We start from the raw sequence: 277,373 nt of genomic DNA, 5'->3' as shown, positions 1-277,373 counted from the left end.
ACCCATCACTGACCCTGTTTTGCAACCACATTGAGTGTTCCTGTATGACTGGAATGTGCCTTTGAACTCTGGTCACACTGGGTGGAGGATAGAGAGGGATGTGTGAGTGTGTGCCTTTTAGAAACTAGGATACCTTACACAGGTGTCAGGCTTCAGGGAATTGGCTCCACACCCACCCACAGGGGCAGTAGTTAAGCAGAACAAAGGAAAAAAGAGTCTTCTTACCAGTTAGAAACTTTAATAATCACAATGAGAGAACGAAGAACCTATCTCCTAGAATGGCAGTGCTCCCAATTAAGAATTCTACCCCCTTATGTCCCTATTTTGACCACACTGCAGGAGGCAGTGGAAGACAGAAGTGCCTGGCGTGTTCTGGTCCATGGGGTCACGAAGAGTCGGACACGACTAAACAACTAAACAACAACAACATGTCCCTATTAATCCACTTCACTTCTGTGTCTTGTAATCTGAGCTTGGAGCCTCTGTGTTTTCTGTTCTGCCACTTTCTGAGCTCTTCCTGACCTTGGGGAGAGCAGGGGAATACTTTCCAGAGACAGTGAATCTCTCTCTCCAAAGTGTTTCTTCTCCTAGCTCTTCCCCATCCAGTATTTCCCAGCTTCTGCCTTCTGAACTGTGTCCCTCTGCAAACCACTGTTCCAAATCTATACTGTCTGCCTGCTCCTCAGAAGATTCAGGATCTGGAGCAGGAGGAGGGGAAGAGGGAAGGCTCCCATTCCACCTCAGTGCTGCCCTCTTCAGCACAGTTCCTGACAACAGGTGAAATTTAAATATTCAGAGTGGTTTAACAATCAGTCCCTCTTCCCAGGGAACTCTAGGAATTGTAGTTCTCTGAGGAAGAATGTGGGGGGGGGGACTACTAACAACTCTCAGCAACCTTACCAAACTATAGCTCTCAGTATTCTTTGGGGGAAGCCATGACTGATTAAAGTGGTATCTTAGGCTTTAAATGTATGTGGGTGAATGGGTCCAAACATTCTTAAAAGACTGCACTACATTGGCTTTCATAACAGCATAGCCACATATGCAAAAAAGCTACCCTGCATTTAGATCAGGGGTTGGCAGCCTAAGGCCCATAGGACACAAGCAGCCCATCGGGGTCATTTAACTGGCCCATGGACACCCGCCGCTCACTCGGTCGCGAAGCAGAGTGGGGACCGCCTTCCGCGATGCTGGCTGGCTTCCCATTGGCTGCAGGAAGCTCCTGCAGCCAATGGGAAGCTGTGCACGCCTCCTCCGTGCCAGAAGGAGTGTCGGAAATAGTGTTTGTGCATGCACACATACACTCCAGCCCACCGCAGCGTCTGCGGGACTATGAACTGACCCAAGCCACAAAAACTTTGCCGACCCCTGATTTAGATGGATGGGATCTGCAATGAAAAGTTGCAGCTGAGAGTGCTTTGGTTCAAAACGCCAATCAGACATGCCTTTTCCAATGCTACTCAGTTCTATGCTCCTTTTCCTTCCCCTGCCACCTCAACAGTCAGCCAATATCTCACACTGAATTAGCATGCTCAGTCTTCACAAGGCTATTCCTTGTTTCTTTGCTCCCTTTCAAGTTCCACCCTATTTATTTATTTATTTTTGTGCTCCTGTAAACTTTGGGACCCCTCCCCATAAAACTGTCTAATCTCTCCCTCTGGTCACTTGAAGGTGGCAGTCACATTGGTTCCATAAAGATCCATGCTCAGAGGATGAGTTTACTATTAGTGTACTTTCCTTTTTACTTAAAGGTACACTGTAGTTTGCATGGCCAATAAGGGGGGGGGGGGTCATATCAATTGCAGTAGAAGGATTGGAAAACAGTTCCAGGTGAGCTCTTTAACAGAGTGGAGGGGGTGCTGTGAAAGGCCTATCCCCTCCACTAAATGAAATCTGTTGGAAAATATTTAATATTAGAGACACACACAAACACACACACACACAGAGAGAGAGAGAGAGAGAGAGAGAGCGAGCACCACTCCACTAAGTGCACCACCCCTCCTTTAGGCTTGGGGAGAGAGGGAAGGAGTAGCTTGGGGTGAGCTGCATGAGGAACGGCTTGTGGTGAATTGTGGACAAATAGGTGAGCGGGCAGCAAGGTGTAAAGGAAGAGAGGCTTGGTCAGGTGTGAGAGAAGAGCAAGTAAGAGGTGACAGAAGTTTATCTGAAAATACAGATGATGTACATATTTTTGTGGGACGCAGGTGGCGCTGTGGTCCAAACCACTGAGCCTAAGGCTTGCCGATCAGGTCGGCGGTTCGAATCCCACCAACTTAGCAGTTGAAAAGCACATCAAAGTGCAAATAGATAAATAGGTACCACTCCAGCGGGAAGGTAAATAGCATTTGGTTTAGTCATGCTGGCCACATGACCCATAAAAACTGTTTGCAGACAAACGCCAGCTCCCTCAGCTTGTAAAGTAAGATGAGCATCACAACCCCAGAATTGTTTGCAACTGGACTGAACTGTTTGGGGCCCTTTACCTTTACTATATACTTTTGTAACCCAAGAAAATCATACACACAAACACAGTGTTGTTGTTGTTGATGATGATATATTTATACCCCGCCCATCTGGGTGGGTTTCCCCAGCCACTCTAGGCGGCTCCCAACAGAATATTAAAAATGCAATAAAACATCAAACACTTAAAATTTCCCAAAACAGGTCTGCCTTCAGATGTCTTCTAAAAGTTAGACAGTTTCCTTGACATCTGATGGGAGGGCGTTCCACAGGGCTGCCGCCACTGCCGAGAAGGCCCTCTGCCTGGTTCCCTGTAAACTCACTTCTCACAGTTAGGCAACTGCCAGAAGGCCCTTGGCACTGGACCTCAGTGTCTGGGCTGAACGATGGGGATGGAGACACTCCTTCAGGTATATGGGGCCAAGGCCATTTAGGGCTTTAAAGGTCAGCACCAACACTTTGTGTGTGTGTGTGTGTGTGTGTTTGTGTTTTTAAATAATAAATTTCATTATTACTTTGAATTGTGCTCGGAAACGTACTGGGAGCCAATGAGCCAATGTAGGTCTTTCGGGACTGGTGTTATATGGTGTTGATGGCCACTCCCAGTCACCAGTCTAGCTGCTGCATTCTGGATTAGTTGTAGTTTCCAGGTCACCTTCAAAGGTAGCCCCATGTAGAGCACATTGCAGTAGTCCAACTGGGAGATAACTAGAGCATGCACCACTCTGGCGAAACAGTGGATAGGGTCTTGACAAAGTGGACAGAGACAAGTTTTTCCTCCTACTCTCAGAACACTAGAAGTCATGGGCATCCATTGAAACTGAATGTTGGGAGATTCAGGACAGATAAAAGGAAGTTACTTATTCACACAGGGCATAGTTAAACTATGGAACTCTGTCCCACAGTGGACCATGTTGGCCACCACCTTGACTGACTGTAAAAGAAGTTTAGATGAATTCATGGAGGAGAAGGCTGTTAAGGGCTACTAGCAATGTTGGCTATGCTCTGTTGCCATGGTTGGAGGTCGTAATACTTCAGAATACAGTGGTACCTCGGGTTACAGATGCTTCAGGTTACATACGCTTTAGGTTACAGACTCCGCTAACCCAGAAATAGTACCTCGGGTTAAGAACTTTGCTTCAGGATGAGAACAGAAATCGTGCTCCGGTGGCACGACGGCAGCAGGAGGCCCCATTAGATAAAGTGGTGCTTCAGCTTAAGAACCGTTTCAGGTTAAGAACGAATAAAGTACTTAACCCGAGGTACTTAACCACTGGAAGCTGCAGGAGGTGAGAGTGGCTCTTGTGCTTGACTGCTGCTTGCAAAGCTACCCTGTGGGGCATCTCCTTGGCCACTGTGAGAACAGGATTCTCATCTAGAAGGGCCATTGGCCTGATCCCAGAGGTCATATTCTAAAGGGCAAAGAGTTAGCAAATGGGACAAGTGGAAGAAGCAGCAGGAGGAGTCCTTAACAGTAGTGTGTGTGTGTGTGTGTGTGTGTGTGTGTGTGTGAGAGAGAGAGAGAGAGAGAGAGAGAGAGAGAGAGAGTGTGTTTGGGAATTTTCATGAATTTTGGGGAGAGAGAAAGCACACAGATTGAAGCAGAAATGAAGGAGGAAATTATTCCCCCACCGCCGTTTCTTTCTCCCCTTGCAAATAAGAAGGCCACCTTGCATATTTTTCTATGAATTTTCCCCACCACTTTCCTTGGGTGGTGGCTACCAGAACTTCCTCCTCCTCTCCTCCTATTTCCAGGGAATTGTGAAGAATGCAAAATGGTAGCCAGTCTGATAACACAGTTTCCCCCCACCCCCTGTATTTTTGTTGGAAGCTGCCTAGATAAATAGATAATAATAGAGGGGTATAATAAATACATCATCATCACCACCACCACCACCACCACCGCATTGCCAGAGATAATGATGAGAACCACCCTCAACAAAGTGTTGGAGAATTTCTCCTTACTCCAGAGAAAATTCTCTCCCCACAAATAAGGTGGTTAATTTTGAAAGGACATTTGTGCACAGCTCAGATAAATATGTGTGCAGAACATTGGTCTAAGAAGCCCAATATCCTAGACCAGATATGGGATGGTGGGAATTGTAATCCCAAAACAGATTGAGGGCAAAGTTGGCCATCAATAGGTTAAGTCCATAGAGTAAGCTGTCCTGCCAACCTTAGCTAGGTCTCATCTCTTCACCTTGGAAGGGTTATCAAACTCCTTGTTCTGTCTTCCACCATGTGAACACTAGCTGGAAGGGGGATCCATGTTTGGACTGTGTAGCTTAAGCAAGCCGTCTTTATGTTTGTATACAAATAATTTAGAAACATTGGCCACTTTTAGAACCTAAATTAAACTGTCCATCTTTACCTGCTGCTGCATGGAAAAGCACATGAATTAGATATTTGAAGAGTTTGTAAGTAAACCATTTTAAACTTACAAAGCATATGGTCTCTTTCTACGGTAAGGAAAGTGGGGACATTTGGAAGTAACCTAGAATGGGGTCAATTAAAGTTATAACAGTCTATATTTCCACACTTTCCTCATATTCACTTTACCCAAGAATGGGCACAGATTCGTTCTCCTCCATGCCTCATCAAGAAAGAAACCAAGTGATAAATGAATGAGAGGACAAAATAGCCATGATGCATTGAAGTTTTTAATGACAAAAGATAGAAAATGGATGCAATTGGAGAGTGAAAAAGAATGGTTACAGAGTTTTAAAAAGCTAACATTGTTCATGTTTCAGTACAATCAATCACCTTCTGAGTGGAAGGGGGAAGGCACTTACAATGACAATATATGAGTAAACAGTAGCAAAAAGTAACTATAAACAGTAAACAATAGAAAAAAGGAAAAGTATGAGGTAACTATTGTGATGAGGAGGAAACTGAGAGAGTCATATCCAGGGAAGGTAGACCCAGAGGTCGAGGACCCAACAATCCCACCAAGATGGCAAGAGTGGAAGGTGCTCAACCCTCTGAGAAGACAATCCTATTTTGGCCAGTAACATTGCATGGTCTCCGTAATGACTTAACATGGACCACATTCACAGCATGAAGTGTTGACATTACCACAGTGGGCAGTGCTGCACATGAATGCTCCTGGCATGATCACATCATAGCCTGGGTAGCACATATCGACTCTCATGCCTGGGCCATAGCCTCCATGACCCCCATGTCCACCCCCATAAGACCCAGAGCCACAGCAGGAGGGTGGGCAGCATTCGGAAGCGCACACACAGTGGCAGGACACTCTGGGGTTGCAGTGACAGATGAGACGGGGTCCTGGAACTGTCAGGGAGCAACCGCCGGGTTGAACGGTCACGATTGCGGTGTCACCAGTGTCAACCAAGACTCCGCCACTGCCGGCACCAGCTCCGCCCCCACCATATCCGCCGTGTCCGCTACCATATCCGCCGCCATATCCACCACAACACGATGTTCCACAGCAGGCCATCTTGAGTGAGAGAGAGGGTTCTGAAACACACAAGAGACGGACAGTGAACAAACAGGAGAGCATTGGATGGATGGGCCTCAGACATACTTTCAGGCAATCCATGATGAGAACCTTGATTGGAATTCCAAAGGCAGATGTTTTCTCTTCTGTGTGGATTCATCAATTTTGGCTACACATGGACCCAGACTCGAAGAGCAAGTTCATTGACAGTATGTAGTAGGGATAGAGTTCCTGTGGAGTTCTCCCAGGTCCTGAAGTGTCTCTGCTCTGGCCCTGTTCCCTGGAGCAGGTATAGGGAACCTGTGGCCCTACAGATGCTGCTGGAATCCAACTCCCATCACCCCCAGCCAGCATGGCTATTGTTCAGGGATGATGGGAGTTGCCATCCAGTAATAATCTGAAAGACCATAGAGTTCCCCATTCTTGGAATGTATGAATACATGAAGATGGTTTGTGCAATATCTCCCCTTTAGTCTCTATCCCTACTTGGAGACACCAGGGATTGAACCTGGCACCTTCTATAGGGACCACTGAGCTATGGTCCAACCCCCATTCTATCTGCTTGCATATAGAACAAATCAATGTCTTCCAGGCCTTTTTTACATGCAAAGAAACACAATCTCTCAGGGCAAAAGTATTATAGAGATTATCCCTTCCCTCAATAAGAACCAAATTACTGTCAAGTTGGATGGATGAAGGTCTGCCTATTCATTGTCCCATTTCCAATAAAGGAAACATGAAAACAGCAGCTAGCCCTTGTTTTTCTCTCTCCACTACATGCCCATTGAAGGTATAGCATCCAAGTTACACCTGGCCAATAAAGCTACACCTTTGCCAAATAGACAAAATGCAACACGTTACCTGGTTTGCTGAAGGTAAGTCTTGAGTGTGAAATCAACTGAAGCTGATGAAAAGGCTCCTGAGCTCTCGGTGCTTTTATACAGACCTGGCCAGCTTTGAAAAGCTGTGACCTTTTTACATCAGTTGCTAATTATTGACACCATGACACACGGCTATGTATGTCAATTCTCCAAACAGATTCCTTATTCACTGCCTGTGGTCTCGTGTCAGATCCATATAATAAAGCATCTCTATTCCAATCCATGGATTCCTTTCTTTTTATAATTTTAATGGGGAATGGGCAGCCAGGTGATGAGGAAATTAACCTGGCTTCATTTCTTCTGTGAATCACCTCAGTAACAACACATTCGACACACAACTCCTCACATAAACTCAGCTTGACTCAAGATATTCCAAAACAATTCTGATGTTTTTATGGTTAACCATGAGAGGGGACTTGTGCATTCATGACCTACCTGTTGGCTTTCTGGAGCAATTTGATTTGCCATTGCGAGAATAGGATTCTGGACTAAATGGGTCATTTGTCTGACCCAGCAGTCTTTATGTCACATTTTTAGGAAGTTCAATGCTTAAGACACTTGTCAGTCAATGTAGACATTGGGAGGTTTCGAAGATGGCCACCATGTAAGGTTCCTCCTTCTCGTTCTCTCCAACCTCTTCTCCTGATTTGGATTTTACAACCGTTGGAGTAAGTTATTTACTTTAGTTTTGCATTTTGCTAGACAAGTAATTGCTGGACTCTCTACTGGTGTGATGCCAGATTTTAACTAAGTTTGACAAAGGAGGATTGCTTTGGATTGATCTGGGCATCTGACCTTGTCTTGATGGCTAAGAAAAAAAAGCTGCAGTGGCAGCAAGAGCCCTCCGAGTCAAGCCACTTAACCAGATCAAAAAGAAAATCTAAACAATTAAGCTTGACAGACTACTCGGACTGGGCAATTGCTGAAATTGCACAAGATGTACCTGATTGGCTAGAAACAAGGAGGGGGGAGCATATGGAGGAGGGGGGCAACGGGCACGATGCCAACCCACAGTCTCCTCACAGTTCTAAACAGCAGTTAACCAGCTGTTTTGAAGACACCCCCCCCCACACAAGCAGCCAAAAGGCCCAAGGTCAAAAGGCTCAAAGAAAAACGGGACCACAGGAAAGGCTACGGAGATTAAAGCAACCCAATTAACCCATGCCGCTGCCCAAGCAACACCTCAAAAGCTATTTTCACCGTATGGAGCTAATGAGGAGATTTTAGCTGGAAAATTGTTAAGTTTGTTAGGAGAACAAAGCTTACTTACTGGAAGGTCATTGGTACTGATTCTTTGAAAGTTGGAGAGCATCGAGAACTTTGTGGTTGGTGGTCAGGGGGCAGAGAGCCTGGTGCGGTCCACCGAGTCCCGGGGAAATAATGCTGAGTGGGTACCATCGGGCAGGCTGGAGCCCCCTAATAATTCCAGGGAGAGCCCCCAAGCTGCACAGCCCATATATAATCTCTGGAAGGAGCCCAAAGGGGGGGGGGCATACCAGCAGGTGTTTGCAGCTGGATCAGATAGTTCTGATTATCCAAAATAACTGGGAGAACAAAGGGCATTGGATCTTCAGACTCAGAGTCTGCCTCTCCTTATCTGAACTTTTGAGATTAACCCCCATCGTTCTGCCTGGACGCTGAGGTCCAGCGCCAAGGGCCTTCTGGTGGTTCCCTCATTGCGAGAAGCAAAGCTACTGGAAACCAGGCAGAGGGCCTTCTCGGTAGTGGCACCTGCCCTGTAGAATGCCCTCCCATCTGATGTCAAAGAGATAAACAACTACCTGACATTCAAAAGACCTCTTAAGGCAGCCCTGTTCAGGGAAGTTTTTAATGTGTGACATTTTAGTGTATTTTTGGTCTTTGTGGAAGCCGCCCAGAATGGCTGGGGAAACCCAGCCAGATGGGCGGGGTACAAATAAATTATTATTATTATTATTATTATTATTATTATTATTATTATTATTAAGGCTCTCTGGACTTAAAGACACTGGAAAAACTGCAGAGCCATCCAAGAGTAACAAAGCTACTTCTCGATTTTCAAAGTCATGCCATCCTCCTGCTTCTCCCTAAAATGTGTGGCTTCTTGAGTCATTTCCACATTACAGTTAAAAGCGTGTTTGCAGACTTTGATGCTGTGCCTCTACTCCCAGCTATACAGAGGCCGGCAAGTTGGTTATTCCCTGAGCAACCCCCGACCCTAGCTTCGCACCACCTTCAAGGTTAAGCCAACGTGGAAATCTTCCACTTCCTCTGACTGATACTAACACAGCTGCAGCTAATATAAAAAGGTAAAGGTAAAGGTACCCCTGCCCGTACGGGCCAGTCTGGCCAGACTCTAGGGTTGTGCACTCATCTCACTCTATAGGCCGGGAGCCAGCGCTGTCTGCAGACACTTCCGGGTCACGTGGCCAGCATGACGAAGCTGCTCTGGCAAGCCAGAGCTGCACACAGAAACGCCGTTTACCTTCCCGCTAGTAAGTGGTCCCTATTTATCTACTTGCACCCGGGGGTGCTTTCGAACTGCTAGGTTGACAGGCGCTGGGACCGAGCGACGGGAGCGCACCCCGCCACGGGGATTCGAACCGCTGACCTTTCGATCAGCAAGTCCTAGGCGCTGAGGCTTTTACCCACAGCGCCACCCGCGTCCCTATAGCAGCTAATATAGAAGGCCTCAAAGAGTGACTCTAAAGAAATCTTGGCTCCTTAGGAATGTTGAGGAAAGAGCAATGATAAACATAACCCCAATTAACTCCATGCTAGAGAAATTGAAGAAATAACAAATAGTATTCAAATTTTGATGCGTGACCTCACCAAGCCTAGGCCAAACCCCAATAAACCTGCTAATGTGGGCAGCAGGAATACGAATAATGATAGGTCTGGAAAAGAGGAGATACTGGCCTTTCTACGGGAGGAATCCCCAGTAAGGGACTCACCCAACCAAGAAAGGCATTTGCAGACCAAGGGACTGGATCCAACTGTATGCTGAGTTAGCATCTATGACACTATAGAAGTTGGTCACCCTGAGTGCTGAGCTGCAATTGCCCCCAGCTGAGGACCACCCAGAAACTTTCCTGATAGGTAACATAATGCCTAACCTGCCGAATGCATCACAAACTACCAATCAACCTATTCTCCCACCTGTGTTCCAGGACTGCCTCAAAGCCCATCTTCAAGAAGTTAATATCTTAGTACATCAACCTTCATCTTGCCTCACAAATGCTGACTTGGTTATGTTGGCACTAGAGGACACCTCAACAGAAGAAGAAACCCCGGAAACAATTTATGGAATGCAAATCCCCATCGATGCTCTCAGTCCTAGCAATCTCACCCGCAAACTGGCTACTCGATTTTGAACAGGGACTGACAGCAGATAGTTCAAGAAGCGTCGACAACAGGGACCATGGTCTAACAACTGGCTCCCCTGAGGCACTAGAGGAGATGCTACAGGATCCGCCCGGAGCCCCTAGTCATAGCTAGTCTAATGACACCTACTTAGATTGACTTTGCGCCAAGGCGGGGAAACCAGTGCAACACTCTTCCCTGAAGTTGCTATCATGGAACGTGACAGGATGGTCCTCAAAGTTGTGCTACCCTGACTTTGTTAAGCTAATAAGAGAGCATGATATAGTTTGTTTACAAGAAACTTGGTCGACATGGCACATTGACTTTGCCGGCTATGATGCCTATGCACTTCTGGCAGTCAAACTCCACAAGAAAGGCAGGTCCTCAGGTGGCTTGCTAACCCTGGTAATTGCTCATATAAAATGCAAACACATTCTCCCCATATAAAATGCAAACACATTCTCTCGGCTAATGCAAATTGCAAACTTTTAGCAACAAAGATAGAGCTGGAGAGCCAGGACATGTTACTGGTTAATGTGTATATTCCTCCCACCTCTACTGTCGTAGCCAAGAACCATCAATGGGATCTTCTTGCACACATGCTCGAGAATCTGGACACTATTTGCCCCGATATACCCATTGTCTTGACAGGGGAGTTTAATGCCCACCTAGGCCAAGGATGGGAGGTATATACAAAAGCTTGGGAGATCTTGGACTCTACTGCCCTCCCTGACTTCTGCTTAAGGGAAAGAGAATCACGGGACTTAGAAATCAACCTGGCGGGCTTACGGCTCACCAAGCCGACTACCAATCAGGGCTTTGGTGTGGCTTAATGGGAAGGCTCTGGGAACTTTACCTTCCTCTCCCCACAAGGAAATAGTGTGGTAGACTATATTCTGGTCCCCACTAAACTGCTGCCACACGTGGTTGAGTTCCACATAGGTGATCCTATGGTTAGTGACCATCTCCCTTTTCAATGTAAATTTGTCTTTCCATAGAGAATGCCAGAATATATAATCAATCCACACCCCGAGGTACTGCATCCTCAGTACACAAGGATTCGAATTAACAAGCATACGCTATTGTATTTCCGAACCTTGGTGTATTCTGATTGTGTGAGTCACTTGATCTCGGTAGGGAGTGGTGAACTTTCCCCAGTACCTAGAGTCACTTGGTTTGAGGAGCTTATGGACATTCTAATAACCGAACTGCCCCATTCACACTTGCACAGGCCACCTAAGAAACCGGGGTTTGGTGAGTGGCATGATAACAAAATCAAAGGCATTAAAGTCGAGGTTAGGAGAATCTACAGAGAGTCTAGAGAGGCAGGCAGCTCCCGATTGCCTGATACATAGTTCTTTAGGACCAGGCAATTTACGGAGTCTATCCAGCTTAGCCAGATAAGATACAACCAGGCTTGCTGGGATTCACTGCTTTCAGCCATCCTTACCAATGATCATAATAAATTTTGGAAGGTTATTGCAGACCCCCCCCCCACAGACTCAAGATTATCGGCTGACATTGATTCCATCTATGCTATGGGTAGAGCATTTTAAGGTGATCTTCTACGACAATTGTATTCCATCAGACAGCCAAGATCTTGCCCCTTCTTCGACCCTGGTTGAGTGACCCCCTGTCTCCATTACTGAAGTCGCAAACTTAATTTCTCAGATGAAACTAGGCAAAGCTGCAGGCCCTGATGCCGTCCCGTCTGAACCACCGTCCCAGACTGGTGGGCTCCGATTCTAGTGGAACTATTCACTGTGGTGGATAGAACTGGAATTATGCCTAATTCATGGCAGAAATCCATAATTATCCCAATCTTTAAAAGGGGGGACAAAAAGTTACCGTCCAACTATCAACCAGTAAGTCCATTGTCAAATATTGGGAAATTGTATGCAAAACATCTATTATCCAAAACAAAACAAATTCCTTCCAGTAGCACCTTAAAGACCAACTAAGTCAGTTCTTGGTATGAGCTTTCGTGTGCATGCACACGAAAGCTCATACCAAGAACTGACTTAGTTGGTCTTTAAGGTGCTACTGGAAGGAATTTGTTTTGTTTTGACTTTGGCAGACCAACACGGCTACCTATCTGTAACTGGATCTATTATCCAAATTAACCATGTGGCTTGATGTGAACAACATCATAGGCCCAGAGCAGGCAGGATTTAGGCCAGGGAAATCCACTTTACGTAACTGTATAGTGTTATCCCATTTAGCCATCAAGTACACGCGGCACCATAAAGAAGGCCTATATGTGGCCTTTTTAGATCTTAAGGCTGCTTTTGATTCAGATGATAGGGGGCTGTTATGGTTGAAACTGGAGTCACTGGGCCTAGATCCTAGGTTACTTTACCTGATTGAAAAGCTTTACTCAAATAAAACCTGTTGGATAAAAATAACCCCAGGGGATGAGGTGTCAGACCCTGTTGTTATAAATTGAGGGGTGAAACAGGGCTGTCTTCTTGCTCCCTCTCTTTTTAATCTCTTCTTAAATGACCTTGCCGCATTATTAAAACTGGTGGATGCTCACAGCCCAAAACTCAATTCATCAAAAATTCCCATTCTCCTATATGCAGATGATATGAATCCGCTCTCAAGGACAAGAATTGCCTTAAAGCATTTGTTAAATGCCTGTATTGACTATCTGTCTAGAATGAAAATGAGCATGAACTTCAATAAAAGCAAAATAATGGTTTTCAGGAATTCTCGTAAGAGCTATAGTCGGGGTTTTGGTGGGAAACACATCCAGCAAGGTATCTGAATTCAACTATTTGGAGATCACTTTCCATTAAAGGCTCCGGTGGTCTTCACACTGCGCAGTGACGGTAAACGCCAGCAAGCTGTTTATGCAGGCCATGATGTGCTACTTTGCAACAAGAGGTAACCAACACATCCCTTCTGCCCTTAAGGGTTTTAATGCCAAAGTTAGAGCTCAGCTGCTCTATGGAATTCCAATCTGGATGTCAGGGTTTACCCAGTCAGTGGAACGAGTGAAGGCAGCCTTTCTATTTAAGATTTTCGCTGTCCCACGCTGTGTACCCTACGCAGCCCTGTGTCTAGAGCAGCATTTCTCAACCTGTGGGTCCCCAGATGTGGTTGAACTACAACTCCCATCACCCCTAGCTAGTAAGGTCAAAGCTCAGGAATGATGGGAGTTGTAGTCCAACAACATCTGGGGACCCACAGGTTGAGAACCGCTGGTCTAGAGGTGGACCAACATAAGCTAGAGACAGTTGCCTGGACAACTTTTATTTTATGCTGGCTAAACATTTGTTTTTCAGCAGACCAAGATACTTTACTTAGTGAAGTTCTGTCACACTCCTTCCCATCCCCAGGGCTACAGCTGTTTTGCACAAAGATATGGCAACTTGGGCTTTCATAGGATTTCCTGGGTGCTGTGGCTTTTCCAGTCACCAAGGCCATGTTAAAAACTAGGCTGTGGGACATAGATTGCCAGGAACAAAATTCACCTGCGGAAAAAACATGTTCCCCTCTCTATTTTTAACTCTCTTGGGCACAGGAATTTAACCTCAATTATCTACAATGTTTGTTTAACCTGCAAGAAGGGCTTTTTCGCTGGCTAGGTTCAATTCTAATCCTTCTAACCTCCTTTGTGGTAGGTTTGCAGGAATGGCAGAAGGATTTGCCCATGTGATGCTGACCTGGTGAAAACACTAGCTCACATGGTCCTTAAAGATAAAATGTATGATGATCTCCATCAATAATTCTTAGACCAACTATGTATCCCAATATGGAAACCAGAGACAGAGGTCATATGCTTATTATTACAGGGGAGAGACCAGGAGCTCACCAAGACAGTAGCTAAGTTCCACTATTTGATTTTTTGCCGCCAAAGTACGCTACCTCTCTCCCCTAATAATGAAGTTTATTTGTCTTATCATTTGGATACCCTTAAAATTTGCTGCTTTTTTAGCCTAATGGGACTGAACAGAAGAAGAGCCCTGCTGGATCAGGCCAAAGATAAATCAGCTTCATACAGTCAATGTGTTTAACTCTAATTAATGCATGAAGGGGTTAAGTCAGTGATGGCCAAACTTGGCCCTCCAGTTGCTTTTGGACAACAACTCCCACCATCCCTGGCTAACAGGACAGGTGGTCAGGCATGGTGGGGATTGTAGTCCCAAAACAGCTGGAGAGCCAAGTTGGCCATCACTAGGTTAAGTCCATAGAGTAAGCTGTCTTGCCAAGCTTAGCTAGGTCTCCTCTCTTCACCTTGGAAGGGTTATCAAACTCCTTGTTCTGTCTGTCTTCCACCATGTGGACACTACCTGGAAGGGGGATCCATGTTTGGACTGTGTAGCTTAAGCAAGCCGTCTTTATATTTGTATACAAATAATTTAGAAACATTTGCCACTTTTGGAACGTAAATTAAACTGTCCATTTTAACCTGCTGCTGCATGTAAAAGCACATGAATCTGACGTTTGAAGAGTTTGTAAGGAAACCATTTTAAACTTGCCGAACATACGGTCTCTTTCTATGCTAAGGAAAGTGGGGACATTTGGAAGCAACCTAGAAGGAGATCTTTTAAAGCTCTAACAGCTTATATTTCCACACTTTACTTTGTTGTGTGATTTGTGATTGGAAATCTCTGCTGGCACTCTCACAGCAAAGATTAGTAGCCCCAAACTTGGATTTAAGAATCTAGGGAATCACTCTTTTAATGGGACTAAAATATTTATTCATTTAACCAAATACGAAACAAAAACCATCAAAAGACCCAACTTTTCCAGCATCTTGTTCTCAAAGTGGCCAACCAGATACCTCTTCTGGAATCCTGCAAGCAGGAACTGAGTATAGCAGCAACTTTCCCTGCAGGTGATTCTCAGAAACCAGATATTCAGAGGCAAGAACATAACTAGAGTGTCTAGAAGCCAATGATAGGCTTATCCTCTATGAATTCAATCTATATTTTCCCTGATATTCACTTTACCCAAGAATGGACACAGATTCATTCTTCTCCATGCCTCATCAAGAAAGAAAGCATAGAAAAGCACATGAATCTGATGTTTGAAGAGTTTGTAAGTAAACCATTTTAAACTTACAAAGCATATGGTCCCTTTCTATGCTAAAGAAAGTGGGGAGATTTGGAAGTAATTTAAGGTCTAACAGCCTATATTTCCACACTTCACTCATATTCACTTTACCCAAGAATAGAAACAGATTCATTCTTCTCCATGCCTCATCAAGAAGGAAAACCAACTGATAAATGAAAGAGAGGACAAAATATCCATGATGCATTGAAGTTTTTAATGACAAAAGATAGAAAATGAATACAATTGGAGAGTGAAAAAGAATGGTTACAGAGTTTTAAAAAGCTAACATTGTTCATGTTTCAGTACAATCAATCACCTTCTGAGTGGAAGGGGGTAGGCACTTACAATGACAATATATGAGTAAACAGTAGCAAAAAGTAACTATAAACAGTAAACAATAGAAAAAAGGAAAAGTATGAGGTAACTATTGTGATGAGGAGGAAACTGAGAGAGTCATATCCAGGGAAGGTAGACCCAGAGGTCGAGGACCCAACAATCCCACCAAGATGGCAAGAGTGAAAGGTGCTCAACCCTCTGAAAAGACAATCCTATTTTGGCTGGTAACATTGCATGGTCTCCGTAATGACTTAACATGGACCACATTCACAGCATGAAGTGTTGACATTACCACAGTGGGCAGTGCTGCACATGAATGCTCCTGGCATGATCACATCATAGCCTGGGTAGCACATATCGACTCTCATGCCTGGGCCATAGCCTCCATGACCCCCATGTCCACCCCCATAAGACCCAGAGCCACAGCAGGAGGGTGGGCAGCATTCGGAAGCGCACACACAGTGGCAGGACACTCTGGGGTTGCAGTGACAGATGAGACGGGGTCCTGGAACTGTCAGGGAGCAACCGCCGGGTTGGACGTTCACGATTGCGGTGTCACCAGTGTCAACCAAGACTCCGCCACTGCCGGCACCAGCTCCGCCCCCACCATATCCGCCGTGTCCGCTACCATATCCGCCGCCATATCCGCCACAACACGATGTTCCACAGGAGGCCATCTTGAGTGAGAGAGAGAGTTCTGAAACACACAACAGATGGACAGTGAACAAACAGGAGAGGATCGGACGGCTGGGCCTCAGACATACTCCCTGGCAAGCCATGATGAGAAGCTTAGATTTGGTGTTAGATGTGGTCTAATCCAGCTCTATCAGTGTCTCTAGGAGCCCTTCCTAAGAAAGTGTCTTTATTTCGGCCCCATAAAAATGCATTGTTCATGTGCTCCAGGATTCCTTATCCCATTTGCATCATGTTGTGAGGAGGGGAAGGACTGGTGTTCAGACTGGTAGCAAGATAGTCATGTTTGTGTGCATGAAGATATTGTGAATATTCAGATAAAGAAGCTTCTGGGTTTTGTGTGGCTGGAATGGAGCTTGTAGTACAGATGTGGGAACCTTTGGCTCTCCAGATGCTGCTGAACTGCAACTCCCATCTTCCTTTGCCATAGGCCATGTTTACTGGAGCTGGTGGGAGTTTTAGTTCAGGAATATCTGGAGGTCCAGTGGTTGCTTTGTATTACAAAGAGATTAATCAATCCAATGTTTAATCAGTTGGGGGTGGGGTAGGTTTTCCACAACACATTTCACAATCCCTGTTATCTTGGAAATACCCCTCCTCTCATGCACAAATAATAGGTGGATGGGTGGGTCTGCAAATCAAAACTGGAAAATAAAAATACTATAAATTGTTCCATTCAATTTCCAATTTAGAGCACGGTACACCATGTTCAGTTCTGGGGAACCTGAAACCCTCCAGCTCCCATCATCCCTAAGCATTGGCTGTGCTGGCTGGGGCTGATGCGATTTGGAGTCCACCAACTTCTCAGGGAGGGCAGAAATTCCCCATCCTTGATTTTAGATCTGTTGGGCTTTTGACATGTTAAGCTGCATGACAGAGTTCAGACATGGACAGGCAATGGATAATCTACTACAGGGATAAATAATAGAGGACATATTACAACGAGCTCCCTGTGTTGCTGGCCCCAGGTGGTGGACAACCAGAACTACAGGCTGGAGAGCTCCTTAGCAATACAGGAGGACTACAAAGTCATCTAGATATGACTGGAACTGTGCCCGGAAAGCTATACCCACTGGATCTCACACCTAGTTGAAAGCTCTCGCTCAGTAGCTGCCTAGGTCGCTGTTCTGACCCATGACTTCCTTGAGACACTATATCATAATATGGAAACGTGTGGTCTTCCACATATTGCTATAGTATAACTCCCATCATGCTTCACTCTTGGCCATGCTGGGTGCTGGAGCTGCTAAGAGTTGGGATGCTGTTGGACTCCCATCACCCCCATCCAGCTTGGTCATTGCTCAGGGATGATGGGAGTTGCCATCCAGCAATAATCTGGAGGACCATAGAGTTCCCCATTCTTGGAATGCATGAATACATGAAGATGGTTTGTGCAATATCTCCCCTATAGTCTCTATCCCTGCTTGGAGACACCAGGGATTGAACCTGGGAGTTTCTCCATGGACCACTGAGCTGTGGTCCAACCCCCATTCTATCTGCTTGCATATAGAATAAATCAATGTCTTCCAGGCCTTTTAACATGCAAAGAAACACGATCACTCAGTGCAGAAGTATTATAGAGATTATCCCTTCCCTCAATAAAAACCAAATAACTGTCAATTCGGATGGATGAAGGTCTGCCTATTCATTATTGCATTTCCAATAATGGAATCATGAAAACAGCAGCTAGCCCTTGTTTTTCTCTCTAACACCTGGCCATTGAAAGTATAGCATCCATGTTACACCTGGCCAATAAAGCTACACCTTTGCCAAATAGACAAAATGCAACACTTACCTGGTTTGCTGAAGGTAAGTCTTGAGTGTGAGGTCAACTGAAGCTGATGAAAAGGCTCCTGAGCTCTCGGTGCTTTTATATACACCTGGTCAGCTTTGAAAAGCTGTGACCTTTTTACATCAGTTGCTAATTATTGACACCATGACACACTGCTATTTATGTCAATTCTTCAAACAGATTCCTTATTCACAGCCTGTGGTCTCGTGTCTGATCCATATAATAAAGCATCTCTATTCCAATCCACAGATTCCTTTCTTTTTATAATTTTAATGGGGAATGGGCAGCCAGGTGATGAGGAAATTAACCTGGCTTCATTTCTTCTGTGAATCACCTCAGCAACAACACGTTCGACATACAACTCCTCACATAAACTCAGCTTGACTCAAGAAATTCCAAAACAATGTTTTTATGGTTAACCGTGAGAGGGGGCTTGTGAGTTCATGCCCTACCTGCTGGCTTTCTGGAGCAATTTGATTGGCCATTGAGAGAATAGGATGCTGGACTAAATGGGTTTTTTTGTCTAACCCAGCAGTGTTTCTGTCACATGCTTTTGAAGTTGAATGCTTAAGACACTTGTCAGTCAAAGTAGACATTACAAAGTCTGGCAGATTGTGCAGGTTACATCCAGTGTTAGTCCTACTCAGGGTAGACCCATTAAAATGAATAGGCATGCTCAGTTTAGAACTATTAATTTCAATATTTCAATGAGTCTACTCTGAAGATGAATTAATTGTATACAACCCTGTGTGTTTATTTCCCCTTTTAAAAAATCCCACCTTTTCTCCATCATGGAAGCCAAGTTCTTATGTGGTTCCCAGGAGGTCTACCATCCAGCCCCTGACCAAACCTAGATCTGATTAGGTCCAGCAAGACAGTCAACTTGTATGCCTTTAGACCAGGATCTGTGTACCTTCAGACAGAGATTCAGTGTTTTGCACTTCTATTTGTAGTTTGGGGACAGAATCAATGGAAGTACATGTACTCTTGCAGTACACTTGCAAAAGAGCACAGGTATTTGTGGGATGTGAAACACAAGAGCAGCTAAGTACAACATCCCTAGAGTGGACATAAAAGGGGATGTCTGGACCAGCCAGTCAGGACTCCTGTTTCTCCTAGGCTGGGACAGAATTCCTCTGCATCTGACTAGAGGTGGGCGTGACCTCACCTGCCCAGGTAACAAAAGAACAGGACTGGTCAGCCATCTCTCTCTCTGACCACATTCGTTGAAGAAGCAACTTCTGCCTAGCCTAAGATACTCTCTTGGCTTCCAGCCAAGAGAGGACAAAGGGACTGTCTCATTTTGGGATAGTTTCCAGGTATATTACTTTTCTAACTTAAGTCTGCCTTCTGGGATCCATTTGTGAACAGAATGTGAGTGAGTAAACACTTTTTATACTTTTATGGAAGACTGTGTCATGTCTATCTTTTTATGGGGGACTAAATGGGGAATTACTAAAGAAACGTATTTTAGAGGCTTTAGCAAGCCTGAGCAAACGCATCTGCTGTTCAAGTTTAAAAAGGTGAATGTTACTCTGCTAAATTGTAGAACTTGTTAACACAAGTTGGAAATGATATAATCAAGGAATATATCCTCTCCTGCATCCCTGAACATTCCCACATTATTGTCACCAGCATCTCCTGTTCTCAGATGCCATGCGAAAAGAACATGCTCCTTTACCTGATATATTGGATGCATGTTGCTAGTCAGAATAGAGAATATTGGTGAAGTGGAGCATGCACCATGATATTTAGAGGAACATTCTCCAGGTGTCAACATCAGGGAAAGTCAACCATGTGGTACTACAAGAGAGAGTTTTCAGTACAGTGCACTATTCATGGAATTCTCAGAACTGGGATTCTAGATGACCTCAACAGATTGGAGAACTGGGCTGAAACTAACAAAATGATTTTCAGGAGAGAGAAATGTCAGGTTCTGCACTTAGACAGGAAGAAGCAGCTACACAAATACCGGCTTGCCAGTAGTACATGTGAAAAGAATCTAGGGTGCTTAGTAGACACCATGCTTAACACAAATCCACAGTGTGATGCAGCAACAATAGAAGCTAATGCTATTCTAGGCTGCATCAACAGAAGTAGAATAATAGACACTGGCTTGCCATGGAGGAGGCTGGAATTGCATCGCAGCCGTTCACATGGCTATTTAGAGGCTGAGATGGGGGTAAGCAGCCCCCCAACTCCCCCAGGGTTGGGGGTGGCAGTCACATCTGCAGTTCACCCAACACCTACCACCAAATCTGGAAGGAATGAGGGGGCAGGGGGCGCTGGATGGAAAGCACCGTGCATTTCTTGGCAACTCTCCAAAGTCGCCTCCATGAGCAACAAACTTCCATTTCTTAAGATAAAAATTTGGATTTAAGTAATGGACATGCTCTGAACGAGGGGGGAGAAATGACTCTGCTAATCAATTCAGCCACTGAGGTGCTAAAGGATTTGAGTGGAAGAAGGATTATCATCTGTGTGGAGATTGTCTATCTGAACGGAAGGGGGGGGTGAGCCTTTTCTGTTTCACTCTGATATTGAGTTTTGCTATGTTACTTGGCAAAATCTCCTCTGGTAGGATGGGCTACCAGATTATTTATGAAGCAAGTGAGATTGGAGAGTATTGCATTTACTGATATAATATGGTTCTAACAATCAATAAAAATAATAATTAATAATCCACACAGAAACATATTGTTTTGATTTAACTCGCTTGCTGGACGAACTCAGAGGCTGTTAACAATGAAGGATTAACATCAGAATGACTTATGGGAATTATGTGAAATGACTATGAAAAGTAGCATAAATATAAGATGATTAGAACCCCCCAACCTCGGAAGATGGGAAGTCCTCCAAAAAGTTATAATCTGGTACAATATTTGGGCTGTTTGATTATTGGATAATTTGTATAATTTGGAATGTTTATATTGGATTGTTAAAATGGAAAACTTAATAAAATTTCATTTTTTAAAAAGAAGAAGTAGAATAATAGAATCATGGAATTATAGAGTTGGAAGGAACCCTGAGGATCATCTAGTCCAACCCCCTGCAATGCAGGAATATGTAATTGCTCCATATAGGAATTGAACCTGCAATCTAGCTGTTATTAGCCTCATGCTCTAACCACTTCTGCCCACGTTGTTATTACTTTGGTGCCAGATTAAGACACCCTTGTTTACTATGGCATTTTAAGGATTTTAAAACAGCAAATGATACAGCCCTCCCTGTTGCGGTGGTATAGTTTGCTTGTTTTTAGCTCCCTTTATTTGTTCTCTTGGAATGGCACCGGAGAACCTTCTAATGACAACCTGGAGATGCTGGTGAGAATACCTGTGCTCTTCTGCAAGTGTACTGCCAGTGTACATGTGCTTCCATTGATTCTGTGCCTAAACTACCAATAGAAGATCAAAACACTGAGTTGTACTTAGCTGTTGTACTTAGCTGTTGTACTTAGCTGCTCTTGTGTTTCACATCCCACAAATACCTGTGCTCTTTTGCAAGTGTACTGCAAGAGTACATGTACTTCCATTGATTCTGTCCCCAAACTACAAATAGAAGTGCAAAACACTGAATCTCTGTCTGAAGGTACACAGATCCTGGTCTAAAGGCATACAAGGTGACTGCCTAGCTGGACCTGAGCAGATCTAGCTCTGGTCAAGACCTGGATGGTAAATCTCCTAGGAACCACATAAGAACTAGGCTTCCATGTTGGAGAAAAGGTGGGGTTTTTTTAAAAAAAAATGGGGAAAATAAACACACAGGGTTGTGTACAATCAATTCATCTTCAGAGTAGGCTCATTGAAATTAATAGATCTAAGTTGGTCATGCCTATTCATTTCAATGGGTCTACCCTGAGTAGGGCTAACACTGGATGTAACCCGGAGATTCTGCCAGGCTTTGTAATGTCTACATTGACAGACAAGTGTCTTAAGCACTGAACATCCTAAAAATGTGACAGAAACACTGCTGGATCAGACAAAAGACCCATTTAGTCCAGAATCCTATACTCACAATGGCCAATCAAATTGCTCCAGAAAGCCAACAGGTAGGTCATGAACGCACAAGCCCTCTCTCACTGTAAATCATAAAAACATCAGAATTGCTAATATGATATTAGCAGGAAAGGAAACGATAGCTTTAGGTTGGAAAGATAGAGAAAAATGGAAGGTAGAGACATGGAAGGGGCGGAGGAGGAGAAGGAAAAATTGTATGGGAAACTTAAAAATTGGAAGGAGATGATATAATGTATGTAAAAATCCCAAAATAAAAATTTTTTTAAAGAAAAGAAAAAAGAGGAGCTCATCATGACCCATTTAGTCCAGCATCCTATTCTCGCAATGGCCAATCAAATTGCTCCAGAAAGCCAACAGGTAGGTCATGAACGCACAAGCCCCCTCTCACGGTTAACCATAAATACATCAGAATTGTTTTGGAATATCTTGAGTCAAGCTGAGTTTATGTGAGGAGTTGTGTGTCGAACGTGTTGTTGCTGAGGTGATTCACAGAAGAAATGAAGCCAGGTTAATTTCCTCATCACCTGGCTGCCCATTCCCCATTAAAATTATAAAAAGAAAGGAATCTGTGGATTGTTATAGAGATGCTTTATTATATGGATCTGACACGAGACCACAGGCAGCGAATAAGGAATCTGTTTGGGAAATTGACATACATAGCGGTGTGTCATGGTGTCAATAATTAGCAACTGATGTAAAAAGGTCACAGCTTTTCAAAGCTGACCAGGTCTGTATAAAAGCAGTGAGCTCAGGAGCCTTTTCATCAGCTTCAGTTGATTTCACACTCAAGACTTACCTTCAGCAAACCAGGTAACATGTTGCATTTTGTCTGTTTGGCAAAGGTGTAGCTTTATTGGCCAGGTGTAACTTTGATGCTATACCTTCAATGGCCAGGGAGTGGAGACAGAAAAACAAGGGCTAGCTGCTGTTTTCAGGCTTCCATTATTGGAAATGGGACAATGAATAGGCAGACCTTCATCCATCTGACTTGACAGTAATTTGGTTCTTATTGAGGGAAGGGATAATCTCCTTAATACTTTTGCACTGAGAGATTGTGTTTCTTTGCATGTTAAAAGGCCTGAAAGACATTGATTTGTTCTATATTCAAACAGATAGAATGGGGGTTGGACCATAGCTCAGTGGTCCCTATAGAAGGTGCCAGGTGCAATCCCTGGTGTCTCCGAGTAGGGATAGTGACTACAGGGGAGATATTGCACAAACCATCTTCATGTATTCATACAGTCCAAGAATGGGGAACTCTATGGTCTTTCAGATTATTGCTGGATGGCAACTCCCATCATCCCTGAGCAATAGCCATACTGGCTGGGGTGATGGAGTACAACAGCATCTGTAGGGCTACAGGTTCCCTATATTTGCTCCAGGGAACAGGGTCAGATCAGAGACACTTCAGGACATGGGAGAAGAAGAAGAAGAGGAGTTTGGATTTGATATCCCGCTTTATCACTACCCAAAGGAGTCTCAAAACGGTTAACATTCTCCTTTTCCTTCCTCCCCCACAATAAATCTCTGTGAGGTGAGCGGGGCTGAGAGACTTCAGAGAAGTGTGACTAGCCCAAGGTCACTCAGCAGCTGCATGTGGACGAGCGGAGACGCGAACCCAGTTCCCCATTTTAGGAGTCCACTGCTCTTAACCACTACACCATACTGGCTCCACAGGAACACCACCCCTACTTCATACTGTCAGTGAACTTGCTCTTCGAGTCTGGGTCCATATGTAGCCAAAATTAATGAATCCACACAGAAGAGAAAGCATCTGCCTTACTTGGAACACCAAGCTTTGTTTTGTTTTTTAAACCAAACATATTGCAGGGGAAATAAAAACAGTCAATGAAAATAAAGGGTGCCCAGTGGGCATGCAAAGCCCACTGACTGTTGGGGAGAAGAATGGAATAGGGTGGTAGGGGAGTGGAATTTCAGTGGAGTATCATTGAAAAGAGCATGGATGACTGGGAGCTTGAAAAGATCACTCCACACTACAAAAATTTGTATTAGGTCCCATGACTTATGTTTCTAAAGCCGAATGTTCGTGCCATACAGGGATTACTAATTCTAAGATGTATACTAATAATTACAAAACTACTTGACTTATATAGTGGGTGGGTGGGTCTTCAAATTCACCCACTAAGGGAGTGATGCATGCAGATGTTGCTGGAGTCCAAATCCTAGCAGCTCCAGCAGCCAGCATGGCCAAGAGTGAAGCATGATGGGAGTTATACTATAGCAATATGTGGAAGACCACACATTCCCCTCTTATGATATAGTGTCTCAAGGAGGTCATGGGTCAGAACAGCGACCTAGGCAGTTACTGAGTGAGAGCTTTCAACTAGGAGTGAGATCCAGTGGGTATATCTGTCCAGGCACAGTTCCAGTCAGATCTAAATGACTTTGTAGTCCTCCTGTATTGCTAAAAAGCTCTCAAGCCTGTAGTTCTGGTTGTTCACCGCATGTGGCCAGCAACACAGGGAGCTCGTGGTAATATGTCCTCTATTATTTATCCCTGCAGTGGATTATCCATTGACTGTCCATGTCTGAACTCTGTCATGCAGCTTAACATGTCAAAAGCCCAAGAGATCTAAAATCAAGGATGGGGAATTTCTGCCCTCCCTGAGAAGTTGGTGGACTCCAACTCCCATCAGCCCCAGCCAGCACAGCCAATGCTGAGGGATGATGGGAGCTGGAGGGTTTCAGGTTCCCCAGAATTGAAGCATGGTGTACTGTGCTCTAAACTGGACATTGAATGGAACAATTTATAGTATTTTTATTTTCTAGTTTTGATTTGCAGACTCCATCTACTATTTGTGCATGAGAGGAGGGGTATTTCCAAGATAACAGGGATTGTGAAATGCATTGTGGATAACCTACCCCACCCACAACTGTTTAAAATTTGGATTGATTAATCTCTTTGTAGTACAAAGCAACCACTGGACCTCCAGATATTCCTGAACTAAAACTCCCACCAGCTCCAGCAAGCATGGCCTATGTTCCAGGCATGAGAGTCAATATGTGCTACCCAGGCTATGATGTGATCATACCAGCAGGATTCCTGTTCAGCACTGCCCACTGTGGTAATGTCAACACTTCATGCTGTGAATCATGCTATGGTCCAAGTTAATTCACTCCGGAGACCATGCAACGTTACTGGACAAAATAGGATTGTCTTCTCAGAGTGTTGAGCACCTTCCACTCCTGCCATCTTTGTGAGATTGTTGGGTCTTTGACCTCTGTGTCTACCTTCCCTGGATATGACTCTCACAGTTTTCCCCTCATTACAATAATTACTCATCCTTTTCCTTTTTGCTACTCTTTACTGTTTACTCTTTACTGTTCATCCTTTTTGCTACTGTTTACTAATATATTGTCTTTTTAAGTGCCTACCCCCTTCCACTCAGAAGGTGATTGATTGTACTGAAACTTGAACAATGTTAGGCTTTTAAAACTCTGTAACCATTCTTTTTCACTCTCCAAGTGTATCCATTTTCCATCTTTTGTCATTAAAAACTTCAATGTATCATGGATATTTTGTCCTCTCATTCATTTATCAGTTGGTTTCTTAAAAAAAAAAAAAAAATATTTATTAAGTTTTCCAGAATAAAAAGGAAAGATAGAAAGAAAAGAAAAATATAGTTTACACTTAGTTTCAGTAACATCTTTCCCGGACTTCCCCCCCTCCCCCTCTTGTATTCCATTTCCCTTAAGTTGATTCCACAAATTCTTACCCCGAATTTTAAAGCCTTATTATAATTTTAAATAACCCATTTATTCCAAATTAATTTATCTTATTTATCTTATTTAACCATTTCTCCTTATATTTTATATACTTCCCTAAGGTCGACCCCATTTCCCTTCCATGAATTCCCCTGTTTTCAAACAACAGACAAGAAAAAAAAAAGAAAAGAAAGAAAAAATATGTAATTTTACAGCCTTTGGGTTCCAAATCCCCCCCCCCCATTCCCCGGTTCCGATCCCCAAAGTTCATCTGTTGTCTACTGCCAGCCTGGTGAATCCACGTCCATATCTCAGTTCCACTTTGCCGTCTTTTGATAGCTTTTAATTTCAGAAAGTCCAATCTCGGAGAAACTCTCAGAAAAGATCATTCTTCTTCCATCCAGACCTCTATGTTTAAGAGTATAACTCAAATTCTGTTTCTTGATCCTTTTAAAGTCTGGATGTCCCAAATGCTCCAACTTCAAGTTTAGTCCAGCTCTTATTCCACAGGTTGCTTTTTCCTGTTCTGCTGCAAAAACCTTCTAATTCAGAAACTTCTTGTTCTCCACAGAGGCTTTTGTTATTCAGGAACATAAACTTACGTCAAGTCCCTTCCTTTCTTCAATAGATAAATCCATTGTCTCCTTTAGTATAGAGACCTCTGTAGACAAAATAATGCTTCGTTTTTGCAGCTTTCCCAAGAGATAACGAATCCTGCTCAAATTCATAGTATTTTTCCACTTGCTGCTACTGTTGCAATGTCCCGGCCTCCCTCTAGAGGGAATATGGTAACTTAATTTCTTTCCAGATCAGACCCAAAAGTCAAATAACTTGTTGCCTTTATTTCCAGTAATTTATGTCCAAATTGTAACAAATCTAACCAGCAAAGCCATCGTAACAAAGTTCTCTTTTATTTTCCTGCTTTGACAGCTACTTTGACAGCTGTCAAAGTTTCTGTGTCTCTTCGCCAGTCTCTCATAGTGGATCGTTCCCGGTTCCCGGGGGGTTGCACTTTAGTTCCCACAAACCAATCTTCTCCTCCAGCACAATTATTGTAATTTCCCTTTGTGAAGTTAATTTTTTTCCCCAATAAGCAAGTTCATCTCTCGATCTTAGTTGTCAAATCCTTGCGTTAAGCCATCTACAACGGGGGGGGGGGGGAGCAGACTTCCTTTTTGCACCTCCCCCGCTCGCTCCAAATTCGTAGATCAAATTTTCCTTTTAAGTCCAATAAATTTACTCACGGGTTGTTCTTTTTAATCCAAATATGGACCTGTTCCATAAGGGAATTGATCCTGCAATCTTGCTGTTATCGGCCTCATGTTATAACCACTTGTGCCCACCTTGTTATCACTTTGGTGCCAGGATAAGATGCCCTTGTTTACTATGGCATTTTAAGGATTTTAAAACAGCAAATGATACAGCCCACTCTGTTGCAGTGGTATAGTTTTGTTTTGTTTTTTAACTCCCTTTACTTATTTTAGGTGTTTCGCTGTTTTATAAATGATTAAGTTTTTTGATGAAGGTTTGGGTTATATATATATATCTAGCAGAATGTGCACAAAATCCATCCACAAAAAGGGCATTTCACACCTTTCCCGGTCCATATGCATTGTGGAAAAGGTGCATAGGTTGACTGAATTTTGGAAATCTCTGGCCATTATGCATAATTTCCATCAAGCCTTGGGAACATGCTTGGCAATATTTTGTAGGTCCTTCATCCAATATGCACAACCCCCAACTGGCTTGATGAATGTGGTTGTTCGTTATGTACGTTAACCACTTTCACTCTGTCTACTAATCTACCTCACTAATGATGAGGGAGCAACATTGAAGCTGGAAAGTATTCACAAAGACTGCCACCCTTAGGGAAATTACAGGGAAATATTTACAGCAGCAAGTTCCTTCACAAGCATCAGAAGAAAAAGAAACAAGGACATCCTATTTCTGTTATAATTAGGTCAAGAGGTCCTCATAAACTTATAAAAAGAAAGGTATAATATTCAAACCTAATTATTTGGGGAGAAGAATATTTCACAAGGAATGTGCACAGCAATTAAGTCTGAGAGAGAGAGAGAGAGAGATTGTTTGGGAATTTTCATGAATTTTGGGGAGAGAGAACGCACACAGATTGAAGCAGAAATGAAGGAGGAAATAATTCCCCCCCCCCACCGTTTCTTTCTCCCCTTGCAAAAAAGGCTACCTTGCATATTTTTCTATGAATTTTCCCCACCACTTTCCTTGGGTGGTGGCTACCAGAACTTCCTCCTCCTCTCCTCCTATTTCCAGGGAATTGTGAAGAATGCAAAATGGTAGCCAGTCTGATAACACAGTTTCCCCCCACCCCCTGTATTTTTGTTGGAAGCTGCTAGATAAATAGATAATAATAGAGGGGTATAATAAATACATCATCATCACCACCACCACCACCATCACCGCATTGCCAGAGATAATGATGAGAACCACCCTCAACAAAGTGTTGGAGAATTTCTCCTTACACCAGAGAAATTTCTCTCCCCACAAATAAGGTGGTTAATTTTGAAAGGACATTTGTGCAAAGCTCAGATAAATATGTGTGCAGAACATTGGTCTAACAAGCCCAATCTCCTAGACCAGATGTGTGCATCACCTCTCTACCCTAATAATGATGTTTCTTTGTCTTATCATTTGGATACCCTTAAAATTTGCTGCTTTTTTAGCCTAAGGAGGAGTGCTAATGGGAATGAACATAAGAACCCTGCTGGATCAGGCCAAAGATAAATCAGCCTCATAAAGCCAATGTGTTTAAATCTAATTAATGCATGAAGAGGAAAGGAGGGATGTCGCAAGCTCGGCAGAGTTAAAAGTACATATGTGATTTAATGTATTGTACTGTAAAAGAATGTAAAAGGAAAATAATAAAAAATTATGGTTAATTAATGCATGAAGGGGTTAAGTCAGTGATGGCCAAACTTGGCCCTCCAGCTCTTTTTGGACTACAACTCCCATTATCCCTAGCTAACAGGACCAGTGGTCAGGGATGGTAGGAATTATACTCCCAAAACAGCTCGAGAGCCAAGTTGGCCATCACTGGGTTAAGTCCATAGAGTAAGTTGTCCTGCCAAGCTTAGCTAGGTCTCATCTCTGCACTTTCAAAATCTTTGTTCAATCTATCTTCCACCATGTGAATACTATCAGGAAGGGGGATCCAGGTTTGGACTGTGTAGCTTAAGCAAGCCATCTTTATGTTTGTATACAAATAATTTAGACACATTGTCCACTTTTAGAACCTAAATTAAACTGTCCATCTTTACCTGCTGCTGCATAGAAAAGCACATGAATCTGATGTTTGAAGAGTTTGTAAGTAAACCATTTTAAACTTACAAAGCATATGGTCCCTTTCTATGCTAAAGAAAGTGGGGAGATTTGGAAGTAATTTAAGGTCTAACAGCCTATATTTCCACACTTCACTCATATTCACTTTACCCAAGAATAGAAACAGATTCATTCTTCTCCATGCCTCATCAAGAAGGAAAACCAACTGATAAATGAAAGAGAGGACAAACTATCCATGATGCATTGAAGTTTTTAATGACAAAAGATAGAAAATGAATACAATTGGAGAGTGAAAAAGAATGGTTACAGAGTTTTAAAAAGCTAACATTGTTCATGTTTCAGTACAATCAATCACCTTCTGAGTGGAAGGGGGTAGGCACTTACAATGACAATATATGAGTAAACAGTAGCAAAAAGTAACTATAAACAGTAAACAATAGAAAAAAGGAAAAGTATGAGGTAACTATTGTGATGAGGAGGAAACTGAGAGAGTCATATCCAGGGAAGGTAGACCCAGAGGTCGAGGACCCAACAATCCCACCAAGATGGCAAGAGTGAAAGGTGCTCAACCCTCTGAGAAGACAATCCTATTTTGGCCGGTAACATTGCATGGTCTCCGTAGTGACTTAACATGGACCACATTCACAGCATGAAGTGTTGACATTACCACAGTGGGCAGTGCTGCACATGAATGCTCCTGGCATGATCACATCATAGCCTGGGTAGCACATATCGACTCTCATGCCTGGGCCATAGCCTCCATGACCCCCATAAGACCCAGAGCCACAGCAGGAGGGTGGGCAGCATTCGGAAGCGCACACACAGTGGCAGGACACTCTGGGGTTGCAGTGACAGATGAGACGGGGTCCTGGAACTGTCAGGGAGCAACCGCCGGGTTGGACGTTCACGATTGCGGTGTCACCAGTGTCAACCAAGACTCCGCCACTGCCGGCACCAGCTCCGCCCCCACCATATCCTCCGTGTCCGCCACCATATCCGCCGCCACAACACGATGTTCCACAGGAGGCCATCTTGAGTGAGAGAGAGGGATCTGAAACACACAAGAGACGGACAGTGAACAAACCAGAGAGGATTTGACGGATGGGCCTTGGACAATCCATGATGAGAAGCTTAGATGTGGTGTTAGGTGTAGTCTAATCCAGCTCTGTCAGTGTCACTAGGAGCACTTTCTCAGGGAGTGTCAGTACTTCAACCCAATAAATATGCATTGTTCATGTGCTCCAGGATTCCTGATCCCACCAACGTCTCAGTGAGAAATTCCCCATCCTTGATTTTAGATCTGTTGGGCTTTTGATATGTTAAGCTGCATGACAGAGTTCAGACATGGACAGTCAATGGATAATCTACTACAGGGATAAATAATAGAGCACTTGTTACCAGGAGCTGCCTAACTAAAACCAGGAACTCCAGTATCTCTTGTTGCTGGCCCCATGTGGTGAACAACCAAAAATACAGGCTGGAGAGCTCCTTAGCAATACAGAGTTCTGCACAATCATTGGCTTCTTCTGACCTGGAAGGAACACAAAGTCATCTAGATCTGACTGGAACTGTGCCTGGACAGATATACCCACTGGATCTCACTGCTAGTTGAAAGCTCTCACTCAGTAGCTGCCTAGGTATCTGTTCTGATCCATGACCTCCTTGAGACACTATATCATAAGAAGGGAACCTGTGGTCTTCCACATATTGCTATACTATAACTCCCATCATGCTTCGCTCCTGGCCATGCTGGCTGCTGGAGCTGCTAGAAGTTAGAATCCAGCAACATCTGCATGCATCACTCCCTTAGTGGGTGAATTTGAAGTCCCACCCACCCACACATATAAGTCAAGTAGTATTGTAATTATTATTATACATCTTAGCATTAGTGATCCCTGTACGGCAGGAAGATTCAGCTTTAGAAAAATAAGACATAGGACTTGATACAAATTTTTGTAGTGTGGAGTGATCTTCTCAAGCTCCCAGTCACCCATGGTCTTTTCAATGATACTCCACTGAAATTCCACTCCCCTACCACCCTATTCCATTCTTCTCCCCAAAAGTCAGTGGGCTTTGCATGCCCACTGAGCACGCTTGATTTTCATTGGACTGTTTTTATTTCTCCTGCAATATGTTTGGTTTAAAAAAACAAAACAAAACTTGGAGTTCCAAGTAAGGCAGATGTTTTCTCTGCTGTCTGGATCCGTCAATTTTGGCTACATATGGACCCAGACTCGAAGAGCAAGTTCACTGACAGTATGTAGTAGGGGTGGGCTTCCTGTGGAGCCAGTGTGGTCCTGAAGCACCTCTGCTCTGGGCCTGGGCCTGTTCCCTGGAGCAAATATTGGGAACCTGTAGCCCTACAGATGCTGTAGGACTCCAACTCCCATCACCCCCAGTGAGTATGTGTACTGCTCAGCGATGATGGGAGTTGCCATCCAGCAATAATTTGGAGGACCATGGAGTTTCCCATTCTTGCAATGTATGAATACATGAAGATGGTTTGTGCAATATCTCCCCTATAGTCTCTATCCCTACTTGGAGACACTAGGGATTGAACCTGAGACCTTCTATAGGGACCACTGAGCTATGGTCCAACCCCCATTCTATATGCTTGCATATAGAACAAATCAATGTCTTCCAGGCCTTTTTACATGCAAAGAAACACAATCTCTCAGTGCAAAAGTATTATAGAGATTATCAATTCGGATGGATGAAGGTCTGTCTATTCATTGTCCCATTTCCAATAATGGAAGCATGAAAACAGCAGCTAGCCCTTGTTTTTCTCTCTAACACCTGGCCATTGAAGGTATAGCATCCAAGTTACACCTGGCCAATAAAGCTACACCTTTGCCAAACAGACAAAATGCAACACGTTACCTGGTTTGCTGAAGGTAAGTCTTGAGTGTGAAATCAACTGAAGCTGATGAAAAGGCTCCTGAGCTCTCGGTGCTTTTATACAGACCTGGTCAGCTTTGAAAAGCTGTGACCTTTTTACATCAGTTGCTAATTATTGACACCATGACACACGGCTATGTATGTCAGTTCTCCAAACAGATTCCTTATTCACTGCCTGTGGTCTCGTGTCAGATCCATATAATAAAGCATCTCTATTACAATCCACAGATTCCTTTCTTTTTATAATTTTAATGGGGAATGGGCAGCCAGGTGATGAGGAAATTAACCTGGCTTCATTTCTTCTGTGAATCACTTCAGCAACAACACGTTTGACACACAACTCCTCACATAAACTCAGCTTGACTCAAGATATTCCAAAACAATTCTGATGTATTTATGGTTAACCATGAGAGGGGGCTTGTGCGTTCATGACCTACCTGTTGGCTTTCTGGAGCAATTTGATTGGCCATTGCGAGAATAGGATGCTGGACTAAATGGGTCTTTTGTCTGACCCAGCAGTCTTTCTGTCACATTTTTAGGAAGTTCAATGCTTAAGACACTTGTCAGTCAAAGTAGACATTACAAAGCCTGGCAGAATCTCCGGGTTACATCCAGTGTTAGCCCTACTCAGGGTAGACCCATTGAAATGAATAGGCATGACCAACTTCAATCTATTAATTTCAATGAGCCTACTCTGAAGGAGAATTGATTGTATACAACCCTGTGTGTTTATTTCCCCCTTTAAAAAATCCCACCTTTTCTCCATCATGGAACCCAAGTTCTTATGTGGTTCCCAGGATGTCTACCATCCAGTCCCTGACCAAACCTAGATCTGCTTAGGTCCAGCAAGGCAGTCACCTTGTGTGCCTTTAGATAGATAGATAGATAGATAGATAGATAGATAGATAGATAGATAGATTCTTTATTGTCATTACACAAGTGCAACATTGCACAAGTGCAACGAAATTGGATGCCATCCCTTAAAAACAACAAAAGCAAAACAACAACAACAACCAAACAAACCACATTCCAGCCACACCCACACCCACACCCATCAAACTCCCAGGTCACACTATCGAGTTACTGCATTTAAGAAGGCCACAGCTCTTGGATAGAAACTATTTTTCAGTCTATTTGTCCTTGACTTGATGTTTCTGTATCTCCTGCCAGAAGGCAGTAGTACAAACAGACTGTGTCCCGGGTGAGATGCATCCTGCAGGATATTGTTTGCTTTCCTAAGACAACGGGAACCGTGATTAGTCCATGATCTGTGTGCCTTCAGACAGAGACTCACTGTTTTGAACCTTTATTTGTAGTTCGGATCATCTAGTCCAGCCTTCTGCAATGCAGGGATATGCAGCAGAGCCATATGTAAATTGAACCTGCAATCTTGCTGTTATCAACCTCATGCTCACCTCTGCCCACCTTGCTATCACTTTGGTGCCAGAATAAGACACCGTCGTTTACTAAGGCATTTTTAAGGTTTTTAAAGCAGGAAATGATAAAGCCCACTTTGTTGCAGTGATATAGTTTATTTTTTAGCTGCTTTTATTTGTTTTAAGTGTTTCATTGTTTTATAAATGATTAGGTTTGTTGATGAAGGGTTGAGTTATGTATATATCTTGGAGAATGTGCACAAAATCCATCCACAAAAAGGGCATTTCACACATTTCCTGGTCCATATGCATTGTGGGAAAGGTGCATAGATTGACTGAATTTTGGACAATCTCTGGTCATTATGCATAATTTCCATCAAGCCTTGGGAACATGCATGCCAATATTTTGTAGATTCTTCAGCCAGTATGCATAATCTTCTACAGGTTTGATGAATGTGGTTGTTCGTGATGTACGTTGGCCACTTTCCCTCTGTCTACTGATCTACCTAGCTAATGATGAGAGAGCAACATTGAAGCTGGAACGTATTCACAAAAACTGCCACCCTTAGGGAAATTACAGGGGAATATTTACAGCAGCAAGTTCCTTCACAAGCATCAGAAGAAGAAGAAACAAGGACATTCCTATTCTAATTAGGCCATCTGAAGTCAAGAGGTCCTCATAAACTTATAAAAAGAAAGGTATACTGTTCAAACCTAATTATTTGGGGACAGGAATATTTCACAAGGAACGTGTACAGCAATTAAGTCTAGGGAGAATATGCACATAACCCATGACCTATCATGATGGATCAATTGATTTAGGAGGTCATGAATCAATGGTGGATCACTCCTTCTCAGCTAGTGAACTTGAATAACCCAAACTCAAGGCTCTCTCAAACACTAATTTGTGGGATGTGGAGGGCACGCTGTTATTCTGAAGTCTGCTCCAGAGAAATTGAGGGAGGAAAAGAGATATAGATATAAATATAGATATAGATTTGGCCACATCTCATATTCTGAAATGCAGATTTAGTGTCAGGATTCACAATCTCCTTCTTACACCAAGAGACGGCAGGCTGACGGTTTTATGGTTTTTCAGATTTATTGGTATTTACACAGAAGCTTGGTCAAAGCACACAATTCAGTCATCATCACTCGATAGCCCAGTTGAGCCCACTGAAGGGTGTCCTCTTCGCAAACAGGAATTACGCCATTGGCTCATCCGCTTCTTGTGGGCTTGACGCTAAGCCCGCAGTCTGCCCCATCTCCGAGAGCGAGGGGATTCCAGCACAGACTGTCTAGCTTGCCCCTCCTCCCCCGAGAGTGTGTCTGAAAATTGTGTCTGCTCTTTCTGCCTTACATCTCCCTGGGAATTAACAACTTGGATTCCAGGGGAGGAGGGGCTCTTTTCCCCCTCTGCCTGTGAAAAAAGCAAACCTCCATCTCTTTCTGCCTCCCCTTCTCCTGGATCCTATTTTAACAGCACTAAGGAAAGAGACACAGCAATCGACCGTGATCTACAAGAACCTCCTGGGAATCTACCAGTAGATTGCGATTGACCTGTTGGACATCCCTGTTATATGCATATGTATGAAACATTTATTTACTGAATGTTTGAGGTTATATATGTGTGTTTGTCTCTCCTATGAAAGGTATGGGGAACCTTTGGCCTTCCAGATGTTGTTGGATTCCTCCCATCAACTCCTGCCAACAACGCTGATGGATATCACCATCTGAAAAGTCCCAGGGTCCCCCACCTTATCCTATGACATTGATTATTATACAATTCAGTATTTGTTAAAATACAACATTTGATTTTTTTTTAAAAAAAAAAATTAAGACTGCAGTTCTGTACTTACTTTCCTGGGAGTAAGTTTCACTGAACCTAATAGGAGCAAAGCTACATAAGTTTTCACTGTAAGTATCTGATGGTGTCCAGGTCTGGAGGTCACTCATCTGCCATCCCATTTGGGAGAAGTCACCAATTTGCCAGAGTCCATGGAAATGTTAGTTTGCCAGTTGACTTAAACCACAAATACCAATTGAAGATGGAATTGGCAAATGTATGTAGTCCAGTCTACGGAGATGGATGTTACATCTAGTTGTTCCACCTATCTTTCAACTTCTCTGAAGGCTTTGTGAGTCTTCAAAACCAGTAATGCGAGTAAAATCTCAAGGATGGAAGATGGGGTAGGGGTCAAGTGAGAGACAGCTTAGACAAGGGAATGAAAGTTCTCTACTATCTGAAAATAATTCACAGAGGGTATTTAATTCCGAGTACGCTTGCTAAGATGTATAAGACTGAATCAGATAAGTGCTGGAGAGGCAAGGAGGTGGAGGGAACATTCTTTCAAGTGTGGTGGACATAGAATCATAGAATCATAGAATCATAGAATCATAGAATCATAGAGTTGGAAGAGACCACAAGGGCCATCGAGTCCAACCCCCTGCCAAGCAGGAAACACCATCAGAGCACTCCTGACATATGGTTGTCATGTGAAAGGGTAAAAGGGTATTGGTAAATGAATTGGAAAAAAAATGTTTTAAAATACTCCCCCCCCCCCAAAGAAAACCTCAGATTCCCTCTGTTGGGGATAATTCAGACTGAAATTCTCAGGTGTCAAAAAAGGTTATTTATGTATGCTGCTACTACTGCCTGTGTTTTGTTAGCCCAAAAATGGAAATCAAGTGAGGTCCCAACCAAAGAAGAATGGCAACTTTAGTTGACAGAATATTCACAAGCTGCAGACTTAACATATAGAATAAGAGAAGAAGAAGAACATACGTTTAAAGAAGATTGGAAAACATTTATTGAATATATGGAAAATAATTGTGTACATTTGAAAATGTGGGCATCATTAAGATGAATTCAACAGTGTAAATAAGTTTTGATGGATGCAATCATGGAATACTGAATGGTATAGTTTTTGTAAAATATGCAGGGATTTATAGTATGTACAATGAACCATGGAAAGAGAAGAAGGGAAGTCCTGGCTATCTTAAGGATGTAAAATGAGTATTTTAAACTGTAAAACAGAAAATGTAATAAAAATTATACACACACACACACACACACACACACACATTTCATACTGTGAGTTGCTGGAAACAGCGTGAGGTGAGAATGCTTTTGAGCTTGGGTTCTGCTTCTGGGCTTCCCGTTAAGGCATCTGGTTGGCAGAACTGGTGCATCCATGAGACAATGTGAGGCGACCACCACAGGGGTAGCAGATCTGGCCTCCAAGGACTGAATCACCTGCAGTTGCCACTGTAGTGGCAGTGACAGCTGTGGCAAGGCATGTTCCTTGGAGACTGGATCGGCCATCTTTTTGGCAGACATCCCACCATGCTGCCTCTACAGCAGCCTGTTGGTGAGTAGGAGGCACTGCTAGTCTCCTCCCAGCCTTGTTCCTAATGTAGATCTTCACTCACCCTTCCTTCCCTAGTGGGGAGGCGGCCATATGGCAGTCTGCCTTAGGTGCCAAAATGTCTTAGGCCAACCCTGTGTTGGAGATTCATTCCCTGTGTCTGAAGTCATGGGATTGTTGTCTATCACATGACGGTGTATGTTTTCATTCCACAGAGTGGGAAGTAACGGAGACAGGATGTTTGTTTACTGTGTTCTGTTCCGTGAAATGGGATTATTGTCCTTTGTTCTTTCTCTTAGCTGTCTGAGAAAAGGGAAGGAGTTAAGTCAGAATGCTCCGAGTGTTTTATATGTAAATAAAGTAGATTAGCCAAAATGCTGAGTTGTTGAGGTCTGATAAGTGAACTGCAAATATTCTGCGGATCCCTGAGTGTGCTGATGTCTGTTGGCATCAGTCGCTGTGATGTTCGGGCAGAAGAAAGCTTTTGAAGCTCCTGAACGATCGACCAGGAGGGAGAGAACATGCCAGTCAGGCATGTGTCTCTGCCAGGGTCCTACATGAGAGTAGGACGATCCTAACCCCCTGCTGGCTGGCCACTGTGAAAACATGATGCTAGACTTGATGGGTCATTGGCCTGATCCAGCAGGTCTCTTCTTATCTTTTTTTTTGGAAATTTTACATCAAAGTTACATTATTCCCCCTTGTACTTTTGATACATTTACTTTCACTGTTCTGTTTTCTCTGTCTCTCCAGATACCCTTCTCCCTCCCAGAATATGGCCTGCTGCCCACCATCATTTAATTGCATCAGCCTGGCAACAATTCAAGACATATCTACCCAGTTGTGGTCATATTGGCTGATCTGTCCGGTGATATCTCAATGTATCCCTATAGAGCACCTGCTTTGCATGCAGAAGGTCCTAAATTCAATCTCTATCTAGTACCTCAAGGTAGGTCTGCAAGGACGCCAAGTTGGCTACCCCTATCTCAGACCATTGGATATCTTATCCACTTTATACTTGACTGTGACATGTATAAAGATATTTGTCTTCAATCCATCTTTCCATTACAAGCTTCTAAAATGGGGATTATCTTCCAGAAGACTATACTGCGTTGTTATTTTTTGCTAATAAAAAGCTAGTTGCATTCCATGCCTCCTATGTATGTATCTTCCCTGTGGTTGACCTGACATGCTCGACAGCTCCTTGAAAACATCTGACTCTGGGAATGTTGGACTGTAGCCTACTGTACATAGATGAGTCCTCCATTGCTCTGCCCACATCTGCATCAGGACCAGCCATTTGTCAGTGGGGAGCTGTGACTTTTGGTCTCAATTCAACCCCCTGTATTGCAGTGCTGTTTGAGTAATGAGGACCATGCATTTTCTTCCACTTTTCCACTGCAAAGGTCATGTCTGTGTTAGTTAAACACTCTGCCAGTGTAGTTATGTGTCTCTGAGTCTAAAAACATTTGCACAAGTAATCAACTTTACAGGGCACCACAGGTACAGTGGTACCTCGGGTTAAGTACTTAATTCGTTCCAGAGGTCTGTTCTTAACCTGAAACTGTTCTTAACCTGAAGCACCACTTTAGCTAATGGGGCCTCCTGCTGCCGCCACGCTACCGGAGCACAATTTCTGTTCTCATCCTGAAGCAAAGTTCTTAACCCAAGGTACTATTTCTGGGTTAGCGGAGTCTGTAACCTGAAGCATATGTAACCTGAAGCATATGTAACCCAAGGTACCACTGTATATGTTTCTTGGGTTCGCTTATCCCTCTAGTTCCTCTTCTTCACGCTGCACCTGAAATTCTCTTCCACAAGAAGTAGCAATGGCCACTATCTTGGATGGCTTTAAAAGAGGATTATCTAATTCAATTCATGGAGTAGAAGACTATCAATGGCTATAATCCACAATAACTATGTTCTCAGAAGTGTTGCATCCTTTGTTGGTGCCCGGGGTGTGCGCCCACACATGCCCCTACACCAGGCAAGATCAGGGGATGGGTGTGGAGGGGGGAATGAAACCCACCGTGCCAGCCCAAACCTTGCCACCGCTGCCAGGTAGACATGGGGCATGGATGCAATGTGTCCTTGAACCCTGATAATGCTTCTTGCTTGCCTGAATGGAGGATAGAGAAGGGTGCGACAGTATGTGTAGAAAGTAGTCTGCTGCAGAAAGGTAAAATTCACATTACTCAGGGCTCCTTTCATCAGCTTTGCTAGAGGCCCAGCTCCACTGGGTATCTTCTGCCCTTTAATTGTGTCAGCTGGTCAATATGGGAATAACTGTTTAGAAATCAAAACTGTTTTGGCTTTGATATTTCTATTTGCTCCTTGTCCCTTGTGTGTCATTGGTTTTTATTTTAGATTGTAAGCCTGCAGGTAGAGACTCTCTTGTTTTGATGGTGTGTAAGCCACTCTGGGAGCCTTTTTGGCTGAAGAGTGAGATACAAATGCTCCGAATGAATGAATTGAATTGAATGACTGAATGAATGAATGAACCAGAAATAGTTGCTCACAAGGCAATGTGGCCCACATGTAGGAACAGTTCCCCCATTCTTGGGATAAATGATGCTCCGAGACTGAAGTTTTGATGCTGTGTGAAAGTTTAATACACAAAAGAAACTAAGAGAGCAATTACAAATTTCAGAATAGAATAAGCAATGCATCCATGTAATAAGCAAGTAAGCATTGTGAGTGTCTCCCCTGACAGTGGCTCCATCATCGCATGGAGATGCCTTTTGGAGTAGCCCACAGAACAGTCTCTGACTGACACATCCTTCTCCCCAACTCTTTGAATATCATTTAGCTGCTTTCAAAACCAGGACAAACCTTTAAACCCTTTATCAAATTCTTTTGCTTTCTATTAGAATCCCCTAGCAACCGTGTCCCTGGAGACAAAAGAACAAGCAACGTCAAATCTAGCATGTTGAATGGACAGAGTATGGTAGAACATCTGCTTTGCATGCACAAGAACCCAAGGTCATTCCTCAGCGTCCCCAGGTAGGAGGTGGGAAGGAACCCTTCCTGAAACCCTACAAGTTATGCAGTAAATAGAAGTGCAGCTTAAATGGTTTCTATGACACAATTAAAGAAAGCTATTGCAATGAGTGTGTGCATGTGTGTTTAAAAGGACACATCAATAAAAAAGAAACTGGAGCAGATATGTGGATCAGAAGGTTAAGCAGAGAGGAAAGAAAGGATGATGTCCAATGTATGGTAAGATATTCTGAAAGGAGAAAGAAATCCAGAAATGTTCATTGCACTCTGTACCTACTGGTTTCAATAGGATCCGTATGCAATCATCCCCTCTGGAGGTTGTGCCTATGATCATTGTCGTGTGTCCATGCCTTGCATTTCACATCCCGGTTGCTCCATGATTCCATGCTGAGGTTTAGCATGGCCCACAGCATGGTTCACAGCATGAAGTGTTGATATTACCACAGTGGGCAGTGCTGACCAGGAATCCTGCTGGCATGATCACATCATAGCCTGGGTAGCACATGTCGACTCTCATGCCTGGGCCAGAGCCCCCATGTCCACCCCCAAAAGACCCAGAGCCACAGCAGGAGGGTGGGCAGCATTCAGAAGCACACACACAGCGGCAAGACACTCAGGGGTCGCAGTGGTAGACGAGACGGGGTCCTGGAACCGTCAGGGAGCAACCGCCGGGTTGGACGTGCACCATTGAGGTGTTGCCAGTGTCAACCAACACTCCGCCACTGCCGGCTCCAGCTCCGCCCCCACCGTATCTGCCAGATCCGCCGCCATATCCGCTACCACACCCGCCACCACACGAAGTTCCACAACAGGCCATCTTGAGTGAGTGAGAGGGATCTGAAACACACATGAAGGTTAACAGTCAAAGTACTTCAGAGGAGATGATTGGATACATGGACCTTGGACACACTCGCAAGCCATCCATGAACAAATCTGTTCAATGCATTGATGTGCGTCTCCCTGAAATAATCCTAACATGCTTGTCTCACCCTTAACTTGTGCATTCACTGCAGGGGTAGGAAATCAGAGCACCCCCACGAAGCAAGGAGGCTTGCCTGCCAACCTTTGCTATTCCTGACCATTAATCTTCTGTCAATTGAACCATCTTACAAGATGCACAAATCCAACAGCTACAGCTTTCTTACACAATACAAGTTCCACGATGGAAAGCTTTGGCTGTTGGATGCATGTCTGTCATTCCATTTTTTTGAATGTGTTGAAGTCTAGGTAAGGCATACAGGGAAATATTACCAAAGCAGAAGACCTAGCCATGCCTTACCACTTCACAGAAGAGAACTGGATGAATTGACCTGGGGCACAATCCCAAGCGATCCATGAACAAAGTATCTCACAGGAGAAGGTTGGATGAGTAGACTTTAAGTCCAGCATCCTGCCTCCCCCAATCGAGTGTCTCCAAGATGCTCACAAATTAGAGAATGGAGGAAACAGCTCTCTCCTACTGCTGTTGTCCAGCTATTAAACACTGGAGGCATAATTCCCCTGAGTTTGGAGGTTGCATGTAGCTTAGAAGCAAAAAGGAAATGTATTCCACAAAACTCACCTGGTTCCACAAGAAGCACAAATTCAGAGGAGTGAGTGGAAGAGGATGTGATCTGTTGGGAGAGTTCTGAGTTTTGAGCGTTTATATATACTTTTAGGGTGTCACATAGAATAAATGCCTGCCTCCTCTGGTTCTCATAAACCATAACCTACAAACCACATATCTCTCTCCCTTTCTCTTTCTCACCCTCTCAGTATTATTACTAGCAATGGTAGTTTTTCTGGAAAACTCCTCTGTTTTATTGGCTACTCATGGTCTATTCTCAGCCCCATATAATAAGGTGTAGATATTGCATACTCTGAAGAGTCCTTTCTTTTAATACTTTTATGGGATCTAGTCATTCCAAGGAGCGAAAGGGAAAACAATTGTGCGCTCAGGTGCAGTGAAACCACACGCACCCCCCCAACCTGCTGCCTCCCACCATGCACAAAGATACACAGGGCTATATTATTGGATCAAAGAAAGGCCACAACTTTACTGATTACAGGTGTAAATGATTTGGCTCAGGCACTGGGTAATTTTTCCATTCAGTCCACCTGCTTGCTGACTTCTTCCTAGGGGGTCAGTTCTGGGAAAGGATTGCCCTATGACTTACATCAAATAGCTACAGCCCATCAGAACAGCCTTGGGGAGTGTTATGGCCCTCAACCCAGATCCCCTAGGATCCTTGTAACAGGATATCCCAATTCCTGGGATGGGAATGGAAAGCCATACACCCACCCTTCCAATTAATCACTATTAATCCCACCCAATGCCCTAACTGCCAAAGTTGTGACGATTGCTAAGAAGGAGGCAAAAATCTTGAGGCAAACCACTCTGTCTGGAGATAAAATTCCTTCCTGGCCCCAAAATACAGCAACCGAAAAATTTCATAGCAAGGTCATTAACAAAACACTAAACTGCAAAAACAAATAAAGCACAGAAATGAGGGTGGGAGGGCAGGTGGCCCAAAAGCCAAGTACAGTGCCAGGTTAGGAGGCAAGGCCCTTTTTATCCTGAAGGAGCAGACCCAAGTGGAAAGTGGCACAGACTTTCCACCTGGCTCTGCCTTGTTAGGATTCTTTTCCCGTGCTGCAGTCATGGGATTGTTTTTATCACACGACAGTGTATGCTTTCATTCCACATTGTGGGAAGTCACAGACAGGTTGTTTGTATTACTGTGTTTCCGTGATTCAGGACATTTGTCCTTTGTTCTTTCTCTCTGTTGTCTGATGCTGAAGAGGAAGGAGCTGAGTTACGATACTCCAAGTATGTATGTGTACATAAACGTAGTTTAGCCAAATGCTGTGCTACTGAGTCTGTACGCTGACTGCCTATACTGTGCTGATCCTGAAGTGTGCTGATGTCTCTAAGGTATCAGCCGCTGTGATGTTTGGGCTGGAGAAAGTTTTTGATTGTCCTGAATGAATGACCAGGAGGGAGAGAACATGCCAGTCAGGCATGTGTCTCTGCTAGACTCCTACTCGTGTGTAGGACCACCTGACAATGGTTATGGGCTCATGAATTGTGGCCACAGAGGACAGCAGGCTCAGTGCCAGCAGGGAGGACCGGGAGCCATTTTTGTCCCTGTTGAAGCCTCCGGTAACCACTGATGCCTCCTAAACCCCACCCATGATTGACCATGTTGGAATACGCCGGGGAGTCCACGCAGTGCCCAAGATGAGACAAACTTGTCTGGGCGTGTTCCTGAAGTTGCACAGCTCTGGGATGTCCATAAATCATCAGTCCTGGCACGCTCCAGTGACACATAGCAGATGCCTACGTGCACACACACTCAGCAGAGTTTAGCAGAAACAAAGTGGAGATCGGTGTGCTCATTCTAAGCTTTTATTAAGCAGTATATACAGGACAAGTGATCATGGTGTCTCTCACTTCAGCTCCGAGAGACAACAGAAAGTAAAAAGTACAAAAACACAACAGAGTGGAAGAAATAAGGCTAGCTTCCGTTCTCAGGCTTTCCAAGCCTAGAAAGTAAACACAGACATGTGATGTAACAATCACACATCCAGCAACAGAGGAGTGAAATGCTAACAGACCAGTCATCAGAAGTGGGTAAATTTGAATTTCCCCACAGAGAAAGGGAGAGGAGAACATCTCCTGTTGGCCATTGGGAGGGTCAGAAATGGCCCGGCACCAGCAGCGAGCTGTGTGGCACCACAACTTTCACCCACCAACAAGGTGAGGGGAATTTGCATAACTATGATGTTCTCTTGAAACGACTTAATCATGGAAAGGTTCAAGTCATCAGATCCATTCATGGCTCCTGATGTCATTCTTCTCCCCAAATGGCCATGCTGTTGGACTCCGACTCCCACCAGAACTAATTAACAGTCGGTGATCATAATGTCCAACCATATATGGAGGAAATTACATGGCTACCCCTGCAGGATAAGTTCCCAGTTTGAGTGAGCCTTGGGTAAAATCCTCTCCATGCTTACTGAGGCAGATGGGAGTTGAAGTCCAGCAACATCCAAAGCGTCCCCCACCCCTGGAGTAGAGATACCTCTGGGTGTGATTACCGTGGATAGATCAGGGTCTCAATTCTGATTTAGCATAATGCAACTCATTATGTCAGGGGTGGAAAACCAGCGACCCTCCAGATGTTGTGTTATTCCAACTCCCATCAACTCCAACCAACATGGTCAAGGGAGGTGGAGTCCAGCCACACCTGAAGGTCCACAGCATCCTCCATCCCTGACCTACATAGACCTTAGGAGTTCTATTTTGGTCCTCCAGGACCTACTTATATGTATGAATGACTGGCCATGATAGAAATAGTTTATTGCATTCTGCACCATTTGGCTAGCTTGCTGGAAGCTAATCGTTTTTATTGTGGCTTGGTTTCAGAGCGTTGCTAATAACTGTAGCACAGTCTCCACTTGTAAAGAAGTGACTGAGTTAGCAATGCTACAAATGCCCAGCCTACCATTCCTGGACATCTGATGGATCTACATTAACAGACTCAAGTGGTATAGATTTAGTGTTAGTTGTGCAATTCAGGTTAGGTGCCCTGTGAGCCACCATGCTCTACTATATTTGACTGTGAATATAGGCCACATTTTCACAAGGACTGAATCACCCTCCTTTCCAGTAATGGATGCATAGAAAGCCTGGAAACCAATTCCATTGCTTAGTTTCAAAGGATAGTTCCAAGACCTATAATTAAAACTCCACATGAAAAGTCCTGTATAAAAGTACCCGGAACCCAGGAGATTGTTCAGTGCCTCTAATAACGTCTGTCCACAGCTACAGTTGAGAGCACCAGGTAAGTTTTATTTTGCTCATTCTCTTCTCAAAGCTCTTATTGGGAGTTGACAAAAAAGCTTGCTCCATCACAGGGGTCGGGAAATTTGAGGGCCACATTCATTCCTGGATAGTATTCTGAGGGCCACATGCCAGTGGTTAGTAGAACCACAGGCAAAATTTGTTGAAGCAACAAATGCAAACCTTACCTTCTGCGCAGTAGGCTAGTTTCTACACAGTCTCATAACCCCATCTCTGTTCTCCATCCAGGCTAACAAGGGCTCAAAGACTGTGTCTTAGCCAGGAAGAAATGCTCAAGGAGGGTGTGATGCAAAGCTGGTTATGGATCATGGAGGAGTAGTCCATAATGTTCTTGGATTGCCATCAACCCCAGTCAATGTGGCCTGTGGTCAGTGATGATGGGAGTTGTAGTTTCATAATGTCATTGGATTCCATCACCCAACAGCTTCAGCCAGCATAGCTAGTGTTCAGGGATGATGGGACCTGTAGTCCAACAACATCTGGAGGGCCACAGATGTCCCTCGTCCTTGTTTTGCAACATGGGTTCTGTGAATCTCTACTTTCATTCCCCCTCCCCGAGAGTTTCCAAAAGTAGACAATACGGCTTTGATTATTTCATTTCATCCCTCCCTCCCTCTCTCCTTCCCTCTTGTGTTCAGTAGGATCCTGAAAGTCCCACAAGATGACATGCTGCATTTCTCCAGGAGTTTCCAGAGATGGTGGATTTTATGGGAGCAACAGTGAAGTGCTTGTTGACATTGCTCCTGAGAGCAGAGTGCGGGTCCAACCGGGACACTGTGCCCTCACACTCCCTCCAGCCCAAGTCAGAACCACCAATGAACCCTTCAGAATATCTTGCCACTATGTAAGTTATACCAAAAAGGCAGAGATGAAGTGTGTGTGTGTGTGAAAGCAGACAGAGCAACTGAGCAACTGCAACTTGATTGACCCCCATCTACAATGTCCATCATTTGTGGCTACTGTGGCCTAGTGTCAGGGCTGGAATCAGACACAGGTCAGCCCTAAAGGAAGCAGGTCTCCTTGTCAGTGAAGTTAACGCTTTAATCGAGGAAACAAACATGCAACTCAGCCTAGTGGTCTCAGCAACACTTCCCAGTAGGTCTTGCCCCTATGGAGCAGTTGCCAGGACTGAAGGTCCCTGCCTTACATACTTCTCTAAGGCGCCTCCACTCCCAAATGTTTCCCAAGCAGTCTTAAACTGCACTTGCACACCTCTGACCTCTGTTCTGCTCTTCTCATTACCCTGTGAATTCTTGAAGACCAGTAGGCGGCGGGGGGGGGGGGGAGCTTGTTGCAGCAGGAGAGGGAGACTTCCAGGATTTTTCAGCAGTCCTTAGACCTCCTCCTTTGCTTCAGTCTTGGAGTATGAACTGCTCCCTGTTACAAACTCTTTCTGCTCACTAAACCCTGTTGCCCCTTCGGCATCCAACACCTCCTCCCAATCTTCTCCCTCTGACCTCTCCTTGTTCTCCCACCACCAATTCCTTGGCTCTGAGCCTTCTTCATCCTCTTCATCCAGCCAGTCCATGCCGTCTAGTTCTAACAGAGGTGGCAAACATGTGTCTTAAATAAATACCAGCCAGTCAGGGAACCACATCACCACCATGGTGGTGTTAAAAATGTCCAGTTAGTAGACAGAAGAACCTGCTAAAGTTCTAAGAAGAGCCTGCTGGATCAGGCTAGTGACCCATTTATTCCAGCATCCCGCTCTCACAGTGGCTGCCCAGATGCCCCAATGGGAAACCCAGAAGCAAGATCAAGCACAAGAGTCCTCTCCATTCCTGTGCTTTCCGGGAACTGGCCTTCTGAGGCATGACTGCCTCCAACAGTGGAGACAGGGCATAGCCATCACGACCAGCTTAGACTGCAAATCGGCTCATTCCTGAGATCATCCCAGGCTATTTACTCCCCACCCCAAGTCAATAACAAACAGGTGATCAGGAAATACTGTCAACAGTTAATTGCACAGCTCTGCACTGTACAGCTCCAGAGTGCCTTGTGGATACTTTCAGACATGCCTGAGTTCTGTTGTGGGGAAGGCACTTGTGGAAGTGCACCTTGCATTCCTGAAGGTGGCTCACGGTGAGCTAGACAGCTGATAGCTCAGCGCTAGAGGTCAAACTTCAACAACATCTCCAGGTAGGGCTGTGAATGTCCCTTACCTGAAACCCTGTACAGTCATACCTCATGTTATGTTTGCTTCAGGTTGCGTGTTTTCAGGTTGCGTCCTACGGCGACCCGGAAGTAACAGAATGGGTTACTTCTGGGTTTTGCTGCTCGTGCATGCGCAGACGCGCAAAATGACGTCATGCGCAGAAATGGCAAATTGCGACCCACGCATGTGCAGATGCACAGACACAGGTTGCATTCTGTTCAGGTTGCGAATGGGCCTCCGGAACGGATCACGTTCGCAACCAGAGGTACCACTGTAGTCTAAACTGATAGTGCAGAGCTAAATGGACCAATGATATAACTCAGCATAACGCACTTTCCTAAGCTTCTGTTTAGGCATGAATATTCCAACTCTACAGTTCTATGATTTTATGTGTGGTACTTTTTATTTATTTATTTAAATGAACCTGGATGCAAAGTAACTCCTGCACAAGGTTAATGGCAAATAATCCAGAATCCAACCAGAATTCTGACTGATGTGGTGAGTTGAGAGACTGACTTGCCCTGCACTTCCCTTGTTATAGAAGGAAGCCAGCTGCAACATGCTTCCCGCTACGAAGTCTTGCTGCTCCCCAAACAATTGGACGTGTCCCTCTCGTACTGGATCCTGCAGAGGATGGACTGGGTCATCAAGTCTTGGGACGCGAGTAGGAATACAGCCACAAAGCTGTGAAGTGGTTTTCCCAGGGGGATATCTGTGTAGCAATGTTCATAATGGAAAAGTCTCCTGCAGCCAGGCCTGCAAACCATGTTAGTCCCCAATGCAGTCTACGAAACACATAATAAATGGGACATGTAAAATGCTCGTCTGTAAAGGCTCTGCTCTTATAAAGTGCATGTCATGTAAATTTTATTTTATTTTATTTTTAGTTGAATTTTCCTTAAGCCAGTTATGGGGAACTTTGTGACTCTCAAGATGCTGTTAAATGTCACTCCCGTCATTCCTGGTGGGATACTGATGTGAAGTGAATGTCAACAACATCTGCCAGGAGCAGGTTATCTTATTTTTGCCTTAAACTCCAAACCCTATTTCTTTGCACCTGCTTCAATGCCATTTCCTCTCTTGGGGAATTGGTGCTACTTCTTTCTGGGAGGGGATTCCAACCAATAAGGGATCATGCCATCAGTCCCAACCACTCAGGGATCACAGTATGGTGATGTCACAATGACAAGCCAATTCAGATTTGAACAAGTGGTGATATAGTGTAGGCACTTGTGTTGTATAGCATCTTACTAAACATGGGATGAACTGGATTACCCAGTGTGATATCCCAAGTACCATGACTTTTTTTTAAAAAAGGACCCTCCCAGGCAAATCCATCATTGCAGAGATATACCTCACTGTAAAAATATGTAACTTTCTAATGCAAAGATTCCCTGTCTCTCTTACTTGGGGGTATGTATACAACTGAGTGCTTCAGTAAAATCCTTGTACTTTTTAATTGCTTTTGCATGTCTAATTCATTCCATGGCTCCTATTCCCTTTCCATTGTGAACCAAATTAATGAAAATATCAGGTATCTGAACATCAATTCCTCACCTTCAGAGCTACTGGTATTTAAATCTACAGTGTGGTCAGGACTGGGATTGGGTTGGTGGGCTGTGATGCAAGAGGAGGGGGAGAAAGAAACAAGGGCGGGGGCTGACTGCTGATAATCTTAGTTGGAGGAGAAGACAATGCCCTTTTGAACCACTTTGAGACTCTTTAGGTAAAGGTAAGGGGGCCCCTGACCATTAGGTCCAATCGTGACCAACTCTGGGGTTGCGGCGCTCATCTCGCTTTATTGGCCAAGGGAGCCAGTGTACAGCTTCCGGGTCATGTGGTTAGCATGACTAAACTGCTTCTGGCGAACCAGAGCAGCGCACGGAAACATCATTTACCTTCCTGACGGAGAGGTACCTATTTATCTACCTGTACTTTGACGTGCTTTCGAACTGCTAGGTTGGCAGGAGCTGGGACAGAACAACGGGAGCTCACCCTGTCGTGGGGATTCGAACCGCCGACCTTCTGAGCAGCAAGTGCTAGGCTCTGTGGTTTAACCCACAGCGCCACCCGCGTCCCCTTGAGACTCCTTAGGGTAGTGATAAAATGGGATATCAAATCCAAACTCTTTCTCCTCCTCCTCCTCTTCTTCTTCTTTTCCTGATTTCAATTGCTTGGAAAGAGGGAGCAGGGATGCCAACCCTTCCCTCCCCGACTCCTGTTGCCCCCAGAAAGGAGAACCTCAGTGGAGGCTCAGGAGAGCTTGGAGCAACTGGGAGGGGGCACTGGCTGAATAGAAGCCTGAACAGGAGGGTTCAGTCTTGTCACCTAGAACCAGGCATCACCTGGGCAGAGAGGAGCAAACCCATCCAGCCCAAAAGAGTGCGCATATGCGGTCCCAACATTCTCAGAGAGGGCAATCAACTTTTGTGCATGTCAGCACCATGCCTGATTTAAAAAAAAAAAAAATCTTTACAGGTGGAGCATGGAAACTTGAGGTATTAGGAGATGTGGTATGGAAGGGACAGGGTGGAAATCCCCCCCCCCCCGGGTAAATAAGCAATTTGTCAGGATCTCAGGCATACACAAGAAAGCTCTGACAAGAATTAAGGAGCCTCTGGCAGATTTATGGTATGTTTATTTACAACAGGGGTCAGCAAACTTTTTCAGCAGCGGGCCGGTCCACTGTCCCTCAGACCTTGTGGGGGGCTGGACTACATTTTGAAGAAAAAAATAATGAACCAATTCCTATGCCCCACAAAGAACCCAGAGATGCATTTTAAATAAAAGCACACATTGTACTCATGTAAAAACATGTTGATTCCCGGACCGTCCGCGGGCCAGATTTAGAAGGCGATTGGGATGGATCTGGCCCCCGGGCCTTAGTTTGCCTTCCCATGATTTACAATTAACACAGAGAGAGTGGCACTGAGCCATACGTCCTTGGTCATGAATTGCTCACTCTGAACCTCTGCCCCTTCCACAGCATGGAGTGCAACTCGCCAATGTCCCTTCCTTCCTCCCTTGTACTTCCATTGCATTTTAACCCTTTCAGCTCTCCTGGAGCAGGGGAGGGTGGATGGACTTCTTTTCCACTATCAAACGAAGAGGCCTCCCTTCTGGTTGCATAGCAACCCCCTCAGGGCTGCCTGTTTCCTCCCCCAGCCCACTGAAAGCCTTCTGAGTCTGCTTCTCCATCTGTGGCTGGAAACTCTGGAGGACGTGGGGACAAACAAATCCATTCTTGCTCTGACTATGACTGCAATCCCTCATCTCCAGAGTCTGACTCTTCCCAGGGGTCTGACTCAGCCGTGACTCTGACACCCATTCATGTTTTAAGGCTAGCTATTAGAAAGAATGAAAGCCATGAAGTGTAGGAAAAGCCATAGATTAGTTCTTCCAACTTATCATGTTTGATGCCAGCCTCAATAGGTTCCAGATTGTAGGGCTAGGTGGAGAACCCTTTTTAAGTTGCAGGGCTACATTGGTTAATTCAATATTGGATTAATGCAGAGGTGTTCAACCTTTGAGAGTCCATGGCTCCCTTGACTGACATTCTTTCTGCAGCACCTGAACGATGGGGGTGGAGACGCTACTTCAGGTATACTGGGCTGAGGCCGTTGAGGACTTTAAAGGTCAGCACCAATACTTTGAATTGTGCTTGGAAACATACTGGGAGCCAGTGTAGGTCTTTCAAGACCAGTGTTATATGGTCCCGATGGCCACTCCCAGTCCCCAGTCTAGCTGCTGCATTCTGGATTAGTTAAAACATAATAAAACCCTACAGCACCCAGTATTCCCAGGAGGTCTCCCATCCAAGTACTAACCAGGCCTGACCCTGCTTAGCTTCCGAAATCAGATGAGATTGGGTGCAAGGTAGCATGGGCATAGTATAGTACTGGCGCTGTTACCAGTGTCACACAATACCTATTCTGTATCTGCAATAAATCAATATTTTTGTGTGGTAGCACCAACACTTTGGAACTTCCTATTGGTATCAGGCAGGCACCTTCACTGTACTATTTTTTGGCACCTGATAAAAACATTTGTGTTTAGATAAGCATATCTACATGCAAAATGGTGGGGTTTTTTGGCTAGGTTGTTTTTTGTTTAGAAAAAATGGATCATTTTAATTGTTTTTAGTAATAATTTTATTCTTTTATTCTTTTTAAAAACTGCTTTGAGGGTTTCCTTGTTTTTTTACAATCTAGTGGTGTATGAATTTTATAATATTAAATAAATAAATGCCCTTGTGGCAACTTTCCAGTGGAAAGAGAGGTAAAAGTGGACAGAAATGAATGCCAATTTTTCCTTTTGCACGAACACTCTGACACCTGGATCTCTACCCTCCCTCCAGGCAAGCAAGCGGCTCTGTCGGAGTTTAAAGAGATATTCAGGCAAAAACACTTTGGGTGTGTGTGAAGGAGAGCTAGTAAGGGGTGTTAGGAGAATTATAAGGTCTAAGATATAAAATAAATGTTCATAAATGTACCAGGCAAACATGTACATAAGCATATAAACCACATGTCTGAAACAGTACAGGAAAAAAGTCCTGAAACCATTTTGTCTCTCCCAAATTGACTTCAAATGTTTCTCTGCAAGGACAAAGGAAATGAGAAAACCTCTCCATTTCATAGCTGTCAAACGGCCCTTATTTGGCAGGAAACTCCCTTATCCCAGTGCCGTGTCCCCCTGCTGTCCCTTATTGATGATGTCCCTTAAATTTCCCAGGTTTCAAAGGAAGCAGCTCCTCTTCCTCCCTCCCTGCCGGCCAGGGAGGAGGGAGGCTCCAACTGTGTTGCTTGGCTGCATTGCTCACCCAATAAGGACTCTAAGAACGACTGAGGGGGGTAGTGCTTGCATGCCTTGTGCCAATCAAATCAGCCGCATTGTCTGGAGATTCGCCCTTGCTCAGCACTTCCCAGCGGAGAGGTGACGGTGGTTTTCCTTGCTGCATCCTCTTTGCCGGGTTTTTGCGCTGTGGGAACCACCGCTTGAGGCTTCATTTGGCTGCTGGCTGGGCTTTCTGCCTTTGGCTTGGAGGGGCTCAGAAGTTGAACATACGTGTGCCCAGAAAATCCCTTATTTTGGCTGCTGGTCCCTTATTTTCGAGGCTGCTGGTCCTTTATTTTCAAATCTGTAAGTTGATAGCAATGCCCCATTGTCTCTGTCCCACGAATCCTTTCTTAAGAGGTATCAGTGCATGAATAGGGTGAGCCTGTGACCTGGATTCAGGAACTGAGTATTTACCATCACAAAAGAATCGCCAGACTGCCCAAGTAATGCAATCAATGATCATTCTTAGGTAACCTGGTAGACAAGTTTTCTGCTGTAGTCTGCCTCTTCTGTGATGTATGTATGATGTATTGTGGGGGGGAGGGTCTTGGTCTGCAGGGTGGACCAACATCAGCTGATGACATGACTCCCCAAATCAACACAGTCTGTGGAAACTTCACACTGGACTTCAGGCATCTGGCATTGTGTGCCTCCCCATTCTTCCTCCAGATTCTGGGTCCTTGGTTTCCAATAATAATAATAATAATAATAATAATAATAATAATAATAATAATTTATTATTTGTACCCCACCCATCTGGCTGGGTTTCCCCAGCCACTCTGGGCGGCTTCCACAGAAACCAAAAATACAAAATGACTCCCAGGCTGCGCACCTGGTCCTTCAGGGGCACAGTTACCCCATTCAGGACCAGGGAGTCCTCCACACCAGCCCACCCCCTGTCCCCTAGAAACGGTACTTCTGTCTTGTCAGGATTCAACCTCAATCCATTAGCCGCCATCCATCCTCCAACTGCCTCCAGGCACTCACACAGGACCTTCACCACCTTCACTGGTTCTGATTTGAAAGAGAGGTAGAGCTGGGTATCATCTACATATTGATGGACACCCAGCCCAAACCCTCTGATGATCTCTCCCAGAGGCTTCATATAGATGTTGAAAAGCATGGGGGAGAGGACGGAACCCTGAGGCACCCCACAAGTGAGAGCCCAGGGGTCTGAACACTCATCCCCCCCCCCACTTTCTGAACACGACCCAGGAGGAAGGAGTGGAACAACTGTATAACAGTGCCCCCAGCTCCCAGCCCCTCTAGACGGTCCAGAAGGATGTTATGGTCGATTGTATCAAAGGCTGCTGAGAGATCCAGCAGAACTAGGAAACAGCTCTCACCTTTGTCCCTAACTCGCCGGAGATCATCAACCAGCGCGACCAAGGCAGTTTCAGTCCCATGATGAGGCCTGAATCCCGATTGGAAGGGATCGAAATGGTCCGCATCCTCCAGGCGTGCCTGGAGTTGTTCAGCAACCACGCGCTCAATCACCTTGCCCAAGAATGGAAGATTTGAGACTGGGCGATAGTTGGCCATACTGGCCGGGTCTAAAGATGGTTTTTTAAGAAGAAGTTTAATGACCGCCTCTTTCAGCGGATCTGGGCGTGTTCCCTCACAGAGGAAAGCATTCACCACCTCGCAGAGCCCATCGCCCAGCCCTTCCTGGCTTGCTTTTATTAGCCAGGATGGGCAAGGATCAAGGAGACAGGTGGTTGGTTTCATGCGTCCAAGCAGCCTGTCCATATCCTCGGAGGTAACGGATTGAAATTGATTCCATGCAACTTGACCAGACAGGGCTCTAGCACTCTCCCACCCCAGCCCTGCTCCCACGGTGGTGTCTAGCTCCTTCCGAATATGAGTGATTTTATCTGCAAAAAACATTGCAAAATTGTTGCAGGAGATCTTGGGGTCTTTACAAGGCCCGGGTGGTAAAGGTGGTTCCGTTAAATTGCGGACCACCTGAAAGAGTCTCCTGCTACTATTTTCTGCAGATGCAATAGAGGCGGTAAAGAAAGTCTTCTTCGCCGTCGCTATCGCCACTTGGTAGGCTCGACGTTGAGCTCTAACCTGTGTCCGGTCAGATTCGGAATGAGTTTTCTGCCACCGACGCTCTAGCTGTCTCAGCAATTGTTTCATCGCCCTCAGCTCCGAAGAAAACCATGGGGCTGTCCGGGCTCCATGCAATCGGAGAGGGCACTTCGGAGCCAGACAGTCGATAGCCCTGGTCAACTCTGCATTCCAGCGGGCCACCAGGGAATCAGCTGAAAGGCCATCAACATGGGATAAAGCATCCCCTACCACTCTCAGGAAACCATTTGGATCCATTAAGTGGCGGGGGCGGACCATCCAAATTGGTCCCACCTCCCTGCAGAGGGGAAGGGTCACGGAGAAGTCCAGTTGCACCAGGAAGTGATCTGACCATGGCACTTCTTTTGTTTCACTTTTACTTAGTGTCAGATCACTCACATCACTAGAGGTGAACACCAGGTCTAAGGCATGTCCATGACTATGAGTTGGGCCAAACTTATTCAGGGACAGCCCCATGGAGGCCATGCTTTCCACGAAGTCCCGAGCGGCACCTTGTAAGGTCGTGTTGGCATGGATGTTAAAATCCCCTAGGACAACCAAACTAGGTGTCTCCAGGAGAACATCCGCCACGACCTGAAGCAGCTCGGACAGGGAATCCTTGCTGCAGCGGGGAGGTCGGTACACCAGTAGGAATCCTGTACTGCCCCTATTGCCCAACTTCCAGAACATGCACTCAGAAAACTGGCTCCTTCCAATAGGACACCTGCTGCAAGCTAATGACTTCCTAAAAATCACTGCAACCCTCCCTCCCCACCCACATGACCTGGGTTTCTGTGCGTAAGAGAAACCTGGTGGGCAAGCAGCGGCAAGGACAGGCCCATCTGCTTCTTCCAACCAGGTCTCTGTCACACATGTCAGGTCAGATCCTCCATCCACAATCAGGTCGTAGATGGCAGTGGTTTTATTCATCATTGACCTGGCATTACACAGCAACACCTTCAGGTCATGTGGGTTTCCCCTGTTGATTCCAGTATCCATCCGGTCAAGGCCAGACCCGGAGGCAGGGATAGTCTTCAAACAACGACTAAACCTGCCTCCTCGGTAATGACATGGTCTGGTCTTAGCGTAACTCCACCTCCTGCCCATGATCACCGAGATCGGATGTCCCAGTGCTCCCCCCCCCCGTGGAACTTGTCCCAGCCATCGTGTTGGCTGGGGCCCCACTCCCAGGCAGCCCTGATCCCGCCCCTTAAAAACAAAACACAATCTATACAGCAGTGTTTCCCAACCGGTGTTCCGCGGCACACTAGTGTGCCACGAGACGTTGCCTGGTGTGCCGTGGGAGGGAGGCGGGCGAGACGGGCGGCGAGAGGCGGGGCGGCGGCGGCGGCGAGCACACGCGGGGCGGGGAGCGAGCTCCCTCCCACATCCCATCGCCCCGTGCTCCGCGCTGTTGTAGGCCAGCCCTGCGCACCCGGGGGACCTCCCCCCGAGAGCGCAAGGCTTGCGGGCGTCAGCTGGCAGCGCGGAGCACGGGGCGCCCTTCGGAGGACGCCCCGTGCTCCACGCAGGTGTCCGCAAGCCTTGCGCACCCGGGGGATCTCCCCCCGGGAGCGCAAGGCTTGCGGGCATCAGCTGGCAGCGCGGAGCACGGGGCGCCCTTCGGAGGACGCCCCGTGCTCCGCGCTGGTGTCGGCCAGCCTTGCGCACCCGGGGGATCTCCCCCCGGGAGCGCAAGGCTTGCGGGCAGCAGCCTGCAGCGCGGAGCACGGGGCGCCCTCCAGAGGACGCCCCGTGCTCCACGCAGGTGTCCGCAAGCCTTGCGCACCCGGGGGATCTCCCCCCGGGAGCGCAAGGCTTGCGGGCGTCAGCTGGCAGCGCGGAGCACGGGGCGCCCTTCGGAGGACGCCCCGTGCTCCGCGCTGGTGTCCGCAATCCTTGCGCACCCGGGGGATCTCCCCCCAGGAGCGCAAGGCTTGCAGGCAGCAGCCTGCAGCGCGGAGCACGGGGCACCCTTCGGAGGCCACCCCGTGCTCCGCGCTGGTGTTGGCAAGTCTTGCGCACCGGGGGATCTCCCCCCGGGAGCGCAAGGCTTGCGGGCAGCAGCCTGCAGCGCGGAGCACGGGGCACCCTTCGGAGGACGCCCCGTGCTCCGCGCTGGTGTTGGCCAGCCTTGCGCACCCGGGGGATCTCCCCCCAGGAGCGCAAGGCTTGCGGGCGGCAGCTGGCAGCGCGGAGCACGGGGCGTCCTCCGAAGGGCGCCCCGTGCTCCGCGCTCGTGTTGGCAAGCCTTGCGCACCCGGGGGGCGCATGGGGCGCCCTGAAACAGAGGGTTCCCCATGCTGCGGACTGTAGCCTGCCGCCGGACGCGCGGGGCGCCCTGAAGCAGAGCGCGCCTCGCGCCAGGCAGACATGGGCCAGCCCCACAAGCTCGGGGGACAGCGGGGAGGCGCAGCACCGCCATCCCACTGTTCCCCGACCTGGTTTTTTGGGGGGGAAATAAAGGAAATATTTTTTTCCTTTATTTCCCCCCTCAAAAAAGTAGGTGCGTCCTATGGGACGGAGCGTCCTATGGGACGAAAAATACGGTACTTACTATTTCATAATAAAGTAATTATAAAATACTTTCTTTGTGTTTATTTGATTCCTATTAAAGAGAGTTACTTTATATATAGTCAATATAGGCACAGAGTTAATTTTTTAAACATTTTCTAATGGTGGTGTGCCTCGAGATTTTTTTCATGAAACAAGTGTGCCTTTGCCCAAAAAAGGTTGGGAAACACTGCTATACAGAACCAATAAAACAAAAAACAAAACTAAAACAGAACAATTATACTAAAATTAATCCCCAACCAAATATCTATTCCACCCACCCACCCCCAACAAAGGAAAAAAGGAAAAAAAGAAATAAAAATTCAAAATGCCACTGGCTGCTTGAGGACATTTTAAACACATTAACCACTTGGAACTGGGAAGCAAAGGCAGAACAACTTCCCACACTTCCCCAAAAGTTTGTTCCAAGTAAGGGCCTGGGACACACCCCCTGGGCCAGTTGGAAAAGGCCCTGGAAGGGAGCAGGCCCTGCAGTCCTCACCCAGCCGATGGTCCGAGGCCTCACCAGGAGTCCCTTTATAGCTAGGAGAGAGGGCCTGATGAAAAGCTGCTTTCATCAGAAAAGAGATTTGGGGAGCCATGTCATCAGCTGGTGTTGGTCCACTGTGCTTCATTAAGTCCAGAGTCAACACAGCCATCTACCAGGAGATTTTGGAGCACTTCATGCCTCCTTCTGCAGACGAGCTTTATGGGGGTGCTGACTTTGTTTTCCAGCAGGACTTTGGCACCTGCCCACACTGCCAAAAGTACCAAAACCTGGTTCAATGCCCATGGGATTTCTGTGCTTGATTGGCCAGCAAACTCGCCTGACCTGAACCCCATTGAGAATCTATGGGGCATTGCCAAGAGACAGATGAGAGACATGAGACCGAGCAATGCAGAAGAGCTGAAGGATGCTATTGAAGCTTCCTGGTCTTCCATAACACCTCAGCAGTGCCACAGGCTGATAGCATCCATGCCATGTGGCATTGAGGCAGTAATTGATGCAAAAGGGGCCCAAACCAAGTACTGAGTACATACGCATGCTTCTACTTCTCAGAGGTCCAATATTGGTCTATTTGCAATCCTTGTTTTGCTGATTTCATTTAATATTCTAATTTTCTGATATTGTTAATTTGGGGTTTTCATCAGCTGTATGCCATGATCATCACAATTATAACAAATAAAGGCTTGACATATCTTGCTTTGCACGTCATGAGTCTATCTCATATATTAGTTTCAGCTTTTAAGTTGAATTACTGAAATAAATGAACTTTTCCACAATATTCTAATTTTCTGAGTTTCACCTGTATGTGTTTGCCTTGTACATTTATGTACATTTATTTTATAAGACCTTAGAATTCCTACAACACCTCTGAATCTCATTTTAAAAGAACCGCCATGTATTTGGCAAGACACCAGGGACAGCATGAAAAGCAAATGCCCAGCTACTGCGAAGGCCAGCCAGAGACATTTTGCTGCCTGAGGGGAATGGGAAAATGGTATCTCCTCACCTTGCAACCTCTTGCCCATCGTCCACCCCCAGTTGCATGTGTGGTGTTGGAGCATGCTACCCCCTCCTTGTTCTCTCCAGCACACTACACATCTATCTGAAGGAGAGCCAGAGAGTCTACCTGCCTGACCCCTCAGTGGGCAGGGAGGAAGCCTGGCTGGGGCTAGCTTGACCCAGTATGAGCCAGAGCCAGGGTTTTTCAGCAGCCTCCTTCTTACTTTGGACTAATAGGCTGGTGTATTGTTAAAAGGATGCGGGTGGCACTGTAGGTTAAACCACAGAGCCCAGGACTTGCCGATCAGAAGGCCGGCAGTTTGAATCCCTGTTATGGGGTGAGCTCCCATTGCTTGGTCCCTGCTCCTGCCAACCTAGCAGTTCGAAAGCACGTCAAAGTGCAAGTAGATAAATAGGTACTGCTCCGGCGGGAAGGTAAACAGCGTTTCCGTGCTCTGCTCTGGTTCGCCAAAAGCGACTTAATCATGCTGGCCACATGAGCTGGAAGCTGTATGCTGGCTCCCTTGGCCAATAAAGCGAGATGAACGCCACAACCCCAGAGTTGGTCATGACTGGACCTAATGGTCAGGGGTCCCTTTACTTTTTTATTGTTAAAAAAAAGAGCTATTGGCAACCCCGAGGAGAGAAAGGCTGGTTCTGCCAAATATCTCCCAATGATTAATGTTCTCTCCATTGCTCCATTGCCTAATCCCTGAAGACAAATTATCCATGCGGCCCGCACTTTGCAGGAAAAAAAGGAGTCTTGGAATCTTGTGTTTCACTGCCTCCTCCCTGAAGCTCCCGCAAAGCCCCCCCCCTCCCCATAGTAGCTGCCTATTCCCAAGGAACCTCATACTGGGTGCTTGTGCCCCCAACACCATTGCTTATTCTCCCCAGAGTACTCAGAGTGCAGGTGCTAGGCTTGGTAACCTGTTGGTGGTTCCCCATGTCCCCTGTTGTGGGAAGGGGTGCTTCGCTGGCCAGGGTCATGTGAGCCAGACACTACAGGGACAAAAGACAAATTAGCCACCCCTCTCCCAGCTTCCTCACAGTGCTACTTATAGCAACTGCCTCAGCAAGCCTCAAGAGCATACCGGAGGTGATTATTGTCCTACAGCCCTTCATAAACCATTGTGATTTCCATAATGATGGACTACATCTGGATCTGATTTCAACACTCCTCTGAGAATTTTGCAGGGAAAGCCCCACACAAATCTGGCCTGGAATACATTCTCCAGGCTTTCTAATAAATGAACCACAGGGGAGGAAATCATTTGCTTTGCTGAAGATTTTAATGACAGAAAAGAAGAGATGAGTACAATCTATTGAGATGTTTGTAGGAAGCAACCATCCCCTTCCACAGTGGAGAGGGTTATGGCTCTACAGTGAAGATATTTGAAAGTAAAAGGTGAATGATAAGAGCAGGAAAAGATACAAGGAAAGTTTTGGAATAGAGGCAGAGAAAGACATTGCCAGGCAAAGTAGACACAGAGGCTAAGGACCCAGCAATCCCACCGAGATGGCAAGAGTGGAAGGTGCTCAACCCTCTGAGAAGACAACCCTATTTTGCCCAGTAATGTTCCATGGTCTTCTTGCACATTCGGTGATCCAGAGATGACTCTCCATAATGGCTTAACATGGACCACTGCATGAATCAGAGCATGAGCTGGAGACCCTACCACAGTGGGCAGTGCTGCACATGAATGCTCCTGGCATGATCACATCATAGCCTGGGTAGCTCATGTCGACTCTCATGCCTGGACCAGAGCCCCCATGTCCACCCCCAGAAGATCCACAGCTGGAGGGTGGGCAGCATTCGGAAGCGCACACACAGCGGCAAGACACTTGGGAGCTGCCGTGGGAGACAAGACGGGGTCCTGGAACCGTCAGGGAGCAACCGCCAGGTTGGACACTCACAACTGAGGTGTTGCCAGTGTCAACCAACACTCCACCACTGCCGGCACCAGATCCGCCACCACATCCAGAACCGCACGAAGTTCCACAACAGGCCATCTTGAGTGAGAGAGAGGGATCTGAAACACACAACAGAATAACACTTAACATACAGGAGAGGATTGGATGGATGGACCTCAGGCATACTCCCAGGCAATCCATGAGTACATATACACAGTGTATGGTTGTGCATCACCCTCCCCTCCCCTATAGTCCTGCCATACTTGTCTGATCCTTAAGAAATTAACCAATGGAGCTGAGAAATCAATGTATACCATTGAAGAAAGAGGGATTGCCTGCCAACCTTGCTACTCCTGGGAGATCTTTAAGCTTCTGGAAGTCGAACCTTCATAGAAGAGGCACAAATGCAACAAGTACAGCTCCCCTCCACAATGTGGGAAGATCAAAGAAACAGAACACCTAGCTATGCCTAACCATATAGCATATGAAAGCTGAACAGATTGTATTCAGTCGTACTCACTTGAGTTCAGGAGTTGTAGAGATGCTGTTGGAAGTCAGCAAATGTTGATGGTGGCACTTCAGACTGCAGGCCTTTATATACGGTTCTAACTGGTCACATGGCTTTGTTATTGGGGCATGACAAAGGTCTTCAACTAGTTGCCTGCAGACATTTGCTGTAAGCCTTGCACCTAAAATACATCTAATAGCTTTACTCACTACTTATGAACTAGTCTCAGCTAAATTTAGTATGTTGGCTATATTATATCACGTAGATTTTCTTTTTATAGATTGGTGGAGCACACTTCTTCTAGGTGTAACCAGATCAAGCTTTCTTTCTAAAGTGAAAATGAGGACAACAAGGGCAGGTTCAAGAATGTCGATACTTGTAGACAGATAGACATTGAATTTGGGTTGTCCACAGCATGTGTTGGTAATTTTTTTTGCAGCTGAATTTTGGGCGAGCAAAAGCAGGAACTAGCTATACCACCCATTCCCTCTTTGTGGCCCTCCAATAAGCATCTGAATGACCATGGTGGGCAGATAATTCTGGATTAAATGGGCCATTGGCCTGATCCAGCAATGTTCGCCTTAGTGCTGAATACAGATAAATGGACCGTGGCTACATTTCTCCATCTGTCTCAAAAACATGGAGAAACTTCCTTTGTTTAAACATATCTTCTCTGGTTGCAGGTTTCTTTTTTTAACCTGGTTATGTTATTTATTGTATCCTACCTCAAACTTCCACATATTAACATATAATAGTTTATTTAGAAGTGTTATAGATTTTCTGACATTAATAGATTCGCCATACGTCTTCAATATCCCAGACTTCAATGAGATTAGGCCGTTGGAAACAGTGTGCAGGCGGAAATCACTGAAATGTCTGGGAAAATCCAGATGTATGGCATTTTGGCTTATTTCCTTTAAAATAGCTTGACAACTTTGCCCCCCGCCCCCAAGAAAAACCCTTCAAAAACATTTGTGTCTGGATTTTCACTTTTTGAAATATGACAACTCTATATTATATAATGATCAAGGGTCTCCAAATCAGGCCTCATGAGGAACGTTTGAGAGAATTGTGTATATTTACCCTGGAAAAGAGGAGACTGAGATGTGATAGGATAGTAATCTGCAAATATCTAAAGGTCTATCACATGGAAGATGGAGCAAGCTTGTTTCCTGCTACTCCAGGGAGTAGGACTCAAGAATGTCAAATTACAGGAAAAGGGATTCCAATTAAACATTAACAAAAACTGTCCGGTGGTAAGAGCTCTTTAACAGTGGAATGGACTCCCTCCGAAAGGTTGTGGACTCTCGTTCCTTGGAGGTTTTTGAGCAGAGGTTGGATGGCCATCCGCCTGGGATTCTGCAGTTGCAATTCCCTCATTGCAGTGGGGTTGGAAAAGTTCACCTTAGGAATCTCTTCCAACTCTACACTTCTCTGATTGTAACCCATCTTAGGGGACATGGGTGGCTCTGTGGTATAAACCACTGAGCCTCTTGGGCTTGCTGATCAGAAGGTTGGCGGTTCGAATCCCCACAACGGGGTGAGCTCCTGTTGCTCAGTCCCTGCTCCTGCCAACCTAGCAGTTCGAAAGCACGAAGTACAAGTAGATAAATAGGTACCACTCCGGCGGGAAGGTAAACGGCGTTTACGTGTGCTGCTCTGGTTGCGCCAGAAGTGGCTTAGTCATGCTGGCCACGTGACCCAGAAAAACTGTCTGTGGACAAACGCTTGCTCCCTCAGCCTGTAAAGCAAGATGAGCACCGCAACCCCAGAGTTTGGGTCTCTGGCCACATAATCAAAAGCATGGTTGGGAAAGATGAAATTCTGTGCTAATACACCTTTGAACAGCAAGTGAAAGAGATACATGGGACAGATGAGAGTTGGAGCCCAGCAACATCTGGAAGACCCAGATGTTAGATCCTCCTTTATGTAAGCCAATGCAATAGCCTAGGTCAGGCTTCTTCAAACTCGGCCCTCAAGATGTTTTGAAACTACAATTCCCATCATCCCTGACCAGTGGTCCTGCTAGCTAGGGATCATGGGAGCTGTAGGCCAAAAACATCTGGGGGGCCAAGTTGGAGGTCTTGACCATGTAACTGCTTTGCAGATGTGTGACCTCCACATTTAGAATCAACAGCAATCAGGCAATAGCTACGTTTCTAAAGACAAAAGAAGGATTGCATGTGATATAAATAGTTGATTATACTCAGTGCTAACTAGCACATGGAATCAAATTAGCTTTTATTAGAACAGCACACGTTTCAAAGGGATTGCTTGGCTACACTGAGATAGAACGTGGCACTTTATGAACTGGAAGCACAGGAGAGATTGCATACTGAATTCAGGTCTTGGGTTGGGGTTTCCAGCAACAATGTAAGGAGAGTCAGGAACCAAGTGTAAGGAATTGTGTCAGGGAGACAGCCAAGAACCGGAGCAGAAGAAAACCCATCAAAAGACATGAGAGCTGACTTCCGGTTCAGCGCGACTCCAACTCAGGCGGGGATTTCTTCCCTGCGGAGAATCCCGAGCTTTTCGGAGGAAAATAGGGGTTCTACAGGGCGCCGTGGTCCCCTGAAAAGTATCTGGAGGGTGTGCAGATACACTGGTTCCCGCGGAGCCGAATCGCGGACCTCTCGGCCGTCAGGTAACTCCGTTTCGGAGCGAAGAGTACGGCGGGGGGAGAAGCGGGCTGAGGGAAGCCATAGCTGTCTCCGGAAAAGCGAAGCCTCGAGCCTAAAGGAGAAGCGCTGGATTCTCAAAAAAAGTAAATTCGAGCTCAAATAAGGAGGGATTAATGCGGATTTTATCTAAGGAAAATTCGAACAAAAAAGGAAGTCAAAGAGAGCTCAATTTTCATCTGAAATCATTGCAGATGCAGAGACCTAAACAAAGCGGCGAAAAACGTGAGTGACGCTAGCGGACAAATTTCTCTCTCCCTGTCAGCTTTCCTGACTATTTGAAACAAAGTAATTGGCAGAAGAGGAAAGTAGAGGGGAGCAAAAGGATACTATTTTGCTATTTTTTTCTGATTTCTTCAGTCCCCATTGTGACGGGGGAAAAGAAGGGACTCTAGTTTCACTTTTGAAAGTTCTGCGCAACGGAAGACTCCAGTGTGTCAGAGACTCCATTGTTCTTTGCTTTGGTGTGCCTGGAAGAAGAAGGAGGAGGAAGAGGCTGTTTGTTTTGTACGGTATTTTTATTCTAAATAACTTTAAATAATTTTGAACAACTATAAATAACTTTGCTACCAGTATTTTTGGGAAACTAAATTTAAAGTTGGGCACGTTTTTCTTTTTGATACTCTCTCCTTTCTTTCTTTCTTTTTTTTCTTTTTCTTTTTGCCGGACGGTGGTCTCCTGGTGGATGGGGGAGAAATTACAAGTTGTTTTTCTGGTTTTGGCTGGACTCTTTGGGCTGTTCTGTCGTGATTGAAGTGGGATCTCTGGTTGCTGGGAAGGAACTTTAATTTGCCTGCGTGCCATTTTTGGAATACCCCTCTAGTCTGAGCTTTTATGGGAATTAGCCCAATTGAGGGCAAGAAGATTAAGAGTGGCTTAATGTAAGCAATCCGGTAAGGAATAGCCTAAATGGTGGCAGGAAGATTTAATACCTAGGATTTGATTTATACATCTGACTTTAATTCAAATTATTTCATTTGGTGGATTAGCCTAATTGGTGGCAAGAAGAAGAGAAGACATTGGACATTGGACATTTATGCAAAAAGGTTTATTATAATTATATCAGGACTAAAAATATATTGAATTTCAATGGACTTTTTTGGAATTTAATGATTGAATTTTGATTTGAATTTCTGGAAAACTAATTTATATTTTCCCTGCCTTTTAGGGATAAGTAATCTGAATAGTGAAATCAGGCCTTATATTTAATTGGTGTGTTATTAACACAATTGTGTAAAATGTCGCATACACAGAACAAAAGTGGGGATGGGGGGACTCCAGCAGAAAGAAAGGGGTCTAAGCAAGAATCAGATTTTAGATCTGAAATATTAAAAATGTTTGCAGAGATCAGACAGAGTGAGAAGAATTTAGAAACAAAAATTGAACAGGTGGACTCAAAGATTGGGAAAATGGATAAGAAAATAGATGAAACAGTAAATGAACTGAAAGGTCAAATTAAAGAAGTATCTAAAAGAACTCATGTGTTAGAAGAAGGAATGAAAAAGACAAAATTGGAAATGAAGGAACTGAAACGTGAAGAGGACAAAATCAGGGTCGGTCTTCTGGAAACCAATAAATCGCAAGAAGAAATGTGGGATGCGATCTCTATGAATGAACTTCGACAACGGGAGGTTAATTTAAGGCTGAGAGGGATACCAGAAACTCAAGGTGAGAATATCAGACAAAAACTAGTAACAGAATTGGCACAATGGCTGGAGCTTCAAGAAGAGGAGGTGGCAAATACAGTACAGAATGTTTTTAGGATGAAAGTGAGAACGACCAAAGCAAGGAAATTTCCAGGAGACTGCCTGATAACTTTTAAAGATAGAGATATGAGAAATTTGGTCCGTCAAAAAAATAGAGAAAAAAGACTGTCTATTGATGGCTGTTATATAATCATTTTTAAAGACATCCCAATCAGGCTGTTGAAGCGGAGAGACCCCTACAAATCACAGGTGCAAATTCTTAAAAAGAATAACATAGAATTCAAGTGGGAATTCCCGGAAGGGATCTCCTTTACTTATAAAAACAAGAGACATAGACTGACTATCCCGGAGGAGATAGGCAAATTCCAGAGGAAATATAAAGAACTGACAGCAGAGGAGGAAGAAGAAGTTAAAGGAGCAACAGGAGGAGTGGATGTAAAGAAGAAAAATGGAGGACAGCTTGATGAAGAGGAGGAGGAAGAAGGAGAAGGAGAAGAGGAAGAAGAAGAAAGATTATAATAAATTAGAGGAAATTTTTATTTTTATTAATTGGAAACAACATGGCACTAAAGTTATGGAATTGGAATATCAATGGACTGAATGAAAAAAAAAACGGAATAAGGTGGAACAATTTTTAAAGAAAAAGAATTTAGATATAATTTGTCTGCAGGAGACACGTGGCAAAAAGACACAGGAAAATTTTGATTAACAAAAGACTTGGAAATGAATTTATATCTTCAGATAAGGAAAAGAAAAGAGGAGTGATTTTGTATGTAAGGAGTAAAATTGAAGCCCAGCCAATTTTTAAGGATGATGAAGGAAGAATTATTGCTGTTCAAATTAACTGGCAAGGCGAAAAAATAATGATTGTCGGGATCTACGCACCCAATGGAAATAAAACTGATTTTTACAAAAATTTGGAAGAAAAATTGTTGGAATATGTGGACCAAAAGATAATTGTGATGGGAGATATGAATGGGGTAGTTCCTTAGAAATGGATAGACTAAGAAATAATGGATCGAAAGAAGGTAAACTACCCAAAACATTCTTTGAAATGGTTAAAAATTGTAATCTAATAGACATTTGGAGATTAAGATACCCATTGGAAAAACAATTTACATTTTACTCAGAACCAAATCAGTCAATGTCCAGAATCGACCAAATTTGGATTTCAAATGAATTAACCCCAAGAATTCTTCAAGTGGAAATTCAACCGAGAGTTATCTCAGACCACAGCCCCATCAAGTTAGAACTTAAAGGTTTTGAAGAAAGAACATTTAGATGGAGAATGAATGATTATTTATTGGATGACCAAAAAGTTGTGCATGAGGCACAGAAGAAATTGAAAGAATATTTTGAGGATAATTGCAACAAAGGAACGAAGATGAGTATAGTGTGGGATGCAAGCAAGGCGGTGATGAGAGGGTTTTGTATACATCAAAATTCGACCAAAAAGAAGAACAGAGAGAAAGAAAAGAAAGAGATTTTAAAACAAATTATGGAAAACGAACAAAAACTAATTAAGAAACCAAACAACGTAAGAATTAAACAAAGTATCAAGGTTTTACAAACCCAATTCGCAATGATAATAAATAAAGAAGTGGAATGGAACATCAAAAAATTAAGAAAAAAGAACTTTGAATTTGCAAACAAATCAGGAAAGTGGCTTGCTTGGCAGATTAAGAAAAGAAAGGAGCAAAGTACAATAAATAAAATCAAAGTGGAAGGAGAAGAGATAACCAACCCTAAAGATATCAGAAAAGGATTTTTGGATTTTTATAGACAACTGTACAGATGCAAAGAAAAGAACAATATGAGGAAAATAGAAAGATACTTAAAAGAGAAAGAGGTGCAAAAGATCCCGACAGAAGCAATAGAAAGGCTGAATACCCCAATTGATATAGAGGAGATGAAGGAGGTGATAACAAAACTGAAAAATGGGAAAGCCCCAGGACCAGATGGCTTTACAGCAAGGTATTATAAAGAGTTGGGAATAATCCTAATGTTACCACTAAGAGAAGTAATGAATAATATTTTAAAGGAGAGAGAGATCCCAGAGACCTGGAAATATGCATTTATAACCTTTATTCCAAAAGAGGATGCGGATTTAACACAAGTAAAGAATTATAGACCAATCTCTTTATTAAATACGGACTACAAAATTTTTGCAGGAATAATGGCAGAGAGATTAAAAAAGGTTTTACAAGAAATCATTCATGAAGACCAAGCGGGTTTCCTTCCTGGCAGACAGATGAGAGATAATGTGAGGAATATCATAAATATTTTGGAATACCTGACAGCCAGGAATGAGAAACAAGCAATGTTAATGTTCGTGGACGCCGAAAAGGCATTTGATAATGTATCATGGGACTTTATGTTGAAAAACATAGAACAGAGGGGAATGGGGAATGATTTCTTTAATGGAATAAAGGCAATATATATGGAACAAAGGGCGAAATTGATAGTAAATAATGTGATAACAGAAGAAATCAAAATATCAAAAGGTACCAGACAGGGTTGCCCACTCTCACCACTATTATTTATAATGGTCCTCAAGGTCTTTCTGGACTCAATTAGGAAAAACGAAAGCATAAAGGGGGTGACAGAAGGCCAAAATCAATATAAAGTTAAAGCCTTTGCCGACGACTTGGTTTTAACGGTGGAAGAACCGATGGAGAATGCAGCTGAGATATTGGAGGAAATTGAAAAATTTGGAGAGTTGGCAGGTTTCATAATAAACAGGAAGAAAACTAAAATTATAGTTAAAAATATGGAAAAAACAATGATGGAAGCATTGCAACAACAAACGGGTATTGAAATTGCTAAAAAAAGGTTAAATATTTGGGAATATGGTTAACTCCAAAAAACACTGACTTGTTCCAAAACAACTACGTTCCGGTGTGGAATGGAATTAAGAAGGACCTGGAGGTATGGGGAAGGCTAAAACTATCCCTTTGGGGTAGAATTTCAATGATCAAGATGTCGGTGCTACCAAAGATGTTATTTTTATTTCAGATGATTCCAATACTAAAAGGAGTGGCGATTTTTAAAGAATGGCAAAGAATGATTTCAAGATATATCTGGCAGGGCAAAAAGCCGAGAATTAAATATAAATTACTAACAGATGCAAAAGAAAGAGGAGGCTTCGCCCTGCCAGATCTGAAGTTATATTACGAGGCATCATGTCTTTGCTGGTTAAAAGAATGGATAAAACTTAAAAACACAAAGCTCCTGGATTTGGAAGGATTTGATAACAGATTTGGGTGGCATGCGCATCTTTGGAAAGATAAGAAAAAGGGTTATAAATCGTTTGAAAACCATATCTTCCGGAGATCGTTAATCGAAATTTGGGACAGATACAAAAATATAATAGAAACGGGGGTCCCACATTGGTTATCCCCATTAGAGGTTATAGGTGTCAAAAAAACTAATATGAGAAGTGAATGGATTACTTATGGAGATTTGGTGGTGAAAGAAGGAGGGAAATGGAGATTGAAACCATATGAACAAGTAAAAGAACACGTGTATGATTGGTTGCACTACTATCAGATAAGTGAAATGTTTAAAAAGGATGTGAAAGAAAAAGGGTATAAAGAAAAAGATTCAAAATTTCAAACAGAAATTGTTAATAATGATTATAAGACAATTTCAAAAATGTACAAAATCTTATTGGAATGGCATACAATGGATGAGGAAGTAAAAGCGGTAACGATTCAATGGGCCAGAGATTTAGGATATAACATAGATATGGATGATTGGCAAAAAATATGGAACAAAAATTTGAAGTTTACAGCATGTATCACACTAAAAGAAAATGGTATGAAAATGGTATATAGGTGGTATATGACACCAGTAAAATTAGCAAAAATGTACAAAACTTGTAATAAATGTTGGAAATGTAAGGAGAAAGAAGGTACATTTATGCATATGTGGTGGGATTGTAAGAAAGTAAAGGGGTTCTGGGAGATGATATATAATGAACTAAAGAAAATGCTGAAATATAGCTTTGTTAAGAAACCAGAAACCTTTCGGCTGGGAATAACAAGAATGGATATAAATAGGGGGGACTGTAAACTTTTTCAGTATGCAATAACAGCAGCAAGAATATTGATGGCTCAAAAATGGAAACAAGAAGATGTACCGACCTTGGAAGAATGGAGAACAAAATTAACAAATTATGCAGAACTGGACAAACTAACAGGGAAAATTAGATTTCAAAAGGACCATAAGTTTCTTGCGGACTGGGGAAAATTTACAGACTATTTGAAAACTGTTTGTGAGGAATATACAACGCTAGTGTGTTTTAAAGAAGCTTTGTGAAAATATAAGGAATATTGTAAGAAAGTAAATGAGGATAGAAATATGGTATTTAAAGGCAATACTAAAATTAAGGAATGTGAAGATAGGAATTCAATTACGAATGATTGTCAGAGAAGTTGAGGGAGGTCCAATAAGCTAAAATATGTGATGTGGAAATTTGTATGATTAGAGTTTCTATGGAAAAATTTAATAATTAAAAAAAAAAAAAAAGACATGAGAGCTAGTTCATGAGAGGTAATAAAAGGCAAATAAATACGTGTGCCCCCAAATCTTCTCTCATCGTCAATGTAAACCAATAAATGTACCTAAAGAGAACCTACTCAACTGAAACTGACATTAAACCCTACCTATGTACCAAGTTGACACAACAAGGTAGTGTATAAGAATAAATTCCCACCCTCTACCCTCTTCCCCTACCTTTGGATATTATATTGTTTTACATTTTACATTGAACGTAACTGTCAGGGGTTCAGGGAGAGAGGCGCAGATGAGGGAGGAGACAGAGAGCGAGGGGGAAGGATTCCAGGGTGACGAGGAAGAGGACGACAATGACCCAAGATTGTCCATGAGTCCGTCCAGTGAATCGGAGGACTCCCAAAAGGGAGCCCCTCTGGTCAAGCCAAGGGGAGCTAGAGGGGGAAGCAGTCAGGAGCAGGGAAACGAAGGGGGAACCCCCAGTGGGAGTTGGAGATCGGGACCGGCTGCTCCGCCGGAACGGAGTGAAGGGGGTGGAGTGGCCAGTGTGTCAGAAGGAGCAGAACAGGAAGCAGAGAGGGGAAGGAGATCAGGGCAAGACGTCCTGCCGGAAGGGGAGGAAAGTAGTATCGAGAGCAGTGTAACTGTCGAAGGGAAGGTCAGGAGCAACGTACGCGCGCCAAGTTCAAAATGGGAGGCGCGCGGAAGTGAAGAGAGTCCTGGGGAGGAGCCTGGTCCCAAAGCCCGAAGGAGGGGGGAGGAGGCGCCAGAGGATTCAGCCTCTGGGGAGTCCCGAAGGGAGAGAACACAGGGGGGCAGAAAGACCCTGCGGAAAAGGAAAGAGAGGAAGAGGTGGACCAGTACAAGCCTCTTAAACTGGTGTAGAGGCAGGACTGACTCAGAGGGGACTACAGCGGTCTAAGCGTAACAGACGTAGAGTCACGGAGCTCGGATGTGAAGCTAAGAATGTTCTTCAATAAAAGCTTTTGTACATAAGCCGGACTGGACTTTGGTCTCTTGTGAGCTGGGACCACGGGTGACTCTGACAGTAACCAAAATTACTTTATAATCTGATCCCCCCCAATAAAGGTGAGATATGTTATACATTCTTTTTAGTTCATGAAAATCTTTAATAAAAAATATTTCAAAAAAAAAAGGCATGGGAGCAAACATAGGAAACTGCCTTATAGCATGTTGTCTAGCTCAGGATTGTGTACAATGGTAGTAGCTCTCTGGGGTTTCATACAGGGTCTTTCCTAGCTCTACCTGGAGAAGGTAGGACCTGCTGCATGCAAAACTGATGTTCTCCCACTAATCAAAAGAGGCGAAAAAGCTCTTAGTAAACATATATACTTAAAGACAAATATAACATACATGCTTCACGAACTTTGTTAATCTGAATCTGACTCCAGAAAAAAAGCTTGGTTTGATGACACCCATAATCAATGCGCTTCACTGATTTATTTTTTGTCAAATAGGATTTAGTAGTCAACCAAGAATACGGCCATCAATGTACAACAAGGAAGGTTTAATGGGGTATAATAACCTGAGAATAGATCATGAGCAGTGAGTAAAGCAATTAGATGTGTTTTAGATGCAAGGCTTGAAGCCAATATTTGCCAACAACTAATTTAAGACCTTTGTCATGCCCCAATAATAAAGCCATGTGACCAGTTAGAACCGTATATAAAGGCCTGCAGTCTGAAGTGCCACCATCAACATTTTCTGACTTCCAACAGTATCTCTACAACTACTGAACTCAAGTGAGTACGATTGAATACAGCTTCCATATGCTATGTGGTTAGGCATAGCTAGGTGTTCTGTTTCTTTGATCTTCCCACATTGTGGAGGGGAGCTGTACTTGTTGCATTTGTGCCTCTTCTATGAAGGTTCGACTTCCAGAAGCTTAAAGATCTCCCAGGAGTAGCAAGGTTGGCAGGCAATCCCTCTTTCTTCAATGGTATACATTGATTTCTCAGCTCCATTGGTTAATTTCTTAAGGATCAGACAAGTATGGCAGGAGTATAGGGGAGGGGAGGGTGATGCACAACCATACACTGTGTATATGTACTCATGGATTGCCTGGGAGTATGCCTGAGGTCCATCCATCCAATCCTCTCCTGTATGTTAAGTGTTATTCTGTTGTGTGTTTCAGATCCCTCTCTCTCACTCAAGATGGCCTGTTGTGGAACTTCGTGCGGTTCTGGATGTGGTGGCGGATCTGGTGCCGGCAGTGGTGGAGTGTTGGTTGACACTGGCAACACCTCAGTTGTGAGTGTCCAACCTGGCGGTTGCTCCCTGACGGTTCCAGGACCCCGTCTTGTCTCCCACGGCAGCTCCCAAGTGTCTTGCCGCTGTGTGTGCGCTTCCGAATGCTGCCCACCCTCCAGCTGTGGATCTTCTGGGGGTGGACATGGAGGCTCTGGCCCAGGCATGAGAGTCGACATGAGCTACCCAGGCTATGATGTGATCATGCCAGGAGCATTCATGTGCAGCACTGCCCACTGTGGTAGGGTCTCCAGCTCATGCTGTGAACCATGCTGTGGTCCATGTTAAGCCATTATGAAGAATCATCTCTGGATCACCGAACGTGCAAGAAGACCATGGAACATTACTGGGCAAAATAGGGTTGTCTTCTCAGAGGGTTGAGCACCTTCCACTCTTGCCATCTTGGTGGGATTGCTGGGTCCTCAGCCTCTGTGTCTACTTTGCCTGGCAATGTCTTTCTCTGCCTCTATTCCAACATTTTCCTCATATCTTTTCCTGCTCTTATCATTCACTCTTTTCTTTCAAATATCTTCACTGTAAAGCCATAACCCTCTCCACTGTGGAAGGCAATGGTTGCTTCCTACAAACATCTCAATAGATTGTACTCATCTCTTCTTTTCTGTCATTAAAATCTTCAGCAAAGCAAATGATTTTTTCTCTCTGCTTCATTTTTAGCATACTATTTATCAATTATATTGTCATACCACGTAGACGATGAATGCAATGTTGCGTGCACATTTCCGTGAAATTTCCTCAAAAAGGAATTGATAGCAATTTTTGAGGTGCTCCAACATTAAGACAAGCACAATTGTTGAGGAAGGGCCACAGTTCAGTGACAGTGCATCTGCTTTTCATGCAGAGCATCTCAGGGTTCAATCCCCAATATCTCCACATTATGCTAGGTGAGTCTTCCTGCCAGTAACCCTGGATGGCCTCTTCCAGACAGTGCAGACAAATACTGAGATAGATGGGAAAATATCTTTCCTTTGTAGAAAGTAGCTTCTTATGCTCTGTGAGGGATCTGGGAGAGCGGTGGCTAATTTTGTCCCTGTAGTGTCTGGCTCACATGACTCTGGCAAGCAAAGTACCCCTTCCCACAACAGAGGACATGGGGGAACACCAACAGGTTGCCAAGCCTAGCACCTGCGCTCTGAGTACTCTGGGGAGCACAGGCACCCAGCATGAGGTGCCTTGGGAATAGGCGGTTTCTGTGTGGGAGCCTTGGCAGGAGCTTCAGGGTGAAAGCAGGCAAATACAAGACTCCTTTCTTCTGCCAAGCCAGGCCCCGTTGAGAATTTGGCTTCAGGTATTAGGCAGCCAGCAATGGAGAGAACATCAATCAATGGGAGATATTAGACGGAACCAGCCTTTCTCTCCTTGGAAGTGCACATGGCACTTCTCCCCCCCCCCCACATGCCGGCCTGCAAGTCCAAAGTAAGAAGGAGGCTGCTGAAAAACTCTGGCTCTGGCTCATACTGGGTCAAGCTAGCCCCAGCCAGGCTTCCTCCCTGCCCACTGAGGGGTCAGGCAGGTAGACTCTCTGGCTCTCCTTCAGATAGATGTGTAGTGTGCTGGAGAGAACAAGGAGGGGGTAGCATGCTCCAACAATACACATGCAACTGGAGGTGGAAGATGGGCAAGAGGTTGCAAGGTGAGGAGACACCATTTCCCCTATCACCTCAGGCAGCAAAATTTCTTTGTTTGGCCTTCTCAGTAGCTGGGCATTTGCTTTTCATGTTGTCCCTGGTGTCTTGCCAAATACATGGCGGTTCTTTTAAAATGGGATTCAGAGGTGTTGTAGGAATTCTAAGGCCATTCTGAAGTCATTTTGACTCTCCCAAATTGACCTCAAATATTTCTCTGCAAGGAGGAAGGAAAGGGGAAAAGCTTTCCAATTCTCTTTGGACTGAGAGAATCTGTCACACACATCCTTCTATTTTGCGAATTTTATAGTGAAGAACGAGTTCAACTTATTTTGCCGCTTATATCAAAATTTATACCCCTACAACATTATTTGTTTTTTTTATAATATTTTTATTAAGTTTATGAAATACAGAAAAAAGAAATAAAGACATAGATAGAAAAATACAGTAGAGAAATTACAAATTTCCATAATCCTTTTTTCCAACACATCTATTGGACTTCCCCACATCCTCCAAACCCTGCATTCTCTGTAATACAAAATATCAGCAATTTGTTAACTTATTTCCAAGCTTATTGTATCTTTCATTTTATCATGTTGCCTAATTTCAAAACTATTGTAACCCAAATCTTATATGTTTTAACTTAAACATAATAAAGTTATTTCATTATTCCACCTTTGACTTCTTGTACCTTAATTTCCATTTCATTAATTTACCAATGCTGAAGCAAGAATTTCTAAAAAGAGCATTTTTTAACATTCATACAACTTGTAATGTTTTTTCAAATAGTCTTTAAATTTTTCCCAGTCCTCCTCGATTGTTTCTTCTCCCAAGTCTCGGATTCTGCCAGTCATTTCAGCCAGTTCCATATAGTCCATCAACTGCGTCTGCCATTCCTCCAGCGTGGGTAAATCTTGTGTCTTCCAATGCTTAGCAATCAAGATCCTTGCTGCTGTGGTAGCATACATAAAAAAAGTTCTATCTTTCTTAAGTACTCTCTGGTCCACAATGCCCAGAAGAAAGGCCTCCGGTTTCTTAGGTAAGGTATATCTAAGTACCTTTTTTAGTTCATTATGAATCATCTCCCAAAAGGCCTTCACTTTCGGGCAAGTCCACCAGAGGTGAAAGAATGTCCCTTCCGCCTCTTTACATTTCCAACATTTGTTATCAGACAGGTGATATATCTTAGCAAGTTTGACTGGGGTCATGTACCACCGGTATATCATTTTCATAATATTTTCCTTCAAGGCACTACATGCCGTAAATTTCATTCCGGTGTTCCATAACCTTTCCCAGTCTTCAAACATAATGTTGTGCCCCAAGTCCTGTGCCCATTTTATCATGGCGGATTTGACTGTCTCGTCCTGTGTATTCCATTTAAGCAGCAAATTATACATTCTCGAAAGTAATTTATTTTTTGGCTCTAACAGTTCTGTCTCTAGTTTCGATTTTTCCACCTGGAATACAACCTTTTTATCCACTTTAAAAACCTCCTGGATTTGAGCATAATGCAACCAATCTCGCACCTTGTTTTTCAATTTTTCCAAGCTCAGCAGCCTCCAATTGTCTCCAATTTTTTCAATTATTTCCCAATATTTAGGCCAGTAGGCTTCCATGTTAAGTCTCTTACGTGCCTTGGCCTCCACCGGTGAGAGCCACCTCGGAGTCTTACTCTCCAATAAGTCCTTATATTTTGTCCAGACCATCAAAATTGCTCTTCTGACAATATGGTTTTTAAACAATTTGTGAACTTTAGCCTTGTCATACCACAAATATGCATGCCACCCAAAAGCATTATCAAACCCTTCCAGATCTAGGACATCAGTGTTTTCCAATAAGATCCAATCTTTCAACCAGCAGAAGGCTGCAGATTCATAATATAACCTCAAGTCTGGCAGGGCAAATCCCCCTCTTTCTTTCGCATCAGTTAGTATTTTAAACTTTATTCGGGGCTTTTTGCCCTGCCAAACAAACTTGGAAATATCCTTCTGCCACTTTCCAAAACATTCCACTTTGTCCACGATCTGTAGGGCCTGAAACAGAAATAACATTTTCAGCAATACATTCATCTTTATAGCTGCTATCCGGCCCAACAAGGAAAGTTTCAATCTTGACCATATTTCCAAGTCTCTTTTGATTTCTGACCAACATTTCTCATAATTATCTTTAAACAAATTCAAATTTTTGGAGGTCAAATACACCCCTAGATATTTTACTTTTTTAACCACATTTAATTCTGTTTCTTTCAGGAACTCATCTGTTTCTGTAGTTGTCAAATTTTTTGCTAGAACCTTAGTTTTTTGCTTGTTCAGCTTAAATCCCGCCACCCGACCAAAATCAGAAATTAATTCTAACACTCTTTTAGTGCTAGAGACTGGCTCCTGTAATGTTAATACCAAGTCATCTGCAAAAGCTTTCAGTTTATATTGTTTCACTCCGACCTCAATTCCTTGTACAGACCGGTCCTTTCTAATCATGTTCAATAGCACCTCCAGGACTGAAATAAACAATAGGGGGGATAGGGGGCACCCCTGTTGTGTCCCTTTTTCTATTTTGAACTCCTCTGTCACCACATTGTTAACAATCAATTTAGCTTTTTGCTCTGAGTAAATTGCTTCTATTCCATTTTCAAACCCCCGCCCGACTCCCATCCCTTCCAAATTTTTCTTCATAAACATCCAAGAAATGTTGTCAAAGGCTTTCTCCGCATCAATAAAGATTAAAACCGCTCTAGTATTAAGATTTGTTTGTAGAAGTTCCAAAATGTCAATGATGTTTCTTGTATTATCAAACAAATGCCTACCGGGGAGAAAGCCAGCCTGGTCCTTATGGATCACTTCATTAAGTACTTTTTTAAACCTACTTGCTAAAATATCCGCAAAAATTTTGTAATCCACGTTTAGGAGTGAGATGGGGCGGTAGTTCTTAAGCTGGGTCTTTTCAGTTTCTTGTTTAGGTATCAATGTGATGAAAGCTTCTTTCCACGTCTCCGGTGCCTTCCTCCCCTCCATAATCTGATTACAGACCTCCAACAGAGGTTGTATCAAATAGTCCTTCAAAACCTTATAATATTTGGAGGTAAGTCCATCAGGGCCTGGAGATTTGCCTAATTGAAGGTTCTGAATGGCACTTTCAATTTCTTGCTGGGTGATATTACTATTCAGGGTAGTTCTCATTTCCTGAGTTATTTTTTGTAATCCATTAGTTTTAAGGAATTGATCCATCTCAAAGTCTTTCTGTGGCCCTTGTGAATAAAGTTCTTTAAAATATCTCTGGAAACACTTTCTAATTTCCTCGGGTTTCTGAACCGTTCTCCCTTCAATCTCTAGATTTGTAACTATGTTAAGTTTTTGTCTCTTTTTCAACTGCCATGCTAGCAGTTTCCCACACTTGTTTGCTGATTCAAAGGATCTTTGTTTCATTTGTTTAATTTTCCATTCCACCTCTTGATTTATCAATTTCGAGTATTGTGCCTGGAAAAATTTCACCTCTCTCAGCACTTCCTTCGACTTGGGCCTAGATCTTAATTTTTTCTCTCCTTATATCTTCTCCTTCTTTTCATTCCAGAACTTTTTCTTAATCGTATTTTGTTGTATTAGAAACCCTCTCATAACTGCTTTACTTGCGTCCCAGATTGTTCTTTTTTCCACAGTGGTGTTTAGATTTATTTCAAAATAGTCCTTTAAAGTTTTTTGGGCCTTCTTAACAATCTCCTGATCCCTTAATAAGGTGTCATTCATTTTCCATCTAAAGGATCCGGTTATGTTTAGTCTCAATTCCACTTTCAAAGCATTATGGTCGGAGCAAGTTTTTGGGCAGATTTCCACTTTTCTAGTCTTAGGTACCAGTCCTCTAGTTGTCCATATTTGGTCGATTCGTGTCCATGTCAGATGAGCTTCAGAAAAGAAAGTTCCTTCTTTTCCTAAGGGGTTCTTAACCCTCCATATGTCAATTAAGTCCATATTGTCAGTCATTTCAAAAAAAGTTTTAGGTAGTCTGCCATCTTTCGTTATGTTGGCACTTTGCGACTTATCCATGTTTACAGATACGACCCCATTCATATCGCCCAACATAATAATGTTGTTGTAGTCTAAGTAGTCCAGCATAATCTCATGCAGCTTCCTGAAAAATTCCGATTTTCCTTCATTTGGAGCATATATTCCTAATATCAAAAATTTTTCTCCTTGCGTCTGAATTTCAATCGCCAAAATTCTGCCATGTTCATCTTTAAATAGAAATTTCGGTGATAGGCTCTCCTTTGCATAAATCACCACTCCTCTTTTCTTAACTTTATCCGAAGAAATAAATTCTTGGCCTAATCTTTTATTGATTAACACTTTTCTATGGAGCCTTGTCACATGTGTTTCTTGCAGGCAAATAATGTCCAATTGTTCTTTTTTCAAAATATGAAATACTTTTCTTCTTTTTTCCGGAGAGTTTTCGCCATTTATATTCCAGCTAAGAAGCTGCAGAGACATCCTGGTTTAGTTGGTGGGTCTTACAATGGGGTGTCTAGGTTTTCCTCCGGTCCCGGAGGTAGTGGTGCTGGTCCAGATCCAGACGGTGTAGGTTTTGGTGGTGGTCCCGGTGGTGGTGGTGGCCAAGAAGCTGCAGCTCCTTTTTGAAGATCCTCCTCATGGTCGTGTAGGAACTTCTGCTGATCCTCAGGTGATTTAATTCTTACTTTCCTTTCTTTATAAGTAAATGATAGTCCTTGTGGAAACTCCCACCTATAAGGAATTGCGTTATGTCTTAACAATTTGGTCAGGTCTGTGTAGGTGGTCCTAAGATCCAATAGATGTTTGGGAATATCTCTGTAGATTTCAGCCTTTTTACCTTCTATCTCCAAGGATTTTTTGAAATGTAGGCCTAATATCTTATCTCTTTCCTCTCCTGATCTCAAAATAACCAAACAGTCTCTAGCCTTATCTTTCTTTACCGATCTTCCCAGTCTAAAGGCCGTCACGATTTTAAAGTCTTTATCTTCCTCAATTCCCCAGAATTTAGAAAATAGAAGTGTCAGAAATCCCTCTAAGTTGCCTGCCTCCAATTCTGGGATGGCCCTTAACCTGAGATTATTTTCCTTACTTTTCAATTCAACCAGTGACAGGTAGGCTTGTTGTTCCCCTACTTGTCTTTTCAAAGGCCTAACTTCCCCTTTAATCTCATCAACTTTTCGGTTTGCCTGCTCTGCTTTTTGATTGGCTTCCACAGCTAATTTATAATTTTCAGCCGTAGCTCCTTGCAAATTGTCAATTGCCTGAGTATGCTGGGAAACCTGCTCAGTTAATTTACCAATAGAGGATGTGGCTTGGTCAATTTTTGTTGATTGATTGTCCACCTTTTGATTTAAAATTGCCAGTTGCTCCAGAATTTGTTTCAGGACTGATTCAGATCCTCCAGTTGCCATATCTTCTGTAGCAGGCTGCTCAATTTCCACCTCCTGTGCTGTTAGCACAGTTGGGACAGATGATCTGCGTTGATGAGTTAAAGTTGTTTGAACAAGTTGCACAGGCTTCTTTTCTTTTTCTTTTTCTTTAGCTTTGGCTGCTCTTGTTTTCCCTGGGCCACTCATTCCACACCTGCCTCAGTTCAAGGTCAAATTGTCTTTTATTCCATGAGAGAGACAAGTTCAAAATATAAACAATTAAACCACAAGAAGTCTCAATAAAGTACAGTTCCCAGGCCTCTATGTCTCCACAATCCTCTAGGGGGAGTATTTCAAAATTTCAAGAAAGGAAAGAACTCTTTTCCGCCATTGAAGTTCCCTTAATCCCGTATTAAGTCTTTGTAATTCCTGAATACAAAAGGAAGGTTCCCAAAGCTTTCTATTTCTTGATTAAAAGCCACAAGGTGTCAAGAATGGTCCCAGAAACAATGTTTAAACGTTAGTATCTCAGTCTATGTAACAGTTTGAACTTCAGCAACAGTATCAGCAGTTTGACAGTTCTCTGTTGCACTCTGGCAGCCCGACGACTAGGTTGTCCCTTTTAACTCCGTATATCTCAGAAATAGGAAGAAAGTTCAAAAGAATTAAGTCCACAAGCTTCACAAAAGTTTCCCTTTCAACTTCTAGAAACAAAGTCTGTCAATGCACCTTTGTTCTGTTTTTACAATCCTTTTTGGGCGCTACAGCGCACTTCAGCCCTTGCTTTGATCTAGTTAGCAGGATCGGAAGACGGACTTCCTGTTACTCGCCTCCCGTTTTCAGTCCAAATCCATAAAATTAGTCCAAAATTTAGTACCCCTTACTCACGGGTATGTAGCTGTCAAATTTGATGTTTTCAAGAAGAAAGGTCAGCGCTCATCGGCAGCAGCAGCGCGGCTTTGCATCCACGAAAAGAGCGATGAACTCACAGCGCCGCTCCCCCTTTCCCATTCCGGGGCCCCTTCCGGGGTTCCTTCTACGTTTCTGGGGGGGCTTTGGGCGCCCGCCGAGTCCCACGGTCACAGGCTCGCTCTGCCTGTGGTTTTTCTTGACGAGTCTCCGCTTTGCCGCAGCGGACGACCCTTTTTCGCGGAGCCCCTCTTCACAGGGTAAAGAGGACCGCCATTGCCGTTTTGCGCCGCCTCCGGAAGCCCCCTACAACATTATTTGGAATCCTCCCCCGAAATTCTACGAAAATACCTTCTGGAAGATTCCTCAAGCTCAATATCATATGAGGTGGCCAAATTTTGCACTTTAGCAATCAGGAAGCGTAAATCTCTTCTGTTGAATGGCACACTGTGAAGTTCCCTTGTTTTTTTTTCCTGATGTTGTTGTTGTTGATTTCCTTTTGTTTGATCTTGTGGTGTTCTGTGTCACTGGCTTTTGCCGCAATAAAACTAACTTGAACTTGAACTCTTTGGACTGTAGGGGCTTACACCTCCCTGTAAATACAGTCTGGCAAGTATGTGTTAAGCTGAGCACACTATCAATATGTGTAAGACATTCAGGAACTAAGTACAGCGGTACCTCGAGTTACAAACACCTCAGGTTACAAATGCTTTAGGTTACAAACTCTGCTAACCTGGAAGAGTTACCTCGAGTTGAGAACTCTGCCCCAGGATGAGAACAGAAATTGTGTGCCAGTGGCACAGCAGCAGCAAGAGGCCCCATTAGCGAAAGCATGCCTCTAGTTAAGAACAGTTTCAGGTTAAGAACGGACCTCTGGAATAAATTAAGTTCATAACTAGAAGTACCACTGTAAGGTATTTTTGGGTATCCTGGCAGACAGGAAGGAAGCAACACACTCAAATTTCTGCTGGGAACCACCTCTTTCTGTGATGTATGTATGATGTTTCTGGGGGTGGTCTTAAGCTACAGCAGGGGTCAGCAAACTTTTTCAGCAGGGGGCCGGTCCACTATCCCTCAGGCCTTGTGGGGGGCTGGACTATATTTTGGGAAGAAATAATAATAAACGAATTCCTATGCACACTGCCACTGGTGGAGGAAGCGGAGCGGGGGGGAGGACACCGCCACCGGCAGCATGATCCCAGTGGGGTGCTATCACAGCTGCTCCCCCACCTGAGCTAGGTGCCACACCCCCAGGACACATGCCACGCCCACAGGACGCACACCAGCCCCGCCCCACCCGCTCTCCGCCCCCTGGTGCTGGAGCATGAAGCTCTGCCACTGTACACTCCACATATTGCATCTGTAGTGCACAAAAAACCGTGGAAAGCAATGCAGTATTTAAAATGAAGAACAATTTCAATCAACATGAACTTATAAGTATTTCAGTGGGAAGTATGGGCCTGTTTTTGGCTAACAATATGGTCCATATAATTAGTTTGCTAATAGGAGGGGTTGCCCCTCCTCCACAGCCAATCTGGAAAAGCACACCACTAGCCTCTTAGTAAGTTAATAAGAGCATCTGCAGGTTCATCATTTTTGTAGCCTTATTTACAATGCTGTATTTCTTCCTCAAAAAAAGACTGGAAATTACCAGTTTCCACTTTACTTCAGAGGCTTCTTACTCTATCAGTACACTATGCAGCTGCTCCCCCCCCCCATAAAGTAAGTAAATAGAAATACTTAAAGTAGAAATTGTATGAAGATTTTGACAGATTTTTTTCCTGAGCACTTGAGGTCAAAAGAAAGCAATTTAAAGCAACAGAGGATGATGACGACAGGTGGGTGTCCTGCCTGTCAAAATATCCACTCGGCCAAGTTGATAAAGCCTCATCTTTGGGCTGAGTCTCCGAAATCGCCTCCGACGAATAATTAACGACCTCGAGCCTTTGATGAGGCTCCAAGGCACATTCTTCATCCAGCAGAGCTCCCAGCACAGGGAAGAGACGAGAGGTTTGGCTACATGCTATGCTTTATTTCTAAGCTACGCAGACAGCAAAAGAAAAGTACATTCTCTCTCTTCGAAAGCAGAGAGCAGAGCAACTGGAAGGTCTCTGGAATGTAAACAGAGTCCTGTGACTCCAAGCAGCTGCTCAGTGGTAAAACAGAAACTAACACTGCCACCCACCAAACCCCAACATAAATCCTGAGACTGAGACTTCGTGGTTACTGTAGCAGAAAGGAGAATTTGGCCACTGCATGTGCGTGTATCGGCTTATGTTGGGATGGTAGAAGAGCGAGTTAAATCTAAGGCAGCCCTACGAATGAAAAGCCACATCGGTGTTTACCTAAGCACGGCATGGGAACAGACTGAGTGGGCACCGCAGTGAGGTAAATTGTGGGAACGGCGGAGGCACCCCAACCTCAGCATAAGAGAAGCCACAGCTTGTCTAGCCACCATGACCACTTTCTGACCTTTTCTCCCTTGCAGAAAGCTTTGCTTAATGTTTCACTTGGCTGAAGCGTGATGGGTAGGTCAGACTTTGCCTAACGTCAAGGGAAGCACTTGTCTGACACGTGTATCACTAAAGCTGGAAATGTGCCTTGCTGGAAATATGTTAAGTTCAGGGTAGTTTCACTACTGTTTCCAACTGATGACTTGTGCTAATAAAAGAGGCTCTGCAAAGCTAGCCGGCAGCTTGCTTGCTCCTGCACAGCTCACATGCATTCAACTCCCGTGTCATCCTGCCTTATTTCTACAGTAAATGTTGAGGCGACCTTTCAGCCTTGGATTCTTGGTAGGTTCTCAAGTGGCCATGTGGTGCAGATTCGTGACCCTTTTGGGCTGCAGGCCGTAGTTTGCCGACCTATGAGCTACAGGGTAGGCAATTTCAAAATTCTATATAAGAGCTTGCACATCAATGTTCTGGGTTCCTCTCCTCCCTGGGTGGGGTGAGCGGGGGACGTTCTGCAGGCTGTTGGTGGTCCCCCATGTCCCCTGTTGTGGGAAGAGGTGCTTTGCTTGCAAGGGTCATGTGAGCCCGACACTACAGGGACAAAAGACAACTTAGCCAACCCTCTCCCAGCTCCCCCACAGAGCATAAGAAGATACTTGCTACAAAGGCAAGACATTGTTCCATCTATCTCAGTATTGTCTGCACTGTCTGGAAGAGGCTATCCAGGGTTTCTGGCAGAACGACTCACCTAGCATAATGTGGAGATATTGGGGATTGAACCCTGAGATGTTCTGCATGAAAAGCAGATGCACTGTCACTGAACTGTGGCCCTTCCTCAACAATTGTGCTTGTCTTAATGTTGGAGCACCTCAAAAATTGCTATCAATTCCTTTCTGAGGAAATTTCACGGAAATGTGCACGCAACATTGCATTCATCGTCTACGTGGTATGACAATATAATTGATAAATAGTATGCTAAAAATGAAGCAGAGAGAAAAAATCATTTGCTTTGCTGAAGTTTTTAATGACAGAAAAGAAGAGATGAGTACAATCTATTGAGATGTTTGTAGGAAGCAACCATCCCCTTCCACAGTGGAGAGGGTTATGGCTTTACAGTGAAGATATTTGAAAGAAAAGAGTGAATGATAAGAGCAGGAAAAGATACAAGGAAAATGTTGGAATAGAGGCAGAGAAAGACATTGCCAGGCAAAGTAGACACAGAGGCTGAGGACCCAGCAATCCCACCAAGATGGCAAGAGTGGAAGGTGCTCAACCCTCTGAGAAGACAACCCTATTTTGCCCAGTAATGTTCCATGGTCTTCTTGCACGTTCGGTGATCCAGAGATGATTCTTCATAATGGCTTAACATGGACCACAGCATGGTTCACAGCATGAGCTGGAGACCCTACCGCAGTGGGCAGTGCTGCACATGAATGCTCCTGGCATGATCACATCATAGCCTGGGTAGCTCATGTCGACTCTCATGCCTGGACCAGAGCTCCCATGTCCACCCCCAGAAGATCCACAGTTGGAGGGTGGGCAGCATTCGGAAGCACACACACAGCGGCAAGACACTTGGGAGCTGCCGTGGGAGACAAGACGGGGTCCTGGAACCGTCAGGGAGCAACCGCCAGGTTGGACACTCACAACTGAGGTGTTGCCAGTGTCAACCAACACTCCACCACTGCCGGCACCAGATCCGCCACCACATCCAGAACCGCACGAAGTTCCACAACAGGCCATCTTGAGTGAGAGAGGGGGATCTGAAACACACAACAGAATAACTCTTAACATACAGGAGAGGATTGGATGGATGGACCTCAGGCATACTCCCAGGCAATCCATGAGTACATATACACAGTGTATGGTTGTGCATCACCCTCCCCTCCCCTATACTCCTGCCATACTTGTCTGATCCTTAAGAAATTGACCAATGGAGCTGAGAAATCAATGTATACCATTGAAGAAAGAGGGATTGCCTGCCAACCTTGCTACTCCTGGGAGATCTTTAAGCTTCTGGAAGTTGAACCTTCATAGAAGAGGCACAAATGCAACAAGTACAGCTCCCCTCCACAATGTGGGAAGATCAAAGAAACAGAACACCTAGCTATGCCTAACCACATAGCATATGGAAGCTGTATTCAATCGTACTCACTTGAGTTCAGTAGTTGTAGAGATACTGTTGGAAGTCAGCAAATGTTGATGGTGGCACTTCAGACTGCAGGCCTTTATATATGGTTCTAACTGGTCACATGGCTTTGTTATTGGGGCATGACAAAGGTCTTAAATTTGTTGCTGGCAAATATTGGCTTCAAGCCTTGCATCTAAAACACATCTAATTGCTTTACTCACTGCTCATGATCTATTCTCAGGTTATTATACCCCATTAAACCTTCCTTGTTGTACATTGATGGCCGTATTCTTGGTTGACTACTAAATCCTATTTGACAAAAAATAAATCAATGAAGCGTATTGATTATGGGTGTCATCAAACCAAGCTTTTTTTCTTGAGTCAGATTCAGATTAACAAAGTTCGTGAAGCATGTATGTTATATTTGTCTTTAAGTATATATGTTTACTAAGAGCTTTTTCGCCTCTTTTGATTGGAGGTGAAACAGTTTAGTGGGAGAACATCAGTTTTGCATGCAGAAGGTCCTACCTTCTCCAGGTAGAGCTAGGAAAGACCCTGTATGAAACCCCAGAGAGCTACTACCATTGTACACAATCCTGAGCTAGACAACGTGCTATAAGGCAGCTTCCTATGTTTGCTCCCATGCCTTTTTTAAAAAAAATATTTTTTATTAAAGATTTTCATGAACTAAAAAGAATGTATAACATATCTCAACTTTATTGGGGGGGATCAGATTCTAAAGTAATTTTGGTTACGTTCAATGTAAAATGTAAAACAATATAACATCCAAAGGTAGGGGAAGAGGGTAGAGGGTGGGAATTTATTCTTATACACTACCTTGTTGTGTCAACTTGGTACATAGGTAGGGTTTAATGTCAGTTTCAGTTGAGTAGGTTCTCTTTAGGTATATTTATTGGTTTACATTGACGATGAGAGAAGATTTGGGGGCACTCGTATTTATTTGCCTTTTATTACCTCTCATGAACTAGCTCTCATGTCTTTTGATGGGTTTTCTTCTGCTCCGATTCTTGGCTGTCTCCCTGACACAATTCCTTACACTTGGTTCCCGACTCTCCTTAGATTGTTGCTGGAAACCCCAACCCAAGACCTGAATTCAGTATGCAATCTCTCCTGTGCTTCCAGTTCATAAAGTGCCACATTCTATCTCAGTGTAGCCAAGCAATCCCTTTGAAACGTGTGCTGTTCTAATAAAAGCTAATTTGATTCCATGTGCTAGTTAGCACTGAGTATAATCAACTATTTATATCACATGCAATCCTTCTTTTGTCTTTAGAAACGTAGCTATTGCCTGATTGCTGTTGATTCTAAATGTGGAGGTCACACATCTGCAAAGCAGTTATATGGTCAAGACCTCCAACTTGGCCCCCCAGATGTTTTTGGCCTACAACTCCCATGATCCCTAGCTAGCAGGACCACTGGTCAGGGATGATGGGAATTGTAGTTACAAAACATCTTAAGGGCCGAGTTTGAAGAAGCCAACCTAGGCTATTGCATTGGCTTACATAAAGGAGGATCTAACATCTGGGTCTTCCAGATGTTGCTGGGCTCCAACTCTCATCTGTCCCATGTATCTCTTTCACTTGCTGTTCAAAGGTGTATTAGCACAGAATTTCATCTTTCCCAACCATGCTTTTGATTATGTGGCCAGAGACCCAAACTCTGGGGTTGCGGTGCTCATCTTGCTTTACAGGCTGAGGGAGCAAGTGTTTGTCCACAGACAGTTTTTCTGGGTCACGTGGCCAGCATGACTAAGCCACTTCTGGCGCAACCAGAGCAGCACACGTAAACGCCGTTTACCTTCCCGCCGGAGTGGTACCTATTTATCTACTTGTACTTCGTGCTTTCGAACTGCTAGGTTGGCAGGAGCAGGGACTGAGCAACAGGAGCTCACCCCGTTGTGGGGATTCGAACCGCCAACCTTCTGATCAGGAAGCCCAAGAGGCTCAGTGGTTTATACCACAGAGCCACCCATGTCCCCTAAGATGGGTTACAATCAGAGAAGTGTAGAGTTGGAAGAGATTCCTAAGGTGAACTTGTCCAGCCCCACTGCAATGAGGGAATCGGAGCTGTAGAATCCCAGGCGGATGGCCATCCAACCTCTGCTCAAAAACCTCCAAGGAACGCGAGTCCACAACCTTCAGAGGGAGTCCATTCCACTGTTAAAGAGCTCTTACCACCAGAAAGTTTTTGTTAATGTTTAATTGGAATCCCTTTTCCTGTAATTTGACATTCTTGAGTCCTACTCCCTGGAGTAGCAGGAAACAAGCTTGCTCCATCTTCCATGTGATAGACCTTTAGATATTTGCAGATTACTATCCTATCACATCTCAGTCTCCTCTTTTCCAGGGTAAATATACACAATTCTCTCAAACGTTCCTCATGAGGCCTGATTTGGAGACCCTTGATCATTATATAATATAGAGTTGTCATATTTCAAAAAGTGAAAATCCAGACACAAATGTTTTTGAAGGGTTTTTCTTGGGGGGGGGGGGAATTTGTCAAGCTATTTTAAAGGAACTACGCCAAAATGCCATACATCTGGATTTTCCCAGACATTTCAGTGATTTCCGCGTGCACACTGTTTCCAACGGCCTAATCTCATTGAAGTCTGGGATATTGAAGACGTATGGCAAATCTATTAATGTCAGAAAATCTATAACACATCTAAATAAACTATTATATGTTAATATGTGGAAGTTTGAGGTAGGATACAATAAATAACATAACCAGGTTAAAAAAAGAAACCTGCAACCAGAGAAGATATGTTTAAACAAAGGAAATTTCTCCATGTTTTTGAGACAGATGGAGAAATGTAGCCACTGCCAATTGGTGCCAAAGAAGGATAGTACTTTCTTTATGTATGCTACAACATCAGCAAGAATACTTATTGCAAAGTACTGGAAGACACAAGATCTACCCACCCGGGAAGAATGGCAGATGAAGGTGATGGACTACATGGAATTGGCGGAGATGACTGGCAGAATCCGAGACCAGGGAGAAGAGTTGGTGGAAGAAGATTGGAATAAATTTAAAGATTATTTACAGAAATATTGTAAAATTAATGAATGTTAGAAGGATGCTGGAATGAAGATATGGGGTTTTAGCAGAAATGTTATAAGGGATTAAGTAAAAATGGATTGTTAATTGGTGAAAGAAGAGAATGTAAAATTATAGTATATTAAGATAAATTATTAGGGTAAAAGCAAAGATGGAAAGGATTTGCTGAAATATTTAACTGAACTAGAATACAAAAAAGGGAGGTGTGAGGAGGTCAAGGAAACAAGCAAATGAAAGATAAGTTATGGGAAGGTTTGATTTGTTTTTTTTAATTGTTTGTATTCTTTTTTCTATTGTTTTTTTAATTGTTTGTATTTTTCTGTTTTTTCTTTGGTAACCTTTAAACTTTAATAATAATTATTATTTTTTTAAAAAAGGGAAATGTAGCCACGATCCATTTATCTGTATTCAGCACTAATGCGAACATTGCTGGATCAGGCCAATGGCCCATTGAATCCAGAATTATCTGCCCACCATGGCCATTCAGATGCTTATTGGAGGGCCACAAACAGGGAATGGGTGATATAGCTAGTTCCTGCTTTTGCTCGCCCAAAATTCAGCTGCAAAAAAAATCACCAACACATGCTGTGGACAACCCAAATTGAATGTCTATCTGTCTACAAGTATCGACATTCTTGAACCTGCCCTCGTTGTCCTCATTTTCACTCTAGAAAGAAAGCTTGATCTGGTTACACCTAGAAGAAGTGTGCTCCACCAATCTATAAAAAGAAAATCTATGTGATATAATATAGCCAACATACTAAATTTAGCTGAGAATAGATCATAAGTAGTGAGTAAAGCTATTAGATGTATTTTAGGTGCAAGGCTTACAGCAAATGTCTGCAGGCAACTAATTGAAGACCTTTGTCATGCCCCAATAACAAAGCCATGTGACCAGTTAGAACCGTATATAAAGGCCTGCAGTCTGAAGTGCCACCATCAACATTTGCTGACTTCCAACAGCATCTCTACAACTCCTGAACTCAAGTGAGTACGACTGAATACAATCTGTTCAGCTTTCATATGCTATATGGTTAGGCATAGCTAGGTGTTCTGTTTCTTTGATCTTCCCACATTGTGGAGGGGAGCTGTACTTGTTGCATTTGTGCCTCTTCTATGAAGGTTCGACTTCCAGAAGCTTAAAGATCTCCCAGGAGTAGCAAGGTTGGCAGGCAATCCCTCTTTCTTCAATGGTATACATTGATTTCTCAGCTCCATTGGTTAATTTCTTAAGGATCAGACAAGTATGGCAGGACTATAGGGGAGGGGAGGGTGATGCACAACCATACACTGTGTATATGTACTCATGGATTGCCTGGGAGTATGCCTGAGGTCCATCCATCCAATCCTCTCCTGTATGTTAAGTGTTATTCTGTTGTGTGTTTCAGATCCCTCTCTCTCACTCAAGATGGCCTGTTGTGGAACTTCGTGCGGTTCTGGATGTGGTGGCGGATCTGGTGCCGGCAGTGGTGGAGTGTTGGTTGACACTGGCAACACCTCAGTTGTGAGTGTCCAACCTGGCGGTTGCTCCCTGACGGTTCCAGGACCCCGTCTTGTCTCCCACGGCAGCTCCCAAGTGTCTTGCCGCTGTGTGTGTGCTTCCGAATGCTGCCCACCCTCCAACTGTGGATCTTCTGGGGGTGGACATGGGGGCTCTGGTCCAGGCATGAGAGTCGACATGAGCTACCCAGGCTATGATGTGATCATGCCAGGAGCATTCATGTGCAGCACTGCCCACTGCGGTAGGGTCTCCAGCTCATGCTGTGAACCATGCTGTGGTCCATGTTAAGCCATTATGAAGAATCATCTCTGGATCACCGAACGTGCAAGAAGACCATGGAACATTACTGGGCAAAATAGGGTTGTCTTCTCAGAGGGTTGAGCACCTTCCACTCTTGCCATCTTGGTGGGATTGCTGGGTCCTCAGCCTCTGTGTCTACTTTGCCTGGCAATGTCTTTCTCTGCCTCTATTCCAACATTTTCCTTGTATCTTTTCCTGCTCTTATCATTCACTCTTTTCTTTCAAATATCTTCACTGTAAAGCCATAACCCTCTCCACTGTGGAAGGGGATGGTTGCTTCCTACAAACATCTCAATAGATTGTACTCATCTCTTCTTTTCTGTCATTAAAATCTTCAGCAAAGCAAATGATTTTTTCTCTCTGCTTCATTTTTAGCATACTATTTATCAATTATATTGTCATACCACGTAGACGATGAATGCAATGTTGCGTGCACATTTCCGTGAAATTTCCTCAGAAAGGAATTGATAGCAATTTTTGAGGTGCTCCAACATTAAGACAAGCACAATTGTTGAGGAAGGGCCACAGTTCAGTGACAGTGCATCTGCTTTTCATGCAGAACATCTCAGGGTTCAATCCCCAATATCTCCACATTATGCTAGGTGAGTCGTTCTGCCAGAAACCCTGGATAGCCTCTTCCAGACAGTGCAGACAATACTGAGATAGATGGAACAATGTCTTGCCTTTGTAGCAAGTATCTTCTTATGCTCTGTGGGGGAGCTGGGAGAGGGTTGGCTAAGTTGTCTTTTGTCCCTGTAGTGTCGGGCTCACATGACCCTTGCAAGCAAAGCACCTCTTCCCACAACAGGGGACATGGGGGACCACCAACAGCCTGCAGAACGTCCCCCGCTCACCCCACCCAGGGAGGAGAGGAACCCAGAACATTGATGTGCAAGCTCTTATATAGAATTTTGAAATTGCCTACCCTGTAGCTCATAGGTCGGCAAACTACGGCCTGCAGCCCAAAAGGGTCACGAATCTGCACCACATGGCCACTTGAGAACCTACCAAGAATCCAAGGCTGAAAGGTCGCCTCAACATTTACTGTAGAAATAAGGCAGGATGACACGGGAGTTGAATGCATGTGAGCTGTGCAGGAGCAAGCAAGCTGCCGGCTAGCTTTGCAGAGCCTCTTTTATTAGCACAAGTCATCAGTTGGAAACAGTAGTGAAACTACCCTGAACTTAACATATTTCCAGCAAGGCACATTTCCAGCTTTAGTGATACACGTGTCAGACAAGTGCTTCCCTTGACGTTAGGCAAAGTCTGACCTACCCATCACGCTTCAGCCAAGTGAAACATTAAGCAAAGCTTTCTGCAAGGGAGAAAAGGTCAGAAAGTGGTCATGGTGGCTAGACAAGCTGTGGCTTCTCTTATGCTGAGGTTGGGGTGCCTCCGCCATTCCCACAATTTACCTCACCGCGGTGCCCACTCAGTCTGTTCCCATGCCGTGCTTAGGTAAACACCGATGTGGCTTTTCATTCGTAGGGCTGCCTTAGATTTACCTCGCTCTTCTACCATCCCAACATAAGCCGATACACGCACACGCAGTGGCCAAATTCTCCTTTCTGCTACAGTAACCACGAAGTCTCAGTCTCAGGATTTATGTTGGGGTTTGGTGGGTGGCAGTGTTAGTTTCTGTTTTACCACTGAGCAGCTGCTTGGAGTCACAGGACTCTGTTTACATTCCAGAGACCTTCCAGTTGCTCTCTGCTTTCGAAGAGAGAGAATGTACTTTTCTTTTGCTGTCTGCGTAGCTTAGAAATAAAGCATAGCATGTAGCCAAACCTCTCGTCTCTTCCCTGTGCTGGGAGCTCTGCTGGATGAAGAATGTGCCTTGGAGCCTCATCAAAGGCTCGAGGTCGTTAATTATTCGTCGGAGGCGATTTCGGAGACTCACCCCAAAGATGAGGCTTTATCAACTTGGCCGAGTGGAGATTTTGACAGGCAGGACACCCACCTGTCGTCATCATCCTCTGTTGCTTTAAATTGCTTTCTTTTGACCTCAAGTGCTCAGGAAAAAAATCTGTCAAAATCTTCATACAATTTCTACTTTAAGTATTTCTATTTACTTACTTTATGGGGGGGGGAGCAGCTGCATAGTGTACTGATAGAGTAAGAAGCCTCTGAAGTAAAGTGGAAACTGGTAATTTCCAGTCTTTTTTTGAGGAAGAAATACAGCATTGTAAATAAGGCTACAAAAATGACGAACCTGCAGATGCTCTTATTAACTTACTAAGAGGCTAGTGGTGTGCTTTTCCAGATTGGCTGTGGAGGAGGGGCTACCCCTCCTATTAGCAAACTAATTATATGGACCATATTGTTAGCCAAAAACAGGCCCATACTTCCCACTGAAATACTTATAAGTTCATGTTGATCGAAATTGTTCTTCATTTTAAATACTGCATTGCTTTCCACGGTTTTTTGTGCACTACAGATGCAATATGTGCAGTGTACAGTGGCAGAGCTTCATGCTCCAGCACCAGGGGGCGGAGAGCAGGTGGGGCGGGGCTGGTGTGCGTCCTGTGGGCGTGGCATGTGTCCTGGGGGTGTGGCACCTAGCTCAGGTGTGGGAGCAGCTGTGATAGCACCCCACTGGGATCATGCTGCCGGTGGCGGTGTCCTCCACCCCGCTCCGCTTCCTCCACCAGTGGCAGTGTGCATAGGAATTCGTTTATTATTATTTTTTCCCAAAATATAGTCCAGCCCCCCACAAGGCCTGAGGGATAGTGGACCGGCCCCCTGCTGAAAAAGTTTGCTGACCCCTGCTGTAGCTTAAGACCACCCCCAGAAACATCATACATACATCACAGAAAGAGGTGGTTCCCAGCAGAAATTTGAGTGTGTTGCTTCCTTCCTGTCTGCCAGGATACCCAAAAATACCTTACAGTGGTACTTCTAGTTATGAACTTAATTCATTCCAGAGGTCCGTTCTTAACCTGAAACTGTTCTTAACTAGAGGCATGCTTTCGCTAATGGGGCCTCTTGCTGCTGCTGTGCCACTGGCACACAATTTCTCTTCTCATCCTGGGGCAGAGTTCTCAACTCGAGGTAACTCTTCCAGGTTAGCAGAGTTTGTAACCTAAAGCATTTGTAACCTGAGGTGTTTGTAACTCGAGGTACCGCTGTACTTAGTTCCTGAATGTCTTACACATATTGATAGTGTGCTCAGCTTAACACATACTTGCCAGACTGTATTTACAGGGAGGTGTAAGCCCCTACAGTCCAAAGAGTTCAAGTTCAAGTTAGTTTTATTGCAGCAAAAGCCAGTGACACAGAACACCACAAGATCAAACAAAAGGAAATCAACAACAACAACATCAGGAAAAAAAAATTACACAAGGGAACTTCACAGTGTGCCATTCAACAGAAGAGATTTACGCTTCCTGATTGCTAAAGTGCAAAATTTGGCCACCTCATATGATATTGAGCTTGAGGAATCTTCCAGAAGGTATTTTCGCAGAATTTCGGGGGAGGATTCCAAATAATGTTGTAGGGGTATAAATTTTGATAGAAGCGGCAAAATAAGTTGAACTCGTTCTTCACTATAAAATTCGCAAAATAGAAGGATGTGTGTGACAGATTCTCTCAGTCCAAAGAGAATTGGAAAGCTTTTCCCCTTTCCTTCCTCCTTGCAGAGAAATATTTGAGGTCAATTTGGGAGAGTCAAAATGACTTCAGAATGGCCTTAGAATTCCTACAACACCTCTGAATCCCATTTTAAAAGAACCGCCATGTATTTGGCAAGACACCAGGGACAGCATGAAAAGCAAATGCCCAGCTACTGAGAAGGCCAAACAAAGAAATTTTGCTGCCTGAGGTGATAGGGAAAATGGTGTCTCCTCACCTTGCAACCTCTTGCCCATCTTCCACCTCCAGTTGCATGTGTATTGTTGGAGCATGCTACCCCCTCCTTGTTCTCTCCAGCACACTACACATCTATCTGAAGGAGAGCCAGAGAGTCTACCTGCCTGACCCCTCAGTGGGCAGGGAGGAAGCCTGGCTGGGGCTAGCTTGACCCAGTATGAGCCAGAGCCAGAGTTTTTCAGCAGCCTCCTTCTTACTTTGGACTTGCAGGCTGGCATGTGGGGGGGGGGAGAAGTGCCATGTGCACTTCCAAGGAGAGAAAGGCTGGTTCCGTCTAATATCTCCCATTGATTGATGTTCTCTCCATTGCTGGCTGCCTAATACCTGAAGCCAAATTCTCAACGGGGCCTGGCTTGGCAGAAGAAAGGAGTCTTGTATTTGCCTGCTTTCACCCTGAAGCTCCTGCCAAGGCCCCCCCACAGAAACCGCCTATTCCCAAGGCACCTCATGCTGGGTGCCTGTGCTCCCCAGAGTACTCAGAGCGCAGGTGCTACGCTTGGTAACCTGTTGATGTTCCCCCATGTCCTCTGTTGTGGGAAGTGATGCTTTGCTTGCCAGAGTCATGTGAGCCAGACACTAAAGGGACAAATTAGCCACCCCTCTCCCAGATCCCTCAAAAAGCATAAGAAGCTACTTTCTACAAAGGAAAGATATTTTCCCATCTATCTCAGTATTTGTCTGCACTGTCTGGAAGAGGCTATCCAGGGTTACTGGCAGGAAGACTCACCTAGCATAATGTGGAGATATTGGGGATTGAACCCTGAGATGTTCTGCCTGAAAAGCAGATGCACTGTCACTGAACTGTGGCCCTTCCTCAACAATTGTGCTTGTCTTAATGTTGGAGCACCTCAAAAATTGCTATCAATTCCTTTCTGAGGAAATTTCACGGAAATGTGCACGCAACATTGCATTCATCGTCTACGTGGTATGACAATATAATTGATAAATAGTATGTTAAAAATGAAGCAGAGAGAAAAAATCATTTGCTTTGCTGAAGATTTTAATGACAGAAAAGAAGAGATGAGTACAATCTATTGAGATGTTTGTAGGAAGCAACCATCCCCTTCCACAGTGGAGAGGGTTATGGCTTTACAGTGAAGATATTTGAAAGAAAAGAGTGAATGATAAGAGCAGGAAAAGATACAAGGAAAATGTTGGAATAGAGGCAGAGAAAGACATTGCCAGGCAAAGTAGACACAGAGGCTGAGGACCCAGCAATCCCACCAAGATGGCAAGAGTGGAAGGTGCTCAACCCTCTGAGAAGACAACTCTATTTTGCCCAGTAATGTTCCATGGTCTTCTTGCACGTTCGGTGATCCAGAGATGATTCTTCATAATGGCTTAACATGGACCACAGCATGGTTCACAGCATGAGCTGGAGACCCTACCACAGTGGGCAGTGCTGCACATGAATGCTCCTGGCATGATCACATCATAGCCTGGGTAGCTCATGTCGACTCTCATGCCTGGGCCAGAGCCTCCATGTCCACCCCCAGAAGATCCACAGCTGGAGGGTGGGCAGCATTCGGAAGCACACACACAGCGGCAAGACACTTGGGAGCTGCCGTGGGAGACAAGACGGGGTCCTGGAACCGTCAGGGAGCAACCGCCAGGTTGGACACTCACAACTGAGGTGTTGCCAGTGTCAACCAACACTCCACCACTGCCGGCACCAGATCCGCCACCACATCCAGAACCGCACGAAGTTCCACAACAGGCCATCTCGAGTGAGAGAGAGGGATCTGAAACACACAATAGAACAACATTGAACATACAGGAGAGGATTGGATGGATGGACCTCAGGCATACTCCCAGGCAATCCATGAGTACATATACACAGAAATCAATGTACACCATTGAAGAAAGAGGGATTGCCTGCCAACCTTGCTACTCCTGCGAGATCTTTAAGCTTCTGGGAGTCGAACCCTCATAGAAGATGCACAAATGCAACAAGTACAGCTCCCCTGCACAATGTGGGAAGATCAAAGAAACAGAACACCTAGCTATGCCTAACCACATAGCAAAGGAAAGCTGAACAGATTGTATTCAATCGTACTCACTTGAGTTCAGGAGTTGTAGAGATGCTGTTGGAAGTCAGCAAATGTTGATGGTGGCACTTCAGACTGCAGGCCTTTATATACGGTTCTAACTGGTCACATGGCTTTGTTATTGGGGCATGACAAAGGCCTTCAATTAGTTGCCTGCAGACATTTGCTGTAAGCCTTGCACCTAAAACACATCTAATAGCTTTACTCACTACTTATGATCTATTCTCAGCTAAATTTAGTATGTTGGCTATATTATATCACATAGATTTTCTTTTTATAGATTGGTGGAGCACACTTCTTCTAGGTGTAACCAAATCAAGTTTTCTTTCTAGTGTGAAAATGACGACAATGAGGGCAGGTTCAAGAATGTGGATACTTGTAGACAGAAAGACACTGAATTTGGGTTGTCCACAGCATCATTTGGTGATTTATTTATTTTTTGTTAAAATTTTATTCATTTTCAACAACAATCTTCCAATTAATGGCAAATTAAATCAAATCAATCCAAATTACAATAATAGCAATACACCAATTGTATATTCCAATTATAAAAATAAATAAAATGGGACTTCTTATGTTCCAGATGTCTAGAGATATTCATCCTCCTTCATATCTCTGCATTTTTTGCTATTTTTCAAATTCAAAACTAATATTAACCATCCTTATTCTCAATCTGATCTGTGGCTCACATCTCCTGTAGCAAAGTTTTTATATTGTTAACACACAGGAGGCGCCCCCCCCCCATCTTATTCTCTGACCCATTATTTTGGCATTCAGTTCTCTTATCTCTCCTTTGTTAGTCAATTTCTCATTGAAGGCACTGGGCTTCATTCCAAAAATAGAGTTTATAAATGGCAAGTCAACAAGTTCTCTCTGATGTCTCTTAATGAGCTGATGTCCGTCTATGTCTCCATATATTGCTGTTTTGTGGGGCATGCTTCCCGACTGTATATTATGTGGAAATTATTTATATTCCTCCAAGAGCAAAAGAACACACACGCTCAGCTCCTCCAGGCCCTGAAAGAGCTGGCTGGAATCCAGCTCTCTCTGTCCTTCTGTCCACAATTTCTGTGCACAATCATGTATTAAAAAATCCATAAAAGCAGATGTATTTTAAAACAAAGTACACCCCAAGTACAAAGGAGCTGCCAGATGGGCAGGGTACAAATAATAATTTATTATTATTATTATTATTATTATTATTATTATTATTATTATCTTATTTTGCCAGCTCTGATTCTAATTAGAGTCCATTGAGGGCTGTGCAGCCTACATTAAATTAAAATTTTCAACTCTTGTGTTTCATTTAAGTAATTAAATTCTTTCTGGATGAGCTTTGCCAAATCGTGATGAAATATAACAAGTATGGAAAGATAGCGGTCGCTGACCTCTGTAATCCACGTTTCAAGATGAGAGTCCGTTTGAAATCTGTAATTCAGCATTCAACGGCTGTATAATTTGGTAGTTTTCCCCCTTTTATCTCCTCCATCTGGAACATGCCTGGTTTTTGTCCAAATCTTATTATTTAATAAAACAGGTGTCTCCTGCATGTAGGAGTGGCTCTGGAGAGTGCCAGCCATGCCATGTTCTTAGACCCACTGTCCCTGCCGCTTGCACCGTGATGTGAGCCAACAGATTATGGATGCCCTGCGGGTCTGTGAGACAGTACTACTGCACCCTGGGAAGTCTGCCAGGGCTAATTAACCCCATATCAACCCTGCATTACTGGCATGCTGGGGTCCATTCATGTGGGGGCAGCCATTTCCCGCAGCAGGAAGCCGGAAATCCAAGTTGGTGATTTTTTATCTTTTGGGGGAGCAAAAGCAGGAAAGAGCTATAGCACCCATTCCCTGTTTGTGGCCCTCCTATAAGCATCTGAATGGCCATGGTGGGCAGATAATTCTGGATTAAATGGGCCATTGGCCTGATCCAGTAATGTTCGCCTTAGTGCCGAAGACAGATAAATGGACAGTAGCTACATTTCTCCATCTGTCTCAAAAACATGGAGAAATTTCCTTTGTTTAAACCTATCTTCTCCAGTTGCAGGATTGCTTTTTTAACCTGGTTATGTTATTTATTTTATCCTACCTCAGACTTCCACATATTAACATATAATAGTTTATTTAGATGTGTTATAGATATTCCTGAAATATTAGGGTTGCTATACGTCTGGAATATCCCAGACATCAACGAGATTAGGCCGTTGGAAACAGTGTGCAGGCAGAAATCACTGAAATGTATGGGGAAATCCAGATGTATGTCATTTTGGCATATTTCCTTTAAAATAGCTTGACAACTTTGCCCTCCCCCCCCAAGAAAAACCCTTCAAAAACATTTGTGTCTGGATTTTCACTTTTTGAAATATGGCAACCCTATATTATATAATGATCAAGGGTCTCCAAACCAGGCCTCATGAGGAACGTTTGAGAGAATTGTGTATATTTAACCTGGAAAAGAGGAGACTGAGATGTGATAGGATAGTAATCTGCAAATATCTAAAGGTCTATTACATGGAAGATGGAGCAAGCTTGTTTCCTGCTACTCCAGGGAGTAGGACTCAAACCAACAATGTCAAATTACAGGAAAAGGGATTCCAATTAAACATTAACAAAAACTTTCTGGTGGTAAGAGCTCTTTAACAGTGGAATGGACTCCCTCTGAAGGTTGTGGACTCGCGTTCCTTGGAGGTTTTTGAGCAGAGGTTGGATGGCCATCCGCCTGGGATTCTGCAGTTGCAATTCCCTCATTGCAGTGGGGTTGGACAAGTTCACCTTAGGAATCTCTTCCAACTCTACACTTCTCTGATTGTAACCCATCTTAGGGGACATGGGTGGCTCTGTGGTATAAACCACTGAGCCTCTTGGGCTTGCTGATCAGAAGGTTGGCGGTTCGAATCCCCACAATGGGGTGAGCTCCTTTTTTTTAATAATAATTTTAATTAATTTTCCAATTTTAAAACAAAGCAACAACAACATACAAACATCAACAAATACAAACAAACACACAAATACAATTTCTTAACCTCATTTTCATAAACCTCCTTTCTCGGACTTCCCCATACCTCACCCTTTTTGCATCCTTATTTTAGAATTTTTCAGCAACCCTTTTTGCCAATTAAATTTAAACTTATTATCTTTCTCAATTTCACCTTAAATCATCAAACAATTTCAGCTGTAATTCTGCATCTTCCTTCCCCTTAACATTTTAGCACTCCTCAATTTTATAGCAGTTCTTAAGATATACTTTAAACTTCTTCCAGTCTTCCTCCACCGTCTCTTTCTCTTGGTCACGGATTCTGCCAGTCATTTCTGCCAATCCCATAAAGTCGATCACTTTCGTCTGCCATTCTTCCAGTGTGGGTAGTTCTTGTGTCTTCCAATACTTTGCTAGAAGAATCCTTGCTGCTGTAGTGGCGTACATAAAGAAGGTCTTATCCTTCCTTGACACCAATTGGCCGACCATGCCCAAGAGGAATGCCTCTGGTTTCTTATGAAAAGTACATTTAAGTACCTTCTTAATTTCATTATAAATCATTTCCCAGAAGGCTTTAATCTTTGGGCAGGTCCACCAAAGATGAAAGAAGGTACCTTCGGTCTCATTGCATTTCCAACATTTATTATTGGGCAGATGATAAATCTTCGCAAGCTTGACTGGGGTCATGTACCACCTGTAAATCATTTTCATAATATTTTCTCTTAGGGCATTACATGCCGTGAATTTAATACCGGTGGTCCATAACTGTTCCCGGTCAGCAAACATAATGTCATGACCTATATCCTGTGCCCATTTGATCATAGCTGACTTAACTGTCTCATCTATTGTATTCCACCTCAGCAACAGATTATACATTCTTGATAAGTTCTTAGTATTGGGTTCTAACAATTCTGTTTCTAATTTCGATTTCTCCACCTGGAAGCCAATTTTCCTGTCTTGTTTAAAAGTCTCCATTATTTGATAATAATGGAGCCAGTCTCGTACCTTAGACTTTATTTTCTCAAAACTCTGTAATTTGAATTTACCACTTTCTTGTTCTAAAATTTCACAATATTTTGGCCATTTAGATTCCATATTAAGTTTCTTCACCTCCTTAGCCTCCATTGGTGATAACCACCTAGGAGTTTTATTTTCCAGCAAATCCTTATATCGAATCCAAACATTATATAATGCTTTCCTAACAATATGGTTTTTGAAACCCTTGTGGACTTTAACCTTGTCATACCATAAGTATGCATGCCAACCAAACCTATTGTCAAATCCTTCCAAGTCCAGAATGTCTGCATTCTCAAGAAGTAGCCAATCTTTCAACCAGCAGAAGGCTGCCGATTCATAGTACAATCTTAAGTCCGGCAGGGCAAACCCCCCTCTTTCTTTTGCATCAGTAAGTATCTTGAATTTTATTCTGGGCTTTTTGCCCTGCCAGACAAATTTAGATATATCTTTCTGCCACTTCTTGAAACAATCTAGTTTATCCACAATTTGTAATGTCTGAAACAAAAATAACATTCTAGGCAATACATTTTGATCACAGCAATTCGGCCTAACAAGGAAAGCTTCAAATTCGACCATATTTCTAGATCTTTCTTTACCTCTGTCCAGCATTTGTCATAATTGTCTTTAAATAAATTCACATTTTTAGATGTCATATTAATCCCCAAATATTTTACTTTCTTTGCCACCATTAACCCAGTTTCTTTTTGGAATCTCTCTCTTTCAACATTTGTTAAATTTTTTTCCCAAAACTTTAGTTTTTTGTTTGTTCAACTTAAATCCTGCCACCTGACCAAAAACTTGAATTAACTCTAGAACTCTTTTTGTACTAGTGTCTGGCTCTTGTAAAGTCAATACTAAGTCATCTGCAAATGCCTTCAATTTATGATGTTTGGCTCCGACCTGGACTCCTTTTACCAGCTGGTCCCCCCTGATCATGTTCAACAAAACCTCCAGGACTGATATAAAGAGTAATGGGGATATTGGGCACCCCTGCCGTGTCCCTTTTTCTATAGGAAGTTCATCAGTAACCACATTATTTACAATTAACTTTGCCTTTTGTTCAGAGTATATTGCACCTATACCATTTTCAAACCTTTGGCCTACCCCCATCCCGTGGAGATTCTTCTTCATGAAGTTCCAAGAAATATTATCAAAGGCTTTCTCCGCGTCCACAAAAATTAAAACTGCCTTTGTATTAATATTTACTGTCAACAATTCCATAATGTCAATTATATTCCTCACATTGTCTGACAAATGTCTTCCTGGGAGAAAGCCTGCCTGGTCCTTATGAATCTCCTCCACCAACACCCTCTTCAGTCTTTTTGCTAAAATGTCAGCAAATATTTTGTAATCCACATTAAGTAATGATATACGGCGGTAGTTCTTGATCTGGTTTTTTTCAGTTTCAGTCTTTGGTATAAGTGTAATAAAAGCTTCTTTCCACGATTCAGGTGCCTTTTTCCCCCTCTAATATTTCATTACAGACCTCTTTAAGCGGCTGTATTAACCATTCCTTCAATGCTTTGTAGTATCTGGAGGTTAGTCCATCTGGTCCTGGAGATTTCCCTAGTTGCATGTTTTGAATGGCACCCTCTATTTCTTGATCTGTTATTTTCTCATTTAAAACCAACATACTTTGTTGCGAGATTTTTTGTAATCCATATTTCTTAAGAAAATCTTCTATTTCTCCTTCGTTTTCCGGCCCTTGTGCATATAATCTTCTGAAATAACTCTGAAAGCAGTTACTGATCTCATTTGGTTTAGAGATGTTCTTTCCATCCACCTCCAAGCTTGTGACTGTGTTCAATTTCTGTCTCTTCTTCAATTGCCACGCTAGAAGTTTCCCACATTTGTCCGCTGATTCGAATGTCCTCTGTCTCATTTGCTTGATTTTCCATTCTATCTCCTGATTCATCAATTCCATATACTGCATCTGGTAGAACTTAATTTCCCTCAAAATCTCATGAGACTTTGGTTTAGACCTCAGTTTCTTTTCTCCTTCTTTTATTTTTTCCAAAATTTTATCTTTCTTCTCATTTTGTTTCTTCCTCTTCAAAGAATTCTGTTGTATTAAGAAACCTCGCATCACAGCCTTGCTTGCATCCCAAATCACTCTTTTCTCGACATCTGTCCTCAGATTTATCTCAAAATAGTCCTTCAAAGTTTTTTGGGCCTTTTTGTAAATCTCAACATCTCTAAAAAGGGTGTCATTCATTCTCCATCTGAAGGAACCAGCTGTTGTTAATTTCATTTCCATCTTTACTGCGTTATGGTCGGAGCATGTCTTTGGGCAGATTTCCACTTTTTTTATCTTTGGAGCCATTCCACTAGTAGTCCATATTTGATCTATTCTTGTCCATGTCATCTGTGCCTCTGAGAAAAATGTTCCCTCTCTCTCGAGAGGGTTTCTTGTTCTCCAGATATCAATCAAGTCCATATTTTCAGTAATTTCAAAGAAAGTCTTAGGTAGTCTCCCGTCCTTAGAAACCACCTGTCTTTGTGCTTTATCCATATTTGTAGAAACCACACCATTCATATCTCCTAACAAAATCACCTTATAATCCAGATAGTCCATTAATGTCTCATGCAATTTCTTGTAAAATTCTGCCTTCCCTTCATTTGGTGCATAAATGCCAACTGTCAAAATTTTTTCTCCTTGGATTTGTATCTCAATTGCCAAAATTCTTCCATGTTCATCTTTAAAAATCAGTTTTGGGGCCAATTTCTCCTTTGCGTAGATCACCACTCCTCTTTTCTTGACTTTATCTGATGAAATAAATTCCTGTCCTAATCTTTTATTTATAAGCAATCTTCTATGTGCCCTTGTCACGTGGGTTTCTTGTAAACAAATCAAATCCAATTGTTCTCTTTTCAGAATATGAAAAACCTCATGCCTTTTTCTGGGAAGATTCAGTCCATTACAGTTCCAGGTTAAAAATCGCAGAGACATTGTTAATTAGTTACCTCCAGCTGCGTCCAGCAACTGTTCCTCTTCCATTGGTGACTTAAGTCCAAATGTCAGGTTTCCAAGATCTGTATCAGAAGTCGAATCTAGCACTCCTTTCAAAAGGTCTTCCTCGTTTCTGTCCAGGAATTGTTCTTTATCTTGCACTGTTCTTATTTTAACTTTCTTTCCTTTAAAGTTAAAAGACAAACCTTGTGGAAATTCCCACCTAAAAGGTATGTTGTTCTTCTTCAGGAGGTCAACCAGATTCTTATAAAAAGTTCTTACCTCCAGAATGTATTTTGGGATGTCCTTGTAAATTTGCACAGAAGCATTTCCAATCTGAAGAGTTCTCTGGTAATGCAAGTTTAGTATTTTATCTCTTTCCTCTTTAGATCTCAAAGTTATCAGACAATCCCTTGGGATCTTCCTACCTTGCCTTCTGCCCAATCTGAAGGCGGTTGTTATCTTAAATTCTTCTTCCTCTGAGTTTACCTGCCAAAATTCTGAAAATTCTTTTGTGAGAAAGTCCACTAGGTTGTCCCCTTCACTTTCAGGGACCAATCTAAGTCTTAGGTTCCTCTCCTTCCTCTGCATCTCCCACAAAGACAGGGCCGCCTCATGTTGGTCAAGCTTCTTACAAACTGGTATTAAGTTTTCCTGTGTGGTTTCAGCAGTAAATTTAGCTTCTTCTGCAATTTTTCGGATTGTAGCATTTTCTTGAACCAATTTATTTATAGTTTCTGTATTAGATGTAATGCTTTTAGTATTTAGATCTAATTTTGTTGTAAGTTCTGTCAGTTGTTTAGTATTTTCTGTGCTCTGCTTTGTCAAATTTTCTACGGATTCATTTATTTTAAGTAGTGCTTGTGTCACTGAATCCATGAATACACTTATTCCTTTTTCCTGTCCAGCTGCACCTGTTGGCAATAAGCCTGATATTGAGCCCCTTTTCTTTTGTGCAGCTTTAGCTTTAGATCTTGTTGCTATCTCTTCTGCAGAGCCGCTCATGTCCCAAGGTTGTTCCCACAGGAACTGCTCTTAAGTGGAAAAATCCAGTGACTTGTTTTTTGATAGTCTATGTTGCAACTGTTACTTTTCAACCCTCTAGAGGGAGCAATTCAGTGTATCCAATAAGCAGAAGAAACAAAGAAACCACAAGCCCTCAGAGGGAGAAAGTTTTTAACAACAACCTTTCAATCTTCTAATTGCAACAATGTTGCTTCTATAGAGTCCCAAAAATTATATCCAATAAGGTCTCCGCTTTGCAGCAGGTCTTGTCTGACAGTTGCCTGTCAAAGTGCTTCACCCAGGCAGTCTGTTCCCAGAGTCAGAGACAGCAGAAATTTTTCCCTTAAATTTTCTCTCATGCAGGTTAAGCCAAATTCCCTTTTCTTCTTCCCCCCCGCTCCTGCTTGCTGGGGGGGGGGGGAGTTGAAATTCAATGTTGAAGTTAAACCGTTCAAAAAGTTAAGTTACTTTTCCTTCAATTGCAGCTTTCTAATTCTGTTGCTTTAAGAATCATGCAGTCCGGGGGAGGCAGACATCCTTTATTTACCGTCCCCGATTTCGGCCAAATTTCAAATGCTTTTTTATAGTCCCAATAAGGTCTCCAATCCTACTTACGGGTATTCAATTTCAGTCCAAATTTCAGGAAGGAATCGGCGCTCTCCGCCTATGGCGACGCGGCTTCAATTCACGGGCTGGGTAGCGACTCTCAGCACCGCACGTACCCCCAATGCTCCTCCGGAGCCTTTAAAAAGGCTCTTTTGCAGTAAAGGGGGGCGCAAATGGTGCCCACTGAGTCTCCTTGCTCACAGGCTTCCGCGCCTGTGATTTTAGGGGTCCCCGCTTCGCCGTAGCGGTCAGACCCGAACTCGTGAAGCAGTCCTCCTTCGGAGCTCGAAGAGAGGACCGCCATTAAGCGCCGGCGCTGACCAGAAGTCCATCAACGGGGTGAGCTCCTGTTGCTCAGTCCCTGCTCCTGCCAACCTAGCAGTTCGAAAGCACAAAGTATAAGTAGATAAATAGGTACCACTCCAGCGGGAAGGTAAACGGCATTTACGTGTGCTGCTCTGGTTGCGCCAGAAGTGGCTTAGTCATGCTGGCCACGTGACCCAGAAAAACTGTCTGTGGACAAACGCTGGCTCCCTCAGCCTGTAAAGCAAGATGAGCACCGCAACCCCAGAGTTTGGGTCTCTGGCCACATAATCAAAAGCATGGTTGGGAAAGATGAAATTCAGTGCTAATACACCTTTGAACAGCAAGTGAAAGAGACTCATGAGACAGATGATAGTTGGAGCCCAGCAACATCTAGAAGGCCCATGGGTTACACCTCCTTGATGTAAGCTAACACATCATGATCCCTAGCTAGCAGGACCAGTGGTCAGGGATGGTGGGAATTGTAGTCTCAAAACATCTGGAGGGCCGAGTTGGAGGAAGTCTGCCCTAGGTCTTGACCAGGTGACTGCTGTTCAGGTGTGTGACCTCCACATTTAGAATCAACAGCAATCAGGCAATAGCTACGTTTCTAAAGACAAAAGAAGGATTGCATGTGATATAAATAGTTGATTATACTCAGTGCTAACTAGCACATGGAATCAAATTAGCTTTTATTAGAACAGCACACGTTTCAAAGGGATTGCTTGGCTACACTGAGATAGAATGTGGCACTTTATGAACTGGAAGCACAGGAGAGATTGCATACTGAATTCAGGTCTTGGGTTGGGGTTTCCAGCAACAATCTAAGGAGAGTCGGGAACCAAGTGTAAGGAATTGTGTCAGGGAGACAGCCAAGAACCGGAGCAGAAGAAAACCCATCAAAAGACATGAGAGCTAGTTCATGAGAGGTAATAAAAGGCAAATAAATATGGGTGCCCCCAAATCTTCTCTCATCGTCAATGTAAACCAATAAATATACCTAAAGAGAACCTACACAATTGAAACTGACATAAAACCCCACGTACGTACCAAGTTGACAAAACAAGATAATGTGTAAGATTACTTCCCATCCTCTACCCTCTTCCCCTACCTTTGGATATTATATTGTTCTACATTTTACATTGAACGTAACCAGAATACTTTATAATCTGACCCCCTCCCCCGAATAAAGTGAAGGACGTACGTTCTCTGTAGTTCATGAAAATTTTAATAATTCCCCCCCCCCCCAAAAAAAATGCATGGGAGCAAACATAGGAAGCTGCCTTATACCAAGTTGTCAAGCTCAGGATTGTGTACAATGGTAGTAGCTCTCTGGCGTTTCATACAGGGTTTTTCCTAGCTCTACCTGGAGAAGGTAGGACCTTCTGCATGCAAAGTTGATGTTCTACCTCTAAGCTATTTCACCTCCAATCAAAAGAGGAGAAAAAGCTCTTAGTAAAAATATATGCTTAAAGACAAATATAACATGCATGCGTCACACACTTTGTTAATCTGAATTTGACTCCAGAAAAAAGCTTGGGTTGATGACACCCATAATCAATGCGCTTCATTGATGTATTTTTTGTCAAATAGGATTTAGTAGTCAACCATGAATACAGCCATCAATGCACAAGAAGGAAGGTTTTTATGGGGTATAATAACCTGAGAATAGATCATGAGCAGTGAGTAAAGCAATTAGATGTGTTTTAGATGCAAGGCTTGAAGCCAATCTCTGCAAGGAACTAATTTAAGACCTTTGTCATGTTCAAATAACAATGCCATGTGACCAGTTAGAACCGTATATAAAGGCCTGCAGTCTGAAGTGCCACCATCAACATTTGCTGACTTCCAACAGAATCTCTGCAACTACTGAACTCAAGTGAGTATGATCAAAGAAAATCTGTTCAGTTTTCATATGCTATATGGTTCGGCATAGCTAGGTGTTCTGTTTCTGTGATCTTTCCACATTGTGGAGGGGAGCTGTACTTGTTGCATTTGTGCATCTTCTATGAGGGTTTGACTCCCAGAAGCTGAAAGAACTCCCAGGAGTAGCAAGGTTGGCAGGCAATCCTTCTTGCTTCAGTGATGTACAATGGTACCTCGGGTTACATATGCTTCAGGTTACAGACTCCGCTAACCCAGAAATATTACTTCGGGTTAAGAACTTTGCTTCAGGATGAGAACAGAAATAGTGCTCCGGCGCAGCGGCAGCAGGAGGGCCCATTAGCTAAAGTGGTGCTTCTGGTTAAGAACAGTTTCAGGTTAAGAATGGACCTCCAGAGTTCTTAACCCAAGGTACCACTTACATTGATTTCTCAGCTCCATTGTTTAATTATCAGACAAGTATGGCAGGACTATTTGAGAGGGAAAGGTGATGCACACACATACACTGTGTATATGTACCTATGGATTGCCTGAGGTCCATCCATCCAATCCCCTCCTGTATGTTCAATGTTGTTCTATTGTGTGTTTCAGATCCCTCTCTCTCACTCAAGATGGCCTGTTGTGGAACTTCGTGCAGTTCTGGATGTGGTGGCGGATCTGGTGCCGGCAGTGGTGGAGTGTTGGTTGACACTGGCAACACCTCAGTTGTGAGTGTCCAACCTGGCGGTTGCTCCCTGACGGTTCCAGGACCCCGTCTTGTCTCCCACGGCAGTTCCCAAGTGTCTTGCCGCTGTGTGTGCGCTTCCGAATGCTGCCCACCCTCCAGCTGTGGATCTTCTGGGGGTGGACATGGAGGCTCTGGCCCAGGCATGAGAGTCGACATGAGCTACCCAGGCTATGATGTGATCATGCCAGGAGCATTCATGTGCAGCACTGCCCACTGTGGTAGGGTCTCCAGCTCATGCTGTGAACCATGCTGTGGTCCATGTTAAGCCATTATGAAGAATCATCTCTGGATCACCGAACGTGCAAGAAGACCATGGAACATTACTGGGCAAAATAGGGTTGTCTTCTCAGAGGGTTGAGCACCTTCCACTCTTGCCATCTTGGTGGGATTGCTGGGTCCTCAGCCTCTGTGTCTACTTTGCCTGGCAATGTCTTTCTCTGCCTCTATTCCAACATTTTCCTTGTATCTTTTCCTGCTCTTATCATTCACTCTTTTCTTTCAAATATCTTCACTGTAAAGCCATAACCCTCTCCACTGTGGAAGGGGATGGTTGCTTCCTACAAACATCTCAATAGATTGTACTCATCTCTTCTTTTCTGTCATTAAAAACTTCAGAAAAGCAAATGATTTTTTCTCTCTGCTTCATTTTTAGCATACTATTTATCAATTATATTGTCATACCACGTAGACGATGAATGCAATGTTGCGTGCACATTTCCGTGAAATTTCCTCAGAAAGGAATTGATAGCAATTTTTGAGGTGCTCCAACATTAAGACAAGCACAATTGTTGAGGAAGGGCCACAGTTCAGTGACAGTGCATCTGCTTTTCATGCAGAACATCTCAGGGTTCAATCCCCAATATCTCCACATTATGCTAGGTGAGTCGTTCTGCCAGAAACCCTGGATAGCCTCTTCCAGACAGTGCAGACAAATACTGAGATAGATGGAAGCATGTCTTGCCTTTGTACAAGTAGCTCTTCTGTTCCTTCTGTTCTTGGGAAAAGGTTGTATCTCTGTGCTAAAACATCTGCTTTGCATGCAGGTCTCAGGTCCAGTTTCCAAAATCCCCAGGCATATTTGGGAAAGTGAATTGAAAGGACACAAGTTTCCCAACTTATGTTTTAGGGGAACATCCCTAACCTAATGGTAAAGCATATACTTTGCATGCAGAAAACTCCCACATTCCATCTCAGTTTCTTTAGGTAGGGTCGTCAATGTCCCCTGTCTGAAACCCTGGATAGCCACTACTAGTCAATGTAGGGATTACTGAGGTTAGATGGAACAATGATTTGACTTTGTTTAAGACAGCAACCTCCGTTGCCCCATATAAATATTAGGAAGATGTAATTTTTGATACAGATTATTTATGTTCTGGAGTGGGATTGAGTGCCACAAACATCTAGAGTAGCATCAGTTTCTCCACCCACTGGTGGAGGAAGAGGAGTGAGGGGGAGCGTGCCACCCCCGGCAGCACGATCCCGGTGGAGTGCCATTGCTGCTGCCCCCCCCCCGCCCGCACTGGGCGCCATCCCCCTGCAGGCAGTATGCTACACCTCCAGGATGCGCACCAGCCCTGCCACCCCCCCAGTGCTGGAGCATGAAGCTCCACCACTGTCACCACAACGAAAATGAAATATGAGCTTAACATGAGGAATATTGTGGAAAGCAGATAGATTTTCAGTATGGCTAGTAACACTGTTGCAGATATTTGTGCATGTTGCCCCCATTTCATTCCCAGAAATTCTTTATTGGGAAGGGAGTATAGGACCAGGCAAGCGTCATCCTATTATGGAATTGGACAAGGGAGGGCAAGGCTATCAATGGCAACTAGCTAAGATGACTATATTCTACCACCATTGGTGGAAGCTATATTTCTCTGAATACTTGTTACTGGAAATCACTGGTGGGCAGTGTGCTCTTGTGCTCAGGTCCTGCTTGAGGGTTCCCCATAGAGACATCTGGTTGGCCACTGTGAAAAATGGATGCTGGACTAGATGAGCCATTTACCTGAACCAACAAGCTCATCTTATGGTCTTATTATGACCAGCTGCAGAATGGCATGTGGTGTCTCCAGCTCACCAGCCCCATATTCCCTGATGGGATATGGGGAAACCAACAAGTAGACAACTCATGGCCAGTCCAATGCATTTTGCTGTGAAAGTCAAAGGACAAGATGGTGCACTGACCCCATTCCATGGACCAAAGTTTGGTAGCTGAACCTTACTTTAGCACTGGTGAAGGAACAGCAACCTCCAGCACAACTGCAGAGTCATAAGCTACCCTAAAAATGCAAGGAAGGCTGAATGGTACACATAGCTCTGCGAACATAGGAAGCTGACTTACACTGAGCCAGATCATTGGTTGACCTAACTCAGGATCATTTTACACTCACCAACATTGTCTCTGTAGGGTTTCATGCAGGGGTCTTTCCTAACCCTACTGTCAGGCATGGAAGATCCTCTCCTTCCCTGGTAGCATCAAAGGCAAGACGATCAAGCCAGTTCGTATTTATGGTTTTTATTTAGTCATCTGGGTACAAGACAAAGAATCCACATCTCCACGCAAAGGACTCTGAGTCCCTCCTCTTCAGTCCCCAGCAACATCCTGAGTACCCACAGAAGGTCCCAGGAGTCACACCTGTGCATTCTCTGCTCTTGAATGCGGAGTGATCGACAAGCCCTTGGAGAAGGAGGATCTCCCAGACTCTCCAGGGAGGTCTCTGCTGGCTGCTCTCTCACACCCCCTCCTCCACTATCTCGTAACTAGGCAGTTCTTCATTCAGCTGTAATTCAGCCCTGTCCCCTTCTCCTCTTGAAACTGCTGGAGACAAGGGGAGGTGGGTGTGGTAAACCTTCCCTCCTCCTCTTCTGAGAGGAGCCGAGCAGACCAAGGGGACACTTCCCAAGCTTCATGCTCAGTCCAGTTCCTGACACCTACCTGGAGATCTCAAGAACAGAAGCCAAGACTTTTCCAAAGGGAAGAGTTCTTTCGCACTCCACAAGGAAAACTGACCCAGGGCTGCTGGTCTTACAGTTAGGCAGAATGGCTAAAACAACAAAATCCATTGAAGATCTAAAATGTCTACAGTGTTTTTTCTCCGTTGTTGTTTAGTCATTTAGTTGTGTCTGACACTTTGTGACCCCATGAACCAGAGCACGCCAAGGCACTCCTGTCTTCCACTGCCTCCTGCAGTTTGGTCAAACTCATGCTGGTGACTTCGAGAACACTGTCCAACCATCTGGTCCTCTGTCGTCCCCTTCTCCTTGTGCCCTCAGTCTTTCCCAACATCAGGGTATTTTCCAGGGAGTCTTCTCTTCTCATGAGGTGGCCAAAGTCTTGGAGCCTCAGCTTCAGGATCTGTCCTTCCAGTGAGCACTCAGGGCTGATTTCCTTAAGAATGGATAGGTTTGATCTTCTTGCAGTCCATGGTTTTGCTCTTTAGTTTGTACTAAAAGATTTGTGCCTCTGGCAAGGCATGAGCTTTTAAAGTTTCCCAGAGTGAAGAACAGACAGACCCAATGAGCTTAAGACACTACATGTGCAAAGCCGTTTTCATGGGAAATCATGGGAGAACAAAAGAATGCATGTGAAGAAAGGGGTAGGGGAATAGAGACATTGTGTCAGACCATGTCCTCTGGTGCAAATGAAATTTAGCACATGCTGGTATATTGGTCAAAAAGTCATTGGTCAAAAAAGTTCCATCATGCAACAGGTCCTGCAGTATGAAAGGAGTGTTAGAAAACAGGACAGAAGTGCTGCCATTATAATCAGGAAAAGCAACACAATAACCTCCATGTCTGAACGCACCCCTAGCCTGGTGCCTTCAGGGAATAATATCGCATCATCACCATTACTGAAGTAAGATTCAACTAATTGTCATTGGTACGTTGCTTTTTAATTAGCCGTGGTACATGGAACGGGGATGCCTTCTTGCCCTTCAACTCAGCCAACAAAATGTCTTGGGCTGGTCCTGGGCTCACCAAACCCCAGATCATAGGAGCCAACTCCTAGGGGCCAAGGGGGCATTGCCCCCCAATATAATATTTTAGGGGCCAGGGGCCCCCAAAGCTGATGGGCGTTGTCATTCAAATGGTGTGTGTGCACCACATCATGTGATCAATTATGCGAGGCAGGACTTACTTGTCCCCTGCCCCCAACAATATTTTATTCAAGTTGGCACCCCTGCCCCAGATTCAGGCTTCTGCCCCTTAACTGTCGGCCTTCTCCTTATCTGTGTAGGGCCACCCCCACCCATTGCTCTAGATATAGTAGATTAATGTATGTGCAATGGAATTCCTGTCAGCAATTAACTTGATATAATTTGAAATCTGCATTGGAGACTATTGGTGTTTTGCAACTTTGACCTGTTGCAGGACCTTAGCCAGACCTTAGCAGAGCATACGCAGAGTTCCAGAAAGCAATCAGTTGCAGGCAGGGTGGACAAAGCAGGAACAAAACGATGTTGCCAGTAACTTGATTACTTATAGGTGTTTATGATTTCCAGCAGGCTTCAAGTTACTATATACAAGAACAGAACAGAAACAGATCTTAACTAGCTCTCTCTTAACAAACTCCAAATGACTCTCAGACTCCACACTGACCAACAAACTTTCCAGTCAGTAAGGTCATAAGTCATCATGCCTGTGTGAGACCTCAACCAATGGTTGAACTGCATCCAAGGTCCCTCATCTCCAGGCTCAGTCATCTCTGCTCAGTCATCCTTGGCTTTCGGCCAACACTTGACTCTGTGTGAAGCTGCACAGAATGGCACGTAGTCCAAAAAAACCAACATTGGAGAACTATTCTGTAGGAGTTGGACAATTATCTGGGATTGCCTGTTTTGTTGCTATCATTTTGAGCTAAGAGATATAATCCTTGTCTGCCCTCATGAGGTGAAGCTGAAGAATATGACTTAGAGAATATGTGAGTAAAGGCTGTTCCGATAAAAGTCTGTAAAATTAAGCATGGGTTGGAGAAAGTAGATAGATAAAAGTTTTTCTCTCCAGAAGACTCAGGACACAAAACAGAAAGCACTCCTTCACACAATGCGCAGTGAAACTATGGAAGTGGCTCCCACAAGGGCCACAAACTTGGCCACAAATGTGGATGGATTTAAAGAAGGCTTAGACAAATTCATGGTGGATAATAAGGCTGTCAACAGCTAATAGTCATTCTGGGTATGTTCTACTTCCATGGCTGGAGGCAGTGATGCTTGTGAATACCACTTGGTTGAACATGCAGGTCCTGTTTTTGGGATTCCCACGGGCATCTGCTTGGCCACTGTGAGAACAAGATCCTGGAGATGGGCCCTTGGTCTGATCCAGCTGGCTGTTCTTACATTATGTTCATGGGGATTCCCACAGAATGTAGACAATCAGGCTGGAACTGCCATACCTGTCTAGCCCAGGTTGCTACACTGGTCTGGTGAGTGAAAGCCTCTCTAGATGCACAGCTGAAGGATGTGGGTGGAGCACAAAAAAACAAACCTCTCCCTGGCGTTTTCCAAAGAGCCAAAGCAAACAGGTGAGGTCTCTGTGGCAGCAGGCAATGCTGACACCTACCGATGTCTGTACAAAATAGTCCTAAGAGAATATGGTGAGAAATTGGACCAGGAGTTCGGAAGGCTCCACTCTCATGGTCACAGCCAGGCATGTCCTATTGCAGGAAGCTCCATTCAATCACCACCCCTTTCCCTGTAACATACATTCAGTATTTCATGGCAGTGAGCACTCACACTTTAAAATGTGGGTGCCCTTTGTGGGATCGGGTGTGGTGCTACAGTTCCCAGGGAACTTACTAGTACAGAGGGGGCTGGCTTGCCTCTCACTGTTATTACAGTGGTACCTCGGGTTAAGTACTTATTTCATTCCGGATGTCCATTCTTAACCTGAAACTTTTCTTAACATGAAGCACCACTTTAGCTAATGGGGCCTCCTGCTGCTGCCGCGCCGCTGGAGCACGATTTCTGTTCTCATCCTGAAGCAAAGTTCTGAACCTGAAGTACTATTTTTGGGTTAGCGGAGGCTGTAACCTGAAGCATATGTAACCTGAAGCGTATGTAACCCGAGGTACCATTGTATTTGAAGGTTCACGCCCAGCCTCAGTTCAGTGGTACCTCGGGTTACAGACGCTTTGGGTTACAGACGCTTTGGGTTACAAACTCAGCTAACCAGGAAGTGGTTGCTCCAGGTTAAGAACTTTGCCCCGGGATAAGAACAAAAATCACATGCCACTGGCACAGCAGCAGCAGGAGGCTCCATTAGCGAAAGCACGCCTCTAGTTAAGAACAGTTTCAGGTTAAAAACGGACCTCCAGAACAAATTAAGTTCTTAACCCAAGGTACCACTGTAATCAAGTTTCTTGCTGGGAGGTGGGGCCAGCCCCATTCATAAATAGGGGGTGGAGCTGACAATAGCCAGGCAGTCATCTCTGGAGCTTCACCCTCCCTACTCTCCCTTTGTTTAATGCTTTCTTGTTGCAGATTAACTTTTTCTCCCTGTTAAGTGTGCACTGCTACGGTCTTTGACTGGTTGCTGTTGAAGGACCAGGAAGAAATTTTCCTGCATTGGCAGGTTTTGTCTTCCCCATAGCAATTAGTCACAACTTTGGTGGTTATGGCCTTGGGTGGAATCCTTTAGTCTTTTCTTCCCTATATGGGGTGTGTGTGTGTGTGTGAAGTGGTGATTCACCCCCCTGCAGCGGCAATTCTAGGGTCCCCCTCTTAAAGGGGCTATATAATGGCTGTCACTGACCATACACTGAAAGATCGTCAGTGAACTACCCTGCATGTGGGGATATGGGCTGGGCTGCCTGCTACACTTACGTCTCGCAGAGCACCCCCATATCCCATTTACCCTGATGTGCCCCAGTTCCCCCAGCTGGGGGGGGGGGCTGGGAGGGATACACGCCCAAGGCCTAAGCCAAAGTCTTCCTACATTCGGAAGTTTAATAAAGTTGTGGCCTAATTTTTAATTCCATAACGTTGTCAGAGTCTTTATTCCTTTCTTATGATCCCTGGGGGCTGGGGCTGTCGTGCCTGGTCATGTAATTAAGTATGTTCAGTCCTCATTGGTTGAGTTTGGGTCCTCCTCCATCCCCATCAACTCAGGCAGCATGGCCAATGGCCTGGGATGGTGGGAGTTGGAGTCCAGAAATATCTGGAGGGCAACAGGTTGAAGAAGGATGTCCTAGGAGCATCCCTTTAAATCAACCCTTGTGCAAGATGTAGGGTACATGGTGTCCTCCAGACATTAGGAACATAGGAAATTGACTTATACCTAACCAGGCTACTGGTTCTCCAGGTCAGTATGGCCTACACTGACTGGCAGTTTCTCAACAGGGTTTCAGACCTGCCAGGAGATTCTGAAGACGTGGGACCTTCTGTATGGAAAGCAGGTCTTTAGGCACCCAGCTCCTATCAGCTGCAGCCGACATGATCAGGGATGATGAGACCTGGACTCCAGCAAAATCTGGATGGCTCCCCATTCCTGCCAAAAATAATAACTAGTGCTGGGTGAAACCATTGGTTCATCTAGCCCAGTACCAACTGGGAGCAGCTTTCAAAGGTTTGGGGCTGGGGATCTTTCCCAGCCCTACCTGGCATCATCCAGACTGGTCCCCTAAACACATAACAGTACTTTCCTGCGAACAGATTTCTTTGGGTAAATGGTCACATATTGATGTGGAAATGGGGTGGACTGAACTTAAGACTGGGCAAATTATTATTATTATTATTGTTATTATTTAAATTTTATTTATACTTTTCAGATATATACATTTCATATACATTTTACAATCATTTTGACATTTTAAAACTTGACTTCCTTTCCCCTCTTAAATTTATTTTTAATATCTACTGCATATCCAAATTATCTTACCTTACACATTTATTTATCTTCTTTAAATATATACTCTTATGTAACTGCAGGTTATTACAACAATCCTGCCAGTGTTTTTATCTGTTTACAATTTATCTGTAAATATTCAATAAACAATTTCATTCTTTTATAAAAAGTTTGTTATCTTGATTTCTTGTTCTACCGGCAAGTTTCGCCATTTCTGAATATTCCATAAGTTTTTGTATCCGTTCTTCTTCTTTATATTTTTGGGCAAGTAGCATTCTTGCCGGTGTGGTTGCATACATGAATAAGTTTCTATACAATTTAGGTAGCTCTATCCCTATAATTCCCAAGAGAAAGGCTTCTGGTGTTATTTATTTCATTTTATTTTTACAAACATCATTTTAGACATCCTTTTCATTTCATTGTATATCATTTCCCAGTAAGCCTTAACCTTACTACAAGACCACCTGGACAAATTATAAACAGGGAGAAAGCCAAATGGAAAGGTCCAGTCAACTCTAAATTTATGTGTGCCAATGAGCAAACTCCCTTTGCTGGAGATCTTGGTGTTGCATAGCTTTAAAAGGCATCCGAAGCACTTGTAAATGTTTCCAAAGCACACATCTCATCCACATTCCAATTACTGCCAGGGGTTTATGAGCGGCTCCTAAAAGTGTTTAAAAATCATTAGTTTGGTTGTATATCCTCACAGAAAGCAGGTCACCAAATGGTCCCTGTGACACATGACTTCGATTGCAAGGAGATGCCCATTTATCCACTGAAGGGGACACATTCTTAGGAAGGGTCTAATCCAGGGGTCGGCAAAGTTTTCGTGGCTTGGGCCGGTTCATGGTCCCACAGATGCTGCGGTGGGCCAGAGTACACACGCACGCATGCATGCGCAAACACTATTTTCGGCGCTCCTTCCAGCACAGAGGAGGCGTGCACACAGCACAGAGGAGACCAGCATCGTGGAAGGCGGTCCCCACTCTGCTCTGTGCCAGTTTAGTGCAGCGCACGGGAGCCAACCGAGCGGGCAGTGGGGGTCCCTGAGCAGGCAGCAGGGGTCCATGGGCCGCTTGTGGCCCATGGGCCTTAGGTTGCCGACCCCTGATCTAATCTGAATACAGGACAGGGATGACGACAATGACACGTATGGGAAATTGCATGTGAAAATGCATATCGTTGTAAAAATAATATACGGAAAGGCATCATATCAAGGGAAATAACTTGCGTAAAATCACATACAAAAGTATGTATAGTTCTATGACTGTGAGTTGTTTTAAAATGTTTTTTAACACTGTGCTGTGTCTTAGTTGTTGTAACCCGCCCTGGGTGAGGAGTTGGAAAATGCACACTAAATGCTTTTTCGTGATGGTGCTCTTTTTATGTTTACTCTTAAAAGATTGCAAAACCAGTACAGAACTGTGCTGATCGCAGATGGAACTGAAAGATATGCCTATGCGAAAGAGAAGAAAAGGTTGCAGGATCTGTACAAGCCTCCTTGTGAAGCCCATAAAATAGTGACTGTATTCTATAAAACATCTTCCCTAAAAGAAAAATCAAAGGAACTACTGTGCTTTGCTAAACGGGCGTCGCGTTTTTATAGGGGGCTGTGTGCTTGAATGCAACGCAAGCCCCAAATCATAGGCCAGAAAAAGAAAATATGCTAGTAAGCGTATTTTTAGAGAATCTGTAATTAGTACCTCGAGTCCCCAAAGGTGGCTCAGGCTGGCCTTGGCTTTAACTGAGAAAGCATATATATAACTGCTCCAGCTTTCACATTGATCTCAGAAGATACGCTCATCGTGTTCTACCAAGAGAACAAAGTAAGTGCATTCTGGTGGTGGGAGACCTGGAAGAGGTGCAGAGGTTGGAAACAAAATTAATGGAGGGTTTGGACCCCCTAACCTACAAGGAAAGGGTAAATTGTGTGGGGATGTTTTGTAGTATGGGGCACACAGAAATAGAGAGACAGCGCTGCTGGAGCAGACCAATGGTCCATCTAGTCCAGCATCTTCTTCTCACAGTGGCCAGGCAGATACCCCAATGAGAAACTGCAAGCAGGACCTAAGCACAAGAGCACTCCTGCTTCCTCTGGCTTCCAGCGACTGATATTTATAAGCATTACTGCCTCCAACCATGCATGGAGCATGCTGAGAGGCAGAGCATAGCCATCATAGCTAGTAACCATTGATAGCCTTACCCTCCATGAAACTGTCCAGTCTTCCTTTAAAGTCATCCTCTTTGGGGAGTGAGTTCTATAGCTTAACTATGCACTGCATGAAGAGGTTCTTTCTTTTATCTGTCTCAAATCTTCCAGCATTGCTGAATTCTAATGTTATGAGAGAGAGAGAGAGAGAGAGAGAGAGAGAGAGAGAGAGAGAGAGAGAGAGAGACTTTTCTTTATCCACTTTCTCCATACCATGTCTAAACTTCTATAAAGTCACCTATTTCTTGCCTTTTTAGGCTACTAAATACTAAATACTAAATACTACAACCGTTCCTCATAGAGCTGTTCTATTCCATCACATTAGGCATTTGAGTTGCTATTTTCTGAACCTCCATCTACTTCTGGGTACAGTGGTACCTCGGGTTACATACGCTTTAGGTTACAGAGTCCGCTAACCCAGAAATATTACCTCGGGTTAGGAACTTTGCTTCAGGATGAGAACAGAAATTGTGCAGTGACGGCACAGTGGCAGCAGGAGGCCCCATTAGCTAAAGTGGTGCTTCAGGTTAAGAACAGTTTCAGGTTAAGAACGGACCTCGAGAACAAATTAAGTTCTTAACCTGAGGTACCACTGTACTTGGTGATGTGGAGATAATCAGAGGAGGGATGTTGCTGTCATGATCTGCTTGTGGGCTTTGCACTCGTTGGCCACTGTTTTAAGAAAGGGTAATTGACTAGTTATTATTCTGATCCATCAGTGGTCTTCTTGTGTCTTTTGATGGGTCCGTCAGCAGTTCTTAGCCACGGCAGCTAAAGGGAGCCCACAAATTCAGAGCCAGCCTTCTTGTAAACATCAGGTGTCAGGGACATAGGAGAGAGGAAGGTTGTTGCCTTAATTCGTTGTGGGTTTCCTATGGACATCTAGTTGGGTATTGTGGGGAGGAGGATGCTGAACTGGATGAACCTGGGATCTGATCCAGCAGAACAATCCTTGGGTTACTTTGTGTTCTTAAATTGCCTAATGTGAATGATGATGATGATATTGTGAAAGTGAGTCCCCTGCATTAATGTCATTGAGAAAATCCTTGTTCGTTATCTGAAAAGCCTGTCTCTATTCATCCTTGATCTGCTGCTTTGAGCATGGCACCCATGGTCCCTTTACTTTCTTTCAGCTGTGTTGGGTACTGGGCATGCAGATAGACCTGAGATGAGTTTGGGCATTGGTAAAGTGACCACTGCTGTTGTGACATCACCAGCGACAAATTAGTGCAATGAAAAGCAGTGACATTTGATATCTTTCACACAGATCCTTGGGAGCAGCCTTTGCTCCTGAGGTCCAGAGATGATTGGAAGAGAAGCCAGGATCAAGGTGGGGCTCAAGACAGGATCATTGGAGGCATCACTTCCAGATGCCTTGGGACCAATGCAGGTTTCTTCTGTGTGTTCAGTGGGATCAGGGTTATGCATGGACAGCCTCGGTCCTGTATACCTGAAGGAGCAACTCCACCCCCATCGTTCAGCCCGGACACTGAGATCCACTGCCCAGGGCCTTCTGGTGGTTCCCTCATTGCAAGAAGTGAGGTTACAGGGAACCAGACAGAGGGCCTTCTCAGTAGTGGTGCCCGCCGTGTGGAACGCCCTCCCTTCAGATGTGAAGGAAATAAGCAGCTATCCTATCTTTAAAAGACACCTGAAGGCAGCCCTATTTAGGGAAGTTTTAATATTTAATGCTCTATTGTTTTTAACAATTGATTGGAAGCTGCCCAGAGTGGCTGGGGAAACTCAGCCAGATGGGCGGGGTATAAATAATAAATTATTATTATTATTATTATTATTATTATTATTATTATTATTATCATTATTATTATCATTATTATTATCATTATTATTATCATTATGGAGCCCCAAACCATTTCCCTTGCAGAGGTTTCTTGAAGGTGTGGAACAGTCAATTTCCTAATGCTTCAACAGTGTTGGTTCACAGCTTTGACCCTTTATCCCAAAATATTTCCTTCCAGTATCCCCAGCATTGCAGAATTATGGCCTTCTACAGCCACCATTGCAGGATCCAGCACAGCTTCCCAACTTCAGGGCCGTGTGTCAACCCAGGACCTCAGTGCTTTGCGATGAGACACTCAACATGCATCAATAACCACCCACCCTTTGCAGCAAGGTGCCCGGAACCCTGTGATCTGAAGTGCAAGATTCAGTGTCCCGAACCGTGCACCCCAAAATCCCCGGTGCCTGCTGAGGCCAAGTGTGCTGAGGTTTGCGACGCTGCATGCGCTGAGAAAAGTTCGTCCCCGCGCATGTCCCCAAGCACCAAACCCTGTCATGAGACCTGCAACACTAAAGATCCTCTGCAGCACCACCCTGAGAGATGCAACCCGTCGGGTCCTTTTCCAGGTCCTTTTCCAGGTCCGTTTCCTATGCTCGTGCAGTCAGGAATGCCCAAGCACCCCATGTCGTGTGGTCCAAAATTCGGAGCGCAACGCGGCTTCCCCTCCTCCTCCAGATGCTTCCCACCTCGTAATATGTACCAGTACACAGCTTCCAAAACCTATAAATCATGCTATGCTAAGTAGGGATCCATGCAGCCACTATCTGGAAGGAAACTCAACATCTTGATCTAAGCCCTTGTTTGCAAGTAGAATGGCCCGGGGTGGGTGGGGAATCGTTTTGTAGTAAGAGTGCATTAGAACACGACATCAGGCCCTGTAGTCTATCAGTTCTAATAGACATTCAGAGCTCTTTCCATACCCTCAAATTATGTAAGTTGTGTGCATTTGGTGGGGAAAGTGGCTTGTGGTAGCACACTCCACTCCTGACATATACCTAAACATTTATCGGTGTGGGAAGAACCGTGCATATGCAGGCTCTTCCATGCAACCCAGAATCATGATCCATGCAATCTTGAACCCTGGCCTTAGAATCTAGAACCCTGATCCACATGATCTGGAACTCTGGGAAAGCAGGTTCTCATTGACCTAGAGAGGGACCAGTATATTTCAAGCTCTTCAAATAGGGGTTCTACTCAGACTGTAAAATCAATGGGTGTATGTTGGAGGGGTGAGTCTGGCCTCTACCCAAACCACGTGTATTCAGCTTGAACATCTGGAAAGCCTTTAAGTTTTCTAATCAAATTCCTATTGTCTTTAGCTATATGGTAGAAAGGGGTAGAAATGTAGGTAGAAAGGGGAAAGTATTCTTCTAGTTTTATAATCGTAGCTACAGAAGCTTTTAACAACAAATCCTATGCATTCATTCATACACCCAAACACACTAAAACTATGGATGGGAGCGTTTTTTTGGTCAGAAAGGAAAGGAACAGCTTTGCTAGGTACAAAAATGAAGCTGTCATTCTATTCACATTTACCCGGGAGTAAGTCCCCATGGAACAGAGTGGAATTTATTTATGAGTAAAAATGCATAGCATTGTTCTGCTAATAGCTGTTTCTAAAGCATAGCATTTTTTAGATATAAAAATATGCCTCTCAAAGCTTTGCTCAAAGTTCTTCTCAAACCCTTGCCTGCCACCAGTTGCTTTGCCCAAAATGGATGCTAGTTTTGTTTACAGTCTCCTTCATATGGTCCAAAAATGGCTCCAGGACCTCCTTCTTCTTGGATCAGTTCCCATGTGGATTAAAATGCTATGTTGCCTTACAGCTTCCATTTGTTGGTTGATTTATTAAATACTTCTGCGTTGCTCCCTTTGTCCAAAAGGAGCAGTTATGATCATTTACAGGTCTTAACGGTTCAGGGCACAGAGGAGACTCAAAGCTGACTTTAGAGATCTCAAAGATCTCATGGCTGAAAACTTGCACCACTTAAAACAGTAATGACTTCCCCCAAATAATCCTGGGAAAGCATGTTCTCCAATAAATGAGAGCATGTGTTGCGGTGTGGGCCACCAGGCCAGGCCTCTTGTTGCCAGGCAGGTTAATAGTTGTTGCCTGGCATCATTATTGGGTAACCGGGTTGCTGGGGCAAATTGTATGTTGCAAATTGGGTGGGTGGGACCATAGTCTTTAAATATTGGGGCACTCTGGTTTCTCTTTCTCTTTGCAGAGTGCATCGGATCACCCGCCCGCCCGCCCTCTTTTCCGGTTGACCTTGCTTTGCCTGTCATGGGGTCGTCTGCCTTGGAGCAGGGGCCTAGTAGGAATTTTGCCATTTGGTGATTGGCTGTGCCATTTGGTTTTTGCCTACTACTCAGCAATTCGTCACAACTTGTAAGGTTGTGGTTAGGCATTGGTTATAATATGCTGGTGGTGGAGGGGTCAGGTTAGGCCGTGCCTGCCCCTCCCGTTGCGCTGAAGGGAATTCCGTTAAAGGAATCCTGGGGCTTGCCATGATTTCGTCCAATCCCTGTCATGGGACCAGGGCCGCCCAATCCCTGTCATGGGAATCCTTGTCATAGGACCGGGCCGGCAAGCTTTCGGGGAGTTGCTGGGGTGAGCAGCGTGGGTCCGACGCTTAGCTCAAATGATCCCCAAGTTAGACTTTCCCTTCTACTGGCTACCGATCGGACCTCGGGATGTCAGTTCTGTCCCAGGCGGGGGGACAGATAGTCATAACCAATGTCTAAACAACCACTCACTGATTTTGTATTTAATAAAGTTGTGGCCAAAATAGTGCCCAAAAACCAAAACTAAATTACGTGTTATGTGTGAAGTTATTTGAGGGGTGGCCTGGGGACCTACACACGCAACTGTCATTTGTTAAGGGTACTGAGAGCTGTTATGAAATCCCTGTTCCCTTCATAGAGCTACAATTTTCAGAGTGGCTTAGCAGTTGACACCTCTTCCCATGGAACTTCAGATTGCTTACACAGGGTGTAAAGCACATGGCTTCAGGGTTTTATTTTAAGTGTGGGGTGCCTGGTGGGGATTTGTGCAACTGGAAAACATGCTTTTAACAAACCCTGAGCCCAAAGGCCACACCTGGTCCAGGGATGTTGGGAGTTGTAGTCTGAGAATGTTCTTGGACTCCAGATCCCCCTAGCCAGTGTTGGCCAATGGTCAAGGATGATGTGAGTTCAGGCCCAGAAACGTCTTGGAGGAACGGAGATTTCCTATTCCTGCTGCAGAGGAGTATTTCAGAAGTGCTGATCTCTGTGCTGGAGCCTGAGTCTTGGGATCCTTAGCTCAGGGGTGAAGAGCTTGTTGCCCAACAGAGGATGTTGGACTCAGCATCCAGCATGGCCAGTGGTCAGGGATGTAATGGAACCAGCTGCAAAGCAGGGATTGCACACATTGGTTAAATGTTTTGTTGATTTATTTTTAAGAGTTTTTATTTGCTACAACAGGGATGAGGGTGGCGCTGTGGTCACAGCCACTGAGCCTCTTGGGCTTGCCGATCGAAAGGTCGGCGGTTTGAATCCCTGCGACAGGGTAAGCTCCTGTTGCTCGGTCCCATGTCCTGCCAACCTAGCAGTTTGAAAGCACATCAAAGTGCAAGTAGATAAATAGGTATCGCTGCGTCGGAAAGTTAAATGGCATTTCCATGCGCTGCTCTGGTTTCGCCAGAAGCGGCTTAGTCATGTTGGCCACATGACCCAGAAAAACTGTCTGCGGACAAACACTGGTTCCCTCGGCCTGTAAAGTGAGATGAGCACCGCAACCCCAGAGTCATCTGAAACTGGACTTAACTGCCAGGGGTCCTTTACCTTTACCTTTTTTTATTTGCTACAACATTGTTGTTTTTAAAAATACATTTTCTAATTTAAAATAATAGTTTACAGTCTAATAGACACAGTACAAAAGAGGGTGAGGGGAATAAAATAATCCAAGTAAAATATTATTATATATCAGCCCTTTCTGTACTGGTTGGATACCAACGATTATTTAATTGTGCGTCCCCCATTGCAACACTGCTAGCTGCTGTTCTTTTTGTTACACCCTGAGTTTTCAGCCCTCGCAATCAGGTTTCGTTGCCAAGAGGGTGGAGTATAATGAATGTAGGGGTGTTTGCATATAGGATCTATTCAGATGTGTGTATGCAGAGTCAGAACTTTGTACAACTTAGGGCTCAACACATTGGATCAGGAGAGCCCTACTGGATCAAGCCAAAGGGGATCTAGTGACCAGCATCAGCCTACCAGATTCCTTAAGAAAGCACATAAGCAGAGCACAACGTCAACAGACATCCTCTTTGCCTACCCCCAACATCAAAGATATGCTCTCTCCACGAATGGAGATTCTGTTCCTACCATGGCTAATAAGGACAAGAACCATATACAATTTGGAAGGATTTGACAGAAGATATGGGTGGCACTCAGTGCCGGATTTACATATAAGCTAAACAAGCTATAGCTAAGAAACCTACTCTTTTGTCCCCGTCCCCCCCCCCAAAAAAGAGGGGGAAAACTGGTTGTACATTTCCAAAATATAAGATGAAAAACAAATAAAATAAAACCTACATACAGCAACAGTGTTTTGTGTTGTGTAGGCTCCTATTTGTTATGTGCAAATAAATGGCTTTAGATACCTGTTAGGTCCATAAATTACCATATAGCATATATTCAACACAAAAAACAGTGGCAATTTATTGTTGACAAAGGACAGCTAGACATATAAAGGGTCCCATTACATTCAGCAGCTTAGGGCTTCATCAAACCTAAATCCAGCACTGGTGGCACTCATATCTGTCGTATGACAAAGACAAAGTTCATAAACATTTTCTTAATCATTAGATAAGGAGTTTGTTGGGTGTGTGTGTGGAGGAGGAATCAAAACCTCCTGAAATACAAAACCCTGCTATGACCGATAGAGGCTTGTGCACATAAAGGAACAAATATGCAATCTAAATGGGCTTTATACAGAGACATATGGAGTTTCCATGAAAATGAATGTAAGCTTTAAAATATATGACAAAATACAAAACCTAGTAGGCAACCAGTTTCAAAATCATCGATCAAATGCAATCTATAAAAAGGATTTAAAGAACAGATTCACTGAGCAAAGGTCAAATTTTGAAGCTGGTTTATGTGAAAGTGATGCGAAATGAATTTCTATAATGTATAAATTGTTGCTACCATAGGAAACAAAGGGTGAGATGGTCAAAACAGCAATGATTAAGTGGGCAAAGGATGTTGGAAACAAGGATGGTCCTTCTGATGTCGTTGAATTACATTACTCATCATCCCCAGCCAAAGTGACCAATTTTGGGAGTCCACCAACATTTGGAGTGCCGCAGGTTCCGCAACCCTGAACAAGAAGTTCCAAGTGAGAACAAACACTGCCCTCTTGTGGTTAGTTTTTTGGGGAAAGACAGGAGCCATTCTCTTCTGGACTGGACATATTTAAGTAGTGCCCATCTTTCCAAGCCACAAGAAATCCTCAGTACCAGACTATTCAAATTGATTTTAAGCATTTGAGAAATGTATCTCAGAACCAAAATATAGAAATATCACCTGTAGGTACAAAAAAATGTTGCTTGTTATAGTTAGGTGATAAACAATTGCCCAGTGCCATTATTCCAGATTTGATCTAATTAATCATATGGCTTGATATTCTACCTAAAGTATTAGTTATTTTTATTAATTTGAGTATTGGTGCTGCAGGTGTACTAATAAACAGTAAAAAAAAAAATATCATTGATGTATAAAACTAATTTAAATTCTGCTTGCTTGTGACCATAAGCAAATTTCTGCCAACGTGGTGTAGTGGTTAAGAGCGATAGACTTGTAATCTGGTGAACCGGGTTCGCTTCCCTGCTCCTCCGCATGCAGCTGCTGGGTGACCTTGGGCCAGTCACACTTCTCTGAAGACTCTCAGCCCCACGCACCTCACAGAGTGTCTGTTGTGTGGGAGGAAGGGAAAGGAGATTGCGAGCCGCTTTGAGACTCCTTCGGGTAGTGATAAAGCGGGATATTAAATTCAAACTCTTCTTCTTCTTCTACATAAGAACATAAGAAGATTCTGCTGGATCCTCTCAATGGCCCCTTCAGTCCAGAATCCTGTTCTCACAGTGGCCAATCAGATATTTATTTTATTTAATTATTTATTGAATTTATATACCGCCCTATACCTGGAGGTCTCAGGGTGGTTCACAGAAAAGATCACAATATATAAAACCAAAATAAAAACAATACCCCCCCACCCAAAGAGCCACATTTTAAAAAGGTATAGGATGTCAACTAGGTCAACCAAAGGCCTGGTTAAAAAGGAACGTTTTTGCCTGACGCCTAAAGGTGTATAATGAAGGAGCCAGGGGAACTTCCCTGAGGAGAACATCCCACAGATGGGGAGCCACTGCAGAGAAGGCCCTGTTCTCGAGTTGCCACCCTCTGGACCTCTCAAGGAGGAGACACATGAAGAAGGGCCTCAGAAGATGATCTCAAGGTCTTGGTAGGTTCATATGGAAAGAGGCAGTCCTTGAGGTATTGCGGTCCTGAGCCGTTTAAGGCTTTATAGGTCAAAACCAGCACTTGGGATTGGGCCCAGAAACTAATTGGTAGCCAGTGCAGTTGGAGCAGGATCAGTGCAATATGCTCAAACCGTCTTGCTCCGGTGAGCAACCTAGCCGCTGAATTCTGCACCAGTTGAAGTTTCTGAACCATCTTCAGAGGCAGCCCTATGTAAAATGCATTGCAGTAATCTAACCTTGAGGTTGCCAGAACATAGACAACAATAGTGGACATGGGTAGTAGATACCCATGGAAAACACACCAACAGGATTCAAGCACAAGAGCAACTCCCCCCCCCCCGCAGTTTCCAGTAACTGGAATTCAGAAGCTTTGCTGAATTTTGTCTGATAAGCATTTGCCAATGGTTTCAAACACAAATCAGACATTGGATTCCAGCAGAAAACAAGCACAGCTCTTATTATGGCTTCTTCCTGCTTCTACCCCTCTCTCACATACTTTGCTCTCCCTTTGTCTTACTCTCCACCAGCCAGGTGTATGGGAGGGGGGGTACCCATGAGGAGGGCCCACCCATTTGCCCTCTGGCACAAGGCTTTGCTATACTAATGAGCATGCTGTGACCCATCACATCACCAATAAGCTGGTCTAGATACTTCAACAATTGAATCCCCCCAACTCAGAAGGCTAGATATAGATGATATTGGTAGATATTGATTCAGGTAGGTAGCCGTGTTGGTCTGACACAGTCGAAATAATAAACAAACATCAAACAAACAAACAAATAAATTGTCCGGTAGCACCTTATAGACCAACTAAGTTTGTTCTGGTATAATTCCAAACTGTTGTCTTATGGAATCTCTCCTTCCGATATACTTAATTTAGATCTAATTACAGCTAAAAAGGTCATCAAACAAAGATTGGAGGAGGTTGATTTGCAACAAAATCTTACTACAGGTGGAGGTACATGTTCCCCGATAAATCAGGGCATTACATCTATGTCCCAGATACCTCGATATCTGTCTACCTTATCGGCTGCGTCGCATAGATTCGCATTTGTTAGAGCCAGATTTAATGTGTTCCCCCAAATGTGCTGAGCAATAGATTTTCTAACGGTAAAACCTCTGTTTTATGCGCATGTGACAACAAATCAATAGAATCCCTTTATCATATCTTGTTTAATTGCCCCTTATACATTGTTCCCCAATCAAGGATTCTGAGTTCAATCATTCTGGGAATTGTTGCTAAACCACCTGAATTACATCTAGCTTATCTACTCCAGGACATTGACTCTTATAGAACATTACAGGTTGCCAGATTCCTGATTTCAGTTCTTTCATATAGAAGACTTCATGGAATGCTGCATGACTACTAAAAATCTGGTAAACTCTATGCACCATCTTTATCTTCAAGGCCATAATACGGTACATCTAGAGATTGTAAGTAGTGTGATGGAGATTATGCGTTGAAATATTTTAGTTGATATTTTAGATTGTAAAATGCTATTTTATCTATTGATTTGTTTTACCTTGTGGGCTTATAGCCGAATAAAGTATTATCTATCTATCTATCTATCTATCTATCTATCTATCTATCTATCTGTTCTGGTATAAGCTTCTGTGTGCATGCACCCACACGAAAGCTTATATCAGAACAAACTTAGTTGGTCTATAACAGGGATGTCCAACAGGTGAACTGCAAGGTTTTGGTAGATCATGGTTGATCTCTGGCTCCCTTTCCCTAGCGTCGCTAAAACTGACTAAAACTAACCCCTCGCCCTGCCCTCCATTGTTGTTTGATCTCTGTGCTGCTGTTTTCATCCACAGCGATCTTTTTGTGAAGGGCTTTCCTTTCCTCAAAAAAGCTCAGCCACTTTGAGCTGAACCCCCCAGAAATGGGAGTAGATCACTGCCAGTTTTTAATTCTGAAAGTAGATTGCAGCCTCGTGAGAGCTGGCCACCCCTGGTCTATAAGGTGCTACTGGACATTTTTTTTATAGATAGATATAGCAGTGCTTTTTTTCTTTAAAAAATGTTTAGGGGTACTCTCATTTTGACTCAAGAAAACCACCATTTTATAGTTCAAATCGGGGGAAATAAATACAGTATATGGAAAAAAGTACAAAGAACATGCCTTACCTCATATTACACAGTTGACAGCTCACAGTAACCTCCACATTGGCACAAGGCTGTGTGCACTAACATCTTCCCGATTCCTCTGTAAAACACCACACATCCACATTCCACACTGCTTCACACATTAAACGCTAGCTTCTGTCTGAGACTCAGGAAATGAGGCCACCATTGGGGGTAGCAGCAGAACTGATGATTCACTGTGCTAAAGAAGAAACAAAAAAATGTTTGGTGTATGCGTACCCCTGCGTACCCCCAGGAAAAAAAGTACTGGATATAGATACAGTAAATATAGTTACAGATATGTGACAAAACTGTATACAAAGATCTGTGTTTAGGAGAAATTTGTGATAAAATGTTGATTAATTTTTCATGAGGACTTTTTTTTGAAATGCAGACTAGTGTTGAAATGTAGATGACTTAATTTAAGCATGGAAAACTGAGGAACTTGTCAGAAACTGAAATTGACATATCCCTGCTGCCCTGCCTGCTCTCCAAGGCATTGCAGAACAGCGGATCAGCACTCCTAAAATGAGGAAATCTGTTCTCTTTGGGAGGAGTATGAAAAGGGAACATATTAATGCAAGTCACGGAGGTGCTGAGGCAGGGAATGAACGTTGGGTGGGTGGGGACCAGCCCTGATGATAGGGAAGGGAGTTGACCTTTGTGAGCTTATCACTTGGCAATTAGTGTAAGGAAAGTCACCACCCATCTGGTTCTCATTTCTGGCTTAGGTGAGAGTCTGGGGTGGGCCCCCTTTTGCTGGGCGAGTTCCATAATAATCCCAATCTACTCCCTTTTCTTACAGCTGTGTTTACCAAAATACTTGAGAACACTTTTTATAAAAAAACAACACAACAATCTTTATTAAACATATTTCACAAAATTATACGACAATATACTACATTACAATTTGTATCCCATCCCATATAGCAAAAAATTTAAAATGCAAGAAATTTTAAAAAGACCTAAAATAGACTTCCAATTGTTCTCAAAAAAACTAAATTACACTTGTTATATTACACAGTATCATATTATCATATTATCTTCTTAAGTCTTTTGGCAAAAGAAAAAAAGAGAGAGAAATTAAATAGAAATTTACATTAAATTATCTTTACATTGCAAGACTCATTCAAGATCTGCCAGGAGGTTTTTGCTGTCATAGTAATTTTTCAGATATTCCTTGAATATAATCCATTCTTGGTTTACTTTTTGTGTTGAATACCCTCTTACCTTCCCTGTCATTTTTTACCCTTTGCAGATATTCTAACAGTTTAACCTGCCATTCTTGATTTTGTAGGTGTAATTTCATTTTTCCAATACGTTGCTTAGGTGAGCATCAGAGTATGGGATGGGCCTCCTTTTGCTGGGTGATTTCCATAATCAGCCCAACCTACTCCCTTTTCTTACAGGTGTGTTTACCAAATTACTTGAGAACACATTTTTGCATTATCAGCAAAGCAAGTACCACCACACAAAGACCTGGCTCTGAGACTTCTTTCAAAAACTCCAGAGACCAGCTCTGTCCAGCTCTGAAGCCCAGAGCCTTCTCCGAATCCTGTGAATGGTTTGGAGTCCAGGGTACCTCCAGGCTAGGGAAAAGAAGGATCTGTCAATTCTGTCAATTCTCATTTTTCCAATCTTCAATTCAGTTCTGAAGCTATTTGAGATTTAATTGTTAATCCTCGTGAAAATTCACCAGCAAATTTCACATAATAAACATACTTAAACTAAGGTTACCAGATTTTTTTTCAGTGAATCCGGGGACATTTTTCAGCTTCAGTAGGAATGATAGGATTTTGTCAGGGGATTGATTTGTAAATCCTGGAACTGTCCCCAGGAAACGTCTGGTAACGTTAACTTAAACATACATAAACATTTCTGAAAAGATGGGTTGGTTGGAGAACTCCGCTGCAAAATTTGAAAAATTGGGCCATTTGGAGGAAGATTGTATTTTGGTTCTCATGTTGTTGTGGAAAATGCAAATTTAATAGCTCATCTTTAGACATGATCTGAATTGAATTTCTCACCAAACCCTACTGCAGACTGTGAGTATTTTTCAGGAGAGATCCAATCACAAACTGGGACTTTCATATTCTCCCCAACTGTGATTTCCAGCAACTGGTGCTCAGACACATTATGTCTTAGACTGTAGAGGCAGAGCACAGCCATTGTGGCTGGTAGTCAAGGGTAGCCTTATTTGAATTTGTCAAATCCTCTTTTAAAACCATTAAAGTTGCTGGCCATCACTCCCTCCTTCCATAGTTCAATATATGCAAATGACAGCAACACCTCTCCTGTGTTCTGGGAAATGATCCATAATGACTTGGGTGTGTGTGTGTGTGTTTAAAAGTACTTTCCAAACAACAACAACAAACAGAGTCCTTTTTGTTGGGGATAATTCAGACTGAAATTCCCAGGGGTCAAAAAAGGTTATTTATGCATGCCGCTACTGCAGCCCGTGTTCTGTTAGCCCCAAAATGGAAAACGAGCGAGGTCCCAACTAAAGAAGAATGGGAACTTAAGTTGACAGAATATGCACAGCTTGCAGACTTAATATGTAGAATAAGAGAACAAGAAGAACTTAACGTTTAAAGAAGATAGGAAAACGTTTATTGAATATATAGGAGGGAGTGTACAGCTGAAAACCCTGGCAGCTTTAAGATAAATTCAACAGTGTAAACAAGTTTTGATGAGTGCAATAATGGAATACTGAATGGTATAGTTTTTGTGAATATGCAGTGATTTATGATATGAAGCATGGAAAGAGAAGAAGGGAAGTCACTGATATCTTAAGGATGTAAAATGAGCATTTTAACTTGTAAAACAGAAAATTTAATGAAGCAACTTCCGAACTAGAGAGGAGGTGGAGTTGCGGGCTTCACGCCCCCTCCACGTGCATGGGGGCTGGCCCTCAACCTCCGCATGATTGAGGGAATCCCTGGTCGCGTCATTCCCTGGCCAACCAATCGGCTGGCCTGGGGGAGTGGCCTGGGCTATTTAGCTCTGGCGCAGCCGGGGATCTCCCTCTTTTGCCACTTCAGCTTCTCTGGTTTCCCACCCTCCGGCCCTTTAAGGTTTTCCTTTGACCTTGCTATGGACCTCGGTTGGTCGCCATTAAGGGGCCTGGTAGGATTTTTTCCACTTGGCAAATTGGCAACAGCCACTTGGTTTTTCGCCTACCTCGTAGCAAATCGCCACAACTTCCTCGGATTGGTAGTTAGGCATTGGTATTAGTATTGTTATGTAGATGGAAGAGGGGTGGAAGAGCCATCACCTGCCCCGCATATAGAAGGGTAGTCCAATAAAGGATTCCAGGGGGCGTGGTCCTGTCCGAAGCCTATGGAGGTGAGGGCCTAAGGCACGTTCAGGAGCGGTGACCCCGGGGGAGTTCCTAGTTGATGTGCATCAGCAGGACTCCCCCTACTGGTGGTTAACCCTTCCCAGACTTCAAGCAATCAGGCTGAAGCCAGATAATCAGTTAGGACCAATGCCTAAGCCAATACCACTCATCACCTGTAACCAATAAAGTTGTGGCCATTTTTTGCCCATTAACCTAAATAATTGTGTCATGTGTCTTTATTTACACCGGGGGAAGGCGGGAACTCGCCACAATATATAATAAATTTCTGTGCCCTCAAATTTTGGGCTCACCCAGGGCACCATATTATGAAAGATTAGCAAGTCTACCCCTGACAGGTGCTTGTCAAATAAATTTGCAGACATATATACTGTGTATCTACGGGTACCCTACTCCTAAGTTTGCATAAATAACTCCCTTATTTTTGGATAGCCCTTTCTTGCTTCCAAAATGATTGGCACTCATCCATCAGAGCGCACTATTATGGGACTGTATGTGTTTAAGGCTTACCTAGCGCCGCCACCATCACCTTGAGAGAAACAGGTGAGCGTCCACTCTGATTTATTCACTGAGAGATCAGACAACATTCACTGTTTAATCAGCATTCATCGTCATTTGTTTGCATGAAGGTGAAACTGCATTTGCATCAAGCAAGCATCTCCCCACATGTTCTGGGGCATTTCCCTATCATTTCCCTGATAGCAAGAAGTCACTGTCTGTTGGGGAAGCAGGTTTGTTGTGAAAGATGCCTAATTATCCATTATAATGGTGTAACCTGAATCTGCCGACACTTGTGATTGAAAACCACCTGGAAATAGGGACAGACTGGAAGCTCCCTGATTTGACTGGTGGCAGCTGACCTGATTTATTTCTCAACACTGCAAACCACATCTCTGTAGCCCATTTAACAGCAGGAAATAATAGGCAGCAGTATAATAATGATAGTAATCAACCAAATCCGAAAGGCGAGACTTCGTTATTGGAGACACATCCCTGTCCCTGGTTCTCCTCTTTAAGCTCTGTAAACACATTCAGTAAACAAATGGAAATATTTAAGCCCCTGAATCTCAAGTGGTCCCATTTTTTTTAGGTCGGTTTCTGAATAATTCTATAAAATCTATCATCTGTCTATCATCTATCTATCTATCTATCTATCTATCTATCTATCTATCTGTCTGTCTGTCTGTCTGTCTGTCTATCATCTATCTATCTATCTATCTATCATCTATCTATCTATCTGTCATCTATCATCTATCTATCTATCATCTATCATCTATCATCTGTCTATCATCTGTCTGTCTGTCTGTCTGTCTATCTATCATCTATCTATATCTATCATCTATCATCTATCTATCTATCATCTATCATCTATCTATATCTATCTATCTATCTATCTATCTATCTATCTATCTATCATCTATCTATCTATCTATCTATCTATCTATCTTTTTATCTGTCTATCTGTCTATCTATCTATCATCTACCATATTGACCCGAATATAAACCACTCCCTTAAAATTGGAGAGAAAAAGAAAAAAGTCAGTTAGATTCAGGGAATAAAATAGTGATTTTATTTTAACATTTAACATATAAGCCTTTGATCTTGCAAACCTGCAAAAGTTACAGTACCTACAATTGCTAAATTTGTGTGTGTTCCCAGTGGCGTAGCGTGGGTTGTCAGCACCCGGGGCAAGGCAAGTAATTTGCACCCCCTAACCCGTGGATTTACGCCCCCTAACCCTAACCCCCAGATGTTGCGCCCGGTGCGGCTGGGCCCCCCTGCACCCCCCACGCTACGCCACTGTGTGTTCCATTTTACTGTATGCCTGTTTCAGCAACGATATTGTAAAAGCCAATTTTTGTAAGGCTGCGAATTTAAGCTCCATTTTAACTTTTCGCGATTGGAATGGGGGGGGGGAGTGCAAACCACGTTTCCTTCTCCTGCCCGATCCCCTCCCAGTCACACTCACTCCTCCCTCCCCTTGCAAGGATGGCGAGACGGTGGCTGAGTGAGCGCGCTTCTCTGCTGCAGCGACGTGGACGGCCCAGCTCACTCCACCTGTCTCTGCCTGGACGAGGACCCCTGCCTGCCTCCATGCCACCCCCATCGTGCCCGGTTGCCCAAGCCCACACCATGATCCTGCCGGGGGAGCCGATGCCCAGCCATGCACAAGGGCGGGAGCAGCCTTTCCTAAAAAAGGTCAACAACTTTGGGGGCCCCCCTTAAAAAAGTCGACAACTCTGGGAAACGAGGGGTTGCCTGAAGGATCTTTGCACCATGGTGCCAGATATGCTTAAGACGGCCCTGGTGGGGCGGAGGCAGTGTCTCCTTCTTCCTCTACCCCCAGCCATCCGGGCTTAAAAAATACCCCACAATTAAACATTAACTCTGGCCCCAAATTGATTCTGTCCCAAATACAAGGGAGGAGGTAAACGAGTTAGCCAGTGAAAAGCAGGGAGGGGCCAGAATTTTCAGAGCTAAGGAAGGGAAATGTGACCAGCAGGCTGAGAAAGAACATGATGCCTTTGCACATTTCACCACCAGGGGACAGCAGCAGCCTGTCATTTTAGAGTACTGCCTCATCACCACATCCCTTGTCATGTTGTCAGGACTTCACGAAGCAAAGCAGCCAAGAGGATTCTGCCATCTGGTGGCCTGAGATAGAGTTGCTTCCTCTGGACAATATCACTATCTTATTGATGATTACAGAACCAAGATGGGAGACCTATCGGGGTGTGCACCCACCACATTTAGTTTGTTTTGTAGCTTGTAAAGCAGGCTGATTAAGCTCAGACTAATTTGGGAGCTGCTTCTTTTCAACTTGAGACTCCACTTCTTTTGCCCACACCACTGTTAAGAACATAAGAAGAGAAGAAGAGTTTGGATTTGATATCCCACTTTATCACTACCCTAAGGAGTCTCGAAGCGGCTAACATTCTCCTTTCCCTTCCTCCCCACAACAAACACTCTGTGAGGTGAGTGGGGCTGAGAGACTTCAAAGAAGTGTGACTAGCCCAAGGTCACCCAGCAGCTGCATGTGGAGGAGCGGAGACGCGAACCCAGTTCACCAGATTACGAGTCTACTGCTCTCAACCACTACACCACACTGGTGTAGAGGCTGCTGGATAGATCAGGCCAATGACCCATCAAGTCCAGCATCCTGTTCTCACAGGGGCCAATCAGATGCCTCTGTGGGAAGCCCTTCAAGCAGAACTTGAGCACAAGAGCACTCTCACTGCTTTTGGTTCATTGAAATGGGCATTCAGAGACATACTGTCTTCAGTGGACGTGGAAGCCGGACTTTTTTTCCAGCCGGAATTCACCAGAACTCAGTTCTGGCACCTCTTCGGTAAGTGCCATTGCCATTTTAAGAGAGCAAGTGAGACATTCATGGCGAGTTCCTGCACTTCTTTCTCTAGAAAAATAGTAATAATATAATAATAATAATTTATTATTTATACCCCACCCATCTGACTGGGTTTCCCCAACCACTTCCAACAGAATATTAAAATACAAGAACCCATTAAACATTAAAAGCTTCCCTAAAGAGGGCCGCCTTCAGATGTCTTCTAAAAGTCTGGTAGTTGTTGTTCTCTTTGACATCTGGTGGGAGGGTGTTCCACAGGGTGGGTGCCACTACCGAGAAGGCTCTCTGCCTGGTTTCCTGTAACTTGGCTTCTCTCAGAGAGGGAACCGCCAGAAGGCCCTCAGAGCTGGACCTCAGTGTCTGGGTAGAATGATGGGGGTGGAGACGCTCCTTCAGGTATAGGGTGTGTGTGTGTGTGTGTGTGTGAGAGAGAGAGAGAGAGAGAGAGAGAGAGACTCTCTCTCTCTCTCTCTCTCTGTGTGTGTATGTGTGTGTGTGTGTGTGTGTATTATTAAATTTTCTGTTTTACAATTTAGAATACTCATTTAAACATCCTTAAAATATCAACGACTTCCCTTCTTCTCTTTCCATGGTTCATTTTACATTCAGGTAGGTAGCTGTGTTGGTCTGCCAAAGTTGAAATAAGTTAAAAAACTGTCCAGTGGCACCTTAGAGACCAACTAAGTTTGTTCTGGGTATGAGCTTTCATAAGTGTGCATGCACGATTTTTTTAATTTTTTAATTTATTTTGACATGGTTCATTTTGCATATTATAAATTTCTGCATATTTTGCAAAAACTAAACCATTCAGTATTCCATTATTACATCCATCAAAACTTATTTACACTGTTGAATTTATCTTAATGCTGCCAATATTTCCAAGTGTACACAATTGGCCCCCATGAATTCAATAAATGTTTTCCAATCTTCTTTAAACATGTGTTCTTCTTGTTCTCTTATTCTATACAGTAGGTTAAGTCTGCAAGCTGCGCATATCCGAAAAATAGTACTGTTTGGAACATAAAGACATCATGACTAGTAACCACTGATTGCCTGATCCTCCATGACTTTGTCTAAACTTCATTTAAAGCCATCCTATTTGGAAATCGATACTCAGCTGTAACTTGTCCACGAGCAGCACTGTTTCCACTACGTGAGGAATAGCTCATAAAGGATTGAGCAGGTGATAACATAGCAACTAAGTATATGGCAACGGAGTAACAAATAGATAAAGGGGTGGACCAACATTCCTGAGATCAGGGATCAACTCGTGCCAAAAATGTCTTCCAGCACCTATCACTGGAAGTGGGCAGCAATTTATGGATTTATTTGATTTCGTTGATGAATAGCAATTTCATGAAGCAATTTCACGCATTCCCCTCAAAATTCCTACTCAGTTGACAGAAAAGGGTGACTAGCAAAGAACCCAACTGTAGAGGAAGGAAGGAAGGAAGGAAGGAAGGAAGGAAGGAAGGAAGGAAGGAAGGAAGGAAGGAGAGAGGGCACTGAAAAGAGAAGACAGAAGGAGAGGGCCTGGTGCTGGCCTAAATAGCCACCTTGCCATCCCATTTTAATTGGGCACTCCTGCCCACATGCTTATAAAAACCCTTTCCTTGGAAAAGAACAACTCATAAAGGTAAAGGACCCCTGACAGTTAAGTCCAGTCACAGATGACTCTGGGGTTGTGGCACTCATCTTGCTTTACAGGCCGAGGGAGCCGGTGGTGGTCCGCAGAGTTTTTCCAGGTCATGTGGCCAGCATGACTAAGCTGCCCAAAAAACCAGAGCAGTGCACGGAAACGCCGTTTACCTTCCCATCAGAGATACCTATTTATCTACTTGCACTTTTTGGCGCACTTTCGAACTGCTAGGTTGGCAGGAGCAGGGACCAAGCAATGGGAGCTCACCCCGTCACGGGGATTCGAACCGCCGACCTTCTGATCAGCAAGCCCAAGAGGCTCTGTGGTTTAGACCACAGCACCATCCGCTCCCAAAGGTGGGTATCTGTGGTAATTCACCATCATTGAAAGGGGTAAGCAGAATTGTCAGAGAGGATGGGAGAAGAAGGAGAAGGAGAAGGAGAAGGAGAAGGAGAAGGAGAAGGAGAAGAAGAAGAAGAAGAAGAAGAAGAAGAAGAAGAAGAAGAAGAGTTGTTTGGATTTGATATCCCGCCTTTCACTCCCTTTTAAGGAGTCTCAAAGCGGCTAACATATCAGTATATCTGAAGGAGCGTCTCCTCCCCCATCGTTCTGCCCAGACACTGATGTCCAGCTCCGAGGGGCTTCTGGCAGTTCTCTCACTGCGAGAGGCCAAGTTACAGGGAACCAGGCAGAGGGCCTTCTCGGTAGTGGCGCCCGCCCTGTGGAACGCCCTCCCACCAGATGTCAAAGCGATAAACAACTACCTGACATTCAGAAGACATCTGAAGGCAGCCAGCCCTGTTCAGGGAAGTTTTTAATATGTGACATTTTGGTGTATTTTTCATCTTTGTTGGAAGCTGCCCAGAGTGGCTGGGGAAACCCAGCCAGATGGGTGGGGTACAAATAATAAATTATTATTATTATTATTATTATTATTATTATTATTATTATTATTACATTCTCCTTTCCCTTCCTCCCCCACAACAAACACTCTGTGAGGTGAGTGGGGCTGAGAGGCTTCAAAGAAGTGTGACTAGCCCAAGGTCACCCAGCAGCTGCATGTGGAGGAGTAGAGACGCGAACCCGGTTCCCCAGATTACGAGACTACTGCTCTTAACCACTACACCACACTGGCTCTCAATACATCACTCTCTAGAACATGGGTAGGTAAACTAAGGCCTGGGGATCAGATCCAGCCCAATCGCCTTCTAAATCCAGCCCACAAATGGTCCTGGAATCAGCGTGTTTTTACATGAGTAGAATGTGTCCTTTTATTTAAAATGCATCTCTGGGTTATTTGTGGGCCATAGGAATCTGTCCCCCCCCAAAAAAAGTCTGTCCCCCCACAAGGTCTGAGGGACAGTGGACCAGCCCCCTGCTGAAAAAGTTTGCTGACCCCTGCTCTAGAAGGCCAAAGGTTCCAAGCTCCTGTTCTAGACATATGTTCCAACCAATCTGGGACCACACCTTAAATATGCTTACAGAGGTGGAAAGCAGGAATGGGCAGCCTGTGACCATCCATGCTTGTTGGACCCCAGCTCTCTTCAGCCTCAGCAACCAGCACGGCCAATGGTCCTGGCTAATGGGAGATGGGCAGGGTGGTTTTGTTGTTGCTGAATCAAACCCTGACACACACCTTGGCTATGAACAACTGGGTCCTAAATATATCTTTTCCACTACTTTCTTTGATTTATTTTTTTTAATTAATGGGCCATTTGGCAGAGTGACTCAGGTTGTTTTCTGGCTGCTGCCAAATGCTTCATGGGCGTGGGAAGGTGCAAACTGAAGAGGGAAGGTTAAAATTGCAGGTTGGGTGTAATTGCTCTGTGCCAAGAACCATGACTACGGGAGTAACTCAGAAGAGGAGTTAGCATCTTGCAACATTCTCTTGTCCCAGGGATGATGTAGGGGAGAGAAGGAAGTTGTGTGACATTCTTGGTGGTACTGGTCTGGTTTCCCTCACCATTTCTAGCTTACATGGGCTTGAAAATGGGTCACTCTGGAACATGAAAGCAGACAGAATTCCTTCCTGAATTGGAATTGAGAGGGAATGGAAGAAAGCAATGTAATTGGCTATAGCCACCTACCCTTTTGTGAGTTTCCACTACTTTTCACAGTCATGTGGTTGAAGAAGTGAAGATTTAAAATGTAGTTGTGGGAGGAGAGAGGATCCCACATTAAGGCTGCCTGCTAGTCTCCTTCTCCCCCTTTCCTCACCCCAAGACTTTTTTTGACAGCTCTGGATCATTCTGGCTGGACCTGATCCAACCTGGAGCGACCTGAGGCCTCCTGAACCACATTTGGTCAAGTTCCAAGTTGACCCTCATTGGTCCAATGCAGTTCAGGATTCAGGATCCGGTTGGATCTGGTAAGATCTGGTCACAGCCTTAATATAAAGATGAAAACTGTGAAAAATGGTTTTGGAAAAATGGAGCTCACCCATGACCCAAACAAATTCTACTCTACCACTGGCCCAATGGAGGGCTCTGTTGAGTAACTGACCTCATTGGTTGGGTGCCCAAACCAGGTGAGCATGATGGAAATTGAAGATAGGTATGTAAACAGAGGGAGATGCCTCCGGAAACAGGCGGTGGTGAATCAGGTGGAGGAGAAAATAAGGTGTACAGTTACACCTGGATCACAGGGAGGGTGACTCAAGCATTAAGTTCCAGATGGTTTGTGGGATTTGCTAGGTGTGGACAGAAGAAGCATCTCTAGATCATGCCTATAATTCTTTGGTCCACTTTGAGTAGGAATGTACTAATGAACACGCCAACATTAGACACCTCCACACCTTGCAGTTAGTCATTCAAGTCACACGTATGCAAGCAGACATCCAATGCTGCTCAACGATGGAAGATTGAGGGCAGGCAAAAGGAAGGAGTTCTTCAAGCAGTGCATAGCCAAAGTGTGCCAGTCTCTCCCATAGGAGGCAATGGTGGCCAGCAACTTGGATGGCTTTAAAAAGGGATTAGAAAAGTTGGTGGAGGAGAAGGTTATTGCCAGCTATTAGGCATGGTGGCTGTCCTCTGCCTCCATGGTCAGAGAACATAATGCTTCTGTACACCAATTGCTGGGAAACTGCAGGAGGGGAGAGTCTTTTTGCACTTGGTCCCACAGGTATCTGATGGTTGGCCATTGTGAAATGCTGGACTACATGGGCCTTTGGCTTGATCCAGCAAGCTCTTCTTATGTTCTTATGGACACAGAAATGGTTTAAAGCAATCACCTTTAAATGGATGAAGCCATTCAATCAAATCTTCAGGGGTGGGGGGGTGGAGCAGCTCCCCTACGAGGAAAGGTTACAATCTTTAGAGTTTTTATTTTATTTCAGAGAAAATGGGAGTAAGTGGAGAGATGGTGGGGTGTATAAAAGTTTGCATGGCATGGAGAAAGTGGAATGGTTGTTGTCGTTAACTGGAGACAAAGCTGATAGAGAAAAAACTATTGCTGAAATTTATTGATAACAACAATTAGAGAACTCGTTTTTGACTTTTTGTGTAAAGAGGAAAGGGAATTAATCTGAGACATTTGGGTTGGAAGATTGGGGAAATATTGCCTAACAGAAAGTAGATCGGTTGGATGTCATTCTGGAGTGAATATTTTGAATAATTTCTTTTGTGTAACGGACATGTATTATGAAGAAACTTATATATATATATATATATATATATATATATATATATATATATATATGAGAGAAAGTGGGTCGATATTAGTTCCTCCCTCTCATAATGAGGACTCAGGAACATCCAATGAAGCTGAACATTGGAAGACTCATAGAAGTCACAAGAAAATCCTCCTCCTCACATAGGTAAACCCTCGGCCACCCAGTACAGACATACCTGGGGTTACAGACGCTTCAAGTTGCGCATTTTCGGGTTGCGCACCGTGCTGAGCCTGGAAGAATCGGAATGGTGTACTTCCAGGTTTGGTGCTCACGCATGTGCAGAAACACTAAATCGTGCTTTGCGTATGCACAGAAGTGCTGAATCATGACCCGTGTGTGCGCAGATGCAGCGCTGCGGGTTGTGAACACTGGTGGTTGCGAACGTGCCTCCTGCACGGATCACGTTCGCAACCCGAGCGTCCACTGTCGTGATGGCCACCCACTAGGTAAAGGTAAAGGGACCCCTGACCATTAGGTCCAGTCGTGACCGACTCTGGGGTAGCGGCACTCATCTCGCTTTATTGGCAGAGGGAGCCGGCGTACAGCTTCCAGGTCATGTGGCCGGCATGACTAAGCCGCTTCTGGCGAACCAGATCAGCACATGGAAACACCGTTTACCTTCTTGCTGGAGTGGTACCTTTTTATCTACTTGCACTTTGACGTGCTTTCGAACTGCTAGGTTGGCAGGAGCAGGGACCAAGCAACGGGAGCTCACCCCGTCGCAGGGATTTGAACCACCGACCTTCTGATCGGCAAGTCCTAGGCTCTGTGGTTTAACCCACAGTGCCACCCGCATCCTGGCCACCCACTAGGGTGGTTTTAAAAGAATGTTAGCCAAAGGTGCATGAGAAAAGCTTATCAGTGACTACCACTATGGCTGTGTTCTCCCTCCACTGTTGGAGGTGGTATGCCACTGAATGTCAATTGCTGAGAATCACAAGTGGGCCATTGCACTCAGATCCTGCCTTCACGCTTCCCATGAGGATCTGATTGGCCACTGTGGGGACAATATGCTGGACTAGGTGGGTAATTGGCTTGATCCAGCAAGCCCTTCTTATGCCACACAACAGGTAGAAAAGAACAGGTGAAAGCGTCATCTCATAGACATGCAGCAGCAGGAAAAATCATCACCCGTTTTAATTCTGTCACAAGTGTCGCCGAAAGGCACTTCGCTTCAACAGATTGCAATAATAATAATAATAATAATAATAGTAATAATACAGTGGTACCTCGGGTTACAGATGCTTCAGGTTACAGACTCCGCTAACCCAGAAATAATAATAATAATAATAATAATAATAATAATAATAATAATAATAATAAATTTGATTTATATCCCGCCCTCCCCAACCAAAGCCGGGCTCAGGGCGGCTAACAACAATCAAATAATCAAACAATCAAATAATCACACATTCTAAAAATAGTACCTCGGGTTAAGAACTTTGTTTCAGGATGAGAACAGAAATTGTGCAGCGGCAGCAGGAAGCCCCATTAGCTAAAGTGGTACCTCAGGTTAAGAACAGTTTCAGGTTAAGAATGGACCTCCAGAACGTATTAAGTTCTTAACCCGAGGTACCACTGTAACAACAACAACAACAACAACAACAACAACAACAACAACAACAACAACAACAACAGAAGCAGACAAGGGTTCTTTGCTGTTTCTCTTGACTGCCCATCAAATTACCTTATAAATAGCACCCATATTTTTAAAGGGGGGCACATGTGTCTCCTCCTCTATTCTAAGCCAGACTTTCCCAACCTGGCGTCTTTCAGGTGTTGTGGGACTACACAATCCATCATCCATTTCCATTGGTCAAGAGGGCTGTGGCTGATTAGAGTTGAGGTCCAGCAACAGCTGGAGGGCCTCAAGTTCCCCACCCCTCCTATAACCTTTGTGTGACACTCCTTTCTGTCTTTGTGTGCAACAGACACATCCTACCCTGCTGAAAGCTTATTTCCGTTTTTATGTGCATGCATGCCAATTAAGATCACTGCATGCCAGGTGCTCTCTCCACCATGCCTCTCTTTGCTAATTCCTTTCGTTAATAGGTTATTAACATAAACAAACTTACTGAGCTCCTTGGCTATTTAGAACATTAATGGATTGAAGGTAACTGACCTGGGATGACGTTTTGCATTCCAGATGAGGCAGGGAAATCTGACTGGATTGTTGTACCCACACCCAGAATGAAGGTGTGTTAGCCTACTTGTGTTGAGTTAAGTAGGACCACACATGGCATGGGAACTGAACACTGTGGTGGAAGAGTAGATGAAGGGCCTCTAACTACTTGCTGGTTTGAGAGAGAGCTAAGAACATAAGAGCCCAGTTGGTTCAGGCCCAAGGCATCCTGTTCCCATATTGGCCAACCAGATGCCCCAATGGCAAGTTGGCAAGCAGGTCCTGAGCGCAGCAGCACTCACCCAGCTTGTGTTTTCCAGCAACTGGCATTCAAAGGCATAATTCCTCCAGTGGTGAACACAGAACACAGGAATCATGACCAGTAGCCACTGATCACCCCATTATCCTCTGAGAGATAGTCCAATACTCTTTCAAAGTCATCCAAGTCAGGGGCTATCGGTGTTTCATGTAGGAGCAAATCCCAGAATTTAAATTGCTGTACAAAGAAGTTTTGTCTGTCTTGAATCGCCCAGCATTCAATTTCATTGGATGTGCCTGAGTTCTAGAATTATGAGAGTGGGAGAAAAACTTTTCTACTTTTTACATTGGCCGCCAGCAGCTCTCCCAGCTTTTCTTTTCCCATCCTGACCTAAGGATGAGGTGGGTTAGGAAACTGGTCACCCAGGAACCTTCATGACAGAGTGGGTATCTGAACCCTGGTTTCACAAGCTCTAGTTCTTCACTCTAATACTGACTGTTAGACTTCGGGATATCAGCTTCCTCCCCTGTGGCAGTAAATAAGCAGATCAAATGGAAGGAAATTCTTACCAGTTAGTTTCTTTAATAAACACAGCGAGAGACAAAAGAAAGCATCTCCCTAGAATGGTGGTGCTCCCATTTAAGGCTCACCCTCCCCTTAATCCCTGTTAATCTATGTCACTCCTACATTTTGTAATCTGATTTTGTACCCTCTGTGCTTCCTGTTCTAAAACTCCCTGAACTCTCTGTATCTTTGGGGATGGGGTGGTGAATGCTGTCCAGAGACTGTGAATCTTGTAACCTTCTCTCTTCTAGTGTTTCTTCTGCTAGCTGTTCCCCACCCAGTATTTCCCAGCTTCTGCCTTCTGAACTATGCCCCTCTGCAAACCACTGTTCTAAATCTATACTGTCCTTCTGCTCCTGGGAAGATTCAGGGTCAGGGGGTGGGGCCAGCTCCCACCATTCCTCCTCAGTACAGTCCTCATTAACATGGTCCCTGACACTAACACTCTTTTAAACAAACAAACAAACAGCTGCCAAATAACTGAAGGCCTTAGGCAGCTGGATCCAGCCTGTGGGCCAGGGGTTAGGCATGCATGGTCTACACGAACTGGCAGCAGCACCCAAGAGGAACTTACCCAGCTCTACCTGAAGATTCTGCCAGGGACAGAACCTGAAACATTATGCATTCAAAGTGGATTATCTGTGTTTTTATCCATAAGGCACCTTGAATCTTGAAGGACTTCTGTGTGGAAGTCATCTAGGTCATTGCTGTTGAAAACAGATATTAGGAAATGCACATTTCAAGTGAGGATTAGCAAGAAGGAGATAAATAATATATGGGTGTGTGTTGTGTGTCTCTCCTTCCTGCTTTGCCACAGACATTACCTTGGTCAGGACGAATGCTTTGCATAATTAGCACTGTGATCAGTACAGAATCTGATTGCAACTGATCAGGAAAAAATACTCTAATTTTATTATGTATGGAGATGAGATTTGTTTTGTCTTTTGTCTTTTTTCCTCTTTCACCCTTTTCCTTCTTATTCCCTCCCCCATCTCTTTTTGTTGTTGTTGTTGTTTTGTTTTTTTCTAATTGTTTCTTCTTCTTTTCTTTTGTAGGAGTACTATGATCAGAGCCTTTATCAAGGTCAAGGGATTGTATACTCATTGGGGTGGAAGATGATTGATGGAGCACCTTGGGTAAGAGGCAAGGAAATGTTGGTCTCCCAGAGCGAGAGGCTGGGATGAGAAAGGAAATATCCCAGGTGACAGTCGGGAGAAGCTACTACCTTCTTTGGACGGTGAGGGCTAAGAACTACCCTTAAGAGAAGACCCTGGATTCTATTTATTCAATTTGTATTTTATTTTTTGTAGCTGTTATCTTATTGTAGTATGGGAGACTTGACTAAAATCTTACTGGAAAATAGGGAATGTTAACAGGAATAGGGGCCACAAGGGAGTGGGCACATGTCAGCCATGCCTCAACATCTCTGTGATGAATAACAGCTCCTGCGTACTCCACCCCCCTAAATGTAAATTTCTTGTGTCTGTCAGAAAAAAAAAGAAATCTAAGGAGTGACTGCAAGATTCATGATTACACCTGTTTTGCAATCAGAGTGGAGGATCCAAAAGGGACAGGCCCATGATTTGCAAAGATGTGTGCATCTCAAGTTTGTTGCATAATCTCACCGGCAAAACTCCACCTTCATAATAATCACCTTGGCTGCTAATAAAAAAATTAAAATAATAGTAATAAGAAATGTCAGTCCCCATTGGAATGGAGAATAAATCAACTAATATATACAAAGGAGACGAAAAGGGTGGGGACACGGCTTAAATTTAACAAGAGAGTTTGAAATAGAAAGGGCTCATAAAAGGAAAGGAATAGGAGTTTTATGACTCAGGGAATGAGATTACTTCATGTTCTTTCCTTCCTGGGGTAAGGGAAGGTGATTCTAAGGTCATACGTTCTTTGGGATACCGTCTAGTTGAACATGAATGGCACAATGGGTAGTGGAAGGGAGAGAAGTAGGTAGGAAGGAACATCTCCTTTATGAGGACCTCAGAAGCCCTTGCAGGATCGGAGCCTAAGAAGGGTCCTGTAGAAGAACAGCAGGAGATGTCTCAAAATACCAGGAGAACATGATGGGAAAAGGCATGTTGCATCTACCTTATTAAAACTTGGCATGAAATAATAGAATTATAGGGTTGGGAGAGATTTTGGAGGTCACATAGGGGAGATTCCTATTGTTCTTGTCCCACTCTTGTTTAGAAGGGGTAATGAAGTTATTGTCCAGTTTTGACTGATGTTTCCTCTAACTCTTCCACCACAACAAATATATATTGGCTTGTTTGGAACCCAGCAACAAGAATGGGGGAACCTGTGGCTTTTCAGATATTGTTGGACTCCCATCAGCCCCAGTCACTGGCCAATGGTCAAGGAGGATGGGAGCTATAGGTCAACAGTTCGAATTCCCACTCAGTCACACAAAGCTCTCTTGACATGAAGTTGGGCCAGTCACTGCCTCTCAGCCTAACCTACCTTACTGGTTTGTTGTGGGGATTAAATGAGGTGGCGGAGAACCACATATGCCACCTGGAGCTCCTTGGAGGAAAAGGTAGGATACAAATGTAATTAACTGAATGAATGAATGAATGAATGAATGAATGAAACAAAACCACAACCTAAAACCAGTACAGCAGCAGTATAAAAACTCTGTTTTTAAATCTAAAAGCGAATAAACCAGAAAAGACTCAAAACAGGGTCCAATCTTATGCTTCAGGGCAAAAGTGATATATCTTTACAAGAAGGCTGAAGCAAGCCATAGTTGCTGCTTTACATATGAAAGAGGAAAGGGAGTTCAACAGCACTGGGGCAACAACAGAAAATGTCCCATTTTGGGGTTTCCACCCTATGATATTCTGTAGGGTGCAGAGCCATGATTAGATATTTTCCCTAGATGACCTAAGTGATCTTATAGGGTATGTACAGGGGCAGGAAGTCTTTCAGGTATCCTGGTCTGGACTAGCATGCTCAGAACATGCCCTTTGAAATTAATGCAACATAGAAAGTTTGTTAGAGATCAAGTGAAATACAGTCATTTTGACAAGGTACCTTCCCTATATATCAGCTTTGTAAATAGAAGTGATGTCAATACTTGCTTACTTAAGGAGAGGCTATGTCACAGATAATTGAAGCCTCTGTGATGCCTTCAGTGATTCAATTATTTGACGGTACTGTATCCTTATTCAATTTTCTTTCACAGATAGGTAGCCGTGTTGGTCTGCCATAGTCAAAACAAAAAATTCCTTGTAAAAAATTACAAAGGAATTTCAGAAATAGACTGGAAAGAGAAGCTGCTGAATTGCAACTTATTACCAAACTTAAAACCATGGAGAGACCTGGTCTGAACAAAGACATTGGATTCTTATCTCATTATACATGACAAAGCCATTTTTCACCTTCTCACCCCTTGCTTTTTCCTGTAAGACCTACTGCAGTCGTTAAGAGTCATCAACAGGCTCATCACAGCTATCTGCCAATCACCCATTCCCACCACCCTTCTGAGTAATACCCCTCCCCACCTTCTCACTATATAGAAGGGTCTGGTGACTTCTGTTTCAGTGTATCTGAAGAAGTGTGCATGCACACGAAAGCTCATACCTAGAACTAACTTAGTTGGTCTTTAAGGTGCTACTGGAAGGAATTTTTTGTTTCAATTTTCTTTCTTATATGTGACATGTTATTTTCCTATAAAACGAATAAAATAGTCTACAAAAAAAGAGAAGGAAATGAATGGACCTACCTTCATCATGCCCATTATTTTCAGTTAGCCTTCTCCCATCTGGATGCAACCCAAAAGATTCCACAAATGGAGGACTCAGGCCTTAATAGGCTCTAAAGGACCTTCATACATTGTAAAAATGTAAAGTATATTTAAAAAATCACTTTGAAGAACATGCAACATCAACCCTCTTTCACAAGATTGATTGACACCTGGACCATAACCTTATGATTTTCATTAGGGTGGGTCTCCATATTGTGATAACTGCCAAATAAATGACACAGAAACAGGTATGGGGGAATTCTCCATAAAAAAATTACAAGTTCAGCCAAAGGTGTAATTAAATCTAGTTTTAACTGGTATTGAACTGACTGTCCACACGCAAAGGGTTTTTTCCATGCACTGGACGGGCTTTAAAAGCATCTGCAGTCTCCGCAAAAGTCTTACATTCACCGAATGCCTTGCACTTGTTCCAGGACTCACTGCAAGACCAGGTGAGTCTTCTTGACCATGGGAATCCCTTGTGGGTCATAAAATGATGATGAAAGAATAGCTGGAATAAACTCTGCATTGGGTATGTGGAACCTGTGTCCCTCCAGATGTTGTTGGACTCCAACTCCTATCAGCCATAACCATCATGGCCAATGGATAGGAATGATGGGAGCTATAGTCCAACAAAATCTGGAGGACCTTAGGTTCTTCAATTAATAATAAGAGCAGCATAGAGGTGCAATGTGGGTGCCTTTGTAAAGTACACATTCTCTGCATTTGCTTTGTGTCGATCTGATGGGAGCATAGTGAAGCTGCCTTGTACAGAGTTGGACCAGTGAACCATCTGCCTCAGTGACTGGCACTAAGTCTCCAGGGTTTCAGAAAGAGGGCATACTCAGGCCTATCACAGGAGATGCCCGGAATTAAACCTGAGATTTTCTGCATGCGAAGCAGATGCATTACCTCTGAACTATGTCATGTCCCAAACAGGGAATCTGAAACCTTTGTGGTCTGGTCAGAAAGCTTAGGACCCCACTCTCTTGCCGCCCCCCAAATATACTTCTTAATTGTAAAGGTAAAGGGTAAAGGGACCCCTGACTGTTAAGTCCAGTCGCAGACAACTCTGGGGTTGCGGCACTCATCTCGCTCTATAGGCTGAGGGAGCCAGTGTTTTGTCCGCAGACAGCTTCCGGGTCATGTGGCCAGCATGACAAAGCCACTTCTAGTGAACCAGAGCAGCACATGGAAACGCCATTTACCTTTCTGCCAGAGCGATACCTATTTATCTACTTGCACTTAGACGTGCTTTTGAACTGCTAGCTTGGCAGGAGCAGGGACCGAGCACTGGGAGCTCACCCCATCGTGGGGATTCGAACCGCCAACCTTCTGATCAGCAAGCCCAAGGTTCAGTGATTTAGACCACAGCGCAACCCGCGTCCCTCTCAATTATATTTCTTAATTGTATTTCACTATTAATATACTTCTTCTAAATTGTATTTCAGTTCAACAATTACTTTGATAAAATACATTTTTTTATGTGCAAATGGCTTTAGATACCTATTAGGTCCATAAATTTCCATGTAGAATATATTCAACACAAAAAAACCAGTGACAATTGTTGTTGACAAAGGACAACTGGACATAGAAAGGGCCCCGTTACTGCCAGTAGCTTAGGGCCTCATCAAACCTAAATCTGGCCCTGATTGTGCAGGATATAAATCACGCCAGCAAATGAAATAAAAGAGATAAATAGAGATGGCAGTCGAGCAACAGACATTTGAGCAACTTGTAAAATAGCTGCAAGTAAACAAACACACAGAAAGGGTAATGCTCTTAAATACCAGTTGCTGGAAACTGCAGGAAGGGAAATTTGCTTTTTGTGCTCAGGTCTGTCTTGCGCATTTGCCACAGAGGCATCTGGTCAGCCACTGTGAGAACAGTATGCAGGATTTGATGGGGCATTGGCCTCATCCAGCAAGCTCTTCTTACATTCTCATGATTAGTTTCAGAGGACCCTGTGGTTTCCGGTCCTCAAATGATACATAGTTGATATTGTTTCTTCCCTGGCTGCATCATGTTTCCTTTACATTGAAACGAATAGGGTAGAATAATGTGAAGACAACCTAGCGTGCATAATGTATGCAATTCATTATGTAAACAACACAATGTAAATGAATTTACCACAGCAGAGAGTGAGATGAATGACATAGTTTTAGGTGAAGATGAACTGCAGGAGGGGGGAAACCATGCTGCGTGTGACAGATGCAGAGCAGAAAGCAATGCCCTCTTAAATCTTTCATCAGAATGGGAAATGTTTGTCCACAAGATTAATGGATAAAAAATGTCACAGACATGAGTGTTGTTTGGAACTATCATGTTTTATGTTTTCTTCCAGAGAGAGGGGGGAGAGAGAAGTCAATTGTGCTCTGAGGAAAGGAGATTTATACTTGTGCATCCAATATTTTACAAATAACATGAGAATCATGGGCAATTTCTTCCCCCATGTCAGTTTTGGTTGGAATTCTCTGACATCCTTACCTATAATGCTTCCACATTAGTATAAAATACATGTATATTTTATTGTATTGGTATTTGTTGTTCCAGAACCATTGATTCCATAAATTTATTTGGTTGCTCATTACAGATTCTCCTAAAATGCGTTAATTTAATAATCACTATGATATTATGGTGTTTTTCTTCCAAACTGTTGCTTACTGCTGAGGGATTCCTTTAATTCCAGTTTTTAGTTATGCAGATTTTTAAATTGTTGCCTTTAAGAGCTTAGCTATTGTGTCCAAATCGACACCTAGCACTTGACCTTTCGAGAAACCCAGAAACATCATTTTTGGCTTTAGAGAAGTGGCCTACCATCTGGCCCACAAGGACTTTTCAGCCAAGTCACGCTCACCTACCTTATATCTGACATTGCATATGGCATTAGGTATTGTACAGGTAAAGATGGGGCTTGGCTGAAATGATGTTTGCAGGCAGGACCATCAATTGAAAGCTGTGTGACACCTTTAGAAGCTCCTCTCGAAGCATTCTCTCATCCTGCACTTTGCACAGGGCTTCTAAAGTTCAAAAATCAGCCCCTAGAACTGGGCAATTGGCACTTCTTGGAGCTTTCCTGCTTATCACCAGTGCCAGGAAATCTCATCAAGACCTATCAATGGGTTACTTTGCACAGGACCCCCTCAAACCTTGATCTTGCCCAGTGTACAGTTATAAGTAGTAACAGTAATGGTAGTATTCATCCACCTGTGACCCTATCTGGACAGAAATAACCTGGCTTTTGTTGTCTATGGTCTGGTAAACTCTAGGTTAGATTACTGCAATGTTAACTGCTAGGGTCTGCCTTTGGAGACAGTAGAGAAATTGCAGGTAGTGCAGAATACAGTGGTGAGATTGCCAATTGGAACCAGAACCACATGTACCTTACTTTACATTCCATGGTGGAGGGAAGGCAGGCAGAATAAGACTGTAAGCAATAATAAAAAAATATCTCTGCTATCTCTTTTAGAACACTCTGAAGGATGTCTTCCCAGCAATCCCAGTGCCCAACCAACCCACAGCCATGCCAAGACAACCCACAGAAATGTCCACCAAAGCAAGATGCTGATTGCACTCCACCAAAAACGTGCTCACCTCCCCAGGATCAACAGAAGAAGGCACCTCCATCCTGTCCACAGAATCCAAAATAACATCTCCTGGAGTTAAGAAGAGAGAAGGCAATTGGTGGGGGCAATGTCAAAAGTGGACTGCTTCCTTTCCATATGCTCATAACTAAAAAATCAGGTCCTGCTTACAGAATTTTCGTTGTGGCATCTGGTCGGCCACTATGAGAACAGGAAACGGGACTAGATGGGCCTTTGGTCCAGTCCAAAATGTGCTTGATATTAGTCCAAATCCACATGATTCTCCTTTGCAACCCCAATGCTTACTGTGAAGACATAACCCAGCATTGATGCTCAATTGGCTTGCAAGATATTACATAATATGCCCGTCTCACTTTGCCTTTCGCCACACCACAGTTGTCCTTATTTCTCTTTTCCATTCTGGAAGAAAACATAAAACATGATATTTTATAATAAAAAAACACACACTCATGATTTGACAAGTCATTCACCTTGTGGAAAATAATTTATTGTCCTGTTGAGATTGAAACAAAGAGGTTTCCTGCCTTGTGGTGTCTTTATTTTTTGGGAGGGCATGGGAAGTTAAAGAGATAAATTTTGAAAAATCCTTTTGGGACAGAATCCTCCAAAATAAATTAGGACATGAGCCCACACACACTCAACTGGTCCATGTGGGGTCTGGGTCCTTTGCTATTTTCTATTTCAAATTAAAAAGAGAGAGTCCCTAGTCTTTTTGATTTTTTGAAAATATAAAGTAAAAAGAAAAATCTGTGGAGTGAACAGGAGTTACATATGTGTTTGTTGACAGCTCTTCCAGGTATGTTGAGCAGTTAGTTACATGCACAAAATATAATACAATTTATATATATCTGGGCAACAACTCCATGGGACACCTGTAAAATGTCACCCAGGCTTAGCATAAATTATGTGTGACAGATCGGGTGCTCACTGATAATATGAAGTTAAGCAAGACTGAAGAACATGGATTAAGCAAACAAACAGACCAGGCACAGGTAAACTTGAGTAATGAGCAATCCCTAAGTAGGTGGACTTTGAATGAGGCAGAATAGCAGGCCCAGCATGGACACCTGCTATGGAAACCCCTGGTGGCCCAGAAGGACCTGTAAATGGGACAGCATTTGGTTTGCATGGAGAAGCTCCCAGGTACAGTCCCCAGCAATTCTCGGTAGGGCTGGGAGAGAAACTCTGGAGAGCTGCTTCCAGACAGTGTGTAGACAATACTTAGCTAGATAGACCAAAGGTTTGACTCAGTAAAAGGTAAAAAAAAAAAAAGGTAAAGGACCCCTGGACAGTTACGGTAAGTCCAGTGGTGATGCGTGGTGCTCATCTCACTTTGGACCAAGGGAGCCGGTGTTTGTCCACAGACAGATTTTCGGGGCATGTGGCCAACATGACTAAACCGCTTCTGGTGCAACGGGACACCGTGATAGAAACCAGAGCGCACAGAAATGCCACTGACCTTCCCACTGCAGTGGTACCTATTTATCTACTTGCACTGGCATGTTTTAGAATTGTTAGGTTGGCAGAAGCTGGGACAGAGCAGTGGGAGCTCCTTCCATTGTGGGGATTCAAAGCGCCAACCTTCTGATCAGCAAGCTCAGTGGTTTAGACCACAGCGCCACTCGTATCCCTATTTTGACTCAGTGTAAGGTAGCTTCCCATGTTAATAATAGTAATAATAATAATAATAATAATAATAATAATAATAATAATAATAATGATTTATTTTTTATACCTTGCCCATCTGGCTGAGTTTCCCAGCCACTCTGGGCGACTCCCAATCGAGTGTTAAAACAATACAGCATTAAATATTAAAAACTTCCCTAAACAGGGCTGTCTTAAGATGTCTTTTAAAAATAGGATAGCTGCTTATTTCCTTGACCTCTGATGGGAGGGCGTCCCACAGGGCGGGCACCACTACCGAGAAGGCCCTCTGTCTGCTTCCCTTCTCTCAGTAGGGAACCGCCAGAAGGCCCTTGGCGCTGGATCTCTGTGTCCGGGCTGAATGATGGGGATTCTACTTCCTATCAAAGTAGAATTGCCCTTTACCAGCTTTGGCAGGTAAGACAGCTATGGCTGTTCCTGGACCAAGATGGTCTGGCTTCTGGCAACCATCTTCTGGTAACCTGCAGGTTGACAGCTCCTGCATCCCTAGCCATTGGCCAAATTGGTTGGATCTGATGGCATTTGTAGTCCAGTGGTATCTGGAAGGTACCAGGTTGTGGAGGGATGCACTCATTCTGCTTGTATTTCTCTGCCATCTTGAGCATTCTCCAACTACACTTCAGGTGTTTCAAATTTATTTATTTATTAAATAAATCAAGCAACCAATTAATTAATTGCATTTACACCTGGCTTTTCTTCTTCTTCATGGAGTTCAAGAAGGCATGCATGGCTCTTGCCCTTCTCTCTTAATCCACACAACAACCCTGCAAGATAGATTAGGGTAAGAGGCAGTAACTGCTCTAAGGTCACACTCAGTGAGCATCCATGACTGTGTGTCATGGACTGGCTTGATGAAGAGGAAAGGGGAAAGGTATGAGCTGGGGAACCCCCAAGGGATGAAAGCTCAGAGCCAGGGGACTGGTGGTGGGATTAACATGAGTGGTCAGAGGGAGAACAGGGAGAAGACTGGGAAGAGGAGGTGTTGGAAGCTGAAGGGGCAACAGGGTTTAGTGAGCAGGAGGAGGTTGGGGCAGAGAGCAGTCCAGTCTCAGAGTCAGAAAAAGTGGCTAGGAAGAAGAAGACGAAGACGAAGACGAAGACGAAGACGAAGACGAAGAAGAAGAAGAAGAAGAAGAAGAAGAAGAAGAAGAAGTTTGGATTTGATATCCCGCTTTATCACTACCCTAAGGAGTCTCAAAGCGGCTAGCAATCTCCTTTCCCTTCCTCCCCCACAACAAACACTCTGTGAGGTGAGTGGGGCTGAGAGACTGCAGAGAAGTGTGACTAGCCCAAGGTCACTCAGTAGCTGCATGTGGAGGAGTGGGGAAGCGAACCCGGTTCACCAGATTATGAGTCTACCGCTCTTAACCGCTACACCACACTGGAGAGGGGCCAAGAGGCCTTGATGAGACAGGCTGCTGAAAAATCCAGGCAGTCTCCCCTTCCTACTGCAATCAGCTCCCTTCTCTCTGGCCCCACCCCCAGTCTGGTAGAACATGGAAATAAATGAAAAGGGCAGAGTTTGGTTGTACGCAAGCCTAGAGAGTGGTGGGAACGCAGGGACCCTCAGTCCTCACAACTACCACATTGGGGCAAGATTTACTGGAATTGTTGGAATCACTAGGCCTGTGCTGCTGTTTTGGTTTCTTGAATAAAGAGTTAACTTCACTGACACCTTGTTGGCTCTTTGGCTGACCTGTGCTTGACTCTGGCTCCTGACAGTGGGATTTGAACGCTGGTCTCTCAGGTCTGGCATGCTAACTGCTACACCACACTGGCTTTTGGTGGAGTAGCTATGTGGAAGGAGAGAGAAACCATTCTGCTGCTAGTGGAATTCTTTTCCTTGACTATTAAAATGAATATGTCTGTTTATGCTTTATGTGCCTGTACACTTTAAATGCAGAATCTTGATACACATTCCATTCTATTAAATTATCTGCTTCCTTTCACCACATTCACAAACCTTGCTGACTCTGCTAGTAGTTGCCCGCAGTTCAGATTGCACATAAACCTGGGATGAGACACATGCAAAATACTGAGATGGATAAATGGTCATACTGGTTCTGCCAAATACAAGGATCTGTATGCTTATATGTAGTGTTCTTTCCTAACTGCTCTGGATGAGAACTCTCCCTGTGCCTCCATAAAATGCTTCGGCAATTATATAACAACTGTTGTGCACTAGGGGGCTAGCATCACAAATCCAAGGAAATTGAATCCTTTTAGCTAAACAATTAGCCAAGTGAATGAGGCTCATGGTATAACAAAAACCGTAGTCTGGACACTGAGATCTAGAGCTGAGGACCTCCTGGTGATTCTCTCACTGCAAGAAGTGAAGTTACAGACAACAAGGCAAAAAGCCTTCTTGACATGCAATATGCATATTTTTTAGGATCCACCTTATTTAGATGATTCTAAGTTGTTTTTAACTGTTCTTGACATTGTGCCTTAATTGCTGTAACCTGCCATGTGACCTTGGTTTGAAAGGCGGGTAATTAATGATCATTATCACCATAAGCACCAACCTTCACTTATGAAATCTGCTGGGCCAAGGCATGCTAATGAATTCACCTTGTTGCTGTTGTTTAGTCGTGTCCGACTCTGCATGATCCCATAGACCAACCTTAAATGGATTTAAAATAGGATTAGACTAATTCATGGTTTTTCAATAGCTATTGACCATAGTAAGTAATTGGACTTGATATCCCACCTTTCACTCCCCTTAAGGAGTCTCAAAGCGGCTAACAATCTCATTTTTCCTTCCTCCCCCACAACAAACAATCTGTGAGGTGAGTGAGGCTGAGAGACTTCAGAGAAGTGTGACTAGCTCAAGGTCACCCAGCAGCTGCATGTGGAGGAGTGGGGAAGCGAACCCGGTTCACTAGATTACCAGTCCACGGTTCTTAACCACTACACCACACTGGCTCAACTTTTAGTGACTGTTCACTTTTCAGTGCTAATTAGGGGGGAAATAGAAATGAGGGTGCCTCCCTAGAGGAATCTGATTGGCCACTGTGAGAACCTGGATGCTGAGAGACATGGACCATTCCTGCTAATTTAGCTAGTCTCTTCCAGTGTTCTTATGTTGTGCTCAGTAACTGAAACCTTTCTTCTGCTTCAGCTAAAGAAAACTGACAAAGGCGTCTCCAGCCAACTGTATGAGTCAGATAGTTTCCTGTCTCGCCTGCTTGCCTGAAATGAACCTTGTTACATCACTGCCCTATAACAGGTAATGGTAAATAAACAGCTGCTGCTGCAGGGTGTGCAACTATGGGCAGTTTGCATGGAGCCGCTTTGTGGCATCTTAATATTCATGCACATTCCTCTACATTAGGGATGTAGTTGAAGCTCTCCAGCTGTTGTCAGTCTCCAACTCCCATCACCCTTGACCATTGGCCATGCTGGAATGGGGCTGATGGGAACTGGAGTCCAATAAATAACTAGAGAGCCATGAGTTCACCATCTTAAGCCTATAGACCAGCCTTTCTCAACCTGTGGGTCCCCAGATGTTGTTGAACTACAACTCCCATCACTCCTAGCTAGCAAGGCCAGAGCTCAGGGATGATGGGAGTTGTAGTCCAACAACATCTGGGGACCCACAGGTTGAGAACTGCTGCTATAGACCTTCAGGTATAGATGGATTCCAGCTCCCATCAGTTTCCGTCAGCATGGCCAATGGCTATGAGTGATGGGATTTGTAATCTAACAGCATCTGGAGAACCAAAAGTTCCCCACTGTATATATATCCCTCAGTGCCACCACAAAAAACAGCATGTTCTCAGGGGAAAATAAAACAGGATAAAAAATGTTTGGAGCCCCAGATGCAGCCCCCAAACCATGTGTGTCTCCTTTGAGAGAAAGGTGGGATATAAATGCAAAATGAATTTTTAAAAATGGTACAGAGAGTTTACCTTTTGCATGCTCACACAACACTTCCCCCTGTTTTATGGAAATGAGTGTCTTTCCCCTCTAAGGTGCTGAGGAAGTTACTGATGTATGGCTTTTATCTATATGCTCTAGCAATTTGATCAGGACTGCTTTAAACTAAAATCTGAGCAGGGAGGGAGAAGACCCAGGTAACATGTTGACGTTGATATCAGGAAAGGTCCTAGAATGTAATGATCTCAGGCAGGCAAGCAAGCCCTGATAAGAATTAACGACTCTCTGGCAGTTTTATAGTAAGTTTATTTATAAATTACATCCAAAGCATGGCTCCCAAGCTGCCACACTTTGATACGCATTGGTCGCTCTGAGTCTCCGCCCCTATCACAGCAAAAAGGGTGTCCAGTCCTTCCTCTTTCATTGCATTTTAACCCTTTCAGCTCTTCTGGTTCGGGGAGAAGGAGATTGGAATTCCCTCCCCCTCCCTGCTTTCAAAAGAAGAACCCTCTGCACGCTGTTTCTCTGCTGGTTGCATAGCAACCCCCTCATTGCCTTCTAACTCCCCCCCCTCTTCTTGTGAGCTGAGTCAGGGAACTTGGTGAACGGGGGCTGAGCTCACCCACACCTGCTCTGTCTGCATTCTTTCGTCTCCAGGGTCAGACTCTGATGCTCTTTGTACTAGCAATCCTTCATCTCCAGTGTAGGACTCTTCCCAGGCATTCAATTCAGTCATGTCCCTGACATAGAACATATAATTAAATGGTTGGTCTGTTAGCACTCAGAAAAGGATGTTGTGATTACTAAGACCCAACATACATTTCTCAGAAACAGTTAATGCCAGACGAAACTTATTTACTTTTTGGATAGAGTTAAAAACTTAGTGGATCAGTAATGCTGTTGACATAGATTCAGGTAGGTAGCCGTGTTGGTCTGACGCAGTCAAAATAATAAATAAATAAATATTTTTTTTAAAATAAATAAATAAATAAATAAATAAATAAATAAATAAATAATTGTCCAGTAGCACCTTAGAGACCAGCTAAGTTTGTTCTGGGTATAAGCTTTTGTGTGTAGGCACACTTCTTCAGATACCTGACAAAGTGGCTGCTGACATAGTTTATCTTCATTTCAGTACAGTGGTACCTTAGGTTACAGGCGCTTCAGGTCACAGAGGTTTCAGGTTACAGACTCCACTAACCAAGAAATAGTACCTCGGGTTAAAAACTTAGCTTCGGGATGAGAACAAAAATCGTGCGGCGGCAGCGGAACGCCCCATTAGCTAAAGTGGTACCTCAGGTTAAGAACAGTTTCAGGTTAAGAACGGACCTCCAGAACGAATTAAGTTCTTAATCTGAGGTACCACTGTAAGGCTTTTGTCAAAGTGCTACATTATATTCTTGCTGAGAAGCCATTAAAATGTGGGCTGGACAAAGTTATTGTTAGCTGGATTTCCAGCTATTAATTGACCAAACCCAAATAGTGTTCTCTAATGGTTCCTCACCATCCTGGGAAAAAGTGACAAGTGGGGTGGCACAATGTTCTGTCCTGGGCCCATAGTTGTTCAGTATCTTCATAAATAACTAAGATGAAGGAACTGAGGGAATACTCATCAAATTTGCAAATGACACCCAAGTGTAGCCAATGCCTGAAAAGGCAGAATCAGAATTTAAGTTGACCTTAACAGATTGGAGAACTGGACCCAAACTAACAAAAATGAATTTCAATGGGGCAAATGTCAGGTTCTTCACCTAGGCAGGAAGAACCAGCTGCACAAATATAAAATGGGGGACAACTAGATTGCCAAGGGATCTTAGTAGGCCACAAGCTTCAGGGGAGTCAACAGTGTGAAGTAGCAGCAAAAAGAAAAGCTAATGCTATTCTAGGCTGCATTAAGAAAAATATAGTGTCGAGATCAAGGGAAGTCGTTGTCCCACTCAATTCTGCCTTGTTTTCTTTTTTTAAAATGATTTTTTCTTATTTTCTTCATATAATCCTTTTTCCAACAATCCTTATTATCACAGTATAATCCCTTTGACTTCCCTCCCAGCAGCTGGTATATACATCACATACTTATTGCGTATATTATTGTCATAACTCTACTATTTTACATTGAAGGTATTATTCCAGTCCTGCTAGTGTCTTTAAGCTTTTACAGTTCTCCTTAAAATATTCAATAAATTTACTCCAGTTGTTATTGTATCTCTTGTCTTCTTGGTCCCGGATCCTCCCTGTGAATTTGGCAAGTTCCACGAAATCTGTCATCTTCACCTGCCGCTCCTGGATGGTTGGTAAATCTTGCATTTTCCATTTTTGGGCCAGTAGGGTTCTTGCAGCAGCTGTGGCATACATAAACAAATTCTGATCTTTTATTTTAATCTCTCTTCCCACTAGACCTAGCAAAAATGCCTCTGGTCTTTTGGGAAAAGTGTACTTAAATATATTTTTAAGTTCGTTATAGATTAATTCCCAAAATCTTTTAACTTTGTCACAGGTCCACCACATATGAAAGTAGTCCCCGTCTACTTCCTTACATTTCCAACACTTTCTGTCTCTCTTTCTATACATTTTAGCCAGTTTTGTTGGCAGCAAATGCCATCTATACATCATTTTTAATACATTCTCCTTCAATGCCATACATCCTGTAAATCTTAAACGTTCCTGTAATGGTTCTAAGGGGGTTGCTCATGCGTAAATTGCTGCCACTCCTGGCTAGGTTGCCTGGTTGAACCCTTTCTCTCTGGACAGCCTTGCACTCGTGGCTGTCTCCGTCGCTGGCAGAATCCGTCAGTGGGCGTTTCTTAAACTTCTTCCAGCAAAGAAGTTCTTTGACGCCAAGTCTCCTCCTACTCTCCCTGCGCGGAAGTCTTCTGCGCAGGGAGGGTGTGGGCAGCGGAGTACCCGTGCTCTCCCCACTGGTCTCCGGTGAAGAGTCCTGGAGCCTTCTCTCCGATTCCCCCATCTGCCCCCCTTCACCCCTGGTGTTACACTGATTTCCTTCCCCAGCAGATGGGCTGCCTCTCTCCCTGCTGGGACCCTCTCCAGCATCGCTCTGGAGCCTTCCCTCCGCCTCTGGCTCCGATGGCAGTTCCCTGACACTTCCTTCCATAATTTTATCCAAGCTTCCAACTCAATGTTATGCCCAATATCTATTGCCCATTTTATCATCAATTCTTTAACCTCTTCTTCTTTTGTGTACCAATCAAGTAATAAATCATACATTCTTGATAACATTTTCCCTTTACACTCAATAGAGTGTAATAAACTTGGAGTTAATAAACTTGGAATTTTTTATCTTCAAACCCATTTGGAGAACTTTGTTCAGTACTTGGCACCACAGTTTAAGAAGGATATTGAGAAGCTGGGCTGTGTGCATGGGAGGGCAACCAAGATGATAAAGGTTCTGAAAACCAATCATTATGAGGAGCAATTGAAGGAATTGGTTATGTTTAGCTTGGAAAAGAGGAGTCTGAGAGGAGATTTGATAGCCATCTTCAAATATATCAAGGGCTGGCACATGGAAGATGGAATAAGCTTGCTTTCTCCTACTGTGGAGGGTAGGACTCAGATCAAAGTATTCAAGTTAGAAGAAAGGTGATTCTGAGTAAACATCAAAAATGACTTTTGGGTGGTAAGAGCTGTTGGACAGTGGAACAGACTCCATCGGAAGTTGGTGGCCTGTTCTTCACTAGTGGTTTTTAAGCAGAGATTGGATAGCCATCTGGCATGGATGCTTTAGTTGAGATTCCTGCATTGCAAGGGGTTGGATTAGATGACCCTCATTCTATGACTCATTCCATGAACTGATCTGTGGCCACACACCCAACAGCTGCACAGGAATCTTCTCCCCAATCTTCCATCCATCCCAGCCACCTACTTGTGAGCTTGACTAAGAATGCCTTGGTCTATATTTCCTAATCCACAAACAAACACCAGCATGTAGCAAAGGCAAAATAAGGCTAATTAATCTCCTGACCTTTATCAACCTCTTTCTCTCTGTGTCCCAAGCTGTACTTTACAAACACTGACGGTGAAGATAATTGAACTCTCTTCCTTTAATTTGTGGAAATGTATTCTTAGCTGGTTCTTATTAGTCAATTATATCGCCTGGAAGGAATTAGAACAGATTGATCGGGCCCTTTCCGTTAATAGCCGTTAACGTGTCTGGCTACAAGGAAATACCAGCCATCATCTCCAAAGTTTCCGCTACGCACTTGGCTGGCCTTTGGTCAAGTCATATACAGATATAGCTATAGAAACTGCAAGGGGTTCTTGGTTTGATCTCAGTCTCATGATCCACATCTTAGCACTCATTTCCATATTTGCAAACATAATTTTTTTTTTCCTGGACTCTGGAAATGAGCACTAAACATGTGGTATATTCCACTGTACTTCCAGAAGTGCCTTTTATGTCGTATGAAAACAGAAAACAGTTAGGGGAATGTTGGGAACATGGAATAAGCTTCTATGGGAATGAAGCTCAAGGCGGCGGGGAATGCACATTCTTCTATCTATCCCTACCTCTGTTTCTCTTTCCTTTCTCTATTGCAGTGGTGGGGAATCTTGGAGTCTCCAGATATTGCTGTACTCAAACTCCCATTGGCACCAAGTAGCATGGCCCATAGTCAACATGATTCCCTCACCCCTGTTCTATTGTCTTCCATGTGATCATTTCTGGATTATAAGTCTGACAGATCAAGGACAAGTTCTCTGATATGTTGTATGGTGCATAGATGGCACAATATAAATTCATGATGATATCTGCAGCCATTTTCTTACCGGAAAGTGTACATCAGGTACATTGTACATCCAAGTGTTCAACCATGTTGGTTATCAGTTTAAGGTAGTGGTGGTTGGAAGGGAGAAATCCCTTAAAGACAGAAAACTTATTTTTTAAAATATGTATAGTGGTGCCTCGCAAGACGAAATTAATCCGTTCCGTGAGGCTCTTCGTATAGTGGTTTTTTCATCTTGCGAAGCAAGCCCATTGACAGTTTAGCGGATTAGCGCTATTAGCGGTTTAGCGGCTTTTAGCGATCAGCTGTTAAGCGGCTTATCAGCGGATAAGCTCTTAAGCGGCTTATCAGCGGATCAGCTGATAAGCGGCTTAACGGCTTAGGAAAAGGGGGAAAAAGGGGGGGGGGAAACCCGCAGGAACTCGCAAGACATTTTCGTCTGGCTAAGCAAGCCCATAGGGAAATTCGTTTTGCAAAGCGCCTCAAAAATGGAAAACCCTTTCGTCTAGCTTGTGCCAGCAGTCTATATCAGCTGTGTTGTTCTTGTTACCTTGAGGACTTTTCTATTTTTATAGAAGAAGAAGAAGAAGAAGAGGAGGAGGAGGAGGAGGAGGAGGAGGAGGAGGAGGAGGAGTTTGGATTTGATATCCCACTTTACTACTACCCGAAGGAGTCTCAAAGCGGCTAACATTCTCCTTTCCCTTCCTCCCCCACATCAAACACTCTGTGAGGTGAGTGGGGCTGAGAGACTTCAGAGAAGTGTGACTGGCCCAAGCAGCTGCATGTGGAGGAGTGGAGACGTGAAGGAGCAGAGACGTGAACCCGGTTCCCCAGATTACGAATCTACCGCTCTTAACCACTACACCAAACTGGCTCTTGAAGGATTGTGTTATACAGGAACTTACAAGAAGCAGCAATAAGAAAGCCTAAGGATGTGTTATACAGGAACTCACAAAAAGAAACAAGAAGAAAAGAAGAAATGTATTATCATAGGTTAAATACAGTATATATGAACTGTATAGGTTACACATACTGGACTAGACCTATACGTTAGGAAATAACCAATAAAATGTTCACAGATTATTATTCAGCCTGTTGCACTTTGTGTATTGTAATAACTGTATTTGCGTAGCAAGGTATTGAATTTGTTTTGACAGAGCTGTAATCAGGCAACGTTCAACCATGTTGATTATCAGTTGAAGGTAGTGTTGGTTGGAAGGCGAAAATCCCTTGAAGTCAGAAAACTTATTTTAAAAATATGTTCTATTTTATAATGTACAGTTGTTTACCTTGGTTTCTGAACAGCTTACTTCTCGAATGTTTTGGCTCCCAAACGTTGCAAACCTGGAAGTGACTGTTCTGGTTTGCGAACTATTTTTGGAAGCCGAACATCCGACAGGGCTTCCATGGCTTCTGATTGGCTGCAGGAGCTACCTGCAGCCAATCAGAAGCCACGCTTTGGTTTTTGAATGTTTTGAAAGTCAAACGGACTTCCGGAATGGATTCCGTTCAACTTCCAAGGTACGACTGTATATAAACAATTAGAAGAACAGGTGAAAAGGAATTTAAAATGAATAGAGATACAAATGAGCAAAGTAACAAATATAGATACAAATCAGTTAAGTAATAAAGTCCTGTTCATGAAAGAATAAAAAGTGGGAATAATTGTACTCTGCTAATTTAAATGAATTTGGCTTGCTAGCAGGTTTTAAGGTTAATAATAAAAAAACCCTCAAGAATGTTAATAAAACATATGACAACAGAAGATCAAAATGGAGAAAACTAGACTTCAAATTGGAAAAAAGTAAAGTATTTAGGTATAACCATGACAAATATAAGCTGTATGTTGTTTCAAAATAATTATGTTAAGACATGGATGGAAATTAAAAAGATATGTTAAGTTGGGGAAAATTAATATTGTCCTTGGTGGGTAGAATTTTTGTGATAAAGCGTGAGATGAATTACGGGAGAGCATTACAAAGTTCACACAGAAACATAAATAATGTTTGATTCAACTTGCCTGTGGAAATACTCGGAGGTTATTAAGAAGAAAAAGGATAACAACAAAAAGATGGGAAGATGGGACTTGTGAACATCAAAACAGCAGAAATATGAGATGATTAGACCCTTTCTGAACTCGAAGCATGGGTACCCCCAACAAAAATTTAAAATTCGGCTAAATATTTGGAGTTTATTATGTATTGGTATAATTTGGAATAATTAATGTGATATGATTGGTTTGTTAAATGGAAATTTAATAAAAAATATTTTAAAAAAAGAATTTTTGTGATAAAGATGAATATATTGCCCAGAATGATGTTTTTTGTTCCATCACAGCTAATGACAGTACCATTCAAAGAATGGCAAAAAGACTTATCAAGGTTTTGAGGGCAAGCGGGGGGGACGGGGGACTACATTTTAAAATATTACAAGATTGAAAGGAAAAGGGAGGATTGGGTGTACCAAACCTAAAACTGTATTTTTTAGCCCATTGTTTAGTGTGGATGCAGGACTGGATGAGATTGAGAAATAAGAGGGTCCTGGAAAAGAGGGACATGACCTAAAGTATGGATGGCGTGGATATTTGTGGCACCACAAAGTTAAAGTGGACTTTAAAAATCACTTTATTATATGTGATATATTAATAATTTGGAATAAATACAAGCCTAGATTGTGCCCAAAGACACCGTTATGGATGTCATCACAAGAAACTTTCTATAGAAAAGAGATAAAATGCAAAGAGAAATGTACAACATGCCAAGAATTTTAAAAATTGCATCAAGGAGATTATAAAATTAAAAGAAGAGAACAGCTAATAGAGGAAGGTTATAATTTTCAGTGATTTTCTTCTATGCCATTAGCAGAGAGGTTTAAATTGGATGAAAACACATTTGGTATAGATATAGAACAAGGAAAGACAGGCTTTGAAACTCAACTGAGAGCAGAGGATGAACATGTTGCTACAAAGATGTTTAAACTTTTGTTGAAATTCAAAGCCAAAGAAGAAGAAGTTAAAGAACGTATGATTAAATGGGCAAAATATTTATGTTATAATATACAGATGGAACTGGCGGAGTATATGCGGACTAAAGGGTTAAAATTTACGTTGTGTTATAATGTTAAAGAGAACTTTTATAAAATGATGCATCCTTTGTATTTAACTCCTGAGAAATTGTTTAGAATATACAAAAGTGTTTCAGGTATTTTCTGGAAGTGCCAAGAACATGGGGAAACATTTGATTGTGCTTGGTGGACATATGAAAAGGCTAAAAATACAAATACATACATTGAAACAGAAGATTTTAAAGATTAATATCCAACTGAAGCCACAACTTTTTTCTTTTAGGGTTAATGGATACATAATTGGAAAGGTTTATGGAAGATTATTCCAATATATGATTACATGAGCAAGATTGTTGTACTCACAAAGATGGAAAGACACAGTGCTACCTAATACGGAAGAATGACTGATAAAATTATTGGACTTAGGTGAGATGGCAAAGTTAACGCATAATTTGAGAAAAATCATTATTGACCTTTATTAAGAATTGGAAGGAGGGATGTGGGTGGTGCTGTGGGTTAAACCACTGAGCCTAGGGCTTGCCGATCAGAAGGTCAGTGGTCCGAATCCCCGCAATGGGGTGAGCTCCCATTGTTTGGTCCCAGCTCCTGCCAACCTAGCAGTTTGAAAGCACGTCAAAGTGCAAGTAGATAAATAGGTACCGCTCAGGTGGGAAGGGAAACGGTGTTTCCGTGCGCTGCTCTGGTTCGCCAGAAGCGGCTTAGTCATGCTGGCCACATGACCTGGAAGCTGTACGCCAGCTCCCTTGGGCAATAAAGCGAGATGAGCACCACAACCCCTGGACCTAATGGAAATTTCTTATGGACTTTATGCATGAAAGAGAAAATGAACTTATAATACTTGTATTTGAAGATTCAAAAAATATTGGCTTATAATAATACAATACAATGTCCTCCCTTTATATAGAGTCCATGACGTATAGCCACGCAAAGGCGGTGATCGCCCAACGATTAAGGGATATTGCCAGACAGGAGGACATAGCCCATGTGAAACCTGGGTTGTTTCTGGGGGAGCAGATGTATCGGGCTGCTCCAGCTCGCTACCTGGCGGATATCCACTACGTGGAATACCGCAGACTATTTACCGCGGCTAGGCTGAATGTTCTTGACTCGGCAGTTCTGAAGGGAAGATATGGAGGAGTCCCATATGACCAGAGATTATTCCATTGTGCGTTGGGTGAGGTAGAATCCACAGAGCACATTTTACTGAGCTGTCCCTTCTACAACGATTTAAGACAATATCTTATAACTCCATACTTACCCCAGCTCAGTCCCCGACAAAGAGGAAAGCAGACAGCATTTCTGCTAAATAAGTCTTCTGGGAAAACAACTTTGTCAGTGGCTAAATTCCTTTTCCTGGCACTCAACTGTCGGAAACGTATAACTGAATGCTTTGATGTGGGTTATCTGTGAGAGGTTTAGTACTGTGGCCCTACCTTATTTATGTACCCCTATGATGTTTTTTAGTTTATAATTTTGTATTGTATTTTATCTCTGACTATCGGTCGAATAAAGGAAATTGTATTGTATTGTATTGGCTTATAGAAAATAGAACAGTTGGGTGTCAATGAGTGAATATTAAATCTAGCTGACTTTTAAAATCTTTTTTCTATTTCCTTTCTTTTCTCTCTTTTTTCCTTTTTCTTTCTTTTCTTCCCCCTCCTCTTCCCCCTCCCTTTTCTTTGCTCCTGTTCCATTTTAGATTAGATTTTAAAATTATTTCTTTTATTCTGGTGTATTGGATAATAAGCTTTTGTATATCTTTTGGCAAATAAATAAAAAGAAAGAGAAAGAGAAACCGTATTTTGCTCAATTCTAGTAGCAATATTCTGTTGGGAGCCGCCCAACCTAGTCACATGGGTGGCATTTAAGTAATAAAATTATTGTTGTTATTATGGAAATAAGGAGACTGGGTTTACACATTTCTGGCACACCTGCAAGGACTCTTTCACTGCCCCAAAAGGCTGCATTTAGCCAAGGAATTAGGTGGAGCTCATGATTAATTAATCATGTTTATTTATCAACAATTATAGCAATGACAGACGTCAATCTCTTGCCTTTGTTATGCATCTAAGACTAGAAAGTCCAGTCATTAGGCAGGGAGTAAATATGCAAGTCATCATGCCCAGGGGTGTATCATATCCCGTAGGAGAGGCCTTGAGATGGTATAAAAAGTTATCTGGACCCAATGATGTCTTCATTCACTCACTTTCAACTTCTCATCTGGTTCCTGTCGCTGGAGAGGGTAAGTCAAGTCCGTATGCTTGCATGCATTTGACCGATAACAGAACTAAGTCATTCAGCTGGAGTTGAATATGGAAGATGAACTAATTATAAAATGATAGCTTCTGTTGTGCAAGAGGATGTTTTAGAGAATGGGTTTTGATGCAGTCAACGACTGTTTAAGAGAAATTTATATATGATAATATATTTCTAGTGCAAAGTAAAGAAGCAGTTATGGATAGGGTTAGCAAATAGACACAGATGCACCACAGATTTGATTTTGAAACCACATTCAACTCTCCATTTAGAGGTTGCCACCATAACTCTGTATAGACATTTCATTTCAATGAGTCAAACAGTAATCAATTTGCAGTAGCAGTTTGGTTTTGACACTGGAATTCATATTGCAGTTCTTGCATTGATCCCTTTTTGTTTGGATTTGCATGCCCCTTTGAGATCTCGGTATATAAAACAAGCTAAGCGAATGCAATTGGCTTTGCCATATTACGATGTCATTGCCTCCATTGTATGTTCCCTGTTGTTGTCTGGATGAAAGGGTTTGGTGTTTTTTAGGGGAAAGAATATCTTATCTACCATCTGTGGTTCCCCCATGAGTGCTGGAGAGAGAGAGAGAGAGAGAGAGAGAGAGAGAGAGAGAGAGAGAGAGAGAGAGATTGCAGATGACATGGCAGGAATGTGATGGGGGCACATCTGAAATGCAGAGAAGTTGGAGGGTTTGACTGGCCAGTTTCTGCTAAACCATTGAAAAACTTCATTGAGAGTTAGAGAATTGCAGCTGTCTGCTCCCCCTTTTTAACAGGGCATTGTTGATGTGACTGGCCCAGGGCAGGGCCTGACAGACCTATAAGAACTGCTGCTGTGGCTACCACCGAGGAGGACTCCCCTGCTCAGCGCCTAAGGGCCCCAGTCCTGCCACTCACAGTCCTGCCCAGGGCGGGGCCTGATGGGCTCTATAAAGGACTGCTGCCACTGCTGCTTCTGGGCAGAGAGGGCTCTGTTTGTTTTTGTTTTTTACCTATGTCATTTTAAACTCTGATATGAATGGGTGTATTCTTAGTTTTAGATTTTGATTTATGTGGAAATTGTTTCCCATTTGGTTGTGTATTTTTTTTTTGATGTGGTTTATTTATTGTTTATGACTTTTGTAATTATGTAAATCTTGTTATGCTGTAAGCCACCTTGAGCATTGGTTTTTTTAACTGTGGAAAGGCGGCATACAAATAAAAAATGATGATGATGATGTCTCCTTGAGCTCTGGGGATGCTTCTTGTGTGCCTGGATGGAGAACAGGGAGTGGTTTGGGAGTGTGTGCAGAAATCAGCCTACTGCACAAAGGTGAAATTTGCCTTTGCTGCCCCACCCACTTTTGCTCCTGTCTCCTCCTCCCACTGCCATGTGAACCCTTGGAAGGTTGTTGGTGCATGAAAGGCTGATTTTGTCTTCTTTATCTTCCAGAGCTAAACCACCAGAAGGGAAACAAAACAGGAGAAAGAACACCCTACACACCAACATAGGAAGATGAGTTCTATGCAGCAGAAGCAGGGTGGCGGCTCCTGCTGTGGAGGAGGAGGTGGAGCAGGTGGTGGCGGCGGTGGTGGAGGTGGCGGCTCATGCTGTGGAAGTAGTGGAGGAGGTTCCATCACCTATCAAGGCCAAGGAGGATCATCAGGCTGCTGTTGCTGTTGTGGCGGAGGCGGCGGTGGAGGAGGCAGTGGCGGTGGAGGAGGCAGTGGCGGTGGAGGCGGCCAGAAGATCATCATTGTCTCAGGTGGCGGAGGCGGAGGCGGACAAGGCTGCTGTGGAGGAGGATCAAGTGGTGGAGGAGGCAGCATTGGTGGACAGTCTTCAGGATGCTGCATCGGAGGAGGATCTGGTGGGGGACAGGGGGGTGGAATGAGCCAGCAGAAGATCCCATACATGAGCGGCGGATCTGGTGGTGGAGGAGGGATATGCTGTGGAGGGGGTAGCAGTGGTGGTGGAGGAGGATCAGGAGGTGTTAAAATTATTGGTGGGGGATCTGGCGGTGGAGGGGGAGGGGGAGGAGGAGGTGGAAGCTCCGGTGGAATTAAGGTTATAGGTGGGGGATCTGGTGGTGGTGGTGGAGGAGGAGGTGGAAGCTCTGGTGGAGTTAAGATTATCGGTGGGGGATCTGGTGGTGGTGGTGGAGGAGGAGGTGGTGGAGGTGGAAGTTCTGGTGGAGTTAAGATTATAGGTGGGGGATCTGGTGGTGGTGGAGGAGGAGGAGGTGGAAGCTCTGGTGGAGTTAAGATTATCGGTGGGGGATCTGGTGGTGGTGGAGGAGGAGGAGGTGGAAGCTCTGGTGGAGTTAAGATTATCGGTGGGGGATCTGGTGGTGGAGGGGGAGGAGGAGGAGGTGGTGGAGGTGGAAGCTCTGGTGGAATTAAGATTATAGGTGGGGGATCTGGTGGTGGTGGAGGAGGAGGAGGTGGAAGCTCTGGTGGAGTTAAGATTATAGGTGGGGGATCTGGTGGTGGTGGAGGAGGAGGAGGTGGAAGTTCTGGGGGAATTAAGATTATCGGTGGGGGATCTGGTGGTGGAGGGGGAGGAGGAGGAGGAGGTGGAAGCTCTGGTGGAGTTAAGATTATAGGATCAGGGGGTGGCCAGAGCAGTGGTGGCCAGGGCAGTGGTGGCCAGAGCATGGGAGGAGGGTCTGGTGGAGGTGGTGGAATGGGTGGTCAATCTATTGGTTGTGGTGGCCAGAGCTCTGGCAGCAGCATTGGAGGTGGTTCTGGTGGCGGCTCAGGTGGCCAGACCATCATAGTCCCATGTGGTGGAAGTAGTGGCGGTGGCGGCGGCCAGAGTTCTGGCGGCTACATTGGAGGAGGTGGTGGTGGTTCAGGTGGCCAGAGCTCTGGTGGCTGCATTGGAGGAGGCTCTGGTGGTGGTGGTGGATCAGGTGGCCAGACCATCATAGTCCCATGTGGTGGAAGTAGTGGTGGTGGTGGTGGCCAGAGCTCTGGCGGCTACATTGGAGGAGGTGGTGGTGGTTCAGGTGGCCAGAGCTCTGGCGGCTGCATTGGAGGAGGCTCTGGTGGTGGTTCAGGTGGCCAGACCATCATAGTCCCATGTGGTGGAAGTAGTGGCGGTGGTGGCGGTGGGCAGAGCTCTGGTGGCTGCATTGGAGGAGGCTCTGGTGGTGGTGGCGGCTCAGGTGGCCAGACCATCATAGTCCCATGTGGTGGAAGTAGTGGCGGTGGCGGCGGCCAGAGTTCTGGCGGCTACATTGGAGGAGGTGGTGGTGGTTCAGGTGGCCAGAGCTCTGGTGGCTGCATTGGAGGAGGCTCTGGTGGTGGTGGTGGATCAGGTGGCCAGACCATCATAGTCCCATGTGGTGGAAGTAGTGGCGGCGGTGGTGGCCAGAGCTCTGGCGGCTACACTGGAGGAGGTGGTGGTGGTTCATGTGGCCAGAGCTCTGGTGGCTACATTGGAGGAGGCTCTGGTGGTGGTTCAGGTGGCCAGACCATCGTAGTCCCATGTGGTGGAAGTAGTGGCGGTGGTGGCTCAGGGGGCCAGAGCTCTGGCTGCTGCATTGGAGGAGGTTCTGGTGGTGGTTCAGGTGGTCAGACTATTATTGTATCAGGAGGCAGTAGTGGAGGAGGTGGCCAAGGTTCTGGGTGCTGCATTGGAGGAGGGTCCAGTGGGGGCTCCATGCAGACAAAGCAACCTGTTTGCCTCCCACCTGGCCTATCCCAGACCAAGCAATCTTCCCAATGGCCACCCAGCCACAAGTAAAAGGCTTCTACGTCCTTTGCTTCAACAATGTGTTCTTCCAGAAGGAAAATGAGACCGAAGTGCCAGTTTATTTCTCCTTGATGTGAAATCCCACCTTAATGTGGAACAGCTTTGCATGTTGCATGCCTTCTCCTCAGTCTCAGTCGCAATCCCTTGCTTGTATCTTCTGCATTTCATTTTGTTGGTTTGTTATTGCAAGTTCAATGTTTTATTGTCCAAGAAAGAAAGAAATGTTTATTTATGCTGAAGCGGTATTGACAGTATGCCCCTGCAGTTTCCTGTTTCAGTCTCCACTACTGCATGGGAGATAATAAAGCTTTCTTGAGAACTAAAATAACCACTATTGAGTTTTTCCTTCTTTCTGTGTAAGAAGAGCCCAGCTGAATCAGACCAAAGGCCCAACTGTCCGGACAACCTGTTCCCTTCAGTGGCCAATCAGATGCCTCTAGAAAGCCCATAGGGAAGGCACCCAGAGACCAGCTGTCCTCTGTTCTTGTTTCTTGACATTTGTTGAACCCACTTCTGAACCAGGAAGTCACATATATCCATTGTGACAAGAAAATTTCTTTCATTTCATATATGTATTCTTAATAAAACCTAATGTGCTGGTCCAGGGGGGAGGTTACCATGGGGTGAGGTCCAGGACCTGAGTTGAGGGTCGGCAGACAGTCCTCCTCGGGCGAAGCAGGATCCACAGCGGGAAGCCGGGCAAGGACAGGAACTCTGGGGGAAACAGGACTGGATGCTGGCCAAAACAGCTCATCAATGACGTTGCTCCCGCAACCTGGGACCGGGCTGACTGGCCTTTATCTTCTCTGAGGCCAGGGGCGGTCCCGGCCCCCAGGAGACCCGCCTCTCCTGGCCTTAAGGCGAGCACTCCTCCTGGGAGAAACCAGTTCCCTTCGCCTCTCTGCCCTGAGCCTCTGCAGTTCAGGAGAGGCTGAAGGGTTACTGGGCCCAGGGGGAGACTCACCTGTAGGCACTGAGTCCTCAACCACCTCTGGAGCCAGAGTGGATTTACCTGGTGCCTGCTCCTGAGGATCCGGCACAGGTGCAGGCGCTTCAGAATCAAGGCCCTGCCCCAGTTCAGCCGGCCCTGGAGGCGGGGACTCCTGTGCAGGCTGGGATTCCTCTGGTTCAGCCTCTGAATCAGATTCCCAGGCCATCACACCTAACAGACTGAATAATAACAGATGCAAAATAAAATTAAATAAAAGTAGAAGGGATTATCTAGAACAACATTTATAGGAACATATTTATAGGAACACATTTCCAAAGCAGAATCAGTCCTAAAGATTACGATCACAAGGTTCTAACAGACACAAATGGGCTTACATTATCCTGTATCTTATTACTCCAGGATGTCACAAAAAGACTCAATTTCTCAATGAACCCATTATTTAGTTGATGCCCTCTCTGGTTCTCACTATATGGCAATAGAGCTTTAGTTGGTTAATTATGACTATGAGCCTTTCACCTATCGGGCACATTCAGCAAAAGGAGATGGTTGACTCCTGAGACTGTAGCACATGTTTCCTGTGTCAGCACAACTGCCTACAACAAAAATGGCTCTTCAGATATTGCCCTAGCCACAGTCAGCCACCTAACATTATATTAGTGTTGACATATTACAAAAAGTGAAAACAAGGATACCCCAAACCTGTGATTTTTTTATTGACTTGCCTAACATCCAGGACAAAGCACCGCCTTTGGAAAATTCCCCCCGGATGTATAGGTTGGATGTGGTATAGGTCCCAGTTTGGCCTGTGGGGAAGGGCAGCTTACCAGCTCCATCTGCTACACAGGATGAGCCCCTACCTGCCCACGGACTGTCTCGCCAGAGTGGTGCATGCTCTGGTTATCTCCCGCTTGGACTACTGCAATGCACTCTACATGGGGCTACCTTTGAAGGTGACCTGGAAACTACAATTAATCCAGAATACGGCAGCTAGACTGGTGACTGGGAGTGGCCGCCGAGACCACATAACACCAGTCTTGAAAGACCTACATTGGCACCAAGTACATTTCTGGGCACAATTCAAAGTGTTGGTGCTGACCTTTAAAGCCCTAAACAGCCTCAGCTCAGTATACCTGAAGGAGTGTTTCCACCTCCATCATTCTACCCAGACACCAAGGTCCAGCTCCTAGGGCCTTCTGGCGGTTCCCTCCCTGCGAGAAGTATACTTACAGGGAACCAGGCAGAGGGCATTCTCGGTAGTGGAGCCCGCCCTGTGGAATGCCCTCTCATCAGATGTCAAATAAATAAACAACTATCTGACTTAGGGACGCGGGTGGCGCTGTAGGTAAAACCTCAGTGCCTAGGACTTGCTGATCGCAAGGTCGGCGGTTCGAACCCCCACGGCGGGATGAGCTCCCGTTCTTCAGTCCCAGCTCCTGCCCACCTAGCAGTTCGAAAGCACCCCTAAGTGCAAGTAGATAAATAGGTACCGATTTATAGTGGGAAGGTAAACGGCGTTTCCGTGTGTGGCGCTGGTGCTGGCTCGCCAGATGCCATTTAGTCACGCTGGCCATGTGACCCGGAAGTGTCTCCAGACAGCGCTGGCTCCCGGCCTCTTGAGCGAGATGAGCGCACAACCCTAGAGTCGGACACGACTGGCCCATATGGGCAGGGGTACCTTTACCTATCTGACTTTTAGAAGACATCTGAAGGCAGCCCTGTTTAAGAAAGCTTTTAATATTTGATGAATCATTGTATTTTAATGTTCTGCTGGAAGCCGCCCAGAGTGGCTGGGGAAACCCAGCCAGATGAGCGGGGTATAAAATATTATGATGATTATCTCTAAGCCACACCCACACCTGCCTTCATATGTGATATCAGAGGTGGCACAGGCAAAGACATGGTTGCCTAGGAATAATCAGGAGTCTTCACATGAGCTCCCTGAGCTTGCTTCAAAAGCAGGGCTCTCTGACAGCACCAACCAGATGACCAGTGTCAACAGCAAGCTCCTGGGCACTTACTACTGCAGCCAATTGGAGTTTGCAGCCAATGCTGATCAGCTCATCAGCACAGTCAATAAAAAACACTGTTCAGTTGCATCCACAGTATAGATTCAAGTCAAGTCTGAAAATTTAGCCCTCTCTGCGCACTCTTTGCAGCGGGGAGAAATGTCCATTTGCAGCTGCTATTTGAATCAAAACCACACCTGCAAATGGACTTCAAAGAGCTGCCACATATCGTGTTTCCCCCGGACACGTCCTCTACAGTGGTACCTCAGGTTACATACGCTTCAGGTTATAGACTCCGCTAACCCAGAAATAGTGCTTCAGGTTAAGAACTTTTCTTCAGGATGAGAACAGAAATCATGCTCCAGCAGCGCGACAGCAGCAGGAGGCCCCATTAGCTAAAGGTTAAGAACAGTTTCAGGCTAAGAATGGAACTCCGGAACGAATTAAGTACTTAACCCAAGGTACCAGTGCATTTCAGGATTAAAATTTCTGTCCAGGCAGATTTTTTTAAAAATTGGCAAAATGTCTGGTTTGTTTGCTTGGTTTATAGTAACCCAAGATTTTTTAAAATAAAAGCAATTGTAAAAGCCCCATGTGTCATGCTTCTACCCCTGACCATTTTTCATGAATGGAACGGGGCCAATGAGAGCGGCGGCTGTAGGCCAGTGTCGTGCTCACATGAGCATTTGTAGTTGTGGCACCTGCGACTCTACTCTGGCAGGCTCTTCGAAGTTAATAACATTGCTACTTCCAATATATCACAGCTTCTATAGCCTACATATACAGTGGTACCTCAGGTTAAGAACTTAATTCGTTCTGGAGGTCCATTCTTAACCTGAAGCTGTTCTTAACCTGAGGTACCACTTTAGTTAATGGGGCCTCCCGCTGCCGCTGTGCTGCAGCCACACGATTTCTGTTCTCAACCTGAAGCAAAGTTCTTAACCCGAGGTACTATATCTGGGTTAGCAGAGTCTGTAACCTGAAGCGTCTGTAACCTGAGGTATCACTGTAGTAGGTGTCAGGCTTGAGGGATTTTCTCCTCATCCCAGCAGCCTCCAGGATCAAAAAAGGAACAAGGAAGTTCGTATTTATGGTTTCATTCAGTAACTGTGGATCAGAACAAAGAATCTAGTCTTGAACGCCATTAGGATGTTGCTCACTCTGAGCCCCTCCCTTTCCTTCTCCAACAACAGTCTGTGATTCTATGGGACGCCACAGGATGCAAACTCCGCAGTGTCCTTCGCTCTTGAATTCTGAGTGATCGGTGAGTCCTTGGAGAAGGAGGAGTTCCCAAACTCTCTAAGGATTTGTCTGCTGGCTGCTTTCCAACTTTCCCCCTCACTCTCACTATCTTGTAGCTTGGTAGCAGGGCAGTCTTACCCATAGGCGCTAGGGGTGTGGGGCACCCGGGCACCAGGCTCTTGGGGTGCCAAGCCGAGAGTCCGGGGTCCGAGAGTTGAGTCCGGGGAAGAGAAGAAGAAGAAGAAGAGTTTGGATTTGATATCCCGCCTTTCACTCCCTTTAAGGAGTCTCAAAGCAGCTAACATTCTCCTTTCCCTTCCTCCCCCACAAAAAACACTCTGTGAGGTGAGTGGGGCTGAGAGACTTCAGAGAAGTGTGACTGGCCCAAGGTTACCCAGCAGCTGCATGTGGAGGAGCGGAGACACGAACCCGGTTCCCCAGATTACGAGACTACCGCTCTTAACCACTATACCACACTGGCTCTCAAGAGCCCACCTGTCGGTCCGAGTGCTGTAGCTGACTCTTCTGCTGCGGCCAGCTCTGTGCTGCAAGTTTGGAGGCTACCAAGCCAGTGAGATGCTGAGGAGGCTGGCCAGCTCCGCTCTCCTGAGCACCTGGGACTGGGCAACCTGGGGCAGTGGCGCCGGGGGGGATCTTTGCACCCCGGTGCTGCATATGCTTAAGACAGCCCTGCTTGACAGTTCTTCATACAGTTGTAAACCAACCCTGTCTCCTTCTCCTCTTGAAGCTGATGGAGAAAGGGATGTGTGTGAATCTTCCCACTCACCTTCCTCTTCTGAAAGAAGCCGAGGGGACAATTCCCAGCTCCCCCTCTTCAGCCCATTCCCTGACAGTAGGGGTATTTAAAATGAAAGTCGTCACAGCGATCCATAGTTCAAAGCAGAAGTTGGCAGATGTGTCCTCTTTTTTTGCTCTTCAAAATATGGCAGCCCTACTCTGTAACTGCTGATCGGTCGATTGGCACCAACAGCAAGTCTTTTTGAACAAAAGAAGCTGTGTTATACTGAGTCATGCCCTTGGTCCATCTAGCTCAGTATTGTCCTCATGGTCTAGTTTTCCAGGTTTGCAGACAGAACTGTTTCCCCAGAACTGAACCCAGGATGTTCTGCACTGAAAGCAAATGATCTAACCTTGAGTGATAGCCCCTGTAGCTTCAGGGCAGCAGCCACACCCACCTGCTAAAGTTGGCCTGCATGGACAGGGGGATTAAGGCTCTGGCCTGAAGGATGGATCCAATTCCTCACTCCTGATCTAAGTAATCATGCTATTTGATAGGTGTGGCCAAGGAGGCAACATTTCACATAGTAATAGTACTTAAATTAAAACCTGCTGCTAGCAACCCTCTTTAGGAATCCAGGACACTCATGTTACTGTACAGATGGCTGTCGAAATAAATTAATTATCCAATTTGAGTTTATGAAAACCAGACAGCTTTCCATAGATGTATGTTCCAGATGAAATCATTACAGGGGGAAGATTAACTCTTTATGCAAATCTCTGTACAAAGAGCAGAATAACAGGAAATGTTAATTTCTGATATGTCTACTCATAAATCATTCCATCCAATCACTCAATCAATCCCACTTTCTGTATATATAAACATTCATTTCAACTGTATGCACCTTACCCTAAAATACTCATTTTTGTATGCTTTTGTACACATTCCCAGCGCCAATAATAAGCATTTTTGCCACAATTTCTGTGTAAAACATGCATTCCGCAGGCAGTTGTTTGAAATGAATCTCCATTCCTAAAATTCAGGTGCCCATCTGCACTGTATCATGCCACTTTAAACAGTCATGCCTTCCACCAAAGACTCTTGGGAGCCGCAGTTTGCCATTGGGAGATCCCTGCTCCCCTCATAGGACTAGCATTGGCAGAGTGGTTTAACTATCAATCCATCTTCCCAGGAGCTCTGGGAATCATAGTTCCGTGAGGGGAACAGGGGCCTCCTAATAACTCTAATCACTCTGAACATGCTACTGTTCTCAGGATGGGGCCTCAGAAAAGTGTTGAACCCAGTTAACATGAAGCTTCTGATCCATGTACAATGGTACCTCAGGTTACATATGCTTCAGGTTACAGACTCCACTAACCCAGAAATAGTGCTTCAGGTGAAGAACTTTGCTTCAGGATGAGAACAGAAATCGTGCTGCGGCGGCGCAGCAGCAGCGGGAGGCCCCATTAGCTAAAGTGGTGCTTCAGGTTAAGAACAGTTTCAGGTTAAGTATGGACCTCCAGGACAAATTAAGTACTTAACCCGAGGTACCACTGTACAGGGACGCGGGTGGCGCTGTGGGTAAAAGCCTCAGCGCCTAGGGCTTGCCGATCGAAAGGTCGACAGTTCAAATCCCCACGGCGGGGTGCGCTCCCACTGCTCGGTCCCAGCGCCTGCCAACCTAGCAGTTCGAAAGCACCCCCGGGTGCAAGTAGATAAATAGGGACCGCTTACTGGCGAGAAGGTAAACGGCGTTTCCGTGTGCTGTGCTGGCTCGCCAGATGCAGCTTTGTCACGCTGGCCACGTGACTCGGAAGTGTCTCCGGACAGCGCTCTTGAGTGAGATGGGTGCACCAACCCCAGAGTCTGTCAAGACTGGCCCGTACTGGCAGGGGTACCTTTACCTTTACCACTGTACATACCCAGGACTGACAGACTTGATCTGGTTGCTTCAAATGTCCTCCATCCCTGGTAGGAACAGCAACAAAAACTTGCTCTGTGGATCATTCCTGTTCCGGATGCCTGCCAGCCATGATCTCATGCAGGAAATTCCATTTTCTTCTCCCATCTATCCATTATTTATTTTCTCTCTCACACTTCAACTGATAGTATTCACACCTGCAGGGCATTTGCAATCCTCACTGCATTTTTTAAATGTATTTTTTTCTGGGGGTTTTCTTTGGGTCCCCCCTTTTTCTTCTAAAGTTTTTTGGGCACTTATCCAGACCTTTGGGTTCCCCTAACAATGAAGATGCTTGGGTAGCGCTGGGTAGTGTTGTTTCAGATACATAATGAGAGGCATTAATCTCCCCCCACCTCACCCCCTCTGTGCGTCACTGCCTCATGTGGAAAACCAAAGAACTGCAGAAGGCAGGCTTCTTAATGAAGAAAGTTCTGACCCTCCTCTAACTCTTCACCAACTGGTAGTTCCCAGAGTAGCTGGTAGCTAGGGGCATACTGAGGGATTGGCTAAGTTGGCCCCCACCAAGGTCACAGGTCCAGGGGGTGCAAAAATCATTAAGGAAGATGGAGAGAGCCTTGCCAAGGGTACAAGGGACCAGTGGGGAATGGAGGGTACCAACACACCTCCTTGTAGAGGTTGCAAGGGAACCTAGGTATGGCTCTAGTGATAGCACCCTCTGGGGGGAGGCAGTGGGATTGGGTAGTGTTGTTTCAGATACATAAAGAGAAGCATTCAAGTGTATGTTTGTGTCTCTGTTTGTGTGTGTGTGTGTGTGACTGCCCCATTGTGGGAAAACACAGAACTGCAGATGGCAATGGCAATGAAGAACTTTTGCTTCAGTAAGTCATTCCAGACAGGAAGAAATGTTTGTTTGTTTGTTTGTTTGTTTGTTTGTTTGATGAAGGGTGGTTTAAAGATTTCATAAAGGTCCGTGATGCTGTTTACGGTAAAGTAACATATCACACAAAAATGACTAAGGATACATAACATACAAACAAGCAAACAAACAAACGTCAATTCATTTATGACACGTAGATATGCCCAAGCTTTCTGATTGGGCACTCAAAGTAGCCAATCTGATAATCTGTGTGAAAAATTGTAGGAGTTCGATGTAGGTCAGGTGTGGAGAACTTCTTGTTCCTCTAGATGTTACTGGATTGTAACTCCCATCAGCCCCAGCAAGCATGGTGGATCAGGCCCTTGAAGTGGGAGTTAAGCAATCCTGCCCTTGCCCAACATAACAGAGATGAAAGTTGTAAAGAAAGAAATGAGATCTTGCCTGAATTAAAAGCATTTTCACTGTTGAAAATGAGTCAGTAGAAAGAAATGCATGGGTAGACCTACACCCAGTTTATTATTATTATTATTTTAAATCAAGGCACCTTATTCCTTCAGCAGAGCAGCACATAAACACTTAAAGATTGGTTTAGTGATTAGAACAGTGGTGGCTAATGGGGTGCCATGCAGAAGCTTTTGAATTCCAGCTCCCACCACCCCAAAAGAGCACAGTCAATGGTCAGGGATGATGGGAATTAGGGGTAACATCTGGATAGCCACAGATTGCTCTCCTGACCAACCAGAATCCAACTGGAGTTCCAATGCTGGCTACTAGGTCACACAGGAATCTGACTTTCACTGGACCAGACAGTTGGTTAATCTACTTGTTACTTTCTTTGCTGACCAGCAGTAACTCTTCAGGGTTGAAGACCTACCTTAACACACCAGAGATGGAACTTGGAATCTCCTTCAAGCAAAGTAGATGCTTTATCACTAAGCTATGGTCTATCACCAAGTCTCAGAGCAGAGAGAGAGCTCTTCCATCGTTCTTCTTCGCTGGGTTCTTTTAAACTGGAGGTTCTCACGAATTGAACTATGTCTGCCCATTGACACTTGGCCTCAACCTGCTTGTTCAGATGCATAATGCACCTGGTCATCATCTGGACCATAGATCATCATCTGATGATCTGACCAAGCTTGCTCCGGTCTATGGAGCCTCATGCTACATTAAAACAAGTGACAAGTCTAAATGTGACAAGGTACTGAGTAACAGGTGGCCAGTGCATTGTTGCTGTCACGCTGCCTCCTAACAAAAGGGTTCTATTGTGATTTACACAGCAGTTAGGCCAAACCCATACAAGTCATGGCACATTCTGAAGGACTCACATAGTGAGCTACAGAGTTAGAACCATCAGTACCCAGCATTCTCAGGTACCTGCTAGGGCCCACTGATGGTGAGGACTCTGTGGAGCCCCAGTAATAGGCCACCACTTTATATTTCCTACAAAGCTCAGGCATTCTTGGAATTTGAAGTGAAAGCTGTTTGGCACTGGTCATAAGGGCCACCAACCAGTTCTGAGTGGAAGAGTGCTGAACTGCCTAATAGGACCAGCCAGAGAGGGGAGAATGCCACATGCCCATGGATCAACTTAGGGGCTAGTCTCCCAACCTAAGAGAAAGTCAGTGGCATAGCGTGGGGGGTGCAGGGGGGGCTGGCTGCACCGGGCGCAACATCTGGGGGTTAGGGTTAGGGGGCGCAAATCCACGGGTTAGGAGGTGCAAATTACTTGCCTTGTCCCGGGTGCTGACAACCCACGCTACGCCACTGGAGAAAGTATAAGCCTCTTAGCAAAAAGCTTGCCAAGAAAGGCAGAGTTTGAGATGCAATACAGTCCAAGGTCATTGTCATGGGGAGTACAGGCAAGGTATTGCATGGCAAGGAAAGGGAGGGGAATAGCACCAGGAGCCAGAGGGCCCTATTGTTTCCAGAAGTGAGAAGGGTCAAGAGAGAGACTTCATTTACTCTGGCCTCTTAGACCACACCATAACACCAGCTGCTGATGGAAAAGACACTTGGGGGATTCTTTACTCATGAATCATGTGACAACTCTCAGCCTGTAAACATGTTGGCAGTCTTCATTGATAGCTTTATGTACCACAGATTTTCTAGATCCTTTTCAAAAGCCATCCAATTTAGATATGTGACCCACTCTATCCTTCTGATTGTATATTCCTTTAACTGATTCTAATGCTGTGTTTTTAAAATCTTGCAATCTACCATGGTAAGGAGTGGTAAGGAATCCAATGAAAGAGGTGGTGGAGGAGTTGAAATAAACATGATAACAAATAAATAAGGCAGCTCCCTGTTCTCAGAAGCTTACACTGAGATTTCAAGTGGTGCAACTGTCCGAGATACAAGAAGTGTTGTTTTTTTAACGTGGTTGAGGAAGTTCTTCCTGATAGTTAAGAATACAGAGAGAAGATGCTTATCTCTAAACAGCTGGGGACTTGTAATTGGCTGTTGCTCAGCTTTCCATTCATGCATTTGACTTTGCCTTTCAAATGGAGAGCACTCCTATAATTTTTTGTCCATCACTACAGTGGTACCTCGTGTTACAGACACTCAGGCTACAGATGTTTCAGATTACAGACTCCGCTAACCCAGAAATAGTACCTCGGGTTAAGAACTTTGCTTCAGGATGAGAACAGAAATCGTGCGGTGGCAGCAGGAGGCCCCATTAGCTAAAGTGGTACCTCAGGTTAAGAACAGCTTCAGGTTAAGAATGGACCTCCAGAACGAATTAAGTTCTTAACCCAAGGTACCACTGTATTTTAAAAAGACCTGGTCAATATCTGATTTGGTGCCTGCTCTGTTGCCTCTATCATAATCCCACATCCCCCGAATCAGTTCTCTCAACCCTTTCGCTGTTTTCATTCAACAATATTATGTTGTAGGCTTATGCTGAACAAATGTATATTTTCAAGACCCAACTTACTTTTGCAATTTTTCAGAGGTTTTAATATTTTGTGATATTATATATTAGTATTAATGTGGTATTTTAATTGTTGTAACTTGCCTTGGGACCTAGAATCATAGAAGCATAGAAGCATAGAAGCATAGAGTTGGAAGAGACCACAAGGGCCATCGAGTCCAACCCCCTGCCAAGCAGGAAACACCATCAGAGCACTCCTGAGATATGGTTGTCAAGCCTCTGCTTAAAGACCTCCAAAGAAGGAGACTCCACCACACTCCTTGGCAGCAAATTCCACTGTCGAACAGCTCTCACTGTCAGGAAGTTCTTCCTAATGTTTAGGTGGAATCTTCTTTCTTGTAGTTTGGAACCATTGCTCCGTGTCCGCTTCTCTGGAGCAGCAGAAAACAACCTTTCTCCCTCCTCTATGTGACATCCTTTTATATATTTGAACATGGCTATCATATCACCCCTTAACCTCCTCTTCTCCAGGCTAAACATGCCCAGCTCCCTTAGCCGTTCCTCATAAGGCATCGTTTCCAGGCCTTTGACCATTTTGGTTGCCCTCCTCTGGACACGTTCCAGTTTGTCAGTGTCCTTCTTGAACTGTGGTGCCCAGAACTGGACACCGTACTCCAGGTGAGGTCTGACCAGAGCAGAATACAGTGGCACTATTACTTCCCTTGATCTAGATGCTATACTCCTATTGATGCAGCCCAGAATTGCATTGGCTTTTTTAGCTGCCGCGTCACACTGTTGGCTCATGTCAAGTTTGTGGTCAACCAAGACTCCTAGATCCTTTTCACCTTACAGTAAAGGGCAGGAAATATATTGTAACAGCAGCAGCAGCAACAATAACAGGCTACTGGAGCAACCCAGAGGCCCATCTAGTCCAACATCCTATTTACACAGTGGAAAACCAGGAGACCCATCAGGAAGCTCACAAGCAGGACCTGAACATAAGAGCCATCTCCCCTCCTGCAGTTTCCAGCAGCTGGTTTTCAGAAGCATTACTGCCTCCAACCATGAAAGAGGACCTTGGCCATCATACCTAATAGCCATGAAAGAGGATGACTGGCTCAAGGTCACTCAGTGAGCTTCATAACTGAGAGGGGATTACTACTCTGGATTCCCAATTCCCAGTTCAACATGTTGGCTTGAGCAGGTTTAGTGTCAACTGAAGGAGAGTCCCAGGAAGACCATGGCTAATACCAGAGTACATCAGAGTGGAAAAGCATGGCATATGCAAACCAACCCCATATGGCAGGGGCTACAGACTCCATCCATCCCCAGCATCCCATAATTCAGGATGGGAGTTGTAGTCCCAAAGCAGCTGGAGGGCCAAGTTTGGCATCACTGGTGCAAACAATACAGTGGTACCTCGGGTAAAGAACTTAATTCGTTCTGGAGGTCTGTTCTTAACCTGAAACTGTTCTTAACCTGAGGTACCACTTTAGCTAATGGGGCCTGCTGCTGCCGCCGTGCAATTTCTGTTCTCATTCCGAAGCAAAGTTCTTAACCCGAGGTACTATTTCTGGGTTAGCGGAGTCTGTAACCTGAAGCTTCTGTAACCTGAATCATCTGTAACCCAAGGTACCACTGTACTGAGCTAGATGGACCATTGATCTGACTCCATAAAGCAGCTTTCTTTGATCCTTGGAGGAAAGTTATTCTAGCTCCTGTGATTCTTTTGACTGACTTTTCCTCCTTGGGAGCATTCATACTTGCCTCAAGTTTGGGAATTTTGCTTTGAACTAGTCAAGAATGCTGCATATCAGGCTTATGAATTTGTGGCTCATATTTAAATTCGTGCACTGTTGTTTTGTGTCTTCATTCTCTGTATCTATGTGTGGGCAAAGCACGTATGTAGGTCATAATTCAAGTTCCAGTGTGGGTTGTCCTCCACTTGTTGCCTTCACCAGACACATTGCTGAGAGAAGGAAGTTGTTTAACACATTCAACCATGCAATGAGCCAAGTTGATGGTGAGACCTGGGAAGAGAGTTGAGACTGAACTTAATCAAAAGCAACAAAGATCCAAGGCATTTCAAGGGAAGGAGGAACCATAAGAAAGGCTTCCCAAAATGTGGCAGGGCAAGTCTACTCTATGTAGCTCTAGATAGCCTTAAGATCTATCACTTCCTCTTTTTCCAAAGTTCAGGCTGCAAGTGCTGATATTTATTTAGCCATCATTCCTGGGGGATGGAGTCAATTGCTAAGACGATTAATCACTTAATCACTGATGAAGGTGGAAGTTGAGACGTTTTGCTATAAGAATTTTAAAATTCACATACAGATAAATAGATAGGAGATAGATAGATTAGATAGATAGATATATAGTAGATAGATGATAGATGATAGATAGATATATAGTAGATAGATGATAGATAATAAACTACTTTCGAGAATGTATAACTTGCTGCTTGAATGGAATACACAGGACGAGACAGTCAAATCCGCCATGATAAAATGGGCGCAGGACTTGGGGCACAACATTATGTTTGAAGACTGGGAAAGGTTATGGAACACCGGAATGAAATTTACGGCATGTAGTGCCTTGAAGGAAAATATTATGAAAATGATATACCGGTGGTACATGACCCCAGTCAAACTTGCTAAGATATATCACCTGTCTGACAATAAATGTTGGAAATGTAAAGAGGCGGAAGGGACATTCTTTCACCTCTGGTGGACTTGCCCGAAAGTGAAGGCCTTTTGGGAGATGATTCATAATGAACTAAAAAAGGTACTTAGATTTACCTTACCTAAGAAACCGGAGGCCTTTCTTCTGGGCATTGTAGACCAGAGAGTACTTAAGAAAGATAGAATTTTTTTTATGTACGCTACCACAGCAGCAAGGGTCCTGATTGCTAAGCATTGGAAGACACAAGATTTACCCACGCTGGAGGAATGGCAGACGCAGTTGATGGACTATATGGAACTGGCTGAAATGACTGGCAGAATCCGAGACTTGGGAGAAGAAACAATCGAGGAGGACTGGGAAAAATTTAAAGACTATTTGAAAAAACATTACAAGTTGTATGAATGTTAAAAAATGCACTTTTTAGAAATTCTTGCTTCAGCATCGGTAAATTAATGAAATGGAAATTAAGGTACAAGAAGTCAAAGGTGGAATAATGAAATAACTTTATTATGTTTAAGCTAAAACATATAAGATTTGGGTTACAATAGTTTTGAAATTAGGCAACATGATAAAATGAAAGATACAATAAGCTTTGAAATAAGTTAACAAATTGCTGCTGTTTTGTATTACAGAGAATGCAGGGTTTGGAGGATGTGGGGAAGTCCAATAGATGTGCTGGAAAAAAGGATTATGGAAATTTGTAATTTCTCTACTGTATTTTTCTATTTCTGTCTTTATCTCTTTTTTCTGTATTTCATAAACTTAATAAAAATATTATAAAAAAAAAGATAGATGATAGATAGATAGATAGATAGATAGATAGATAGATAGATAGATGATAGATAGATAGTAGATAGATAGATAGATAGATAGAAATAGAAATAGATAGATAGATGATAGATATAGATAGATAGATAGATAGATAGATAGATAGATAGATAGATAGATAGAGATAGAGATGATAGATTAGATAGATAGATGATAGATAGATAGATAGATAGATAGATAGATAGATAGATAGATAGAGATAGATATAGATATAGATATAGATAGATCGGAAGGTTGGCCATTCGAATCCACGAGACGGGGTGAGCTCCCACTGTTCTGTCCCAGCTTCTGCCCACCTAGCAGTTCAAAAGCATGCCAGTGCAAGTACACAAAGAGATACAGCTGTGGCAGGAAGGTAAACGGCATTTCCGCATGCTCTGGCACTTCTCACGGTCCTCTGTGCGCTAGTAGCAGTTTAGTCCTGCTGGCCACATGACCCAGAAAAGCTTTCTGTGGACAAACACTGGCTCCCTCAGCCTGAAAAGTGAGATGAGAGACGCAACCCCATAGTCGCCTTTGACTGGACTTAACACCCAGGCATCCTTTACCTTTTACCTTTACCTTAGAGAGAGATAGCAAGCTTGGGTGAACTGCTCTTTGCTGATTTTATAACACTCTCAATCATATAGATGATATCTAGAGAGATATAGATAAGGATATATAGATATACAAATGAGATATTTAGAACATTGCTATTTCCAGGCAACCTTTCAGGGGCCACATGCCAGTTGGAAGCAGGCTCAGAGGTAAAAGTGGACAGAAGAAGAAATATGAATTTTATCTTTGTGTTCTCAGCTGCTTTCTACCGAAACTCTTCCACTTGCCCCTCTCCACCCTCCACTGCGGCTAGTAAAAGGGCATGATCAGAGTTCAAAGACACATCACAACTAGGAAAAAACACTGAATAAAAGGTGTGGCCTGGGAAGAGTCCTGAGAGCCACATAGAGAGGTCTTTGTGGCCCACATTTGGTCCCTGAGTTTGATGCTCACCACCAGTCATTTAGATGGTTCCTTCATGCCACAAACTCAGACGGCTCCATATCCACTGGTGTGTGTGTGTTTTTTAAGGAAACACCCTACCCTTCCTTTCTGTCCTAGGGCCCATCTCCCCAAGATGACAGTATAGAAGTGACAACCTCTATACTTTTTATTACAAACATTTTGGAGTAACATACTCATAATGTTAAATTTTGCTGCATCAAACACAATTTAAATACTTCAGATTCCAAAGCAATTTCCCATTGTTTAGGCTGTGTGGCACATTATAATTCCATGCCTCTCTGAGTTCCTGAACATGAATCTTTAAAAGATTCATAAAGCATTTATAAACTACAGATGTGGATTTAGCATTCTAAAAGGATCCAATAATTCCCCCCAATACAGTGTGAGGTGGTTTTAAAGGTTTTAAAGCAGATAGACCATAAATAGACCCCAGCAGATGTTGACAATTGAATTTTTCACTCACCTGTCATTTATATTTAAGCCGCAAAATAGGAAAAGCCAATAATTCTCCATCTAAACAGGTGATCTAATGTATGCATCTCATATTTGGTCCATTTCTTCCACACCTCTTTATCTTCAAATCTGGATTACAGAATGAAGTAAATTTAGCATGACTATTTGGGCCAAATTGTAACTGCTGAGACAATATACTCCATACAGTATCTCTCTAGTTGCTAAAACTGAACGTGTTGGAGGTCCCTTGCTTTGTAGAACCCAATAAAAGTCATCCAAAGAGGGGATTTAAATAAACCATCTTTACAGTTACCCAAGTTGGGTTATTCATAGAAGAAGAAACTTGCCAGTCATCTGTATGTGCTGAAAGATATGCTTTGTGTTGTTCATTCATTCATTCATTCATTCATTCATTCATTCATTTTATTCATTGTTTGTTTATCTATTGCATTTATATCCCTCTTTTCCTCCAAGAGCTCAAGGTGGTATATATACCCTCACAACAACATTGTGAAGAAGTCTAGGCTAAGAATGAATGATTGGCCCGAGATCACCCAGTGAGCTTGATGACTGAATGAGGATTTGAACCCTGGTTTCCCAGGTCCTAGTCCAACGCTCTAATCAATACATCACATTGAATAAACTAATAAACTATAAAATAATGTCTGGAATAACTGCCTTCTTAAATGGACAGCTGCATTCTCCTAAATAAAAAATGAAGTTGACCATTATCCCAAGTTATCTTCCTAAATATTAATCTTTTGAAAATATGCTTGGGAAACATGCAATGAAATACCACAAAGTACATATATCACCTGTAGCAATGTGAATAATGTTAGCAAAAACTCAATGCCCCATGTTCACTTTTTCATGCTGTGAAAGGTAGACATGAGCTCAACAACACATCCCACTTTTCCCTCCCAAGAGCTCAAGGTTGTATGTAGTTCTCCCCATCCCCATTTTATGATCACAACAACCCTTCGAGTTATGAGCTTGATGACTGAGTGGGGTCTTGAACCCTGGTCTCCCAGGTCCTACTCCAACACTCTAACCACTACACCACACTGGCTAAACTAATAAAATATAAAGCAATGTCTGGAATAACCTCCTTCTGTTATTGGCAGCTGCATTCTCTCAAATCAAAAGGAAGCAGACCACTATCGCAAATTAACTTTCTACATATCCCATTAATCTTTGGAAAATATGCTTGGGGGACATGCAGTGAGCAAATACATATATTTTTGATGACAATGTGAATAATGAAAGCAAAAACTCAATGTCCTATCCTCTTACCGCGTTCCCTTTTCGTTTTGTGGAAGACTGACATTAATGCAACAACACTCTCCCCTCCTGTGATTTTGAGCAACTGTTATTCAAAAGCGTTAATGTGTGACTGTGATTGCAGATCTTGAACTGAACTGGATCAATTTGGGTCAACATGGGATTCAGCTAGAGCAGGCTGAGGAAACCATAGATCACCCTGGTTCAGATCATGTCCAGCTGGAGTGATCCAGGGCTTTAAAACTACAAGGGGGTCAGACATCGTGGAGCAGGCTGTGCCTGTCTGCTCACATCTTTAATTAGGGAGTTAAACCACAATTAAAGACTGTGAAAGACTCCCAGTTTGTGTCTGGTCTGAGATCTGGATCTGGATCAGGTCAGCCCCAGATTGCCCTGGTTCAGATTGGGGCCACTCCAAAGCCCTAAATCAGGCTGCAAGTTGTACCGGGGTGTTTGTGTATGTGTGTGTGTATGTGCACAGTCCTTAAAAAAAATTTACTCCATTTAACAGTAGGTTCATATGATCTCACATTAGTTTCATACTATATTATAAATCGCCAAAGCTGGAAAATAATCCCACAAAATTGGCAATGTCTATTTATTTTTACTATTTTCTTGGAATTATGTTGGAGCCACAAGGCCAGCCCTGCTCAAAAACTGAGGTGATATGGGGTGTCCACACATTACCCTCAACAACTGTACAATCTCTGGACCCGTGTACACAAACAGTCTCTACATTCACAAAATTATTCGAATGTAATATTCACCTATTGTACAGTCAATGTATCAATGTACACAATTGTTGAGTGATACAAATTAACAAGTGTACACTCTTTCACACAGCCTGGTGTGTGCACGTAGAAACAGATTGCACTTGTCGGGACAGAGAATGCAGTGCTTGTCCTATTTACAATGAATTTAAATCCTCTGTTTTCAATAGATTGACTCTAGGTAGAACTTAGCTGGATAAATATAAAAATAGCAGGGAAGAGACTTGATTGACTGACATATTGAATCCTTCCTTTATCTCCAGGAACTCAGGGTACCGTAGTATACATAGTTCTCCCCCTCCTCAATTCATCCCCACAACAATCCTGTGAGGTAAGTTAGGCTGAGAGGCAGCGGCTGGCCCAAGCTCACAACAGTGAGCTTCATTGCCAAAAGGGGATTTGAACCCCAATCTCCCAGGTTCTAGTCTAACGTTCTAAGCACTACACAACCAGTGTCTCTCAGCTTCTGGGTAAATAAGTGCAATCATAATTTGGACTGGATATAAACTGATTTGCCTATCAGGAGCCACCAACTCCCCTTAAAAAAGCCCATCCTTCCATATGTCACCCATCAAGAGCCCCCACAAATAGGTGAGGCACCGCTACAAAGCAGGAACTTACTCATTAGGTGGAGCACCTTCATTAAGCTGTTTACATTCCATAAAATAACTAGTGATACAAAAGTGAGATATGGATCTCATATGACTTGTCAGGCATCTTGGGCTGGAAGAGGCCACCTGTTCAGGGAGATTGTAACTGTGTCACTCACCATTCCTGGGGTGCCTCACTTCCCATAGGAGTGGCCAGAAGATGGGTATAAAGAGGATCTCTGGTCCCCAAGCTCATCATTCGAATCCATTGAGACTTCTCCATCATTCCAGCACATCTGCTAAACAAGGTAAGTCCAATGCTCAGATCATCCTCCTTCCTTTGAATGGATGGAAACATCTTCAGCTATGCACTGATGCAATTATAATGCTATTTCGGTAGGAGGCTGCAAAGGGTTGATTTGGCTTCTTGATACAGTGTGCAATTCCTTGCATTCAATGGAGGGAGAGGGGCATTCTTATAGATGTAAATGAGGAATGGAGAACCATTCGGGAATGGGTGATGGTACCTGAGCAGCTGAGGTCACAGCAAATGAATTGGTGTGTCCTCCCCAACAGCAATGCTTGAATGATAGCTGCAGCTAAGCCAGAGATTGCATCCTTACCTAAACCTGTTCCAAGAGGCACCTTAATCCTTTAGGATTACCAAGGGATAAAACTGTCAGACAAAGGTTCACTGAGGAATTGTTCCCAGAAGAAGCCTTATGCATCCATGCCCTGCTTGCAGGGCCAGACCTGCTTAGCTGGTGCAGGGGAGTCATGTCATTCATATTATCTGTCCTCCATATCTACACCAGATATATGGTTTGGCTTGCTAGCTGGCAGCCAACCAACCAGGTAGCACTGAGGGAACAGATTCTAGGCAGAAAGTACAGAAAACAGAGAGATGAAGCTAGGGATTCTGGAGGCGGTCAATCAGTCACCGGTTGCCCCATTTCAAAGCACCAGAGCAAGATCACCTAATGAAAGGACCCTCCGCTATAAAAAATCATTTAATTTAGACATTGCCTTTCATGTAGGTTGCACAGAAAATAACAATACCAATGGCAAAAAAATGTTTTGAACCCTTAGTATATATTTTTAAACAAAATATCAGAATGTTGATAAAACTCTACAAAAGAGGGGGAAATGCAGCAGTGATCTAGGACAATAAAACCAGAGAAACATAGCAGGCCAGGGAGTTAATTAGAACCTTCCACCCTGACATGCTGATTTTTTTTAAAAATGTGTGAGATTGATTGATTGATTTTGCACTGCCTACATACGCTTACATGACAGGTGGAATCATATCAATCCACTCGTCCATTTATCCATAGCTCGCAAAATTTACATACCATTTTATCATTTACAAAAAAGAGGTTTACAAAAAGAATGAAACAGTAAAGCTATCAGGGGGAAAAATCTGTTAAAAAACATTTGAAGAATAATAAAATAATAATGGGTAAACTAAATCCAGATTAAAACACACGCCAATCTTCTATGCTTCAGGATAGGCTGGCTTAAATAATGACATTTAAGGCAGGGGCAGACTATACTACAGTGAGGATGCTCATCTGATATCAATGGGGGGGGGGGGACCCATTTCTTACAAATGTGCAATGAGTATTATATGGTACCTGGAACAGTGCCAGTTTCACAGATCAAAGCTGTTGAGTGGATATATACAGAGGGAATCTCACAAGGAAACTGGTCCTGAGCTATATATATTATTCAATCATGGGATCCAGCACAAGTGACCACCACCTGATGCTGCAGCCTCAGTGACCACCCTGAGGACCACTAGGCCCTTTCAGAAACGAGCACCGCAGTCATCAGTGTGCCATAACCATTCTTTGCCTTGTTTCAGGCTTAATTCACAGAAACAACTGCCACACCGAAGCCGAAAGATGAGCCAACAAAGACAAAGCGGGGGCTGTTGCGGCGGTTCAGGAGGCAGTGGCGGCGGCAGCGGCGGTGGCTGCTCTGGAGGCGGCGGCGGAGGCGGAGGCCAAAGCCAAAGCCAAAGCTCATCCTGCTGCGGAAGAAGCGGAGGTGGAGGCGGAGGCCAAAGCCAAAGCTCATCCTGCTGCGGAAGAAGCGGAGGCGGAGGCGGAGGCCAAAGCCAAAGCTCATCCTGCTGCGGAAGAGGCGGAGGAGGATCTGGTGGCAGCTGCGGCGGTGGCGGTGGCGGTGGGATGATGCAAATCCGCGGAGGAGGAGGCTGCTACGGAGGATCTGGCGGTGGAGGAGGAGGAGGCTGCTGCTGCTGCAGTGGAGGCGGCGGAGGCGGCGGACAGTCCGGCGGAATCATCATTATTCCAAGTGGAGGCGGCCAGTCTTCTGGGTGCTGTGGTGGAGGTGGATATGGAGGTGGATATGGAGGTGGCCAGCAAAGGATCCCCATAGTTATTGGCGGAGGATCTGGAGGGGTTTGCTGTGGATCTAGCGGCGGCGGTGCAGTATGCTGCGGATCATCCGGCGGCGGCGGTGGCCAGTCTTCTGGGTGCTGCGTTGGAGGTGGATCTGGTGGTGGCATGGGCCAGCAAAAGATCCCCATGGTTATTGGTGGAGGATCTAGCGGCGGCAGTGGGGGTGCAGTATGTTGCAGCTCATCCGGCGGCGGCGGCGGTGCCGTTTGTTGCAGCTCGTCTGGTGGTGGAAGCTCAGGTGGGGTTAAGGTTCTTGGAGGAGGATCTGGTGGAGGAGGTGGAGGAGGTGGAGGATCTGGTGGGAAAACCATCATCATAGGTGGAGGAAGTGGTGGGGGATCTGGTGGGGGAGTATGTTGCAGCTCGTCTGGCGGCAGTGGCGGTGGCGGTTCCGTTTGCTGTAGCTCATCTGGGGGTGGAGGCTCAGGTGGGGTTAAGGTGATTGGAGGAGGATCTGGTGGAGGAGGTGGAGGAGGTGGAGGATCAGGTGGGAAAACCATTGTCGTATCTGGAGGAAGCAGTGGTGGTGGTGGTGGTGGTGGAGGAGGAGCTGTCTGCTGCAGCAGCGGCAGTGGCGGAGCTGTCTGCTGCAGCAGTGGTGGATCTGGTGGTGGATCCTCGCAGACCAAGTGCCCCATTGTCGTCCCAGCATGCATTGGGCAAACAAAGCAGCCCTGCTCCATGCCAAGCATCAAGTAAAATGCAACATTTGCCAAGCAACCCAAGATAAGCTAACTTTGCCAGTTCACATCAGTGTCCTGACAACATCATGTTAAGCCCAAAACACTTCTGCATGTTGCTTTGCCCTTCCATTATTCAATGGTGTTTTATGTTTGCATGTTCAATGTGTGGCTCATTCTTCAATGTAATTTATGAATGTGTGTGTGTTTGTGGTGGATGAGAGTTTCCTCATCCACCCACTGCTGCTGATTTCCTTGTTTCAATCTCCCTTAATGCAAGGGATTAAATAAAGCTTACTTAGAATCAACACCTCTGTCGTGTCTGCTTCCATCACCCCTCTGCCATTATCACAATCCATCTGCCACATGCCCCTTTTAGGTTCAGCTTTATAAAAATTGTATACTGCTTCCCACTAAGGTTGTCCCACAATTGTCCCAACCAAAGTTTTCTTTTTTAAAAAAAGAACCAACATAAAGCAGTTATAAAATCACTATCAGGAGCAGCTGATGCAACATCTAGAGGAAAGGTTTCCCCCCTCTCTCAATGCACTAGAACTTGTGGATATTCAGAGAAGCTGAAGATTCAGGGCAGCATAGTTGAACTCTAGAATGCATTCCCAGAAATGGCAGTGATGGCCACCAACTTGAATGGCTTTCAGTGATGACTGGGGAAAATAATTGTGGAAAAGAAGACTATCAATGGCTCCTGCCATGATGACTATGCTCTCCCTTCAAGCTCAGAGGCAGTACTGCATCTGAATACCAACTTCCTCAAACCACAAATGAGGAAAGGGGTCTTCTGCTTGAGTCCTTCCTGAGGGTTTCCCATGGTGGCATCTGTGGAACTTAGATAACAGGATGGTGGACTAGATGAGCCATTGCCCTGATCCAGCAGGCTCTTTTTATGTCCTTATGATCTTATGCTCATGCTGCTCTGAAGACCCTTAGGATCCATAGTGGGTGGCTGTAAGCTCTCACAAACACATAGTCTTTCCCAGTATAAGGTAGCTATATATATATTCAAATTGACCCACAGTCACTTCCAAGCATCATCCTGGTAGGAGAGCTCACAACTCAGTGATCAGGCTTTGAAACCGCAATGTCCCAGATTCACTCTCTAGTATCTCTAGTGGAATAATAATAATAATAATTATTATTATTATTATTATTATTATTATTATTTATTTGTATCCCACCCTCCCCGGCTGAGGCCTGGCTCAGAGCAGCTAACACCATAAAAACAACACAATATGCATAAAAACAGACATCAATTAAGTAAAATACATCTTAAAATTAATTCAGACAAGTTAAAATCTAGGCACATGGCAATTATCAGGTTGCAACTGAGAGTGGTTAAGACTTGCCAGGACCAGCTGTTTCCACTGATCATACAAGGACCTGTGAGTGGGTTGGGGGCCTCCTTCAGGCTTGTTTTATACAAAGGAAAGTAAGTCAAACTACATCCTGCCCAAAGGCCTGGCAGAATAGCTCTGTCTTACAAGCCCTGTGGAAAGATGTCAAATCCCACAGGGCCCTGGTCTCTTGTGGGGGAGCGTTCCACCAGGCTGGGACCATGGCCGAAAAGGCCCTGGGTCTAGTTGAGGCAAGTCTCATTTTCCTGGGGCCCAGGATCTTCAAGGTGTTGCTGTTAGCAGACCGCAAGGTCCTCAATGGGGTATACCAGGAGAGGTGGTCCCATAGGTACGAGGGCTTTAAAGGTTAAAACCAGGACCTTAAACCTGACCCTATACTGCACCAGGAGCCAGTGCAGCTGGTATAGCACTGGGTGAATGTGATGCCGCGGCAAGGACCCCGTAAGAAGTCTCGTCGCGGCATTCTGCACCCGCTGGAGTTTCTGGGTCAGTCTCAAGGACAGCCCCACATAGAGTGAGTTACAATAGTCAAGCCTGGAGGTGACCGTTGCATGGATCACAGTGGTGACGCCAGGGCGAGAGAGATAAAGGGACCAACTGCTTAGCTTGGTGGAGATGAAAAAAATGTCGCCTTTGTCATAGCTGTCACCTGCGCCTCCATAGAAAGGGAGGCATCAAAGATTACACCCAAACTCTTGACGGAAGGCGCTGGCAGTAAGGGATGGAAGTAAGGGATGGAAGTTGGCCCCCCAACCCCATATCATGTCAACCCAGCCAAAGGACCTCTGACTTCAAAGGATTTAACTTCAACAGGCTCCCACGTAGCCATCCAGCCACAGCTTCCAAACATCTGATCAATGTGTCTGGGGTCGAGCAGGCATGGCTGTCCATCAACAGATAGAGTTGGGTGTCATCAGCATACTGATGGCAATCCAAACCAAAATTCCAGACAAGCTGGACAAGGGGGCGCATAAAGATGTTAAAATGCATCGGGGAGAGAATTGTGCCCTGAGGTACTCCCACACCAAGGAGTAGTGCGACGACAGCTCCCCACCCCCCAGTGCCACCCTCTGTCCCCAACCAGAAAGGAACGAGTGCAGCCATTGAAGGACTATGACCCAAATCCCCACGTCGGTGAGGCGGACTAGAGTACTTAGAAATGGACCAAAAAGTCACAGGCATAAGCTCATGCTAAGGTCCCATGTTCTGCCTACAGAACTGCCTACAGAACTGCCTACAACAGCTGTTACTGCAGCTGCTGTGCATCCTAGAAATGGAGTGTAATAATTAACAAATAAGTCAATTTCAGTTCTCCTTCCTCCCTCCCTCTCTCTCTCTCTCTCTCTCTCTCTCTCTCTCTCTCGCAAGGTCCCTGAAGACAAGAAAGGCTCTATGTTCATCTGAGTGTAGAGCTCACCAGCTTTGTTTCTTTTCCCATTTTTCTGAAGGCAAGAGAAGCCCCAAGGCTACCAGGAGCCATAATGGTAGAGTGAAAGCTTTCACAGTCACATAAACATTTAAAAAACAGCTCCCAGAATGGGACTGGTGGGGCAGAAGGCAGGAAGGGCACCAGTAGGTGGAGCCAGAGTCAATGGCAGGAAGAGTCCATTCATCCTAAATTTGTCCCCACCCTCTTCTTTCCTGGGTCCTACCAGGGCAACATAGAGACTAAAGAGGAGGAAGCTTACAGGCAAGGCAATCTCCTGTACATGTAGGCAGACATGTGGGGGCTGGCTGAATGGAGACTGAGGTTGTCAATGTCCCATTCACCCAAATAGACCAGCCTCCACTGCCAATCAGCATGACCAATGGGACTGATAGAAAATGCAATCCAACAACATCTGAAGGAGCATCTCCACCCCCATCGTTCTGCCCAGACGCTGAGGTCCAGCTCCGAGGGCCTTCTGGCGGTTCCCTCATTACGAGAAGCAAAGCTACAGGGAACCAGGCAGAGGGCCTTCTCGGTAGTGGCGCCTGCCCTATGGAACACCCTCCCATCAGATGTCAAAGCGATAAATAACTACCTGACATTCAGAAGACATCTTAAGGCAGCCCTGTTCAGGGAAGTTTTTAATCTGTGATATTTTAGTGTACTTTTGGTTTCTATGGAAGCCGCCCAGAGTGGCTGGGGTAACCCAGCCAGATGGGCGGGGTACAAATAATAAATTATTATTATTATTATTATTATTATTATTATTATTATTATTATCTGGAGGGCCAGTGATTCATTTGACCAATGGAAGACCATAGTAGAAGATACAACTGGCTTTTTTTGGGGGGGGGATAGAAAGGTGTTGTTAAGCACAGCTTTCTGCTGAAACTTTGTTCTTAAAGACAATGGGATGGATCATTTTTGCAGATAACTATTGAACTGAGTCTTGACCAGAACCTCCACTCCACCAAGTCAGATCTTCTGTATATTTGTCGTCTTGGTTGGCAACTAGGAATGATCTATAAGCAGTGGTCAAGGCGGTTCTTCAAGGTCATTGCTAACTACAAGCATGGCAGAGAGCCTAGTTAACAAAAGTTGGGATGGCAGTCCCTTGTGGTCCTAAGTTAAGAATACATTTATTTCATGGGTCGCAGTTGTATTTTTCACACGGCTCAGTTACATGGTGGCTTGTGGCCACTGGGACAGGTGAGGCTGGATTTGCAGTAGATGCCACTGGAGCTAATGACAAGCAGAGCCAGCCAATTGTCTCTTCCTCCCTGTTGTGGTTAGGGAAAAGTTCTCCCCACCCCACCCCTCAAAACTTGTGGAAATCCAATAAAGCTGAATGTTGGAAGATTCAGGGCAGATGAAAGGAAATCCTTCTTCACACTGCACATAGTTAAACTGTACAACTCACTCCCCCAGGAGCAGTGATGGCCACCAACTTAGATGGCTTTAAAAGAGAATTGGACAACCTTATGGAGGAACAGGCTATCAATGTCTCCATCAGCCCCATTGTTGCATGACCATTGTTGTCATGTTAATGACAGGGCTGATGAGGCCGGAAATTAAAGTGATAAGCATCTGAGTGAGAGACATTGTGTTGACATCACACTTCTCTTCTCCAAGCTGATTCTTGACCTGATCCAACAGAGCCAGGCTGTTCTTATGTTCTTAGAAAGATCCATCTGCAGGATTGTTGAGTGAGCTCATAGGACAAAAGAGAATCAAAGGACGAAGTAGGATCATGTAGAAGTCGACATCAAAGAAGAACCAGAGATATAGGCATACGCCAGACCTCAGGAGAACCATGTTTTCCAAGCAAGAGTTAAGCAGAGTAGGAAGCCCTCTGCTTCTCCTTCCAGCCCAGAAGTGCTCAATAATCAGTCTGTGTGGGCAGATTTAGCCCAGGGCCTGAAGGTACTTCCTCAAGGATGCTGCCACCTGCAGTTCAATATTTCACCACATAGGGGCAGGCAACAGGGCTTTGCTTCAGTCGTGTGTGTGATTTGCACTTTGTAGGGCTGCCATACGTCCGGGAAATCCTGGGCATGTCCTCTTTTGTGGGGCCTACATGCCCATCCAGGGGGATTTTTTACAATTTTAAGCAAATGTCTGGGGGTTTGGTGGTGTCAGGGGTTCAGGGAGAGAGGCGCAGATGAGGGAGGAGACAGAGAGTGAGGGGGAAGGATTCCAGAGTGACGAGGAAGAGGACGACAATGACCCAAGATTGTCCATGAGTCCGTCCAGTGAATCGGAGGACTCCCAAAAGGGAGCCCCTCTGGTCAAGCCAAGGGGAGCTAGAGGGGGAAGCAGTCAGGAGCAGGGAAACGAAGGGGGAACCCCCAGTGGGAGTTGGAGAGCGAGACCGGCTGCTCCGCTGGAACGGAGTGAGGGGGGAGGAGTGACCAGTGTGTCAGAAGGAGCAGAACAGGAAGCAGAGAGGGGAAGGAGATCAGGGCAAAACATCCTGCCGGAAGGGGAGGAAAGTAGTATCGAGGGCAGTGTAACTGTCGAAGGGAAGGTCAGGAGCAACGTACGCGCGCCAAGTTCAAAATGGGAGGCGCGCGGAAATGAAGAGAGTCCTGGGGAGGAGCCTGGTCCCAAAGCCCGAAGGAGGGGTGAGGAGGCGCCAGAGGATTCAGCCTCTGGGGAGTCCCGAAGGGAGAGAACACAGGGGGGCAGAAAGACCCTGCGGAAAAGGAAAGAGAGGAAGAGGTGGACCAGTACAAGCCTCTTAAACTGGTGTAGAGGCGGGACTGACTCAGAGGGGACTTCAGCGGTCTAAGCGTAACAGACGTAGAGTCACGGAGCTAGGCTGTGAAGCTAAGAATGTTCTTCAATAAAAACTTTTGTACATAAGCCGGACTGGACTTTGGTCTCTTGTGAGCTGGGACCACGGGTGACTCTGACAGGTGGCATTAATTCGGGGGGGGGGGCATACCTTTTTAGTCAAGATTTTTACTTTTGGAAATATGGCAACCCTACAGTTCCTGGAAGCTGTAGTTTGTCATTAGGAAGTCCTTGCTCCCCTTGGAGAGCTACCATTCCCAGAGAGTTTTACCAATTTATCTACCTTCCCAGGAACTCTGCAAATCGTAGCTCTGTGACCGATATAGGGGCCTCCTAGAAATAATCAGCACCTTTAACAACCTAAAGTTCTCATGATGGAGTCTCAGAGAATTGTGGAATCCAGTTGTTATGGAGCTGTTGACCCATGTATAAACCCAGGATTGACAAACTAGATCTGGTTACTTAAAAAAATGGAAAGGAAAAAAAAAAGTCCTCTGTGCCTAGTATGCACAGCAACAAAAAGCTGCTTTGTAGATCATTCCTGTTCGGTGTGCCATCCAGTCATGATTTCATCCAGGAGACTCCACATTTTCTTTTCCCCTCTACCCCACCTGTGTTGCATTATTTTCTCTCTTTCACGCCAACTGACAGTGTTCACATCTGCAGTGCATTCTCTGTCCTCACTGGGAATATTTTAAAAATTGTTTTCTGGGTTTTTTTCTTTGCATACCCCCTCTTCTTCTTTTAAAGTTTATTCTCCAGGAAAGAAAGAAAGAAAGAAAGAAAGAAAGAAAGAAAGAAAGAAAGAAAGAAAGAAAGAAAGAAAGAAAGAAAGAACTTGGGATTTCCCTGACAATGATGATAGCGCCATCTTGTGCTTGGGTAGAGCTGTTTCAGATACATACAGAAAGGCATTCGTGTGTGTGTGTGACTTGCCCATTGTGGCAAACAATTATCCACAACATACAAACAAGCAAACATTGATTTGTTTATTTCAATTATATATACACCAGCCTCTAATAACGTTCCCCCTGTAGCTAACCTGATAGCTTTGTGAAAAAACTGCAAGCATTCAATGCAGATCTGAGGTGGGGGAACGTTGGCCCTCCAGATGTTGTTGCTGTTGTTTAGTCATTTAGTTGTGTCCGACTCTTCATGACCCCATGGACCAGAGCACGCCAGGCACTCCTGTCTTCCACTGCCTCTCGCAGTTTGGTCAAACTCATGTTAGTAGCTTCGAGAACACTGCCCAACCATCTCGTTCTCTGTCACCCCCTTCTCCTTGTGCCCTCCATCTTTCCCAACATCAGGGTCTGTTCCAGGGAGTCTTCTCTTCTCATGAAGTGGCCAAAGTATCTTCAGGATCTGTCCTTCCAGTGAGCAGTCAGGGCTGATTTCCTTCGGAATGGAGAGGTTGGATCTTCTTGCAGTCCATGGGACTCTCAAGAGTCTCCTCCAGCACCAGAATTCAAAAGCATCAATTCTTCAGCAATCAGCCTTCTTTATGGTCCAGCTTTCACTTCCATACATCACTACTGGGAAGACTATAGCTTTAACTATACAGACCTTTGTCGGCAAGGTGATGTCTCTGCTTTTTAAGCTGCTGTCTAGGTTTGTCATCACTTTTCTCCCAAGAAGCAGGTGTCTTTTAATTTTGGGACTGCTGTCACCATCTGCAGTGATCATGGAGCCCAAGAAAGTAAAATCTCTCCAGATGATATTGGACTGCAAGTCCCATCACGAAGCATGGCCAATGGTCAGGAATGATGGGACTTATAGACAGTGCTATTTTTCTAGAAGAAAGGGTGCCTGACCTTACAATGAACACCTCCCTTGTTCTCTTATAATGGCAATGGTGCCCACCTAAGAGGTGCTGGAACTGAGTTCCAGTAAATTCTGGCTGATAAAAGCCCTACTTACAGTTCAGCAACATCTGGAGGGTCAAAGGTTTCCCACCCTTGATACAGACTCTTAATTGCAAAGTAAATTGGAAGGCAGGATAATAAGAAGATAAGGAAAGCCCCTAATGTTTGACTCCTGGTATCACCAGATAGGAATGTCCCTCTGCCATAACCCTGTAGAATTTCAGTTAATCAGGATAGATAATATAGAGTTGGATGAACCAGGAGCCTGGCTCAACATAAGGCATCTTCCTGTGTGCTTAATTTTCTTTTTGACACCATTGCCCAAATTGGTCTTTGGGGGTGGGGAAGGATCAGGCAATTGAAGTGGGAGTTTACCATTCCTGCCCTAGCTCCACATAAAAAAGATGGAAGCCACAAGGAACTAAATGAAACATGACTAGGTGGATGTTCAAACCAACATTTCCAGTGTTGAATATAAGTCAATAGAAATATGTATGCATGGGTGAGTCCATACCCAGTTTATTTTTTAAAAAATGCAAGACACCCAATTCCTTCAATGGGGTGGCACATAAAATCCCCAAAGTTTGGATGGAAAGTTTACAACAATGAGGAGCAGCAGTGTGGTCTAGTGATTAGAACAGGGGTGACTAATGTGATGCTTTTGGAGCCCAGCTTCAGCCTCAGATAGAACAGCCAATGGTCAGGGATAATGGGACTTGGGAGTGGCATCTGGATGGTCACAGCTCACTCGCCTGACCAAGAAGAATGTAATTGAACTTCTAGTCAGCCACTTGGTCACACAGGAATCTGCCTTTCACTGGACCAGACAATTGGTTAATCTACTTGGTACTGTCTTTGCTGACCGACAGTAAATCTTCAGGGTTGAAGACCCACCTGAACACATCAGAGATGGAACTTGGAATCTCCTTCAAACAAAGTAGATGCTCTACCACTAAGCTATGGTCCATCACCAAGTCTCAGAGCAAAGAGAGGTCTTCCATCACTCCTCTTTCCTGGACCATTTTAAACTGGAGGTTCTCAGGAATTGAACCATGTCTGCCCAATTGTCACTTGGCCTCAACCTGCTTGTTCAGGTGCATAGCACACATGATCGTCATCCGGAGCACAGATCATCATCTGATGATCATCAGGAACCTGACCAAGCTTGCTCCGATCTATGGAGCATCATGTTACATTAAATCAAGTGACAAGTCAACGTGTGACAAGGTCACATGGAGGCAAGTGCATCGTGGCTGTCATACCTCCTAACAAAAGGTTCTGTTGTGATTAACACAGCAGTTAGGCCAAGCCTGTACAAGTCATGACACATTGTCAAGGACTATGATCTACAGGGCTAGAACCATCAGAACCCAGCATTCTCAGGTACCTGCTAGAGCCCTGTGCCCTGGTATGGGCCCACTGGTGGTGAGAACTCTGTGGAGCCCCAGTAATAAACCACCATTTTACATTTCCTACAAAACTCCAAAATGATGCAACTCTGAGAAATTGAAGTGAAAACAGTTTGGCACAAGTCTTAAGGGCCACCAAATAGTTCTGATTGGAAGAAGTGCTGTGCTGCCTAATAGGACCATCCACAGTGGGGAGAATGTCACACTCCTATGGATATAATAATAATAATAATAATAATAATAATAATAATAATAATAATAATTTATTTCTACCCCATCCATCTGGCTGGGTTTTCCCAGCCACTCTGGGCAGCTTCCAACAAAAGATTAAAAATTCAATAAACATCAGTCATTTAAAAACTTCCCTAAAGAAGGCTGCCTTCATATAATTTTTTACTTCTTTGACATCTGATGGGAGGGCATTCCACAGGTTGAGAGCCACTACCGAGAAGGCCCTCTGTCTGGTTCCCTGTAACTTCGCTTCTCGCAGTGAGGGAACCGCCAGAACGTCCTGGCACTGGACAATATTTGACTTCGCTGCAGGTTCATTCAGTTTATCTTATGGGTTATTGCAAGTATTTTTCATCTTATTGTTTATTTTCATTTTGTTGTCTTATATTTGTGACTTGCTACGAGACTCCTTCGAGAAGGCCCTCAACGCTGGACCTCAGTATCTGGGCAGAACAATAGGGGTGGAGACACACCTTCAGGTGTACTTAGAGGTTAGCCTCCAAGTCTTAAAAAGTATAAACCTCTTGGCAATAAGCTCGCCATAAATGCAGAGTTTGAGATGCAATGCAGTCCAAACAAATCAAAATCAAGCACAGAGAATCAGTCCAGGTTAAAATCATTGACATTGTCTACCAAAAACTTCACTCTTGTGGCCTATCCCCACAACACCTACTCACTATGGGCCCCACTAAAGCAAACAGTCTAATTGTTGTTGTTGTTTAGTCGTTTAGTCGTGTCTGCCTCTTCGTGACCCCATGGACCAGAGCACGCCAGGCCCTCCTGTCTTCCACTGCCTCCCGCAGTTTGGTCAGACTCATGCTGGTAGCTTCGAGAACACTGTCCAACCATGTCGTCCTCTGTCGTCCCCTTCTCCTTGTGCCCTCCATCTTTCCCAAAATCAGGGTCTTTTCCAGGGAGTCTTCTCTTCTCATGAGGTGGCCAAAATATTGGAGTATCAGCTTCAGGATCTGTCCTTCCAGTGAGCACTCAGGGCTGATTTCCTTCAGAATGGAGAGGTTTGATCTTCTTGCAGTCCATGGGACTCTCAAGAGTCTCCTCCAGCACCATAATTCAAAAGCATCAATTCTTCGGCGATCAGCCTTCTTTATGGTCCAGCTCTCACTTCCATACATCACTACTGGGAAAACCATAGCTTTTACTATACGGACCTTTGTTGGCAAGGTGATGTCTCTGCTTTTTAAGACGCTGTCTAGGTTTGCCATCGCCTTCCTCCCAAGAAGCAGGCGTCTTTTAATTTCGTGGCTGCTGTCACCATCTGCAGTGATCATGGAGCCCAAGAAAGTAAAATCTCTCACTGCCTCCATTTCTTCCCCTTCTATTTGCCAGGAGGTGATGGGCCCAGTGGCCATGATCTTCATTTTTTTGATGTTGAGCTTCAGACCATATTTTTCGCTCACCTCTTTCACCCTCATAAAAAGGTTCTTTAATTCCTCCTCACTTTCTGCCATCAAGGTTGTGTCATCTGCATATCTGAGGTTGTTGATATTTCTTCCGGCAATCTTAATTCCGGCTAGGGATTCATCCAGCCCAGCCTTTCGCATGATGAATTCTGCATATAAGTTAAATAAGCAGGGAGACAATATACAGCCTTGTCGTACTCCTTTCCCAATGTTGAACCAATCAGTTGTTCCAAATCCAGTTCTAACTGTAGCTTCTTGTCCCACATAGAGATTTCTCAGGAGACAGATGAGGTGATCAGGCACTCCCATTTCTTTAAGAACTTGCCATAGTTTGCTGTGGTCGACACAGTCAAAGGCTTTTGCATAGTCAATGAAGCAGAAGTAGATGTCTTTCTGGAACTCTCTAGCTTTCTCCATAATTCAGCGCATGTTTGCAATTTGGTCTCTGGTTCCTCTGCCCCTTCGAAATCCAGCTTGCACTTCTGGGAGTTCTCGGTCCACATACTGCTTGAGCCTTGCTTGTAGAATTTTAAGCATAACCTTGCTAGCGTGTGAAATGAGTGCAATTGTGCGGTAGTTGGAGCATTCTTTGGCACTGCCCTTCTTTGGGATTGGGATGTAGACTGATCTTCTCCAATCCTCTGGCCACTGCTGAGTTTTCCAAACTTGCTGGCATATTGAGTGTAGCACCTTAACAGCATCATCTTTTAAAATTTTAAATAGTTCCGCTGGAATACCATCACTTCCACTGGCCTTGTTATTTGAGGTGCTTTCTAAGGCCCGTTTGACTTCACTCTCCAGGATGTCTGGCTCAAGGTCAGCAACCACACTACCTGGGGTGTACGAGACATCCATATCTTTCTGGTATAATTCCTCTGTGTATTCTTGCCACCTTTTCTTGATGTCTTCTGCTTCTGTTAGGTCCTTACCACTTTTGTCCTTTATTATGGTAATCTTTGTACGAAATGTTCCTTTCATATCTCCAATTTTCTTGAACAGATCTCTGGTTCTTCCCATTCTGTTGTTTTCCTCTATTTCTTTGCATTGCTTGTTTAAGAAGGCCTTCTTCTCTCTCCTTGCTATTTTTTTGGAAATCTGCATTCAATTTCCTGTATCTTTCACTATCTCCCTCGCATTTTGCTTGCCTTCTCTCTCCCGCTATTTGTAAGGCCTCATTGGACAGCCACTTTGCTTTCTTGCATTTCTTTTTCATTGGGATGGTTTTTGTTGCTGCCTCCTGTATAATGTTGCGAGCCTCCATCCATAGTTCTTCAGGCACTCTGTCCAGCAAATCTAAATCCTGTTCCTCACTTCCACTGTGTATTCATAAGGGATTTGGTTTAGATTGTATCTTACCGGCCCAGTGGTTTTTCCTACTTTCTTCAGTTTAATCTTGAATTTTGCTATAAGAAGCTGATGATCTGAGCCACAGTCAGCTCCAGGTCTTGTTTTTGCTGACTGTATAGAGCTTCTCCGTCTTTGGCTGCAGAGAATATAATCAATCTGATTTCGATGCTGCCCATCTGGTGATGTCCATGTGTAGAGTCGTCTCTTGTGTTGTTGGGAAAGCGTGTTTGTGATGACCAGCTTGTTCTCTTGGCAGAACTCTATTAGCCTTTGCCCTGCTTCATTTTGCTCTCCAAGGCCAAACTTGCCAGTTGTTCCTTTTATCTCTTGATTCCCTACTTTAGCATTCCAGTCCCCTATAATGAGAAGAACATCCTTCTTTGGTGTCACTTCTATAAGGTTTTGTAAGTCTTCATAAAATTGGTCAATTTCAGTTTCTTCAGCACCAGTAGTTGGTGCATAAACTTGGATTACTGTGATGTTAAAAGCTCTAACAGTCTAATTGGTCAATGTCTAAAAGATATCGAGCATCAGAACAACCTGGCCACTATAAGGAAATTCTGCCCTTGGTATGTTCATTTTCCACCTTTCCATTTTGATTCTCTGGCCCCATATCTGCACAAACCTATTATCCCAAAATAGGTTGCTAGGTTCATAGCAGGGGCAATCAGAATAAGGGCCACTAACTGACTGCTGATTCAGGACTTGTGCTCTTATATCAAATTTCCCTTTCTGCTTACACTGTAATGTTTTATTGTTGCTATGGCCATTGGCTAATGCGAATAAAGTTTCTATCTCTCTCTCTCTCTCTCTCTCTCTCTCTATCTATCTATCTATCTATCTATCATCTATCTATCTATCATGCTATGTTGGCAGTCTTCACTGATAGCTTTATGTACCATGAATTTGCTGGATACTTTTCAATAGCCATCCAAATTGGATATATGACTCCAGCTGTCCTTCTGATTATATATAAATTCTTTTAACTGGTTCTAATCTTGTGGGTTTTTTTAAAATTATGGAAACCACCATGGGTAGGGTTGCCATATTTCAAGGAGTAAAATTCCTGACATCTACAAAGTCATTGAATGCTCCCCCCCCCCTTTTTAAGAAAACAGCAAAATTGTGGAGCTCTTTCCCCTGCTTTTTCCATTGTGTTGCCATACATCTGGGTTTTTCCTGACATTTTTTTCTGATTCGGCAACATTCTCCCCGATGACATTTTTACACCTGAAAACCAGGACATGTCAGGAATTTTCCTGGCGTATGGCAAGCCTAACCATGGGGTTTTATGGTGAAGGAGTGGTAAGAAATCCAATGGAAAAGGCGGTGGTGGAGTTGGAATAAACATGATAACAAATAGATAAGGCAGCACCCTGTTCTCAAAAGCTTACACTGCAATTTTAAGTGGTGCAACTGTCCGAGATACAGGAAGTGTTTTGTTTTTTTTTGTGGTTGAGGAAGTAAGTTCTTCCTGATAGTTAAGGATACAGGGAGAAGATGCTTATCTGTAAACAGCTGGGGAGTTATAACTGGCTGTTGCTTAGCATTCCATTTATTAATTTGACTTCAACTTCCAAATGGAGAGCACTCATTATACAACTTGATGTCCACCAATATTTCATAAACACCTGGTCAACGTAGGGTTTGAAATCTGATTTATTCACATCTTTACACTTGAGTTAGGATAAAGGGATTGTAGATGTCAGAGGCACTGGGCCTGTGATGTCACACACAGCACACAGTGTGACATCATATGGTAGGAGGAGGCCCAGTGGGACCCATCAAGGCCTCTAGAAGGCCTGACGAGGCCTGTTGTGGCCTCCAGAAGGCCCAATGGGTCTGTGGGAGGATGCGACAGGGCCCATCACAACCTACGGAAGGCCCAATGAGCCTTGTCAGGCCTTCCAGAGGCCCCAACAAGCACCGGTGGGCCTTCCAGAGGCTGTGGCAGGCCCCCGTTTCACAGTAAAGGCACCCCTCAGTGGCAGTGTAGCAGCAGTGTGGGGGTAGTGGCAGCAGCGGTACACAGCCAAGGGTGGAGATACCTGTCCCGGCACCTGGAGAGGCATGGGGGAAGGCTAGCCGGCCCATGGGGTGGGGCTAACTGGCCACACGGCGAGCATCCTTAGCCGCCCACCCCCATGTGGCGAGCGTGGGGGGCTCTGCTAGCCGCCCATGTAGGGAGCATCCCTAGCAGCTCGCCGCTCACACGGCAAGCATCTGGAGGTGCGGCTCACGCGGTGAGAGGGGTGGATGTGGTGTGGCGATGTCACCCGCCCTCACGGTTGACACCTAGTGTGCACCATACCCCACACACCTGGCTTCCTCTGCCAGTGTACACAGCAGCAGCGTTGCACAGCACATGGCGGTTGAGGCGGTGGGTCAGAGCACCGACAATAAAAACATCGTGGGTGCTAGGATAAGGTTACCAGACGTCCCCATTTCCCGGGGACAGTCCCCGGTTTTACAAATCAGTCCCCATACAAAATTAATTGAAGTTGAAAAGTGTCTCCGGATTCACTGAAAAAAATCTGTTAACCTTATGCTAGGATTCCCGGGGGCCCCTAGAATTGGGGCCACTGGCAGATGTTATAGCAGGCATAGGCAAACTCTGGTCCTCCAGATGTTTGGGACTACAATTCCCATCATCCCTGACCACTGGTCCTGTTAGCTAGGGATGATGGGAATTGTAGTCCCAAACATCTGGAGGACCGGAGTTTGCCTATGCCTGTGTTATAGCATGGTCATCTCAAGAGGGGTTGTACCTCACAGCAGTGCAGCTCTGGAGTCCATAGTATGTCTCCCTACCTGCCTTCAGCCAACCAACCAAGATCATTCTGTTTTTGTTCTCCTGTCCCAAGCCTTGTGCTAAAAAGGCTCCAAACTTTTCATATGACATCATATTCAGTTACTCTGGGAAACTTCCAAATCTCCTTTCCCTCTTTACACCCCAGAACAGCAGGGAGGGACAGTTCTCTGGCATTGCCAATGGCTTTCAATGGCCCTTTATTTTTCCTTAACGGTCCTAACCCAGCTATGATGTTTTACATACTCTAGAGGGGGAATTTCTTTGCAGGCTGGATTTTCCCTTCATATCCCAAATAATCAAAATCCAATTAGTATCTGGGATTTAGAGGGCCCCTCAAAATCTATAACACTATAAATATATGTCTAGCCAGTCATTTATTTGATCCATTCAATCCATCTGATTTGCATTAACTGCATTACTTGTTAAATACATTAATGAATCAATTAATTTTAACGGATAAAGGCAACAACCGAAGTCCATGGTAAAACAAAAGCTATTTTGGACGGTAAAATTGTGTATGTGTAGTAAACCTCTGATGTGAATGTAGCCTATATAACGAAGAAGAAGAAGAAGAAGAAGAAGAAGAAGAAGAAGAAGAAGAAGAAGAAGAAGAAGAAGAAGAAGAAGAAGTTATTTATACTCTGCCCATCTGATTGGGTTTCCCCAGCCACTCTGGGCAGCTTCCAACAAAATATTAAAAATTCATTAAAACATCAGACATTAGAAACTTCCCTAAACAGGGCTGCCTTCAGATGTCTTCTAAAAGTCAGACAGTTGTTTATTTCCTTGACATCTGATGGGAGGGCATTCCACAGGGTGGGCGCCACCACCGAGAAGCCCTTCTTCCTGCTTCCCTGTATCCTCACTTCTCACAGGGAGGGAACTGCCAGAAGGCCCTCAGTGCTGAATCTCATGGTCCAGAATGAACGATGAGGGTGGAGACACTCCTTCAGGTATACTGGGTCTGTAAAATTCACATCTAGCCTTGCCTCTCACCCTGCTCACCATTGGCATGTGGTTCCTGAGAAGTTCTACAAGAGGAAATGTAGCTTTTGGGCTGTATCAAGTGGCATTTAAAAAAGAAAAGAAAAATATATGATGTCATTTAATTTGGGAAGGTAAGGAATCCAATGAGAGAGGAGGAGGATAAATGTTCTGGAGAATAGTTATCAAAAGACTTTCATATGTGGTGAACTTGTAAAAGGGTAAAAGAGTATTGGGAAATGATATATAATTAACTGGGGGGGGGGGTTAAAGTACCTTTCCCCCAAAAAACAAAGTCCTTTTTGTTGGGGATAATTCAGAGGGAAATTCCCAGGGGTCAAAAAATACTATTTATGTATGGTACTACTGCAGCCCGTGTTTTGTTACCCACAAAATGGAAAACGAGCGAGGTTACAACCAAAGAAGAATGCCAACTTATACTGATGGAATACACACAAACTGCAGTTTTAACATATAGAATAAGAGAACGAGAATATACATTTAAAGAAGACTGGAAAATGTTTACTGAATATATGAGTGAAAATTGTGGTCATTTGAAAATGCTGGCAGCATTAAGAGAAATTCAACAGTATAAATAAGTTTTGATGGATGTAACAATGGTACTGAATGGTTTAGTTTATGTAAAATATGCAGGGATGTTTGGTATGCAAAATGAACCACGGGAATAGAAGAGAAGTCACTGATTTAAGATTGTTTAAATGAATATTTTAAAATGTAGAAAAATGTGTATTTTGATATTCCACATTAATACCAATTTTTTTAAGGCCAGAAAGTCAGGGGTGTGAAGACCTGTGTGCATTTTTGGGGGGTGTTTCAATCACCCACACTTTGTTTGTGTTTGTTAAAGTGGTATTGGAGACTCCTGCTCTCAGAATTTTGAAGGAGGGGATACTTTTGTTGTGAGAAATCTCTGAACCCACCAAAGTCTGTTTTCCAGGTGTGACTATACAAATAGACAGAGCCCAAATCTAAACAAATTGAAGGCACTCAAAACCGGTGATCTTTATTTCACTGCTTTAGTAGAATCCCTCACCCACCAGGTAAGGTGGGGGCCAGAGATGCCCATGGCATAGTACCAAGAACTCTTTAACATCTTCTCTAACAAAGAACTTTAAGCTAATTGGTTCTATTTTGTCACATCAGTGCTTACATTGCTCATGCACACGCATGAAAAGCAACGTTTTCGTCTATCAGGTTACCTTTAAAGTAGACTGTTCCATTGCCTCTACCACACCCCTTATCTCTCTTATCTTCAACCTGCCTTGCCATGTCTCTCAAACCCATCAGGTCACATAAACAATTGGAATTCCACATGTCCAGACCATCCTTGGTCATGCTCAAATACAAGCATTGTTCAAACAGCTACATCATTTTCTTGCAGGAATTTATGTAAAGGTTGGGGGGGGTACCCCTACAGCAGATATTGTGCACACACAACCAGACTTCCAAGATTGGCACAATCACTTCTGCAGGTGTCCCCACAGAGCACTTCTTCACAGTTTTTCTTATCTATTCAAGGCGCCTTTTGCTGCACATTATCAGATGTGACAATTCACTGATGGACAATTCACTAATGGACGTATCTACTTTTGTTGTTGTTGTTTAGGCGTTGTTTAGGCGTTTAGTCATTTAGGCGTGTCCAACTCTTCGTGACCCCCTGGACCAGAGCACGCCAGGCACTCCTGTCTTCCACTGCCTCCCGCAGTTTGGTCAAACTCATCTTGGTAGCTTTGAGAACACTGTCCCACCATCTCGTCCTCTGTCGTCCCCTTCTCCTTGTGCCTTCCATCTTTCCCAACATCAGAGTCTTTTCCAAGGAGTCTTCTCTTCTCCTGAGGTGGCCAAAGTATTGGAGCCTCAGCTTCGGGATCTGTCCTTCCAGTGAGCACTCAGGGCTGATTTCCTTCAGAATGGATAGGTTTGCTCTTCTTGCAGTCCATGGGACTCTCAAGAGTCTCCTCCAGCACCAGAATTCAAAAGCATCAATTCAGTGATCAGCCTTCTTTATTGTCCAGCTCTCACTTCCATAAATCACTACTGGGAAAACCATAGCTCTAAATATACAGAAAACTTTGCAAAGTCATATAAAATCGATCCAGTATGGATTTGCACCATTCCAACTTTGTTCTGTTCAGGAAAGGAGTAGCTACTAAGGGGAGAGTCTGTGATATAGGCAGCCGTAATCCCTGAAACCTGGTATCACATACACAGCAGCCTCTTGCACAAGAGATAATCACTGGCATCCTGGCAGATGGGTGCCAGACAGGCAGTCATCCCATGGAGAATGGCAAACCGTCCAAGAATGGATTAGGTCCTTGGTCAGGACAAAGAGGTGTGATTAACTTGGCCTGGGAAACCAGGAACTTGTAAACTTGATGTATGGTGGAGGTCAAGGGAAGGATGGGGGCAAACCTGATGTTTAGGTTTCTGTCACCAGACCCTCCCAATTTGTGATGTATGCATGAAGTAATTTTAGTGGTGTTGTGGGTATCTTTTTAAAACTGATAAAAGTGGGAGCCATCCTTTGTTCTGGGCTTCCATCTTGCTCAAATGGTCATCAATAGAACAATGAACAGGGTGGTGATGCAATGACTATCGCAATAGACACCATATATTATCACCAAGGCAACTATCTGTAAACAAACAATAAACATCCTTAAAAATGGCAAAAGTAGATTCTTTCCCAAATACAGTGGTACCTCGGGTTAAGAACTTAATTCGTTCCGGAGGTCCCGAAACCTGAACCTGAACCTGAACCTGTTCTTAACCGGAAGCACCACTTTAGCTAATGGGGCCGTCGCACCGCTGGAGCACGGTTTCTGTTCTCATCCTGAAGCAAAGTTCTTAACCCGAGGTACTATTTCTGGGTTAGCGGAGTCTGTAACCTGAAGTGTATGTAACCTGAAGTGTATGTAACCCAAGGTACCACTGTTGTTTTTATCTTAAACAATAGCAAGCTCAGTAATAAAGAGCCCACTTGTAAATAAATATCTTTAAAAAATAAAAAATAAAGAGCCCACTTGTGATATAACAGTGGTTGAGTGCTCAGACATCGTTCCGGTAATCCAACATTTCGTCGCTAAAGAGCTTACTCATCAAGCTTTGTAGTAAATAAACAAGTGAAGACAGTGAGTAAAAGACTTGAAGCAGGAGTATATCTGTCCCCGTCTGCATGTTTCCATTGGGAGGAGCATAGAAAGAGGACGATATCCTTCAGATTGTTATGCCTTCTTAGGAAACATGGGAAGGGTTAACTAATTGTGTTTGCAATTGTTCAAGATAAAACCTATTTTGGAAAGAGAAGAAATGAGCACTGAACCACTGATATATTACAAGGGAACTCTTTGTTTCATCCTCTTTTGTCCTCAGGGCCACTTGGATGCTTTTAAGAAGGTTTTTGGAACTCTGCTTCATGCTACTTGAGAGGCAGAATGAAAGTTTGTGGGTTGTGTTGCTGGGACCCAACAGGAAAATTAGGAGAGGTGTTGCCCATTTAGCAAGCACATTGTCAAGCTGAAACAGGAGGAAGATGGTGGGGTTCTCTGTGCCCTGTGTTTGATGAGGGTGGAAGGGGGGCACATGGCATTCAGCCCCCACTTTGGGGAGGGGAGGGTTGGAAAAGTAGGTAGGGTAGGGTAGGGTAGGGTAGGGTAGGGTAGGGTAGAAGATGGGGAAAGGGGGAGGGTGATGACTAGAAGGTTAGAAGGGTAGAAAGGAAGGAAGGTGGAGAGGGGAAAGGAGTGGGTAGGGGAAGGAATGGTAGAAGGATTGGAAGGAGGGAGGGCAGGGTAGAAGGGAAGGGAAGGGGAGAAAGGGGAAGGAGGTGAGGAAGGAGGTAGGAGAGGGGGAGTTGTGTGGTGTGGGAGTAGCTGTCTGGAGCGAGAGAAGAAACTGCATCTCAAAGCCCTGTGTCCTTATTTTCATCTGAGGGATGTTGGAGGGTATCTAACAAGTGTACACTCCTTCATGCCAACTGATGTATGGGTGTATAAAAAGCCTTCACTTCTGCTCAACATTATGTGTGTAAACATCCATTGCTACAAAGAACCCAACGTTAGTCCTATTCAGAGTAGATCCATCCACAACTAATTTAGGCTGCTGGTTTCCAATAGGTTTACTCCAAGTGAAACTTGTTGTTGCTGTTTAGTCGTTTAGTCGTGTCCGACTCTTCATGACCCCATGGACCAGAGCATGCCAGGCACTCCTGTCTTCCACTGCCTCCCGCAGTTTGGTCAAACTCATGTTGGTAGCTTCGAGAACACTGTCCAACCATCTCATCCTCTGTCATCCCCTTCTCCTTGTGCCCTCCATCTTTCCCAACATCAGGGTCTTTTCCAGTGAGTCTTCTCTTCTCATGAGGTGGCCAAAGTATTGGAGCCTTAGCATTACGATCTGTCCTTCCAGTGAGCACTCAGGGCTAATTTCCTTAAGAATGCAGAGGTTTGATCTTGCAGTCCATGGGACTCTCAAGAGTCTCCTCCAGCACCATAATTCAAAAGCATCAATTCATCGGCGATCAGCCTTCTTTATGGTCCAGCTCTCACTTCCATACATCACTACTGGGAAAACCATAGCTTTAAATATACGGACCTTTAACTATAAAACCCTGCGTGTTTATCAACAAATCCACACACTAAAAAAATAAATAAATCCGTTTAACATAGAAATGACAGGGAACAGACTTAATTGATTGATATAGTGCATTTATATTCTTCCTTTTTCTCCAGGAATTCAAAGTGGCCTACATGGTTCTCCCCTTCCTCATTATCTCCCCACATTCCTGTTAGATAGGTTAGGCTGAAAGGCAGTGACTGGCCCAAGGTCACAGTCAGTGAGCTTAATTGTGGATTTGAACCCTGGTTTCCCACATCCAGTCCAACACCCTAAGGACTGTACCACAACAGTCGCTCAACCTATGGATAAACAAGTGCAGTAGCAATTGGGACTGGATATATTCTGATTTGCTTATCTCTAGCAAAAGCCCACCCTTGAATACATCACCCATCAAGAGCCCCCACAAATATGTGAGGCACCGCTACAAAGCAGCATCACAGGAACTTACTCATTAGGTGGAGCACCTTCATTAAGCTGTTTACGCTCTGTAAAATGACTAGTGATACAAAAGTGAGATATGGATCTCATGATTTGTCTGACATCTTGGGTTTGATGAGGCCGACAGTTAAGGGAAGTTGTAACTGTGCCACTCACCATTCCTGGGGTGCCTCACTTCCGATAGGAGTGGCCAGAAGATGGGTATAAAGAGGATCTCTGGTCCCCAAGCTCATCATTCGAATCCATTGAGACTTCTCCATCGTTCCAGCACATCTGCTAAACAAGGTAAGCTCAATGCTCAGATCCTCCTCCTTCCTTTGAATGGATGGAGACATCTTCAGCTATGCACAGATGGAACAATAATGCTATTTGGGTTGGAGGCTGCAAAGGGTTGATTTGGGTTCTTGATACAGTGTGAAATTCCTTCCAATCATTGGAGGGAGAGGGACATTTTTCTTGATGCAAATAAGAAGTGGAGAATCTGTTGGGAGTTCTTCCTTTGTTCTCTGGGTATTTGCTGCTAAGGTTTGGGGTGAAATATTGGTGCACAGCGTAGCTACTGTATCCACAAACATGCAGAAGCTTGTTGTAATTGGAGTTGGACGATGGTACTTGAGCAGCAGAGGTCACAGCAGATGAATTGGTATGTCCTCCCCAACAGCAATGCTTGAATGATAGCTGCAGCTAAGCCAAAGTTTTCTTCAAGGCATTTTAATCCTTTTAAATTAAAGGATTAATCTGTCAGACAAAAAATTCACCGAGGAATTGTTTCCGGCAGAGGCCTTATACATCCATGCACAGTTTGCAGGGCCAGACCTGCTTAACTCGTGTAGAGGAGCAATGTTATCCCATTATCTGACCTCCATATTTACACCAGATAAATGGTTTGGCTTGTTAGCTTGCAGTCATCCAGGGAAGCACTGAGGAAGCAGATTCAAGGAAGAAAGTACAGGAAACAGCTGAAGCTAGCGATTCTGAAAGTGGTCAATCAGTGTCTGAGTTCCATCACTGCAAAGCAGGAACAAAATAGAAAAAAAGGGATACAGGACAATACAGTCTGAGAAACATGGCACGTCAGTGAGTAGTCTAGATTACAACCTTCCGCACCAACATGGTTATGTTCTACATGTGGGGAATTCTTTTGCACTGGGTAGATAAGTTTACATGACAGCTAGAATCATATCCATCCATCTACCTACCTACCTATAGCTCTCAAAATTTGTATGCTATTCAATTGTTTGCAAAATAAGGTAGTTATTTTTTAAAAAAAGGAAGAGTAAAACTTTCCAGGTGTTTTTTTAAATGAAAACATTCAAAGGATAATTAAAATAACCAATTAGCTAAAAGCCACATTAAACCATCATTGTTTCTCAATAGGCTTGATTAAACAAAGATATCTTAGCAGGGGCAGAAAATACTACTGCAACCTGATATCAACTGTCAGGAAGTTCTGAAATGTGGGTGGTGGGACACGAAAATATCAATTTCTTAGAAATGTGCAATGAGTACCATGTGGCATCTGTAAGAGTGCCAGTTTCAGAGATCAAAGTGTTTAAATGAATGGACATTTATGGAGAAAGGAAACTAGTCCTGAACTGTCTCTCCTTCCTGATACACACACAAACAAACACACACACACACACACACACACGCACACACACACACACAAACATGTGTTCAACCATGTGATCCAACACACTGCCAATCGCCCCCTGTACTCCCTGGTGCTGCAGCCTGGACACAAGTTGACCACCATGAGAATGAGGCCCTTTGAGAAATGAGCATTGCAGCCAGCAGTGTGCATTAACTATGCTTTCTCCACTTTCCAGGTCTAACGCACCACACCAAAGCCGAAAGATGAGCAAGCAAAGACAGAGCAGGGGTGGCTGTTGCTGCTGCGGCAGTTCAAGGGGTGGCTGCTGCTGCTGCTCTGGAGGTGGAGGATATGGCGGCGGCGGACAGTCCGGCGGAGTCATTGTTATACCAAGCGGAGGTGGATATGGAGGTGGATATGGAGGCGGCCAGCAAAAGATCCCAATGGTTGTTGGTGGAGGATCTGGAGGGGTTTGCTGCGGAGCCAGTAGCGGTGGCGCAGTGTGCTGTGGATCATCTGGCGGCAGTGGCCAGTCTTCTGGGTGTTGCGTTGGAGGTGGAATGGGTGGTGGATATGGAGGTGGATATGGATATGGCCAGCAAAAGATCCCCATTGTTGTTGGTGGAGGATCAGGAGGGGTTTGCTGTGGAGCTAGTGGCAGCCGTGGTGGTGCAGTATGTTGCAGCTCGTCCGGCTCCGGTGGCGCAGTTTGTTGTAGCTCATCCGGTGGTGGAAGCTCAGGTGGGGTTAAGGTGATTGGAGGAGGATACGGTGGAGGAGGATACAGTGGCGGCAGTGGGAAAACCATTGTTGTACCTGGTGGAAGCAGTGGTGGTGGCAGTGGCGGAGCTGTCTGCTGCAGCAGTGGCAGTGGCGGAGCTGTGTGCTGCAGCAGCGGCAGTGGCGGAGCTGTCTGTTGCAGCAGCGGCGGATCTGGTGGTGGATACTCACAGACCAAGTGCCCCATTGTCGTCCCACCATGCATTGGGACAACGAAGCAGGTCTGCCCATTGCCAAGCATCAAGTAAAATGCCGCATTTGCCAAGCAGCCCAAGAAAAGCTGACTTTGCTTCCTCGCATCAGCATCCTGACAACGACATGTTAAACCCAGGACACTTCTGCATGTTGCTTTCTTTGCCCTTTCATTCTTCAACGGCATTTTATGTTTGCATGTTCAATATGTGACTCATTCTTCAGTGTAACGTATGAATGTGTGTGTATTTGTGGTGGATGGGAGTTTCCTCATCCACCCACCCCTGCTGATTTCCTTGCTTCAATTTCCCATAATGCATGGGAGAGAATAAAACTTATTTCAAAATCAACACATCTGCAGTATCTTCTTCCATCACCCCATTGCCATTGTCATAATTCATCACACCTCCATGGTTTCCCCAAATTTTCAAATGTTGCTGCATATTATAGTTATTCCACACCTTATCTTCAACACAATTTTCTCAGATAAGATCTGTTTTTCTTATTCAAAGCATACTTGTGTTTTAACAAGTTCACAGTAGGTTTAAAAAAAAGAAATAATCTATGAACATTTCAGGGACGTGGGTGGCGCTGTGGGTTAAACCACAGAGCCTAGGACTTGCCGATCAGGAGGTCGGCAGTTCAAATCCCCACAACGGGGTGAGTTCCTGTTGCTCCGTCCCTGCTCCTGCCAACTTAGCAGTTTGAAAGCACGTCAAAGTGCAAGTAGACAAATAGGTTCTGCTCCGGCAGGAATTTAAACAGCATTTCCGTGCGCTGCTCTCGTTCGCCAGAAGCGGCTTAGTCATGCTGGCCACATGACCTGAAAAAACTGCAAACAAACGCCAGCTCCCTTGGCCAATAAAGCGAAATGAGCACTGCAACCCCAGAGTAGGTCACGACTGGACCTAATGGTCAGGGGTCCCTTTACCCTTTACCCTTTTTATGAACATTTCCTACAACTCCTTAAAGTCTGCCTCATCCTTACCTCTAATTCTACTTGTTAAACTTGCCAATTCTGAAAAATTCCATCAATTTCAGCTGCCAATCTTCTAAAAAAACAAAAACAAATCTTTACTTGGTACAAAAAGGAAGACAAAGAGCTGACAAGTTGGAATCTATAGTGAAAGAAATCCATAAATGGAGGACTACCACAGAGAATATCCATTTCTCTCAGAGGTGGCAGGAAAAGGAGGGTGTCAGTTGATGATCTCAGTGTCTGTGTAGCTGCACATGGGGATAGATGGGGTGTTTTAGATGGTTCCTAAGCTTTATAAAATTGGAACCAACCCTGATGGATTTGAAGGAACCTTTCTACTTTGATCCAGTTCCAAATTCAGGAAGTAGTGTAAGGGACACACACAACTCAGGCAGTTTCAATCTATTCCACACAGGAATGTCCATCACTCAATAACACAACGTGTGATAAAGGAATACATCTGGATGTTAAAGGTCAGTGGAGCGGCTTTCACTATAGGGAACTCCCATCAACCCTAGACAGCAGTGGTTATTGGTCCCCAATGGGACTGGTAGGGCAGAAGGCTGGGAAGCCTCCAGTAGATTGTGTCAGAGTCAGTCAGGAACAGTCAATTCATCCTAGTTTGGTCCTCTCTCTCTCTCTCTCTCTCTCTTGTATATAATTTTTATTAAATTCTCTGTTTTACAATTTAAAATACTCATTTTTACATCCCTGAAATATCAATGACTTCCCTTCTTCTCTTTCCATGGTTCATTTTACATATCATAAATCCCTGCATATTTTACAAAAACAATTCAGTATTTGCTTATTGCATACCTCAAAACTTGTTGAATTCATCTTAATGCTGCCAACGTTTTCAGCTGTACACAATTATTTCCCATATATTCAATAAACGTTTTCCAATCTCCTCTAAATGTACGTTCTTCTTGTTCTTTTATTATATATGTTAAGTCTGCAAGTTTTGCATATTCTGTCAACTTAAGTTGCGATTCTTCTTTGGCTGGGACCTCGCTCGTTTTCCATTTGGGGTCTAGCAAAGCATGGGCTGCAGTAAGGTGACAGTAAAGGACCCCTGACAGTTAAGTCCAGTCGCGAAAGACTGTGGGGTTGCAGCACTCATCTCACTTTACTAGCCGAGGGAGCCAGCGTTCAGCTTCCGGGTCATGTGGCCAGCATGACTAAGCCGCTTCTGGTGAAACCAGAGCAATGCACAGAAATGCTGTTTACCTTCCCGCCGGAGCGGTACCTATTTATCTACTTGTACTTTTTGGCGTGCTTCCAAACTGCTAGGTTGGCAGGAGCTGGGACCGAACAACAGGAGCTCACCCCGTCACGTGGATTCGAACTGCCGACTTTCCTAGTGGCAAGCCCAAAAATAACCCTTTTTGACACCAGGGAATTTCTTTTTTTTTTATTATTGTTAAATTTTTTTGAATACAAATGCACAAATAATAAACAACCTTACGTATATCATAACGTGGTTTCATCACTTCTTTGGACTCCCTCACGTCTCCCGCTCCCATTTACATCGTAAAAAGGTTTTTCCAAGCAAATTATCAACTTGTTTAGGATCTTATATCCACTCATTTAAATATAATCTAGCAATTCTCCAAAAAAATTATGTTTTCTTTAATCTCACTTATCATCAAATTCAAATCTAATTTAGTGGTGGCCAATTTTTTATAATCTAGCATCCTTCTTAACATTCAACCAAATTGCAATGTTTTTGTAAATACGTCTTAAATTTCTTCCAGTCTTCCTCAATCCTCTCTTCTCCCAGGTCTCGGATTCTGCCAGTCATCTCGGCCAGTTGCATATAGTCCATCAGCTGCATCTGCCACTCTTCCAGTGTGGGTAGATCTTGAGTTTTCCAGTTTTTAGCGATGAGTATCCTTGCTGCCGTTGTTGCATACATAAAAAATGTTCGGTCCTTCTTTAGCACCTTCTGGCCGACCATACCCAGAAGGAAGGCCTCTTTTTTCTTAGTGAAGGTATACTTAAATACCTTTTTCAGCTCATTATATATCATTTCCCAGAAGGCCTTCACCTTAGGGCATGTCCACCAGAGGTGAAAGAATGTTCCTTCACTTTCTTTACATTTCCAACATTTATTATCCGACGAATGGTATATTTTGGCAAGTTTAACTGGGGTCATGTACCATCTATATATCATTTTCATTACATTTTCCTTCAGAGCATTACATGCGGTGAAGTTCAGCCCAGTGGTCCACAACCTTTCCCAGTCCTCAAACATAATGTTATGCCCAATGTCCTGTGCCCACTTTATCATAGCCGATCTAACCATTTCGTCTTGTGTATTCCATTTTAACAGCAAGTTATACATTCTAGATAGTACCTTAGTCTTTGGTTCTAACAATTCTGTTTCTAACTTCGATTTCTCCACCTGGAACCCTAACTTTTTGTCATTTTTAAAGACTTCTTTAATCTGAGCGTAATGTAACCAGTCTCGCACTTTATCCTTCATTTTCTCCAAACTCTGCAATTTCCAATTGTCTCCATCTTTTTCTAATATTTCCCAATATTTTGGCCATTTGGCCTCCATATTGGGTCTTTTTCGGGCCTTAGCTTCCAGAGGCGAAAGCCACCTCGGAGTCTTGTTTTCCAATAAGTCTTTGTATTTTGTCCAGACATTAAATACTGCTTTCCTAACAATATGGTTCTTAAAGGCCTTATTGATCTTAACCTTGTCGTACCATAAGTATGCATGCCAACCAAAAGCATTGTTAAAACCTTCCAACTCCAGTACGTCAGTTGACACCAGGGAATTTCAGTCTGAATTATTCCCGACAGAAAGGACTCCGGGTTTTAGGGGGAAAGTACTTTTACAGTGGTACCTCTGGATACGAACGGGATCCGTTCTGGATCCCTGTTTGCATCCTGAAGCGAACGCAACCCACGTCTGCGCAGGTCACGATTCGCCACTTCCGCGCATGCGCGTGACATCATTTTGACTGTCTGCGCATGCGCGAGCGGCAAAACCTGGAAGTAACGCGTTCTGTTACTTCCAGGTTGCCACGGAGCGCAACCCGAAAGCACTCAACCTGAAGCAACTTCAACCCAAGGTATGACTGTAAACATTTTTTTTCCCTTCAATTCATTATGGATCATTTCCAAATACTCTTTTACCCTTTTACGAGTTCACCGCATATAAAAGATCGTGCTAGTTTGGTCCTCATTCTCTTCCTTGTTGTGTCCTACAAAGATGGCACTGATGGCTAAGGATGAGGAAGCTGATAAGCAGGACAACGCCCTGGACTTGTAGGCAGACATGTGGGAGACTACAGAGACTGAGGTTGGTAGGGCAGGTATGAAATTTACGGCATGTAATGCCCTAAGAGAGAATATTATGAAAATGATATACAGGTGGTACATGACACCAGTCAAGCTTGCAAAAATATATCATTTGCCCGATAATGAATGTTGGAAATGTAAAGAAAATGAAGGTACATTCTTTCACCTTTGGTGGATGTGCCCAAGGATTAAGGCTTTCTGGGAGATGATTTATAACGAAATGAAAAAGCTATTTAAATATACTTTCTTGAAAAAACCAGAGGCCTTTCTCCTGGGCATGGTCGGCCAATTGGTGCTAAAGAAGGATAGAACTTTCTTTATGTATGCAACAACAGCAGCAAGAATACTCATCATGAAGTATTGGAAGACACAAGATCTACCCACTCTGGAAGAATGGCAGATGAAGGTGGTGGAGTATATGGAACTGGTGGAAATGACTGGCAGAATCCGAGACCAGGGAGAAGAGTCGGTAGAAGAAGATTGGAAGAAATTTAAAGTCTATTTACAGAAACACTGTAAAATTAAGGAATGTTAGAGGGAGGTTGGAATGAAGCTAAGTGGTTTTAGCAATAATGTTGTTAAGGGGACGTAAAAATGGATTGTTAACATGTAAAAATGTAAAATTATAATTTATTATGATAAAGTATCAAGATAAATGCAAAAAGGGTAAGAACTTGCTGAAACAACTATTGAACTAGAATACAAAAGAGGAAGGTGTGAGGAGGTCAGGGAAATAAGTAAATGAATGACAGGACATGGAAAGATTGAAATGTTTTTAATTGCTTTTTTATTCTTTTTTGTACTTTGTATTTTCCTATGTTTTCTTTTTCTCTTTTTTATTTTTGTAATCTCTTTGAAACTTTAATAAATATTATTATATATAAAAAAGAGAGAGACTGAGGTTGGTAGGGCAGGGTCTCATTCACCCACAGGGCACTTTACAATATAAAAACACACCATAATAACAATCTAAAACAATAACCCACCAAACATGGTTTGAAAGGCCATAAACTGTTTAATTAGCCAAAGGCCTGGGAGAAGAGAAATGTTTTAGCCTAGCACCTAAAGATGTTTAGCGAGGACACCAGGCAAGCCTCCCTAGGGATAGCACAACCATGATAAGCATGATTTAGAGTCTACATAGCTTATATTATTGCACTGCCCCTTTAAGAAACCTACAACATTCCCTGTGGGGAGAGTCAGATCCTGCTTGCAGATTTCCTAGGGAATCTGATGGGCCACTGTGAGGTTAGATCTTTAGGATCCTGGACTAGATGGGCCACTGGCCTGATGCATCTGCAGGGCTGTTCCTCTGTCCTCATCCTCTTTCTTCCAGCTGTGAAATGCTATTAGCCACAGTAGTTAAATAGGTTCAGATGAGCATAGGAACAGAGGAAACTGCCTTACACAGAGTTAGGCCATTGGTCCATTTAGTTCAGATTTCTCTACAGCGGTTCCTCAGTTTCAGAACAGTCCAGTTTCAGAACAATTTGGTTTACAAACTCCGCAAAACTGGAAGTAGTGTCTTGGTTTGGGAACTTTACCTTGGTCTAACTACGAAATCTGAATGGTGGAAGGGCACTGGCGGCGGGAGGCGTCATTAGGGAAAGCGCGCCTCGGTTTAAGAACGGTTTCAGTTTCAGAACAGTCTTCCAGAAAGGATTAAGTTCGTAAACCAAGGTACCACTGTATATTCATTTTCTGTCTGTCTCCAGGGTTTCAGGCAAGCAAAATTCCCAGTCCTACCTGGTGATTCTAGGGATTGAACCAGGGACCTTCTGCATGAAAAACACTTGCACACCAGCTAAGCTATATTCCTTCCTTACTAACTTCTCATGAAAGATAAGACAATCAGTGGCAACTGGTCACAATGGCTATGCCCTGCCTCCACTGTATGCCTCTGAATACTAGTTGCTAGGAACCACAGGTGGGAAGAATCATAAATAGAATTGCAGAGTTGGAAGGGATCCTGAGGGTCATCTAGTCAAACACTCTGCTATTTATTTATTTATTTATTTATTTATTTATTTATTTATTTACCTACCTACCACCCTATACCCAGAGGTCTCAGAATAAAATCAAAATATAAAACCACAAAATGCATAATCAAAATTAAAACATCAACCCAATAACGCCCCCCCCCCTGCAAAAAACAACAACAACCCTGCATTTTAAAAGGGCATGGTTAAAAAGGAATGTTCCACAGGGTCTGAAAGACGGAGCTGTTCTGCCTGGCCTTTGGGCTGGACTCAGTCTAACACCCCCCCTCTCATTTATTTATTTTTTGATGGAACCCCTCATATGGGATTTTGTATATAAATTTTCCCTTGGCTCTTTTTGCTGGCCCATGTAGGACCACCAATGGATAGTTGGCCCTGGTGAATATCTGATGTTTTCTCCCATTAGGGCTTTCATCTATGGGCTACCACTAAAATGAGGTTGCATTTTAAGCTGCATTTATAACTGTATTCTAACTTCTATTTTAATCAACTGTTTGTTTGGTTTAGTTTGGTTTGGTTTGGTTTGGTTTTCAATATTTTTACTGTATTTATATTCAGTGTTAGCTGCCCTGAGGAGGGGAGGGAGGGGTATAAATAACTTCTTCTTGTTGTTGTTATTTCCAGCAGATAACTTCTTGCGCCATTTTACATTGTGAACTGTCCTGCAATCTTCTAATATCCAATTCAATGCAAATTGAATAAATGACCCATGGGGTCCCTTCTAATTCTACAATTATATGATTCTTTACAGTGGTACCTCGGGTTACAGACGCTTCAGGTTACACGTTTTCAGGTTACGGACACATAGAAACCCAGAAGTACCGGAACGGGTTACTTCCGGGTTTCGGCGCTCGGGCATGTGCAGAAGCTTTGCACATGTGCAGAAGTGCCAAATTGCGTCACGCACATGCACAGACACGGCACTGTGGGTTGTGAATGCTGCAGGTTGCAAACGTGCCTCCCACACGGATCACATTCACAACCTGAGGTTCCGCTGTACTTCATTGTCTCCTTTTCCTTCTAGTGGCCAAAAGGAGGAACAACCTTCACCAACCAAGCGGTGGATGAAAAACGTACATCATTTCGCAGCTGAGGCTTGTCAGGAGTGGGAATGGAATGTCCCAGCAACCAGACAATGGTGCTGGCTTCTCATGTTTGGAATGCATGACTCATCCAGCTTCAGGCCAAACTGTTCTTGGATGTTCCACTCAGGTACTCTGTGGTGAGGTGCCAGGAAGCCACAGGCTTAAGTCGGGCATGTTGAACCTCACCTGTTGATGTTGAAGTTGGAACATCCCAGAATCCAGAAGCAATTGGCCAATGACACTCCAGCAGCTGTGATGCTAGAAGGCCAGAAGAAGACCGAGGAACTTCTTATTTCCAGGTTTGGAGGAGCATGCTGGATGCTCAGGCAGGAGGAGACCCATGATCAGTTAGTCACAACATCAAACAAAGCCCTGCATGCCCATAAACAGAGAATTGTTACTTGGGAATGAGGATAGATCTGTCAGCAAGACTATGGACATATCATCTTAATATCTATCATTGGGCTTCAAATAGGCATACTCCCTACCTAAGCTACATTCCTTCTCTATTAACTTCTCGTGACTGCTGGTCACCGCCTGCACAGTTGGGGACAATATGCCTCTGAATACTAGTTGCGAGGAATCCCAAGTCTAGAGAGTTGCTATTATTAATAAAAAATAATTAATTTTCTACGCCACCCTCTATCTGAAGATCACAGGGCACTTTACAATATAAAAATATATAAATTCATACCGCAATAATGAGCAAAAACAATGCCACCCAACAGAAATTTTAAAAGAACATCGATTGTGTAGTGAGTCAGGAGCGATGTTTTCAACTGGCGCCTAAAGAAATACAACAAGGGCAGCATGTGGGACTCCCTAGGGCTAGCATTCCACAAGCGGGGAGCCAACGCAGAAAAGGCCTGTTCTCAAGTTTGCTGCTCTCCGGACCTCTCGCGGAGGAGGCACATGAAGAAAGGCTTCAGATGATGATTGAAGGGTGTAAGTTATTTCACATGGGGAGTAGATGAACCCACTCAGCAGCTTCATGAAGATGTTAGACAGCATGCAGGATTAAACTGAACCCTAAGGAGCCCCACGGGACGCAGGTGGCACTGTGGGTTAAACCACAGAGCCTAGGACTTGCCAATCAGAAGGTCGGTGGTTCGAATCCCCGCGACGGGGTGAGCTCCCATTGCTCGGTCCCTGCTCCTGCCAACCTAGCAGTTTGAAAGCACGTCAAAGTGCAAGTAGATAAATAGGTACCACTCTGGCGAGAAGGTAAAAGGCATTTCCATGCGCTGTTCTGGTTCATCCGAAGCGGTTTAGCCATGCTGGCCACATGACCTGGAAGCTGTACGCTGGCTCCCTCGGCCACTAAAGCGAGATGAGCACCGCAACCCCAGAGTCATCCGCGACTGGACCTAATGGTCAGGGGTCCCTTTACCTTTACCTAAGGAGCCCCACAATGCCATAGCACCAAGTGCTGGTAAGAGATGGCACTTTAGAGATTGCTTACTCACGAGGTGTGTCGATTCTGAATTTGTAGACACATGCTATGTTGGCAATGTATGTGGCTGGATCCAGTACCTCCTCTGACATCTCCAAGGGCCCTTCAGCAGGTTCCTTTCCCTAGAAGGTCCTGGATACTGGTTTCATGGGATCCTGAATGCTACTCAAAGTCATCGATCTTTGTCAATGTGAGGTGTCTGGTTCATCCTCTGAGGATTCTGCGTCCAGTACCAGGTCAAGGCTAGGCATCAGGTTCTTAGGCTGAGATCCAGTGGAGTGAGAGGCCCAGGATTACCTAACACTCTTTCCCAGGTGTATATTCAACATCACCTTTACCCCCTTGTGTCTGGGAGACAGAACTGAATGTTTGGAATGGACGGGTCTGATATAAAATACGAGGAACACTGATTTTTGCCTTTGCTAAACTATTGCTGACTCCTCCAACTCCAGATTCCACACCACTCAAGCACAAACAGATATTTTAAATGCCATATTCTCTCAAAACAAGGAATACTTGCAATTTTCAAAATTTCAGAAAGTGGGGAGTTAAATTTGGATTCACCCCTTAGTCTGGGAGGTGCAGATCAAGTTGGTACAGATCAGAAGTCATGAAGAATCTCAAGCATTCACTCAAGTTTACCTCAAAAGTAAGACTGGAAGGAACAACACTGAAATGTATTGAAAAGCATTTTGCCTTCTGGCTTGTTATGAGCCAGGGAAACACACCAATTAAGTGAATCTTAAAGAAAAACATTCTGTTGGCTTCCTTGCCCAAGTGTGATGGTTTACTTGAGGACAGCAGTCTTTCAAACAATTGACCAATTTAGCTTATGGCTAGCTATATTTCCAAGATCACTTATAAACGCCATCTCCAACTCCTCGAAAGATTCCATCAACAGTGTCTCCAAAAAAATTGACACATCACTTGGGAAGACAGGCGAACTAATGCCAGTGTACTCGAAGAAGCAAAGATCACCATTCTTCAACATCAACTTCATTGTACTGGTCATGTTGTGTGGATGCCTGATTATCGTTTTCCAAAGCAACTTAAAAATGGAAAGCGGAATGTTGGTGGTCAACAAAAGACTCTCTCAAGGCAAATCTTTAAAAATGTAGTATAAACACCAACTTTCAGGCTAAGGAAAGTGATAATCAGCAACTTGGAAGGTTTAATATTCCAATAAACATCAATACCATTTTGGGGGAGGCCAATAAGTCAAGGGTGTGAAGGCATGTGTGCATTTTTGACATGAAAATATCACTGCAATATATGAATGTCATACAAACATAGCTGCAGTGTCACGAGAAACACATTTTTTGATGGAGGAACCAAAAAAACATTTGTGGAATGCCTGTGTGTACATGACATCTTCATAGAATCATAGAATCATAGAGGTGGAAGAGACCACAAGAGCCATCTAGTCCAACCCCCTGCCAAGCAGGAAACACCATCAGAGCACTCCTGACATATGGTTGTCAAGCCTCTGCTTAAAGACCTCCAAAGAAGGAGACTCCACCACACTCCTTGGCAGCAAATTCCACTGTCGAACAGCTCTTACTGTCAGGAAGTTCTTCCTAATATTTAGATGGAATCTTCTTTCTACATCTACTAATGGTCCAATTGAAATATCAGCACCAGGTGAGCGTAATATCAGTAGGAAGAGGGAGTTCACTGTTATTATCCCACTTGTCCTTCAAGTCAGATCTCCCCACCCTTTCACTGTCCTCATTCAACAGTATTATGTTGAAATATAGCCTGAATATATATAAACCTTTTAAACAAGGACCATTTATAAACATGGATCATAGGAATAAGAAATGATAAATAGTCTTCTACATCATTTGTACATCACAAAAATAGCACAATAAATTCGCAGTGATATCTGCAACATATTGTTCCTTATTAGTGGTCAATGTACAAGTTCTTCATTCATGGAGTTGCTTGAATTTTTTTAAAAGGAAAGCAGGGCAGAAACAGGATAGGACAGGGCTAACAGAAAGCATTCAACATTGCATAGCTGAAATGCCTAATTAGAATCCCTTGTGCTTCGATTAAGTATGAGTAATAGTCATTTTCCCTCTTACGTTACCAATAAAGCATTGTAATGATGCAATATAAAATGGAAACGATATAAAGTGTTGATAATATGAGGAATGTGGAAGCCGGGCTCAGAGAGAATTATTTATGTTTAAATTTAAATGTAGATCAACCAGGCAAAATTATCTACCACCACAAGTGTGTGGTCTCCGGCAGTGATGTGTGGAGTGCTGGCAACGTCCTGACCCAGGATGTTGGTTTTCGCCATGGGCTCAGCTGTTGCCCACTTCACTTTACACTTTGTTTGATTTTGACTGGAGAAAGCACATTCCCCCTGTGGGAGGTACCCTTATTGTGAGTTGAGGACCCGCCACCCGCCAGGGATAAATAAGACACAGGGACACATATATTTTAGGTTAAAGGGCTAAAGAAGGCCACAACTTTATTGGTTACAGCATGTGAGCAGTATTGGCTTAGGCATTGGATCAAACAATCTATACGTGACTCCACCCCGCTTGGCAGGGAGTCATTCAAAGGTTAACAGCCAGTGGGAGGAGCTTGTTGACGCAAATAAAACTGGAAGCTCCCCCTGATGTCACCGGGGGTCATACCATGGCCCTAGCCACCAACAGGGCATCGGACAGGACTCACGACCACCGGATTCCGACACATATTCCAATGCCTAACAGCCAATACTCAAAAGTCGTGACGAATTGCCACGAGGTAGGCAAAAAACCAAGAGGCTGGTGCTAATTCGCCAAATGGGTAAAAATTCCTACCAGCCCCCCCCCCCGGGCAACCAGAGCAACCAACCAAAGTCCAGAGCAAGGTCAGAAGCATAGATATTACCTAAGGGAGGGAGGGCGGGTGATCCATCAACTTCTGGGCGCACAATGAGGGCACAGGGCTGCCACGGCTGCTTAGATGCAGCTAAACCCCGCCCCCAAGTCAGCCCTATTGGTTGGCCTACAGGCGCGATGCAGCAGCCAGGTAAGCTGATGCAGGGGGCCGAAGACACCCCCTCCCGCAGACGCGGGTACCGGCTCCCACTCACAACCCCTCCCCTCTTTTAGGAGGAGAGGCTTTTCAGAACTAAGCAATTGGTGTGATTTAATATAGTACAGCATAGCAGAGTATGGCTTGAAGGATAGAAAAACAGAAGTCCTTCTTTTGCAAGAGGGGTGGTGGGAGGGAAAGAGTGGAGGGCTTAAAGGAATGCAGAAGTTGGAGATAAGGGTTGGGATGTTGGGAAGGGGGCTTGGGAGGAGAGGGCTGGGTGAAAGAGAGTCAAGGAAATGGGAGAGGGGTAGAGAAAGGACTGGATCTAGACACGTCAAAGAAGTGATTCAGTGAAACACATTGTAAACTCATACAGGGAAATCCAGTAGGGAAAGATGAGACTCCACAGCACCATCTGGTGTTACTGTGTTATATTGCATATACAGTGAATATAAAACACTTTTTATTTACCAATCTAGCTGAGTCCCCTCAGTGTTGGGTTAAAAGCTAAGCTGTAACCAGAATACTGTTCTCCTTGAGGTTGGTAAAAGTCACAAGTGAAGTGTGTCAGTAATATCTAGAGCAGTGTTTCCCAACCTTGGGCCTCCAGCTGTTTTTGAACTACAATTACCATCATCCCTGACCATTGGTCTTGCTAGCTAGGGATGATGGGAGTTGTAGTCCAAAAACAGCTGGAGGCCCAAGGTTGGGAAACACTGATCTAGAGGGTCTAGGATGTAGGACTCCACTTGGTGTGCTTTAGTGCTCTCCTCTGTTGTTATGCATCAGGTGTTTGTGAGATCTTTTGCTCCTGTTTTTATCCCACAACCTCCATCAGAAAGTTAAGTGTGTTCAACTTCAATTGCCTCTCCTTACTGCCATTCCTGAGGTAGGTCAATTCCAAGATTCTTGAGGAGATATGTTGTTTCCAGTCTATCTGCCACTTTGATCTGTGTTGATGATAAGATGGAAGGGAAAGTCATTAACACACAAACATGCACTAAAAAAGGGAGTTCACTATTATTATCCCACTTGTCTGCCAAGTCAGATTTCCCCACCCTTTCGCTGTCTTCATTCAATAATATTATGTTGTAGGCTGAACATCTGTATATTTTCAAGACTCACCTTATTTTTTTCAATTTTAAATTGTTTTGAACTGGGGTTTTTTAAAATTATGTAATATTATGTTTTAATATTAATGTTGTCTTTAAATTGTTGTAACCAGCCCTGTTTAGGGAAGCTTTTAATGTTTGAAATGTACTACAGTATTTTAATATTTTTTGGAAGCCGCCCAGAGTGGCTGGGGAAGCCCAGCCAGATGGGCGGGGTAAAAATAAATAATAATAATAATAATAATAATAATAATAATAATAATAATAATAATAATTATGACATGAAAGACAAGTATGAATTGTAGCAACAACAGCCACCTAGTGGATCAGGCCAAAGGCCCATCAAGTCCAACATCTTCTCATATTAGCCAACCAGATGCCCCATCAGGAACTGGCAAGCAGGATCTGAACAAACAAACACACTGCCCTCCTGAAATTTCCAGCAGCTGGTCTTCAGAAGCATTGTTGCCTCCAACCATGGAAGAGGACCTTGGCCATCATTGCTAGTGGATGATTGACTCAAGGTCACTCAGTGGGCTCCATGACTGAATGAGGATAACAACCCAGATCTCCCACTTCGCAGTCCAACATGCTGGCTCAAGAAGGTTTAGTGTCAACTGAAGGAGAGTCCCAGGAAGACCATGATTAACGCCAGAGTACATCAGAGTGTAAAAGCATGGCTTATGCAAACAAACCACATATGGCAGGAGCTACAAATCTCATCAGCCCCCAGCCAGGATGGTCATCAGTCAAGATGGTAGGAGCTGCAGTCCACGGACATCTGGCAGACATAACATTGGCCACCACTGTTTTATGGTATATCTGCTTTAGGAGTGGGAATGCCCCACACCTGAAACCATAGGGAGATGCTGTTGATCTGTGAAACAATACTGAGATAGATGGACCAGTGATCCAACTTTATAAAGCAGCTTTCTATGATCCTTGGAAGAAAATTATTCCAGCAATTCCTGTGATTCTTTTGATTGTCTTACCCCCTGGGAGTAAGCATACCTGCCCTGAGTTTAGAAATATTTCTTTGAACTAGTCAAGAATGCAGCACATCAGGCTCATAAATTTGTGGCCCATATTTCAATTAATGCACTGTTGTTTTGTGCCCTTGTTCTCTGTGCCTATATGTGGGCAAGACACATATGTAGGTCATTATTCAAGTTCCATTGTGGGTTGTCCTCCACCTGTGGCTTTTACTAGATGCATTACTGAGGGACAGAAGTAATTGAAAGCACTGACTGTGCAATGAGACAAGCTGAGATCTGGGATGAGAACTGTTATGCACATTCAGGAAAAGCAACATTTTGAGTCATAAATTTTCAAGGCATTTCAAGGGAAGAGGAAGCCATTATTTAGGCTGCTGAAAAGCATCCTGGCAGGCACATTGGGGTGAATGTTGACCAACAGGGCCATGGTGCACCTGTCAAGTTCATGCACTGAAGGAGCACATGTGGGTGGGGGAGGTTTTCCTTGAGCCTCACTGCATGGTCATAGTTGGCTCAGGAGTGGGGACATTGTCTTGCCTCAAGTCTTCTTTGATATGGTGGCAATGGTACTATCCACAGACAAGAGGTGGGCATCAGCAGCCTTAAAAACGTAAAGGGACCCTGACCATTAGGTCCAGTCCTGACCAACTCTGGGGTTGCAGCGCTCATCTCGCTTTACAGGCCGAGGGAGCAAGCATACAGCTTCCAGGCCAGCATGACTAAGCCGCTTTTGGCGAACCAGAGCAGCACACGGAAATGCTGTTTACCTTCCCGCTGGAGTGGTACCTATTTATCTACTTGCACTTTGACGTGCTTTCCAACTGCTAGGTTGGCAGGAGCAGGGACTGAGCAACGGGAGCTCACCCCGTCGCAGAGATTTGAATCGTGACCTTCTGATCGGCAAGTCCTAGGCTCTGTGGTTTAACCCACAGCGCCACCCGCGTCCCAAAATCTGCAAAAGATTTGAGAGCCACCACCTCTGAGACTTTGACCACATTGACACCATTTGTCTAAAGCAGCATGATATCACTTTAGACAGTCATGGCTCTCCCCTCCAATAATTCTGGGAACTGTAGTTTATTAATGGTGCTAAGAATTGTTAGGAGACTCAGTTCCCCTCCCAGAGCTACAGATTCCAGAGTGATTTAACAATTCTTCTTTCTTCACAGGAAACTCTGGGATTGTAGATCTGGGAAGGGAATTTATACTCAAAGTATAAATCTCTTTGTTTCTTTTTGTTGTCCTGCCATTACTAGAGGAATATCATTTACAAGAACATGAGCACCTGCAAACACTATGGATTTCACCAATACAAAATTGATTTAGGCAACAGTATTAGTACAAAGAAGAATATATCAGTGAACAAGCCCCACATCATATTCCTCAACAAGTCAATACCTCCAACATTTATCTGTTTTGGACAGTGGATTTCTATACAAACATTTTTGAGTCTAATATGCTCATAATGTTAAATTTTGCTGCATCAAACTCCATCTCAAGTCTTAGGAAATATTTCATATTCTTTAGATTCCAAAGCAACTTTCCATTGTTTAGGCTGTGTAACTCATTATAATTCCCTATTCCACACCTTTCCTTCCTGAACACAAACCTTTAAAAGACTCATAAAGCATTTAAAACTGTAGATTTAGCTTTCTGTAAGGATCCAATAATTCCCTCCATAGTGTAGGAGGTGGTGAAGTGCTTGAAGCAGACAGTCCATAAATAAACCCCAGCAAACATTGGTAATTGGAGATACAGTGGTACCTTGGTTTACGAACTTATTCCGTTCCGGAAGTCCGTTCTTCAACCAAAGCGCTCTTCAACCAAGGCGTGTTTTCCCATAGCAGTGGGGGACTCAATTTACAAAGGGAACACACTCAACAGGAAGTGAAACATGTTCTTATTCCAAGGCAAAGTTCACAAACCAAAACTTCTACTTCCGAGTTTGCAATGTTCTTAAACCAAGTTGTTCATAAACTAAGCTGTTCTTAAACCAAGGTACCACTGTATTTATATTTTACACTTGCCAGTCATTCCTCCAAATCAGGAAATGACAAAAAAAAATAATCATCTAAACAGCAGATCTAATGTAGGCATTTCATATTCAGCCCATTTCTTCCACATAAAGGCTGTCTCTCTCTTCAAATCTGGATTACATTTTCTGGATTACAAATCCAGAATTACAAATGGTAGCTATTGAGATATGCCAAATCTCTCTAGTTGTTAAAATTGAAAGTGGTGAAGGTCCAACAAAGGACCAAAGAGGGAGGGTTAAGTAAGCCATCTCTGAAGTTACCCAATCTGGGCCATTCATAAAAGAAAGCATTTGCCAATCATTTCTATATGCTTTGTGGGATATTTTTTATTCCATTTATTTATGTATAGCTTTTACATCCCACTTCTCCTCCCAAGAGCTCAAGGTTGTATGTAGTTCTCCCCATCCCCATTTTATGATCACAACAACCCTTCGAGTGATGAGCTTGATGACTGAGTGAGGACTTGAACCCTGGTCTCTCAGGTCCTATTCCAACACTCCAACCACCACACCACACTGGCTAAACTAATAAAATATAAAGCAATTTCTGGAATAACCTCCTTCTGTTATTGGCAGCTGCGTTCTCTCAAATCAAAAGGAAGTGGACCATTATCCCAAATTAACTTTCTACATAGCTCATTAATCTTTGGAAAATATGCTTGGGGGACATGCAATGAGCACAATACATATATTTTCGATGACAATGTGAATTATGTAAGCAAAAACTGAATGTCCTATCCTCTTACCACGTTCTCTTTTTGTTTTGTGGAAGATTGACATGAGTGCAACAGCACTCTCCCCTTCCGTGATTTCGAGCAACTGTTATTCAAAAGCATTAATGTGTGGCTGTGATCCCAGATCTCGAACTGAATTGGACCGGTTTTGATCAAGTTGAGATTCAGCCAGAGAAGGTTGAGGAAACCACAAATCGGCCTGGGTCAGATCATGTCCAGCTGAAGCGATTTAGGACTGTTAAACAGCAGGAGAGTCAGAGACTAAGAAACAGGCTGTGTCACCACCCTCACACGCTTAATTAGGGAGTCAAACCCTAATTAAAACTGTGTAAGACCCCCCTCCCAGTTTGGTTCAGCTTTGGGATCTGGAGGCTCAATCAGGCTCCACGTCATAACCGGGACTGGCACAGTTCTAATAATACCCAGTTAAATTGTACGTGTATGTTTCTTATTATCCCACTTCAGATTCATACTATATTAGAAGTAGCTTGACCTGCTATGTCTTTTTGAGGACATTAGGGTTGTCCGCACAATCTGTGTCCACACAAACAGTTGGTCTGCGCACATATATGTAACATTTAATTAGTACACAGGCAATGTATCTGTGTACACAGTTGCTGAGCCATACAAATTAGCAGGTGTACACTCTTTCACACAACAGGTGTACGCGTGTAGAAGCAGCTGGCACTTGCACCCTGTGAAATGTGTGGACATATCCTTTGTTTCAGAGAATCCAATGTTAGTCATATTCAGAGTATACCAACCAATATTAATGACTAAATTTATGCCCTCTGTTTTCAACAGGTTTAATCTAAGCAAAATCTAATAGGGTACAACCTAACGTGGTTAACAGCAAATCTACTTGCTCTTTTTTCTTTCTTAATGCAGATTAGCATAGAAATGGTAGGGAAGAGATTTGATTGATTAGTTGGTTACATCTATATCTCTCCTTTTTCTCTAAGGAGCTCAAGGTGGCCTACAAGGTCCTAACCCTCCTTATTCCATCCCCTCAACAGCCCTGTGAGGTAGCCTAGGCTGCGAGGTGGTGACTGGCCCAAGGCCACATTTACTGAGCTTCAGAGTTGGGTGAAGATTTGAACCCTGGTCTCCCAGGTCCTAGTCCGACATTCTAAATATCACACTACTGCTGTCTCTTAACTTATGGAAAAATAAGTGCAGTACAGTGGTACCTCGGGTTAAGTACTTAATTCGTTCTGGAGGTCCGTTCTTAACCTGAAACTGTTCTTAACCTGAAGCTAATGGGGCCTCCTGCTGCCGCCGTGCCACCGGAGCCCGATTTCTGTTCTCATCCTGAAGTAAAGTTCTTACCCTGAAGCGCTATTTCTGGGTTAGCGGAGTCTGTAACCTGAAGCGCATGTAACCTGAAGCGTATGTAACCTGAGGTACCACTGTAGTAACCAGTGCTTTTTTTTTTTTTTTTTTTGGTCTATTAAAAAGAGGTGCTGGAACGCACCACAAATACCACCCTCATTCTCTTAGAATAGCATTGGCACCCACCTGAAAGGTGCCGGAACTGAGTTCTGGTGAGGAAAATAAACCACTTTGGTAATTTGCCTAATTTGCCTGATTTGCCTAAACCTGTAGGAAGCCACGCTCTCTCCTAAAGAAAACCAGCCCTTGCATATGTCACCCATCAAGAGCCCCCACAAATATGTGAGGCACCGCTACAAAGCAGGAACTTACTCATTAGGTGTAGCACCTTCATTAAGCTGTTTACGTCCCATAAAAATAGCGAGTGATACAAAAGAGAGATATGGATCTCCTATGACGTGTCTGACATCTTGGGATTGATGAGGCCGGTTGTTAAGGGAGATTCTAGCTGTGTCACTCACCATTCCTGGGGTGCCTCACTTCCCATAGGAGCGGCCAGAAAATGGGTATAAAGAGGAGCTCTGGTCTGCAAGCTCATCATTCGAATCCATTGTGACGTTTCCTTCATTCTGCCACATTTCTCCAACGAGGTAAGTTCAAGGCTTAGATCCTTGATAATCTTCCTTCTCTTTAATGCACGGAACCATCTGCAGCTTTAACCAATATACTATTCATTTTGTAGGATCGTGGTGCAAAGGGTTGATCTGGATTCTTGATACTTTATAGATTTCCTTAAAATCAATAGAGGGAGAGGGTCATCCTTCTAGATTTAAATGAGGAACAGGAGAATCTGTTGAGAGTTCTTCTTTTGTTCTCTAGTCCAGGCAGGGAAAAACCTAGTGGTTGGCTAGGTTGCCCCCACCCAGGGCCCAGACTGTGGGTGCGCAAAATTTCGCCTCCGTTGGCGCTTCGGCGGACGAATCTGGCTGCTTGTACGGGCCATTGCAGGAAGCTTGTGGAGTCCCTTCCCCAGTTGGCTGGCAAAGCTGGTGGTTAGCTTATGCAGTGTGGCTTTCCATTACAGGGCCACACATCCTAGAATGCCTGCTTTTACCACACTCCACTCTCCCTGCTTGCCTTGAGAGCAGCCTTTCAGTTGATGTGCTGGCTGAGAAATGTCGGGAGAGCCTCTTAATTTACCATAGCCAAGTCGCTTTCCCTTGTTACTTTCCCGCTTCGGCCAATTTCCAGTACACACACACCATTGCAAGTTTGCCAGCGAGAAAGGGACCGTAGATTTAAGTGGGACGTTCTTCTGAGAAAAGTGTGGAATCTCAAATTTAGTGCCTTTCCGCTGGCATCTTGTCAAAGGTAACAAAGAGGCAGTTGAAATATGGCCAGAAGTTCTGTCTCTGGCTTGCCAGATTTAGGCTGCAGTCCTGTGTACCCAGTTTCCTGGGAGTAAGCCCCATTGAACTCTGTGAGGTTTGCCTTTGAGTAGTCATTTCTAGGCTTGTTCTGTTAAATGTCCCATTTGAGAGTCATTTATGATGACAACATGGTTTTTTCTTTTCATAAGGGCGCCAATACAGCTCCATACCTAGGGCACAAAGGAGCCCAGATTTGTTTCTGGGTACAGTGGTACCTCGGGTTAAGAACTTAATTCATTCCGGAGGTCCGTTCTTAACCTGAAACTGTGCTTAACCTGAAGCACCACTTTAGCTAATGGGGCCTCCTGCTGCTGCCATGCCGCTGGAGCATGATTTCTGTTCTCATCCTGAAGCAAAGTTCTTAACCCAAGGTAATATTTCTGGGTTAGCGGAGTTTGTAACCTGAAGCATATGTAACCCGAGGTACCACTGTATATGTATTTGCTGCTAAGGTTTGGAGGTGAAATGCAGGCATGCAGTGTAGCTACTGTATCCACAAACATGCAGAAGATTGTATTTGGGGGTGGGTGATGGCATCTGAGCAGCTGAGGTCGCAGCAAATGAATTGGTGTGTCCTCCCGAACAGCAGTGCTTGAATGATAGCTGCAGCTAAGCCAGAGATTGCATGCTTACCTGCTCCAAGAGACATTTTAATCCTTTATGATTATCAAGGGATAAATCTGTCAGACAAAGGTTCACTGAGGAATTATTCCCAGAAGAGGCCTTATACATCCATGCCCTGTTTGCAGGGCCAGACCTGCTTCGCTGGTGCTGGGAAGCCATGTCATTCATATTATCTGTCCTCCATATCTACACCAGATATATGGTTTGGCTTGCTAGCTGGCAGCCAACCAACCAGGTAGCACTGAGGGAACAGATTCAAGACAGAAAGTACAGAAAACAAGAGAGTTGAAACTAGGGATTCCGGAGGTGGTCAATTGGTCACTGGGTTGCACCAATTCAAAGCACAGGGCCAGGATCACCTAATGGAAGAATCCTTCATGGTAAGAATCCTTTGTTTCAACAGTGACTTTCATGTAGGGGGGACTGCCAAGTAACCTGAGAAGAGGTGGGGAAAATAATTTGGATCCTGGGGCAAGGCATGGAATCTGTGAATGAGGGAGGGGAAGTGGTCTGCTTGAAAAATGGCCCTGGGAAAGAAGGGCACACTAGGAAATAAACAGTCTTTTATAGTTAGTTGGGGAACAAGAGGGGTAGCGGCAGAGCTGCGGCTGAGGCACAGTTCGAGTGCAGGTGGCGGGATCTGCTGCTTGGCTGAATCCCAGTAGGGGGCAGTGTCTCTTCACATGTTGAGTTTCAGCTTATGGCTTTCTCCCCCCCCCCCCCCCGTTTTCACTTGGGTCAGGCTCCTTGTTCAACCTGCATCCTCTTTGTGACCATTACCCAAATGGCCTACCCTCCAGCATTCGTCAGATGAAAATATGGAGTAAGGTGGTGTGTTTGTGTGTGTATTTATGTATACATGCATGCATTCAACCATGTGATCCAACACACTGCCAATCACCACCTGTACTCTCTGGTGCTGCATCCTGGGCACAAGTTGATCACCATGAGAATGAGTGTGCATTAACTATGCTTTGTCCACTTTCCAGGTCTAACGCACCACACGAAAGCCAAAAGATGAGCCAGCAAAAACAAAGCGGGGGCAGCTGTTGCTGCTGTGGCGGTTCAGGGGGCGGCGGCTGCTGCTGCTCTGGAGGTGGTGGCGGAGGCGGAAGCTGCGGCAGAGGAGGATATGGCGGACAGTCCGGCGGAGTCATCATTATACCAAGCGGAGGTGGATATGGAGGCGGCCAGCAAAAGATCCCAATGGTTGTTGGCGGAGGATCTGGAGGGGTTTGCTGCGGAGCCAGTAGCGGTGGCGCAGTGTGCTGTGGATCATCCGGCGGCAGTGGCCAGTCTTCTGGGTGTTGCGTTGGAGGTGGAATGGGTGGTGGATATGGAGGTGGATATGGAGGTGGCCAGCAAAAGATCCCCATTGTTGTTGGTGGAGGATCAGGAGGGGTTTGCTGTGGAGCTAGCAGTGGCAGTGGTGGTGCAGTATGTTGCAGCTCGTCCGGCGGCAGTGGCAGCGGTGGTGCCGTTTGTTGTAGCTCATCCGGTGGTGGAAGCTCAGGTGGGGTTAAGGTGATTGGAGGAGGATCCAGTGGAGGATGTGGTGGCAGTGGGAAAACCATTGTTGTACCTGGTGGAAGCAGTGGTGGTGGCAGTGGCGGAGCTGTCTGCTGCAGCAGTGGCAGTGGCGGAGCTGTGTGCTGCAGTAGCGGCAGTGGCGGAGCTGTCTGTTGCAGCAGCGGCGGATCTGGTGGTGGATCCTCACAGACCAAGTGCCCCATTGTCGTCCCACCATGCATTGGGCAAACGAAACAGGTCTGCCCATTGCCAAGCATCAAGTAAAATGCAGCATTTGCCAAGCATCCCAAGAAAAGCTAAATTTGCTACCCCGCATCAGCATCCTGTCAACGGTATGTTAAATCCAGGACACTTCTGCATGTTGCTATGCACTTTCATTCTTCAATAGCATTTAATGTTCAATGTGTGGCTCATTCTTCAATGTAATTTATGAATGTGTGTGTGTGTGTGTTTGTGGTGGAGGGGTGTTTCCTCATCCACCCACTGCTGCTGATTTCCTTGTTTCAATCTCCCTTAATGCATGGGAGAGAATAAAGCTTATCTCAAAATCAACACATCTATGATGTCTTTTTTTGACACCTGAATTCCATTGTCATAATCCGTTTGGCACATGCCTCTTTTAAGTTCAGCTTCATTAAATTTGTTTACCACCTCCTGCTAAGGAAGTCCAAACATTATCCCAACCAAAGTTTTTTTTTTTTAAAAAAACAACCTCCCACAATGCAGTAATAAAATCACTGTCAGGAGCAGCTAGCTGGTGCAGCAGTTAGAAAAAAGTCCTCTCCCCCAGCACTAGAACTCATGGACATTCAATAAAGATGAATGTTGCAATATTCAGGGCAGCACAGTTAAAATCTGGAACAGAAGGCAAAGATGGCCAAGAACCTGGATGGTTTTAAAATTCATGGGAAAAATTTGTGGAGGAGAAAGCTACCAATAGTTGCTAGCCATGATGACTGTGCTGTACCTCCACACTAAGGGGCATCCATGTGTCTTGAGAGTGTGCCTCCTGGGTGAAGTTAATCCGCTGTGCTAGCAGCACCAAAGCGACCTCCCTGGCTTGCAAGCCAGGGCAGTGCATATTGAGGTCTCAGGCTGGCCAGATGACAAGACTCCCCTGTCTGCCTCACTGATGTGGTCCAAAGGAAAGGAGAGACTTATGTTTGGCACCAGCTTGGCTGCTAGAAGGAGGCATACTAGGCCCCATCCTATCATCTAAGGGACTCCAATCTGGATTTGTATAGGTTTTACTCCTTAGCCTTTTCTTCTCCCGAAGATATCCCAGAAGGCAGTGGAGGTTTAGGATGAGAGTTTTCCTTCTCCTAGATGGGCTACCTTGCCACATTGACCAGTTCCACCTCCCCCTCAGTTCCCTCTACAGCACATGCAGAAACAGCCTTCTTGACCACTGGACCCACTATAGGTCTCCTTCAGTCCATCTGCCGGAGCCTGTCTTTGCATGCAGGATAAGTCCCTAACTCGCAGAGGGATGGAGCACCAATAGCCACTCTCACCTGGTTTAGCCAGCAGTAATACTTCAGCTTCAGGGACCACAGATGTGCTGGAGTCCTTCTTGAGGGTTCCTTCTTGAGAGATCTGGGGAACTGTGAGAACAGGATGCTGGACTAGATGAGTCATTGGCCTAATCCAGCAGACTACTTTATGTTCTTCTGTTATGCTCTGCTCATGCTCTAGAAGTGAGTTGACCAGAAGAGTCTGGGCAGGGCGGGTCCAAAGGAAAAACCCACACATGCTCAGCCAGCTGGAAGATCAAAGCCAGCACATTCCAATCAGAGGTGAAGGAATCCATGATAGAGGAGAGGTAAAAGGAGAGGGAAAGAGCAAAGAGCTAGGCTATGGGAAATCCCAGCAACTTAGGAGACAGCACAGGGGGAAGGAAAAGGCAGCATGCTCAGTGTATTCATGTGGCACCAGGAAATAATAAAATAATAACTAAATAATTGAATTCAAACCCAGAAATTGTGGAAGCGAGCTGGAGAGTCCTTGTGGTTCATGAGGAGACCCTCTGCAGAGCCCGAAGAGTATGTCAGTGAGGGCAAAGGAAGCCCCAAAGAGACCTGAGGTGCAGCGGGGCTTTGTTTAGGCTGCTTCGCCTCCCCGCCTAGCAGCTGATGTGTGGGGTAGTGCAGCAGCAGCTGCTATCCTGCACATCCTCCAGCCTCCTGCCAACCCCAGAGTTTCAATTCTGGTTGTGAATATTTTTGGATACAGTATTTTTGTTATGGATTGAAGAGAGAGATGCAGAGAGGGTGTTTAAAGGGTTTTTAGGGGGTGCTCACCATTTTATGTGATTTCAAACTGGTCCTGTTAGCTAGGGATAATGGGAATTGTAGAAGAAGTAGAAGAAGAAGAAGAAGAAGAAGAAGAAGAAGAAGAAGAAGAAGAGGAGGAGGAGGAGGAGGAGTTTGGATTTGATATCCCGCCTTTCACTAACATTCTCCTTTCCCTTCCTCCCCCACAACAAACACTCTGTGAGGTGAGTGGGGCTGAGAGACTTCAAAGCAGTGTGACTGGCCCAAGGTCACCCAGCAGCTGCATGTGGAGGAGCGGAGACGTGAACCCGGTTCCCCAGATTACGAGACTACCGCTCTTAACCACTACACCACACTAGTTCCAAAACACCTGGAGGGCCGGAGTTTGCTTATGCCTGGAATAAAATCTAATAAAATTGGGATTTAGTGGTTTTCCTCCGAATTGTGGAGGGTATGTGTCCTATGTCCTGTTTGTGAAGCAGTGTCGGCAGGACAGGAAATGCTCTGTCGGGGGGGGGGGCACACAGAAGAAAATGGTGAGTTGAGGAGAGTCAATTAGGGGGGAAGGAGAAATGTCCCTATTTTCATCTGAGGAATGTTGAACGGTATAGAATACAGAACTAGATAGACCCTTGGCTTGACCCAGCAGAGGTCTTTTTGTGTCATTAGGCCATTAGATGATGGGAACTGCCCTGTGTTCTTCTGATGAAAAGCGTTATACGAATTTAATGATTGAATGAATTAACGGAAGAATAATACACTATGTTAACTGTGATGGAGCGATTTATTTCCAAGAGACATAGAGTAATTTGGTGTGCCACTCTTTTATGTTGGAACTGTTCTCCAAGTTTCATTGTCTCCTTCTCCCTCTAGTGGCCAAAAAGAAGGAACAACCTCCACCAGTCAAGGTGTGTGTGTGTGTGTGTGTGTGTGTGAGAGAGAGAGAGAGAGAGAGAGAGAGAGAGAGAGAGAGAGAGAGAGATATTATTTGGCAGCAGGAGGCATGTTGGGATCAGGAATGGAATGTTCCTGCGGACTTGCCATGTTTGGAATGAATGATTCATCCAGCTTTAGGTCAAACTGTTCTTGGATTTGGATGTTCCACTCAGGGACTCTGCAGTGAGGTGCCAGGAAGCCACAGGCTTATGTGGGTCATGTTTAACCTCACTTGTTGATGTTGAAGTTGGAACATCCCAGAAGCCAGAAGCAATTGGCCAATGACACTACAGCAGCTGGAGGAAGACTTAGGAACTTCTTCTATCCAGGTTTGGAGGAACATGCTAAATGCTCAGGGGAGAGGAGACCCCAGATCAGTAGTCACAACATCCAGCAAAGCTCCTCATGAGCATAAACAGAGAATTGTTACTTGGTAATGAGGATAGATCTGTCTGGGTCCCTTTCTACAGTTCTTTGATTGGATGTATCATCTTCCTATCTATCCTTTACCCTGACAGTTCTAGGAACATCGGAATCTGCCTTATACAGAGTCAGGCCACTAGAACATCAAGCTCAGTGTTGCCTACAATGCCTGACAGCAGCTCTCCAGAGTTTCAGACGGGGCATTCCCAGTCCCACTTAGAGATGCTTCAGTTGGAAGTAGGGACTATCTTCATGCAAGGAGCTCTGCCCAGGGCCAGATTTAGGTTTGATGAGGCCCTAAGCTGCTAAAGGTAATGGGGCCCTTTATATGTCCAGCTGTCCTTTGTCAGCCACAAATTGTCACTGTTTCTTGTGTTGCATATATGCCATATGGTAATTTATGGACCTAATAGGGTATATAAAGCCATTTGCACATAACAAAATATGTATTTTATCCTAGTAATTGTTGAACTGAAATACAATTAAGAAGAAGTATATTAAAAGTGAAATACAATTAAGAAGAGGTGTATTAATAGTGAAATAACTATTAAGCTCTAACTTAAAATGATTTTTTTTATTATTCATAAGAAACTTAACAATGCAAACACATTGGCACATTTGGCAATAACAAAAGTTCCTTTAGAAACACAATTTACAAAGACTCATAATCTAGTCTCTAGAAACTTGCTATAACATGAAATAGCAAACCAGTGATATTTTAGGGAGCAGGCTAGCAGGCGGGGCCCATGACTTACATCATAGGATCCTACACAACACAAAACACTGTTGTGTATGTAGGTTATATTTTATTTGTTTTTTATCTTATATTTTGGAAATGTACATTGTGGGTTTTTTCCCTTTAATTTTTTTGGGGCCCCCCAAGAAAGTGGGGCCCTAACCTATAGCTTGTTTAGTCTATATGTAAATCTGGCACTGGATCGATCACTGAGCTACAATTCGTTTCCTGAAAACAGAGCACGATTCCAGTACTCAGAAACCTTTTCCTGCAGCTGGAAATGTTCCTCAAAACAACAATCTGGAAAGTAACGCTAGAGGGCACCTGTTGCATCACAACATGGACTCTGTTCCAAAAAAAAGAAAAAGAAAAAAAGGAACAGCCTATTTAAAGCACATGGCTTTGCCTAAAGAATCAAGCTACAGTCACCATGATTCTTTAGGGGAAGTCAGGTGATTTAAATGAACATTGAACGTACTTTTAATGTATGGTATTGATTTGCCTATCCTGTGTTATCTTTGCACCATAGGCTCATTTCACCCACAAACCTCTCTCTACCTTCCCTTCAGTCAAGCCTGGATAGCTCAGTTGGTTAGAGCATGGTGCTGATAACACCAAGGTTGCAGGTTCGATCCCCGCAAGGGACAGCTGCATATTCCTGCATTGCAGGGGGTTGGACTAGATGATCCTCAGGGTCCCTTCCAACTCTACAGTACTATGTAAGTGTAATAAACAAAAATCTGCCCTTATTCCCTTATGGGGAACACAAGAGCCCTCATAGAGTCCTTTGTAGGTTCTCCATCGGCCGGAGAAAATAACAGAGGCCAACCAGGGAACATTGAGAAGCAAAGCAACTCACAAAGCCTGATCTTTATTGAACTGTTGCAACAAGGTGCTCCCCTCCCATGCAGGAAAGGAGGAGGACCCAGAACCAAGGTGTGCCTGCCCTTATATAGACATTTTAAATCCCCTGCCCTGGAGACCACCCCTCCATACATCATACATACATCACAGAAAAGGTGGTCTACAACAGAAATTTGAATGTTGTTGTTTTTTCTGTCTGCCAGGTTATCTGATAATGGCTTTCCTGGTAGTCTGGCTATTCCTTTGAGATGGTGATTTCTTAATTCCCGAGACAATGGGAAGGTACCCTCACCCCCTCCCTCCTTGCAGAACAAACATTTGGTCAGTTTGGGAGTCAAAATGATTTCAGGACGGTCTTCCTGTGCTGCTCCAGACATGTGGTCCCCATATCTATGTACGTGCTAGACTGGTACATTTATGAACATTTATTATATATATATAAGACCATATTTTTTTTTATTTCATAAGGAAGACCTAGTCTGACCCGGAGATGCTCAAGAGATAGCTCTTTGGCTGAGCCATATATATTCCTAAAGAAATAAAATAAAACAAATATTTACTTCTTTTTTAACAAAAATGCAAATGAATGAGGAAACAGAATGGACTTCTGAAGGGAGACATGTGAAACTAATCCACACTTGGCCGATCTCCCTGTTCCCTAGGTCAAAACAACCTCATTCAGTCTCAGGGACTGGACAAAGGAGGAATGGTGGAGAGTGCCTCCCCATCTGGACCCTTCCAGGGAGGAAAAGGAAGACAATATAGCTTTACAACAGGTGTTTGAGGGAGGTCGCAGCTCAGAGGCAGATGAGGGGAAAACTGGGAAATCATGGGACAACCAGAACAACACCCAGCTGACACATTGTCATTAGAAAGCATTCCAGACCCTCCATCTCCCAGAACCTGGCGAGCCTTAAAAGTAGGATAGCAAAGAGCTCAAAGACAGAGGGCACTTAGCAGCACCCATAGAAGTGACAAGGAAGTGGGAGAGACGGGGGGTGGAGATTCACTCAGGACAGAGCCATTTTCCAAGAGGCTGGGTTCTCTCAAAGGACCTGTTGATGGCGTTTTACCATTGTACTGTTGAGAGGGTATTAACTTAGGGGGGAGCCTTGGAAGATGGCGGATATTAACATCTATCCAGCTCACACGAGGTAATTAGAGGCTGATTATGGGGAGTATATCAGTCTCCCTTCATCTCTCCAGGAGGGAGAGATGCCGTTTTCACCCGCTGTTGCCATAAATCACCCCCGAGTTCGGAAGAAGGAGGGGGTGAGGCACTGGGTGCACAACCCTCGGCGGGCCTCGGAACTCCTCCGAAGCTGCTTCCAGGAGCGAAACTAGTTGTGTTACTTAAAAGGGAAAAAATTGGGAAAGATAACGCACATGCTTCAAGAGAGGCAGGAGGTTTTTATCTGCTAAAAATTTTACCACTGAAAGGAAGAAGACTGAGAAGGAAGATTACATCAAAGTACTACAAATATGGTATGTGGATTGGAATGCCGGAACTAAGGGGGGAGGGATGACTTTTTATTTCTTTTGCTCTATGTGATTATTAATAACCCTCCCTCTGAAGATCTGTCACAGAAATAAATTGCAAATGGGACTAAAAATGAATTGTGTGGGAATAATTATGAACTTAAAGGTTTTACTCTGTCAAGGATTTGGAAAGAAGAAGGGCTCTCTCTTGTGACACAGTAAGAATGGAAACTTGATAAGAGACCTGTGTTGTTGGAGTTAGTCTTCGGGAGGGTGAGCCGAAGATATATTATTTTCGAGGAGATTGCGAACTGGAAGGGGCAGCCCTCCTGCAAAAAGACTAATTTACGATGCAACAGGTCAGAAAAGCCAAAGAGAGAGTTTCTAGACTGTATTTCATCGGAATGACAAGATGGCGATTGCTTGCTCGAGCGGAAAGGACTGTTGGAGGAGAGTGATTTACGAGAGAGCAGAACAAAGCCCACACAGAAATACAAATAAGACTGTCTTTTTCAACCCACTTGCGGAGCATATCGGAGGAAAATGGAAAGGAAAATGAGTAATGACAAGTATTGAGAAGAGGAGACTGGAAACATCATTCTTAATATGGAAGCAAAACAAATATTCGAGGATTGCACTCCTGCCAATCAAGAAGCATGAGTACCCCCCACAAAAAATTAAAATTTGGAAAACAATTGGATTATATGATATGTATTGTTATAATTTGGACTAATTGATTTGATGTGTTTAATTTGGAAATATGAAATTTAATAAAAATTATTTTTTAAAAAAGAGAGTGTATTAACTTATGGTCTCTGTGTGTGTGGTTTGGGAGCTGCACGGTAAGGGAAAAAACAATGCTGCCCAGGGTTGTAAAGACTGCGGAGAGAATAATTGGGTGCACTCTTCCCACCTTGGATCAAATCTATGCTTCCAGGTGCCATAAGAAAGCTGCAGAGATAGCTCAGGATAGTGCGCACCCCGGAAATGATCTCTTTCAGCTTCTGCCTTCTGGAAGAAGGTCCAGGGTTATAAAGACTAGGAATAGCCATCTGAGAAACATTTTCTATCCAAATGCGATTTTGGTTTTAAGCGCAGTGTAAGGGTAGTCTCTATGGGAGTATATTGTATTTAATTATGGGGTATCAGAGGTTTTAGAGGGCTAAGCAGGCTGGGATAGCAGCCTTGTGGGTTTTTGAATGTCTGATGTAGATTTTTTTCAATTTCGTTGTTCTGTATGGGACAATGACAATAAAGATTATCGTATCATATAGCCTCTCTCTGAAAAGTCTGAAATAAAAAAGGGCAGTAAGAAACTTTTCCTTGTCTTAATAGTTTCCTGGGAGTTGCTGACAGCTTCCTGACATTCAGTAGCAGGAAAATTATCTGCTCAACACCATTGCCTAAAGGCCCGTGTCATGCAGTCATACCTTTTAGTCCCTGAATTTTTGGAATCCTCTTTGAAAGCTGTCCAAGTGGGTGACTGTCAGTACTAGACTCTGTATGCAGAAGAGCTTTCTTTTTTGTCTGTCCTGAATATTCCAGATTCGTTCAGATTCGATGGATAGCCCCAATGGGTTCTGTGATTGTGAAAGTGGATCCACGTTCTCCACACCATCAGTTTGTCCCGAATCTACCAAAATTCAGCCTCATTGGATGTTCTTGAGTTCCAGAACTATGAGAAAGAGAGGGAAACCTATTCACTGTCTCCACACAGCTCATAATTTCATTCTCCTCTATCATACACCTTTCCTCTGAGACAGGGGTTCCCAAACGTTTCAGAGCCGCCACCCCCCCCCTTTGGTTCCACAAACTAATCCCTCGTGCCCCTTTACCCTACTCTGAAAAGTATTATTCAAAACAGCAGGTTGTATGACCAGAAGGAAGAAAATAACAAAATAAAATTCAAAACAGTAGCAATTAATTGCACACTGAAAACTATTTAGTTTAATTAATTCAGAAGAAAATGATTAACTTGATAAAGAGATGCCAGCCTTTCAGTCATTAACACCTCCAGTTTTTTTGCATACATACAATCTGATATATTTGAACAGGTAATGACAGAAGATACATGGGAAAACAAATGTCAAAAGATTTTGAATAAATGGACAAATTATAGGAATTAGATAGCACGGGGGGAAGCCAACCGAACCATCTGAATTAGAATGAATAATCTGTGCATATGGTTAAAGATTTGAAGAGAGAACAATTTTTTGGGGGGGAGGAGTTAAAGGGGAGGGAGGAAGGGAAAAAAATTAGGATAAATGAGTAGGGACAAAAGTATATACTGTTATGCATAACAAATAGGAGGAGGATTTTGATGCATGGTATTGTTAGATTTTTGACTGAATGGTTTTTCTGTAAGTTATTTGACGTCCCTGGATGAAAGTGTGATTATAAAGAATATGGGGGGGGGGGTAAAAATAATAAAAAACCTCCGTCCCCCCCCCCAAAGCAGTGCCACCCACTTTGGGAGCCAGTGTCGTGTTAGTGGTTAAGAGTGGCGGATTCTGGTGAACTGGGTTAGACTTTAGTAAGTAGGCATAAGACTGTAGCCTTAATGACTAGTTTTTGCAGAACATAAAAATTAAAACTGATGCTGTAACTAAACACCTTGACTGACAGTATTGATAGCTAAGATGAGACATCGAATGATCGGTGAGACATCAACCATTGCTCAAAGGCCTTGAATCAGAACTATATATAATTTTGTCTGCTCTGGATCTCCTGACACCCAGCTGCCTGGATTTCTAGTATTGAGCGAGAGGGAGGGGTTCGCAGTTTCTTCTTGCTTCCCTTCCTACCCCACCCTGGCTCCAAGCCTCAGCACAGTGGCATGCTTTTTCCATGGCCCACACACTTTCGGGTGTGCCAAAAAGGACTGCCTGGCAACCTTCACACCCAACCTGCGTTGATACAGGCTTTGGCGCATTTGCCAGGAATCTCATGTGATGAAGTGACACACACATGCTCTTCTGCAAGTCCTGGAACCTCATGTGACACAACCAGACCAAATCCCCTCCAACTCCTGAGCTTGAATTTTGATGAAGCCTATTTTCACCTTTTTGATGCCTTTGTTATTCTGAAGCACCTTATTCCTTCCACCAACAGCTGTGTCTACAGCTGCAGCAGCTGGTTAGGAGTGGTGCAGCCAGTTAAATCCCCTTGGCATATTTTTTTTCCTATTACCCCAAATTCAACCCTCACAACCCCAGTTGTAAAAAGAAAGTCCAATGTGCCCAGAAAATGCATGTGAAATATAAGTATGCAAGATAACTGCAGCAAACAGTTAATATTTTATACATGGCATGTCAAGGTCAGTAAAAGGTAACAGTATCTCCGTACCAATAAAAGAAGATTGCTTTTATTTAAGGAAGAAGACGTTCATTGAGGTTTCTTTTACTTCCTTCCTTCAATCTTGCCCTTTGATCACCAAACACCTAATGACTTTACGGACTGGAAACCTGACTTTCTCTTCAAAACAAATAAGAGTTCAAGGTTCTCAACAGGCCTGCCCTTTAGGCTACAGATATACAAAGAAAACAGTGCACCATGTCTTATTTTTGTATATGATTTTAATTATTACTCTTGCCCAAACAGAGGCCAAAACAGAAAACAGTTAACTTTCCTCCCCAAATTATGTTTCTGGGTGGAGAAAAGACACTGGAATTTCAGTACTAGACAGAGAAAATATTTGAAACAATTTTATGTAGAGAGGAAAGCATTCAATAAGCTATCCCTCATCCTTCATCTGCTTCTTTTAGCCAACGATGACTCAGAATAGAAGATAGTGACCCTTCAGCCAACAAACACATCTTCCTCAGGAGTCTCATGTTCTCTACTTCTGCTGCTGCGGCCACTGGGGGGTTTGCTTCGTCTGCTGCTGGCAAGGGGGTGGGATGACCACAGGAGGGATGCATGGAGGTGGGACGGCCACGGGAGGTTGTTTGGGGCATTGAGCTGGGATGACCACGGGAGGAATGCATGGAGCTGGGATGACCACGGGAGGTTGTTGCTGGCAGCCTCTGTCCTCATGGCAGGAACTTCCACCCCTGTGGCAGGAGTCCTGTGGTTTGTTGTGGCAGGAGTCCTGTGGTTTGTTGTGGCATCCTCTATCGTTGCGGGAACACATCTTGATATCGGTCAAATCTGGAGTCCTGTGGGAAATGAAGAGACAACCTTTCAGAGAAGGTCCAGCAGGAGCATACCTTTCTTATTCCTTCACTCTAAGCAGCGTATTATATAGCAGCCTTTCTTATATGGCACCTATCATCTTCTGTCTGTGTTACAAAATGAAATCCATTCCTAAATGGAGCACAATATCGGTCAGATCTGGAGTCCTGTGGAGAAAAGGTCTAATGCAGATGTCTATTTTAAGTAGATTAGGGTGGCTTCTCAAACCTTCTAGACATTTTGGGCAATAATCACCTAAGGAGATGATTGTAATTAAGAAGCATAAAAATTGTTAAAATAAGTAAAGCTAAAGAAACAAAAACCAGGGCCTTATGATACTCAACAGAATTCCAAGAAATAGCATGGAGACCTTGGGAGGAAAAGAACAAGTGAACTAGAAAAAAAATATCTCACAAGAAGGTTCAACAAAAACACAGTTTGAAAAATATCCTCTAGCTGTTATAGACTCTCATCTTCCTGGACTAGTGGCTATGCTATCTGGAGCTGGTGGAATTAGTAGTCTGAAACATCTAGAAGATACCACCTTGGCTAACCTTGGCTTAGGTTCACAACGTTCACAGCTCCAAGGATGGATGAAGTGGTGCTTTCTGGAATGTTGGACTACAACTCCCATCAGTCCCAGCTGGCTCATCTAATGAACAGGAATGATGGGAGTTGTTGTCCATTGTCCTCTGGGGGACACCAAGATGGCTTCCCTTGACATAAATCACCCCATGTATCAATTTCAGAAGATCAGTTCCAACCCCTGCCCTCCAATTCTATCCACAGAACAGGTAGAACCCCCAAACTTACTGAAAATGTAAACTGGAGTCCTTATGATATGATCACTGGAGTCTTGTCTGGATCCTTGAGGTGAGATACTTTTTATACGGTCCCTCACCTGCCTTCCGGAAATGAAATTCCTCTCTTGGGCAAGAGTGAGCAAAGCTGGACTTTCATGCGATGATTTGTATGTGTTACTGGATTGGCCCCACCCCAGGGAAAAGGTATCACCGGAACATAATGAGATTACTTTTGCAATGCAGCGTGCAACTCATGACAAATCAGGGTCTGATTCTGCACTGTGTAATGTAATTGCCCTTAGAATTCCTATGTATCAGCAATCACACACATTGATCAATCTGGCGGGATAATGAAAGGTGTGGTCCAACAGAACAATCCTTTTCAGGGTCTTCTTACTGGATTCTTAAAAGTCATCATTTGGAGAAGAATGGAGAATAGTCCCAAAGTAGAATTTGCAAATGTCACCCACTTCTGCCAAAAGCTTGTTCTCACTCTCCCTCCCTCCCTCTCTCTTCCCCCATAGTCAATTGTAGGGAAATAAAGGAATAATCACCATACACTGAAAGCTCATCCAACATATTTTTAAAGCTTGGGTTGCCATATTTCAAGAAGTGAAAATCCAAACACAAACAAATTGTTGACCTTTTTTTAGGGGAGGGGAGCCAAATCCTGCTAATGGCAACCCTATGAAAGCACATGCCTTCCCCCAAGGATTCATAGCAACTGAATTTCCCCCCTCACTGAGCTACAATTCCCAACATCCTTAGCAAATGTGAATGTAGCTTTAGTGGGACGCAACCCTGTAAATTAAAGAACTCGTGCTTGAACATACAATTGTAGAGTTGGAATGGACCTGGGGAGTCATTTAGTCCAACCCTCTACAACGCAGGAATCTCACAGCCATCCCTGGATGGACTCGAACCACCAACCTTATCGTTAATAGCCAGACACACTGACCCATCAGTCTGAGAGCCTTTCTGTATAAAGGTCCAGGCTCCCTGAGAAGAGGGATTGATTGTTAAACCACTCTGTTAATAGTAGCTCTGTGAGGGGAATAGGAGTCTCTTAACAACTCTCAGCACCTTTAACAAACCACAGTTCCCAGAATTCTTTGGGGGAAAGCCATGGCTGTTTAAAATGGCAATATATTGCTCTAAATGTACAAGGGGCTGCCCCCCCGGCTCATATTGCTCATTAATTACTCTCAGTTATTTATTACATTTCTTAACTGCCCATCATCCCAATGGCATCATAGTGTGTTGCTACACAACATATTGTGTAAGTTAAAATACACCATTTCAGCATATACACCAGCGGTAGTCAACCTATTTATACCTACTGGCCACTAATGCATCTTTCTTGATAGTAAAATTTCCTTACTGCCCCCCAGTGCTCGGTGGAAGGAGGATTCAGCTTGTGCTGTAGAACCCCCTACTGCCCACCTACAGTCCTGAAATGCCCACTATTGGGTGGTAGGGACTAGGTTGACAACCCCTGATATAAACAATAAAGCAGAGATAAAAATGGTAAGTTAAATCCCTTTGTTGACTCTTACACACAGTCCCTCCGCACTACTGTACCTTCACAGCTGCCTAATTCTGACAGCAGGAGGGTCCATATTCCATGGTTTTACAATTTCCTGGACCATCAAAGACTCTAGCACCCACACTCTAGATTTAGGCCTGTGGGCCTGCTAGGGGTTGTAGCCAAATGGTTTAGTCACACATAGTTCTAAAATGGAAGGTGTGTGGAAACGTTGGATGGAATCACCTTCCCCATGATGTGTCTTAAAGGCATCCAGAAAGACATTGTTCAAAAGGGTTGTCCTACTGGACGCTGCCTTTCTTTCTCCCAAAAGTTGCCCAATGTTTGTTGATCTGCAGGTTTCCAACAAAGGCAATTAATTACGTTACACAGCACAGAATCAGCCCCAGAACATGGTCAGGTGTCTGCAGTATTACAAAAGTGATCCCATTATTTCCTGGTGACACTTTTCCAAGGGGTGGGGCCCATCCATCGAAGAGTTGCTCATGGCTTGAAGGATGATATTGCTCACACTTGCTCAAGAGAGGGATTTCATTCCCAGAAGTAAGGCAAGGGGACCGTATAAAAGGTCTCGCCCTCCAAGGATCCAGACATACACTTCTGATCTTCGCTACTGCAGCTTTTCCAGTTGGCATTTGAGGTAAGTCTGGAGATAACACCTGCTCTATTGATTGTATTTGTGGGAGGTTTGAACGTTGATTATTCAAGATGCATGGGGATAACCTAGTTTCCAAATTAGGTGTCTTTGGGTTGCATCTAAATGCATTCGACTTAGAATAGACACAATGAAATGAATGAACCTTTGTTAGCCATATCTATTGACTTCACTGGCTCTACTCTGAGGAGGATTTGCATTGGGCACAAATATTTGAAAACCAACAAACTGTAGGCATTGATGAACTAAGGAATCAAAATAATCTTTGACTAAGTTAGAGCTGAGTTATCACAAAGAGAATGCAACTAGCCAACAGTTTGAGTGACACACACAGGGACATATGAAGAGTCACAGCTCGGTGGTAGAACATCTGCTTTGCCTGAAGAAGGTCCCAGACTCCACTCCCAGCATCTCTTTTTTTAATAATAATTTTATTAATTTTAATACAAATCCAATAAAAGCCACATTGTCACAATACCAAATTACAATCCAATTAAAAACAGAGACAAATATTCAAAAACTGAATTAAACAATTTGAGCATCTCAAGGTGCAGCCCAAATGGCCTCCTGTCTGAAACTTGCCCTGAAAGAACTTCCTTAAAGATGTTCTTCCTTAAAGATGCTAAGGGAGCATTGTCGACTAAGACAGAAGGTTCTTTAGTCTGGATTACTTGGTTTGCAGGATGAGTAGAATGTTACAAACCTGTGGTATGTTGGGTGAGCCCCACAGCAGTTAAAATGTTGATTTCTTTACTTAACATTTGTATCCCACCACTTTTCCTCCAAGGAGCTCAAGGTGGTATACATATTTCTGCTCCCCGTCTTATCTTCACAACCACTCTGTAGGCTGAGAGTGTGGGACTGGCCGGAGGTCACTCAGTGGGCTCCATAGATGAGCAGGGATTCAAATCTGAGTCTCCCAGGTCCTAGTCCAACACTCTAACAACTATACCACACCGGCTTCATTTAGGAATGGAATTCATTTTCTAACACAGACAGAACATTATAGATGCCTCTTACAGGTAGGGAAGGCCACCATATTGTGAGCTGCTTTGAGTGGAAGACTAAGAAAGGTATGCTTCTGCTGGACCTTCTCTGAAAGGCTGTTTCTTCATTTCCCACAGGACTCCAGATTTGACCGATATCAAGATGTGCTCCCGCAACGATAGAGGATGCCACAACAAACCACAGGACTCCTGCCACAACAAACCACAGGACTCCTGCCACAGGGGTGGAGGGTCCTGCCATGAGGACAGAGGCTGCCAGCAACAACCTCCCGTGGTCATCCCAGCTCCATGCATTCCTCCCGTGGTCATCCCAGCTCAGTGCCCCAAACAACCTCCCGTGGTTGTCCCACCTCCATGCATCCCTCCTGTGGTCATCCCACCCCCTTGCCAGCAGCAGACGAAGCAAACCCCCCAGTGGCCGCAGCAGCAGAAGTAGAGAACATGAGACTCCTGAGGAAGATGTGTTTGTTGGCTGAAGGGTCACCATCTTCTATTCTGAGTCATCGTTGGCTAAAAGAAGCGGATGAAGGATGGGGGATAGCTTATTGAATGCTTTTCTCTCTACATAAAATTGTTCCAAATATTTTCTCTGTCTAGCATGAAATTCCAGTGTCTTTTCTCCACCCAGAAACATAATTTGGGGAGGAAAGTTAACTGTTTTCTGTTTTGGCCTCTGTTTGGGCAACAGTAATAATTAAAATCATATACAAAAATAAGACATGGTGCACTGTTTTCTTTGTATATCTGTAGCCTAAAGGGAAGGCCTGTTGAGAACTCTTATTTGTTTTGAAGAGAAAGTCAGGTTTCCAGTCCATGTGTTTAGTGGGTGAAGGACAATATTGGCTTCTTAGCTGTGATTGGCTAAAAGAAAGAAAAATATCGATATACATCTTCCTCAGACAAAAACCATCTTTTCTCAATGGCACAGAAATACTCTGGCCTTTTACTCCCCTTAGTATGTAATGCGTAAAATATTAACTTTTTGCTACAGTTTTACATGGGGTCACCCTCCAAGTGTCCCTATTTTCCAGCGACGTCCCTGATTTAGAGAAGCCATCCCAGTTTCTGATTTGATCCTGGAATGTCCACTTTTCCTTAGGATATCCCTATTTTCATTGGCGAAATGTTGGAGGGCACGGAGTTATTATCCCCTGAGCTATCTGAAGGCAATCCTGGATTTTTTTAATAATGATAACAACAGCAACAACAACAACAACAACAACAACAACAACAACAACAACAATGTTTTCTTATGTTCTTATATATTTTGAAAGCTGCCCCCCCCCCATTGTGGCTGGGGCAACCCAGTAAGATGTATGGGGTATAAATAGCAAAGTTAGCATTATGGAATGGCATGCCTCTATTTTCACCAGAGAAATGTTGGATGGTATGAAAATCCAGACACAAACAAATTGTAGACCTTTTTTATATATATAAAAAAATGCCAAAGTTGTTTAGCATTTCTTTTTTCTTTAGAAAAACACCAAAATGGTCGAGCTTTTTAAAGAAGATCCCCAAATTCACAACACCCTCAATTTTTTGGTTATGTTGCCAAAAATCCAGGATGAACTGCTGCTTTTGGGAAATTCCACCTGGGCATCATTTCCACCCCTGAAATCTCACTAATGTCCGGGGGGACTCAGACATATGGCAACCCTACCCTAATGTGTTTTCTGGGCACACTGGTGTCCCTTTTTACATTTGTGCTTAAATCCAGCATCTCCATTACCTCAACATTTCATTTTATTTGTGCATTTGTGGCTTAAACGGTTTTCCCACGTGTGGGTATATATAAAAAAGGAGAATTCCCAGGATGTCAAGATCCAGGTGTGGGGTTGCCATGTGTCCTCTTTTTCGAGGACGCTTCCTCTTTTTCAGGGGTGAAATTTGAGACAAATTGCATTTATTTGCTTTGAACGGCTGTCATATTATCCTCTTTTTTTGCACTTCAAAATATGGCAACCCTAGGTTTGGGGCATGTACTCTTTGGTGAGAGAAACTCAGGGGGAATTTAAAATCACAATAGGAAGCAAAGTAAAATGTTGTCATATTAGGCTGTTGCCATGAGAGCGGCAAATGTCTCAAACTTTAGCTCAAGTGACCCCCAGAATTGCAAACTTTCAGTTCATCAACAAGTGTAAAATTTGCTAGTTCCAGATTCTCAATAATAGCTAGGAACTGTGTCACACGACGGTTGCTGTCTTTCTTGGACTCAAGCTTTATTCTGAATATTTGCTGAAAACGCTTAATTGTAATAATGATAATAATAATAATAAAATAATAATAAAATAATAATAATAATAATAATAATAATAATAATAATAATAATTAATAAATAAATAAATAAATAAATTTATATCCCGCCCTCCCCAGCCGAAGCCGGGCTCAGGGCGGCTAACAACAATCAAACAATCAAATAATCCAACATTCTAAAAACATTTCATTATAAAAATTAATTAAAATCAAATTAATGGCAACCGTTAAGCAAAATTTTGTGTAAATCCAAATGCTTCCTGTAAACTGTCCGTCATCTGAGCAGCTGTCTCACAATTGTTTGTTTGAAGTAGCTGAGAGTCTGAAAGTCTATCCATAATAACAGCTGAGTCATCCTGCTGTTACCATTTGCATATTAATGCTGCATCATCACTAGGCTGTTCCTGTCTGGCGCAAGAAATGACTCCATTGGCTAAAGTTACTGTCTGTGAGTCTATGCAGTCTGGGGCTATGAGCAGCGATGGAATTTTGAATATCCATTGTAAAAATAATTATGAAATGCCAAAAAGAATCAAAGTTATAGCAGGAAAAATACTTCAGTAATCGCCAACAGAAGGGGAAAAAATTGCCTGGCTGCATGGGAAGGAGGAAGGATTCTTCCTATATCTCACAATAAGAAAAGTGCAAGAGAACAAAAGGGCTTTGTTTAGGAGAGACTAAAATTCAGGCTTTAAAAAAATCATTTTTAAAAGTCTTTGGGACATGAAGAAATTTTTTCTATCTACAACAGCAGCCGCTAGGTTATTGGTTGCTAAAAATTTCAAATCAGAAAAAGTACCATCAGTGGCAGATTGGCAAAGCGTGTTCTCCATCACGGAGAGCACGTGTTGCGGTTGGGGATTCCAAGACACCTTGCTGTTTCTGGGCAGATGGTTTGGCCAACTTGTAAGCAGGGGTGGGCTGTTACTGGGGAAATTTAGATGTTGCCATTTAGTGATTGACAGCCCTATTTGTTAAATACAAGGCACGCAGCAACGGACGTCCTCTTTCGCTGCGTGCTTCGGATCACCCTAATGTTAGGCTGTTTGCTTGACCTTGCTATTGCCTGTCATGGGGTCGTCTGCTTTGGGGCAGGGGCCCGGTAGGAATTTTGCCATTTGGCTGATTAGTGCGTGCCACTTGGTTTTCGCCTACCGCGTAGCAAATCGTCACAACTTGTAAGGTTTGCGGTTAGGCATTGGTCTGGAATTGGTTGCTGGGGGGTATGGATTCGGCTGTGCCTGCCCCCCAGAATGCTGCTGCTGGTGGAGGGGTATGGATTCAGCTGTGCCTGCCCCTCCAAAATGCTGCTTCTGCTGCTGAAGGGTTTTACCATTAAAGGAACCCAGGGGCTCCCCCATGCTTTTGTCCATAACCCCCTGGCAAGGCGCTAGGGCCACGCAAGCCCCTGGGAGCATGCTCGGGAGAGGTGAGGCATGGTTCCCAGTCCCGTCTCTCTCCCCAGGTGACTTACCCTTCCTGATGTCACGGGGGGTGCAAAAGTCAGAGCTGTCCCCGTGCGGGGGCAGTTAGTGCTACCAATGCCTAAGCAACCACTCACATTGCTGTATTTGAATAAACTTGTGGCCAAAATTATGCCAAAAAAATTAAACAAAAATTAAGTGTCAATTGTGTTTTCCTTTGGGGTGTATTGGGGACCTCGACACGCAACATAATTTTTTTTGAAATGATTGAATTAGCAAAAATGACGGCAACAATTAGAATGCAATCTAACCAAAATCTCAAACAGGAATGGAAGTGTGTAGATGAATATATGATTAAAAGATGGCTGAAAGAAGTGGGGTGACACAGTTATGCCAATGGCCTTTAGTGAATCAGCAATGTGGCAAGGTTGGGGGTATTTATTTGGCAGGGACCTTCTTTTGCTTCGCGTTGCTGAACACCCCCACCCACCCACCCGTTAATTAGGTCGTGTTTGGCCTTGCTTTGGACTTCAGTTGGTCGCCTGTTTTGGAATGGGGGCTGGGTAGGATTTTTTTCCAATGTGGGCAGTTGGTTTTTGCCTAGCTCTTAACAATTGTCACAACTTTGTAAGGTTTGGCGGTTAGGCATTGGTTTAGGGGAATGTGGGGAGGGGAGGTGTGGCCATCTCCTGCCCCTCCAATGAACAGGGTATTCCATTAAAGGAATCCAGGGGTCTGGATCTCGTCTGAAGACTGGAGAGGGGCTGGGGCCATGCCAGGACCTCCGGAAACCCCAGGAGTAAGCACCAGTCAATATACATTGATGGAGCTCCTCCTGTTGGTTGTTTACCCTTCCAGGCTTCCTGTAGGGTGGAGCAGGAGCCAGATATAGTTTGATACCAATGCCTACATCAATACCGATCACATTTGTGTATTTTAATAAAGTTGTGGCCAAAATTTGCCCATTAACATTTAAACTAAATTCTGTCTCCACTGCCATGGACATGCTATGTGATCTGATGGTGAATTTGGGGTGACCCAATGCAAAGATGCTGAGAATCCCTGTGGATCCATGCTTTGTAACCACATTTTTGCACCATTGCAGCCCCAGGCAACAGTGGGTGCGTGATTTTTTTGGGGGGGTGGCAGGCTGTAGCCATGGACATGCTATGTGATCTGATGGTGAATTAGGGGTGACCCAATGCAAAGATCCTGAGGATCCATGTGGATCTATGCTTTGTAACCACATTTTAAGTGGGGAGCGAAGGAAAAACAAAGAAGGGACATGAGAGGGGTGTGCAGAGAAGCAGCTGGCTAAGAATGCAGGAGAGGGATTTAACGGGAGGGAGGAAAGAAAGGCTAAAGTTTCCCCCCACCCAAGCCAGCCATCTCTCTCTCTCTCTCTCTCTCTCCCTCCCTCCCTCCCTCCCTCCCTCCCCCTCCCCCTTCTCTCTCTCCCTTCCCCCCTCTCTCTCCCTCTCCCCCAGCAGCACAGAGAGGAATTCCCCTCTGCTTGCCTGGAGGGGAGGGGCTTTCCCTGCTCTTTGTTCCGTTTCAGCAAACACAGCAACGAAACAGAGGAGGGTGGGCAGTAGGACCCTGAGGCAGAATGCAGGAAAGCAGCCACTTCCTCTTTTCAGGTTTCGCTTCTCCGTGCAGCGCCGCGATTTGATTTTTTGCCTGATTTTTGCCTGATTTTTCGGCTCCAGGGACCACACATTCGCTCTATAACACGCACAGACATTTCCCCTTCCTTTTTAGGAGAAAAAATCTGCGTGTTATAGAGGGAAAAATACGGTAAATTCAATTCAGTTCAATTCAATGCATTGATTGCTGTTTTAGAATAAAATCATTAATTTTCTTACTCATTTTCACTATTTTGTATTGCTTCTGAAACTCATTTTAAAAGAGCTACCTTGCCTTTGGCGAGACAACTTCTTAGCTGCTTTTAACCAAAAAGAAAGAAAGAAAATCTTATTGTGCATCTTCTTCCTCATACAAAAATCATCTTCGATGACTGGCAATGAAATACTGTTGCCTTGTAAAGCAATGTGTGAAATAATAACTGCTTGCTTCAATTCTATTATATACAGTACTTACATTTCATTTGTGCTATCTGGACACACTGGTTTCCTTTTTACACTTGTGGTTATTTTGTTTATTTATTGAATTTATATGCCAACCTATACCTGGGGGTCTCAGTGCTGTTCACAGAATAAAATCAAGATATAAAACCGTGAAATAGATAATAAAAATAAAAGCAATAGCCCCCCCCCCAAAGACACGTTTTAAAAGGGCATAGGCTGTTGGGTTAAACCCAGCACCTCCGGTTTCACCTCAACATTTTCTCTGCGTGAAAATGAACTGAGGTCTCCTCATACCATAATATCTCGTAAGGATGATGTCATGCCTCTACCTGTATTTCCTGTTATACCTGTGAAGGGAATGAATGATGATTCTCTTTGTTGTATTCCAATATCCTCCTTGCTGCTGCAAGGGACTTGGGGAGACATAAACAAAACAAAACAGAATTTGCATTGGCAGGAAATATGATTTTATCATTAGAGATTGCATGGGGCTGCTGCTGCTGCTGCTGCTGTATGTGGATTCCAATGCTAATGGACTTCATTGTCCACCTATTGCAGGGTGGAGAAGATGAGGCTCAGCGATAAAGAGATGGCTTCACAATGGCTTGATTAAACATGACTGAAGCAGTGTTTAAAAGAGGGTGGGTGTTGTTTCAGATGTTTAGATGTTTACAGACGCTCTGCATGTTTTAGATGATTTCCTGCCCTAGAATCTCCAGGTCTCAGTAATTTATAAATTATTGTGAAAAGAATTAAGAATAGATGTATTGGAAATTTGAGTTTGTAGCAATAATTATAGTAACAAAATGCGTAATTAGAAAGACTTTAGAAAACCATCAGTCGAGGCTGAAGGAAGTCTTAGGCTGCGATAGCCAAAAATTTTGAAATGATGTTTAAAAGGATGTTTTGCTGGAAAATATGTATAAAAACTAATAAATTATTATTATTATTATTATTATTATTATTATTATTATTATTATTATTATTTTAAAAAGGAATTTCCAGGTCTCCATAAATTTCTGTCTGAAATCCTGGGTAAGGGCTGCCGGTCAGTCTGTACAGTCCTGAACTAGATGGATCAATTGGTCTGAGTGTGGGGAGATATAGTATCTCTATAGTATTGTATCTGTATTACTATATCTTTAAATTATTATGTATCTTTAAAGTACATGACTTTCCCTAAAGAAGAATGGAGACTGTAGTTTGTTAAGGGTCCCTGGAATTGTACCTCTGTGAGGCAGAAACTAGGTAGAAGGCAGTTTCCTATTTTCCTTCATTACTTTCCCCATGCAAACTACTCGCACACAGTTCATGCACTGACTTGTGAACTGGCATGGAATGCAAGGCGTTTTCCCAGGGCAAAATTAACCCACAAGCGTATCACACTCTGAATGCCCTCAGTTGAGATTCAGGTTCTCTGTGAGATGATCCCCAGTGAAGAAGCTTCTGTTAATGCAAAAACAATTACACTGCATTCTTAGAATTCCACTGCATTTACCACATATACACCAGCAAGAGGACATTTAAGGAGATATTAATGGGGCTGTGTTCTTTTTGTAGTTTTAGGACCAGCAGCTGCATTGGCTTCCAGCTTGTTTCCAGGTCCAACTCAAGGAGTTCACATTCCTGTTTAAAGCCACAAATGACTTAGGCCCCAGAAAGACCACCCCCTTCCCTAGAAACACTCTAAGGGGTTCAGATCAGCAGAGGAGGGCCTGTTGTGGGTAGCTCTACCACCCTCAGAAGTTGGGGATATGTGACCCAGGGAAGGGCATTCTCTGTGGCAGCCTTTAAGTTGTGGAATTCCTTTCCCACAGAGGTGCCTCTGGTGCCTTCATTGTATAGTTTTCATTATACAGTGGTATCTCGGGTTACATACGCTTCAGGTTACAGACTCCGCCAACCCAGAAATAGTGCTTCAGGTTAAGAACTTTGGTTCAGGATGAGAATAGAAATCATGCTCCTGCAGCACGGCAGCAGCAGGAGGCCCCATTAGCTAAAGTGGTGCTTCAGGTTAAGAACAGTTTCAGGTTAAGAACGGACCTCCGGAACGAATTAAGTACTTAACCTGAGGTACCACTGTATGCTGAAGAAACGCTTCTTGACTATGGCCATTCTCACTTGATATGTAGTGTCACAAAGCATCCCAATCTGCAAGTGCTGAGAGAATCCCTTGGTTCTAGCTGCTTACCCAGGTTCAGTTTCCTTGGAATGAACTTCAGTGGCGACTGGGGTGTTTACACATGTACATAACTGGATCATAGGATGGAGGAGCTCACAGCATTAACACCCCACAAAAGCTTGCTTCACATTACAGTGGTACCTCGGGTTACATACGCTTCAGGTTACAGACTTCGCTAACCCAGAAATATTACCTCGGGTTAAGAACTTTGCTTCAGGATGAGAACAGAAATCGTTCTCTGGCGGCGCAGCTGCAGCAGGAGGACACATTAGCTAAAGTGGTGCTTCAGGTTAAGAACAGTTTCAGGTTAAGAACGGATCTCTGGAACGAATTAAGTACTTAACCTGAGGTACCACTGTAGTTGTAGCTTTGGATCAAGCATGTCTCTGTGCCTTCAGCTTCCAATCTGCTTTCAGTTCAGCTAAACACACTCTCTCTGACCATTGTTCTTCTATGGATGCTTGTTTTAGACTAATGTTATTTTCACTTTTTGACAGTCTTAAATTACTATTATTTGGGGGGGGGGGTTCTTATTGATGATTTTATCGCTTTTTTCTGTAAAATGCTTTGTTTATTTGTTTTTTTACCATCAAGTGTTGTATGACAATTTTGAAATTAATTAATTAATCAATTAATGAGGACCTGGCCAATGCCACACCATGGACTTAAACTATTATGATACCACTTTAAAAGTTGAAACTCTCCCCCTGCCACCACCACTGCCACCGACAGGGAATCCTGGCTAGTTTCTTTTCCTCCACTGACTAATATGCTTAAATTCTGCGGGCTGCTGCATCTGATCTGAGGTTGCAGTCAGATGGAATGGGGGGGGGGGAGGCATGAATGGGAGAGACTGAGAGCTCTTGAATGACTGACGGCCTGTCCCGACTCCCCGATTGCTGTGCTGTTGCCAGGAAGAACGAGTCCCAATCCTGGAGTAGGAGGAGAGAACAGCCCACCTCACAAACGTGGACAGAACACCCATGAACTCCTGGCAAGGAGCCACAGAGATAGGCACTGTGATCCATTCAGAGTGATGAGAGTTATCAGAAGAATATCCTCTTCCCCTTCCAGTGTTACAGTTCCTAGGTTTCCCTGAGAAGATGGATCCATTGTTCAACTAATTCTGAAAATTGTTGCTGTTTAAGAGGAATCGGGATCTCAGCTCCCTTAAGAAACTACATCTCCCAATTTACTTTGAGGGAAGCCATGGCATCATAGTGCTTTAAATGCACTAGGGCCTCCACTCCCTGCACTTGTGCTGCTCACCAACCCCACCTACCCATCACCCCAAAGGCATTGTGGGGTCTCGCTTCAGAAACAAAAAGCTGAAATACACATTTTGATATATGCGCAACGAAGCAGAAATAAAAACAATGGCTAAAAACCCTTCATTGACTCTTACACCCAGAATGCACTGCTGTATTCTCACAGCAACTGAACTCTCCTGTAAGTGTTAGTGTTCTTTAGTGTCAGATGTGTCCCTATTCCGGGAATTGTGAGGCTCCTGCACCATCATGGACTCCAGCAGCATATCCTCCAACATTTCTCTGATGAAAATAGGGACATCCTATTCCATCCTCTCCAACATTTCTCTGATGAACATAGGGACATCCTACCATACTCGACAACATTTCTCCAATGAAAATAGGGATGTCCCAAGGAAAAGTGGGACATTCCGGGATCAAATCAGAAACCGGGACGGTTTCTGCAAATCCAGGACTGTCCCTGTAAAATATCGAACATAGTTCTATGGCAAAAACTGTGTGGAAACATTGAAAGAAACAATCATCTCCATGATGTGTCTTCAAAACATACAGTAAAACATCACTCAAAGTGATGGTCCTACCGGATATTGCCTTTCCTTATCAGTGACTGTTATCTTCCCCATGATCTGTCTTCAAATAATCCAGGAAGACGTCCTGTGATAGGTTTCTCCTGCCAGGCATTGTATTTATTTATCCCAAAAGTTGCCCAATGTTTGTTGATATGCAGGTTTCCGACAAAGGCAATTAATTAAGTTACACGGCACAGAATCACCCCTTGGAACATAATTCGGCGCCTGCTGTATTGCATACATGATCCTATTATTTCCTGGTGACACTTTTCCATGGGTGGGGCCCATCCATCGAAGATTTGCTCATGGCTTGAAGGGCAATATTGCTCACAATTGCTCAAGAGAGGAATTTCATTTCCAGAAGTAAGGCAAGGGGACCGTATAAAAGGTCTCACCCTCCAAGGATCCGGACATACACTTCTGATCTTCACTACTGCAGTTTTTCCAGTTGGCATTTGGGGTAAGTCTGGAGATACCACCCACTCTATTGATTATATTTGTGGGAGGTCTGAACTTTGAATATTCAAGATGTATGAGGATAACCTTGTTTCCAGATTAGGTGTCCTTGGGTTGCATCTAACTACATTCTACTTAGAATAGACACAGTGAAATGAATGAACCTTTGTTAGCCATGTCTATTGTCCCCATGGGTATCCTCTGAGTAAAACTACCATGGACTTTGAATACCATCTCTGGGCAGAGATTTTAAGTGAAGTCTGCTAGCAAGTAATTGACAGATTGTAGGCATTGGTGAATGAAGGAGTCAAGAGAATCTCTGGCAGTGTTCTTAACTTGGTAGTAGAGCATCTGCTTTGCATACAAAAGGTCCTAGTTTCAGTTCCTGACATCTCCAGGTAGGGCTGAAATCACCCCCTGGAAAGCCACTGCCAATCACTGTGTAGACAATGTAGAAATAGCTCAGTGATCAATGATCTGATCCAGCATGTGGCCACTTACTATGTTCATGGGTAGGCTAGTCCCGAAGGGACTAGAGTCCAAGGCATATTTTCTCCCTTAAAGAGATTAAGGAGCATTGTCACCTAAGGCAGGAGCTTCTTTAGTTTAGATCACTTGCTTTGCCAGATGAGCATGCTGTATGTTCAGTCAAGGAGCAACAAAGGGGGTGATGGTTTCCCCCATTCTGAACCTCAATATAGGTACACGTTGGTCTCAGCTACTAGGAGCACAGAAAGCTGCCTTACGCTGAGTCAGGTACCACTGACTAGTCTAGGTTAGTATTGTTAGCATTGATTGGCAGTGGTTTTCCAGAGATCAGAAAGGGGATAATCCCAAATATACCAGGAGATGCTAGATTGACTAATGGTTTGATGTTCCTGTTTATATGTTCCTGTTTTACAAAATTAGATATCCAGTGTACATTGGGTGTACATTGAGTGAGACCCACAGCAGTTAAAATATGTATTTATTTACTTAAATTTGAACTGCATCATCATTCCTCCAAGGAGCTCAAGATACGTAGTTTTCCTCCTATACATTTTATCTTCACAACTCTGTGCAGTAGGTTGGCCTGAGAGGACTTGACTGGCTCAAGGTCACCCAGTAAGATTGGTGGCTGGGTAGGGATTTAAACTCAAGTCTCCTAGATCTTAGTCTGGTGCTGTAACCACTAAGCCACACTGGCTCCATTTAGAAATTGATTTCAGCTTCTAACACAGACAGAACGTTATAGATGCCTCCTACAGGGAGGGAAGGCCACCATATTGTGAGCTGCTTTGAGTGGAAGACTAAGAAAGATATGCTTGTGCTGGACCTTCCTTGAAAGGCTATTTCTTCATTTCTCACAGGACTCCAAATTTGACCGATATCAAGATGTGCTCCCGCAACGATAGAGGATGCCGCAACAAACCACAGGACTCCTGCCAACAGCAACCTCCTGTGGTTACTCCACCTCCATGCAACCCTCCTCAGGTTGTCCCACCACAGTGCCCAAAACAACCTCCCGTGGTCATCCCACCTCCATGCATTCCTCCTGTGGTTGTCCCACCCCCTTGCCAGCAGCAGACAAAGCAAACTCCCCAGTGGCCAGGCCAGCAGAAGTAAAGGAGACTTGTCTCCCAAGGAAGACCTGTTTGGTCTCTGAAGGGGCAACAAGTTCTGTTGTGAGCCGCCTCTGGCTGAAAGAAGCGGAACACCCCCAGAACCTATTCCATGTCTTACTTCCTGCATAAAAATGTATCAGATATTTTATCCATCTGGAATGGAAATCCCAACGTCTTTCATTCATCCTGAAATGTGACCTGAAAAAGAAATATATATATATATATATCCCTTTTCTGTTTTCGTTCCTATTTGGACAACAGTAACCAATAAAATCATATGCTAAGCTAAGACTGTATGTTGTAGTTCTATTATTCCTTACACTGGTGTTCCTTTTTACATCTGCTGCACCTAAACATTTCCTTTGTGTGTGTATTTGTGAGTTAAAGAGGAACCAGTGGCACTCCAGATGAGGCTGAACGACAGATTCCACCAACCCTTTGCAGCATGGCCAGGAATGCTGCGGCATGTGATTCTGCAGCATCTCAAGGGCCAATGTTTCCCCAGACCTATGTTAGCATCTTGTAAAGGTAAAGGGACCCCTGACCATTAGGTCCAGTCGTGGCCGACTCTGGGGTTGCGGCGCTCATCTCGCTTTATTGGCCGAGGGAGCCGGCGTACAGCTTCCAGGTCATGTGTCCAGAATGACTAAACTGCTTCTGGCGAACCAGAGCAGCGCACGGAAACGCCATTTACCTTCCCGTCAGAGCGGTACCTATTTATCTACTTGCACTTTGACGTGCTTTTGAACTGCTAGGTTGGCAGGAGCAGGGACTGAGCAACGGGAGCTCACCCCATGGCGGGGATTCGAACCACCGACCTTCTGATCAGCAAGTCCTAGGCTCTGTGGTTTAGCCCACAGCGCCACCCGCATCCCTTAGCATCTTGAGGGAACCCTAAAAATGAGATAAAATCAAGTGTCTAGTCCATGTGGCTATGATTTGTATTTGAAAACCAGCAGACAGTGTCTGAAGAAATCTCTGGGTGCCAGAGGAATGAGCAGAACCTCCTGGTGTGTGGAAATACAACTCTGTACAGGGGGAACAAGGGATTTCCTAACAACTCTCAGCAGCCTTAACAAACTTAAGTCCCCAGGATTCTTTGACAGGAACCACAAATGGTTAAAGTTGGATCACGATTGCTTTAAATGTAAGGTGCAGTTGGAGTGAAAGCTAATCCACAGTGTAAAGAACATAAGAAGTCACCTGCTGGATCAGGCCAATGGCCCATCTAGTCCAGCACCCTGATGTTTTTGGTGAGCCTACAAGCAAGGCATGGGTACCAGAGCACTCTGCCCAGCAGATTTCCAGCAAATGGCATTCAAGGGACTACTGCCTTTGACAGTGGAGGCAGAGTCTATCCATAGTGGCGAGCTGCATAGGGTCACCATATTTCAAACAGTGAAAATCTGGACAGAAAATTTGTTGAGTTTTTTGGGGGAGGGCAAAGTTGCTGAATATTTTTTTTTCCTTTGAGCTATTTTAAGGGGAAATTGGCATTTCCAACATGAGCTGCCATATGTCCAGATTTTTCTTGACATTTGGCTGATTTCTACCCAGACACTGTTAAGGTATGACTCCGGATGTATAGCAACCCTAGAACTGAGAGCCTTGCTCCCCAAATTCAAGAGACAACCAAAACCAAACTCTTTTTACAAATAAAGGAGATCGAGCAAGACAACCTGCCCACAAAATATCATGGTATCTGCACATTGGGACCAATACCGAAATTCGAAAAGCGTCTGTAACTGGAAATGAACTGAGGTGTCTCCTCATCCAATAATCTCTCATAAGGATGATGTCATGCCTCTATCTATCTTTTCTGTGAAGAACAGGAATGATGGCTCTCTTCGTGGTATGCTAATATCCTCCTTGGCACTGCAAGGGATTTGGGGAGACGGGAACAGAAATATTTACATTGGCATGCAATATGATTTTGTTGTTAGAGACTGCACTTCAGGCGCTGAGAAAGCCCTGTGTGTCTGTGGATTCCAGTGCTAATGGAGCTCATTATCCACATATTGCAGGGTGGAGGAGATGAGGCTGAGAGATGGAGAGATAGCTTTACGCTGGCTTATGACAACCCTGTGATATATTTTTCTCTAAACAGGGTTGCCTTCAGATATCTTCTAAAAGTCAGATGATTGTTTGTCATCAAGGAGACAAACAACCATCTGACTTTTAGAAGATATCTGGAGGCTGGGAGGACATTCCACAGGGCGGGTGCGATGACCAAGAAGGCTCTCTACCTGGTTCCCTGCAACCTCACTTCTTGCAGTGAGGGAACCAGCAGAAGACTCTTGGAGATGAACCTCAGTGTCCGGGTTGAATGATGTGCGTGGAGACGCTCCTTTAGGTGTACTGGGCCGAGGCCATTTAGGACTTTAAAGGTCAGTACCAGCACTTTGAATTGTGCTCGGGAACATACTGGGAGCCAATATTGTGACTGGTTAGGTAGGCCTAAGAAGTCCTATAACAAGCATGCCTCAAGTTGCAGCTGCAAATCTCACAAAATTTAAATTGCCCTCCTAAGTTTTATTCTTAGACCATAAAGAAGGCTGATCGCCGAAGAATTGATGCTTTTGAATTGTGGTGCTGGAGGAGACTCTTGAGCGTCCCATGAACTGCAAGAAGATCAAACGTATCCATTCTTAAGGAAATCAGCCCTGAGTGCTCAGTGGAAGGACAGATCCTGAAGCTAAGGCTCCAATACTTTGGCCAGCTCATGAGAAGAGAAGACTCCCTGGAAAAGACCCTGATGTTGGGAAAGATGGAGGGCACAAGGAGAAGCGGACAACAGAGGATGAGATGGTTGGATAGTATTCTCGAAGCTACCAGCATGAGTTTGACGAAACTGTGGGAGGCAGTGGAAGACAGGAGTGCCTGGCGTGCTCTGGTCCGGGGGGTCACGAAGAGTCGGATACGACTAAACGACTAAACAACAAGTTTTATTCTCAGTCCAAATAAAGTACACAGTTGCAAGCAGAAGCCTCATGCTCCCTCAATTTGCTGAAATGTTTGCATTTTAAGATACCTTTTAAAAAAAATCAAAATTCATATTTACAATAGAAAAATAGACTCCAGTCAGGCTACAACCAATAAACATTTAACAAAATGTACTGAGTATACAGGTAGATAGCCGTGTTGGTCTGCCGTAGTCGAAACAAAATAAAAAAAACCCTTCCAGTAGCACCTTAGAGACCAACTAAGTTTGTCATTGTTATGAGCTTTTGTGTGCATGCACACTTCTTCAGATACCAAGAAGTAGTACTGGAAGGATTTTTTAAAAAATCTTTGTTTGTACTGAGTATGTTTGAGCTTGGGAAGGAGTGTGTGTTACTGCAATCTGCTGTAGACTACCTTGGGGCAGGTAAGGTACCGTATTTTTCGCTCTATAAAACGGACCCAACCATAACACGCACATAGTTTTTAGAGGAGGAAAACAAGAAAAAAATATTCTAAATGAAACAGTGGATGTATGATTTTTGCGGTTCATGCTGTGGCCACAGACATGTGATCCAACGGTGAGTTTGGGGTAGCCCAATGCAAAAATCCTGAGGATCCATGTGGATCCGTGCTTTGTAACCACGTTTTAAGTGGGGAGGGAAGGAAAAGCACTCAAAGGATAAGGAGCACGCGTGGGGTGTGTGGAGAAGGATGCTGCTAATAATGCAGAAGAGGGGTATAAGAGGAGAAGGCTCCTCTCCTCTCCCACTTTGCTCCTTTAAAGAAAGCAGGCTCTGCTTCTCTCCCTCCTCCCCGGCTCGCTGAAAAACTTTGCTGCTATTTAGCCAACTGAGTGGGGAGGAGAGAGGGACAGAGAGCCTGCTTGCTTTAAAGGAGCCAACCGGACAGGAGCCGCTTACACTCGTGTAAGCGGCTCCTCTCCTCTCCTGCTTTGCTCCTTTAAAGCAAGCAGGCTTTCTGTCCCTCTCTCCACCCCACTCAGCGGCTCTTCTCCCGCTTTGCTATTTCAAAGCGAGCCACGGAGGAGGGAAGGAAGGGGAACCATGGATCCTCTGCTCACGACTGCAGCAGATCCCCCCGCCACCCGCAGGCATTCGCTCCATAACACGCACAGACATTTCCCCTTACTTTCTAAGAGAAAAAAGTGAGTGTTATGGAGCAAAAAATACGGTATATAAACCTTCCAAATGAATAACTAAAAACTGTATTTGTATTTTATTGCATTTTCTCTTGAAGCTCAACACCTTTGATAGCTTCCAGCTGCAAAACGGTTTACAAATCTGCCAAATGAATTTTACTATATAATAAAAATGCAAGGTTGTTGTGCAACTCCAGTGTGAAGACAGAACAGCAAGCAGACTGGTGAGCAAGGAAGCAGCAGTGGTGTCAGGCAGCTCAAGTTGATATCAGGCATGTATGCTTATTGCACTGTTTTCAACTCACTGCTCAGGTCCTTTGTATTATTAAAATGACTTCGCTTAAAAAAAAAAAGGTGGTATATGAATGAAACAAACAAACATGGAAGTAAAGTAATATGCTACAACTGTAAGGGAATTGCTGCTGGCATCCTATTGGGGTTTTCCGAACCTCACCTGGTAGGGTTATTATTTCGTTGTTGATTATCTGTGTTCAAACAATAATGTGTGCAAAAACAGTTTTCAAAGCACTGAAAAATAACAATAAAAATGTAAATAAAGAGGAAAATGAGCCAAAACACAAGAAGGCTCGTCTATTTCCTCTCTCTCCCCTTTTTTTTTCTTTTTCTCCCCCCCCCCCCTTCTTTCCTTTTCCTTTTTCCTTTTTTCTTTCCCATAATGGCTTATGTTCTATGCCATGTAGTTTGATATTTTTTGTAGTTTTTTTTAGCTTTTTCCATTACTATTATTAAGGATTTTTCTTTTGTAATTTTGGTTGTTTATATTTATCTGTATTTGTTTAAAGCAAGATAAAAGTATTAAAAAAATAAAAAATGTAAATAAAATTTAAAGGTTTAGTTTATTAAATCCATACATCATTTCCCACTAAAGAAAAAGTGATATATAGTCATTTGTAATGAAATTGTGTGAATGTTGTTAAAAATACAAATGGGTATTCACCTGGCACTGAACTGATGACAGGCTCAGCACCAGGTGGGTCTCCTTGGAGAGATCATTATGCAGACAGAGAGCTTCTGCAGAGAGGGCCCATTCTCCCATTGCCAACTCCTGGACCTTCCCTGGAGGTTAAGCATAAAGAGAAGGATCTGTGGTTATGATCTCAGGATCGGACAGGCTCATAAAAGGAAAGCAGGCTGGGAGGGAGGAGCAAATAGACAGACTTAGAGTCGGCTTCTTCATTCTAGTGGAATGTTCTCATTAGCAATGAAACTGATACGATCTTCCCCAATTATATTGCCTTATCAAATAGTCCTCCTCGTTGTGGAATGCCCTCTCCAGTAAACTGCACCCATCCGCATGATTATTACCTTTCAGGAAGAATTTTAAAAATATTCCTGTTTAAGCGGGCATTTTGTGGGCTGTTCCTGGCAAACCTCAAGATCGCTGGATGGGAGCATGTTTCTAATTGCAATTGCACTATTTATTTATTTTTAATGATATTTATTAAAATTTCGGATATTACACATAAACATAACAACAATACAAACAAACACAAATGAAAACAAGTATAATTTCAATCCTTATTTTCTTATAACTTACTTCCCTGACCTCCTCATACCTCCCCTTTCTGTATCCCAATTTCTAATTATCAAATCAGCAAATCCTCTCCCTTATTTTTCATTTACTTTTTAACCTTTCTTTTCTTTTTACTTAATCATTACCGCTGAGAACCATCTAAGCTTCTAAACCCACATCATTCTAGCATTCACTAATTTTACCATGTTTACTAAGATAGTCCTTGAATTTCTTCCAATCTTCTTCCACCGTCTCTTTCCCCTGGTCCCGGATTCTGCCAGTCATCTCTGCCAGTCCCATATAGTCTATCATCTTCATCTGCCATTCTTCCAAGGTGGGTAGATCTTGTGTCTTCCAATACTTTGCGATAAGAATTCTTGCTGCTGTTGTAGCATACATCAAAAATGCTTTATCCTTCTTTAACACCCCTTTAACACCCCTTGGCTGACCATACCCAGGAGAAAGGCCTCTGGTTTCTTCAGGAAGGTATTTTTAAGTACCTTTTTCATTTCATTATATATCATCTCCCAGAAAGCCTTGATCCTTGGGCACGTCCACCAAAGATGAAAGAATGTACCTTCATTTTCTTTACATTTCCAACATTTATTATCTATTTTAACCGCAACTGCTTTTAGGTGTTTGCAATTGTTTTGAGGGTGGTCCACTCTGCTTTAGAATGATTCTCCTTTGGTTTGTGTATCTCTTTGCTGCTCTGAGCCCCTTGTTTCCATGCCCTATTGACGGAAAGCTCTGCAGTGCAAGGCTAGCATTTCCAGAAAATTCATTTAGAGTGCTATTAAAAGTGTCAAAGGCAGGCACCACCCTTTAATTAGTTTTGGACTAACATGCAGAGGACAAATGACATACAAGATGAGATAAACATCAGAAGAGGTGACTCAGAAGATAATTGCTGTGAGTGATGAAAGCATTAAGTGGAAGCATTTCTTTGTAAAGATGCCGGTCATGACTAGATATCAGAAGCAGAACAGGGCTTGGCAGGTGGTATATAAACCTATCCCACCACTGTGCTCCCCGTTCAGTTGATTCCAGTGACGGAAGTGCCTTCTCAGTGTTTACAGTAAGCCTTTTCCCCCAATTTCATTTTTCTTGTCTTTATTTAACCATTCAGCCAGATACCTTTTTTGCAAATGAACAGAGGTGAAGAAACCTGCTCCGATATCTAGAGCGGCACTCATCCTGGGGGGTGGGGCATGGTGTGCGTCCCGAAGGGCGTGGCGCTGCATGCCCCAGGGGTACCACCAATTGGGGGTCGGCATTTTGTCACCCCCCCCCTTTGGAATGACACCCAGGGCGGCCCCCACCTTGGAATGCCCCTGCAAATGAATTTGACTCCAGTTCCTTGTTCTCCCCCCAATAGTGAATTCAGCTGGGTATCATGCGGTAGAGTTCAGCAGGCCACTTGGCCTTTAATAGTTTTTCTATTTTGCAGGCACAATAGGAGATTATAAGTGTGTGTGTGTGTGTGTGTGTGTGTGTGTGTGTGTGTGTGTTTAAAAATGCCATATGCTTATTTGATTGCAAACAGCTTTCAGAGACTACCTGGTCTGGAAGTTTCTAATGCAAGGAAACAAATGAATAGATTTACCTTGCCTCATTAAACCCAATCACAGATGCAGTGAACACAAATTGTTGCACCACAGGGGGAACAGGCCAGCTCAACTTTCAGAGATGGGGAGAACATTCCAATTAAGTGTGGAGAAACAGTTTCTCCCCCCCCCCCCGCCTAATTTGTTAGATTGTGTTAGAAGCTGCTAAAAATCCCAGCGTATTGAATCTGAGTGCAGGTGTTCTTTATTAGGTTCTCAAGGCCAGCTCTAATGAAAATTAGTTAATTAAGAACTTGTGGTGCAAACAGGTGTTCGCTGCTTTATGATAGAAGGACTGAATGCCCATTTTCTCAAAGGCTTAACAACCTGTACTTCCTGATTGGCTGCCTCTGGTTATGAGACTTGGACCAGTATTCCCTTAAATGTTCATCGTGAAGGTGCAGTTGCTTGCCATGATGCCAGTTTGAAGTTCACCTTCCTGCTCAACTTCCAGTATTTTGTGTAAGTGTTGTTAGTCTTTAGCTGGATAAGACAGTTTTGTTGTTTTCTTTGCTTCTAAGTTGCTTTAACTTGTGTTGCCCTTTGAAATTCTCTTTCTCTAATGAACCTTGCTTTTTAAAATGTGTGTGTGTGTGTGTGTGTATAATGGCTTTTCATTTGAGCTCCTGGACCTGTTAACCTTGGTTGTACCCTGAAGATGGGTCAGTCATCACATGAAGACTCTAGGACAGCGGTTCTCAACCTGTGGGTCCCCAGATGTTGGACTACAACTCCCATCATCACTAGCTAGCAAGGCCAGAGCTCAGGGATGATGGGAGTTGTAGTCCAACAACCTCTGGGGACCCACAGGTTGAGAACTGCTGTTCTAGGAAATGTTAAAGTATTTAAGTGGTTAGATTTCAAGGAGAATAACCCTGCAATTTAGCCTTTCACAGTGCATTGTTTGTTGTTGCTCTGTTTATTGCCAAGATTGCTTCCAAGAATATTAGAAAACATATAAACCAATCCATTACATTCAGCAAAATTAAAAATCCATCCATATGCATGGGTGCCATGTAAAGTGAGGGGGCAGCATTATGAAGTATGTAGGAGAGGGAGCCATAAACCATGCAAGAAGGATGTGCTATCTAGCCACACATCTCATCATGCGTCTCCAAAGTATGTCCACCACAGCCCTGTGGCTTTAGTAAAGGTAAAGGGACCCCTGACCACTAGGTCCAGTCGTGACCAACTCTGGGGTTGCGGCGCTCATCTCACTTTATTGGTCGAGGGAGCCGGCGTACAGCTTCTAGGTCATGTAGCCAGCATGACTAAGCTGCTTCTGGCAAGCCAGAGCAGCGCACGGAAACACTGTTTACCTTCCCGCCAGAGCGGTACCTATTTATCTACTTGCACTTTGACATGCTTTCGAACTGCCAGGTTGGCAGGAGCTTTAGAATATTGCATATTGCCACTTGCCTATGGTGAGAAGGAATATACTGTAAAATAATGTAGTCAGGGTGACTGTTTGTACCTCCAGTATACTCAAGAAGAATAGATGGACTCGACCCCTACAATATATTGCATTTGTGGATTCCAGCAATGCTGAATTTCCCAGCTTGCAACTCCTGTGCCCCTGACATTTACTTATGCTGTTTCCTGGAAGTTTGCCAGCGATCTTCTCTAATCAACACTTCATTCTCAGATGCTAGAAAAATAATACTGGTGAGATGATTGATTTATTACCTAGTAAAAACTAGAAAGTCCTGGGGTGGGTTACTGCTATATAAAATACAGCATTAAAACAGCTTAAAACAATTCATAAACACAATTGGAGTGGGCCTCTCTCTTAATTTATTATTGTGATTGTGATTATTATTAGTAGTACAGTGGTACCTCGGGTTAAGAACTTAATTCGTTCTGGAGGTCCGTTCTTAACCTGAAACTGTTCTGAACCTGAGGTACCACTTTAGCTAATGGGGCCTTCTGCTGCTGCCGTGCCACCGGAGCCCAATTTCTGTTCTCATCCTGAAGCAAAGTTCTTAACCCGAGGTACTATTTGCGTGTTGAGTCCCACAGTGCCACCCCCCAATATAATTCACACTTCACACATCGATTTTTGTTTAAGGTTTTTGGCATAATTTTGGCCACAACTTTATTCAAATACAAAAAATGTGAGTGGTTGCTTAGGCATTGGTTATGACTATCTGTCCTGGCCCTCAAGACACCAACGGAAGCCAGCATGGGAAACAAGTATTGGGTGAGAAATGAAGCTGGGAAACAGACCCTCACTTCTCACCCTCATGTTCCTGTGGGGCTTGCAAGGCCCAAGTCCGGCTCCACGGACAAGGACGAAAAGAGTGGCAAGCCCCTGGATTCCTTTAATGGAATTCCCTTTCCGCATCATTTGGAGGGATAGGCACTTACCCCTCCAAGCACCAATTAACCAATGCCTAACCGCCAACCTTACAAGTTGTGACGATTTGCTACGCAGTAGGCAAAAACCAAATAGCACCAGCCAATCAGCCAAGTGGCAAAATTCCTACCAGGCCCCCGCTCCAAGGTGAACGACCCCATGACAGGCATAGCAAGGTCAAGCGATCAAGAAAAAACCACCCTATTAAAGGGAGGGAGGGAGGGTGATCCGGTGCAAAACGGCCAAGAGGACGTCCCCACATCTGGCCCCTATATTTAAAGCCTCTGACCCCTCCTCCGAATTGGCAACAATCAAAATTCCCCAGCAACCCAATTAACCCCTTAAAGGCTAGGGTTGCTGACCAAATTTGCCTAGTCATGGCAGGGTGGCCTGTTCCCCCAACCGCAACACGGGCTCTCTGTTAGGGAGAACACACTTTCCGGGTTAGTGGAGTCTGTAACCTGAAGCGTCTTTAACCTGAAGCGTCTGTAACCCGAGGTATCATCTGTATCCCACCTTTTCTGCAAGGAGCTCAAGGTGACATACATAGAGTCCTATTTCCCTTCTGGGCCATGCATGAACCCAGGCATGGTAAAATCAGCACCACTGAAAACTGGGCCAGAGATCTGACCTGGGCTGCTGATAACCAAGTGTTGCAGGCTCCAGCCTGTATAGCAAGTTGCCTATAACCTTTGTTTGCTTGTAATAACCCTGCGCTGCTTGCAATCGCCCTGAGGCATCGACGGCATTTGCATGTCACTCGCAGCACTGCTTTCATTGCCTATATGCAGTCTGCCATTCACTGATCAGGAAAGAACAATGCCAAAGAGTGGGTTTCCTCTTCGGCATCCCCTATGCTTCAGTGGCAGTGAAACTTTTTCAAGCCATAGAAATACATGGTGAATACAGGGCAAATATATATTTTCTACTGCCCCAGAGGGCAGAGACTAGGTCTGATTGGCACAATGGACAGGAGGGTAGATTCCATTTGAACATTAAGGAAAACCTATTGGCAGACACAGCAGTTTGGCAATGCAAGCAATGGCCTATAGAGGACTCTCCCTTGCTGGATATAATAATAATAATAATTAATAATAATTTATTATTTGTACCCCGCCCATCTGGCTGGGTTTCCCCAGCCACTCTGGGCGGCTTCCAACAAAGATGAAAAATACACTAAAATGTCACATATTAAAAACTTCCCTGAACAGGGCTGCCTTCAGATGTCTTCTGAATGTCAGGTAGTTGTTTATCGCTTTGACATCTGATGGGAGGGCATTCCACAGGGCGGGCGCCACTACCAAGAAGGCCCTCTGCCTGGTTCCCTGTAACCTGGCCTCTCGCAGTGAGCTGAACCTCAGTGTCTTTAAGCAGGATTAGTCATCCATTAAGAATGGATTATTATTGATGCTGCTAACATTTCTATACTGCCCTTTCTCTGAGGATCACAGGGTGGCTTACAATATAAACACATAAAAATTAACAAACAATAACAAACTGTGCAGTACACAGTAAAACTATGGGATTTATTCCCACAAAAGATAGTAATGGCCACCAACTTGCCTTTAAAGCAGATTGGATAAACACATGGCATATAAGGCTATAAGTGCCTACTAGACACAATGGCTATGTTCTAGTTCCACTATCAGAAGCAAGAAGCCTCTGAATGTGAAACCAGTAATTGGGAATCACATGTGGGGAGAGGACTGCTGCGTTCAGATTGTGCTTGCAGAGTTTGCATAGTTCTTGCACAGTTCCTCTGTGAGAACACGATGCTGGATGAGATGTGTCGGTTTTCATTTCTTAGTGCAGAAAGTATTGATCTGATGTGTAGAGATCTTTCCTATTCCAATTAATTCAAAAGGGTTCTGGGAGCTTCTCTGTGTGAAAGAAAGAAGCAGAAGGTTCATGATGTTTGAGTTATTCTTTCAGAGAAGCTGAGTACGGCTGGCTTAAACTGGTTCTGTTTCTGTTATCTCTTCTTCAAGGTCATGCTGACTATAAAAGTAAGGCCAGAAGGCGCCTGGATTTCATACTCTTTCTATGTCTTTTCCTCCTGGCGTGGTGTTCTGTACATAGTATGCTTAAGGTTAAGGTTTAGATTTGTTATAAGTGTTTGTAAGTTAAGTCTGCTGCAACTGGTTTTCTTATGGACAGTGCCAATCCTGAATGTATTGGATTTGTGACCATCATGCTCATTTGCCTTCAGTAGCGGTAAAGCTCTGCTGAATGAAATATTAATTACCTCTGGTCTATTTTTGGGGAGTCTTGCAACGTGTTTAAGTTGTTACTTTGCTTACTCCACATTGGAATCTACCCTGGATCAATATTGAGTAGACTTCCATGACATGTTGGACTATGCTGAGCCTTTAGCCTGATCCAGAAGGTCTCTTCTTATTCCCTACTGTTGCATTCTTCTTCGCAGACTGGTCCTGCAGTGCAGCTCTCGGCCAAGCCAATCCCCCGCCATTTTGACATTCTCCAGCAGGACGGCCCCAATAATCCCGACAGCCTCCCGAAGGCCTGCGGACACAGCCCGAACCTCTTTGGCAGCAGTACTCTGTGGCTGTACCAGTGCAGAGAGTTCGGCTGCCATAGCAGCGGTAATTGTGGCCTCCTCTGATGGGCAGATCTTTGTCACAAGTCATGCAACAAGTGTTATTGCCATAGCAAAATGGCGTGTGGCGGGTATCCAGCCAAGAACCTGCAGGGTCGTACCATACTGAATTCAAGTTGAAGTATGACTCTCTCCCAGAAGAGCAGGTCATTATGTATCCAGATGAGGAGCGGGGGACTGGAAGAATAGAAAACAAATTGGCAAGTGGTCCAAAAGATAGTCCAGCATAGCTTTGCTTCCACAAACCACAGAAGTAATTAAATGATAGATCACTGTATATCTATGAGCCCTGGTGGATCAGGCCAGAGTCCAGTTACTCTAGTATCCTGTTCTCAGAGTGGCCACAATATTTATTGCAAGGTCAATGCCTCCCTCCTTTACAACACTTTACAATGCCTCTGCCCCACAAGGCACTGGCGGACCTGTGGCTGATGTAGAGATGGGAAAGAAATTGATTTCAGTTTGTCTTTAAAGGCAAAGCTGCCAAATCTGCATTTTCTGAAACAATATGCAAACCAAATGACAACGATCCTTTGAAATTTGCTCATCTCTGAACTTTGCAATGCTGTTCGTAAAAATGCATAGACTGCAGAGTACATAAAAATGCATGTATTGGTGAAAATAACATACCAAAACACTTTTTATTAGGGTAAATTGGTAACCTCCATTTTCATTTTCTTAAAAAAAAAAAAAAAGAATCCTCTTGAAAATTCATCAGCATCCTAGTACGAATTTCTGCTAAAATACACATTTTTAATGCATTTCCCCTAGTATGTACATTTTTGCAAAGCAATTTCCCCCATATAAAGTTTTTATTATAAATGTGTAGAACATAGGATCCAACTTCTGGGGGCTGAGGGGTTTTTTGACCCCCCCTGAATTATTTGAAGGGGCCAAGGGGTCCCAAAGTTGATGGGCATTGCCATTCAAATGACGTGCTTGCACTGCATCATGTGATCGATTATGCTAGGTGGGACTTCCCTGCCCCCCCCAAAAAAAAATTGATTCAAGTTGGCACCTCTGGTATAGAAACACTTTCCCAAGCATATGCCCCCCCCCCTTTTGGTGCACATTACAGTGGTACCTCGGGTTAAGTACTTAATTCATTCCGGAGGTCCGTTCTTAACCTGAAACTGTTCTTAACCTGAAGCACCACTTTAGCTAATGGGGCCTATTCTCAATTTCTGTTCTCATCCTGAAGTTCTTAACCCGAGGTACTATTTCTGGGTTAGTGGAGTCTGTAACCTGAAGCGTATGTAAACCGAGGTACCACTGTACTTGAATAGAGAATGGCATTACAAAATTCAGAAAAGTGCAAATTTCAAAGTGTGGCAGTACTTCAGTTCACGTATCAATTCTGAAAGTGCAAATTTGGTAAGTTGACTTTTCAATGCAAGCTGAAGCAAATTTCTCCATCACCCCTTGTCCCAACAGCCACTAGCCAACTTGGCATCTAATCTCCTTTCGAACAAATCTGGTGGGTGCTCAATAGAGACAACGAACCTTGAAGGTATGTTGAACTAGTAAGTGCAAAAAAATAAACCCAATACCATGTATTTATACACCATATATCTATATATACACATACTAGGAGCTTGCCAACCCTCCCTATCTGCCAACATTTTTGCCAATGTCCCTTCCCTGACACCAGTCCTCCTCCCATTACACCTTACACACTTTTCACCTATCGCATCCTAGCTTGTCCCACCCCTTCTGCCCACAGCTCCCCCAAGCTCCTCTCCCAGCTCACCTCAACTCCCAGCCCCTTTTCAAGGAGGGAGGAGGCGCTTCCCGCAGGGGCTTGCTAAACCGCTGTGTGAAGTGTCTCCCTCCCTCCATTTAACCTCGCCGCAGCAACACTTGATTGAGGAGGAGTGCTTCACAGAATGGCATGCTAAGCTGTTCTGTGATGTGCTCTCCCCTCTCCATTAAGAAAGGCACACATAAACTCTTGCTAATTGTCATGCTGGAGTTGGCAAGGCTACCTATTGGTGGTGGCACAACCTGCCAAGTTTGATGAGAGAGAGAAAGAGAGAGAGAGAGAGATGATTGATAAAAAAATCTTCTTTCGCATGGCAAGAGAGATCAACAAATGCCAACAATAATATCAACAAACTATAATATATAGTGTTATTTTTTTAAAAAAATACAATGACTCAATAAACAATATTCCTCAATAAATAGGTAATCTGAAAGCACGTCTAGTTTTATGAGAAAGGGAGAAAAAGCTTCCTTATGAATCATGAAGTCCAAGCTATCCTCATCTCGCATGGATTGTTACAACCGCAGATGACTCACAGCTGCTAGAATAATTACCAGCAACACTTTGATGTGTGGAAAGTTAATTGCGATGCTACTTTCAAGAAGTGTCTTAAAATGATTTCCATTTGCCAACATTCTGAGCATAGCTGAAAGTTAACCCTACCTTCCCCCTTCTGGAAGAGCTTTTTCTGACACTCAGAAGCTATTGTCTTATTTCTCTGGCAAAACAACCCACTTGGATTTCTGCACACCCATTGGATTATAACCACTCCGTTGTGAACCTCTCCAAGCAGTTTAGACCTCACTGGAAGACATGTTTGCATGTTATGAGATGAAATTTAGAGTCAGGACTTGGAGAATTTGGGAGAGAAGATCCTACATAGATGCTTGGTCTTGTTATGGAGCTCCTGTATAAGGACCCTCCAGACAATATCTTGAAAAGCCACAAGCTTCCCTTTTCTGTCTTACATCCTGCCACATGTCAAGGAAACCCAGAATCTGCAAACTGCAGAGATTCTCAACATCTCTCCTCATTTCTCCAGACAGCCACTGCTATCCCTGACCATTGGCCATGCCAATAAAGTTTACTTCAGTTGTTCCCATAGGAAACTCAGCTTGGTTAGTGTGCCATACACTTTCTAGAGAGCCATGGGTTCCCCAACTCTGCAAGTGCATTAAACGTGCTCCGTGATTGATTGGGACATGCTTCTAGGACAGGGGTGGGGAATTTATGGAACATCTAAATGCCATCATACCTGACCACTGGCCATGCTGATTGGGGCTAATGGAAGTTGGAGTCCAAAAAGATTCCCCGTCCTTGGACTAAAGCTTTCTTGGTGTGGTCTGACTTACCCTGTGGATAGTCAAGGCTCTGTGAGGCGATGCAAGGGCGAACGTATGAGGGACCTATGGCCTTTTTATAAAGCTCAGGAGATCCTCAATAATGAGAGACTCTGCTGTATATGGGCTTTTCATTCCTCATGTCAGCCCTGGTAATTTGGTGTTCCCTTGATACAACATTCAACACATTGACTCACACTTTTTCAATCCGCTTCCATTCCTACATAATGACAACCTGAGCACCATAAAAAAACAGTTTTACAACTGAACTAACCTACATTGCCTTTTTATGTGTGTTTTATTCCACGGTGATACTGGTAGCAACCATGTTTTTCTTTAGCACTGGAGGTGATCAAATCTGAGGCACATTGGTTTCAGAACCACCTCTCGTGACTGGGTGATGATGTGGTGACCATGTTTAGAATCCAACCATTCCTGGCTTGTGCCTTTGTGGTAAACTGGCTGTTCTGTCGTGTTCCTTTTCTCACACCATTTATCTCATTATGTAAGATTAGGAAATAGAACAGGTGTGTGTGTGTGTTTACCATGTGTGTGTGTAACTACTTAAGAAGTTCAGGTGCTTTTCTCTAAATTTTTAGAAGACACGTGGACTCATCCAAACATGATCAAGTAGTGAGTTGGTAGTAGAATCCTGAATTCCAATATAATGCTTGCTGGGCTTGTGAACAGGACAATGACTTCGTTCTTATTAATAACAAACACAGGAAGTTGCCTTATTCCAAGTCAGGCC

General features: G+C 44.0%; 4 protein-coding genes and 10 long non-coding RNA genes across 55 annotated transcripts; 9 read left to right on the top strand and 5 right to left on the bottom strand.

Moving 5' to 3' along the window:
• Window positions 1-43,316: 43,316 nt before the first annotated feature.
• On the top strand, window positions 43,317-47,547 carry LOC309331061. 2 transcript variants are annotated; one of them, XR_014151715.1, is made up of 3 exons: window positions 43,317-43,463; window positions 45,212-45,414; window positions 47,267-47,547. It is a non-coding gene; the product is annotated as an uncharacterized lncRNA (long non-coding RNA). The 2 variants fall into 2 exon arrangements; XR_014151716.1 differs by having other exon boundaries at window positions 45,209-45,414.
• A 40,141-nt stretch (window positions 47,548-87,688) lies between these two features.
• On the top strand, window positions 87,689-89,016 carry LOC309330837. The gene is made up of 2 exons (XR_014151613.1): window positions 87,689-87,852; window positions 88,254-89,016. It is a non-coding gene; the product is annotated as an uncharacterized lncRNA (long non-coding RNA).
• Window positions 89,017-113,889: 24,873 nt separating this feature from the next.
• On the bottom strand, window positions 113,890-131,051 carry LOC309330175. The gene is made up of 6 exons (XR_014151344.1): window positions 130,430-131,051; window positions 126,565-126,763; window positions 122,653-122,707; window positions 116,095-116,223; window positions 115,595-115,743; window positions 113,890-114,555 (listed from the first exon to the last, which is right to left on the bottom strand). It is a non-coding gene; the product is annotated as an uncharacterized lncRNA (long non-coding RNA).
• A 5,008-nt stretch (window positions 131,052-136,059) lies between these two features.
• Window positions 136,060-246,571, bottom strand: LOC309330115. 2 transcript variants are annotated; one of them, XR_014151279.1, is made up of 3 exons: window positions 246,264-246,415; window positions 244,485-245,434; window positions 136,060-136,074 (listed from the first exon to the last, which is right to left on the bottom strand). It is a non-coding gene; the product is annotated as an uncharacterized lncRNA (long non-coding RNA). The 2 variants fall into 2 exon arrangements; XR_014151278.1 differs by lacking the exon at window positions 136,060-136,074 and having other exon boundaries at window positions 244,835-245,434; window positions 246,264-246,571.
• On the bottom strand, window positions 155,080-160,719 carry LOC309330196. Of its 2 annotated transcripts, none has more exons than XR_014151365.1 (3): window positions 160,479-160,719; window positions 158,430-158,560; window positions 155,080-155,193 (listed from the first exon to the last, which is right to left on the bottom strand). It is a non-coding gene; the product is annotated as an uncharacterized lncRNA (long non-coding RNA). The 2 variants fall into 2 exon arrangements; XR_014151366.1 differs by lacking the exon at window positions 158,430-158,560 and adding an exon at window positions 158,975-159,140 and having other exon boundaries at window positions 155,128-155,193.
• Window positions 155,189-166,024, top strand: LOC309330172. 2 transcript variants are annotated; one of them, XR_014151341.1, is made up of 4 exons: window positions 155,189-155,368; window positions 162,536-162,678; window positions 164,420-164,515; window positions 165,970-166,015. It is a non-coding gene; the product is annotated as an uncharacterized lncRNA (long non-coding RNA). The 2 variants fall into 2 exon arrangements; XR_014151340.1 differs by lacking the exon at window positions 155,189-155,368 and adding an exon at window positions 157,863-158,332 and having other exon boundaries at window positions 165,970-166,024.
• Window positions 167,099-168,604, top strand: LOC309329945 (uncharacterized protein). 36 transcript variants are annotated; one of them, XM_081841238.1, is made up of 3 exons: window positions 167,099-167,521; window positions 167,561-167,620; window positions 167,783-168,604. In XM_081841238.1, exons 1-3 carry the CDS (start codon window positions 167,173-167,175, stop codon window positions 168,265-168,267), a joined length of 894 nt encoding a protein of 297 aa, XP_081697364.1. In that variant the 5' UTR covers window positions 167,099-167,172; the 3' UTR covers window positions 168,268-168,604. The 36 variants fall into 36 exon arrangements, with proteins under 36 accessions (XP_081697364.1, XP_081697358.1, XP_081697351.1 ...); XM_081841232.1 differs by having other exon boundaries at window positions 167,099-167,728; window positions 167,783-167,825; window positions 167,892-168,604; XM_081841225.1 differs by having other exon boundaries at window positions 167,099-167,767; window positions 167,816-167,920; window positions 167,969-168,604.
• LOC309330197 lies at window positions 176,045-177,137 on the bottom strand. 2 transcript variants are annotated; one of them, XR_014151367.1, is made up of 2 exons: window positions 176,891-177,137; window positions 176,045-176,405 (listed from the first exon to the last, which is right to left on the bottom strand). It is a non-coding gene; the product is annotated as an uncharacterized lncRNA (long non-coding RNA). The 2 variants fall into 2 exon arrangements; XR_014151368.1 differs by having other exon boundaries at window positions 176,045-176,400.
• On the bottom strand, window positions 180,290-186,775 carry LOC309330177. The gene is made up of 3 exons (XR_014151346.1): window positions 186,674-186,775; window positions 183,864-183,982; window positions 180,290-180,918 (listed from the first exon to the last, which is right to left on the bottom strand). It is a non-coding gene; the product is annotated as an uncharacterized lncRNA (long non-coding RNA).
• On the top strand, window positions 186,645-189,908 carry LOC309329936 (uncharacterized protein). The gene is made up of 3 exons (XM_081841179.1): window positions 186,645-186,802; window positions 188,359-188,486; window positions 188,544-189,908. The coding sequence occupies exons 2-3, from the start codon at window positions 188,399-188,401 to the stop codon at window positions 189,617-189,619; spliced, it is 1,164 nt and encodes a 387-aa protein (XP_081697305.1). The 5' UTR covers window positions 186,645-186,802; window positions 188,359-188,398; the 3' UTR covers window positions 189,620-189,908.
• On the top strand, window positions 210,507-213,256 carry LOC309330005 (uncharacterized protein). The gene is made up of 2 exons (XM_081841389.1): window positions 210,507-210,625; window positions 212,170-213,256. The coding sequence occupies exon 2, from the start codon at window positions 212,198-212,200 to the stop codon at window positions 212,960-212,962; it is 765 nt and encodes a 254-aa protein (XP_081697515.1). The 5' UTR covers window positions 210,507-210,625; window positions 212,170-212,197; the 3' UTR covers window positions 212,963-213,256.
• LOC309329992 (uncharacterized protein) lies at window positions 212,135-235,118 on the top strand. Of its 2 annotated transcripts, none has more exons than XM_081841366.1 (2): window positions 212,135-212,169; window positions 234,026-235,118. In XM_081841366.1, the coding sequence occupies exons 1-2, from the start codon at window positions 212,150-212,152 to the stop codon at window positions 234,828-234,830; spliced, it is 825 nt and encodes a 274-aa protein (XP_081697492.1). In that variant the 5' UTR covers window positions 212,135-212,149; the 3' UTR covers window positions 234,831-235,118. The 2 variants fall into 2 exon arrangements, with proteins under 2 accessions (XP_081697492.1, XP_081697493.1); XM_081841367.1 differs by lacking the exon at window positions 212,135-212,169 and adding an exon at window positions 231,500-231,632.
• Window positions 246,572-247,569: 998 nt separating the features above from the next.
• Window positions 247,570-250,177, top strand: LOC309330113. The gene is made up of 2 exons (XR_014151275.1): window positions 247,570-248,439; window positions 249,579-250,177. It is a non-coding gene; the product is annotated as an uncharacterized lncRNA (long non-coding RNA).
• Window positions 250,178-259,112: 8,935 nt separating this feature from the next.
• On the top strand, window positions 259,113-261,593 carry LOC309330112. The gene is made up of 2 exons (XR_014151274.1): window positions 259,113-259,704; window positions 261,050-261,593. It is a non-coding gene; the product is annotated as an uncharacterized lncRNA (long non-coding RNA).
• The last annotated feature ends 15,780 nt before the right edge of the window (window positions 261,594-277,373 follow it).

This window comes from Podarcis erhardii (assembly GCF_964252035.2).
Source record: "Podarcis erhardii genome assembly, chromosome: 15".
Lineage (NCBI taxonomy): Eukaryota > Metazoa > Chordata > Lepidosauria > Squamata > Lacertidae > Podarcis > Podarcis erhardii.
Note: the sequence above shows the minus strand (reverse complement) of the source record. Positions and strands in the feature narration are given on the sequence as shown.

Bases quoted from the DNA above. Each gene is read 5' to 3' on its own strand.
- LOC309329945 (XM_081841224.1), top strand. From the start codon at position 167,173: ATGGGAGGAGGGTCTGGTGGAGGTGGTGGAATGGGTGGTCAATCTATT. The intron at 167,522-167,560 runs GTTCAGGTGGCC...GCATTGGAGGAG, and splicing joins CATTGGAGGAGGTGGTGGTG to GCTCTGGTGGTGGTTCAGGT.
- LOC309329992 (XM_081841366.1), top strand. From the start codon at position 212,150: ATGCTTTCTCCACTTTCCAG. The intron at 212,170-234,025 runs GTCTAACGCACC...TCCACTTTCCAG, and splicing joins ATGCTTTCTCCACTTTCCAG to GTCTAACGCACCACACGAAA.
- LOC309330005 (XM_081841389.1), top strand. From the start codon at position 212,198: ATGAGCAAGCAAAGACAGAGCAGGGGTGGCTGTTGCTGCTGCGGCAGT.
- LOC309329936 (XM_081841179.1), top strand. From the start codon at position 188,399: ATGAGCCAACAAAGACAAAGCGGGGGCTGTTGCGGCGGTTCAGGAGGC. The intron at 188,487-188,543 runs GCGGAGGCGGAG...GAAGAAGCGGAG, and splicing joins TGGCTGCTCTGGAGGCGGCG to GTGGAGGCGGAGGCCAAAGC.